Source organism: Bufo gargarizans, chromosome 9 (genome assembly GCF_014858855.1).
Source record: "Bufo gargarizans isolate SCDJY-AF-19 chromosome 9, ASM1485885v1, whole genome shotgun sequence".
Taxonomy (NCBI): Eukaryota; Metazoa; Chordata; class Amphibia; order Anura; family Bufonidae; genus Bufo; species Bufo gargarizans.
In genome coordinates this window covers 96,670,363-96,958,720 of record NC_058088.1, presented here as the reverse complement: position 1 = coordinate 96,958,720, position 288,358 = coordinate 96,670,363, and the positions used below count along the sequence as shown (strand labels likewise).

Here is a 288,358-nt window from a genome sequence, read left to right as displayed (position 1 = left end):
CCTCACAGGTAGGCTGTTAGCATGTCAGCATAGAAGCTAACATGTAATGCATTACAAATACAGTATGTATTGTAATGCATTGCAGAGGGGATCAGATCCCAGAAATTGAAGTCCCAGTGGGACAAAAATAAAAAGTAAAAAAAAGTGTTTTTCATAATTAAAAAAATGTTTCCATAAAAAAAAATCTCAAAATAAAACACATAAAATTGTAAAAAAAAGAATAGAAAAAAAAGAAAACCAGACATATTGGGTATTGCTGCATAGGTAACAACTGGTTCTATAAAAATATCACATGATCCACCCCCTCACTTGAACGCCGTAGGAAAAAATAAAATAAAAACTGTGTACAATCAGTTTTTTTGTCACAAAAGGTTGGACACCAAGCGATCAAAAAGGCGTATGCTCCCCAACATAGTACTAATCAAACCGTCACCTCATTCCGCAAAAAATGAGACCCTACATAAAACAATTGGGCAAAAAATAAAAAAACTATGGCTCTCAGAATATTGAGACACTAAAACATGATTTTTTTTTGTTTTAAAAATGCTTTTATTGTGTTAAAAGTAAAAAAAAAATTAAAAAAAGTTGACATATTAGGTATTGCCATGTCCATAACATCCAGGTCTATTAAAATATCACACGACCTAACCCCTCAGGTGAACACCATAGGAAAAAAAAAATGAAAACTGTCAAAAAAGCTATTTTTTGTCCTTACATCACAAAAAGTGTAATACCAAGCGATCAAAAAGTCATACACACTCCAAAATAGTACCAATCAAACTGTAATCTCTACAAAAATAGCAATAGTTAATAACACATGATCTAACCTGTCAGATGAACATTTTAAATAACAAAAAATAAAAACTGTGCCAAAACAGCTATTTTCTGTTACCTTGCCTCACTAAAAGTGTAATATGGGGCAACCAAAAATCACATGTACCCTAAAATAGTACCAACAAAACTGCCACCTTATCCCATAGTTTTCAAAATGGAAGAAACTGTGTCGTTTTAGCACTGTAGCTATAAGGTAACAGCTGATCGGCAAGGGTGTGGGCAGTTACGTCCCGTGTAGCTGATATTGATCGCCTATCCTGAGAATAGGCTATCAATACCCAAATCCTGGACAGCTCCTTTAAAGATTTATATATCTGCATAGCATTGTGAAAGTTGTATGTTCATATGCCATTTTTGATATAACAAAGCATGAAATTAATTTATAAATGACATTCAGTAATTAAGACGATACCTAATACCCACAATGTTCAAATACTTCTGTCCAAATGGACACCACTTTTGAGCATTTCATAAAATATGCATAATATCTTGACTAAGGCTGAGTTCACACTTCAGTTATTTGGTCAGTTATTTCCAATAGTTATTGTGAGACCAACCTAGTAATGAAGCCTACACATAGATAATGGAAAGATCTACACCTGTTCTGTGTTTTTGACCTGTATCTGGTTTTGGCTCACAATAAAGGCTTATACAATGTGGCAATTTGCGGTACCCAATGCATGGGCATCATATGTATGGTTTCCGCAGACGGATTTAGACCCATTCAACTTGAATGGGTCCATGATCCGTCCTCACCCCCAAAAAAATAGAACATGTTTTCTTTTTTGGTGGTGCGTAGGCACGGAGAGAGAAACCCCACTGAAGCACTCTGTAGCTCTTCTGTGGGGTTCCGTGCCTCCATTCTGCACGGCCGGGCCTGTATATTGCAGACCTTCTGTTTGCGGGGCGAAATATGAGCCCGGCTGGCACACGTTTGTGTGGATGAGCCCTAACTGATGGAAATAACTGATAAATTAACTGAAGTGTGAATTTGGCCTAACTAGAGTAAATACTTTGCTTTACTTACCTTGTTGTTATATACAGGAGCAGGTGATGAAGAGGCCTGGCTTGTAGGCACAATTAAAAGAGTTTTCAGAGATTCTAATATTGATCAGATCGGCTGGGGTCTGACACTCGGGACCCAGGCGATCTGCTGTTTGAGGAGGCTGCAGCCTAGCCAAACAGCTGATTGGCAGGGGTGCCACAAGTTGGACGCCCGCAGATCTGATATTGATGATCTATCTTGAGGATAGGTTATCAATGTCAAAATCTTGGACAACCTCTTTAACCTATATTGAGCATAATATGGACATTGTCCCTGTAATTATTTAGATGCTGTGTGAGTTTTCCTATAACCTTTATGCAGGAAAGAGTTCAAGAATTTCACACGTGGTCCCCTGACCTGAAGACAGCAAATGTGAGTTATCCTTGCCTGGTTCATATGCCGACATGGTCATTATTTTATAGGTGGGGGACCTAATGGTCCAGAGAAGTAAAATCCTGAGCTAGTACTGAAAAATTCAAGGTCACTTTCTCTATTTTTAGTGTTGTGCTCTCCCGACAGCTGCAGACTTTCAGTGCATATTGAGATTTGTAATTTGCCAACAAGTGAGCAGACAACCACTGGCACCATTAAAAGACTACTGACGGTCTTCAGGGCATGCTAGTAGTTGTAATTTCCTAAAACATGTGAGCCACAGATTGCATGCCACTAGGGACCCTCTTATCAACTGGCAGTTCACCATTTTAAAGGAAACGTGTCACCTCAAAAACGAATATAAAACCGCCAGCATTACCTCATAGTAGCCCCCAGTCTGTTAATAATCATATGTTTGATCCAGTATTCTGATGATCCATAGATTCAAAAAACTATGTTTTAAGCACCATTAGCGCTATATTGCAAATCAGCTTGACGTCAACGGGGCAGTGGCTTCCTTGCTTCAAGTCAAGGTAAGCACGCTCCCTAACCGTCACTTCTTTTGTTAGATTGACAGTCTGCAGTGTGGCCAGGATCACACAAGTCTCGCGCATGCTGCTGGTGCTTAAAACATAGTTTTTTGAACCTATGGAGCATCAGACTACTGGATCAAACATATGATTATTAACAGACTAGAGGCTACTATGAGGTAATGCTGGTGGCTTTACATGCGTTTTTGAGGTGACAGGTTCCCTTTAAGGTGCTGCTGGCAGTGGTATACATAGAGAAGTAATGGCCCCATAGCAAGGATCAAACCAGGCCCCACACACAGGACAGAAGGGTTTCTGCCTAAACCCTTTTCAATGACCCTTGGGACATTTTTCCATTCTCTCATTTGCTAAAAGTTGTTCCTTTAGCCATCCCAGGACCACCGCACGCAGGATTGCGTCCTGGCGGCGGCCCTGTTATTCCTCCTAGACGCACAGACGCGTCATCTCGCGAGAGGCAATATTTCCTGTGAACTCCTGTGTGCGCGCGTTCACAGGAACCGAAGGTAAACCAGTGGATCTACAGCCTGCCAGCGGCGATCATTCGCTGGCAGGCTGTAGATGCGATTTTTAACCCCTGAAAGGTATATCAGACACTGTTTTGTTAACAGCGTCTGATATACCTGCTACCTGGTCCTCTGGTGGTCCCTTTTGCTTGGATCGACCACCAGAGGACACAGGCAGGTCTGTAATAAGTAGCACCAAGCACCACACCACACTACACCACACTCCACCCCCCGTCACTTATTAACCCCTTATTAACCCCTGATCACCCCCCTGTCATTGATCACCCCTCTGTAAGGCTCCAATTAGACGTCTGTATGTGTTTTGTGGATCCGTGGATCCGCAAAACGCGGACGCTGGCAATGTGCTTTCCGCATTTTGCAGATCTGCGCATTGCTAGAACTATATAGAAAATGTCTTTTCTTGTCCGCAATTCCGGATAAGAATAGGACATGTTCTATAGGCTCTACAAAAAACATAGTGTTCGCCCGATCAGGCCTGATCTTGTGCGCACACTTGCGTTCAGTCCGCCCCACTGCAGTGACAGAATTTTTTTTTCTGATCACTGCAAAAACACCGTAAAATCGTTGCGGCGCTATAAAGATCACTTTTGAGGAGCATGGCGAGTTCATAGATTTTTTTTGGGCCCAAGTTAGCGGAATTTATTTTTTTCTTTTTTCTTACAAAGTCCATATTCCACTAACTTGTGACAAAAAATAAAATCTCACGGAATCCAAATGCGTAAACATTTTTAGACATTTGGATTCCAGACTTCTTCTCACGCTTTAAGGCCCTTAAAATGCCAGGGCAGTATAAATACCCCATAAGTGACCCAATTTTGGAAAGAAGACACCCCAATGTATTCCATGGGGGGCATGGCGAGTTCCTAGAATATATATTTTTGGGGCACAAGTTAGCGGAAAATGTTTTATTTTTTTCCCTCTTACAAAATCATTTTCCGCTAACTTGTGCCCAAAAAAATATTCTAGGAACTCGCCATGCCCCTCATGGAATACCTTGGGGTGTCTTCTTTCCAAAATGGGGTCACTTGTGGGGTATTTATACTGCCCTGGCATTTTAGGGGCCCTAAAGCGTGAGAAGAAGTCTGGAATCCAAATGCCTAAAAATGCCCTCCTAAAAGGTACTCATTGGAATTTAGGCCCCTTTGCGCACCTTGGCTGCAAAAAAGTGTCACACATGTGGCATTGCCGTACTCACGAGAAGTAGCGCAATGTGTTTTGGGGTGTCTTTTTACATATTCCCATGCTGGGTGAGAGAAATATCTCTCTAAAAGGCAACTTTTACCATTTTATTATGCAAAGTTGTCATTTGTCAGAGATATTTCTCTCACCCAGCATGGGTATATGTAAAAATACACCCCAAAACACATTGCCCTACTTCTCCTGAGTATGGCGATACCACATGTCTGACACTTTTTTGCAGCCTAGGTGCGTAAAGGAGCCGAAAGTCCAACGAGGAAGTTTAGGCTTTACAGGGTTGCTCACAATTTAGCCCCGCCCAAAATGCCAGAACAGTAAACACCCCCCACAAATGACCCCATTTCAGAAAGTAGACACTCCAAGGTATTTGCTGAGGGGCATATTGAGTCCATGAAAGATTTAACTTTTTGTCACAAGTTAGCGGAAAGGGAGACTGTGTGAAAAAACAAAACAAAATCAATTTACGCTAACTCGTGCCAAAAAAAAAACTTCTATGAACTCGCCATGCCCCTCACAGAATACCTTGGGGTGTCTTCTTTCCAAAATGGGGTCACATGTGGTGTATTTATACTTCCCTGGCATTTTAGGGGCCCTAAAGCGTGAGAATCCAAATGCCTAAAAATGCCCTCCTAAAAGATACTGATTGGAATTTGGGCCCCTTTGCACACCTAGGCTGCAAAAAAGTGTCACACATGTGGTATCGCTGTACTCAGAAGAAGTAGGGCAATGTGTTTTGGGGTGTATTTTTACATATACCCATGCTGGGTGAGAGAAATATCTCTGTCAAAGACATGTAGAACAATAAATTTAGAGAAAAATTTATACAGAAATGTAGTTTTAATTGAAAAATTTTACAACCGAAAGTGAAAAATGTTTTTTTGCAAAAATTTCGGTCAATTTCGATTAATATCAAAACAAGTTAAAATGTCAGCAGCAATAAAATACCACCAAATGAAAGCTCTATTAGTGAGAAGAAAAAGAGGTAAAATTCATTTGGGTGGTAAGTTATATGACCGAGCAATAAACCGTTAAAGTAGTGTAGTGCAGAATTGTAAAAAGTGGTCTGGTCATTAAGGGGGTTTAAGCTAGGGGTGATGAAGTGGTTAGAGGGTAAAGTCCTGAACAAGTTTTCACCTCCAGTAGAAGAGAAGATAATCCCAACTCAGACTGGGCCCCATAGCAGTCGCATGGTCTGCCGCTCTGGTAGTTATGCCCAGGGGCGTGGGTAAAGGCTCATGGGCCCTGGTGCATGAGTTCAGCTTGGGCCCCCCACCATCACCTTCCCACAGTGCTTTATGGCAAGGGGCAGGGGTGCACCTAGCCTTTCTGGTGCCTTAGCAAAAGATTGAAATATCCCCCCCCCCAGGCAAAATTCTGAACCAAACCCATTCCCTCCAGTCCTACTGTTAAAGGGGTTGTCCTCTTTTTACTACTGATGACCTATCCTACACATAGGTCATTAATATTAGACCGGCAGGGGTGCCGGGAGATCAGCTGTTTGAAGAGAGGGCAGTGCTGATATGAGAGCTGCTTTCTCTGCTCCGTTCACCTGCTCACCGCAGCAACTGCAGTGATGAGCAGGTAAATAGAGCAGAGAAGGCAGCCTTCATACGAAAAATAAAGTGGACAACCCCTTTAAAGACATACTTGGAAAACATTACATACAGCGCTACAGAACATACAGGGTAATACAGCCCTCCATATGTACCTCTTCCATCCAGTGATGTCTCCTCTGATGTAGATATTCTCTTTCCTCATCTTCTCCTTCAGACCAGACTGCTATGGTGACTTCTTTCAGCTGCGTCTTGTCTCTGCAGAGTTTAACAAACAGACATCTTACTTTCCTGCTTTTCCATCCTCCTCCTCACCTTTTCAACACCCCATTCTGGCCCCCTATGCCCAATACTATACTGTAGAAACAGTCCCCCTGAAAATACTGGTACCACACAGATAGTGTGCCAGTACAAAAAAATACCCTCTTACCTTTCAGATCAGACCCCCATATCAAACCCCAGATGAGACCCCCCTATCTCAGACCAGAAAATCTTTAGACCTCTGTTAGACCCCATATCAGACCCCCATTAGACCTCAATGTCAGACCCCGCCACAATATCAGACCTCAGGTAAGACCCTAATTAGACCTCCAGACCCCCATATAAGACCCTCATTAGACCTCCAGACCCCCAATAGACCTCAGACCAGACCTCCAGACCCCCATTTGACCTCCAAACTCCCATATCTGACCCTTATTAGACCTCTAGACCACCAATCAGACCCCCATTAGACTTCCAGGCACCCATTCAGACTCCATTAGACTTCCAGGCCCCCAATTGGACCCCCATTAGACTTCCAGACACCTATTAGACTTCTCTAGACCCCCAATCAGACCCTTCAGACCCCCAATCGGACCCTTTAGGCTCCTAATCAGACCCTTCAGACCCTTAATTAGACTCTTCAGACCCCCAATCAGACCCTTCAGACCCCTAAACAGACCCTTTAGACCCCTAATCAGACCCTTTAGACCCCCAATCAGATCTTTCAGGCCCCTAATTAGACCCCCAATCAGACTCTTCAGACCCCCAATCAGACCCTTCAGACCTCCATATCAGACTTCAGACTATAAAATAAATAAACAAACTTACCTCTTCTGCTGTGCCGCTCCTCTTCCGGTCAGGCTGTCTCCTCGGCTCTCATCTTTTCTCAGGTCCCGCGCTGCAGTCGCCTGACCTCTTGCAGCATGCGCTATGTACATCCTGACGCTGCAGGCAGCCAGGACACAGCAGCACCGGCCCTGGGAAGAGGGGTAAGTACTGTACAGCGCTTCTCTCCCCCTTCTTCAACAGACTAGTGAGAGCTTTCGTTATGGAAGCGCTCACTAGTATTCCCTTTATATGATGCAGTGCATCTTATAAAGGGAAATATACAGCACCACTGGCAAGGGGGGCCCTCTGGACTGCTGGTTATTAAAGGGGGTTTCCTCTTATCTGTTTGGAAACTAAAACTCCCATCATACCCTGAGAGCTGCACACCTTCAGGCATTCTGGAATCTGCAATTAGCCTAAATTATTACCTATAAGGATATTGGCAAATACATGACGAATATTCATATAACTAATGTCATTGTTCTTGTCACAAACTTTATTGCAGATTTGTGGTCGATTTTTCTGCAGTTTTTTTTTTTTTTTTTTTTGCAATCCATTGGATCTACCCAAAGTATGAATTTTGATGTTGTATTTTGAACCTTTATTTAGCATGAGTTCAGGAAGCAGTACCACGTGGATAGGCTTGCTGGCAGCTTTGATTAGTTACATTTGGATCGGAGTCCATTTGTCAGTGTGTTATAGGTCGCTGTGCAGGACTACACTTACCTTATGTTATACTGTACAAAGCAGAGTTATGGCAGCAAGAAACATAGATCCTTGGGGAACACAAAAGTTATTTGTTAGTGTGGTAGCTAATGCGTTTCAATTTAACAAAGACCTTTACTGGTATAATTGCAACACTGATTCTAATCAAGCCAGGCTGTCACTTTGATTATGTACTGTTGGCAAAGCAATTTGGCAGACCTAGCAAATGTAAATGTATCCCTGCCTGCGTCCACTTCAAGACCTCAAATTGGACTGTCACATGTTCTCTGCTCTCAGTCATTTGGAAATGAATATTTTTTACGCTTGTTCAAGAATGTAATTGTCTGCTGTCTAAAATATGCAGATTGCCCTTTTGGGGATTACTAGGACAAACTGAAATAGTTTTAGCAATTTAAAACATTTCCATAATGTAAAGTGCAAGCCCTGAAAGGATAATGTTAAAGGACATTGCGCCAAACAGTTGTTGGATGGAAAATAAGGCCGTAAACGTTCCAGTTTGCAGTAGCAGAAACTTGATTTTGCACTATTTGACAGCCAAGAGCCGTAATCACTTCTACTAATACGCTGCTGAGCAAGAGAGACAACAGCATTGAGGTGCGATTGTAGAATCAAAATGGTCAGAAAACGTGTGACAAAACCCACCGCAACCTCCTATTTTTACTCAAAAGTTTCCTGTTTATGTCACACATATTTGGATGCTCTGCAGACTTACACAAACACACTGTAGAAGAGTATTTTCACCTGTGAGAATAATTTTACATAATTTGAGTGATATACTCATAAATCTTAACTTTTTGGATGGTCAGAGCAGGACCAGGACGACGAGTAGGCGCCACCTCACTACCCTTAAAGTGTGTATGGGGGGGTGCACTTTTCGTTAAAAAAATAAAAACAAAAAACCTAATTATAACTGAGTGCTTCCATTGTCGCTGCGCTCATTTGTACAGTAGGCCCAGGGAGCAGCGAGTTTACTGCAGCTAGAGTTGCCTTTAGTCACCGCTCCATGGTTGTCTTCTCCAGGCACCAGCGATGCACTGTGTCCTGACAACGTCCAGCTTCAGGATGTAGTATGCGTAAGCGCACACTATGACCTGACCCTTTTTGACTTCAAGATACAATGCAGCGTGGGTGCCTGGAGCAAGAGCTCAGAGGACCACAAGAGTAATGGCAAGTCATGGATTTTTTTTTGTCTGATCTGAGATCTGCATTTAATGGAAGGAGGGGTGGGTGTTATAGTGGGCAATAGGGGTTTAAATTAAGGTTTATCAAGGTGCTGATTAGACAGCTGTGCTTGAATTAAGAAGCTGCCATAAGTGTTATATACGTGCTATCTGCACGGGGTATGTCGTGAAGGGGTTAAACAGTCTTTTAAACACCTATGTTGAGCACTAAGAACTGCAATACTATATGAGTAGTACCGCTAACACTGACCTGGGATTGCTAAAACAGCGCAACAGTCTTGATAGTGTATTACAGAAGAGCATTGGGAGGGCAATTAAAATATTAAATAGTGATCCCAGGTCAGTGTCTACTGAACTACTAATATAGTTCTACCGTTTATAATACTTATTATAGGTGACAGACTCCCTTTATACAGTTCCCTAAGGCTTTTTTTTAATACATAGGGTTTTTGTGGTGGTCTTTATAGAAAAAATGCCTCCTCCAGATGTAGCTATAAGTCTGTTTGAGTATTGAAATGCAGTACTGTAATAACAGCCATTGTTTACAAGACTGCAGAACTTGACTTTACCTATAGAAGTCACCTTTCCAAAGTCCTAACTATAGCTCTTGGTACTCATACACCAAGAACTTCAGTAGTGTAGAATTACTTAACAACCAGATGGTCACTAAAAAGACTGCACAAACCACATAAAAGACTGACGGGCAACAAATACAGAATAATAAGCCCACAGATAGATGACAGAAAAGTGGCTGAGGATGTGAAAAATTGATTCTGGCAACAGAATGGAAAGCACATGATATACAGGTGGAGAACAAAGAATGTAGGTAAGAGGAATGAAACCTTACAGAAACTGATCCTGAACTGATAAGTTCAACAAGACAGAAGAAATCTGGAACAGCAAACAGAAAGCTGAACCCACAACAAACACGCAATACAGACAACTATACGTTTGTGAAACTACATATCCCAGGAGGCACTCAAATATAGCCAATTGACTACAATTCAAGACAAACAAAAATGAACAGAGCTTTTGCTATAACCAGCAAAAGAAGGTACAGAAACTGAAGGTACACTCACTGAAAAAAAAAAAATATATATAAAAATAACGTAGCAATGAGTTGTTTGAATCAAATGAAACTTTATAGGTATGAATATAATGATAACATATGTAAGTGAGCAAAAGGATGTTTATTAGGGAAAACTATTCAATTGAAAGGAGGCTCTAGTATCCTGTTGGGCCACCTCTACCCTGGATACCAGATGAGATATGGTTGGTCATCCTGCAGGAGGTATCCTGCAGCACTTTTCCCACAGATGTTGCAGCTGGGCCAGTGGATCCTGCACATAGGTTGTCGAAGCAGGTGTCCCAACTGGTCCCATAAATGCTTAAAGGGAACCTGTCACCAGGATTTTGGCCATAGAGCTGGGGACATGGGCTGCTAGATGGCCGCTAGCACATCTGCAATACCCAGTCCCGATAGCTCTGTGTGCTTTTATTGTGTTAAAAAACCGTTTTGATCCATATGCAAATTAACCTCATATGTGTCCTGTATCCGGAGATGAGTCCAGCGGAAAGGAGCCCAGCACCACCCTGCATCCTCCGAATCTCCTCCTTGCTGGCTGACGTCACGGAGCTGGAGCGCCGAAATCTCGCAATGCGCAAGCTAGCGCATGCGCAGTGTCGGCATCATGTTCGTTCCCTGTGCTGGCATCAGCACAGGGAACGAACTACAGGTTCCCTTTAATTAATCTGGCAACCAGGCAGGCCAAGGAAGTGTTGCAATCTGGCGGAGAATTTCCTGGAAAACTCTTGTTGTGTGGGGGTGAGCATTATGCAGCTGAAAAATGTCAGTTGTAAGCCCTGCCATAAAAGACAACACATATGGCTAGAGGATGTCCTGCACATATCGCTGACTTGCTAGTGTCTCTCACATCACTTTGTAAGCATGTCTTTGTAAGTAGTGGGTGCAATGACAGGGATTGGCAATTGCACCGCTCCCCATCATTGTACCCCCTCGGGATGCAGTATGATTTTTTTTTTTTGCTTTTTACCGACATTCAAGGAAAATCGATTTGCTACCACAAAGCACAAATCAAATTTTCCCTGAAATTCGGACCGAAGTCCACTTCATGGACTTCAATTCGCTCAACACTAGTGACCAACTATCATATGGGATGGCTCCCTAGATCTTCACACCAGACGTTAGGGCAATGTGACATTCCACAAAAAAGGCAGTCTTGAAGCTCTCACAACAAGGCCTCCATACTTGAATTCAACTTCATGGGATCCCAAACAGAATCTGGATTTGTTGTTGAAGATAATACAGTTCTTGTCCGTAGCAGTCCAAGGTTTCTCGTTGAAGACATCACTGCAAACAAAGGACTACAATCAAGATGCGAAAACATCTTAACCTCTTCAGGACACCGCCATTTTTCACCTTCAGGACGCAGCCTAGTTTTGAAAATCTGACGTGTCACTTTATGTGGTAATAACTTTAAAACGCTTTTACTTATCCAGACCATTCTGAGATAGTTTTCTCGTCACATATTGTACTTCATGACAGTGGCAAAATTGAGTCAAAATATTTCATTTTTTTTTTTAAATACCAAATTTACCAAAAATGTGGAAAAATTAGCAAATTTGAACATTTCAATTTCTCTACTTTTATAATAGATAGTAATACCTCCAAAAATAGTTATTACTTTACATTCCCTATATGTCTACTTCATGTTTGGATCATTTTGAAAATTAAATTTTATTTTTTTAAGGAAGTTAGAAGGCGTAGATGTCACATTTGAAGACCCCCTGATGCACCCTTAGAGTAGAAACTCCAAAAAAAGACCCCATTTTGGAAACTACGGTTTTGTTGGTACTATATTAGGGTACATGTGATTTTGGTTGCTCTATATCACACTTTTTTTGAGGCAAGGTAACCAAAAAATTGCTGTTTTGGCACCGTTTTTATTTTTTGTTATTTACAATGTTCATCTGACAGGTTCGATCATGTGGTAATTTTTTGGTCGTTTGTTTCAGTTTTACATAATAAAGCATTTTTGAAAAAAATGATTTTTAATTGTCTCAATATTCTGAAAGCCATAGTTCATTTTTATTTTTTGGGGCGACTGTGTAGTGGCTAATTTTTTTTGGTAGGAGATGACGGTTTAATTGGTACTATTTTAGGGTACATATTAATTTTTGATCGCTTGGTATTACACTTTTTGTGATGTAAGGTGACAAAAACGTTTTTTTTGACACACTTTTTATTTTATATTTTTGACGGTGTTCAGCTGAGGGGTTGGGTCATGTAATATTTTTATAGAGCAGGTCGTTACGGACGTGGCAATACGGCCATGGAGCGCACACGTTCGTGTGCAATAAGCCTTAGTGTCGCTATATTCTGATTCATATTTTAATTTTTTGGGCGATTGTCCTAGGTAGGTCTTTTTTTGTGGGATGAAATGATTGTTTGATTGGTATGATATTGGGAGGTTTCATCCGAAGTCGATTCGCTCATCCCTAGTTATAGTAAAGAGTCTAAATACTTATGTCTAGACGAAATGTATTTATTTTTCTTTTTTTTTTAGCAAACAGTTTTAAAAATTCTGTTTGCACTTTCTCATTATGGGGTATTTTGTGCAGATTGATGGGGGAAAACTTGATTTATTTTTATTTAGCATGTTGTAGTTTTATTCCGGCCGACTCTCGGCATGTTTGCCGTGCTGTCGCCGGAACTCTGGCCCGCCCCTATTACAGTCAATGGGGCTGGAGCGGACCCCCGGCAGAATGGCAGCCGCTAGTGTGAAAGTAGCCTTGACCCATAATAAAAGTTAATATAAATTAAACTTTTACTGATGTGTACAGTAAAATGGCACCTTTGAAAACTGCAGCTTACATAGTAACATAGTATATAAGTCCGAAAAAAGACATATGTTCATCCAGTTCTGCCTGTTAGGCCGAATGCACATGGCCGTGTTTCACGACCATGAGCGGTCCGTGGAACCACGGGCTGGATTCCTGCTGAGAGCAGGAGCGCACGGCGTCATTGGTTGCTATGACGCCGTGCAACCCCTGCTGCCGCCGCAGTACATTATTACACTGGTATAGATCATAATATGGGGATATTAGCTCAACTGCGGGCACTAAGTAGGGTATTTCATGTACTGTCATATTATAAGGAGAATTATTACTACTAGGGGGTATTATGGGGAGCTCTACTACTACTACTGGGGGGCTATGAGGAACATGATTACTAGTATGGGCACTATAGGGGCATTATTACTACTAAGCGTGCTCTGGCAGAGAATTATTTCTATTGGTGGGATTTTAGGGAGGACTGTTACTTTGGGGGCACCCTGGCACAGTATCAGCTTAGCACAATTATTTTTTGGGGACATTATCTTTATACTGTTAGTGTCTGGGCGTAGTTATTTTTTAGAACACTGTTGTGCCAATAATTGCTGAAGGGGGCACTATCTGTGTGGTAGTAGTATTTCCAGGGGGACTGTTTCTGCAGTATAGTATTGGGGGCACAGCAGGCACAGCAGGCACAGTATTGGGGGTTGCAGGAAAGGGTGTTCAGAAGATGTGAAGATGATGGAAATGTGGGAAACTAATGTCTGTTTGTCAATCTCTGCAGAGATGGGAGATGGCTGAACAATCATCATAGCGGTCTGGTCTGAATGGAGAAGATGAGGTAAGAGAAGGTCTACAACAAAGGTGACATAACTGGATGTAAGGACAGCCAAGGGGGGTGGCAGATGGTGGGGGGAACCACAGGCCTTGAGCAGGATCTGGGGAGGGAGGAGAGCGGAGGAGCTTCCTGGCTGTAGCCGGCTGTCTATTGTATAATGTGAAGCAGGCAGTGCAGCCAGGACAGACCTCCCCCTCTCCGTATGATGTGTAGAGACAGGCCTCAACAATAGAATTTCAGCTGTACAGTGTTTGTTGGGAGTGGCCTATTTTATGCAGGAGGGGCAAAAGAATTGGCATAGAGCGCTACACGTGCTACATTTTTTGCCTTTCAGACCCCCTCTAGAAAAAATTCCTGAGTGCTCCCCTGAGCACTATATAGTGGTATTTTATACTGGCACATTATGGGGCATTAAAAGGGGGTATTTTTTACACTGGCACACATTATAAAGGCACATTTTTTTGTACTGTCACATTATAAGGAGAATTATTACTATTTGGGGGCATTATAGTGGGCTTTATTACTACTGGGGGTCTGAGGGGAATATGGTTACTAGTATGGGCACTATGGGAGCATTATAACTTCTGGGGCACAGTGGGGAAATGTTGGGGGCACTGTAGGAGCACCATTACTACCATGTGTGCTCTAGCAGAAAATTATTACTATTGGTGGGACTTTGGAGAGCACTGCGGGCACCTTGGCACAGTATCAGCTTATCACAGTTATGTTTACACTATTAGTGTCAGGGACAGTATTTGCTGGACGCAGTTATTTTAGGAAACTGAGTGGCAATAATTATTGAAGGGCAATATCTGCATGGCACTAGTATTATCAGGGGGTTTATCTGTTTCTGCAGTATGATATTGGGAAGCACAGCGGCACCGTTTTGGGGGTGGTAGGATGATTTGTCTAGAAGATGGGAGGATGATGGAAAAGTAGTAAACTAAGATGAGGAAAAAGAACATCCACATTAAAGAGACATCACTGGATGTAAGAGGTATGTGTGCTGTATTTCCCTGTATGTTCTGTAGTGATATACATAATGTTAGGAGGGAAAGGGTTAGGTTGAGAATTTGGTATGGGAGGGGGCGCTTTTTCAATTTTCGCCTCAGGCAGCAGAAAGGCTAGGTGCACCCCTGGAGGCGGAGTTCCTGTTAATGAAATTTGTGGAGAGGAAGTACAAGTCGGAGCTCCTGCTCCTAAAGAGGTTCTCAAGTTAGATTAACTTGATCAAGTACTCAAGTAAATCCTTGAGAAGAGATACAGCAGGGTAAACAACTAAACGCAGCATTTGAAGACATTGATGTGAGGGGAAAAGACTATGCTAAGACAGACATCACCCAGAAAATTACTAGGCCAGTACGACCTAAGTGCTAAATAGTAGCCTCCATAATCTATACTGGTGTCAAAAGATTGCACTTAAAATGCGCTGCTATTGTATGTACCTGAAGTTCTATGTTGCACTTAGTGAAAGAGACTTGTATACGTTTAATTATGGCCTCGTTCTTCAATACTACATTTCCACTGCACCGATCCCTAGGGAGCCATAGCAACTAATCAGATTCCACTTTTCATTTTTCACAACCCCTTTGGAAAATGAAAAGTGGAATCTGATTGGTTGCTTTGGGCAACTAAGCCAGTTCTACTTTACACCAGTTTGATAAATCTCCCCTACTGTGCCTTTAAGATGCATATTTAGTATTTTACACTGTGCATGGTGCGCTGCTATGGTCTCTGGTCGTGTGTGCAGGTACAGTAGCATTATATTGAATGGGCTCCATGAAAAGGTAGAACAATATAATAATATTGTATATATTGTAGCAAAGCGCAAGGGGCCATCATTGACAGAAGATATGTGTCACTAAGGTTCCTGGCCTCGGTGAGGTAAGAGCCGGTAATTTTAAGTGTCAGCGGCAGCGGCAGCTATCGCTGATTGACACTATTGGTTATTTAGTGTGGCTATAAAGCCGATCCGAGCCGGCTCTTACTGGGAGCAGCCAAAGTGCAGGGTGGGTGGCTGTTCCCCACGTTTCAGGCCGGGTTTTGGTTAGGGATATAAAACCCAGCCAGCAGTCTCAGCTGAAAGTGGATTATCCTCCATCTGACAGTTGGAGTTTGCCAGTCTCTGTGTTGGGGCCTGAGAGTTTGGGCCGGGATTAAGGCCTGCTATCTTGTTTGGATGAAAGCACATAGACTTCTGTTTCACCCAAGGACTTATGTAATGCTGCCTGGTGCGAAAAAACACCAGACTCAAGGGGACAGTTTTTTCCTTGAAACATACTTTTTGTTGTCACTTTCTTTATGTGTTTAAGTTAAAGACGTTGTTGTTGCCTCTATACTGCGTCCGCAAGCCTGTCTACTGGAGCAAATCCCCACAATATAGATACAGAGAGAGAAACATGTTTTGCTGCACCTAGGGGGTCTTAGCCACAAGTGTGTGTATAGCAAACAGAGGCGGGCTGGGAACTTAAAGTGGTCCTGGAAAGAACTGGTAAAAGTGGCCCCATGTTGTAGTCAAGACCAAATTGAACACCAACATAAGTTGGCAGGGAACGAGATGTAGGAGGAGCCAGCAATACTTTAGTGCAGCACAAAATACTGCTAGCACTTGCCACAGAATTCAACTGTATCGCCGCCCTGAGGTTGCTGATACAGTTGAATGCCGGAGGGCACCTTCTGCCGCCAGCTAGATGCATAAATCCTGATGCTCCTAGCATAATATAATGCTATGTACCTGGCTGGCAGCCTGAGGAGTAGTAATGAACGAACATCGTCCGGGACGATTTGTGAACGCGATCAAATATTCGCGAACCGCAAGTTCGTGGCGGGCCTCATTCACTTTAATGGCAGGCGAACCTGAAAAACCTTCAGGTCATATTTGTAGCCACCAAATACTTACTATGAATGCACAAATAGTCCCACAACATGGACAGTGACATACTAGAGGGGAATCAATGACAAAAATTACGTATTTTAATCATGGGCCATTTTTATGCGTCTTAAAGGGAGATTCTCAAAAATATGCCATGCTGGAGCCTCGAAATTTTTTATTTAAGGCCATGGGAGTACGGGCCATAATAATAGATGCAAGCATAACATATGGACTAAGCCCTCACTCTATTGATAAAATCTGAGACACATTTTGATCAAAACACATCTAAGCCCACCTACCAAGCAACAAGGTGGTCTCAGTTCAGGCGGGTCCTACGCTAAACCTGCCTATGCCGTTATGCAATTATGTTCAGGAGCGCAGACCCCACACATATAGTGTGTTTCTCCTAGTTACCTCCATGTGCAATAGCAACAATTTTACTGCGGGCCAGTACAAACACATGTCAAATACATAAATTTAAATGAACTAAAAATATAATATTGGATTAAAAACATGGCTAAAATCAATAAACCCAAATGATAATAGGTGAAATTCGATAACACGTTGTAATCACAGGTGTTGAATTCCTACGAGGCCCCAACAATTAGGCATTCACCACACAGAAAAGATCAAGTGATTATGTGGCTGGAGGTATATTAGATGGTCATTGGATATCAATGTTACTGCAGGCCAGTGGGGTACAGGCTCCAAACATTAGGCATTCACTGGACAGAAAAGAATAAGTGATTATGTGGCTTGAGGTATACTAGACGGTCAATGGATATCAATTTTACTGCAGGCCAGTGGAGTACAGGCTCCAAACGTTAGGCATTCATCGGACAGAAAAGAACAAGTGATTATGTGGTTGAAGGTATATTAGGCGGTCATGATAGCAGAAGAAAAAAGCACCGCGGCACTCACCACTGGTCACAAGGTTGCTGTTTGCAGTTTTATTTTTCAAATGCACATCGTGGACGCAGACAGGACACAGGTGAAGTGTCCATTCACCTGTGTCCTATCTGCGTCCACGATGTGCATTTGAAAAATAAAACTGCAAACAGCAACTTTGTGACCAGTGGTGAGTGCCGCGGTGCTTTTTTCTTCTGCTATCATCATAACTACTATACCACCGACAGAGCACCACAGTGAAGGTTCGGGATCCAAGTGTTTTATGTGCTCCAGTGACTGCATGGGTGCATTTAGCAGTGCCGGTTGCGTTCTTTTCTCTCACTCCCTGTGATATATTAGGCGGTCATTGATAACAATTTTACTGCAGGCCAGTGGAGTACAGGCCCTAAACATTAGGCATTCACTAGACAGAAAAGATCAAGTGATTATATGGCTGGAGGTATATTAGATGGTCATTTTATAACAATTTTACTGCAGGCCAGTATGAATATATGTCAAATACATATGTTTTAAAGAACTAAAAAAATAAAATTGGATTAAAAACATGGCTAACGAAATCCCCCCTCTTGAATAATCCCCAAATGATAATAGGTGAAATTCGATAGCACATGGTCGTCACAGGTGTTGAATTCCTCCGAGGCCCCAACAATTAGACATTTACCGTACAGAAAAGATCAAGTGATCATGTGGCTGGAGGTATATTAGATGGTCATTGGATACCAATTTTACTGCAGGCCAGTGGAGTACAGGCCCCAAACATTAGGCACTTACCGCACAGAAAAGGCCTTTTATGCCGCTGTATTTACATAAGACAGGGACCATTCTTTGTTCTGGATCATGGTGGATATGTGTGGGCTGGCATGAGGAAATTCAATTAAACGTGGTCGTCACAGGTGTTGAATTCATCCGAGATCCATGCCGCGTTCATTTTTAGAAATGTGAGGTAGTCCACACTGTCTTGAGCTAGGTGAGTGCGCTTATCGGTCACGATCCCCCCTGCTTTGCTAAACGTCCTTTTGGACAGTACACTCGAAGAGGGGCAAGCCAAGAGTTCCATGGCAAATTGTGCCAGCTCTGGCCACAGGTCAAGCCTGCACACATAGAAACATATAAACATAGAATGTGTCGGCAGATAAGAACCATTTGGCCCATCTAGTCTGCCCAATATACTAAATACTATGGATAGCCCCTGGCCCTATCTTATATGAAGGATGGCCTTATGCCTATCCCATGCATGCTTAAACTCCTTCACTGTATTTGCAGGTGCAGTAGTCCAGTAGTCCAGTAGTCCAGGGGTTTCTCGCTTCTCAGAGCGTCCACATCGGCCATTATGTAGTTGGACCTTTGTCGGTCTAGGCGTTCCCTGTGGCTGAATCCAGAGGGCGGCTCTAGATGGGTTGGCTTCAAAAATGATCTCATATACAAAGTGACCAACACATCTTCAAACCGCCCTCTTCTTGCATGCGCTGTAGGATTGGTACCCGCAACTGTTTCTCTGTGGGTTAATTACTCTGCCATCGCCCGCAACAGCAGAATACAGCATCTCTCACATCAAGGCCTTGAAATGCTGCATTCTGACAGCCCTCTGTGATGCTGGTAACATGTCCGCCTAACTGCGTTGCCACCCAGTACTGGTCTTTGCCCTTTATGCTTTTTATACGGGGGTCCCTCTTCAAACACTGGAGCATGAAGGCCCCCATTTGCACCAAAGTGGAAGCAGTGGAGCGCCCTGGCTCCTGCTCATGGCCCAGGAGAATGTCACCCTCGGTCTCCTCCCCCCAGCCACAGACAACACCAGGGATCCCCGAAAATGTTCCTTTTTTCTGATAGTTTACCTTATCTACTGCTGGTTAATAAAACCACAGATTAAAGAAACAAGTCTCAACTTATTAACTAGTAGAATAGTGATATCTGCCTGTTGAACAGCATATAGACCCCATGGGTACATGTTGCGAGAACAGGACAGTAAACAACGTCTTCTAGCTAGAGAGGCACACCTGACTTCACAGAAGTCTGTTATGGTCCACGCAATATCTGCAAACGGACACCACAGCGACTTCTATACAGTCCAGTGCTACATGGGGATAGCTGCTTCAAGCAATGTAGACACATTTGATTGCATACAGTGACCGCTCTCTAAGCACAGCGACCGGCATTCTACAGCACAGTAGTCTCCACGTAGTTAAGTGTCTTCACCAACACCATGTCGCAAAGCACAGTATTGGGCTACAAGACAAGATCAGAGAAGGATGGTTCCTCCAAGTCGTCTTCCATTAGCAATGCAGCTGCCATTGCCTGCGCAAAGGCAGAAGCCGTGAAGATCAAAGCAGCCTTTGCCGAGCAAGAAATGAAGATGAAGGAAGAAAAGGCACAGAAGAAGAGGCTGAGAAAGCAAATCAACAGGCTTCACTAGAAATGCAAAGTGTCCTCTTAGATGCAAAGCTAGAAAAACTTGCCGTAGAGAAAGAAATGGCAGCCACCATAGCTGAAGCAGAGTTCTTGGAAGCAATAGAATACCCGAAAACTGAAAGTCACAGGAGTGTGCTTATCCCAGAACTCGGCCAGCAAGATCCTGTACGGTGTACTTCAGTACGTCCGTCAACTCTTTAGACCAAACAGCAATGCTGATCCATTGCCAGGAACCAAAGATGTCACCTATGCCACAGAGAAATCATACCATCCAAAAGAAATAGTCACGCTCGGAACCCAGGCCTGCAAACAAGAGGGTACAGAGCCACGGGACAAAACTCAAGCTAACTTCCCTGCACACCAAGGAAGCCAGCTTCCAGTCCTGCCTGCAGAGCCACCTTATCCCACAAGACGGTATGACATGGGCTGGCCTAAATCAGAGACTCCATACAGGTATGATCGCCCACAGCACTCTCACTGTGACTTCCCACCTCCAACCAACCTTAGTAGTAACCAGTGGGCAACAGACTTTGCCAAGTTCTTTACTAGACGAGAGCTAGTTACAAAGGGACTGGCGAAGTTCAGTGATCTCCCTGAAAACTATAGAGCATGGCGGGCCTCCTTTTATAACATTACAAAAGACTTACGTCTGTCATGTAGTGAGGAGATAGACTTCCTTATTGATCAGCATGGAAAAGACTCTGTAGAACATAGCCAAGAGAATCAGAGATATTAATATTAACTACCCAGAGACTGGTCTAAAAATGATCTGGGATAGACTTGATGAATGTTATGGTTCTGCAGAGGTCATAGAGGATGCTTTGTTTAAAACAATTGACGAATTCCCTAAAATATCTAGCAAAGGTTTCCAGAAACTAAGGGATTTAAGTGATCTACTGATGGAATTACAGGTTGCCAAAGCCGAAGGGGATTTTCCGGCGCTTGCTTTTCTTGACACTGCCAGGTGTCAAGCCAATTGTATTAAAGCTTCCCCACAAACTGCAGGAGAAATGGGTCTCCCACGGGTCAAGGTACAAACATATCTACAATGTGCCATTCCCTCCCTTTAGTGTGTTTGTCGACTTTGTAAGGCTATAGGCTAATATTCGTAATGACCCTATCTTTGATCTATCACAGTCTTGTGTCACTCCACACAAAGGATCAGTGGCAGTGCACAAAACTAACATTTCACCTGCAGATTCTTACAGGTATTACAGCTCCTCTAGCCCCGAAACAATCAACGATCCTGGTAAGCAGTGCCCTCTACACAAAAAGCCACACCCTATTCTGAAGTGCAGAGCCTTTAGAGAAATGTCCATAGGAGATCTCAAAGCCTTCCTCAAGGAGAACCGCATTTGCTACAAGTGCTGCTCATCAACATCACATATTGCCATAGTGTAAAATGCACAGAATGCAACAACTTAGAGCACAACACTGCCCTACATCCTGGGCCTTTCCCCTGGACCTTATCAGTAACAGTGCCAGAGAGCATGGCGGGGAGGAAAGTAACTCTGAAGCTAACCCACCAGCAGTTACTTCACAATGCAGTGAAGTCTGCAAAGGACTCATAGGCGGCAGGTCAAAAATCTGCCTAGCAAATGTATACCCAAAGGGCTGCAGAGACAAAGCCATCAATGTTTACGCCATCTTAGATGACCAAAGAAATGCTTCCCTAGACAAATCTACTTTCTTTGACATTTTCAACATTAAAGGGCCCAACACTAGTGATGAGCGGCAGGGGTCATATTCGAATTCGCGATATTTCGCGAATATTTTTAGAATATTCGTCGAATATTCGAAAATTTGAAAATTCACGATTTTTTTCTTGAAAAAAATCGGCAAGGTAATGATTGTGTAATATGCGAATTTTCGTAATTCGAATTTTCGGATTCGAATTTTTTATTGCAAATTTTTCAACTTACAACTATTAGACAAAGAAGATTATAGCACTATATTAGCTAAATTGCTCTATATTCGATTTTTTGAATATTCGCTATATTGCTATAACAGTTTTTTCGAATATTCGTAATATATAGCAATATAGCGAATATTCGAAAAAAACGAATATAGAGCAATTTAGCTAATATAGTGCTATAATCTTTTTTTTATAGTTGTAATTTTTTTCCAATCTGAACTTCAGATGAGAAAAAAAATTACAACTATTAGACAAAGAAGATTATAGCACTATATTAGCTAAATTGCTCTATATTAGTTTTTTTCGAATATTCGCTATATTGCTATAACTTTGTTTTTTCGAATATTTGTAATATTCTAAAACAAGAATATATAGCAATATAGCGAATATTCGAAAAAAACGAATATAGAGCAATTTAGCTAATATAGTGCTATAATCTTCTTTGTCTAAAAGTTGAAAAATTCGCGATAAAAATTTGAATCCGAAAATTCGAATTACGAAAATTCGCATATTACACAATCATTACCTTGCCGATTTTTTCAAGAAAAAAAATCATGCATTTTCGAATATGACCCCTGCCGCTCATCACTACTCCTAAAGTCAAGTATATTGCAGCCTTCTTATTGGCCCATAAGCTAGAAGCAGGAAGGGATCATGTGTACTAATTAAAAAAAAAAAAAAAAAAAAAAAAAAAAATCGGAAAAAAATCGAATATTCGAAATTATGAATATATCTAACTATTCGAAATATTCGCGAATTTTCGAAGTGCCTATATTCGCAATAAAAATTCGAAATTCGAATATTCGTGATCAACACTACCCAACACTCCTTATTCTCTAAAGACTTGTGCAGGTACTGTAGAAACAGCGGAGATGAGAGCTAGCTCATTGAGTCCATAGATGATAAGACGTGTCTTTCCTTGCCAACTATTACTGAATGTAACCAAATCCCTGATAATAGACACGAGATCCCTACACCAGAGGTAGCCATGCATCACCTCCATTTAGAGCGTATAGCCCATCTCTTACCAGAACTCGATCCTAACGCTTAGATAATCCTACACCTAGGGAGAGATATCTTACACGTTCATAAAACCAGAGAACATGACCTAGGATGGGTCATAATAGGGGATGTCTGCTTAGGAAGCATACACAAACCAACTTCCATTAATAGAATGCTTACGAGCACATTAGATAAGAGACGTTCCTCTATCTTTTAACCATGTCAAAACAACTTCCTCATAAAGGAATTGCCACATAGTACTCACCTACCTTGTTCTTTCATAGACTCTTTAGACCACAACATAGCTTGTGACAGTGACAAAGACCACATAGGTTGCTCGGTGTTCCAAAGGACCAAGGAAGACAATCGGTAGCAATGTCCCATGAAGAAAGATTGTTTTTAGAGACCATGCAAAGGGAAATCACTAAGGATGAAACAAATAGTTGGGTTGCACCCCTTCCTTTCAGACCTCAAAGGCAACAGAGAACAAGTCTACAGATGTTTTGTCTCTCTAAGACACAAGAAGCCAGAAACAAAAGATCACTTCTTTGCTTTCATGAGGAAAATATTTGAGAACGGTCAAGCTGAGGTGGCTCCCACCCTCAAAAACTCAGATGAATGTTGGTATTTACCAATATTCAGGGTTTACCACCCAAAGAAACCAGGTCAAATTAGAGTAGTGTTTGACTCTTGTGCAAAATATGGTGTCTCCTTAAACGACGTCCTGCTCTCAGGTCCAGATCTTAACAACAGACTCCTAGGAGTACTGCTTTGTTTCCGCAAAGACTCTGTTGCCTTCATGGCGGACATTCAACAGATGTTTCATTGCTTTCTCGTTAAAGAGGAACACAGAAACCCTTTAAGATTTCTCTGGTTTATTGACAATGACCCCACAAAAGATATCACGGAGTACCGCTGGTGGGTACATATCTTTGGTAACAGTCCCTCCCCTGCAGTTGCAACTTATGGTCTCAGACACTCTGCTCAGGAAGATGAAATAGAATATGGGTCAGACGTCAAACAATTCGTAGAAAGAGACTTTTATGTAGATGACTGTCTAAAATCACTACCCACTGATGAGGATGCAATAAGTCTCCTTAAGAGCTCAAGAAATGCTTGCATGCTCGAACCTGAGACTCCACAAAATAGCCTCCAATAGTAAGCAGCTGAGAGAAGCATTTCCCTCTCAAGACCACTCAAATGACCAGCAGAGCTTAGACTTAAGGGCTGACTCCCTTCCTATACAATGTAGCCTTGGTCTCCTCTGGTATCTAAGATACGTTTACCTTCCAAGTCAGCCAAGAAGAGAGGCCCTTTACCCATAGAGGTGTCCTGTCTGCCATAAACAGTCTTTATGATCCCTTAGCATTCATGGCGTCTGTTACTTAGAGACATAACTCTAACTTGTCACCCACTTTCCCCTGAAAAAAGAAACATATGGATAGAGTGGAGAAACTACCTAAAGACTTTATCTAGCCTCCATGTTCCACGTTCTTACGCTCCTGTGACATCCACAGAAGTAAAAACACAGTCTTTATGTATTCTCTGACGCGTCTATTAAAGCAATTACCGCTGTAGCTTATCTTAAAACAGTACACAACAAAGCTCAATGCCACAAAGGGTTTGTCATGGTCAAAGCGAAACTCGCACCACTTCTCGAACATACAATACCCAGGATAGAACTCTGTGCCGCTGTAGTAGTCGTTGAACTAGCTGGATGTTTTACATCAGAGATAAACCTAAAGATTCGAGACACTGAGTTTTATACAGACAGTAAAATGGTCCTGGGCTACATTTACAACCAAACTAGGCGTTTTTACATTTACGTTAACAACTGAGTGTTAAGAATCAGGAGGTCTACTTTCCCAAAACAATGACCATAACCCAGCAGACTTAGCAACCAGGTCAGTTGCTGCCAATCATCTTAAGGGCACAGTTTGGTTCACGAGTCCTGCTTTTCTATACAACACAGAACATTCTTATGGCTGTGACTCATATGAGCTGTTAGATGCAGATTCTGATAAAGAAATCCGCCCCCAGGTATCTGTGCTACTTACTGTAAATTTGTACAATTAGCTCGGTAGCCACCGTTTCATCAGGTTTTCCACCTGGAAGTCACTTGTGCTTAGCACACGTAGCCAGTTCTTTCAAGCATGACCCATTTGTTATGGAATGTAGCTGCAAAGGCTGGCACCATTGTAAGAATGGATACACAGTAAGTGAGCAAGAACAATCGAAAAATTTAATTATTTGTTCTATGCAACTGGAGACATTCGCTAGGGAACTCTACTGCATCAACAACAAAAAAACTGTGTTGAAAGACAGTGTGTTAGTGAAGCTCGATCCAGTCCTCGACGAGAAATGTCTGCTAAGAGTGGGAGGGCTGCTTAAAGAAGCCAAATTAGGGTTCAATGAGAAACATCCTATCATAATACCTGGTCATCATAATTAAGCTTCCTTGCTCGTAGAGCACTACCACAGTAAGATAAAACACCAGGGCCGGCTATTCACCGAAGGAGCTTTACGAGCTGGTGGGCTGTGGGTTGTTGGTGCAAAAAGGTGTATTAACAAGTGTATCTTCAAATGTATCACTTGCCACAAGCTACTAGGGAGTTTACAAACACAAAAAATGGCTAATCTCCCAGCTGACAGGGTTAGCATGGACCCTCCATTTACTAATGTGGGTCTTGACGTATTTGGTTCCTGGTCCGTTATCACATGTCAAACTAGAAGTAGCCACGTTAGCTCCAAGCGATGGGCAGTCATTTTCAATTGTATGTCCATTCGAGCCATCCATATTGAAGTTATTGAGTCTATGGATACTTCTAGCTTCATAAATGCCCACAGGCGCTTTATCGCAATCAGAGGTCCTGTAAAACAAATCCACTCTGACAGAGGCACAAACTTTGTTGGAGCCGCTAATGAGCTAAAGATTCTCTCCAACCTCAATAGTAACAGTGTAAAAAGATTCCTTAGTGAGCAAGGATGCACTTGGATTTTCAATTCCCCTCATTCTTATCACATGGGAGGGGCTTAGGAAAGAGTGCTTGGCATAGCCTGCAGAATCTTGAAATCTATCTTCCTACAAGTGGGCAATGCTAGACTCTCTCATGACTGCCTTACAACCTTTATGGCTGAAGTCTCTTGGCTCCGATATCAAATGACCTAGGAGATCCAATACTGCTTACACCTGCCTCTCTACTTACCCAAAAGACTTGTATAGTGAATGCTCCTTCCGGAGAGTTTGGCACCAAAGATCTCTACAAATGCCAGTGGAGACAAGTGCAAGGTCTTGCCGATACTTTCTGGAATAGGTGGAAGAAGCAATATCTTCCTACTTTACAGACAAGAACCAAATGGCACACAGTTAAGCCCAACCTGAAACCTGATGTCATTGTTCTTGTTAAAGACTCTCAGGCTCAAAGAAATCATTAGCCTTTGGGCCTCATTGCTAAAGTATTCTCAAGTGAAGACGGATGTGTCCGTAAAGTTAAGGTCAAGATTTTCAAACACAATGGGGCCAAACTGTTTATCAGACCCACTTCCGAGCTAGTCCTACTGTTATCTGTTGAGGACTCTAATAGTGACATCGGCAGATGCCAAACAGGGAGTGTACTGTCTTCTCTTCAGTAGCCATTGCATAGTTTTTGTTAATGTGTGTTCATATGTGCATATGTGTGCCTACAGCGCCACCTAGTGACTTTTAGCTGTAAGCGCATTGTTGCCTTGTTATAAGCTATGAATATTCATTAGGTCATCTGACTTCCTGCTCACAGGGCTTTGTGGAAAAGAGACAGGCAACTTTTGCCATTTTCCTTCACCTCTTGGAAGGAGCAGCTGCACATTGTGTGTCTCTTACTCAAGCATCGTCGGTAAGGGATTAATTAATGTTTTCTTATGAGCTTTGTTTACATTGTGCTGTACTTTGTATGTTCCTTTTTTCTTATAGTTTACCTTATATACTGCCTCAGGACAGCAATACATTTAAAACGAATGCACTGGAAGAGCTCAAAGGGCCTGTGGTGACATCATAGGTCATGTGATCAGTAAAACCGGCAATGGTTGAGAAGAACCTGCGATGATGTCACCATCATGTAACCAGTGCAGGAGAGGACGGTAGTGAAGAGGAGAAGACCTGGGGAAAGAAGCTGTGGTGATGTCTGCTACATGACCAGATGCTAAGTGATGCGAGAGGCAGAGCAATGCTGGGAGTTGTGGTTATTTAACTGGGACTGTATGTGAGGGCTGCAGGGAGGGATGTTAGTTATATGGGAATGTACTGTATGTTGATGGTCGCTGTAAGAGGGAGTGATGTTATTTACATGGGACTGTATGTTGATGGCAGCTGTGGGAGGGAGTGATGTTATTTACGTGGGACTGAATGTTGGAAGGGGCTAGGGCAGGGTGATGTCATTTAAATGGGACTGTATATTGAAGGCAGCTGTGGGAGGGGATTATGTTATTTAGGGCGGGTTCACATCACTGTTATGGATTCTGTTTTTGTTTTCCGTCTACAGAAAAAGTCTACAGGACTTTGTTTTCCGTCTTGCATAACAGAAACCAGACGGATCAGTTATGATTCCCATGGACTTTTTAGGACAGATCAAAACGGAATGCCTTTTAAAGGCTTCCATTTTGATTTTTGTCTTATGGATTCCGTTATTTTCCTTTATAACAATGTTATAACGGAAAACAAAAACTGAATCCATAACGGTGATGTGAACCCACCCTTATATGGGACTGTATGTTGGAGGTGGCTGTGGGAGGGAGTGATGTTATTTACATGGGACTATATGTCAGAGCTGGCTGGGGGAGGCATTGATGTTTATAGAGATGAGCGAATTTCTAAAAAATTCGATTCAACTGGTTTGCCGAATTTTCCGAAAAAATTCAGTTTGTTACGAATTTATTCGCGATGAAACGGGTTAAAAACGGCTATTTCCTGGCTACAGAGATCCTCAATAGTGGTGTAGAACATGTTGCCTTGCAGTAACACGCATAGGGAGTCTGCTGTGGTAATAAAACAATACTGCGAGTCAGTATGACATGTAGATGACAGGCGTCGCTCTTAGAATCACTGCACACTTCACTTATTTAGGCAGTTATGCCAAAACTCAACCTTACAGGTCAATGTTAGCGGCAGGTAAAAAGAACCGTACAGAGGCCCAAAATCCTACTATAGCGTGAAAGAGCGCACTCCTTTTACACCAATTCACTGATTTCACATAGATTTCTACAGAACCTGTTCTATTAAGCGCTTATACAAGTAGAGCCCCCCTGACAGAGTGGAGAGGGTGTCAGCAGTAAGTTTATGTTGACGTCACTGATTATTTTGTCCTTCCTCTGATCCATCAGAACAATAACCCCCAAAAAACGGATCCTGTTGGTCAGCATTTGGTCAGTAATCCATCAGTATTGTTACAGTAAAAAAGACAGGAGTGGATCCAAAACAGAGATGACACGTGAATGGAATATTTGCATGTCTTCTGTGTTTTGTACCCACTCCTGCTTTTGGCTACCAACTCATAAGCCAATTCTGATGCAAAATAGGGACCATGTCATGCAGGCCTTACAGCTATTACATAGACAGGATCCGTTGTGCATCTCATTTTTTCTTCCTTCTGACAGATCAGAAGCAGGGTCAAATAAATACTGATGTCAGCCAGGCTGAAAGGCAAAATAGGAGGCCCAGTCATAAAGTGGGAAGGGTGGGAACAGCATGAGAAGTCCAGAGAGTGGCCCAATTACAGAGTCTGGAGATGGCGGCAGCAGCATCAGGAGGAGGCCACAGAGTGGCACAATAACAGTGTGGAGGTGGCAGCAGCAGCATCAGGAGGCCACAGAGTGGAACAATGACATAGTGTTGAGATGACGGCATCAGCAGCACCAGGAGGAGGCCACAGGGTGGCACAATGACAGTGTGGAGGTGGCAGCAGCAGCATCAGGAGACCTGAGTGGTGAGGTGGCAGCAGCATAAAGTGACCATAGTGTGACCTGTTGACAGAGTGGGGAGGTGGGTGGCAATACCAGTACCAGGTGAAGATGGTGGGTGAAAGAAGGAACACTTGGCATCAGATGTGTGGCAACAGCTGGGAGGCAGCATCAGAATAGTAGCTGAGGCAGGTAGCCAGAACAAACCGGTTTCTAGTCTGATGCATAAGGCATTGGTGGGTGGAAATCCTGGCTGATCCATGCCTGATTCATCTTGACAAAGGTCAGTCTCTCCACATGTTGACAGGCGAGTTCTTCTTGTGGTAACTATGGCCCCCGTCGCAGTAAACACCAGCTCTGATACCACACTCCTGGCCGAGCAGGACAGCTTTTCCAGGGCAAACTCTGCCAGTTGTGGCCACAAATCCATTTTGGCTGCCCAGTAGTCCAGCGGATCTTCAATGTGGGGTGACAGGGTGCTGTCCAAGTATGCCCCTACCTGCTGGTTCAATTCCTGCTCCAGGTCTAGCTGCTGCTGCTGAGTAGTTTCTTCACTAGGAGGGTGAAGAAAGCTGCTCATCAGCGACTCTAGACTCAAGTTGCTGCTGATGGTAGCAACTTGCCATGGCAGAGGAACATGAGCGCAGAGGGCCCCGCCATTCAGACCTGCGAGAGGATGGAGCAAATAGGCAGGTGGACATTTAGGAGGCAGATGCGGACATTGTCGCAGGACAAATGGTGTGAGAATGTGGAGGCAGAAGCAGTGTCACCTGGCCAAGTTGCTGGTGTGGCTGTGTGGGAACCACATTCACCCAGTGGACCTGAAAGGACATGTATTGTCCCTGACCGTAGTTACAGCTCCACATGTCGACGCTGCCATGCACTTTGGCAGACACCGACAGGATCAAGGGCGGGCCCACCTTCTGTTCTACATACACGTGCAGGGCTGGTACTGCCTTTTTGGCAAAGAAATGACGACTTGGGACTCTCCACCTTGGCTCGGCACAAGCCATTAGTTCTCTGAAAGGTGCAGAGCCCACCACTTGGAAAGGGAGGGACTGCAGTACCAGCAACTTTGCCAGGAGCACATTCAGCTTCTGCGCCGTTGGATGAGTGCAAGCATACTGTTATCTTTTGGCAATCGCTTCGGTCATCGATTGCTGATGGAATGAATGACGAGGAGAAGGAGAAGGAGCATGAGGACCAGCAGATGATGGGAAGGACAGACAGCTCCCTTTGGCTGAGGTAGTGGAGCCTTGACTGCCTGAAATCGGGTGCGTGCCACTGGGTGATGCAGCAGTTGGTGTGGCAGGCTGGACCACCACATCGGAGCCACGGTTCTCCTAGGCCACTTTATGGTGACGCTGCATATGTTGACGCAGGGCCGTGTGCCAACATTGGCACTTTGGCCACGCTTCAACTTCTACCCACAGATTCTACAAATGGCTATGTTCTCCTCCTCCATCGGCTTAAAGAGGACCTTTCACTAGTTTAAAAACTAAAAACTAACTATATCAGTGGGCAGAGCAGCGCCCAGGGGTCCCCCTGCACTTACTAGTATGTCTGGGTGCCGCTCCGTTCGCCCGGTATAGGCTCCGGTGTCTGCAGCTCCCTATGTTGTACTGGGCAGAGTTTTTGTATTAGGGTTGTCCCTTGCTGCAGCGCTGGCCAATCGTAGCGCACAGCTCATAGCCTGGGAGTCTCAGGCTACCTCCGACCTCCCACTGCTGCCACCTTGCTGACTCCCAGCCACGCTAGCGACTTGCTGGCTCCTCCATTCCCACACGGGCAAGCTGCCGCCCTCTTCAGATGATGATGAAACCCCTAATTCACCCAGCTCACAAGTGCGATCAGCTACATCATCATCATCGACTACTGTTTGCACGTCACTGATGTCCACCTCAGTGGTCTCTGGATCAGGAGCCTGACCGCTCGCAACACCAGCTCCCACGCCACTCTCCTCATCACTACTTGCCTGCCTACCAGAGGAAGCGGCGGATGTCTCCCCTTGATCTTGTCTGGGCAGTAGCAGCTGACTGTCCTCTAGTAGCTTGTCCTCGCTGTATAGTGGAGCTGAGCCCACAGCATATAATACTTGTCTGGCTGAGGGAACAGAAAAGGACAGAGGCAGGTTGAGAACAGGTGAGAGCACAGGGCCTGCTACCGGGCCATGCAGACTAAAGGTTGTGCCCGAGGAACCCACCGACTCTTGGCTGGGGTGTCTGACGTCACTTGGGACGAAGTGGATGACTGAGTCAATCATTCAAGAATTGCTTGTTGCTGGTCAAGACACGACCGCTAAATGACACCGGGAGCTCAGGCCTCTCGCTGCTGCTCTGCTGCGACCTGTGCATGCGCCATAAAAATTTAGGCCTCTGCCACTCCCCTGTGCTGGGCCTGACACTTCTCTGTCTGACATATTGTTAGATCAAATTAATAAATAAAAAGGAAATTAAAACACCACAAATAAGTCTGTAATTTTCTCACTTCACCACACAAAGGCTAATAAGCCCTGTTTTCCACTAATACATGCCAAAGAAGGCTTTAGAACATATAACTGCACCGCTGAACGGCAAACTAAATATATTTTTTTGCCACTAATACACCCCAAAAAGGGCTTTAGAACATATACATTGCCTTGCAAAAGGACTTTTTTTGTATTTTGGTACCTCACAACCTGGAATTAACTAATTAACATGGATTGTTTGAGGATTTGCATAATTTAATTTACAGAACATGTCCACAACTTTGAAGACAAAATAACAGAAAAGGTCAATGTGTATAACTTTTCACCGCCCTAAAATCAATACTTTGAAGAGCCACCTTTTGCGGCAATCACAGCTTCAAGTCACTTTGGATAAGTCTCCATGAGCTTGCCACATCTTACCACTGGTATTTGTGCCCATTTATCCTTGCAAAACTGCTCCAGCTCCTTCAACATATTTACCCTTAAACCACTGTAGGAAGGCGCAAGGGTCCATTATTGATGGAAGGTACGTGTCACCGAGATTCCTGGCCTCGGTGAGATAGGAACCTGTTATTTTGTGTGTCAGTGGCAGCTAGTGCTCGCTGACAGTTTTTTCTTAGTGTGGCTGAAAAGCCGATCCAGGCCGGTTCTTATTGGGAGCAGCCAAAGAGCAGGGTGGGTGGCTGTTCCCCACGTCCAGGCCAGGTTTTGGGCTGGGGTTTAAAAACCCATCCAGCAGCTCAGCTGGGTGTGGAATGATCCTCCAGGTGATAGTGGAGGTGTGGAATCTCTGTATTGGGATCTGAGGCTTAGGCTTGTAGCTGGATGCATGCCTGCGACCCGTCTGGAAACACAAGGGAACGACATCCAGGTCTGGGAATCTTTATGCCGTACCCGCAGCATATGAATGGAACACTAGGATTTAAACCAAGGTGACTTTGTTTATATTTTCTTTTCTTCCTTTTTGTGTGAATAAACACAGAACTTTTGCTTTTCAACCGTGGTCGTGCCTCTTGTATTGTGTCCGCTTACCCTGCCTACTAGAGAAAATCCCTACGATTGGTGGCTTGGAGCAGGCAAGCGCAGTGAGGCTGGCATGAATGCCAAAATATTGTTGGTTTGCACACGGTTGTATGCCATTCATCAAACCGGCTAAATTCAAACCTGTGTCACGTGACAAAATGGAGGCTGTTATGAAGGCCCTCGTGGAGGCTAACCTGCAGCAACACGAGGCTAATAAGCAGCAGCAGGAGACCAACCAGTTGCTGCTACAACACAAAATGGCTTTGCAGACAGCAGGAGCAACCCCAATCGTACAGGATGCCCGGAATGCAGTCTGTGCAGCGATCCCTAAAATGACCCCCGCAGACGACTTTGAGACCTACCTGACGATGTATGAGAAAGTGGCCACCAGGGAAAAGCTGCCCCAAGACCAGTGGGCTGAGGTTGTCGCTCCTTTTCTGACATCAGAGTCCCAGCGGGTGTATTTTGACTTGCCGGACAATCAAGTTGCCGACTACCCAAAGGTAAAGGGGGAGATTTTGGCAAGACTGGGGGTGAATGTTTTGGTCCGGGCCCAGCGGGTGCATCAGTGGGGGTTCAACCCGGCTGAGCCCGTTAGACCCCAGTATTATGACCTGTTCAACCTGTTGCAAAAGTGGCTACAACCTGACATGCTGAGCCCCACTGCTATGTTGGACTGGTTGTTAGCAGACAGGTTCTGGAGGGCTCTGCCACTCCCTCTCCAGCAATGGATTGGCCAGGTCTCGCCAGGTAATGCGCTGGAGATGGTCGACCTGCTGGAGCGCTATGAGGCTAGCTGGAACTTACAGGGGGGTACTGTTGGGAGGGGGGCAGTCAAATCCCGTAACTCTCCACCCCGGACCAAGCAACCAGTGCCCACCAAACCTGCCCGGGACGTAATCCCTGTGGACCCCGCTCCAATAATCTGCTGGCGGTGTCGGGAGCCTGGCCATGTTCGAGTGGACTGTCCACAGCTGGGGGAACCCATGGACACGAACTATGCCTGGAAACTGTGTGCAGTGGGTGCTCCGGAGTCTCTGAACAACCTGTGCCAGGTTGAGGTAGGAGACACTCCAGCAGAGGCTCTGTTGGACTAAGCAAGTCTGGTGACCCTGGTAAGGGCTTCCCTGGTACGCTCCGCTGAATACACCAGCCGTAAGGTCGGAGTCATGTGTATACATGGGGACTTAAAAGACTACCCTACTGCTATGGTGTCTCTGTCTACGGTTTCCGGCAGGTAGATCCACGAGGTGGCTATTGCAACCAACCTTCACTATGAACTTATAGTAGGGAGAGACTTCCCGGGTTTCACCACTGTGGCCTGTTCCAAGAGTGACCGATACGCATGAGACAGGTGTAACCCTAGCAGAGTGGCCAGGCTCAGGGGGGAGATTAGAACCCTCGGAACCTGAGTCAGAAGGGCCAGCGGTAGGGGTGACCGCCACTACGGTGGAAGAGGAGGATACAACCCCGTTGGGTGTAATGGTGGGAGACATGGAGGACTTGCCACCAAGGCCTGAGCTGGCAGACCTCAATGTCTCCGGGGATAATTTTGGTACCGCACAACACCAGGATGAAACCTTATCCCTAGCCTGGGAAAATTTACTAATAATAGATGGTGAACCACAACAACCAGGGGAGAGTCAGTGTTCCCCTGTTTTGTGGTTCACCAGGATATGTTGTATCGGGTAAATCAGGTGCGAGGTGAATCCGTTGAACAGTTGGTGGTGCCCCAGGCTTAACGCAAACTCATATTAGAATTAGCTCACCAGCATGTTTTCGGGGGTCATCTGGGAATGCAGAAAACACAGGACCGGATACTACAACGGTTTTACTGGCCCAGTGTGTTTAAAGAGATGGATGAGTTCTGTAAGTCTTGCCCGACCTGCCAGTCAACTAACCCCAGCACCTTTTTCGCAGTCCCTTGGTACCCCTCCCGATCATTGAGGTGCCGTTTGAGCGAATCACTATGGACCTAGTAGGTCCTGTACCAAATACTGCTAGGGGACACCAACACATTTTGGCTGTCCTTGATTACGCTACTCTGTACCCGGAGGCAGTGCCACTGCGTCATACATCGGCGAAACTTATAGCTAAAGAGCTAATGGAGACGTTCTCCCGAGTGGGGCTACCTAAAGAGGTCCTGAATGACCAAAGCCCCCTTTTATGTCCAAGGTCATGAGGGAACTCTGCAAGTTGCTGTGTATTAAACAGTTACGGACGTCCGTGTATCATCCACAAATGGATGGACTGGTTGAAAGGTTTAAAAAAACACTAAAAACTATGTTAAAAAGGGTGGTGACCAAAGATGGAAAGGATTGGGACCTTCTTCTGCCCTATCTCATGTTTGCAGTGCGAGAGGTGCCCCAGGCCTCTACTGGGTTCTTGCCCTTCAAATTGCTATATGGAAGACATCCTTGTGGCTTGTTGGACGTAGCCAAAGAGGAGTGGGAACAGCCCACTCCGCATAAAAGCGTCCTGGAATATGTTACCAAGATGCAACAGCTGATAGAGACCGTTTTGCCTCTTGTCAGGGAACATATGGAGGCCGCTCAGTGAGCCCAGAGTCGGATCTATAATCAGCAGGCTCGGGTCCGGAACTTTAACCCGGGTGATCGGATTTTGGTTCTGGTGCCGACAGTGGACAGTAAGTTCCTAGCCAGGTGGCAGGGGCCCTACGAGGTATGTGAACAAATTGGAGAGGTAAATTACAAGGTACACCAGTCGGGGAGGATGTGTTCTCAGACCTCCCTGGACGCACTTCAGTAATCTAACATGACATTGTCACTGAGCCTCAGGCAAAAATACGGTTAAAGCCATACCGAGTACTCGAGGCTCGGCGAAAAAAACCATCTCGGAGGAAGTGCAGCTCATGTTGCGGCTGGACGTCATTGAGAAGTCTAAAAGTGAGTGGGCCAGTCCTATAGTCTTAATTCCCAAGCCAGACGGGACGTTACGATTTTGTAACAATTTTCAGAAATTAAACGAAATATCAAAGTTTGATGCATATCCAATGCCTCGGGTAGATGAACTAATTGAGAAATTAGGCCAAGCCAGGTATTTTTCTGTTTTGGACCTCACCAAAGGGTACTGGCAGGTATCTTTGATGGAGGCTGCCAAAGAGAAAACTGCCTTCATTACATCAGAGGGGCTCTACCAGTATAAGGTGTTACCCTTTGGCCTCCCCATGGTGCCCCTGCCACTTTCCAACGTCTAATGGATATTGTACTTCGTCCACATCGTCGGTACGCCTCGGCTTACCTGGACAATATTATCATCCACAGTACCGACTGGGAAAGTCACCTGCCCAAAGTAGAGGCCGTAGTGGACTCCCTTCGAAAGGCGGGACTAACAGCTAACCCAAAGAAATGTGTGATAGGGTTAGAGGAGACTAAATACCTTGGGTATGTCATTGGGCGCGGAGTCATTAAACCCCAAGTAAGCAAAATAGAGGCAATACGGAATTGGCCTCGACCTGCCACCTCTAGACAAGTAAAGTCGTTCCTGGGAATGGTGGGCTATTACATGAGGTTTTTCCCCCATTTTGCCACTTTAGCGGCTCCGTTGACAGGGCTCTTAAAGAAACGGAAGTCCGTGATAGTCCGCTGGAATGACCAGGCGGAAGAGGCTGTCTCTGCTTTGAAGTCGACCCTGTGTGCGTTCCCGGTTTTGGTGACGCCCGACTTCAAGAGGGAATTTGTGGTACAAACTGATGCCTCCGAAGTAGGCCTTGGTGCGGTACTGTCTCAGGAAGTCAATGGGGAGGAGCATCCCATTTTCATCCTCAGTCGTAAGCTCACTCCAGCCGAGACCCGGTACAGTATAGTGGTCAAGTCTCTCCGCTATTATCTGTTGGGGAGGAAGTTCCGTCTGGTGATCGATCACTCCCCTCTCAAGTGGATGAGCCAGGCCAAAGAGAGGAATGCTCGGGTCACCAGGTGGTTCTTGTTGCTGAAAAACTTTAGGTTCACAGTAGAACACAAGGGCAGGCCGGTTACAGGGAAACGCGGATGCCCTGTCCCGAGTACACTGTCTGGCGTGTGTTCACCCCCTCAGGGTTGAACAAAGGGGGGAGGTATGTAGGAAGGCGCAAGGGTCCGTTATTAATGGAAGGTACGTGTCACCGAGGTTCCTGGCCTCGGTGAGATAGGAACCGGTTATTTTGTGCTCGCTGACACAGTTTTTTCTTAGCCTGGCTGAAAAGCCGATCCGGGCCGGTTCTTATTGGGAGAAGCCAAAGAGCAGGGTGGGTGGCTGTTCCCCACATCCAGGCCAGGTTTATTATAGTGTTAATTTTTTACAAAAATGAAGTTCAGAAGGGACAAAAAAATTAGACTATAAAAAAAATAGATTATGGCACTATATTAGCTAAATTGCAGTCTATATGCGTATTTTATGAATATTCGCTATATTGCAATAACTTTGTTTTTTCGAATATTCGTAATATTCTATAAATCGAAGTTATAGCAATATAGTGAATATTCGTAATATACACATATACTGCAATTTACCTAATATAGTGCTGTACATAAAGAGGAAAATTATAAATCAGTAATGAGAATTGTTACTGATTTATAATTTCCCTCTTTATGTAGGATAGTTTATGTTTGCGACATATGGGCAATTACATATGCGAGTGAATCGGGTCGCATAAGCGCTGTATGCTATTGGATTGGCTTGGTCGAATAGACGAAGATCTTACATGAAGAGGAAAATTATAAATGAGTAATGAGAATTGTGATACTAAATTACTAGCACTAATTTAGTGATATTAAAGTAAATTACTAATATGACTAATGGTTTCAGATGGAAAAAAAACAAATATTCGTTATAACGAATATATTTTAATATATTCAAAATATTCGCGAATTTACGAAGTTGTAATATTCGTCTGAATATTTCGCTATTCGAATATTCGCGCTCATCCCTATTAGGTTTACACCAGACATAGCGTCTTCTTTGATGGACGAAAAGCTCAATTTTAGTCTGATAAGACCAGAGCACCTTCCTCCATACATTTTGGGAGTCTCCCACATGCCTTTTCGTAAACTCACAACGTTTTTGTTTTTAGCTGCCATAAAGCCCAACTCTATGGAGCGTACAGCTTATTGTTGTCCTATGCACAGATACTCCAGTCACTGCTGTGAAACTCTGCAGTTCCTCCAGGGTTACCTTAGGTTTCTGTGCTGCCCTCCATGCACGATCCGTGAGTTTTGGTGGGCGGCAGTCTCTTGGCAGGTTTGCTGTTGTGCCATGTTCTTTCCATTTAGTTATGATATAGATTTGATGGTGCTCCTGGGGATCATCAAAGATTTGGATATTTTTTTATAACCTAAACCTGACTTTTACTTCTCAACAACATTGTCCCTTACTTGTTTAGAGTATACTCCTTAGTTTGGGATCAAGCCAGTCGGATGTTTATTTATAAGTTCCAGCTTTCTGCAACATAAATACTGATTGAGGGCTGCTATATACCTTCTTCCGCAAAAACTGATTGAGAGCTGCGATACACCTGCTTCCACAAAATACTGATTGAAGAGTGCTATATACCTGTTTCCGCCAAATACTGATAAAGAGGTGCCATATACCTTCTTCCACAAAATACTGATTGAGGGGTGCTATTGCTATATACCTTCTTCCACCAAATGCTAATTAAGGGCTGCGATACACCTGCTTCCACAAAATACTGATTGAGGGGTGCCATATACCTGTGTCCTCCAAATACTGATTTTGGGTTGCTATATACCAGTTTCTGCCAAATACTGATTGAGGGCTGCTATATACCTGTTTCAGACAAATATTGATTGAGGGGTGCTATATACCTGTTTCTGCCAAATACTCATTGAGGGGTGCCATATACCTTCTTCCACAAAATACTGATTGAGGGGTGCTATTGCTAATACCTTCTTTCACCAAATACTGATTGAGGGCTGTGATACACCTGCTTCCACAAAATACTGATTGAAGAGTGCTATATACCAGTCTCTGCCAAATGCTGATTGAGGGTGCCATATACCTTCTTCCACTAAATACTAATTGAGGTGTGCTATTGCTATATACTTTTTTCCACCAAATACTGATTGAGGGCTGTAATACACCTGCTTTCACAAAATAAGGATTGAGGGGTGCCATATACCTTCTTCCGCCATATACTGATTGAGGGGTGCTATATACCTGTTTCCGCCAAATACTGATTGAGGGGTGCCATATACCTTCTTCCACTAAATACTGATCGCGGTCCGGAGGCGGTCGATTCATTCCTCGTAGGAGCAGCCGAGAAGCGAGATGACGCACACAGCCGCCCCCCCCGCATGCGCATTGCGGGCCGGAAAAAGTTCAAGAAATATTTCGTCACCAGCCTGCCAGCCAATGATCATCGCTGGCAGGCTGGTGATTTAAAAAAAACAACGAATCAGAAGCCATTTAACACTTTATATTTATAAATATATGGTGTTAAATGGCTTGTGTGCTCCTCTGCTGGTCCTTTTCGTCGGTTTGTCCCAGCAGAGGAGCACACATTACTGTAAGTACACACTAAACACTACACTTAGCCCCAGATCACCCCCATCACCCCAATTAACCCCTTGATCACCCCTGTCAATCACTAGTGAAAGGGAAAAAGTGATCAGTGTAAACTATTTGTGTCACCTTAGCTCACCTCCACCCAAAACGTAGTGTTTGCCCTATCAGGCCTGATCGGTCGCCCACACGTGCGTTCACCCACGCCCTCCCCGCCGCAGTGACAAAAATAATATTTTTTTTTTGATCACTGCACAATCACTTTACAAGCGCTGCGGCGATAAAAAAATCAGTTTTGATATTTTTTATCAATCGCAGTGGCTTCCAGTACTTGGCTAGCCTCCCATTTGTAAGACAGGCTTGCTTTTTTTCTTGGGTAGTCTCAGGGAATACCCCCTAAATTTAGTTGACCAAATGGCAAATAAGGGGTATTCTTCTGAAGAGGCCTACAGGCTTCTGACCCAGTCGGATGAGGAATGGGAACCCTCATCTGATGAATCCAGTGGGTCAGAATAAGAACCTGTAGAAAGCAGTAGCAGTCTGACCCAAAGTTCGGACGATGAGGTTGAGGTCCCTGATACCACCAGGCGTACCCGGCCCCATGTTGCTAGACCACAGGTTGCGCAGGATCCGCTTCAAGGGCAGCAGAGTGGGGCTGGCGCTTTCGGATTACGTGGTGAGGCATACACCAGCAGCGCAGCCCATCCTGGACCTAGTACCAGCACTGCCGTACAACATGGTGAAGTGGCGAGCACCAGAAGGGCAGTGTCATGCTGGATGGGATAACAGACATACAGATAAACCCGCAAACCAGGCTCTAGGCGAGAAGCAGGGGAAAGGGCTACCTCCTAGCAAATCCCTGACTTCTCTCCCTGCTCTGCTCAGCCCACATTCAGACCTAGATGGTAGGAATGAAGTGTCCTCGTGCCTGGGCTAAAACACGCTAGATTCCCTGAGATGATAAAAAGGGGAATAGGAGCAGCCTGCTCGCACAGAACCTGGATGGGAGAGATGACACCAACACAACAAAGAAAGCAAACAACAAAAAACTGAAACCACACTTCTCTCTGCAGAGCTGGAACAGACAATCTTCCTTCCTTGCTTCCAAGGCCAGAATGATTTCTATCACCCGCTCAGAGCACTGGGATGGAGTGCTATTTAAACTAATGACCCCACCCAGTGCACCTGATGGGAGGCGGATCCAGCACAGCTCCAAAACAAAATACTAAACACGTGCTGCTATTCTGGCCGACCTCCGCACATAGTCAGAGCAGGGCAGGACAGTACCCCCCCTTCTATGGTTGACCTCCGAACTCCCCGGACCAACCTTATCCAGATGGGATCTATGAAAAGCCCTCACGAGTCGGCTGGTGTTGACATCCAGCGCCGGAACCCACATCCTCTCCTCAGGGCCGTATCCCCTCCAGTGCACCAGGTACTGAAGGGAACCCCGAAGCATTCTAGAGTCGAGAATCCTGGAGATCTTGAACTCCAAGTTTCCCTCGACCAGAACAGGAGGAGGAGGCAATGGCGATGGTTCCACCAGTTTCACGTATTTTTTCAGTAAAGACCTGTGGAACACATCATGGATTCTCCAAGTTTGCGGAAGATCCAGCCGAAACGCTACAGGATTGATCACCGCAGATATTTTGTACGGACCAATAAATCTTGGACCCAGTTTCCAAGATGGCACTCTCAATTTGATATTTTTAGTGGACAACCACACTAGATCACCCACACACAGGTCCGGACCAGTCACACGTCTCTTGTCAGCCATTCGTTTATACCTCTCGCCCATCTTCTCCAAATTCCCTTGGATCCTCCGCCAGATGGAGGATAAGGCAGAAGAAAATCTCTCCTCCTCTGGCATCCCAGAGGAACCAGTCCCAGAAAAGGTACCAAACTGAGGATGAAAACCGTATGCGCCAAAAAATGGCGACTTACCCGTGGACTCCTGCCTACGGTTATTCAACGCAAACTCTGCTAGGGACAAGAATGAGGACCAGTCCTCCTGATTCTCAGCCACAAAGCATCTCAAGTAGGTCTCCAGGTTTTGATTAGTATGCTCCGTCTGACCATTTGACTGCGGATGAAAAGCCGAAGAGAATGAAAGTTTAATGCCAAGCCGAGAGCAGAACGGCCTCCAAAACCCGGAGACAAACTGCGTGCCCCTATCAGAGACCACATCCGAAGAAATACCATGCAATTTCACAATATTATCCACAAAAATATGCGCAAGAGTCTTGGTGTTAGGCAGACTAGTTAATGATATAAAGTGATGGTAAACCTAATTGACTTCCTTTTTCTTCAAAATCTGGGTCTAAATACTTGCACTTTAGAAAAAGATTTGTGTTTTTGCAATTGATTCTTCCCCTCTTTCTCAAAGGAGTCTCACTCACATTGCTCATGGTATTCACTTAAGGGTGGGTGATTCACATGTTGAGATTATGTCTTGTTTTGTCATGAAGGATTTGCCAGCTCCTATAGTTTTGGGGTTACCATGGTTGACTAAACATAACCCAATTATAGATTGGCAAGCGAGACAAATCATTGGTTGGAGTGAGTTTTGTTCGGCTAATTGTCTGGGCACAGCTATAACACCACTTTAACACCAAATTTGCAGATTTGTATACCCCTGAGCAAAATATCTGCATAGACTAGTCCCTTATACATTTTACCAGGCGCCTTGGCTTCAAACAATACATCCCAAGCAAGCGCGCCCGGTATGGGGTCAAATTGTATAAGCTCTGTGAAAAGGCCACAAGCTATACACACAAATTTTGTGTCTATGAGGGTAAAGATCAGACCCTGGAGCCGGTCGGTTGCCCTGACTACCTGGGGAGCAGTGGGAAGACAGTCTGGGACTTGGTGTCATCCTTATTTGGCAAGGTGTACCATCTTTATGTGGACAATTTTTACACAAGTGTGCCCCAGGCATTTGTCTTTAGAACAGATTGGCTTGTGTGGCACCGCGCGACCTAGTTGCTCGTTACCACCCGTCTTGCAAGGGGGAGAGGGCTGCCTTGTGTAATGAAGAACTGCTCGCGGTGAAATGGAGAGACAAGCGTGACGTTTACATGCTCTCCTCCATTCACGCAGACACGGCAATACAAATTGAACGAGCAACCAGTGTCATTGAAAAGCCCCTCCCGGTCCACAACTATAATTTGCTCATGGGAGGGGTGGACTTCAATGACCAGATGTTGGCTCCTTATTTAGTGTCCCGCCGCACCAGACGCTGGTATAAGGTGTCTGTATATTTAATTCAATTGGCTATGTACAATAGTTTTGTTCTCTACAGTAAGGCTGGGAGAACAGTATCTTTCCTCAAATTTCAGGAAGAGATCATCGAGAACCTCCTGTATCCAGGAGGTTCCGTGGCCCCATCCACCAGTGTAGTGAGCCGTCTACACGAGCGACATTTCCCCAATGTCGTTTCTGGTACCTCAACCCAAGCGCCACCCCGAAAAAGATGTTGTGTCTGTAGCAGGAGTGGAATAAGGCGTGACACCTGCTATTTCTGTCCTGACTGCCCTGACCACCCTGCCCTATGCTTAGGGGAGTGTTTCCGGAAGTACCACACACAGGTGCACTATTAGCATAGGGATTGCATCTCACAGGACAGGCACACAGGGCTCTTAGGGCCCTTTCACACAGAGCTGCTGCAAACCTCTCCTTTCACCTGGGACAAAGTGCATAATGTACTTCGCCACATCTCTGGGTGATTTTTGCCCTTTGCACATTGTCCCATGGGGAAGGAAAGGTTTGTCCTATAAAAAGGTAAAAAAAAGCAAAAATAAAATAAAATAAATCACCGGTAAGCAAAAAAGTTAATGTTCTGTTCCAAAAGTTCAAAAAAGTTGATAAAATTAATGTTCTGTTCAAATGTTATTATAAAGTTCATGTTAATAAATTTATTGCGTTGCGGTCTGTTTTTTTTTACCTTCTAGGTTGACAACCGCTGAACCAGCTGCAGCAATGATGTGCATTCTGACAGAAGCATTGCGCTGCTGTCAGATTACACAAAAGTCGGTGTTTGCGGCGCTGCAAGACGAGATTTCTCCTCTGCAGTAAAAAATATGTGTTTGCCGAGGCTTATGAGCTGAGGGGCGGTGTTCATATGCTTTGTCAAACACTGTATATAACCCCCCCCCCCAAAAAAAACGGCAATTATTTATTCATCCACATCGATTGATGTGAATGGAGAAATCGGGTTTGCCAGGGCATACGAGCTGAGTGGGTATGGATGTTGGGCGGAGCTCCTATGTCCTGGCAGACGCCTTTCCCCTCTTTTTTTTTCTTGGCAGAGATTTTTTCATCCACATTGATCGATGCGAATTAAGAAATCTGTGCCATTCATTTTTCAGCCCAGAGCTGAACGGAAAAAAAAAAGTCTCATTACCCGTATGCTCAATATAAGGAGAATAGCAGAAACTCCTAATGCTGGCCATACATGTAATGATTGCGGAGACCCTCAAATGACCCCATTTTGGAAAGAAGACACCCTAAAGTATTCGCTGATGGGCATAGCGAGTTCATAGAAGTTTTTATTTTTTGTCACAAGTTAGCGGAAAATTCGTTTTTTTTTTTGTTTTTTTTTTTTTACAAAGTCTCATATTCCACTAACTTGTGACAAAAAATAAAAACTTCCATGAACTCACTATGCCCATCACGAAATACCTTGGGGTGTCTTCTTTCCAAAATGGGGTCACATGTGGGGTATTTATACTGCCCTGGCATTTTAGGGGCCCTAAAGCGTGAGAAGAAGTCTGGAATCCAAATGTCTAAAAATGCCCTCCTAAATGGAATTTGTGCCCCTTTGCGCACCTAGGCTGCAAAAAAGTGTCACACATGTGGTATCGCCGTACTCAGAAGAAGTTGGGCAATGTGTTTTGGGGTGTCTTTTTACATATACCCATGCTGGGTGAGCGAAATATCTCTCTAAAATGAAGACTTTGTATAAAAAAATGGGAAAAGTTGACTTTTAGAGAGATATTTCTCTCACCCAGCATTGGTATATGTAAAAATACACCCCAAAACACGTTGCCCTACTTCTTCTGAGTACGGTGATCCACATGTGTGACACTTTTGCAGCCTAGATGGGCAAAGGGGCACAAATTCTAAAGAGCACCTTTAGGGTGTCTACTTTCCGAAATGGGGTCATTTGTGGGGTGTTTCTACTGTCTGTGCATTGTAGAACCTCAGGAAACATGACAGGTGCTCAGAAAGTCAGAGCTGCTTCAAAATGCGGAAATTCACATTTTTGTACCATAGTTTGTAAACGCTATAACTTTTGCGCAGACCAATAAATATACACTTATTGCATTTTTTTTTATCAAAGACATGTAGAACAATAAATTTAGAGAAAAATTTATATAGAAATGTAGTTTTATTTGAAAAATTTTACAACTGAAAGGGAAAAATTTCATTTTTTTTGCAAAAAAAAATCAGTAAATTTCGATTAATAACAAAAAAAGTTAAAATGTCAGCAGCAATGAAATACCACCAAATGAAAGCTCTATTAGTGAGAAGAAAAGGAGGTAAAATTCATTTGGGTGGTAATTTGTATGACCGAGCAATAAACGGTGAAAGTAGTGTAGTGCAGAATTGTAAAAAGTGCTCCGGTCATTAAGGGGGTTTAAGCTAGGGGAGCTGAGGTGGTTAAGGGCTGCTATACAACTGCCTCCACAAAATACCGATTGAGGGGTGCCATATACCTGTTTCTGCCAAATACTGATTGAGGGCTGTGATACACCTGCTTCCACAAAATACTGATTGAATAGTGCTATATACCAGTTTCTGCTAAATGCTGATTGAGGGGTACCATATACCTTTTCCACTAAATACACATTGAGAGGTGCTATTGTTATATATTTTCTTCCACCAAATACTGATTGAGGGCTGCAATACATCTGCTTCCACAAAACACTGATTGAGGGGTGCTATATACCTGTTTCTGCCAAATACCGATTGAAGGGTGCCATATACCTTCTTCTACTAAATGCTGATTGAGGGGTGCTATTGCTATATACCTTCTTCCACCAAATACTGGTTGAAGGGTGCCATATACCTGTTTCTGCTCAATACTGATTGAGGGGTGCTATATACATGTTTCCGCCAAATACTGATTGAGGGGTGCCATATACCTTCTTCCACTAAATACTCATTAGGGGTGCTATTGCTATATATTGAGGGCTGCAATACACCTGCTTCTAAAAATACTGATTGAGGGGTGCCATATACCTGTGTCCGCCAAATACTGATTGAGGGGTGCTATATACCTTCTTCTACGAAATACTGATCGAGGGGTGCTAATTCTATATACCTTCTTCCGCCAAATACTGATTGAGGGCTGCTATATACCTTCTTCCACAAAATCCTGATTGAGGGGTGCTATATACCTGTTTCTGCCAAATACTGATTGAGGGGTGCCATATACCTTCGTACACAAAATCCTGATTGAGGGGTGCTATTGCTATATACCTTCTTCCACCAAATACTGATTGAGGGGTGCGATACAACTGCTTCCACAAAATACTGATTGATTGGTGCCATATATCTGTTTCTGCTAAATACCGATTGAGGGGTGCCATATACCTTCTTCCACCAAATACTTACTGAGGGCTGCGATACACCTGCTTCCACAAAATACGGATTGAGGTGTGCCATGTACCTCTTTCTGCAAAATACTGATTGAGGGGTGCCATATACCTTCTTTTACTAAATACTGATTGAGGGGTACTATTGCTATATACCTTCTTCCACCAAATACTGATTGAATGCTGCGATACACCTGCTTCCGCAAAATATGGATTGAGGGGTGCCATGTACGTGTTTCTGCCAAATACTAATTGAGGGGTGCTATATACCAGTTTCTTACAAATAGTTAGTGGGGGGGTGCAATACACCTTCTTCCACAAAATTCTGATTGACGAGTGCTATTGCTATATACCTTCTTCCACCAAATACTGATTGAGGGGTACTATTGCTATATACCTTCTTCCACAAAATACGGATTGAGGAGTGTCATAGACCTGTTTCCGCCAAATATTGATTGAGGGGTGCTATATACCTGTTTCCGCCAAATACTGATTAAGGGGTACCATATACCTACTTCTACTAAATACTCATTGAGGGATGCTATTGCTTTATATTTTCTTTCACCAATTACTGATTAAGGGCTGTGATACACCTGCTTCAAAAAAATACGGATTGAGGGGTGCCATATACCTGTTTCCACCAAATACTGATTGAGGGGTGCTATATACCTTCTTCCACAAAATCCTGATTGAGGGTTGCTATATACCAGTTTCCGCCAAATACTGATTGAGCGCACAGGAGGCAAAAATTAGTCTGCAAATGTATCTGGAGTGAGCCATCCACCATGCACGGTCACATCTTGCGGTCCCAGGATGCCGGCACATGGTTTGGCAGTGTGGGCTTTTTTTAACGTGTCAGCTGCTGATAATAGTGTTGCCATCTGCAGTCTGTGCTGTCAACACATAAGTCTCGGTAAGCCCAACACTCACCTAGGGACGACCGCCTAAGAAGGCACCTGGCCTCCCACCACCGAGCCCAGTGGGAGCAACGTTGTCAGAACCCACAAAGCCACACTCCCGGTGCTCCTCGTCCTGCCTTTTCTCCTTTCTCCTCCCATCTGTCCTCCACTCCACCTACCACTGCGCCATCGTCACATTCATCTGGCACAAGGCAAGCTTCCGTGGCCCAAATGTTCGAGCTTAAACAAATGATGACGCTGGATAATCCTCTTGCCCAATGGCTTACCGTTGGCTTGTCGGAACTGCTAGCCCGCCAACTATTGCCATATAAATTGATTGACTCGGATGCCTTTAGAAAATTTGTGGACATTGGCACACTGCAATGGAAGGTCCCCGGAAGGAAATATTTCCCCCAGAAGGGCATCCCTGAACGATATGGCCACGTTCAACAGCAATTGAATTTATCTCTGGCATATAGCTTCGGTGCCAAGATACATCTGACCACAGACACGTGGTTTAGCAAACACGTCAGGGAAGGTACATAACTTTTACTGGCCACTGGTTGAACCTTCTGACGGCCGTCAAGCATGTAACGTGTCACCCGTGTGGATTTTGTGTTACCGCCATGGATTGGATGCAGGCCTGCCTCTTCTTCTCCTCCTCCTACTACATCCTCCGTCTCCTCCTTGGCTGACTCCTCCGTTTCCACTGCTACCGCCTCTTACGCTGCACCCCCAAAGCTCCCCAGAACCTATTCAACGTGTCAGGTGAGACGTTGCCATGCTCTGCTGCGACTGTTGATCCTGAAAGCCAAGAGCCACATCGGTCCTGCACTCCTTTCAGCTCTGCAGTCACAGGCCGATCAGTGGCTAAGCCTACTCAATTTGACAGTTGTTAAAGTAGTGTGCGACAACTGTGCCAATCTGCCGACCGTGCTGAAACAGGGCAAAATTACACACGTGTCGTGCACGGCACACCTCCTGAACTTAGTCGTGCAGTGATTCATTGCCAAATACCCTGGAACTCCACCTTGTATATGCTTGTTAGGCTGCTCCAGCAGCAAACCCTTTAGCGACTATCTGTACGAACTCTGTGGTAGGACAGGTTCTGGGGAGCTTGTTTTTTTATTCACCGCGCCAGTGGTTTCTCATGCGCAACGTATGCAGACTTCTGCGGCCATTTAATGAGATCACCCAACTGGTCAGTCGCAGGCAGGGCACCATCAGTGGCATCCTACCTTACGCCTTCTTTCTGGAGTATGCATTGCATTGTGTCATTGATCAAGCCGAGGAGCAGGAGCTAGAAGATGAGGAAGTCGCAATGCTCAATGAATTTCCAGGGGGGCTACTCCATCTGAGACAAGTCAGCAGGAGTCTGAAGAGGAGTCAGAGGAGGATGGTGGCTGGGGGGAGGAGGAGCAAGAACAGCAGGCTTTAAACTTTTTGGGAATCCCTGGTGTTGTCCAGTGGCTGGGGGGAGGAGACCGAGGACGACATTTTCCTGGGCCATGAGCAGGAGCCAGGGCACTCCGCCGCTTCCAATTTAGTGCAAATGGGGGCCTTTGTGCTCCAGTGTTTGAAAAGGGACTCCCATATAAAATGCATAAAGGTCAAGGACCTGTACTGTGTGGCAATGTACTTAGACCCCAGTACAAACACAAAATGGCGGACATGTTACCAGCATCACAGAGGGCTGTTAAGAATGCAGCATTTCCAGGTCTTGCTGTGAGAGATGCTGCATTCTGCTGTTGCGGGCACTGGCAGAGGAATTTCTACCCACAACTAAACAGGTGCCGATACCAATCCTACAGCACTTGCAAAAAGAGGGCGGTTTGAAGATGTGTTGGTCACTTCGGGTATGAGATCATTCTTGCAGCCATCTATTCGTTGTGGTGTGTATTTGGTGATTTTACTTCCCCTTAACCTGTGAGATTATCAACCGCCCAGACGGGCTCAAATAATTTTGTACAAAATGATTTGCCAAGCATCTCTAATTTATAAGTATAGCACTAGCAATTATTATGCATTTTTGTACTTTATTTGGTTTGCAGAAAGCTGTTGCACTGCATGTTTTGTTTTACAGTGTTGTTCTCAGCCATAGCAACGTGCCCCTGTGCATTGGGATGTGCTGACTGACCCCCTTTTTCTTTGCAATGTGTTAACAGATGCCTCAGACTGATGTCGTACAGTGGCGCACGTTCACCATACAGTTTCATAGTAGAAAAAAAAAAATTATGCATTTTTTTTATGGCCTCTGCAGCATACAAAAACGTGGAGTGCTGCACATTTGTATACATCAAACTGATAGGAAATAAAAAATTTCCAGGCTCCTGCAGGGCATATTTTTAAGACCCATAAAAATGGCCCCTGATTAAAATACATATTTTTTTTGTTGGAATGTTTGCCAATGATTCTACTCTGGTATATCACTGTTCATGTTGTGGGACTATTTGTGTACTTCTAGTAAGTGTTTGCTGGCTTCAAATATGACCTGAAGGTTTTTCAGGTTCTCCTGCCATTAAAGTGAATGGGGCCCACCGCGAATGTGTGGTCCGTGAACATATGATCGCGAACGCGTGTTCGCGAATCGTCCCGGCCGATGTTTGTCCATAACTATTGGTGGGGCCCGACTTAAAAAGGGAGTTTATAGTACAGACCAATGCCTCCAAAGTAGGCCTCGGTGCTGTACTGTCTCAGAAAGTCAGTACCGTTGTCTTCCTCAGCCGTAAGCTCACCCCAGCCGAGACCAGGTATAGTATAGTGGAGACAGAGTGCCTGGCTATCAAGTGGGCACTTGAGTCTCTCCGCTATTATTTGTTGGGGAGAACATTCTGCCTGGTGACTCACAACTCTCCTCTCAAGTGGATGAGCCAGGCCATAGAGAGAAATGCCTGAGTCACCAGGTGGTTCCTGTCCTTACAAAAACTTTAAGTTCTCCGTAGAGCACAGGGCACGTCTGTTGCAGGGAAATGCGGATGCCCTGTCTCGAGTATACTGTATGGCATGTGTTTACCCCCTCAGGGCTGAACAAAGCTGAGATGTATGTAAGAAGGTACAAGGAATCATCGTGGATGATAGATACGTGTCACGAAGGTTCCTGGCCTTGGTGGACTAAGAGCCTGTTTTTATGTGTTAGCAGCAGTTGTTGTTTGACACCTTGGTACTTAGCATGGCTGTAATAGCTGATCCGGGGCATCTCTTACTGGGAGTAGTCAAAGTGCTGGGTGGGTGACTGCTCCCCACATTCCAGGCAGGGTTTTGCCAGGCATAAAACCAGCCAGCACTGCCAGGTCAGGAGGATTTCCTCCGTCTAACAGGGATCTGAGGCCTGTGCTGGGCTGGAGAGCGGAGATCCGTGTGTCAGAGGTACAGGCCATCTAAAGTCTGTATTTGAACTTTCTGAGAGGTGATTTTTGTTATATTAACTTGCCATTGGGTGTTTAGTAACACCAACGCTGCAAAAGTGATGCTTTGTTTTTAGAATTATGTATGAATAAACACTGAAGTTTGAAATATGAACTTGCATTTTGCCTCTGTACTGCGCCTGCTTATCCTAACTACCAGAGCAAATCCCCACAACGCCAAAAAGGGCTTTAGAACATATAACTGCACCGCTAAACGCCAAATAGGCCCTTATTTTTTTCCATTTATACACGCCACAAAAGGCTTTAGAAAATATAACCGCACTGCTGAACGGCAAATAATATATATTTTTTTGCCACTAATACACACCAAAACGTGCTTTAGAACATATAACTGCACCGCTGAAACGGCAAATATATATATTTTTTGCCACTCATACACACCAAAAAGGGCTGTCATTTTCTCACTTCACCACAGAACCGCTAATAAGCCCTTTTTTCCCACTAATACAAGCAAGGGCAAATAAGACACAGAAATATTTCCTTGTAATGAACCCTGTTAATGGCTGTATCAAACAGCACTTGCACCCTAATAACAAGAGCGGTTTGCTGGAGTTTCAGAGCTGTATAATGGCAATTTGGATCCCCGGTCAGTACAGCAAGGTGTAATAGGATTGTTCCTATTACCCAGTCTGTAACCTCCCCTACTGAACCCTGTTCTGCTTCAATACTGTGGAATTATTCCTCCTAATCCTTTCCCTGAACTTCTATACAGCAAAATAAAAGTTTTAAAGTCTTTCCTAGCACTGTCCCTAGCGCCTGCTGACTTCTCTCCTTGCACTAAGTACACTGGAAAATGGCTGACTCTAAAATGACTGAGGCTATTTATAGGGCTGTGACATCACGTGGCTGGCTGCTGATTGGCTGCATGCATGGCATTGTGGGTGATCCTTCATTCCCAGAGTTTCTTGATCCATGTCCTAACACGTGCAGCAGCCATTTTAGGAAAAAATTTGGTGTGAATTGAATTGTTCCTAAAATTTGGATCGAATTCTACTTCGTCAACTTTGATTTGCTCATCTCTAGGTATTTACATGGGGCTGTATGTTGATGACGGCTGTGGGAGGGAGTGATGTTATTTACATGGGACTGTATTTTGGAGGGGGCTGTAGATAGAAAGGGATGTTATTTACATTGGACTGTATATTGGAGGGGGCTGGAGAGATGGTTTGATGTTATTTACATGGGACTCTATGGCGGAGGGAGGGAAATAATGTTATTTACATAGGACTATATATTGGAGAGGCTGGAGGGTGGGGAGTGATGTTATAGGACTGTATTTTGGAGGGGGCAGGAGAGATGGTGTGACGTTATTTACATGGGACTGTATGGTGGAGGGAGAAATATAACTACAGGGCGCACTGCAGGGGGCATTATAAATACTGGGGGCACTTTAGGGTGAGCATTATAACAGTAGGGGGCAGTATAAATACTGGAGGCATTGTAGGGGTATAATAAATCCAAGGGACATTATAGGCGTTCTTATTACTACTGGGGGCTCTATAGGAAGGACTTATAGATCTGCCTTATTTCTACTAAGAGCACTATCGGGCCTTATTACTACTGAGGGGTCTGTAGAGAGCTTTATTACCACTGGAGGAACAATAGGGGACTTATTTCTACTGGGGGCTCTGTGAGGGTATTATCAATACTGGGGGGCTCTTCTACTAATGGGGGGCACTCTTGGGGAGTGTTATCGCGGTTGGGGGCACTGTCGGGGACAGTATTACTAAAGGGAGCATTCTTGGGGAGCATTATCACTGTTGGGGGCACTGTAGGGGGCAGAATTACTAATAAGGGCATTCTAGAAGGGAATTATTATTGGTGGGACTATGAGGAGCACTATTACTATGGGGGCACACATTTTTCTTCAGGACAGTATTTGGGGTATTGCGAAGCACAGTGAGCAGCAGGATAACACTATGGGGACTCCAGGTTGGGGGATGAGGATACAAATGTGAGGAAGCTAAGATGTCTGTGTGTCACACTCTGCAGAGACAAGGCAGCTGAGAGAAGTTGTCCGGACCAAATGGAGAAGATGATGACAGAGAAGATCTACATCAGAGACGTCACCTGGGAGGCCCTGGAAGTGAAAGGTATTTGCTGCTTTATAGCAAATACAGCAAAATGCGGTTTGTGGGGGAGTGAGACTTAGAGAACTAGGCCATATTCATTGGGGCTTGGGCCCTGGATGTTTTGAGACCCTAGATTTAGAAAGAGAAAGAGATATGGATTTTACTCCTGTGGCTGACTCAGAGAGAAAGTAAAGATTTGGGAAGAGTAACTTAAAGGAAATGTGTCACCAAAAATATTATCATGTCTCCTTTTTTGTTATTTTTGTTGTTGTTGTTTTTTTGTGATTGCAGATGTATTTATTCTATTTCTTGAACATGATTATGGGGGTGGCCATCTTGCCTGAGATATTCTTTACAGTATTAAGAAAATTCTTAAAATATATGTAAGCCATAAAAACATGTTTTAAACAATAGTTCATTTTCTGATGACACATTCCCTTACAACTGGGCCTGTCCACCACCTTTGCAGTCTCTAAAACTGTAGGAACTGTAGAAATTGCAATAACGTAAGATCTGCCAGTCCATGTATTATCAGACTTGTGACTATTGCTAGCACTTGAGCTTTATTCCAGTAATAGTCAGTCATTTTTTCCAAATCCAGTCTTATCATTCCTTGCACCAACACGTGCATTTCCTCAGTATTGCATTTCCTTGCAGCTTGTACCCGTGGACCCTTCCTTGCCCCCAAAGCAAAACCCACAAACATCAAGGGCACTCAGAACCACCAACAGGCAGGGGAATCTAAAACCAGGGTGTGCCCTGAAGGGAAGAGAGGGTTGCGCCCCTCCCTTCACTGTGCACCACTAATGACGTCATGCTGACAGGTTTCTTAAACTCTACTCTGGTGTCCTGTCTGCCCGTTCTTCACTACACTTCAGCTTCACTACTCCAGCCCTGCTACATCAGTTCAGTTCTACTACTCCAGCTCTGCTGCATCCACTGCTCCAGGTCTGCTGGATCCTACTTTTCCTGAATTCATTTAAAGCCTGTTGGCACAAGGAGGGGAGTCATTATAGCCTAGTGTCCCATCTAAAACAGGTCATCTTGCCATGGTTGCTAGGCACAAATGATTTTGATCAAAATATATTTACTAATACTAACTACCTCATGTTCATTTATATAGTAAATATAGCATTAGTACACTGTGTAATCCATATATTTAATGCATGCACAGTGCTGTTGCATTGTATTTAGTTTTACTTTAGTATTTTCAGCCACAGCTACGCACACCTGCATTCAGGGCCGGCCTTTGAGGTGTGCTAGCTGTGCGGCCGCACAGGGCGCCATGGCAACAGGGGTGCCAGGCGGCCGACACAGCTCGCAGTCGGTCTCTTACAGCAGGCCGGCCTGAGATTGTGTGAGGCGAGCCTGGCGAGCTGAGCCGCTGCAGCTGCCAGGTCAGGTTCCAGAGCGTGGAGGAGGAGCTTAGGGGCACAGGCGCAGCGTCCAAGTGCTGCGCCTTCACAGAGAGCCGTGGAAGGATCCGCTCAATGTGTGAGGGCGGCAGCCGGTGCTCTGCAGACAGGGAGGGAGCAGAAGACTTCAAATAGTGAGTACCTGTTCTCGTTTGTTTTTTTTAACCAAATAGCTTTCATTAAATGGGGGCAGGGTCTAATTAAGGGGGGCAGGGGACTGGATAAGGGTGACAGACACTAAGTATGATTAAGGGGGCAGGGGACTGAATAAGGGTGAAACTGGGTATGATTAAGGGGCAGGGGACTGGCTTTGGTTTACACTGGGTATGATTAAGAAGGGCAGGGGACTGGGTAAAGGTGACAGGGTATGATTAAGGGGGCAGGGGACTGGCTATGGGTGACACTGGGTATGATTAAGTGGGGCAGGGTCTAATTGAGGGGGCAGGGGACTGGATAAGGGTGACACTGGGTATGATTAAGGGAGGCAGGGGACTGGGCAAAGGTGACAGGGTATGATTAAGGGGGGCAGGAGACTGGCTATGGGTGACACTGGGTATGATTGTACTTGTTTCCACTTGCACTTAAATTATCTGTAATAAAAAAAACTGTTTGTTACAAAGTGAACCGGGGGGCTGGGGGAACAACATGATTAGCTCGCACAGGGCGCCTGAACACCTAAGGCCAGCCCTGCCTGCATTTAAATATTTTGTGAAAATGCTTTATTTTTGAACACTAGTTCCTTTTTGTGAGCGGAATGAGCATGCCAGATGTTGACCAGCCATGTTGGTTTTTTGGTTGTTGTTGGATGCTCTAGTTGAAAAGTCCTGGTCTCCCAGATCAAGCCATACTTCATGGTAGTCATCCCATAGTGATTGTCATGTTAATCTTTGGTATTTTTTTTTAAATCCAAAATGACAACCTTCTTATGCCAACTAAGAAAGACAAGTCTGATGTTCCAGTATGGAACAGTATATGGCCAACCTTACTCTATAGAAGTGTGGGAAGAAGAGAATTTAGAGCTCAGTATATTGTACAGTTTCTAAGACCACAAAAAAAATCTGGCAACCGTTAAAAATTTTGGAAAAAAAGAAATGAATGTTATTACTGTCTGCATTCTTTGCTAGTACCCTCCAATGCTATCACTAGCTTGTAGTACTACTGCGTCATGTGCCAATGCTGCCCTATGACTGTAGGATGTGGCATAGTATGCACCATAAAACTGTTAAAAAAACAACAGAGCATGGATAAATAAAAGTAAAAAATCGATTTCATAAGACCAGGTGCATACTGAACCCCACCCTTCATGATATGCAAATTACTGCAAGTGTCTGCTAGGCTTTTAACAGTAACCTTCAAAACAATAATATGGACAGTAATATAAAAAAATAAAAGCTACATAGCCTGAATTTTCCACATCATACCGAAAGTTTTCAGTTCTGCAAATTTCATTTACAGAGCAGCAATTTCCAATTAACTTGCTATCACTGCTGACCCATTTAGATTTTTGCTGTTTCATCTTATCACAGTACATCTCCAGCTTTTACTTTGTCAGTTAAAACTCCCCTCTGAAGTTTTTGCTTACATTGTTCTAACTTCCTTTCTCTGTCACTTATTTGCCTATGTTTACGCTTCCTCTCTATTGTCTGCCATTATCTTATTATAATCTCCCCAGTTATAAAAGTCATACAGTGTAGTACTAGTCACAGAATCATGCAAGGTGACCTCCACAGCCACTGCCCCTTTAACAGTGACCTCCACTGTACCCCACTCCCTTAACAGTGACCTCCACTGTACCTCGCTGCCTTAACAGTGACCTCACAGTACCCCACTGCTCCTTTAGGCTCCTTTCACACCTGCGTTCAGGTGTCCGCTCGTGAGCTCCGTTTGTAGGGGCTCACGAGCGGCCCTGAACGCAGCCGTCTGGCCCTAATGCATTCTCAGTGGAGGCGGATCCACTGAGAATGCATCCGCCTGCCAGCGCTCAGCCTCCGCTCCGCTCAGTGAGCGGACACCTGAACGCTGCAAGCAGCGTTCGGGTGTCCACCTGGCCGTGCGGAGGTGAGCGGATCCGCTTGAAGATGACACCATATGGCTCAATCTTCAAGCGGATCCGTCCCCCATTGACTTTCAATGTAAAGTCTGAACGGATCCGCTCAGGCTACTTTCACACTTCGAAAATTTTTCTAAGTTAAAATGCAGACGGATCCGTTCTGAACGGAGCCACCGTCTGCATTAATATGAGCGGATCCGTTCAGAACGGATCCGATCGAACGCAGGTGTGAAAGTAGCCTTATTAGTGGCCTCCACAGTCCCTTCCTCCCTTAACAGTGACCTCCATAGTGTCCGCTCCTTTAACAGTAACCTCCACAGAGGCCTTCCCCCTTAACAGTAACATCCACAGCACCCTCCCCTTTAACAGTGATCTCCACAGCAACCGCCCATTTATTAGTGACCTCCAAAGTACCCCATCTCCTTTACAGTGATTTCAACAATAACCTGCCCCCTTAGCAGTGACCTCCACAGAAGCTGTCCCTTTAATAGTGACCTCCACAGTCTCCCACCCCCTTAACTGTGACCTCCACAGCGGCCGATCCTGTATTTGTGACCTCCACAGTACCCCGTCTTTTTAACAGTGATTTCCACAATAACCGGCACCGTAACAGTAACCTCCACAGAGCTCTGTTCCCTTAAAATGTCACCTCTACAGCACCCTGCCCCTTAACACTGACCTTCATAGCGGACCGTCCCCTTAACTGTCAACTCCACCTTTCCCTGCTCCTTTAACAGAGACCTTTACAGTGCCTGCCCCTTTAACAGTGACCTCCACAGCGGCCGCCCCTTTAACAGTGATTTCCACAGCGGCCTCCCCTTTATTAGTGACCTCCACAGTACCCCATCTCCCTAACAATGATTTACACAACACCCCGCCCCTTTAACGGTGGCCTCTACAGCAATCTGCCCCTTAACATTAACCTCCTCACGGACCATCCCCTTAACGGTGACCTTCAAAGCAGCCTACCTCTAGGGTGGCCAGAGGTCCAGTTTTAGGCCGGACAGTCCAGCTTTCAAACTCCCTGTCCTCAGTCCGACTCAGGGTCTAGACGGACACAGGAATGTCCTTTTGTACAGCTCACTCTGACAGCAGCACTGTGCTGTCTGAGAGTGAGCTACAGGGAGAAAGTAACCCTCCCACCCACCCCTCCAGCTGACAGAAGTCGATTTTTACCGTAATTTATTCAATCCCCATTGGCTGCGGAGTGGGAGGGGGTGTGGCCTAACCGGATCAGGGGCATGGCTTGGTTGAACCTGGGGGCAGGGTTTTTAAGTCCGTCTTTTGAGGGTGGCCTGAATGGCCACCCTACCTGCCCCCTTAACTGTGGCCTCCACAGCACTCCACTCCCTTAACAATGTCATCCACAGCGCCCTGCCTCTTAAAAACTGACCTACAGCAATCAAGAAAAATGGCTAATGGAAACCTGGTGTAAAACTATGTTTCTGTGGAGACTAAGGGCTGATAAGGGTCATGTGGCTGTGTGTATGGCAGTTGGGATATGAGGCGAAAGACCTGCAGGCTTCTTTTGGCTAATGCATATTATTTTTTTTGAATATCTCAGGAACAGTACGTGCTAGAGAGCGGAGACCCGGTCTAAAACCTTTTACGGACACCTGATGTACCTGTCTGCCAAATTTCGTGATTGTAAATGCTACTATGCGAATTCCTTTGGCAGACATACATACACACATACACTCAGCTTTATATATTAGACTAGCAGAATGACTCAGCTTCGCACTGGTATATTTAATCTATTTAATTTAATGTTTGTGTGTGTCGTTAAAAGATATCGACAGTATCCCCCATAACAGTGACATCTACAGTACCCCACCACCTTAACAATGACCTCCACAGCCCCCCACCCCTTAACACTGACCCCCCCCACAGTGCCCCACTTCCTTAAAATGGGACCTCCACAGCAGCCCACCCCCTTATCTTTGACCTTCAATGCAGCCCGCCCCTTCAACAATGAGTTCCACAGTACCCCACCTTCTTGGCAGTGACCTCCACAGGGGTCCGCGCTTTAATTGTGACCTCCACAGTACCCCTTCTCATTAACAGTGACCTCTACAGCACCCGCCCCTTAAGACTGACCATAAGTTACATTCCACTTAACTGTGACTTCCACCATTCCCCGCCCCTTAACAGAGACTTCCACAGCGACTACCCCTTTAACAGTGACTGCCACAGTACCGTGCTCCCTTAGCAGTGACCTCCACTGTACCCTGCTCCCTTAACAGTGACCTCACAGTACCCTCTGCCTTAACAGTGACCTCACAGTAGACCTCTGCCTTAACAGTAGCCTCTACAGCGCCCACCCCTTTAACAGTGACCTCCACAGCGGCTGTCCCTTTATTTGTGACCTCCACAGTACTCCTTCTCATTAACAGTTATTTCCACAATAACCCGCTTCCTTAACCACTTCAACCCCCCTAGCTGAAACACCCTTAATGACCAGGCCACTTTTTACACTTCTGCACTACACTACTTTCACCGTTTATTGCTCGGTCATGCAACTTACCACAAATGAATGAATTTTACCTCCTTTTCCTCTGACTAATAGAGCTTTCATTTGGTGGTATTTCATTGCTGCTGAAATTTTTAATTTTTTTGTTATTAATCGAAATTTAACAAAATTTTGGGAAAAATATGACATTTTTCACTTTCAGTTGTAAATTTTTTCTAAAAAAAAACACATCTATAAATAAATTTTTCTCTAAATTTATTTTTCTACATGCCTTTGATAAAAAAAAATGTTTGGGTAAAAAAAAATGGTTTGGGTAAAAGTTATAGCGTTTACAAACTATGGTACAAAAATGTGAATTTCCGCTTTTTGAAGCAGCTCTGACTTTCTGAGCACCTGTCATGTTTCCTGAGGTTCTACAATGCCCAGACAGTAGAAACCCCCCCACAAATAACCCCATTTGGGAAAGTAGACACCCTAAGGTATTTGCTGATGGGCATAGTGAGTTCATAGAACTTTTTATTTTTTGTCACAAGTTAGCGGAAAATGATGAATTTATTTTTTATTTTTTCCTTACAAAGTCTCATATTCCACTAACTTGTGACAAAAAATAAAAACTTCCATGAACTCGCTATGCCCATCATGAAATACCTTGAGGTGTCTTCTTTCCAAAATGGGGTCACTTGTGGGGTAGTTATACTGCCCTGGCATTTTAGGGGCCCAAATGCGTGAGAAGTAGTTTGAAATCAAAATCTGTAAAAAATGCCCTGTGAAATCGGAGGCTGCAAAAAAGTGTCACACATCTGGTATCGCCGTACTCAGGAGAAGTAGGGGAATGTGTTTTGGGGTGTCTTTTTACATATACCCATGCTGGGTGAGAGAAATATCTCGGCAAAAGACAACTTTTCCCATTTTTTTATACAAAGTTGGCATTTGACCAAGATATTTATCTCACCCAGCATGGGTATATGTAAAATGACACCCCAAAACACATTGCCCTACTTCTTCTGAGTACGGCGATACCACATGTGTGACACTTTTTTGCAGCCTAGATGCGCAAAGGGGCCCAAATTCCTTTTAGGAGGGCATTTTTAGACATTTGGATCCCAGACTTCTCACGCTTTAGGGCCCCTAAAATGCCATGGCAGTATAAATACCCCACATGTGACCCCATTGGCGAGTTCATAGAATTATTTTTTTTTTTGGCACAAGTTAGCGGAAATTTTTTATTTATTTTTTCTCACAAAGTCTCCCTTTCCGCTAACTTGGGTCAAAAATTTCAATCTTTCATTGACTCAATATGCCCCTCACAGAATACCTTGGGGTGTCTTTTTTCCGAAATGGGGTCATATGTGGGGTATTTATACTGCCCTGGCATTTTAGGGGCCCTAAAGCGTGAGAAGTCAGGAATATAACTGTCTAAAAATTTTTACGCATTTGGATTCTGTGAGGGGTATGGTGAGTTCATGTGAGATTTTATTTTTTGACACAAGTTAGTGGAATATGAGACTTTGTAAGAAAAAACAAATCTATTTCCGCTAACTTGTGCACGCGTTCACAGGAAACCTCGCCTCTCGCGAGATGACGCACGGATGCGTCCAGGAGGAATGAATCGACCGCCTCCCGGACGCATCCGTGCGTTATGCAGTCCGGAGGAGGTTAACAGTGATCTCCACAGAGCTCCGTTCCCTTAAAATGTTACCTTCACAACACCACACCCCCTTAACAGTGACCTCTACAGCACCCCACTCCTTAACACTGCCCCCATAGCAGACTGCCCCCTTAACTGTGACCTCCACCAATCCCTGCCCCCTTAACAGAGCCCTCCACAGTATTCACCCCTTTAACAATGACTGCCACAGTACCCCGCTGCCTTAAAAGTGACCCCCACAATGGCTTCCTATTTAATAGTGATGTCCACAGTCCCCTGCCTCCTTAACAATAACTTCAACTATGCCCGCCCCTTTAACAGTGACCTCCACAGCATCTCGCCCCCTTAACAGTGACCTCCAAAGAGGTTTGCCCCTTTATTAGTGACCTCCACAGTACCCCATCTCCTTAACAATGATTTCCGCAACACCCGCCCCCTTAACAGTGGCCTTTACAGCAATCTGCCCCTTAACACTGACCTCCATAGCGAACCATCCTCTTAACTGTGACCTCCACAGCAGCTTGCCCCCTAAATGTGACCTCCACAGCACTCTGCTCCCTTAACAGTGTCATCCACAGCGCCCTGCCCCTTTAAAGCTGACCTACAGCAGTGAAGAAAAATAACTGGGTAGTTATGGAAACCTGGTGTAAAACTGTGTGTATGTGGAGACCAAGGTTCTGCAAGCTTCTATTGGCTGATAAAGGTCATGCGACCGTGTGGATGGCAGTTGGGATATGAGTAAAAGACCTGCAGGCTTCTATTGGCTAATGTAGGTCATGTGATGGTGCCATATATGCATTTTTTGGGAATATCTCAGGAACTGTACGTGCTAGAGACCCGATCTAAAACCTTCCCAGACACTTAATATATAGGTGTGCCAAATTTCATGATTGTAAATGCGACAGTGTGTGTAACGGTCACGTACACACACACACACACACACACACACACACACAGGGGGGAGGATAGTGACCACTGCGCTCCACCCTCACCCCTGGCCCTGCCTACTTGCCTCATGAGTCCTGATGACAGGGGACAACTGGACAGCAGTCCCTAACTTAGGATACGTGCTAGGAGGACAGACAAGACAAATAACGGATAGTGGACAGACCGGGTCAATTCCAAGAGAGCAGTGTAGTACAGAGGGCTAAGCAAAGAATGGTCAGGGGAAGTCAGGGTAAAATACCAGGAGAGTAGTGAAGTACAACAGGAGTCCGCAAAGAGTAGTCAAGTGGAAGCTGCGGTCAGAATACCAGGAGGGATGCGGAGTACAGGAGGAGCAGGCAGAGGATAGTCAGGGAACAGGTTTAGGTAAGCATACAGGAATCAAACAATCGCCAGGAACCTAAATTAACAGGCAACCTGTGGCCAGCAGGCTGCCTGTTAAATACTGGCTAGCTGGGGTCATGTGACGTGGCCAGCGCCACATGACCCAGCTCGGTGCTCAGACCTCCCCATGTTGCTGGGGAAGAAGAGGACGCCGGCCGCGCAGAGGAGTCATGCGGGGCCGGTCGTCCCACCCCCTATCACCAAGGAGACGAGGACGCTGAGGAAAGCGAACGCCCCAGCGTCTCGTGACAGTGTGGATTCTTTTAGCGGACATACATACACTTAGCTTTCCATATTAGACAAGCAGAATGACCCAGATTTTCACAAGTATATTTAAGTTAATGTTTGTGTGTGTGTCGTTAAAAGATATCGGCAGTATCCCCCATAACAGTGACATCTACAGTGCACCACCCCTTTAACAGTGACCTCTACAGCCCCTCACCTCTTAACACTGACCTTTATAGCAGCCTGCCCCTTTAACAATGAGTTCCACAGCATCCCACCCTCTTGACCTCCACAATTCCCAGCCCCCTTAACAAAGACCTCCACGCGACTACCCCTTTAACAGTGTCATTTGACCATGTGTATGGCAGTTGGGATATGAGTGAAAGACCTCTATGCTTCTATTGGTTAATGAAGATCATGTGATGGTGCCATATTAGCATTTTATGGGAATATCTCAGGAACGGTACGTGATAGAGAGCTGGTCTAAAACCTTCCCGGACACCGGATGTACCTGTGTGCCAAATTTCGTGATTGTGATTGCAACAGTGCTGATTCCTTTAGCGGACATACATACATACATATATACACTCAGCTTTAGGCTACATGCACATTGCTTTCCGCAATTTGCGGAACGGAACGGGTGGCCCATTGTAGAAATGCCTATTCTTGTCTGCAAAACGGACAAGAATAGGAAATGTTATATTTTTTTGCGGGGCCATGGAACGGAGCAACGGATGCTGTCCGCATCTTTTGCGGCCCCATTGAAGTGAATGGGTCCGCACCAGAGCTGCAAAAACTGCGGCTCAGATGCGGACCAGAACTGCGGTCGAGTGCATGAGGCCTAATATAGATATACTGCATGTGAGATATAATATGTGTTTGGAATGTATAGCATGAGGCTGTGGTCAAGTTGCTTCTGCCATGTTACCACTCCTGGTGGCTGCTGGTTACCTTTTCACGATTTTGAAATGATTTTTACAAACTCATTGTCATCACAATGCTACTGTATTTTCTGAAGCAGATGATGCAAAGGCAATAGCATGATTGGAATTGGTATCACACCTTGCTTTAAAAGGAGAGGATACTTTACTTTTAATTAACATATCACAGCAGTTACACTTAGCATTTTTTGTAGACATTTTAAAGGGTTTCTGTCACCACAATTATCCCTATTAAACAGGCTATTATACATGTGCAAATGTCAGCTGAATCTAACTGTGCTATTCTTTCTCTTAGGTCCGGGTTCAGAGCTCACATATCCCCAATTTCACCCAGGCACCCCCCCCCGACATGAGCAATCGTGCAGGGCAAAGGCATTTTCTGGAGTTCCGGTGACAAACCGGGCTCTCCATAGGGCTGCCAGGTGGAGGCTTCAGCCCAGCAGTGAGCCCGGTGATGTAACCGCCACTGATAGGCAGGCTTTAGCAAGGGAGAGCATCGAAACATGAAATGCCTGGGTTAAATTATGGGTATGTCCAGGTTCAGCTATGAACCCGGTCAACCCCTTTAACGTTTTATAATATGCAAATTAGCCTCTAGAAGCAAGGGGGGGGCATTGCTCCTGCTCCTAGAGGCTACGTTCTCCCACCTCATATCCTGTACTGTCATCCTTGATTGGCAGGGACAGGCAGCGTTCACCTCCCCCTGCCAACTCTGTGTGCTGGGGAAATCTCGAGCCTGCGCCTTCCCGTTCAGTATTCGGCGCAGGTGCAGTGAGGAAGCCGGCAGCCGGCAAGCGTCCTTCCCTCACCGCACCTTCTTTAAATACTGAACAGGACGGCGCAGGCGCAAGATCTCCCTAGCTCACAGAGCCGACAGAAGGAGGTGAATGCTGCCTGGCTCTGTCAATCAAGGATGGCAGGGCGGGATATGAGGTGGAAGAACAGAGCCTATAAGAATAGGAGCAACGCCCCCCTGCTCCTAAAGGCTTATTTGCTAATAATATATTAAATTGCACAAAAACAGGGGCATACCTAAGAAAAAGAATAGCACAGTTAGATTCAGCTGACATTTGCACATGTATAATGTCAGCCTGTTTAATAGGGATAATTGTGGTGACAGAAACCCTTTAATGACTTCAGTAGTAAGGGGGTATATGTTTCGTCAAACTGCAAAGTGACAGGTACCACGCCCCCTTTTATACAGATACCCGCCCCTTTTATATTGCTTAATATTACATTTATATTGTTTGATATTAAATTTATAGTGCGTGATATTAAAATTTATATTGCTTGATATTAAATTTATAGTGCATGATATTAAAATTATATTGATTCTTACTACATTTGTATTAGACCATTAATGGTTTATCACTTCTCCTGACATCTTAATACAAATGGTGACATCCACCCAGACATTTTTCTCAGATTAATGCTAATGCCCGGCAGTTTACAAATGAAGACAAAAAGCCTACTGTAAGCAGGATGTTGAGGTTTTGAGAGATTCCTGACATCTTACTACAGATGGTGACATCTAATGTCCGGCATTTTACAAATGAAAATAAATTTATGACATCTTACTACATATTTTGACATCTAATGTCTGGCAGTTTACAAATTAAAACAAAAGCACATCTGTTTAAAGCATGGCTTTATACTGCAAAGGTTATGACATCTTACTACAGATGGTGACATCTATTGTCCAGCAGTTTACAAATGAAGACAAAAGCACACGGCTGTTGATATGAAAAAGCCACCAACTTTGATATGAATTTATATCAAATTATACAGGTTGATAAGTTTCATTTTGATAACACGCCTAGTTTCATAAACTTCATTTTTTATAAAAATCCTTTTTTTATAAAATCTTATTTTGATAAAATCTTTTTGATAAGCCCATTTATAACATTTTGATAAGCTTTTATATAAAATTAAGATTCGGACATAAAAAAGGCCTGTAATAAACATATACATTCTTTTAAACATAATTAGCTATTTGAGAGACATCAACTAATGAATATGCTAATCGTTGCCACATGGTATGGTTTACAACTGGAACCACCTATATAAACAGGACACAGTCTGTGCAGGGCTAGCACAGAGATACGTATGCAAGGACAGGCATAGGTCACCAAGACATTAAACACCTCAAAAGATAAGCACTATTTGTCTGTTATGCTTTTAAATCTTTCACTATTTATTAAATATGACTTATGTTATCTGTTTCTATGTAACTGTGCTTATTTATAGGGCGTAATGCGTCACTAACTAAATGTCTTTTCTTTTACAGCATACAAATGTTGCTATATTTTAACTAACAATATACAATTTGTTTAGATGGATTCCTACCAAAATTTATGGGGAGACGACATTATCCCCTAGTTGCAGCTGCTTATCGTGGCCGACAATTTTTATGAGTCGCACATGAGCGGTGGTGGGGCACAACTGCTTTCAGACGAGGCGCACAGTATGGCGATAGCCCATACAGGCATTTCAAACGAACCTGATTACCACAGACGACTACTTGCCTGATCGGTAAGTATAACCATCTTATGCTTTTATTACATATATAGTTTTAGCGCTAGTTATATTTCATACACGTTTATTACAGACGATCAAATCTGAGACATTTTAAGAATTGTGAACGGAAACGTTGATACTGAATATACAGAACATTCAAACATGGCAGTTACTAGCAACAACTTCTGACGATCTAAAGGAGAACGATCTGGCGCGAGTTATCGATCTCACAACCCCAGGGCGACCTAAAATGAAACAGACGACCCGGCTAGCCAGAACACGTAAGGCTCGATTGACTTCTTTGATGTTGTCAGTTTTAAACATTATCTATATTTCTAATACACTGTTTAAAACGCAGCACTGAAAAGAAAAGTGTATACAATTGACGACATCGCAACACTCGCCGATGATTCCCTACAAAAGCGTCGCAAGCGGGGCAAAGAGCGTAAGGACTAAAACGCATTGTTGCTGTAATATATTTAAACATTGTCTATAAGTCTAATACATTTTTTTTAAATGCAGTGCTAGAAGGAAAAATGGCCACGACCAGTGTCTCCAAAGCGGCATCAAAGAAATCGAACACAACGGGTAAGGCTCCCTCTACATCCGATCAAACAACAATGTCTATAACTTTTAAGCGTGTATAAACAATGCTGTTTAATCAAACCTTGTAATTTAAAGTTTTTCAGATGCCTGGTAGTGACGCAAGTGTCAACAGAACTGCTTTATTCCCAGAACCACCAGAGCCGTGCACCAGCGCCCGCGACAGTGGCGGGCTGAAAATCCAGCAATGCCGATTATCCGCTGTCCTGAAGTTAATATTATGCGGCGCTCTGCTTTAATTAGCACGCTTGAAGTTCTTAATACTTACATCTTGCTGCTTGTCTTTAAATTTTTAATAAAAGCCATAATGACATATCTATCGCGGTGAGCTGTTTTAATTAGCGCGCTTGAAATTCTTAATACTTATATCTTAATGTTTGTCTTTAAATTTCAGCCAAAAGAAAAGGAAACACCAAATCCCGCGTCGTTAAAGAGAGACGACGATCAACCACAAAACATCATCAGGAACAGTTTACACCGATAGCTGGAATTCTAACAATGCTGCAGCCGGTTCTGCAGAGTGGTGATATTACAGCTTTATGCGACATAACACCAACACCCAATATGCAAGATGTAATACCTTGTAAAAAGCGCTTCACATTTAATACGCCACACCTATGCAGCAGCGTACAACAGATAAGCGAACCCCAACAGCAATACGCACCTCTTGTCCATTCCTGTTATTGCCGGGGTGGAGAGACGTACGACGCGTTGAGGGATATCATGAAATGTAACGACAAAATGGCACGCGTGGCGATGTATTTAAAATGTTACGTTAAAGACTCTACGTCTCTAGCGTTTAACAGTCCCAACAAAATTACTGCGGAGCAAATACACGCTACGCGGAACAAATACACGTGACTGATTACGCATCTTGACACTCTTGGAAAGAGCTGCTAGACAGAGACTGACTAGTGATGACTGGTGGAGGTGGACAACCTTTTAAAAGCACAAAAACAACTGTAAGTGCTAGGGTTAGAAAGTTAAAACAGTTAAACGTTCTAAAATAGCTAGAGAAAAAAAGGCGTCGCTGGCGTTACAATGCGACGCCGGCGCGTTTGAACAAAATAGCTATAAAAAAAAGACTGGGATGTCGTAACAAGACTGGTGCGTCAGCTCGTCTGAATGCTGGACAAACACATCAGCAATCGCAGACCGCACAAGCGGAGCACAGTCGTCCAAACAGCTCGCACACTAACAGACCTTCAAATACGCAATCAAAGCGTATTCAGTCAGGCGACCCACAAAATGACAACATGACCTATAACACGGATGTTACAGATGAACCCCCTGAACCACAAAACGTTAGATCCGTTTATCTAGAACGTGTATACCATAAACAGCGTCACTTAGCGAATTTTAATAGTACCATGTACACAGAACACTTCAGATTCGCTAACCTCGAATCCATTTCCTTATTTGTTGACGCTCTTGATGCAAAACACGCTTCTATACAGACATTGTTAGATAGGGTTTTACGGGACTCCGATCCGGGTGATTTCATACAATTGCATTTAGACGGCGGCGAAAAACGTTTGATTCAATCTTTTCTAATAGGTATTCTAGAGAGGGATTTAGAGCCAAAACATTTTTGGACAATATCGCTAACGCTTTACAGAGTAACGCGAAGTGCATAGCTAGTAATACACTTAAACTAGTTGTCATCATTGTCAGGTGTCGACGTGGTGGTTCCAGAAGGCGTTTGGGCGGTATCGTGTATAGTCGTATTATTGATCATAAAAAACAACATTTATACGATTTGAATAATTACGATAATAATGTCTGCCTGGCCGCTAGTGTTTACGCTATTTTGGAGGGTGGTGCTTTGAGTGACGTCGCATTGTTAGAGAAAGCTCAACAACTGCATAGAGACTTACAAATACCCGAGGGGTATTTGGTGTCTTTTACTAACGTTGCTGAATTTGAAAAAACATTAAACATCACAATTTAAATTTTGTACCACCATAGGGGTCAGTGGCGTTATTATCACACAGCCCGCACAGCTAAAGAAAAGACCGTCTATATATTGCACCATGAAAAGCATTATTATGGCATAAAAAAATCTAAAAGCTTTTATCGGTTTCGATTATTTTTGCGAGGTTTGTTGCACTGTATACAAACATAAATATCGACATGGGTGTATGCAGTTTTGTAAAGCAAGCCAGAGACCGAATTGTGTTGAGCAGTCTAATAATACACATTGCCAGATATGTAGGACGTATTGTCGTTCAGAGGATTTTTTGAAACACATAGAAACCTGGCACTTAGTGATAACGCTCTTTGTAAGAAAAAAACTTTATGCGGATTTTGTTACAGATATATAGACTGCGGCGATTATCACAAATGTAACGGTTTAAAATGCACCATCTGCGGCAGATAGGTTGACAAATTTGACGACCATGTTTGTTACATGCAGCCATACAACCCCAAAAAACGAATGACAAGTATATATTTTACGATTTTTAATGCATGCAAGAAACAGGCTTGCATATACCCAATTTCATTTACGCAACCACACTATACGGCCCAAACTGGCATTTTAGTGGAAAATCCTGTACTCGTGACTTTGTGCGATTTTTTTTTTGCCGACGGTAAGTTTTTGGGGTACACGTTCATAGCTTACAATGCAGGAAGCTACGACGCTTATTTTGTTTTACAGGAGTTGATTAATGAAATTTTTTTAATTGAAATGATAAATCAAGGCGGTCGGTTAATGTGCGTTACCCTGAATGACTTAAAAATTTGATTCATAGACTCGCTGAATTTCATGCCTATGAAGCTTAGTAAGATGCCTGAGGCTATGGGTTTTTCAGGCACCAAGGGTCATATCCCTCATTTTTTCAACACGGCAGAAAATCAAAACTACATAGGCGTCCTACCGGTCGCTAGGTATTACAGCGTCGCTTGCATGATGCCCGGTGAGAAAAGAGAATTCACGGATTGGTACGAGAAACATAAAAATGACACCTTTAATTTTCAGGCCTACTGTAAGCAGGATGTTGAGGTTTTGAGAAGTGCTTGTGAGTGTTACAGGGACACGATTATGGCCATGACTGAACAAAAAGTTCTGCAATACATTAAACGTGAAAAGAAATACAGAACGGTCACTAAATGTAGTGATCCGCTCCAACTTATCTCATTGGTGTCACAGATGTACTTATGAATAAACGTCCGACTGGCTTGATTCCAAACTAAGGAGCATATAGGTGAGCCCTATAAAACCCTAAGAGCTCTCCCTGACTGCTATGCCCATGCAAAAGTCTCAATGGTAGACGATTACATGCCCACGTACCTAAGACTGTGTGACACCTGAAAACCCTATAATAGTGAGAGGACACGACCACCGGCTCCCTGCACTTAATACGGACGGAGTCAGGGTCACCTAGGATCAAGCCAGCAAGGAAACACAATACATGAAAAGACTTATCTGAGTAAACAGCAGCAGCAGCCTCCAGCAGTGAGCACTTCATCCAGGAAGTAGTATAAACCACTTGATCCCAAACTAAGGAGCATATAGGTGAGCCCTAAAAAACCTTAAGAACTCTCCCTGACTGCTATGCCCATGCAAGGGTCTCAATGGTAGACATTTGCATGCCCACGTACCTAAAACTGTGTGACACCTGAAAACCCTATAATAGTGAGGGGAAATGACCACCGGCTCCCTGCACTTAATACAGACGGAGTCAGGGTCACCTAGAATCAAGCCAGCAAGGAAACACAATACATGAAAAGACTTATCTGAGTAAACAGCAGCAGCAGCCTCCAGCAGTGAACACTTCATCCAGGAAGTAGTATAAACCGCAAAGTGAGGCAGTATGGGAGGGAATAAAAAGGGAGACGATTAGTCAAAATAGGTGACACCTGGCAGAAGGAAAGGAGATGGCAAAGTGAAACCAAAACAAAGAACATCATGCAAGAGGTAGAGAAGGACGTCTACCAGACCTTCTCACAGAACTGGCGGTGACAATTGGCATCCGTGTGCATGGCTATGTACCGGTTTAAATTTCTACCCAAAAATACAATTGCGATTGTCCCTGCAGATAATTACCACAAGACCCAGAAACTATTTTAAACACCCGCTATACATTGGCTCATGTACATTGAACATGCTGAAGGCATTTTCTATACAACACGCGTTAAAGGGCGGTGAAAAAAGGTTGGTAAATATTTTTGGGACGGGTATGCGCTTGTTAACGGTAAACACACCGCTTTTGAATTTCAGGGCTGTTTTTATCACGGGTGTCTTGTGTGCTATAACGAGCATGACAGCAATGAGCTTACTAAATCGTCCTACGGGCAGCTGTACCAATCTTTCCTAGTCAGGAAAAGCCGACTACAGCGACAAGGATTTACGGTCCGCGTCCTGTGGGAACACGGGTGGCGGGAAATGATTGCAAACGATTCGGGGGTCAAAAACGTTCTGATTAAAATGAAATTCCCAACTCCTTTGGAACCTTGTGACGCGCTTTACGGCGGTCGCACTAACACCATTAAACTTTATCACAAGCTGCAGTCCGATTTCACCAGTCTGTACCCTTTTGTTAATAAAACTAAGACTTACCCTGTAGGACACCCAAAAATCATTTATGATCATTTTGGTTACATAAAAAAATACCTTGGCATAATCAAAGTCAAAGTGTACCCGCCCAGAGATGTATTTTTTTTCCGATTCTGCCTGTAAAGCTAAATAAAAAACTAAATGTTTCCGCTATGTTACACATGCACCTTGAGCTGTCAGAAAGACATTTGCAGCCACACAGACGACAAGCGTTCCCTGACCGGTACATAGTGCACCATAGAACTAGTTTTAGCTGTTGAAAAAGGTTACAGGATCGCCGAGATCTACGAGGTCTGGCATTTTCCGAACACAACAGACGATCTGTTCGCCCTGTACATCAAATTACACCTCAGAGATAAACAGGAGGCTTCCGGTTATCCCAGTTGGTGTAAAACAGATTCTGAAAAACGGCTACACCCACAACAAAAAACACAAACATTTTTATAGCCTGTTTTACAACCGCCTATGCCAGACTCAAATTATACAAGCTCCTAGACAGACTGCAGGAACGTTGTCTTTATCACGACACAGACTCCATCATATTCGTGAGTAAGAGGTCTGAATGGACTTTACCCTTGGGTGATTTTCTTGGTGAACTAACTAGTGAAATGCCCGACGCCGCCGACATTACCGAGTTTGTATCCGCCGGCCCGTCTTTGTGAAACCTATAAAATACATCATTTTTTAACTACAAATGCTGTTAAGGCATCGTTGGTCGAACTTTTTAATAGAACGCTGAAAACTAAAACATGGCGCTATCTTAGAGAACAAAACACGTACAGGTACATCGACAAGTTACAAGACCTGGTGTATAGTTATAACCACACATACCACAGAACTATAAGGCGTCGACCCGTCGATGCGACAAAAGAGAACTCTTTAGCCGTTTGCAAAAATATCTACGGATATTACGCTACTATTAAAAAAGTTAAACCGGCATTAAATATAGGTGATCATGGCAGAATTATGCGCTATAAGGGGGCTTTCACAAAGGGGTATGAACAAACCTATATGGACGAGATATTTAAAATTTACGCTGTAAACACTAGGGGCCTCAGACCCCTTTATAAGTTGAAAGACCTGTCCGACGAGTTCATTAAAGGCTCATTCTACCCAGAGTAAGTCCAAAAAGTAACCCTCGACAAGCTACGGGTTTACAGGATCGAAAAAATGCTGAAAAAGAAGAAAGTTTGGGGTAAAACGTGTTTTGTAAAGTGGATAGGATACCCTGATAAGTTTAACTTTTGGGTGCCTGAAAAACTGTTGAGTCTGTAAACTATGGAGGACGGATGGTTTTTTATCAGGCTACCCTGCAACGCATTTGCCAAATTTTATGCCGAAAACAGCTTCGCCGATTACACCACTAAGTTAGCAAAAGCGGTCCATCTTCGCGGTCCTTACAAAGTGGCTTTAGTGGAGATTCAGTATCTACATACGTGGGAAACCTTTGGCCCCGAAGATGGCGTGTTCTACATAGCGCATCGCGACGAGCCGATCCGTGAGCTTCCGATGAACCGGAAAATGACAGTGATTGGTGGTGTGATTACACACCACCAATCACAGTCTGAGCGTTCGGGGGCGGCGGTGCTGTCCTTGGTGCTGGTGGTGCTGATTCAAACTTCAGGTGCTCCTCTCTCCCCTCCTCTTCCTGCTGCTGCACCTGCACCGTCCTGCACTGTTCTGCACCAGCTCCTGCGAACCCCCGGTCGGCACCCATCACCCTCCTGCACCCATCACCCTCCAGGTAGGTTAGGGTCAGTGAGGGAGAGGCACGATTAGGCAGGGATAGAAGGGAGAGTTAGTTAGGGGGAAAAAAATAAAAAATTTATCTGATTTATTGTCTCTGGTGGTTGGGGTTCACACCACAGCTGTGAGACCCTAGACCCACCCAGGAGTGCTGCCACCCTGGGGCTCGTACTGGTTTCCCGGCCCACCAAATAAGCCCACCGGAGCCCCCTACCGGTGAACTTAGCTGGTGTCCCCCAGTGGATTTTGAGCCCGAGATTCCGGATTTTGTTGGCAATCCAGGAATCCAGATTCCCACAGTGGGCTTCACTGAAATGGACTTTTTTAGTTTTTTTTTCAGTGACCCATTTGTGAATCTGATGGTGGAGGAGACGAACCTGTACGCCCCAACGAACTGTACGCTCCTTTTGGCTAGACCCGGTGGCTGGATGCCGGTCAGTGCAGCCTAGATGAGGATGTTTTGGGACCTTGTGCTGCACATGGGTCTAGTGCAAAAACCCAGTGTCAGGCAATACTGGAGTGGGGACGTCCTCTACCAGACCCCACTCTACAGTATGGCCATGACAAGCCCCTGGTTTGAGGCCATCCGGAAATGCCTGCATTATTCGGATAATGCAACATGCCCCCCCCCCAAGGTGATCCTGCCTGTGACAGTCTGTATAAGATACGGCCGGTCATCGATCACTTCGGGGCCAAATTTGCGCAGGCCTACGTACCTGGAAGGGAGGTCACGGTTGATGAGTCTCTCGTTGCGTTCAAGGGGACACTCAGTTTCTGCCAAAACATTCCCACTAAGCAGGCGAGGTATGGCTTGAAAATGTACCAATTTTTTTAGAGTACCTCAGGGTACACTTACAAATTTTGTGTGTACGAGGGGCGAGATTCCCGTATTTAACCCCCAGAATGTCCCCTCACTCTGGGTGTTAGCGGGAAACTCATGTGGGACCTTATGCACCCACTGCTAGATAAGGGTTACCACTTGTACGTGGATAACTTTTATACTAGCATTCCCTTGTTCAGGTCCAGATCCACGTCTGCTTGTGGGACCATGCAGGAAAAATCAACGCAGCCTCCCTATCTACCCCCTCCAGGTACCTATCCCCAGGGGTGGGACCCGTGCCCTTACCAGTGGAAACCTGTTGCTGTCCGGTATAAGGACAAGAGGGATGTCTTTATACTGTCCACAATCCACGGTTAACAGCATCACCCCTGTCCCTAGGTACCGCGGCAACGGTCCTCAAGCCCGATTGTATCGTCGACTGCAATCGGTATATGGAAGGAGTTGATCTCTCTGATCAAGTCCTCAAGCCATATAATGCCATGCGCAAAACCCGGGCATGGTACAAAAAAGTTGCGGTCTACTTGGCACAGGTTGCATGGTACAACACTTTTGTACTATCCCGAAACGCTGGCAGCATAGGGACATTACTCCAATTCTATGAGGCAGTCCTCAAGAACCTGATGTTTTCAGACCGGGAAAGAGCAGCGCAGTACCTCGGGAATTGGAGGCGCCCGGATCGTCCCTGGCCAACATTTTCCAGGTGTGGTCCCCCATACTGGAAAGAAGGGACTGGTCCCCCAAAGAAGGGACAGTCCCCAAAAAAGTACAGAGTGTGTCACAGGAGAGGGATACAGAAGGACACCACCACTCAGTGTGACACTTGCCCCGATCATTCGGGCCTCTGCGTTATCGATTGCTTCAGGGAGTATCACACTTCCATGGAGTACAACATTTTTATAATCCCCAACAGTCCCCTAGAGAACATAAAAAAAAACTATGGCTGTCAGACTTTGGAGACACGGAAACATTTTTTTTCCCTCAAATATATTAGTTTTAGTGCAGGCATCCTTAAACTGCGGCCCTCCAGATGTTGTAAAACTATAACTCCCAGCATGGCCAGACAACCTACAGCTATCAGCAGGGCATGGTGGGAATTGTAGTTTGACAACATCTGGAGGGCCGCAGTTTGAGGATGCCTGCTTAGTGTCTCCAAAGTCTGAGAGCCATACATATTGGGAATCACCGCGTCCGTAAAAATCTTCTCTATAAAAAGAACATTTAACCCAACCCCCCCCCCCGGATGAACAGCGTTAAAAAAAAAAAAAATTTGGTCACCTAACATCACAAAAAGTGTAATAGCGAGCGATCAAAATGTCATATGCACCCCCAATTAGTGCCAATAAAACCGCCATCTCATCCCGCAAAAAATGAGCCCCTACATTAGATAGTCGCCCAACAAAAAAAAGCAAAAAAAAAAACGGTAGCTCCCAGGCTATGGAGATACAAAAAATTTTTTTTTTTTGTTCCTAAAATGATAATATAGTGTAAAATCTAAATACATTTTAAAATGTAGACATTAGGTATCGCCGCGTCCGTAAGAATCTGCCCTATAAAACATTTGACCAAACCCCTCGGATGAACAGCGTTAAAAATATAAAATAAAAACTGTGCCAAAACCCATTTGAATCCTTTTTTTCTGGTAATAAAGCAAGGGTTAACAGCCAAACAAAACTTAATATTTATTGCCCTGATTCTGTAGTTTGCAGAAACACCCCATATGTGGTCGTAAATGGCTATATAGCCACACGGCAGGGCATAGAACGAAGGGAACGCCATATGGTTTCTGTAAGGCAGATTTTGATGGACTGGTTTATTTACACCATGTCCCAGCCCCCCTGATGTAGCCTAGATTATAAACTCCAAAAAAAGTGACCCCATCTAAGAAACTACACCCCTCAAGGTATTCAAAAGTTACTTTACAAACTTTGTTAACCCTTTAGGTGTTCCACAAAACTAAATAGCGAATGTAGAAACAATTGTAGAATTTAAATTTTTTGTTACCTTGCCTCAAAAAAGTGTAATATAGAGCAACCAAAAACTTAAATTTACCCTAAAATAGTCCCAAAACAACAACCACCTTATCCTGTAGTTTCCTAGATGGGGTCACTTTTATGGAGTTTCTACTCTAGGGGTGCATCAGGGGGGCTTGAAAGGGTACATGGTGTAAATAAACCAGTACAGCAAAATCTGCCTTCCAAAAACCGTATGGTGTTCCCCTTCTTCTATGTCCTGTCGTTTAGCCAAATAGTAGTTTACAACCACATATGGGGTGTTTCTGCAAACTACAGAATCAGGGCAACCCATATTGAGTTTTGTTTGGCTGTTAACTCATATTATTTCCAGTAATAAAGTAAGGGTTAAAATTGAAAATGTTCCAAAAAATAGAAATTCCAAAATTGTTTCTCCATCTGCCATTAACTTTTGTGGAACACCTAAAGGGTTAACAATGTTTGTAAACCCAGTTTTAAATACCTTGAGGGGTATATTTTCTTAGATGGAGTCACTTTTTGAGAATTTCTATTCTAGGGGTGCAACGGGTGGCTTGAAATGGGACATGGTATAAACAAAACCAGTCCTGCAAAATCTGCCTTCCAAAACCCATACGGCGTTCCCCTCCTTCTATGTCCTCCTGTTTGGCCAAAGAGTAGTTTAGGACCACATATAGGGTGTTTTTGCAAACTACAGAATCAGGGCAACCCATATTGAGTTTTGTTTGGCAGTTAACCCTTGCTTTGTTTCTGGAAAAAATGGAATATATTGGAAAATTTAAAATAAAAAAAATCGAAATTCTTAAATTTGATGTCTTTTTGCCATGAAGTCTTGCGGAAGACCTAAAGGGTTAACAAAGTTTGTAAAATCAGTTTTAAATAGCTCGAGGGGTGTAGTTTCTAAAATGGGGTCATTTTTGGGTGGTTTCTATTATGTAAGCCTCACAAAGTGACTTCAGACCTGGACTGGTCCGTAAAAAGTGGGATTTCAAAATTTGCTTCTAAACTATGTAACATCCCCAAAACATAAAATGGCATTCCCAAAATGATACAAACATGAAGTAGACATATGGGGAATGTAAAGTCATCACAATTTTTGGGGGTATTACTATTTATTACAGAAGTAGAGAAACTGAAACTTTGAAATTTGAAAATTTTTCAGAATTTGGATACATTTTGTATTTTTATGCAAAAAAATTAACTTTTTAGAGAGTTACACCATCTATCATTCACAAATATCTCAATCTCTCCTCCTTTCCTTTTACCACTGTCTCTTGTCCTGTCTGCCAAAAACAGCTTGAAGCCATCCAAGGAGACAAATGTGTCCAGAGTAAGTCTGTTAAGCCAAGCCTCTGTAAACAGCATAATGCTGCTGTCACGGTGGGGAGTGGGGAAAACTACCCACCGTATAATGAAGGGAATAAAGGAAGTAACCAGGCCAGTGAACAGGGATAGGGAAGATGAAAACCTCCAATGCAACTCTCATCATAGCCCTGATCTCCTGACCGTATGAGCGCCCCCTACTGGTGGGAGGACTCATACACTGGGGTCAGGAATAAGAGACAACCAGGTTCATCCACGACACGGATGAACCAGAGTCTCCGACAGGCCTAGCAACAAAGGAAAAGGACACCAAGTAGAATGGCAGGTAAGTAACCAGTGGCCAGAGACAACTGAACCAAAAACAACAGTAAACCTGGTCACTTACCTGCTGCAGCTGCTGGAAGGCACCAAAGAAGAACACACCGTAGAAAACTGGAACCCATACAAACGCACTGCAATCCAACACCATAAAGATGCAGTACGTACAGACACACAGGAACCAGCACTCCAGCAACAGCACATCCTAGACTTCTGAGTCACCCTTCCGGGAAAGCAATGGGGCCCCCTTTCGGAGGAAACAATAGACAGGGGAAATGTCTAGCAGACATGCTGGACACAACATCAACAAACTAGACATGCAACAACGCACTAGACATACACCACACCCAGAACATAAACCCCCACCGGACATACAACAAGAAAGGTGAGGGTACATGGAGGATACAAGGGGAGACAATTTATGTCCAACAAGGTGGCCCTCAAGGACAGGGCAGATTCACCCAGGAGAGGAGCAGAGCTCCAACACCAAACAAGGCTGGAGTACCACTTACTGCAGCCAGGAAGCCACAGGTAATATCCACAAAGTGGCCACACCCAGTATACACCTAAATCCCCACCAGCTAGAAGATTAACCTCTCACACAACAAACAGCAGGGAGACACACCTTAAAGGGGAAGCGTGCGTGCAAACCGAAATCTACACGTTGCCCCCTGCAACCAGTCTTCACGGGAGCCGCGTCACGATCAAACAACAAGTCTTGTTATTACATGCACTGTGCCTGGTTTTCCAGCAGGTCGCAGTGTTCCTGGCAGAGATCTTTAGTTAGAATCAAACTTCTTATTCCATTCTCCCTCCTTTTGGACAGATGTAGGCTAGTCCTGCTTCCTACCAAGGGAAAGGTTGCAGGAAGCTATAGTGGAGTTGAGAGTTAGAAGGTGAGGAGATAACATGGCGCAGTGAGGGAAGTTCCCCCTCCTGCAGCTGGAGGTTTACAGGCAAAGCAGCTTGAAGACCACCCTGGCTCCAGGCAGTTCATAGGCTGAGTATTATCAGGGGGTCGATGGCCAAAGGCACACCACTCAATGGTACCAGAACTGCAAGAAAGTCCAGTAACCAGATGGAAGCCAGAGATTAGCACAAAAGAGAGAGATAAAGCAAAGTGATCAAGTACATCTGCCAGTTTACCCTTAACCTGCTGGAGCCAAGAGAAAGATCAAGTATTGTTTGGATGCAAGTTTATTCAAGTAAAACTATTGAACTTTACCACATCTGGACTAGACTTATTCCTCCAACCACAGCTCCCTTGCATGCTATGGAGCCTAACCTGGGGAGCGACAGTATCCAGGTAGGAGCACCATGACACACAAAACTATTAAGACTATATCACCACTCAGCATTCCTAATACACTGAGACTCGGTCAGCCCTGGGTGGGGGCACGTTGCACCCATAATGATGGAGGGGAGAACAGGTCTATAACATCTCCTCCTGGCCCTCCAAAAGCCCCAGTTCTGCACCCTCATCTCCTTCTCTTCCTTAGTTCATCAGTGATGTCTGGTCTAGTAGCATGCAGCCCTGCTGTATGTCTAAGCTGCTGCAGCTCCTCCCTAGTGTAAACAATGGATCCTTGGCTCCATACAGGATCTCCAGACACAATAGTTTCCAGTGAAAAAAACTATAAAAAGTGCTGCAAAGATCCATATCTCCATATCCAAGTCCTTAAATGGTTATCCATAGTGTAATCCCTCTTAAGTACAGTAATAAGACAGAAAAAAAAGAAGAAAAACCTCAAGGTGAGCAGGAGCTGCTGTAACAAGCTGCCACTCCAGCGGCACCTAGGAGCATAAAAAACGGTCATGTAAATACTTCCATAGACTGCAACGTTTATTAACATGCCCATGGTATGGGCATCACACAGCTATGTTCGCCTGTCATGTAAATATATAGCCTGACTGCAAGCAAAAAAATGTTCATTGTACATGCTGAAAAAATTCCTGATCATAACAAGATTATCTGTTTACCTTTGGTAAAATCTAGTGTTATACCATATTATGTTGATTACTTTGACTGCTGTTTTCGACTCACTTCCTTTAAGAATAATTAACTTCATTGTGTATATGTCTCTACTTTTCCTGATTAACATTCACTGTTTCCTCTTTAGTTTTCTGTGTGAGATTTCTTGCCAAAGCAGTTCGAAAAGACTAAATGATACAAGACTCAGTGCCTGCATGGCATCAAGATCTCCTCTGCATAGCAGATAATCAGAAGTAAGCTTGTTCCTTGGAGAAGGTAAGACGCAAATGACACATGTATTGCTAAAAGCTGGGAAGGTTAATCAATGCAGATACAACAAATATTTGTTTATTATTTTTGTGTGTGATAAGATTGCTTATATACATAGAACATTTTGATCAACTATAAATCTAATGCGGCTAACACCTTCTTTCCTGAAAATATAAATGATACATTAAAATAATTGCATATAGTTTCGGGATTGCATATGACTTCTATACCTGACCATACTGATGCGAATGCAGACATTAAAGGAAACACATTTCCTTTAAAATGTTTGCTTTTGAGTTCAGTGAATACTGTGGTATGCTTCATTTAATCAGTGCAGATTATTCCCTCTGCATAGAGCTGATCATGGGAGGAGGGGGTCCAAGCAGCGAGATCAGTTTATTGTGAGGGAACCTGATAAAGCAATTCATTTATTCATATTGCTTCTATAGCACTGTGCAGAGCTTGCCATCATGCATATCAATTCTTATACCAAATGGCTCACAATCTAATTTGCTTATCTGCTGTAAAACACACACAATTTCGTAGGAAACCTATTACCCTATCAATTTATTTTTGGGAGTGTGGGAGTAAATTGAAGTACTTAAAGGTAACTTACATAAATATAGATATAACTCATGGCAGATGCTCACCCTGGTCAGATTCAAATGCAGGATGCTGAAAGCAACATGGCTAATGACCATTCAGATTAATGTGGATATCCTGAGGATAGGTCATCAATATGAGAAAACTGCACAACCCCTTTTACTGATTCATTCATACTATATATTAGTTGGTCATAGGACGATCACTTTTACATGTCTTTTTTCATAATAACATAAAAAATAGAAACACAATAATATACATTACATCCCCTTCACAACCATAGTGATAGAAAACCCACTATAGACCTTCAATGTTTTTTCCCGTCAAGAAATCAGTCTACTACCTCTATTTTTAGATTATTCTCCGATCTACCATGAACTCGAGCATACTTTATTTTCTTGAATTAAATGCCAAATAAATTATTGGAATTAACCCTAAGCCAATATAATCAATCAAAACCTGTAGACTATAATTTTCTTTTGGACAATAGACCTTAGGAAGCTTTAAGGGGTTGTCTAAGATTTTACAAGTGATGGCCTATCCTCAGGATAATTCTTCAAAGTTTCATTGGCAGGGGTCGAACTCCCTCCACTCCTGCCAACCAGCTGTTAACTTATAGCTCCAGCGTCGAAAGTCAGCACCATAAACTACACAGCTCCTTCCTTTGTGTTGTGGACAAAACTGGTTACTGCAACGCTGCTCCCGCTGAAATGCGCAATGATTGGAACTGTAGTTTCAGTGCTGACCTTTGGTGCTGGGACTACTATGCAACAGCTGATTGGGAAGGGTGGGCAGATCTTGGGTCAGATATCTGCATACTATACATTTATCTAACTTTAGGTGCGAAAAGCTACCAGTGATTTATAGGTATTGTGCATTACTTGTTTTATGCATTACTGTTTTATTTTGTATAAAATAGAGGTATCACGATATGTACTAAAGCAGGCATGCTCAACCTGCGGCTCTCCAGCTGTTGCAAAGCTACAACTCCCATCATGCCCAAACAGCCTACAGCTATGAGCCTACAGCAGGGCATTGTGGGAGTTGTAGTTTTACAACAGCTGGAGGGCGGCAGGTTGAGCATGCCTGTACTAAAGCATCTCAATAAATTAGAATATTATTGAAAAGTTAAAGGGATTTTGTCACCAAGTTTTGGGCTATAGAGATGTGGACATGCACGGCTAGATCGCCGATAGTATGTCCGCATCGCGAGATTACGGCAATCTATCGTTGATGAAAGGAGGAGATTCGGAGGACATAGGCGGTGCTGGGCTCCTTCACAGGTGGGCATGGCTGGGTACCAGGAAGGTTCGTATAGCCCCTTGGGCACCTACAAGACTAATTTACATATCTCTAAAATCCTTTTAGAAAATAAAAGCACACAGCCCTAAAGTACAGGTATATTGCGGACATGCTAGTGGCGATATAGCCGTGCATGTCCGCAACTCTATAGCCCAAAACTTGGTGACAGAATTTAATTTATTTCAGTAATTCAATTCAAAACGAGAAATTCTTATATTATTTATTTAGATACATTACACACAGTGTGATCTATTTCAAGCGTGTTTTTTTTCTTTTAATGTTGATAATTATGGCTTATAGCTAATAAAAACCCAAAAGTCAGTATCTCAGAAATTTGAATATTGTGAAAAAGTTCAATATTATAGACTCATGGTGTCACACTCTAATCAGCTAATGAACACAAAGCACCTGCACAAGTTTCTGTTACTGTTGCATTCCTTGTGTCAAGCCACTCATGACCCAGACACGTCAGAAGCGTCTTAGGCTACTTTCACACTAGCGTTCGGGGCTCCGCTTGCGAGTTCCGTTTGAAGGCTCTCACAAGCGGCCCCGAACGGATCCGTACAGCCCCAATGCATTCTGAGTGGATGCGGATCCGCTCAGAATGCATCAGTTTGGCACCGTTTGGCCTCCGCTCCGCTCAGCAGGCGGACACCTGAACGCTGCTTGCAGCGTTTTCGTGTCCGCCTGGCCGTGCGGAGCCAAACGGATCCGTCCAGACTTACAATGCAAGTCAATGGGGACGGATCCGTTTGACGTTGACACAATATGGTGCAATTTCAAACGGATCCGTCCCCCATTGACTTTCAATGCAAAGTCAGGAGTCCCCATCAGATCGGAGTTTTCTCCGATCCGATGGTATATTTTAACTTGAAGCGTCCCCATCACCATGGGAACGCCTCTATGTTAGAATATACCATCGGATTTGAGTTACATCGTAAACCTCAGATCCGACAGTATATTCTAACACAGAGGCGTTCCCATGGTGATGGGGACGCTTCATGTTAGAATATACTGAGAACTGTGTACATGACTGCCCCCTGCTGCCTGGCAGATGCTGCCAGGCAGCAGGGGGCAGACCCCCCCCCCCTCCTGTAATTAACTTATTGGTGGCCAGTGCGGGCCCCCCTCCCTCCCCAGTATTAAATATTACCAGTGCGGCCTCCCCCCCCAGTATTAAATATTACCAGTGCGGCGGCCTCCCCCTCCCTCCCTCCCTCCCCAGTATTAAATATGACCAGTGCGGCCTCCCCCTCCCTCCCTCCCTCCCCAGTATTAAATATTACCAGTGCGGCCCCCTCCCTCTATATTTATTGGTGGCCGGGCCAGTGCGGATTCCAAGTATTGTGAGCAGTGCGGCCTCCCCTCTCCCCCCCTAATTAAAATCACCCCCCCCCCCATCATTGGTGGCAGCGGAGAGTACCGATCGGAGTCCCAGTTTAAATCGCTGGGGCTCCGATCGGTTACCATGGCAACCAAGACGCTATTGCAGTCTTGGCTGCCATGGTTACTTGGCAATAAATACAAGCATTATACTTACCTGAAGAGCTGCGATGTCTGACCGGCCGGGAGCTCCTCCTACTGGTAAGTGACAGGTCTGTGCTATAGGCAATGCGCCGCACAGACCTTTCACTTACCAGTAGGAGGAGCTCCCGGCCGGTCAGACATCGCAGCTCTTCAGGTAAGTATAATGCTTGTATTTATTGCCAAGTAACCATGGCAGCCAAGACTGCAATAGCGTCTTGGTTGCCATGGTAACCGATCGGAGCCCCAGCGATTTAAACTGGGACTCCGATCGGTACTCTCCGCTGCCACCAATGATGGGGGGGGGGGGGGTGATTTTAATTAGGGGGGGAGAGGGGAGGCCGCACTGCTCACAATACTTGGAATCCGCACTGGCCCGGCCACCAATAAATATAGAGGGAGGGGGCCGCACTGGTCATATTTAATACTGGGGAGGGAGGGAGGGGGAGGCCGCACTGGTCATATTTAATAATGGGGAGGGAGGGGGGGCCGCACTGGCCACCAATAAGTTAAATACAGGAGGGGGGGGGGTCTGCCCCCTGCTGCCTGGCAGCATCTGCCAGGCAGCAGGGGGCAGTCGTGTACACAGTTCTCAGTATATTCTAACATGAAGCGTCCCCATCACCATGGGAACGCTTCTGTGTTTAGAATATACTGTCGGATCTGAGTTTTCCGAAGTGAAAAATCAGATCTGAAATAAACAGTTATGCAAACGGATCCGTTCTGAACGGATGCAAGCGTTTGCATTATAGGAGCGGATCCGTCTGTGCAGACACCAGACGGATCCGCTCCTAACGCAAGTGTGAAAGTAGCCTTAGCTGGACTAAGGAGAAAAAGGACTGGACTGTTGCTCATTGGTCCAAAGTAAGAAAGTACTATAAATTTAGCATTTCATCTGGAGATGAAGGTTCCAGAGTCTGGAGGAAGAGTGGAGCACAATCCAAGTTGTTTGTGGAAACTTCACACTAGACCTCAGTCAGTGATGGTTTGGGGAGCCATGTCATCTGCTGGGGTTGGTCTACTGTGTTATATCAAGTTCAAAATCAGCACAGCTGTCTACCAAGAAATTTTAGAGCACTTCATGCTTCTCTTTGCTAACAAGCTTTATGGAGATGCTGATTACATTTTCCAGCAGTACTTGGCACCAGCCCACACTGCCAAAAGTGGTTCAACTTTTTATCTTGATACAGTAATTTATGTGAATAAATGAACGGACACGATTCTCTCAACCCTTGTCACAAGCTATAATTTATGCATTCTTTGGAAGTCTTTTATGTGACCTTCAGTCCTATATAAATTGGAAGGTGGTGGCTTCTTCCATGTTACAATTTTGGCTACTGAGGAAGAGAACAGGAGCCTCGGAACGCATATGGCCTAATAAAATTGAAACCCACTCTTGAATACTACTCACCTATATTCTATTTAATTGATTGTTTTATAACCACAACAACATCTATCAACATTTCCATTAGCCCAAGATCTGTGGAACTGCAAGAAACATGCTGCATGCTGCAGTTTTTGACCGGCCGCCTCTGGGCATGTTTGCTGTGCTGCGGCCGAATTTCTCACCCGTCCCCGTTATAATTAATGGGGCCGGAGTGGACTTCTGGTGGTGCACATAGGCTAGGGTTAGTATGGATCCGGCAGCCTGCCGGAACAGCCTGCCGGACCCTGCTCATGCTAATGTGAAAGTCAGGAAAGTCACAGATAAAAGCTATACATGAGATTCAAAGAAAACAGAAAGCGACAGTTTGCAAACAGGCAGATTTTTAACCCTAGTACTCAGAAATGGCTAAACATTTTTTTAATAAAGACCAATTGAAAAAGTTATTTGGAGCCAGAATTTTTTTTTTATGATTGTCCAAAAATGCAAGCATAAAAAAATGCCCCCAAAGGTGTACATAACCTTTAACACACTGTATAGAGGGTTATAGCTATTGTCCAGTATGTTCACATGTCTGCAAATACATATCAAATTCTTGGCAAAAGAATGTATGTTAGTTACAATATTTAACACACATGTATAGAAAATGTATTCACTGTCTAAAGATAGCATTTGATTAGTTATCCATAACCTATTGTATAAAGATTATGCCTGTTCCAAGTAATTATTAATGCAATTACATTTGTGCAATAAAATATCTGGACTAAAAGCAATAATGCAATAGATTATGGACAGTAAAAAAATAACTCGCTATAAGCCAATATACTCATTCAAAAACAAGAAAAACAAGAAACAAAACCCTGTTATAAACAACTACATCCTATAATGTGTCTGTATCACTGAATAAAACATCAAAGTCTTGAGTGTACCTAATGATCGTGTAATAAAATGAAATCCATTCCATCCTGACTTATATGGATATATATTTTGATATTTTGACCTATTTATATAAAAATATGTCAAAAGCCAGGAATAAGGTGAAAGATCCTTTGACTGATTTAATAGCAAATGATCCATCACTGCACATAGAGCATCTTAGGTGATCGAGTTATCCCACACAGTAGTGAATCCACAGTGCTCTCTGCTGTGTATAGAGAATTGGGGGCAGCTTGTATCAAGCAACTTTTTAAAGTCGATTTTGATTTGACTTAGATTGTTGAAGGTGAGAAAAATGTATCAAAACGTACCTGATGTTTGATCGATTTTCTGCATCTTTAAACTGTCTAGAAATACTACTCCACTTTTCCTATGTCATCCCCTTACTGAGCTTGTCCACCTTTTTACTGCATCATTTTTTTGAAAAGGCACAATAATAAATCTAAAATCGAATTAGCATACTTAACCACCCCAACCTATATACTACCTTTTTTTTTAAAAATTGTGTGGGTGGTGTACAATGGCAAGACGATGCAAATTTTGACCTTAGGCCTCTGGGAATAATGGATAACTCTGAATAATGAATAATTTAAAGTATTCCTCTACGCTTTTGATATTCCACCATTTTGTGTATAAATGATTTGCCTAAACCAGTCAATTTCTCTATTGCGTTATTGGTTCAATTGTGTAAACTAAGAATTGATTATTTAACACAGATTTTTAAAACACATATGGTGGACTATCAAAAGTGTAGTATTCTATGTTATCCATTATTCCCAGAGTGCTAAGGGTACAGAATTTCCTGGCATATAAAGTACGGTAGATAGTGTTTTTAAAAATACTTGGAAGAAGAGGCTCCTACAGTCATCCCAGATTATTTTGAATATGCTGATTGACCATGATCGGGCACTCCTTACTCAGATCAATGGACAAATCAAGACATCCCTATACATTACTTTAAAAAAAATAAAAAAAATGTTAATTTCCCAGTTGATGCTATTCAGGTGTCATGAAAAGGTCTGCTTCACTCAGGTGTTCACTAATTGTGATATGGTCACTGTATGTCAGGGCGCCTTTATGCTCATGCTTTGTTCATATGTTTCAATTAACATATACATTAATATAGATATTACCTAACCTCATGGCAGTACTTCCTACAAAAAAATAATCTTGCCATGGAGCCGGCCCTGCAATTGACCAGGTATGTACTTCACCTCAACTCCTTTTCATTTGGGAAAGACATACTGTATATCTGTAGTGTATGGGGAGTGCCATGGGCAGTAGAATGTCACCACAGTATGCCAACCTGTTTATGACCAAACTAGAGAAGGAGTTTAAAAAAAACATTGCTTACGAGCGTTCATAGTAGAGCTCATTAAAGATAATCTGGCAGTGTAAATGTACTGCAGATTACCTAATGAACAAGCGAAACGCTTGTTCATCGGGTATTTGAATCGTTAGTGCAGCACAAAAATCCTTGCTTCCTGACAGCAGATCGTACTGTGTAAACGCGATCTGCTGCTGGAAAAGAACCAGTCTCTATAGGGAAGAGTAATGGCATTAGTGATCGTTCCTCCCCATACTCTGGAGGAGATCGGGGCATGTAAATGTGGGGGTCTCCTCTGCTAATGATCAGCAGATTGTTGGGAAGGAATGCTTCCTCCCTGACAATCTGCTCCTACATTGTCACGTGTAAAGGGACCTTCAGTCTTCCATTTGCAATTTGACTAAAGGAGCCTTTGTGTTCTGAAAGCTTTCAATATGATTTTTGATGGTTAAGGTATCACTCCCATAATACTTTTCTTTTTATTTAATTTTTGTAGCTAACATGGTACCATTTGCACATTGCTGTATGGCTAGTAATTCCAGGTCAATTCTACTGGAAAATGTGCACTGTTATTTCATTCTATTATACGATCGATAGGTGTACCCAAGTCCTTGATGTTTTATTCAGTGAAACCAACACATTACAGTATATAACTGTTTATAACAGGGTTTTGTTTCTTATTTCTTAGTTATAATTGAATATATGGGCATATAGCTCAATATATTTTACTCTCCAGAATCTATTGTATTATTGCATTTAGTCCAGGTCTTTTATGAATTGTATAATTAATCCTTATACAGTATCTCACAAAAGTGAGTACATCCGTCACATTTTTGTAAATATTTTATTCTATCTTTTCATGGGACAACACTGAAGATATAACACATTTATACAATGTCAAGTAGTCATGTATAACAGCTTGTATAACAGTGTAAATTTGGTGTGCCCTCAAAATAACTCTACTCACAGCCATTAATGTCTAAACCACTGGCAACAAACTTTAGTACATCCCTAAGTAAAAATGGCCAAATTGTGCCCTATTAGCCATTTTTCCTCTCTGGTGTCATGTGACTCATTACTATTACAAGGTCTCAGGTGTGTCAGGTGTGAATGGGGAGCAGGTGTGTTAAATTTGGTGTTATACCTCTCACACTCTCTCATACTGGTCACTGGAAGTTCAACATGTCACCTCATGGCAAAGAACTCTCTGAGGATTTGAAAAAAAGAATTGTTGCTCTGCATAAAGATGGCCTAGGCTTTAAGAAGAAGATTTCCAACACCCTGAAACTGAGATGCAGCATGGTGGCCAAGACCATACAGCAGTTTAACAAGACAGGTTCCTCTCAGAACAGGAATCGCCATGGTTGATAGTTAAAGGGGTGGGGGGATCAGCTTGTCAGTGCTCAGACCATACACTGCATACTGCATCAAATTGGTCTTCATAGCTGTTGTCCCTGAAGGAACCCTCTTTTAAAGATGATGCACGTGAAAGTCTGCAAACAGTCTGCTGAAGTCAAGCAGACTAAGGACATGGATTACTGAAACCATGTCCTGTGGTCTGATGAGACCAAGATAAACTTATTTGGTTCAGATGGTGTCAACCATAGAAACATACATAGAAACATAGAATGTGTCGGCAGATAAGAACCATTTGGCCCATCTAGACTGCCCAATATACTGAATACTATGAATAGCCTTTTTCCCTATCTTATATGAAGGATGGCCTTATGCCTATCCCATGCATGCTTAGACTCCTTCACTGTATTTGCAGCTACCACTTTTGCAGTAAGGCTATTCCATGCATCCACTACTCTCTCAGTAAAGTAATGCTTCCTGATATTAGTTTTAAACTAGAGGGGCAAAGGTTTAAAAGTATGTACTCTTGTAGCAGTTTTTCTTATTTTAAATATTCTCTCCTCTTTTACCTTGTTGATTCCCTTTATGTATTTAAAAGTTTCTATCATATCGCCTCTGTCTCGTCTTTCTTCCAAGCTATACATGTTAAGGTCCTTTAATCTTTCCTGGTAAGTTTTATCCTGCAATCCATGTACTAATTTAGTAGCTCTTATCTGAACTCTCTCCAAAGTATCAATATCCTTCTGGAGATATGGTCTCCAGTACTGAGCACAATACTCCAAATGAGGTCTCACTAGTGCTCTGTAGAGCGGCATGAGCACCTCCCTCTTTCTACTGGTAATGCCTCTCCCTATACACCCAAGCATTCTGCTAGCATTTCCTGCTGTTCTATGACATTGTCTGCCTACCTTTAAGTCTTCTGAAATAATGATCCCTAAATCCCTTTTCTCAGACACTGAGGTTAGGACTGTTTCACTGATTTTATATTCTGCTCTTGGGTTTTTACACCCCAGGTGCATTATCTTGCACTTATCAACATTAAATTTTAGTTGCCAGATTTTTGACCATTCCTCTAGTTTTCCTAAATCCTTTTGCATTTGGTGTATCCCTCCAGGAACATCAACCCTGTTACAAATCTTTGTGTCCTCAGCAAAAAGACACACCTCATCGAGGCCTTCTGCAATTTCGCTGATAAAGATATTAAACAATATAGGTCCCAGAACAGATCCCTGAGGTACCCCACTGGTAACAAGACCATGGTCTGAATATACTTCATTGACTACAACCCTCTGTTGTCTGTCCCTCAGCCACTGCCTAATCCATTCAACAATATGGAAAGTGATGAGCGGCAGGTTCCATATTCGAATTCGCGATATTTAGCGAATATTCGCTAGAATATTCGTTTCATATTCACTAATATACGTATTCGAGATTATTTTTGCGATTGCGATTAATCTAAATTGTAAAAATCGCATAATGTGAAGTTGATTAAAAAAGAATATATAGCAGTAAATGTAGTGCTATATATTTGTTTTAAGAATATTCATCATATTCTAAAACAAGAATATATAGCAATATAGCGAATATTCGAGAAAATACAAAGAGCAATTTAGCTATAATATTTTTTTTAATAGTGTCATTTTTTCCAAATCCGAAATTTAGAAGAGAAAAAAAATTAAATAATAATATAGGCTGGCTCACAGTATTTCTGCATCAAATAAAATATTTATTAATTTTAACAATATAAAATACAACTACTTAGATATCCACATGTCAGCATAGATACATATATGTGTATGTTGTATAGATATAGACAGTGCGGAGCTCACGCACTAACCTATACAGACTGGAGTACTCCTAAATAAATAAAACCTTATGGCTATACTGGGCCTGCAAAAATTCAATTATACCACTGGAATGTCCACGGACTTAAATGCCGATTTACCAGTTAGTTGGAACCGGACAGGTTCAAAGATTGTCCTTGTAGCAATAAGCTCTGTACTTGGATACCGTTTGACGGGGGTGATTTTACCGCTTTTCAGATTATAGCGTTCGCTCTCTCTTTCTCCACTTTCGGAGCGGGCTTCCGACCCGTTCTCACAGCGTCCCACGTGACCAGCCGGATGGCAGGTCGCTAGTTGATGACGTAGGTGCTTGGAGCCGTAGGGTTGGCGGAAGCTGATGCAGCTGAGATGTTACTTGCTTAAGCCCGTCAGGTTACCAGAACTTGGTATAGCAGAGTTTGCTTTGTGCTTCGTTTGCTTTTGTTCTGCAACGTTGATGCACAAACGGACAAATGGATAATAATATAGGGTTTCTTTCAATAGCTGAAAAAGACCTTTTTCTTTTGCAGGATAAAAACCGCACCAGTAGCCTTGGTCTAATACACACTAATGCGTAGTGGAGGCTTGGTAAGCTCAGTGACCCCTGACCTACATACACAGGTAAATCCAATTATGGGAGAGAGTATTTAAGGGGGTCAATTGTAAGTTTCCCTCCTCTTTTAATTTTCTCTGAAGAGTAGCAACATGGGGGTCTCAAAACAACTCTCAAATGACCTGAAGACAAAGATTGTTCACCATCATGGTTTAGGGGAAGAATACAGAAAGCTGTCTCAGAGATTTCAGCTGTCTGTTTCCACAGTTAGCAACATATTGAGGAAATGGAAGACCACAGGCTCAGTTCAAGTTAAGGCTCGAAGTGGCAGACCAAGAAAAATCTCGGATAGACAGAAGTGACCAATGGTGAGAACAGTCAGAGTCAACCCACAGACCAGCACCAAAGACCTACAACATCATCTTGCTGCAGATGGAGTCACTGTGCATCGTTCAACCATTCGGCGCACTTTACACAAGGAGATGCTGTATGCGAGAGTGATGCAGAGGAAGCCTTTTCTCCGCCCACAGCACAAACAGCGCCGCTTGAGGAGGACTAAAGCACATTTGGACAAGCCAGCTTCATTTTGGAATAAGGTGCTGTGGACTGATGAAGCTAAAATTGAGTTATTTGGCCATAACAAGGGGCATTTTGCATAAAGGAAAAAGAACACAGCATTCCAAGAAAAACACCTGCTACCTACAGTAAAATATGGTGGTGGTTCCATCATGCTGTGGGGCTGTGTGGCCAGTGCAGGGACTGGGAATCTTGTCAAAGTTGAGGGACGCATGGATTCCACTCAGTATCACCAGATTCTGAAGACCAATGTCCAGGAATCAGTGACAAAGCTGAAGCTGCGCCGGGGCTGGATCTTTCAAGACAACGACCCTAAACACTGCTCAAAATCCACTAAGGCATTTATGCAGAGGAACAAGCACAACATTCTGGAATGGCCACCTCAGTCCCCAGACCTGAATATAATTGAAAATCTGTGGTGTGACTTAAAGAGAGCTGTCCATGCTCGGAAGCCATCAAACCTGAATGAACTAAAGACGTTTTGTAAAGAGGAATGGTCCAAAATGCCTTCAACCAGAATCCAGACTCTCATTGGAACCTACAGGAAGCGTTTAGAGGCTGTAATTTCTGCAAAAGGAGGATCTACTAAATATTGATTTCATTTCTTTTTTGTGGGGCCCAAATTTATGCACCTGCCTAATTTTATTTAAACAATTATAGCACACTTTCTGTAAATCCAATAAACTTCATTTCACTTCTCCAATATCACTGTGTGTGTCTCCTATATGATATATTTAACTGACATTTTTTATCGTAACAACCAACGATTTATACAGGAAAATCATGACGATTAACAAGGTTGCCCAAACTTTCGCATCCCACTGTATATATTATTATTTGTGGGAAAAGATTCAGTAAAACCTGTAATTTATACATTTATCAGCACAGAAAGGAGGTGTTATCAGTGATTGATAGCATTTTGTGTAGAAGAGATAGCTGTCAGTCACAGATAATACCTTCTCTCTATACTTATGGGTATTCACAGGAAGTGAAAAAACACATATGTATAAATTATATCTTTTACTGAATCTTTTTCCACAATCTGCTCGGTGTCTCCTGCTCTATAGCATGCTGCCTTCAGTTTGCATTGCGTTTTGTGGTGACAGGAGGACCTCTTTAACAATAAGAATAAAGAGGACATAAAACCAGAAAAAGTGAAACTGTGTCACATAAAAAAAACAAAAAGGGAAGTAGAGAAATATGATCTTCACAGCCAAAATCAAGAAAAGATATATGTGGAAACATGAAAGAGAAAATGGGGTAACAATGAGAGAAAAAAAGAAGTTTACTCAAAAAACATTTGTTCCAGCAAAGAAGATGCAGAGGGGAAGAAAAAACTAATAGAAACCATGATGCTACTCTTCGTATCATATATGTGTATAGTAGTTGACTTCTTAAATTGTAGGAATATACAACATAATTTTGTTACTGTGAGTGAGGCAGAACTGTAGTGCGCACAGTATTGCAGTCCTTGGTTCAGTCAGCTGATATTTCACACATGAAGTCTTTATCCACAAATACCGATATTTGTGCCTCTACAGAACTGACTCCAGTATACAGTATGGCATTTGATGGAGTATGATGGAATCTGAACATTTTAACATGAGTCATGTGGATAGGCCTATTAACTAACACTGCTTACATATTATAGGGGGAAAACTCTAAACTACTTTATACTTCTATGCTTGAGGCATAACAGCAAAAAGGTGCATTCAAAATCACCTATAAACAATTGTGTCCAGTCTAGGAAATGCTCTGTGAGCTAAACAAAGTAACTGATATCTACTGTATATACAATACACAAAACTTCACCAATTCTAAATCAGTGCTACCAAGCTGCATTAGCATCGCCCTAACCTTCCTACACCAACTCAGAGCACCACCCAAATTACCTCTTAAACATGATAGGTAAATATTACAAGTGTACACTTTAGTAATCACATGTAGTGTGTTCTTCCTACCAATAGTCTTGAATAGCGGGTTCCAACAGGTTTTATTTGGTGTTGTAGTGTTGCGCACAGGCTGATGACTTTTCCTCTAATACAGTCCACCATGCATATTCAGTCTTGTTTGCAATGAGACGTGCCCTCCTAGAGCGTGTCCCAGCCTGTAGCACAGCTCCTTGTACTCATATGCTCCCTTGAAATGAGCGCTCAGTGACATCACTTTTTGTGAGTTACAGATACTTTCCAGGACCAAAATGCCCCACCCTACGCGTTTCGGAAAGAGACAATTTTCCAATATTTCCAATATATGCTATTCACCAACCTATCTTCTAGCCGTTTATTCCACTACTTATTTTTTTCAAATACAAGCAAGTTGACTTATTCAACCCTATTGGAACCAGGGAATTCAGATTGAAAATCCATATTCTGTAGTTTCCAATTAAGACATTGCTTTAATTAGATTTCCTCCTCTCCGGTTTGGTTTTATTCTCACAATTCCACATATATATGAGCCTTTACCTGGCCTTTATGTTCTTCTTTTAAACTTTGACAGTGGGTGCCCTTCATATTTTCTTCTGATAGAATAAATATGCTTTCCACACATTGAGATACATTGAATATACAAAACTTTTAAACCCGCCCGAAACTTCTCAGCTAAGAGGTGATCTATAAACCACTGCCGCATATGACATATAGACATTCACACCGTGGCAGATTATTCACATAGCTTTTCAGAGTGTCACAGTTCTCTTCATAAGCAAGTCACTGGCCCCCGTTAAGAGAGAGTCAGGGGCTCTACAATGCCCAGAATGCAAGTACCAATCTAAGCTCCCATTTCACTGTCTCCCTGCACTGTCAGCCATAGTTCACCTACTGTGCCTCTACAAATACCAGGCTCAGGGCTTCCTAAGTGCAGGCACAGGGCTCAATACATTGACAGCACAGACATTTTACAACCTCTTCCACACTTCTTTGCTACATAGTGTGATGAGATCTGAAGTTTAGAGATGACTGACTGAATTGAAGAAATTGATAAGGGTGTGCTCACACAGTTTTTTTTTGCCATTTTGCACTGGTGTTACTCAGTGTTTTTATTCACCTTTTATATGCGGTTACATGCTTTTGCAATTTTTTGACAATGCAGTATATTGTAAGTATGTTTTTTTTTCTTGTATTTTCCCATAGACATCTCTATCAGAGTTAAAAAATTGCAAAACAGATTTGTATAAAGTGCTAAACTAAAAACAAATGCTTAACAATAGTGCAAACATTTTTAAAAATTTGAACTTTTAACATAGGAAAAAAAATTATACAAAAGCAGAACTACACATGTGTGTGACAGAAGCCTACAAGAGGTACCTCTTGGGATATACAGTATAGTTAAACATTGGTACAATACCTCCCTAATGAGTTAATATGTATTGACCATTTAATCAAATGTATATCGAGATGCATAGTGTAAATTGCGTCTATGTGCTCCACAATGTATGGTAATATGAAGTATTTTGATAAAGCTACCTTAAAGCAATAAAGTACATTTTACCAGTATGTAGCAGGTTATGCAATCAATTAATCTAACCCTGTGATATATTTGCAATGCCACCTTTCATCCCTTCAGGGCACACTCTGGTTCCGGGGGTGCTCCTGCCTGGTTACTGTTAAGGTGCCTTTTGGTTTTGAGGTACAAGGCAGGGTCCCAGTTTGTGACACCAAAACTTTGCAGTGTAGAGGTGCAATAAGCAATGATGAGGCAGTTGTGCAGTACAGTAGTTTTTACTGAAGAATTCAAATGCAAACATGTCCTGGTACCTAAAATGAACTTTCCCCAGATAATACAGGACTTACAGCTGGACCGGTAATTAATAGGCATGGTTGCCTCTTTAAAGCAATCTTCCTTACACTGCACGTCTCTAACTGACTTTAGACACAGATTGCTTTACTTATAGTACACATCCATAATTCTCCACTGTGGGATGTGAGAACTTCTCACACAGGTGATCAAGCTGCTTAATGTGTATCCAGGCACCAGAGGCAAACTCCTGAACATGTGACATAGAGCCAATATGTCATTTTAAGACAGTTTATCTCTACTGGACTTTAACTACTATTTTCTTTTCATTTGGCCTGCTTTTCTAGCTTTTCTGGTGTTTTTGGCCTTGCCCTATCTGGTACCTGCTCCAGGACAGGCTAAACTGTCAGCTGTACACTTTTGCACCTGTTTTCTTTTGTGTCTCAAACTAGACTACACACACACCAGCTCTCTCTCTAGATTGTTACTCCTCTCTATATATCAAAGATTACACACTCCCCATCCATACTGGCTGTGAATATTAGTACATTGTGCAAATACGGGCAATATACAGATCAAAGCAAAAATACATTTTAACCCTTTCTTTTGAACTTTGCAGTGTATCACTACTCTGTAGTGTGAAGCTGCTTATTTTCTATCTACCAAAGTAATTACATTACCAGGACAGTCCCTGAGGATTACAATGTAGCATTAGCATTATTCTATGGATGTAGTAGAGTTAAAACTCATGATTTATGAGACGTGTTATCTAAACTAAATGAGTTAAGCAAACACCTTCAATTGCTTTTCAATGGCTTTTGTCTCAAGATAATGTGATGAGTTAAGAAATTTAAGTTAAGAGCTTGAGTGCTAACCCTGCTAACATCTGTATGTATGTAGATGATCTGAGTCACTATAATGTGAAACTCTACTGTTCCTTTATTAATGCAGATGTACTTTTTCAAGTAACTTGGAATTACCCTTACAAAGAGCATGCATGCCTTTTTACAAATTCTGCAAATTCAGAGGAAGGATAGCTTAGAATATATTTACTCTGTAACTGTACATTCCCAAAGCTCACATTCATGGTAGTTATGACGGTTGTCCTATCAGTCACTTATAGCATGACGGCATACTTTACCTGGATTACACCTATTTACAGAGGCACTAGCAGGTCATTTGCATAGCACAATCATAAGTGCGTGTTGGGGAAAGGGGAGCTTGCACAGATTTGATTTTCTGGTGCGCAAGCTGCCAGAAGACGCATCAAATCTGTGACTCATATAAATTATGTGTACCCCTAAAATGACTTTTCACTATGGCTGGTGCACTAAAGTTTATTGTAAAAAAATAAATGCAAAACTTTGGTGCAAATGGTGAATGAAGACAGTTCATGCCAGTAATATAGAATGTGGCCTTGAACTACACATATTGATTAAATGTGTATAAACAACAGACAGATCAGCCCCCTAAATGAATTGGGCTGCCCATTCATTCTGCTGATTGCCATGCCAGCTTCCTGTTAAAGAGGGATCGAGATAACACAGCCACAGCAAACAAGGTTACGTTTTCCTCTTATCCCCAAGATAAGATATGTCTGTTCCCCTTTCTTATTTTAGGAAGACAATCCCATTTCAAATGGATTTTTCCATTATTTCATTACTGATGATGGGGGTCCGACACCCAGGACCCCCACCGATCAACTGTTTGAGAAGGCAGCTGCGCTCCCAGCATACAGATCTCAGAAAACCCTTTTATCTGGATGCTAGCATGGCAATAAACTGAATGCATGCTGCCTTCCATGTAAGGTTAGGGTACTTTCACACTAGCATTTTTCTTTTCTGGCATAGAGTTCCGTCACAGGGGCTCTATACCGGAAAAGAACTGATCAGTTTTATCCCCATGCATTCTGAATGGAGAGTAATCCGTTCAGTTTGCATCAGGATGTCTTCAGTTCAGTATTTTGACTGATCAGGCAAAAGAGAAAACCGCAGCATGCTACGGTTTTCTCTCCGGCGAAAAAAACTGAAGACTTTCCTGAACGCCGGATCCGGCATTTTTTCCCATAGGAATGTATTAGCGCCGGATCCGGCATTCAGAATACCGGAATGCCGGATCCGTCGTTCCGGCATGCGCATGCGCAGATCAGTAAAAATGAGAAAAAAATGTACAAGACGGATCCGTCGGACCGCATGACAAGCGGAGAGACGGATCAGTCCTTACAATGCATTTGTGAGACGGATCCGCATCCGGATCCGTCTCACAAATGCTTTCAGTCAGCGGCAGATCGGCGGATCCGGCGGCCAGTTCTGACGACGGAACTGCCCGCCGGATCACACTGCCGCAAGTGTGAAAGTAGCCTTACTTTCACACTGGCGTTCTGGTTTCCGTTTGCGAGATCCATTCAGGGATCTAACAAGCAGTCCAAAACGGATCAGTTTTGCCCCTAATGCCGCTCAGAATGCATTAGTTTGGCTCCGTTCCACCTCCATTCTGCTTTGGAGGCGGACACCAAAATGCTGCTTGCAGCGTTTTGGTGTCCGTCTGACGAAACTGAACCAAACGGATCAGTCCTGACACACAATGCAAGTCAACGGGGACGGATACATTTTCACTGACACAATAGAAAACTGATCCGTCCCCCATTGACTTTCAATGGCGTTCAAGACGGATCCGTTTTGGCAATGTTAAAGATCATTCAAATAGATCTGTTCTGAACGGATGCATGCAGTTGTAGTATCTGAACGGATGCGTTTGTGCCGATCCATGACGGATCAGCATCAAACGCGAGTGTGAAAGTAGCCTAAGCCTGTGAGACCCATTCCCCTGGGTCTCACAGGCAAGCAGGCTCTAAGTGTATTACACTGTGTAATACACTTACAGCCAATGCATTACAATACAGATCAGACCCCCAAAAGTAAAAAAAATAAAAAAAGTTTAAAAAAGTCTTATATAATAAAAATTTTTTTTTTTTAAATAGAGAGAAAAATAGACATATTAGGTATCATTACACCTGTATTGACTGGCTCTATAAAAATCCACCCCATCATGTGAACACTGTAAAAAAAAAAAAAAACATTTTCTGGTCACCCTGACGCACAAAGTGTAATACCAAGCGATCAAAAAGGCATATGTACCCCAAAATGGTACCAATCAAACCGTCAACTCATCCCACCAAAAAAATGACAATGACTACCTATGACAATCGCCTGAAAAATGAAAAAACACGGCAACACTAACACAATAATTTATGTGTAAGACACTCTCCTGTCTTGCAGTCCCCTGGGGTCCCCAGGAATTCTAGTGGGGCTCGGCCTGCGGGGGACCCCATTAGAGTACATAGAGACATAGTAGCCCCAGTTACAGGAGAAATGCACCCCCCAGAGAGGCTGTACAGCGCAATACAGAGCTGTACAGCCTCGTTGCAGGGCTGATCGAGGTCTCTGAAAGACCTCACACAGCTCCTGCACTCTCCGGTCCCGGCGGTGTCTCTCCGGTCCGGGCCGGAACAGAAAGCGCATAGCGCTTCCTGCTCTGCATACACAGCGCTCGAAGAGCGCTGTGTATGCAGCAATCCAGAAGGCAGGGACACCTGGGCACTGTCCCTGCCTTTTCAGCGGGCAACCCGATCAGCAGCTGCACGATTAGCGTGCAGCTGCAGTTTCTGAACAGATGTTCTGGAACGTCCATTCAGAAATAGAGAACCACCTCCCGGACGTTTATAGTCTATGGGCGGACGGGAGGTGGTTAAGATGTGTAGTTTCTAAAATGGGGTCATTTAAGGGGGTATCCATTACTTAAGCTCCTCAAATATAACTGAATTGGGTGACCACACACATTTTTTTTAAATAGAATTCCAAGAGCTATAACTTTTTTTGTTTTTTCCTCAATGTTTTTTCCTCAATGCACTTGTATGAGGTTTTATTTTTGCAGTACAAGCTATAGTTTTTAATGCACCATTTTGGGTAGATGTAATAATCGATCAAAGCCAGTTTAGCTAAAAACCCCCTTTGGTCACGTCAGTAAAAATACGTATTAGTGGTCACTAAGGGGTTAAAAACAGTTTTTGAAATTTTGTAGAATATTTGAAAAATTGCTTCTAAAGTTCTAAGCCTTCTAACGTCCTAAAAAAATTTAAATGACATTTACAAAATGATGCCAACATAAAGTAGACATATGGAAAATGTAAAGTAGTAACTATTTTGTGAGGTACCACTATCTACCATAAAAAGCAGATACATTTATATTTAGAAAATAGTGTTTTTTTTCAAAATTTTCTCAATTTTTTGATTTTTTAATAAATAAAGGTAAAACTTATTGACTCATATTGAAATTTGAGTAAGTGAGCAGTAGGGAGCACTCAATTATCCGATGCCAAATGGACAAGGTTGTATCAAATGGTAGATAAAATAGGATTTATTACTGGATAACATTGTGGTGGTGTGGCCCACTTTATACAAATGTATAATGGCGGGTCACTATTAAAAGCAGACAAAAAAATTAATAAATCAGATAAAACATATATCACACAGTTTGACAACAGTGAGATCATCAAAAATGTATATCACAGTTGGTCACCAGTGGGATCACCCAAAAAAGTTGCACGCTTATGCGATCTTATATATTACAAGTGTGCAACTTTTTGGGGTGATCCCACTGGTGACCAACTGTGTGATATACATTTTTGATGATCTCACTGGTGACAAACTGTGTGATATATGTTTTATCAGATTTCTTGTCTGCTTTTAATAGTGACCCGCCATTATACATTTGTATAAAGTGGGCCACACCACCACAATATTTTATCCAGTAATAAATCCTATTTTTTCTACCATTTGATACCACCTTGTCCATTTGGCATCGAATAGTTGAGTGCCCCCTACTGCTCACTCACTCATTTATCATTTTATTCATTTCGACCAGGGGTAGGTCGTCAAGGGTTGTGCACCGTACCATTAGCTGACACAGGAGGTTCATAGCCGCTGATACATATTTAATCCCCTTATATTGCAATTTAGCACTAACATGAAGTACAATGTGTCACAGGAAAACAATATTAGAATGGCTTGGATAAGAAAAAACGTTCAAAAGTTATTACTACATAAAGTGACACATGTCAGATTTTCAAAAATCAACCTGGGATTTAAGGTGAAAAGTGGCGCAGTACTAAAGGGGTTAATAAACTAGTATTATTTTGATTTATGGTGCTGGGCATGGTGTTTTAGTTCCCTTTGGGAACATATTTATTGTTTATAATATGTATATGAACATGCCCTCAGTATTATGTCAGTTTTAGTAACTTATCAATGCATTGCGTTCTCAGTGCAATAACGATTCTGGAGCAGCTTTCCTTTAGTGATGAGCAAACCCGAACTGTAAAGTCCGGGTCCATACGGAGATATTTTCGAGTTCGGTTACCCGGAACTGAACCCAAACTTTTTTGGTGTTCAGGCATTTAATAAAGCTTTTAAAAGGCTGCATGGCAGCCAATCAAAAAGCTTTTAAGCTGTGGGCACTTAGAAGCCATCACAGCCATGCCTAGTAATGGCATGGCTGGGATTGGCCAGTGCATCATGTGACCCAGCCTCTATGCAAGCTGGATCATGTTTAGCACCACCCATCAGCTCTAAGTAGTGCAGGGATGCAGGGACAGGAAGCAGGCAGCTGAAGCGAGGGAGAGTGTTAGGAATCTGGCTATTTGGTTTGTGAATCCAGTGACCGACTAATATGTATTTTAAATCGGGGGCCATTTTTATGCGTCTTAAAAGGGAAACTCTCAAAAATGTGCCCTGCTAGAGCCTAGAAAATTTTTATTTTAGGCCACGGGAGTACAGGCCCCAAAAATTTGGCATTCACCTGACAGAATAGAACTTGTGATGATGTTGCTAGAGGTATATTAGGCGGTCACTGGATACAAAGTTTACTGTCTGCCAGTACAGGCTCCAAAAATTAGGCATTCACCTGACAGAAAAGAACTTGTGATGCTGTGGCTGGAGGTACATTAGGCGGTCACTGGATACAATTTTTACTGTAGGCCACAGGAGTTCAGGCCCCAAAATTTAGGCATTCACCTGACAGAAAAGGTATTTTATGCCGCTGTATATACACATCAGAAAAGGACCATTCTTTGTTCTGGTGGATATGTGGTGGTGGATATGTGTGGGCTGGCATGAGGAAATTAAATTACACGTGGTCGTCACAGGTGTTGAATTCCTCAGAGATCCATGCCTCATTCATTTTTAGAAATGTGAGGTAGGCATTAGGCAAGTGAGCTTATCAGTCAAGATCCCCCTGCTGCACTGAACGTCCTTTCGGACAGGAAACTCGACGAGGGGCAAGCCAAGAGTTCCATGGCAAATTGTGCCAGCTCTGGCCACAGGTCAAGCCTGCACATCCAGTAGTCCAGGGGTTCCTTGCTTCTCAGAGCGTCCACATCGGCCGTTAACCCGATGTAGTCGGACACCTGTTGGTCTAGGCGTTTCCTGAGGCTGGATCCGGATCGGAAAGAGTCTGTCGATGTGTTGGTCACTTCGGATATATGATCATTCTTTTAGCCAACCCATCTTCAAACCGCCCTCTTCTTGCAGGCGCGGTAGGATTGGTACCCACATGGTTCGATATGGGTGGAAATTCCTCTGCCACCGCCCACCTCAGAAAAATGCAGCATCTCTCACAGAAAGGCATTCTGCCAGTCCTCTGTGATGCTGGTAACATGTCCATCATTTTGTGTTTGTACCAGGGGTCTAAGTACTTTGCCACACAGTACTGGTCCTTGCCCTTTTGCTTTCTATACAGGGGGCTATCTTCAAACACTGGAGCATGAAGGCCCCCATTTCCACTAAATTGGAAGCGGTGGAGCGCCCTGGCTCCTGGTCCTCACCCAGGAGAATGTCGTCCTCGGTCTCCTACCCCCCACCCACGGACAAGACCAGGGATTCCCGAGAAGTTTAAAGTCCTCCTCAAAGCCTGCTCTACTTGCTCCTCCTCCCAGCCACCATCCTACTCTGACTCCTCTTCAGACTCCTGCTGACTTGTCTCAGATGAAGTAGCCCACCTGGGAATTCATTCATCATTGCGACTTCCTCATCTTCCAGCTCCTGCTGCTCGACGGCTTGATCAATGACATGACGCAATGCATACTCCATAAAGAAGGCGTAAGGTACGATGTCACTGATGGTGCCCTGGCTGCGACTGACCAGTTTCGTGATCTGATCAAATGGCTGCAGAAGTCTGCATGCGTCGCATATGAGCAGCCACTGGCGTGGTGAAAATAATTCAAGCTCCCCAGAACCTGTCCTGCTGCAGAGTTCGCAAGGTAGTCGTTAACGGATCGTTGCTGCTGGAGCAGCCTATCAAGCATATAAAAGGTTGAGTTCCAGCGTGTCGGGCTTTCACAAATCAGACGTTTGACGGGCAGGTGGTGTCACCGCTGAACGTCAGCAAGGTGAGCCATGGCCATGTAAGATCTTCTAAAATGGCCAGAGATTTTCCTGGCCTGCCGCAAGAAGTCCTGGACCCCGGGGTATTTGGCCACGAATCGCTGCACAACTAAGATCAGGATGATTAATTTTGCCTTGATTTCAGCGCGCTCAGCAGATTGGCATAGTTGTCGCACACCACTTTACCTACTGTCAAATTGAGTGGGTTAGCCACTGATCGGCCTGTGACCGCAGAGCTGAAAGGAGTGCACGACCAGTGTGGCTCTTGGCTTCCAGGCACAACAGTCGCAGCACAGCATGGCAACGTCTGGCATGTCAAATAGGTTCTGGGGAGCTGGGGTGGAGTGCAACGGAAGAGGCGGTAGCAGTGAAAAAGGAAGAGTCAGCCAAGAAGGAGACGGAGGATGAAGTAGGAGGAGGAGAAGAGGCAGGCCTGCATGCAATCTGTGGCAGTAACACCTAATCCACACATGAGCTACGGGTTACATGCTTGACGGTCGTCTGAAGGTTCACCCAGTGGGCAATAAAAGTTATGTACCTTCCCTGCCCGTGTTTGCTGGACGACTTGTCTGTGGTCAGATGTATCTTGGCACAGACACTATGTGCCCGAGATATATTCACTTGCCACTGAACATGGCCATGTAGCTCTGGGATGCCCTTCTGGGAGAAAATTTTCAAAAAGCCTCCGAGTCCACAAGTTTATATGGCAGTAGTTGGCAGGCTAGCAGTTCTGACAAGCCAGCGGTCAGCCATTGGGCAAGAGGGTTATCCGGCATCATCAACTTTTTATGCTCGAACATTTGGGCCATGGAAGCCTGCCTTCTGCCAGATGAACGAGACAATAGCATGGTGGAAGGTCGAGTGGGGGAAAAATGGGAGGAGAGAGTAGAAGGAGAAGAGGCAGGACGTGGAGCGCTGGGAGTGTGGCTTTGTGGGTTCCGAAGATGTTGCTCCCACTAGGCTCGGTGATGGGAGGTCAGGTGCTTACTTAACCCCTTAAGGATATGGCCATATTTCACCTTAAGGACCAGGCAAATCTGACCAGTGTCACTTTGTGGTGATAACTTTAAAATGCTTTTACTTATCCAGGCCATTCTGAGATTGTTTTTTCGTCACATATTGTAATTTATGACACTGGTAAAATGAAGTTAAAAAAAAATCTTTTTTATTTAAAAAAAAATACTAAATTTACCCAAATTTGAGAAAAATTTGCAAATTTCGAAGTTTCAATTTCTCTACTTCTATAATACATAGTAATACCTCCAAAAATAGTTTTTACTTTACATTCCCCATATGTCTACTTCATGTTTGAATCATTTTGGGAATGCCATTTTAGTTTTTGGGGACGTTACAAGGTTTAGAAGCAAATCTTGGAAATTTTCAAAAACCCAATTTTTAGGAACCAGTTCAGGTCTGAAGTCACTTTGTAAGGCTTACATAATAGAAACCACCAACAAATTACCCCATACTAGAAACTACACCCCTCAAGGTATTCAAAACTGATTTTACAAACATCATTAACTCTTTTTTTCATTATTGGCAAATGGAGATGAAATTTCTGAATTTCAATTTTTTGCCAAATTTTCAATTTTAATCCATTTTTTCCACTAACAAAGCATGGGTTAACAGCCAAACAAAACTCTATATTTATTGCCCTGACTCTGCGGTTTACATAAACATCCCATATGTGGTCGTACACTACTGTATGGCCACATGGCAGGGCGTAGAGGGAAAGGAGCGCCGTGTGGTTTTTGGAAGTCAGATTTTGATGGACTGGTTTATTTACACCATGTCCCATTTGAAGCCCCTCTGATGCACCCCTACAGTAGAAACTCTATAAAAGTGACCCCATTTTGGAAACTACGGATAAGGTGGCAGTTTTGTTGGGACCATTTTAAGGGTACATATGATTTTTAGTTGCTCTATATTACATTTTGAGAGGTAAGGTTACCAAAAATAGAAATTCAGAAATTTCATCTCCATTTGCCATAAACGGTTGAGGAACACCTAAAGGGTTAATAAAGTTTGTAAAATCAGTTTTGCATACCTTGAGGGGTGTAGTTTCTTAGATGGGGTCACTTTTATGGATTTTGTACTCTAGGGGTGCATCATGGGTTCTTCAAATGGGACATGGTATAAAAAAAAAAAAAGTCTCTGGTGTAAAAATCTGCCTTCCAGAAACCATATGTCGTTCCTTTCCTTTTGCGCCCTTGCGTCATACAGCAGTTTATGACCATATATGGGGCGTTTTTGTAAACTGCAGAATCAGGGTAATAAATATAAAGTTTTGTTTGGCTGTTAACCCTTGCTTTGTTACCGCCTTAAAATGGAAAATGTGCCAAAAATTGCTGTTTTGGCACGGTTAAAAAAATTTTTGGGGACAGTTTTAATCTGGGGGGAGAGGAGATTCTTACAGACGCAGCGCTACCTAATATGTCTACTTGTTTATATTTATTTAGGTTTTACACTATATTATGCTTTTCCCCGGTCAGAAAAGATCAGGGCCTTGAGGACTGCCTCATAGAACTGAAGGAATTTCCCTGTATACAAAAGAATTGTACAAGGCAACCTGCACCAAGAAGACCCCAACTTTTTTGTACCATGCCTTTTGCACAAGGAGTTATATGGCTTGAGGACTTGATCAGAGAGATCAACTCCTCCATATACCGATTGTAGTCAACGATACAATCGGGCTTGAGGACAGTTGCCGCGGTACCTCAAGCAGATGTGGATATGACGGTGAGGGACTGGAACAAGGGGATACTAGTATAAATGTTATCCACGTACAGGTGGTAACCCTTATCTAGCAGTGGGTGCATAAGGTCCCACACAAGTTTCCCGCTAACACCCAGAGTGGGGGGACATTCTGGCGGTTGAATACGGGAATCTCGCCCCTCGTACACATGAAACTTGTAAGTATACTGTGAGGGGTAGCTTTCTTTCAGGGGATCATTCTCACAGATACGGCTTCAGAACACCAGGTTTCAGGTCCAAACAGTGCATTTATTGTGGCACACCAGCAAAAACAAAACAATAAACACTCGCCCGTCCAGGCTCTAATTAAGCACAATATTCCTGACTCACCTAAGTCACCGTTTACACAGCTAAAAAAAGAAAGAAAAAAAAAAGATACATTTCCATTATTTTATTTTTTTAAGTGTAAAAAAGAAAAAGTTACAAATGCGCTGTGGGGTGGGGTTGGCGATGCGCTAACAGTGGCCGGACTCAAAGAGTGCCAGCCACAGTCAGCACATGCAAAAAAAAAAAACTTGCGCCCCAAAATCCCTCAAGCCTGGCCTGGTGGTATGCGATAACAGGCAAAATCTTGTAGTGGCTCTGGAGCTAGCCGGTTTGACGAACATCCCTTGCCTGGTGCATGTGCTGAATTTGGTGGTGCAGAGGTTCCTGAAAAATTACCCCAATATGTCAGAGCTGCTGCAGAAAGTGCGGGCCGTCTGTGCACGCTTTCGACATTGTCACCCTGCTGCTGCTCACCTGTCTCGCTGCAGCTTAACTTCGGCCTTCCCGCTCACCACCTTATATGTGACGTACCCACAAGGTGGAGCTCCACCTTGTACATGCTGGAGAGACTGCGCAAGCAGCAGCAGGCAATAGTGGAGTTTCAGCTGCAGCACGCACTGGTGAGTCGCTCTGTGGAATAGCACCACTTCACCACCAATGAGTGGGCCTCCATGCGGAACGTGTGTGAGTGCTCCACCAACATGGCCAGTGCCGATGACGCAGTCCGCAGCGTTACTGTCCCACTTCTATTTCTTCTTGAAAAACACTTCGGGCTATGGTGGAAGGAGGATGTGGCACAGTTGGAAGTGGAGGAGGAAGAGGAATCATTTCCACGGTTATCAGGCCAGTCATTCACAAGTGGCTCGGAGGGTGAGTTCCTGCACCAACATGGGCCAGATATACAACTGTCCAGCCAGGGCACAGTTCTGCTGGATGAGGAGGCAGAGGAGGATTAGTAGGAAGAACAGTGTTCACAGCAGGACGGCATCCAAAGCAGCTTATGGGCATCAATGGAGCATGGCTGGGGGCATACAGAGGACACAGATGATACACCTCCCACATAGGACAGTTTGTCGTTGCCTCTGGGAAGCTTGGCACACATGAGGGAATACATGCTGCTGTGCCTGCGCAACGACCGCTGAGTTGCCCACATTCTAACCAGTGCTGATTACTGGGTGGCCACCCTGCTGGATCCCCGCTACAAGAACAACGCGCTGTCCTTAATTCCATCACTGGAGCGTGATCGTAAGATGCGCGAGTACAAGCGCACGCTGGTAGACATGCTGATGGAATTCACACCTGACAGCGGAGGTTCAGTGGAAGCACAAGGCGAAGGCAGAGGAGCAGAAGGAAAAAGTTGCCAATGCAGCTGGGGCACCACCAGCATCTCAGAAGAGAGGGTTAACATGGCCGAAATGTGGAAAAACTTTGTCAGCACGCCAAAACAACCAGCACCACCACCTAATATGGAATGTCTTAGCAGGAGGCAGCATTTTAGCATGGTGGAACAGTACGTGTGCACATGCCTACACGTACTGACTGATTGGTCTTCCCCCATTCAACTGCTGGGTCTCCAAATTGGGCACATTGCCTGAGCTTGCCCTTCATGCCTTGGAAGAGCTGGCCTTCCCTGCAGCAAGTGTATTGTCCGAATGTGTGTTTAGCACGGCGGGGGGGGGGGGGGAAGGGGGGGTAATCACAGACAAGAGCAGCCGCCTTTCCACAGTCAACGTGGAAAAGCTCATGTTTATTCAAATGAATCAGGCATGGATCCCACAGGACTTTTCCGTACCTTGTGCTGAGTAGACAAGCCATTGTTATACTCTAGCGCACTCTCTCTTTGCATTCTCTTTTCTATTTCCTAATGTTTTGGGAAAAAAATAATAATAAAAAAAACAACTAAAACAGTGTTGGCTACCACCTCCTCCTCCACCGCTGTTTTCACCTACACCGCCACGTCCACCGCCTCCTCAACCTCCTACTCCACTATAACCTCCACCTCCTAGTTCTAGATTATTATTTTTTTCTATTCTACATTATTTTAGGTCATTTCCCTATCCACATTTGTTTGCAGGGCAACTGTCCTGCTCTTACCCTCATTTTGCTTACTTTTGCAGCCCTCTAGCCCTTATTACGACTATTTTACAGCCATTTTAGTGCACCAAAGTTCAGGTCCCCATTGACTTCAATGGGGTTCAGGTTCGAGTTCGGATCTTAAACCCGAACTTTGACCCGAAGTTTGGCGAACACGAACATCTATGGGTCCGCTCATCCCTACTTTCCCCAAAAAAAATTGTAGTTAGTTTTTATAACTTTGGCTAAAAAAACAAAAAACATTTTTTTTTGCAGTGGTCAAAAATTTACACAGATAGAAGTCTCTCAAATTCTGGGTTCTCAGAGAATATGTGCTACTTGACAGGTCTCATATGAGCTCAGTATTTGAGTATTTGGGAGGAAATAAGTTCTGCCATCTTAGTTGACTTCAGAACCAGACCTCTTCAAGTCCAGTTCTGGGGCTGTGACACAACTGCTCCTCAGTGGTGAAGTGCTGCGGGGAGTGGTGTTTCTGAATCCTGAGGATGTCTGAGTGGGGGTTACACCTTTGGCCCAGCTTTTGCACCTCTGTATCACCTACATATATATTTTTTTTACTAACTAAAACCTGATACTGATACACAGGACTGTAGACTGGAGATATTTATTCTTTAAATGCTGCTAATTTTGAATACAGGGCCACTACAGTGGGCGCAGCATTGGGAGTAGCAGCAGGATAACACTGTTGGGGCACTGGCTAAAAGAGGTTGTCATGGGCAGAATGTAAAAGACGGTGAAAGGGAATTTCTATGTCAGAGGAGACATCACCTGTGAGGCACTGAATGTAAGAGGTATGTAATGCTGGATAGTCCTGTGTGTTTGGTTATGTGAGTGTGTGTAGGATATAGGGATGGGGGTGGGGCGTTGGTTTGAGAATGTGGGGTGAGATTATTGAGATATCCCTATGATTTCTGTGCTCTTTAGAGTCACATTATAATCTTTGTAGCACCTGATTTTTTAATGAACTTTTATTTGTGTTTTGTATTGCTATTTTATTAGATATCTGCCATTACACCATGATACTTTGGAGAGAGTACAGAGAAGAGCTACTAAACGGGTACATGGATTGCAGGATAAAACTTACCAGGAAAGATTAAAGGACCTTAACATGTATAGCTTGGAAGACAGACGAGACAGAGGGGATATGATAGAAACTTTTAAATACATAAAGGGAATCAACAAGGTAAGAGGAGAGAATATTTAAAAGAAGAAAAACTTCTACAAGAGGACATAGTTTTAAATTAGAGGGGAAAAGGTTTAAAAGTAATATCAGGAAGTATTACTTTACTGAGAGAGTAGTGGATGCATGGAATAGCCTTCCTGCAGAAGTGGTAGCTGCAAATACAGTGGAGGAGTTTAAGCATGCATGGGATAGGCATAAGGCCATCCTTCATATAAGATAGGGCCAAGGGCTATCCATAGTATTCAGTATATTGGGTAGACTAGATGGGCCAAATGGTTCTTATCTGCCGACACATTCTATGTTTCTATTACTAGTTAATAAAAAATCCCCCTATTTTAATGTTTTTTTGTGCCAATACATATTTATTTGGGGTCATATACATCTCAAACATACATATATACACATCTACAGTATATTGACTTTTAGTTGACTATAGTACAGTATAGTACAGTTAGGTCCATATATATTTGGACAGAGACAAACATTTTCACATTTTTGTTCTGTACATTACCACAATGGATTTTGAACAAAACAATTCAGATGCAGTTGAAGTTCAGACTTTCAGCTTTAATTCAGTTGGTTGATTGCATAAAAATGCGAGGAACTAAAGCATTTTTTAAACTCAATCCATTCATCTTAAGGGCTCAAAAGTAATTGGACATATTAAATAATTGTAAATAAAATGTTAATTTCTAATGCTTGGTTGAAACCCCTTTGTTAGCAATGATTGCCTGAAGTTTTGAACTCATTGACATCACCAGACGCTGTGTTTCCTCCTTTTTAATGCTCTGCCGGGCCTTTACTGTAGCGATTTTCAGTTGCTGTTTGTTTGTGGGCCTTTCTGTCTGAAGTTTAGTCTTTAACAAGTGAAATGCTCTATTGGGTTTAGATCAGGTGACTGGCTTGGCTATTCAAGAAGATTCCACTTCTTTGCTTTATTAAGCTCCTGAGTTGCTTTGGCTTTATGTTTTGGGCCATTGTCCATCTGTATTATGAAACGCAGACCAATCAGTGTGGCTGCATTTGGCTGGATTTGAGCACACAGTATGTCTCCGAAAACCCCAGAATTTATCCGGCTGCTTCTGTCCTGTGTCATATCATCAATAAACACTAGGGAACCAGTGCCACTGGCAACCATGCATGCCCCAGACCATCACACTGCGTCTTCCATGTTTTACAGATGATGTGGTAAGCTTTGGATCATGAGCTGTACCATACCTTCACCATACTTTTTTCTTTCCATTCAGAGGTTGATCTTGGTTTCATATGTCCAAAGAATGTTCTTCCAGAAGTGTGCTGTTTTTTTTTTTAGCAAAGTCCAATCTAGCCAATCTATTCTTGAGGCTTATGAGCGGCTTGCACCGTGCAGGGAACACTCTGTATTTACTTTCATGCAGTCTTCTCTTTATGGTAGATTTGGATTTTAATATGCCTATATCCTGGAGAGTGTTGTTCACTTGGTTCGCTGTTGTGAAGGGGTTTCCCTTCACCATGGTAATTATTCTGCGATCATCCACCACTGTTGTCTTCCGTGGGCGTCCAGGTCTTTTTGCATTGTTGAAGTCACCAATGCTCTTTCTTTCTCAGGATGTACCAAACTGTAGATTTTTTGATTTTGCCACTCCTAATAGTGTAGCAATTTCTCGGATGTTTTTTTTTCTCTTTTAGCAGATGAAGGATGGCTTGTTTCACCTGCATGGAGAGCTCCTTTGACCGCATGTTTACTTCTCAGCAAAATCTTTAAAATGCAAGCATCACACCTCAAATCAACTCCAGACCTTTTATGTGCTTAATTGAGAATGAAAGAAGGAATTGCCCACAAAACAGCCTTTGAGTCAATTGTCCAATTACTTTTGGCCCCTTTAAAGACAGGGTGCACATGTAAAGGAGCTGGAACTCCTAAACCCTTCATCCAATTTTAATGTGGATACCCTCAAAGAAAGCTAAAGGTCTGGACTTTATGTCCATGTCCATTATATAACCATAACTTGAATATGTTTTAGTAAGCAGGTAATAAAAACAAAATTTGTGTCAGTGTCTGAATATATATGGACCTAACTGGTATTTTCATGGATTCATTATGATTTTTCTGTTCACTGTTGCATGTATATATCCATCTATTTATTTGTCATTTTAAAACTTTTGTTGCTACAATTTATAATATATATATATATATATATATATATATATATAATATATTTATGATACTTATTTAATTTTTGTACTAATTATAACTATTATACATAGAATCTCGTATTATAACTCCTCAGTACTAGCTTCTTTTTTGACCTTCGGTTGATACCATTTCCCTTCTCTTTTTCCCTTTTCTTCTTCTTTCGGCATCAAACTGACTTTAGTATCAGTTTCCCTTTTACTTTCTTCTTGCTACCTCTCAGCTTCCTTCTGATCTTCTTCCGGTTCACATTAACTTCGAGGCAGTATGCCTTCTCGAAATTTGCAGGTTCTGTTCTAAATATAGGTGGGTGGGACTCGCAACTATCAGACAGGCATATCCTAATAATATGTAATATGCCGCTAATGTCGGAGATGGGAATACCCCTTTAAGGTCTTTCAAAGAGTTTCCCAAACATTTAGGAAGTAATTTCTTGTATGCGAAAGAAATCAAAGAATGGGAAGTAGAAGCCTTAATCTATATGATCTAAGCTCTCTATGGCAGAAATTTTCATAGGAGCTATATGGGCCTGACACTGAATAGCATGGTGGAGTCTTAAGGGAGTTCCTCACTGCAAAAATAGTGCAGCATGCAGCATTCTTTTTATACCTCAGCGAACCCCAGATAACAGTTGGACTCCATTTGAATTAATCATACAATAGATCTGGCTCAGCGCTGTGACTTCTTGGCAATTCTGTGGTAATGAAATTACTAATTAGAACACAATCATAGTATTGAATATTACTTTTTTACTGCACAAGAATATTCCAGTGAAATTGATATTATGTCACCAAATACAGTTTACTACTCATGAAATAAATGTGCTATTTCACTGCCAAATGCTGATGTTCCAGTACAGATATGTTCCAGTAATGGAATTAAGTTAGTTAAAGCCAGAAGTTTTGGGTAGTTACTGTACGTGGATGCCCAAAATACTGTGAAAGTAAGTATCATAAAGTTATTGTAATTTCACTGTCTTTCAGGTCTGGGTCAGGGAAATGGCTTTATCGTTACAGCCCTTACCTCTGTAGAGCAATGTTTGTTGTCATTGTAATGGAATTACACACAATGACTGAAATATGTTTAAAGGCTATGTACACCTTTGTTTTTGTTTCTTGTTTTTATTGCATTGTACTTATTTTAAGCGAAAAATCATTTTTTTCAGTTGATCTTATAAAAAAATATGGAATCCTTTTTTGTGTACATAGCTGAGATATGGTAGTAGCAGCCTGTAGATTTTCTGTCTTTTCCATCATTTGGGGAACTGCTGGGCTCCTTATCTCTGTTCTCTGACCTTATAAACACTCAGTTCTTATCTTACTGATAAGGATGTGGCTTAAATAAGTGTTTATGACCTCTTAGTAGTTTAGAGATAAAGTTTATTAGATGACCCACACAAAGTGAAAGTACCAGTCACACAGCTAGAAAAACAGTTAACCCTTTGTGACAGAATGGCTCAATATTTTTTAATAAAGGCCAATTGAAATTACGATTTTTAGCCAAAAATGAGTAACATGCAATCATAATCAAAAATTGCCTCCGAAGGTGTACCTAGCCTTTAAAGGAGTTTTCCCATCTTCCTATTTTATCCTCACCTGCAGCCAGCTCTGCTGTTCACTTCCTGGTTTCCTGCTTCTAAGGCTGGGCATGGACCCCCCTAGAACAACCAGTTAATTTTTTTAATTTATTTTTTATCCCTCAGGGCCGCACCGCCGATCACCACGGGCTGCGTGGCCCTGGTTCTAGTTGCGGGAGACAGTAGGAGATGAGCGCTTCCATTCATCTCCATATTCATTCATTTCTAGTGCAATGTTTTGTTTTTTTCCTAGTGTAATGCTTTAGTTTAAAGGGAACCTGTCACCGGGATTTTGGGTATAGAGCTGAGGACATGGGCTGCTAGATGGCCGCTAGCACATCTGCAATACCCAGTCCCCATAGCTCTGTGTGCTTTTATTGTGTAAAAAAACCGATTTGATGCATATGCGAATTAACCTGAGATGAGTCCTGTCCCTGACTCATCTCACATACAGGACTCATCTCAGGTTAATTTGCATATGTATCAAATCGTTTTTTTTCACAATAAAAGCACACAGAGCTATGGGGACTGAGTATTGCGGATGTGCTAGCGGCCATCTAGCAACCCATGTCCTCAGCTCTGTACCCCAAATCCCGGTGACAGGTTCCCTTTAAATGTCAGTTCTTGTTCCTCTGTCCATGGCATCTAAGATTGCTCCAAACAACATTTCATTGCATTGTACATTGTATTACATTGTATTGTACAGTGACAATAAAGGCATCTTATCTATCTTATTTGTATTGCCGTCCTCAGGACAGCGATACAGATGACTGTGCTGCGGAGGGGCAGGGGAGGGAGAGGTGTCTCCCTTCTCTGTTCTTATGATAGGCCGCAGGCACTAATGCAGCACATAGCAGGGACACAGACTGGAAGAGGCCTGCCTCGCATCACTGCTGATGAAGGTAAGTATTAGTGTTTTTTGGGTTTTTTTCTTTTGGGGGGGGCTGGCACTATGGGGGCATCTGGCATTTCTTACAGCCCCATTTTTTGGGGGGGTGGCACTCTAGGGGAATTTATTTCTTGACCATTTTTTTTTTGGGGGGGGGGGGGCACTTTGGGAGCATTTCTTACTGGCGCATTATAGGGGGGGCACCATGGGGGAGAGGACAGTCTTCACCCCTGCCCTCCTTCTCGGTCTGCACACTTTCGAAAGCCACAGCAGTTGGCACCTATGTTTCGTCATCATCCGAGATGTGCTGCGATGGTCCTCCCATGTAATCATCTTGAAACATAAGTGGTTGGGCATCGGTGCACTCAATCAAATCCACTTCTGGGGCAGGGCTAGGTGGATGGGTCTGGGAAACCCTGCTAGCAGAGTCATCAAAAAGCAGAAGAGACTGCTGCATGACTTGGGGCTCAGACTGCTTGGCTGATTTGCAAGGGAGTGAGGTGAAAGACGGATGGACATCGGCTGCAGGTGCCAACTCTTTCAGCGGGAGACTGGGTGGGAGAAAATTACGAATTATAAGAGCAACACCTGTTCTATCAACACTGGAAATTCTTTCTCTCCTGATGACCTAAATAATTTTTTTTGCACGATTTGACAAAGGCAATGAGCTGCCTATCATCAAATTTGACCAGCAAGAGGCTCCATCATGTTCCCTGATGCTGAGAGCAGATGAGGTAGAATTGGCCTTCAGCCACATTAATCCCCACAAAGCAGCTGGCCCTGATGAAGTTCCTGGAAAAGTCCTAAAAAACTGTGCTAAACAGCTGAAAACAGTGTTTACCAGTATATTTAACAGCTCACTAGAGCAGCCCACTTGCCTGAAGTCCTCCACAATTGTCACAATTCCAAAACAGGCCGGGGTGAAGACCTTAAGTGATTATCGCCTGTGGCTCTCACTCCTATTGCTATAAAGTGTTTTGAATAGCGGCGAATCAATGGATGTCGTGTATCTGGACTTCTCCAAAGCATTTGACACTGTACCACATAAAAGGTTAGTATATAAAATGAGAATGCCCGGACTGGGAGAAAACGTCTGTAAGTGTGTAAGTAACTGGCTCAGTGATAGAAAACAGAGGGTGGTTATTAATGGTACATACTCAGATTGGGTCACTGTCACTAGTGGAGTACCTCAGGGGTCAGTATTGGGCCCTATTCTCTTCAATATATTTATTAATGATCTTGTAGAAGGCTTGCATAGTAAAATATCAATTTTCGCAGATGACACTAAACTGTGTAAAGTAATTAACACTGAAGAGGACAGAATACTACTACAGAGCGATCTGGATAGATTGCAGTCTTGGGCAGATAAGTGGCAGATGAGGTTTAACACTGACAAATGTAAGGTTATGCACATGGGAAGGAATAATGCAAGTCACCCGTACTTATTAAATGGTAAAACACTCGGTAACACTGACATGGAAAAGGATCTAGGAATTTGTATAAACAGCAAACTAAGCTGCAAAAACAAGTGTCAGGCAGCTGCTGCCAAGGCCAACAAGATAATGGGTTGCATCAAAAGGGGCATAGATGCCCGTGATGAGAACATAGTCCTACCACTTTACAAATCATTAGTCAGACCACACATGGAGTACTGTGTACAGTTCTGGGCTCCTGTGAACAAAGCAGACATAGCAGAGCTGGAGAGGGTCCAGAGGAGGGCAACTAAAGTAATAACTGGAATGGGGCAACTACAGTACCCTGAAAGATTATCAAAATTAGGGTTATTCACTTTATAAAAAAGACGACTGAGAGGAGATCTAATTAATATGTATAAATATATCAGGGGTCAGTACAGAGATCTATCCCATCATCTATTCATTACCAGGACTGTGACGAGGGGACATCCTCTGCGTCTGGAGGAAAGAAGGTTTGTACACAAACATAGAAGAGGATTCTTTACGGTAAGAGTAGTGAGACTATGGAACTCTCTGCCTGAGGAGGTGGTGATGGTGAGTACAATAAAGGAATTCAAGAGGGGCCTGGATGTATTTCTGGAGTGTAATAATATTACAGGTTATAGCTACTAGAGAGAGATCGTTGATCCAGGGAGTTATTCTGATTGCCTGATTGGAGTCGGGAAGGAATTTTTTATTCCCCTAAAGTGAGGAAAATTGGCTTCTACCTCACAGTTTTTTTTTTTTTTTGCCTTCCTCTGGATCAACTTGCAGGATGACAGGCCGAACTGGATGGACAAATGTCTTTTTTCGGCCTTATGTACTATGTTACATGTTACACATGAAGAGCAAGAACTGCACCTCCATGGACCAATACCAGTTTGCTTACAGAGCACATAGATCAACTGAGGATGCTGTTTCACTTACCCTTCACACTGCGCTGTCACACCTGGAGCAGAGAGACAGCTATGTGCGGCCCTTTAACACCATCCCTCCCAACAAGTTGGCAACAAAACTGAACAACTTGGGTCTCAGCTCACACCTGTGCAACTGGATACTGGATTTTCTTACAAAAAGAGCACAAATCGCACGCATGGGCAAGCACTTTTCTTCATCCTTAACACTAAATACTAGGGTACCGCAAGGCTGTGTGTTGAGCCCTCTCCTTTACTCCCTCTTCACAAATGACTGTAAACCTACCTATTCACAATACCAATACCATTATAAAATTTGCAGATGACACGACCGTGATAGGCATAATCTCCAACAATGATGAAACAGCCTATAGGAAAGAGGTTGAGAACCTAAAGAGATGGAGTAAGAACAACAACCTCATACTCAATACCAAGAAAACAAAGGAGCTAATTCTGGATTTTAGGAAGAAGAAACAAAATGGACACCATACGATTAGCATTAATGGTGGAAACGTGGAGATAGTTCAAAGTTTCAGATTCTTGGGAGTTCATATTAGTCAGGACCTGTCATGGATAAAAAAAACACAACAGAAATTACCAAAAAAGGCCTTCAGAGGCTTTATTTTTTGAGGAGTCTGAAGAAAGAACAACTCCCAAAACAGCTGCTTGTCAATTTTTACAGGTGCACCATAGAATCTGTTATCATATACTGCATTACAGTGTGGTACTCCGGCTGCTCTTCTGAGGACAAGAAGACCCTCAAGCGCATCATCAGAACGGCTGGCAGAATCACTGGTACTCAGTTACCATGACTGGATGACATCTTCACTGCTCACTGCAGCAACAGGGCAAAAACTATCTGCGGGGATCCAACTCACCCCGGCCACAGCCTTTTCACTCCCCTACCCTCTGGTAGGCGTCTTAGAGCCCTACATGCCCGCACCACTAGGCTGAAGAACAGCTTTTACCCCAAAGCAATCAGTCTCCTAAATGCTCGGAGATTATTGCCCCATTCCTAGGATAGAAACTACCACAGACTGAAAGTGACTGCTGCATTCATGACCCCATGATGACCTCTTGTCTGCAGTGGTGTCTGAATCAGTGTGTATACATACTAACATGCACTTCCTACTTTGCTCTTGCTATATATATATATATATATATATATGCTGTGAACTGTGAATAGTAATGCCTTCTAGTGCAATGTTTTGTTTTTTTCTAGTGTAATGCTTTAGTTTAAATGTCAGTTCTTGTTCCTCTGTCCATGGCATCTAGGATTGCTCCAAACAACATTTCATTGTATTGTACATTGTATTATATTGTATTGTACAGTGACAATAAAGGCATCTTATCTTAAATCATCCACCCGTGGCATGGGATAAGCGTCAAACTTTGAGATCTCGTTTAATTTGCGAAAGTCGTTGCAAAACCGCACGGACCCATCCGGTTTTGGTACCAACACCACAGGGCTACTCCAATCACTATGGGATGGCTCAATAACACCTAGCTCCAACATGCTCTGGATCTCACCGGCTATTGTCTGTCTGCGGGCTTCAGGAATGCAATATGGCTTCAAGCGAACCCGAGCTTGTGGTTCTGTAACAATATCATGCTTAATTACATGAGTGCAACCTGGCCACTCTGAAAAAACATCAGCATTCCTAAGGAGGAATTCCTTTACATCTTGGGCTTGTGCCCTTGACACACCTTAGTAACTCCCCCCTAAAATGTAGGGGTGAGAGGCTCAGCCTCCATAGAAACTAACGGTTCCTTCCAGGCCTTTATTAAAATTGACATGATAGATTTGCATTTTATTCCGTTTGTCGGGTTGGTGGAATTTATAAATTACATCCCCTATTTTCTCTACAACCTCATGGGGCCCTTGCCATTTCGCTAGGAATTTACTTTCCGCGGTGGGAACCAGAACCAGGACCCGGTCACCCGGCTGAAAAACCCTGAGTCTGGCTCCCCGATTGTAAATGCGACTTTGGGCCTCTTGAGCCTGTCTCAAATGCTCTTGTACTATGGGCATTACCGCTGTGATGCGGTCCTGCATCTGTAGAACATGTTCCACCACAGAGCGGTGGGGAGAGGGCTCCTCTTCCCACGACTCCTTTGCAACATCCAAAAGCCCCCGGGGGTGTCGCCCATACAAAAGCTCAAACGGGGAAAACCCAGTGGACGACTGAGGCACCTCACGAACAGCAAACATCAAGTAGGGGAGCAGGCAATCCCAATCTCTCCCGTCTGCCTCAACTACCCTTTTTAACATTCTCTTGAGGGTTTTGTTGAAGCGCTCAACCAAGCCATCAGTTTCAGGGTGATAGACAGATGTCCTTAACTGTTTTATACCCAGCAGCTTACACAAACCTTTCATTACGTTGGACATAAAAAGTGTTCCTTGATCCGTCAGGATCTCTTTGGGAATGCCTGTTCTAGCAAACATATGAAACAGCTCCCGGGCAATTGTCTTAGCTGACGTGTTCCGCAGAGGAACCGCCTCGGGATACCTAGTGGCATAGTCTAAAACCACAAGAATGTATTGATGTCCCTTTGCAGACTTCACCAGGGGCCCCACCAAATCCATTGCAATTCGGTGAAAAGGTACCTCAATGATGGGTAACGATACCGAGGGTCCCCGGTAATGAGGCGCAGGGGACGTCAACTGACGCACAGAATTGTTTGATTTCTGCAAATATACCAGGCCAAAAAAACCTCTGGAGTACCCGTTGCCGAGTTTTCACAGACTCTTGAGGTCTCTCGGATTCCCCCACTAGCACAGAGAAGGGGACTGGTCAGGCTCAACTGGGGCCAGTCCACCAGCTGGTACTTCAGAACCGGAATTTCCAAAGTCAGGCAGGCTAGCCGGAGTTTCATCCCCCACACTTAGGGAAATTTGAGGTGGAAACTCGACCATACACAGGTCCCAAAACAAGGGAAAGTCCTGCCCTAGTATGACACTATGCATCAGGGATTTAGATACTCCAACCTCTTGGGACGTCACACCACTGAGGGACCACTGCTGTACCATAACTTTTTGCATCACCATGTATGCACACAACACCCATGCACTGTTTTTTCAGCTGCTCTGGAGCTACCAGATCTGAATGTACAAGCGTAACCAGGCTCCTAGAATCTAGCAAGGCCTGGACACTCCTTCCACCCACTTTGACCTGTGCCATGTGAGCCAGCGCAGAGGTCAGACATGCTGGATGAGCGAAGAAGGAAAGGCGCCGAGCGGCTTCACACTCCATAGGTTCTGGGACGTCAGGACATTTAGCAGCCACATGCCCCCCGGGCTTTGCACCTCCAGCACTGGACACCAGAGCCTAGTATGGTCTCTCTCAGCAGCCTAGTATCCATGTTGGTCTTCACCCACGTTTTCAAACCAGGATCAGCATTTAAGGTTGCAGCGCCTTTCCCCGCCACTGTGGGCAGACGCCGCTTCACAGGCAAGTTCTCGGGGTCAGACCCCCCTGCCAAAAATCCCTCTGCCGCGAGGTAGCGTTCCACCATCTCAACTAACTCATTGGCGGACTTTGGATCAGCGTGACTGACCCATTTTCTTAACTCATGCGGCAGCGCTGTCAGGAAGCGATCCATTGTGACCCTTTCGACAATCTGGGATGCCGTGAGTATCTCAGGTTGCAACCACTTTCGTACCAGATAAATTAAGTCATGCATTTGTGACCTGGGGGACTTATTAGGTTGGTAATTCCAGTGGTGCACTCGTTGGGCCCGCACAGTAGGAGTGACACCCAAACGGCGGAGAATTTCTAGCTTTAGCTTCTCGTAGTCTTGGGCATCCTCAGCAGACAAATCAAAATACGCTTTCTGAGAGTCACCCGTTAGAAATGGAGCAACCAACCCCGCCCACTGAGTCTTAGGCCACGCCTCACAATCTGCGGTACGTTCAAACGTATTCAGAAACGCTTCCATGTCATCGTGTGGGGTCATTTTCAGAAGAAAATGGCTTGCTTTGATCAACCCACTATTGCTAGGTCGATCCTGATGCGTATTCGCCAACTGCTGCAGAACCTCTGTAAGAGTTTCTCTGTCTTTCCGAGCAGCTTCAGCTTGCATTTGCCTGTCTCTTTCCGCGGCCTCAGCTAGTGACGTCACCTGAGTACTCAACAGACGTACAATTTCCTGCTGCGCCTCCTGCTGGGCAGCCAAAGACTTTTTATTTCTGGCATTAGTCTCTCGCTGGACTGCATTTGCATCTTGCTGGGTTGCACAGGCTTATGCCAACCTCAACACCAGGTCTTCCATCATATTGGATGAGAATATGAAATGCAATTCAAGTTGCTAGATAGATGGTATCTGGCAGGGATCCGTCTGCACGCATCCTCCACCAAATTGTGAACTGTTACACCTTTCTGCGGGGTTGTTTTGGGCAGAAACAGGTACACCGACACCTTTGTGGCTTGTGCGTCAGACTGTTGCTAGTTTATTTTGAAAGTTGCTCAAAATAACAAACAAAAACCAAAACAACAATAGCCGTCTGGCTCCTGCCTAACAGCAGCCCTAGCTAAACTCATAACACAAAACACAAAGGGCATTTTCAAGGGGAAAACAGAGCAACTTACAGTTCAGTAGTTAGGTAGAGAAGCCGACCACTCTCAGAGTTCCTAGGCTTGCAGCTTCTCAAACAGACTGCCCAGACTCCCAGAGAGAGAGAGAGCTCCTGGCTCAGGGCTGCTGACCTAATTAGTACACCTGTGTGAGCAGTCCCCCAGGCAGGTAAAACCCGGACTGGCTCCGGGTGGTCAGGGAACCCACCCGACTCTTCCCTGACCGGCTCCAGGACCCTAAACTGGCTTTCTTTTTCCCAGGAAGCTTCTGGAAACAAAGAAAACCAAACCTTCCTGGAGCCTTTTAACACATGAAGTGCTGGAAACTTGGTGCAATGTACACACCATCCAGCACTCTCTGCAAAACATTGTGACACCCTGTCACACCCTCTAATTTAAAACCTATGTCCTCTTGTAGCAGTTTATCTTCTTTTAAATATTCTCTCCTCTTACCTTGTTGATTCCCTTTATGTATTTAAAAGTTTCTATCATATCCCCTCTGTCTCGTCTGTCTTCCAAGCTATACATGTTAAGGTCCTTTAATCTTTCCTGGTAAGTTTTATCCTGCAATCCATGTACTAGTTTAGTAGCTCTTCTCTGAACTCTCTCCAAAGTATCAATATCCTTCTGAAGATATGGTCTCCAGTACTGCGCACAATACTCCAAATGAGGTCTCACTAGTGCTCTGTAGAGCGGCATGAGCATCTCCCTCTTTCTACTTTTAATGCCTCTCCCTATACACCCAAGCATTCTGCTAGCATTTCCTGCTGCTCTGTGGCATTGTCTGCCTACCTTTAAGTCTTTTGAAAAAAATGACTCCTAAATCCCTTTCTCAGACTACTGAGGTTAGGACTGTATCACTGATTTTATACTCTGCTCTTGGGTTTTTACGCCCCTAGGTGCATTATCTTGCACTTATCAACATTAAATTTTAGTTGCCAGATTTTTGACCATTCCTCTCTTTTCTAAATCCTTTTCCATTTGGTGTATCCCTCCAGGAACATCAACCCTGTTACAAATCTTTGTGTCATCAGCAAAAAGACACACCTTACCATCGAGGCCTTCTGCAATTTTGCTGATAAAGATATTAAACAATATGGGTCCCAGAACAGATGCCTGAGGTACCCCACTGACCATGGTCTGAATATACTCCATTCACTACAACCCTCTGTTGTCTGTCCCTCAGCCACTGCCTAATCCATTCAACAATATGGGAGTCCAAGCCCAAAGACTGCAATTTATTGATAAGCCTTCTATGTGGGACAGTATCAAAAGCCTTACTAAAGTCTAGATAAGCGATGTCTACTGCACCTCCGCCATCTATTATTTTAGTCATCCAATCAAAAAAATCAATAAGATTAGTTTGACATGATCTCCCTGAAGTAAACCCATGCTGTTTTTCATCTTTCAATCCATGGGATTTTAGATGTTCCACAATCCAGTTCGGAGAGGGAGACACTCAAACATGAAAAATCAATTACAGCAAAACACAAATACCGTCAAATATAGTTAATTTAAGTAAGATTCAACTTACAGACACAGATAGCTCTTTTGAATAAGGGCCTTAAATTTGCCCCTACTACTGCATTAGACAAATTCTCCACCTATATAGGAATAGAGAAATTGATCAGGAAAATATGTCCCAAAATTTTTTTTTGCCAAAATCCATTGATGAAGGAAATTAATTCTGTTCCGGATGGACATTATCAGACAGGATTGAAGGCGAGATCAAAGAAATACCCAAAACAAGAAATAAGCTACGCAATGGAAAAACTTTAAATTAAATGTAGAAAATGATTTAAGGAAAATTAAGGGATATAGAATAAAAAAACAAAACAAAAAACAACAACAACAACAACAACAACAACAACCTCTCTAGGAAAGAAATAGAGGCCATAAAACAATTACAGGTAACGAATGAAATTACAATCCGCCCCACGGAAAAAGGAGGGGCCATAGCAATCTTAAATACTGAAGACTGTGTACAGGAGTGTAGGAGACAACTTAATGACAAAACCACTTCTAGAAAACTTATATGGGACCCTACCGAGAATTACTTTAAACAACTGGAAGAATACTGTAAAAAGGGAATGGATGCAGGGTTTCTGTTAGAACAGGAAGCTAGGTTTATTACCATAGAAACATGGAAACATAGAATGTGTCGGCAAATAAGAACCATTTGGCCCATCTAGTCTGCCCAATATACTAAGTACTATGAATAGCCCCTGGCCCCTATCTTATATGAAGGATGGCCTTATGCCTATCCCATGCATGCTTAAACTCCTTCACTGTATTTGCATCTGCCACTTCTGCAGGAAGGCTATTCCATGCATCCACTACTCTCTCAGTAAAGTAATACTTCCTGATATTACTTTTAAACCTTTGCCCCTCTAATTTAAAACTATGTCCTCTTGTAGCAGTTTTTCTTCTTTTAATTATTCTTTCCTCTTTTACCTTGTTGATTCCCTTTATGTATTTAAAAGTTTCTATCATATCCCCTCTGTCTCGTCTTTCTTCCAAGCTATACATGTTAAGTTCCTTTAATCTTTCCTGGTAAGTTTTATCCTGCAATCCATGTACCAGTTTAGTAGCTCTTCTCTGAACTCTCTCCAAAGTATCAATATCCTTCTGGAGATATGGTCTCCAGTACTGAGCACAATACTCCAAATGAGGTCTCACTAGTGCTCTGTAGAGCGGCATGAGCACCTCCCTTTTTCTACTGGTAATTCACTTTTGTACCGATGTACAAAAGCGAGTTCCGGTATTTTACTGCATCCCTAAAATACATAAAGACCTGAACACGCCACTTGGAAGGCCTATCGTATCGGGCATAGAGTCCATCTCGTCCAATTTGTCGCAATATATTGACAAACTACTACAACCGGTAGTTAGGACCATATCGTCATATATTAAAGACACTACCGATACAGTGAAACACTGGAACAACTAAATTGGAAGGCTGATTGGATTCTGGGCACTCTAGATGTAGGCTCTCTGTATACAATAATAGACCATTCATTAGGCCTGCAAGCCCTCATAAACAGCTTACCGCAAATAGCCTTACTAAAAGAGGGGCAGATATCCTTCCTGATTGAAGGGGTGAGATATATATTGAACCATAACTACTTTGTTTTTAATAGGGAGTATTATGTACAACAGAAAAGGACAGCTATGGGCACCAGATTCGCCCCCAGCTATGCCAATCTTTATATGGCACAGTGGGAGGTGGATACCATCTTATCTAGACTGGGGCGGATCTGGTGCTATGGCGTCGTTATATCGATGTTATTATATTTGACAGGATACGATAGAATATCTGAATGTGTTCCTACAGGACATTAATGTTAACGATAGGAACCTCAGATTCACTTTGGACATAAGTAAAACTAATATACAGTTCCTAGATTTGAATATCAGGGTAGAAAACCAGAGACTTATGAGTAGCACCCACCTTAATCCTGTAATAAAAAACAGCTTTATTCGCTTCTCTAGGTGCCATCTTCCAAGATGGCTGACAAATATCCCTACGAGTCAGTTCAGAAGGCTCAAACGCAATTGTACCGATGAACAGCAATTTGAGAAGGAAGCCAAGGACCTGAAACACCAATTCTTACATAAGGACAACCCCCGCCATCTACTTGAACACTCACTAAACAAAGTTAGAGTCATGAATAGAAAGGATTTCTTTGTCCCTAATCAGGAAGACAAAAAAGATGAGACCCTTAGGATCATTTTGCCACTCTCAATATAGAACAATAGCGAGGATTATCAAAAACATTGGCATCACTTAATGATAAGATTATAGGATCTGAACTGACAAAGATTCCATACATTACATATACTAATCATTCAAAAATAAATGTAATTTGAGCAGCTCTCACCTACCTGGAATACCCACTGGGAGGCACGGAACCGCTCCCTCACCCGGACTGGGAGCAAATAGAGATAAGTGCAAAATTGGAGTTGTCCAGCCTTTCTTCCAAAAAGCACTTTATTAAGTAACACTTGCTAAAAACATCCAGATACAGGTTGCATAGGTCTACGCGTTTCGGGCAGAAAACAATTTAGCCCTCATGTCTGTGAATTTAGCCCTTACTCATGACTGCTCAACATACACTAAGATCTTCACCTTTATAGGGGGAAGAGAAAGCCGCACCTGGGGCAATCAAAGCGTCAAGCGGCTCCTCCCTCGTATAGAGGTGCATAATGGTAAAAACAAACTAAAAAGATCTATATATATATATATATATATATATTATTTATATATATTATATAGATCATCCTGAATAACTTAAAGAAATGGGAAATTAGATGTTAGTATTGTAGGATTAGATCTAATCTTTTGTTTAACCCTTGAGGCTGGCGACTTTCTAGCTGGAAAATCCAGTAAGATTCTCTATTTAAAAGTTTCCTTTTTCGGTCGCCTCCTCTTACTGGTCTATTAACCCTTTCAATACCTTGCACAGACATGTCAGAGGTATCGCCACCATGAACTATCGCAAAACGAAGGCTAGCCACTGAAATGTTGCGGCTTTCATGGTGTGGCACATCTGAGATGTGTTTTCTTATCCGTGTTTTTATAGCGTTGGTGGTACATCCTACATATTGTAACATACATTTGGTGCAAGTAATCAGATATATGGCATAAGTGGTGTTACAATTCAAGAATGATTTCATCACAAAGCTCTGACCATTAACACTGGACTCAAAAGATCTGGAGATTTTCATATATTTGCAGCAAGTACATGGAGTGCCCACATTTGTAATTTCCTTTGGGTGATAGCCAAGTGCTTTGTGATGTCAAAGACTTCTTATTTTGAAAAAGACTCAGACTCACTGTATGGGCTATAGTGGGGGTTTTTTGTGCTGCACATTTACCACCATTTTGTGCTACTGCCGTCCAATTTTTATCACATGCTAACACTGGGAAATGTTTTTTTAATGATGTAACAAATTTGTGTATATTCGCTACTGTATTGTGTAACAAAATCATTCTTTTTTTTATGTACTTTGCATCACACTTCATCTCTGTTTGTTACTCTAAACTTCTTGGGGTCAGCTGAAATCAATTTATCCCTATTCATATCCCAGACTTCTTTAATATGTTTTGTCATTATTTGTTTGGAGTATGCTCTAAATGTCAATCTATTGATAATATCCTGCGCCTCAATTTCATAGGTTGCTATCGGACTACAGTTTCTCCTAGCCCTAATGAATTCCCCCTTGGGTATATTCCTGATTGTATGGGCAGGATGACATGACATGGCATGTAATAATGTATTACCCGCTGTGGGTTTCCTGTATGTACTAGTGTATATGGAGGCTGTGGAGGAGTCCCCCCTGAGGCGGAGGTCCAAGAGCACAGCGTTCGAGGTATCGTGCTGAACAGTAAATTGGATACTGTTCACACATGAATTCAGATAGTGGGCAAAAGACGGCATGGCCGCCACATCACCCGACCAGACAAAAATCAAGTCGCCGATGTAACGGCCATACTACCTTATACTACCTGCATAGGGGTTGATGTCGATGAGGAGGAAGTTTCTCTCCCACCATGCCATAACTATATTTGCTATGGAGGGAGAGAACTTAGCCCCCATTGACACCCCCGATGTTTGTAGAAAAAACATCTCAAACATAAAAATGTTCCGCCCCTGGAGAAAGTCCACCACAGCCACCACATACTCAGTTAGCACAACAGAAAAATTCCCCAAATTTTCCAGAAACTATGTTAAAGAAATGGTAACTAGACTGTGTGGAATGCTGGGATATTGCGCAATAACATCCACCATTACCCATGAGTATTGTTTGGACCATTCCAATTCCAGTGCCGCTTGTAGAACTGATTTAGTATCTCTCAAGAAACCTGGAATAAGGGGGATTAAAGGTTGTAATAATGAATCCACCCATTGGCATAGGCGTTCAGAATACAACCCTATGCCCGATACTATGGGTCAAAGGGGTGGGGGAAAGGTCTGTTTATGCACTTTCGGAAGGGCGTGTAGGATAGGGATAATAGGGTGTTCAACAACAAAGATGTAATCATATTCTTTTTGGTTGAGAACGCCAATATTAAGCCCATGGAATAGCAAATCCCTGAGTTCTGTTTGAAAAGAGGGGAGCGGGTTACCAGGTAAAGTCCTATAGGTCTTATCATCTTGTAACATCTGATGAATCAGAAGCCTATAGAATTCGCTATCTAAGATAACCACTGCTCCCCCCTTGTCAGCCTGTTTGACCACAATATCTGCTCTGTCGCCCAATCAACGAAGTGCTGCAGATTCTTTTTTGGACAGATTCTTCAGTTTAGGGTCTTTATTCTGTGAAATGATTTTATTGTTCAACAGGACTAAATCGGTCTCAATCAATTCTTGAAACCTATCCTGGACAGGATAGAAATTACGGTTGGAGGGGTTAAAGTTCTGTGAGCAGCGGACAGAGTTTAAAGGCGAACTCATATTTCCTAATTCCTGCAAATCATATGCATATATCATCTCCATAAATGACATATTGACTGTATCATGTTTATGATCAGGAGCTGAAGTCATATTGAAATCATCAACAGTCATATCTATATTAGAGGCAAACGGGCTGGCTTCCGCATCACTTGTGTTATCTACATGTGGATCAAGTAGTTGAAAGTGTTGCTGTAGAGTTAAATTACGAGCCAGCCTGTTTACGTCCAATATAGTTCTATAAAGGTCGAAGTGACATGATGGTGAAAATGTCAAAATAAGAAGTCTTTGACATCACAAAGCACTTGTCTATCAACCAAAGGAAATTACAAATGTGGGCACTCCATATGTACTTGCTGCAAATACATGAAAATCTCCAGATCTTTTGAGTCCAGTGTTAATGGTCAGAGCTTTGTGATGAAATCATTCTTGAATTGTAACACAACTTATGCCATATATCTGATTACTTGCACCGAATGTATGTTGCAATATGTAGGATGTACCACCAACGCTATAAAAACACGGATAAGAAAACACATCTCAGATGTGCCACACCATGAAAGCCGCAACATTTCAGCGGCTAGCCTTCATTTTGCTATAGTTCATGGTGGTGATACCTCTGACATGTCTGTGCAAGGTATTCAAAGGGTTAATAGACCAGTAAGAGGAGGCGACCGAAAAAGGAAAATTTTAAATAGAGAATCTTACTGGATTTTTCAGCTAGAACAGGCATCCTCAAACTGTGGCCCTCCAGCTGTTGCAAAACTACAACTCCCAGCATGCCCAAACAGCCTACAGGTATCAGCCTACAGCAGGGCATTGTGGGAGTTGTAGTTTTCCAACAGCTGGAGGGCCGCAGTTTGAGGATGCCTGAGCTAGAAAGTCGCCAGCCTCAAGGGTTAAACAAAAGATTAGATCTAATCCTACAATACTAATAACTAGTTCCCATTTCTTTAAGTTATTCAGGATGATCTATATATATATATATATATATATATATATATATATATATCTTAGTTTGTTTTTACCATTATGCACCTCTATACGAGGGAGGAGCCGCTTGATGCTTCGATTGCCCCAGGTGCGGCTTTCTCTTCCCCCTATAAAGGTGAAGATCTTAGTGTATGTTAAGCAGTCATGAGTAAGGGCAAAATTGTTTTCTGCCCGAAACGCGTAGACCTATGCAACCTGTATCTGGATGTTTTTAGCAAGTGTTACTTAATAAAGTGCTTTTTGGATTGCCACAAAGAAAGGCTGGACAACTCCTCTTTTGCAATTACATATACTAAGGTTCCCAATTTGGGCTTCAAAGTAGCTCCGTCAGTTAAGACAGAGAGAACTACCATTTAACAAAACTGGTTAACATTTAAAGGGTTCCATATCTGTGGACGATGTTCAAATTGTAAGATCACTTCTTGCCCAAAAAAACACAAAGTGCATTCCACACAAAACACTTTCAGTTGGGTCATTAAAGAAGGGTTAATGTGTGATTCTACAGATGTTATATACCTTCTACTGTGTCCTTGTCACAAACAATATGTAGGGAGAACTAAAAGGACCCTCAAAAAGAGGGTATTAATTACAATCTTAATCTAAACATTTCAAAGAACACTCATATATACAATGCTTGAGAAAGTGAAAAGACCATGGCGGGGAGGGAATCACATTGCTCATATGTCCAGAGTTGAGTCTAAAAGTATATTCGACTTTGACACTTTAATGCCTAGAGGTCTAAATGCTGAAATGGAACTATTCGGATTCCTATAAGACAAGGGGTGGAGGGCCTACCTGGGATGGGACATCGGCATCTGGCTGTTTATCAGCACTCCGATCTCCCCTCCTCGGTAGGCCATCGCCCCTTATACTACAGTGATGTTCTCAGACACTCCACTGCAATTTTTCCCATTGATATCCTGCAGGTCATACCCAAAAAGAGGATCTACAAGGGATCCGTATTGGAAAGCAAATATTTATTGAAAGACAAACATATATTGGTTCAATTATGTTGATGGCACTAGAGACATTTTAATTTAGGCCCCTTGAAACATAGAGACCTTGGGAGGTTGGATTTTATATCTATATTCTACAAATGCATGGAAACCGCACATGAGTTTTCTTTTAAGGATAATGCGTTTTTAGTAGTTGATATATGTTGAAGTGGGAGTAATATATTGTTATTTTTTGTTGAAGTATGTCCTTTTGAATTATTGTCTAGGAAGCAAATTATGCGTTCCTTTTAGGTTTGACCAATTGCCGCCGAGTGAGATTATACATGCACCGATAGTTTAGATCCCTATTGGACTTTAATAATCCTGGTATTAACAAATGCCCTGTTATCTTGGAATTATGTACTAGATGGGATTTTAGGTCCACATATTAAATGTCTATCACTGTCCCAGCAACCAATGCGTTGGAATGCACTATATAGAAGAAAACTCTGTGACTCTTACTGTTCAACCACTGAGGAAGGAGCAGTTGTAGCCCAGAAATGCATCTGGTACAGAACAGTGAGCAACAGTATTGAGCCGACGTGGCTCTATTATATTCTACAGGTTGTGGACCTTCCATTTTTCATACTAACTAATTCCTGTGGGTACAGGTGATTAATTGGCTATCCCGGACCTAAGGGACGAATCACCTTGCATTGCCTCTGTCACGTGAGACACCACGTGTAGGCTTGCGGACCATGTGGGACGCGGCGAAGGTCCCCGCAGCTCAACGAGCAATTGCGCTTCTCTGGTCGGCTCCAAAGAAGGAACTTCGACCTAGAACGACACAACATCCACAGCACAGCAATTGGTAATGTACAGCACATAACATCATATTGTGCTTTAATCCATTGATCTGTGGTAGAAGTATGTGATCTCTTACACCATACAGGTGAAGAGATACACTAGAGGATTGTATCCTATTGATATAGACTGCCAGCACAGGACGAATTGGGACTGGAGGACTATATCCAAAAATAGGGGACTATCTAGACAACAAAATATATGGTGCAATTAGAGGAGGATATACCACCATCACTATATATCACCATAACAGAAGATACTTTGGTATTTCTTATATATTTTTTATATCTGTATGCATATATGTTTAATATCTGTTTTTTATAGTGTTTTTATAGGTTGATATTATTAGTGTAATCAATATTTTATGCAAAGTAAGCAATTGCGGCAGTCCATGTATTACCAGATAGGGAGTACCTCCCGTCTTTTTATTATTTACATGCCACTATCACCCTTTCCACATCCACACTGTAATGCTGCTTCTCCCAGTTCAAAGGGAGAATTTTTTCAGACTTGTTTAGAACAAGCCACCCTTTTGTCTGACAATTAACACTTGCATGCATATAAACATGGGCAACCATTCTCCCTCATTAAGGCATAATTATTGGATGCTTGTACAGAACAAGCCAGTCTTTTGTCTGACAAGTAACACTTGTGGGTTTCATATGGGCAGGCATTCTTCACCATTAAGGCATCATTTTTGGACTCTTGTCCAGAACAAACTGCTTTTTCTTTTCCTTTCTTTTTTTTCCATTAATGTGTGTATAAACAGGGTTTTTACCCCATAACACTGTGTGTTTAAATGCAATCTACTTCTGATAAGGCAGGATTTTTGAAAGCTTTCTAATATGGAAAAGCAAAACACTAGCTATAGTGTGGTATGTTTTTTAACTCACTGGTTAAGCCCATCAAACATACGTTAACCCATAGCTATATATGCCAGTGTCACTCATCTCTACTTTGAAACATACACAAAAGGCACAGGAATCTGAAATTAAAATTACTAGTTGTTCAGTGCAATTCTGTTATCAGAGTAAGGCTACTTTCATACTAGCGTTTTCAATTCCACTATTTAAATCCATCAGAGGATCTCAATAGCGGATTAAAAAGCTTCAGTTTTGTCCCCATTCATTGTCAATGGTGATAAAACTGAACTGAACAAAACGGAATGCACTAGACTGCATTCCGTTTGGTTGCGCTCCCATCGTGGACAGAATAACGCTGCAAGCAGCGTTTTTCTGTCCGCGATGTGGTGTGGAGGAAGATGGAACCGTCCTGACACAATGTAACTCAATGGGGACGGATCCGTTTTCTCTGACACAATAGAAAACTGATCTGTCCCCCATTGACTTTTAATGGTGTTCATGACGGATCTGTCATGGCTATATGAGATATAATACAACTGGATCCGTTCATGACGGATGCATGTGGTTGTATTATTGTAACAGAAGCGTTTTTGCAGATCCATGACGGAGCCGCAAAAAACGCAAGTGTGAAATTAGCCTAAGTAATTGCGTTGCCAAGTTTTGAAGCTTTCAATTAATTATCCAGCAACTTTTTGGTATAAATGAACCCCTTAACAAATCATTACAAAATACTAATTATTAAGTAATACGATTCTACCTGTGCTGAATGAAACAAAATGTTATGGTAACGGAATTATTAATTCTTAAAACAAACCAACTGTGTTTAGCTAAGTATACAATATTATTTTGTAAGATGAGCATTACATTGTTTGTATGTTGTTAAAGTACTGGAAAGGGTGTATATCTCGCCCAGAATGCTCAGATGGGTGAAGTAAAAAGAATCCTGGAAAACTGGATGGCTTTAGCAAAGTGAAGTTTGCCAAGGCACTTTTCTTTAAAGAATTAAAGTGGGGCACTCACTAAAAGTATAGGGATCTTGAATTTATTTGAGACAATAAAAGTACAATAAATGTCATAAAATATCAATAGTACAATAAAATAACAAGGTTATACTAAAATTGAATAAAGGAGATACGGTACTATCGATGATGAGCAATGATAATAACAACAATAAGGTGAATAAAAGAGAATTAAATACAATAGATAGATGAATAAATTGATAAAGATCCCGATGGATATGATTAGAATGTAAAGTTCATGCAGCAACTGTGAAAGCGTTCACTAGTTGGATCCTGAAGTAAAAGTTCTGTGTGTGATAATCCGTTCCGGCAAACAGTCTTTAAGTGATTGTCTCAAGCAAAAGGGATCAGGGTCCCAAGCGTATGCAGCTAACTGCCTATGTTATGTGACAGTTTGGCTGCTAGTACGCACAGCGGCGTCCCGCTGTAGTGGTGCGATCGCTTGCAAGTGGGATGTACAAGTGCTTACCCGAGGCTTCTGGATGGTGATTCCTCGACACGGTGTGTTGGTATACTATACCGGTCTCAAGGGTTGGTAGCTTATTTCAAATTTGGCGCCAGTTAGAAAATTTGTTGCACGCGGTTTGGGTTACCTGCGTGGTGCAATACCGATGGTTCCGGTAATTGCTCTGGCCCGCAGATGATAGCTTCCAGGCTTCTCGGACTTGTAGACCCACTTTGTCCTGGTGGGGGGAAGGATACCAGACGCGTTTCGGGGATTTACAAAGCAGACCCCTTCCTCAGTGGTTAACGGCCCCCTGTTCGTATTCCGTCTTTATAGGGCATAGGAGACAAGGAAAAACTGGTTCGGAATTCGGATTATAAGAATTAGGATCAAATAGGACTGTCTGTTGTATTATATCCGGCATATTGTCAGTCATATCGTTCATATAGTTAGATACGTACATCATATAGGTAAAGAGCATCAAAATGAAAATAAAATGTTAGTATAAAACCGTATATACATATAAGCAATTACGGGCTCTCCATTTATAAAATCCTCCATATCCTGTTAAGGTGCACACCATAGCGGTTTCTCTGGAATCACATCAAGTGCAATATATATCAATCTAACAGATGAGTCCATGCGGTTCTACCGCGTCTTTTTATACAACTATTGGGAAGAAAAAGACGCAGTCTTTTCAATATGTATTCATAATTTAGATACACATATTATTGATATGGTTACGGAGGAAGATAATAACCAAACATGATAATTTTAGATCCCAAACATTACATTATGGTTACATATAATTTTTGTGATATATGGAATGTCTATATAGGGACAGAAAAAATGGTTATAAATAATCCCCATATATACAAAGCTATCAAATAAAATTCCAATGCTCATTTGGCAATCTCATCATACAAAAAAGCGCATCAATAATCGCACGTGTTTTTATGCGTTCATGGTGCGTCTTTTAGTGATGTAGTGCTATTTTTTATTTTCATTTTTTATTTTCCACCTAATTTTTTTAAAAGCAAATAAAATAATTTTTGTGAGATTCCTCAGAATAAGTCCCTTGTTTTTAACCAGTATGTCTTTACTGTATATTCACAACTTCTTTCAAAACGGTTTGTGAAGATATAATGGATGGGGACCAACTGTAGAGGTGTAATGCACCGAGCTGTTTTGCGAGGATCTCAACTGCGGAATCGTGTTGCATTAACCAGTGCCCAAGACCCAGAAGGAAAGTGAGGTTATAGATCAGGTTCAGTAGTGGATTCCCAGGCGGCTCTCTCAAACAACTGAGCGGAGAGTTAGGGATCCTGACATCATACACCTGTTCCCTGCTCTGAATGTATTATTAGCGGCGAGATGCCATACGCCCTACAGGTGGATGTAGTAATTCATTTTGATGTAGGCAACAGTTATAGTCCATGAATCTTGTTTTCCATAACACACACCTCACTTGCATAAGTTATACAGAGAACAGAGTGCCTTGAATATTATTGTTTAGTTGGAAGGTACTCATAGTCCAGGTTATATTCAGCCACTGAATTCATTATACTTGCGGTTTGGTAGAGTCCTCAGTAGCGTCCCGGATTGCCAGGGAGGTTAGCGGAGTGAGGAATAAGGTTCCCAGGGGTTCCGGGGTCCGGATCCAATGCCTATGGGGGAGGCTTCTGTAGCAGTATGCACGGTGCACACTCCAAATTAGTGGAACACTGTGCATAGCTGCCACGGGGCTTATATGGGGTAGCTCCGCCCAGTGGGAGGAGTCGCTGTGCTGCAGATGGAACCACCCTGCCGATCGTTACAGTACCCCCCTCCCAAGGGAACCCCTCCGGGGTACCCTAGAAGGGGAGGGCCGGTCGGGGAACCTGCGGTGAAACTCCCTTTGCAATTTTGGAGCGTGGACATCATCGGCCTCCTCCCAGGAATCATCTTGGGGACCATAACCCTTCCATCGTATGAGGTACTGGAGTCTCCCTCTCCTCCTTCTGGAATCCAAGAGCTCCTCAACCTCGAACTCTTCATCACCTTGGACAATGACCGGAGGTGACGGGGCAGGGTTCCTGCCCGGGAAAGGGTTAGGACGAAAAGGCTTCAGCAAAGATACGTGAAAGGTGGGGTGTACCTGAAAACGAGGAGGTAGAATGAGTTTCATCGTGTTGGGGTTGACGACCTTCTCGATACGGAATGGTCCCAGGAACTGTTTCCCCAATTTTTTAGAAGGAGTACCCAAGCGGAGGTTTTTGGTGGAGAGCCAGACGGAGTCCCCTGCTTGATATGGGGGACTCGGCCTCCTGCGTCGATCATAATAACATTTTTGTCGATCTCTAGCTCGGATAAGGTTTTCTTTAAGCTCCTTGAGGGTCTTCTGTAATGTGTAGATGTAATCTTCAGTAGCTGGCACGTTAGTAGGGATACTCATCGGAGTGACAGGAGAAGGGTGAAAACCGTAGTTCGAGAAGAATGGAGAGTGAAGAGTGGAGGCACTTTTGGAATTATTATAAGAGAATTCCGCGAGAGGAAGCAGGCGCTCCCAGTCGTCCTGGAGGTATGAGCAGTGACAGCGAAGGTACTGCTCGAGGCATTGGTTTACTCTCTGTTTGTCCGTTTGTCTGCGGGTGGTATGCACTGGACATCCGATGGTCTATCTGGAGTTTCCCACAAAGAGCCTTCCAGAACTTGGAGATGAATTGTGAGACTCTGTCCGATATCAGTTTAGTAGGCACTCCATGTAGACGGACGATGTTAGTCACAAAAACCTCAGCAGTCTCCTTTGAAGATGGTAATTTTTTCAGGGCCACAAAATGTGCCATTTTTGTTAGTAGATCAACAACAACAAGTACGGTATTATGACCTTGTGAGGGAGGAAGATCAACTATAAAATCCAGTGATACCCACTCCCAGGGTCTGGAGGGTATCGGGAGATTCATTAGTAGGCCGTAAGGTTGCTTACGATCATGTTTGCAGGTGGCACAAATCTCACATGAGGCGACGTAGTCCTCAATTTCCTGTATCATGTTGGGCCACCAGTAATATCTGCGGACTAAATCCACGGTTTTGGAGATGCCCGGATGACCCGACATGGGAGTATCATGGCATAGTTGAATTACTTGTGTTGTAACGTTTGGTGGTATGTATAGATGATTTCTCTTATAATAGAAGCCTTCATCATCCTTACGGAGTCCTGGAGGTAGATCGTATTCATTTAGGGTTAAGCAGTCCTTGAGTCTTTGTCGTAGAACTACAGTGGCGCTAATTTTTTTGGGTGGAATTACCCACGAAGGGAATTCTGCCCCTGGATGGGGATCATTCAAACGAGAAAGCGCGTCTGCCTTTCCGTTTTTTGAGCCGGGTCTGTATGTGATTTGGAAATCGAAGCGGTCGAAGAAGAAACTCCACCTCACTTGCCGAGAGGATAATGTCTTACCGGTCTTTAGGTATTGGAGGTTGCGGTGGTCTGAGTATATGGTGATTGGGTGTGTCGAGCCTTCCAATATATGTCTCCAATTTTCCAACGCGTTTTTTATTGCCAGAAGTTCCTTTTCCCCTATGGGTAGTTAACCTCGGCCGGATTGAGTGTCCGGGAGAAAAACCCTACCGGATGTAGGGGCGTCATTAATGATGAACGTTGAGATAAGACAGCTCCTACAGCATGTTGGGAAGCATCCACTTCGAGGACGTACAAGTTGTTAGGGTCAGGTATGGTGAGAATGGGAGCGGATGTAAACCTGTCCTTCAGTAGTTGGAATGCTTCCTGAGCTTCTCCTTTCCATATGAACCTCGTGTGGATGCTTGTAAGTGTGGTGAGCGGTTTTGTAGTTGCAGCGTAATTCTTGATGAATTTCCTGTAGAAATTAGCGAACCCCAAAAACCTTTGAAGTGCCTTTCTGGATCCTGGAGTGGGCCAATTTTGTATACATTCAATCTTTGACTGGTCCATCTGAATCCCCTGGGGGGAGATGATGTAACCCAGGAACGGTAGTGTATTCGTATCAAATACGCATTTCTCGAATTTTGCGTACAGGCAATGGGCTCTCAAACGTGCTAATACCCAACGCACGTGTCTTCTATGGTCTTGGATGTTGTCTGAATAAACCAATATGTCATCGAGGTAGACAATGACACAAACATCCAGTAAATCTCGAAAAATATCATTTATAAAATTTTGGAATGTTGCAGGTGCATTGCACAGTCCGAACGGCATCACATGGTATTCAAAGAGTCCGTAACGGGTGCGAAAAGCGGTTTTCCACTCGTCTCCTTTTCTGATCCTTATCAAGTTATAAGCTCCTCTAAGGTCCAGTTTGGTATAGACAGTGGCAGTGCTGAGACGTTCAATCAGTTCGTTAATGAGAGGCAGTGGGTACCTGTTCTTTACCGTCACTTTATTTAGGGCTCTATAGTCGATGATAGGACGGAGGCTGGAATCCTTGTTCCGAACAAAGAACATTCCCGATCCTGCGGGTGAAGTAGAGGCCCTAATGAATCCCTTTTTCAGGTTTTCCTCTAGATACTGTTTGAGGTGGTCTAGCTCAGGTTTCGCCAATGGGTAGATTCTCCCCTTAGGTATTTCACTTCCTGGAAGTAGATCTATGGGACAGTCGTATGTCCTGTGAGGCGGAAGCATCTCTGCATTCTTTGAACTGAACACGTCGGCGAAATCCTGGTAGTGGTCTGGTACCTGGGTGCCGCCAACCAGTAGTATGGAATTTGTAGGATAACAGGTCTCCTGGCAATACCCCGAATCTAACCGTACCCTTCCTTGGTCCCATAGTAGTGTTGGTCTATGTAGTTTTAACCAAGGTAGTCCTAGTATGATAGGGAATAGATGGGAGGGTATAATGTCAAAGGACATAAATTCAGTGTGGTTGTTTTCACAGGTCACCATTATAGGTAAGGTTTGGTTTTGAACTGGGCCTGAGGCCGAAGTAGTACCGTCAATAAAACTCACGGACAACGGGGAATTCTTTTTGATCAATGGAATTTTATTTCGCTTAATCAACAGCGTATCGATAAAATTTCCGCAGGATCCTGTATCCACCATTGCGTCAACGGTAAGACGATTTTGGTCCCACTGTAGAGTAAGAGAGGTGTATAAGTAACCCGGGGTTCTGATCTGGGGATCTACGATTTTACATAGAGAGTATCGCTTACCTTCGGACTTCTTCCGTATTACCGGGCAATCTTCTACCCCATGGCCTTCGGAAGAGCAATATAGGCAGAGATTCAGGTTGCGTCTTCTGGTTTTCTCTCTTTCTGTTAGAGGGCCCCTGAGGGCAGCTATCTCCATCTTTTCTTCAGGAGGATGCATCTCGGTTTGTCTACTGGGAGGTAGATATCCATAGAACCGCTCTGCTCTGCGTTCACGGAGCCGCCTGTCGAGGATGGTGACACGTTGCATAAGATCTTCTAGGGTGAGGGGCATGTCACCTCTTGCCAACTCATCCTTCAGTGCTTCGGAAAGGCCGAGACTGGAACTGGTTCCTAAGACTGAGATCGTTCCACTCAGTCTCCCGAGCCCACCGCGTATATTCCGCGATAAAATCCTCAACAGGTCGTCTGCCTTGTTTAATGCTCCTGATGGCGGATTCCGCCGTCAGCTGCTTGCTATGGTCTTCATACAAGAGGGCCATGATTGTAAGAAATTGGTGGTAGTTGTCTAGGACGGGGTCCTCCCTCTCCAAGTAGGTATTTGCCCAGGCTCTGGGCTCCCCCCTAAGAAAGGAGATCATAGTGAGGACTTTTATCCGGTCAGTAGGGTAGGTCCTAGGACGAAGCTCAAACATTAATTTGGAAGCATTAATGAAATCTCGGAACTGCTTGCGATCGCCTGAGAATAGTTCCGGAGGACTGACCATTGGCTCAGGTCCCTCCCTTGGGGGGTTTGTGTTCTGTGCGACAAGGTCTCGCAATGTCTGGTTCTCTAGTTGCAGGTTCTGAACATCCTCTGAGAGGTTCTCAACCTTTTGTGAGAGGATGACGATGTGTCGTGCTAGTTCCGCTGGATCCATTGAGGTTCCACTAATATGTAATGCACCGAGCTGTTTTGCGAGGATCTCAACTGCGGAATCGTGTTGCATTAACCAGTGCCCAAGACCCAGAAGGAAAGTGAGGTTATAGATCAGGTTCAGTAGTGGATTCCCAGGCGGCTCTCTCAAACAACTGAGCGGAGAGTTAGGGATCCTGACATCATACACCTGTTCCCTGCTCTGAATGTATTATTAGCGGCGAGATGCCATACGCCCTACAGGTGGATGTAGTAATTCATTTTGATGTAGGCAACAGTTATAGTCCATGAATCTTGTTTTCCATAACACACACCTCACTTGCATAAGTTATACAGAGAACAGAGTGCCTTGAATATTATTGTTTAGTTGGAAGGTACTGATAGTCCAGGTTATATTCAGCCACTGAATTCATTATACTTGCGGTAGCGTCCCGGATTGCCAGGGAGGTTAGCGGAGTGAGGAATAAGGTTCCCAGGGGTTCCGGGGTCCGGATCCAATGCCTATGGGGGAGGCTTCTGTAGCAGTATGCACGGTGCACACTCCAAATTAGTGGAACACTGTGCATAGCTGCCACGGGGCTTATATGGGGTAGCTCCGCCCAGTGGGAGGAGTCACTGTGCTGCAGATGGAACCACCCTGCCGATCGTTACAAGAGGAAGAACAGCACGACTTTAAATATCGTGCTGTTGATCATCGACAGATGGCGCCCATCCTATAAGAAACCAAATAATTCGAAGTCAGCATTTAGGCCTGACGGTTGTAGTGTATTTAGCTCGAAAATACGTTTGGCTTCTAAACGTGACATTTTTTCCACGTGGTTACCTCCTCTCCAGTCTTTATGTACCTTATCAATTGCTGAGAATGTCATGCAAGAGGGATCTTGGTTGTGAGTTGTTTTAAAATGGTATGACAGGGAATGAGTTTCGAAGCCTTTCTTTATGTTGCCTATATGTTCCGCAATGTGCTTTTTTAAAGTTCTTTTAGTCCTTCCTACATATTGAAGCTTGCAAGGACATTCTATTACGTAAATCACATCCTCTGTGCTGCATGTAAGAAATTCATTTATTCGGTGGCAATGTTTATTTGTCGTTGATCTAATTTCCGTTGTTTTTTTAGGGAACGAAGTTAATTTGCAGTTGCCACATTTACCGCAGCGATAGAAGCCTTGAATATGTGCCCAGGATTGGATATTTAAGGTACAGCTTTTCTTCTTCTGAACCGTCGGTGCAATTTTTATGCTCAAATTGTGGTGAACACAATTTTAGGTTTTACTGGTATCACAGTATTTAATGTCTTATCATTTTTCAGTAAATGCCAATGTTTTTTGACAATATTCTGGATTTTCCTAAAATCTCTGTTAAATGGTAAAATCAAGCGTAAATTGGAATCCACAGGTTCAACCTTTTTACTTTTGACTTTTTTGTCTATAAAAAACTCTTCCCTGTTCATCTCTTTAACTTTAATAAGTGCCACATTTAAGATCTCTATCGGGTAATCCTTAACTAAAAATTGGTCTGTCATGGCTTTAGCTTCCTTTTCGAATTCAGTGTTCAATGTACAATTCCGTTTGGCTCTTCGTAGCTGTCCCTGCGGGATGTTGATTAGCCAATTAGGGAGATGACAGCTATTGAAGAGGATGTAGCTGTTACATGCTGTAGGCTTCGCGAAAGTTGTACATTGTAATTTTCCCTCCTGATTTAAAATTCGTAGGTCTAAAAATTCCAATGAGGTCTGACTGGTATTTCCCGTAAAAGTTAAGTTCCACTCGTTAACGTTAATATCAACTAAAAATTGTTGCAGGGATTCCCTACCTCCCTGCCAAATAAAAGATATATCATCGATATATCTTTGCCAGAGCACCTGACTCGTCCCCAGCTTGGGTTGAATGTTTTCATATTCCCACTGTGCCATAAAAAGATTGGCATAGCTGGGGGCGAATCTGGTGCCCATGGCCGTACCTTGTGTTTGAATATAAAAATCTCCTGCAAAGTTAAAATAGTTATGTGTTAAGATAAAATTTATTTGATAGCTTTGTATATATGGGGATTATTTATAACCATTTTTTCTGTCCCTATATAGACATTCCATATATCACAAAAATTATATGTAACCATAATGTAATGTTTGGGATCTAAAATTATCATGTTTGGTTATTATCTTCCTCCATAACCATATCAATAATATGTGTATCTAAATTATGAATACATATTGAAAAGACTGCGTCTTTTTCTTCCCAATAGTTGTATAAAAAGACGCGGTAGAACCGCATGGACTCATCTGTTAGATTGATATATATTGCACTTGATGTGATTCCAGAGAAACCGCTATGGTGTGCACCTTAACAGGATATGGAGGATTTTATAAATGGAGAGCCCGTAATTGCTTATATGTATATACGGTTTTATACTAACATTTTATTTTCATTTTGATGCTCTTTACCTATATGATGTACGTATCTAACTATATGAACGATATGACTGACAATATGCCGGATATAATACAACAGACAGTCCTATTTGATCCTAATTCTTATAATCCGAATTCCGAACCAGTTTTTCCTTGTCTCCTATGCCCTATAAAGACGGAATACGAACAGGGGGCCGTTAACCACTGAGGAAGGGGTCTGCTTTGTAAATCCCCGAAACGCGTCTGGTATCCTTCCCCCCACCAGGACAAAGTGGGTCTACAAGTCCGAGAAGCCTGGAAGCTATCATCTGCGGGCCAGAGCAATTACCGTAACCATCGGTATTGCACCACGCAGGTAACCCAAACCGCGTGCAACAAACTTTCTAACTGGCGCCAAATTTGAAATAAGCTACCAACCCTTGAGACCGGTATAGTATACCAACACACCGTGTCGAGGAATCACCATCCAGAAGCCTCGGGTAAGCACTTGTACATCCCACTTGCAAGCGATCGCACCACTACAGCGGGACGCCGCTGTGCGTACTAGCAGCCAAACTGTCACATAACATAGGCAGTTAGCTGCATACGCTTGGGACCCTGATCCCTTTTGCTTGAGACAATCACTTAAAGACTGTTTGCCGGAACGGATTATCACACACAGAACTTTTACTTCAGGAGATCCAACTAGTGAACGCTTTCACAGTTGCTGCATGAACTTTACATTCTAATCATATCCATCGGGATCTTTATCAATTTATTCATCTATCTATTGTATTTAATTCTCTTTTATTCACCTTATTGTTGTTATTATCATTGCCCATCATCGATAGTACCGTATCTCCTTTATTCAATTTTAGTATAACCTTGTTATTTTATTGTACTATTGATATTTTATGACATTTATTGTACTTTTATTGTCTCAAATAAATTCAAGATCCCTATACTTTTAGTGAGTGCCCCACTTTAATTCCTTATATTTATCCTCCTTTTCAGACTGGGTGCTGTCTGTTAGTGGGTGCACCCGTTTTGGATCCCCTTCTCATTTTAGTGTGACATTTCCTTGCATTCAACTTTTCTTTAAAGTGTTTTATGGGCCTGGATTTTTATGGCATGATGTGTACTTGGTTGATGGATCTGTCATTCCCTCCCTTATCCAATACAACATTTCCCCCTACCCGAGACAAACTCAGGTATAATGGCTGAGCTTGTTAGTAGTGAATAAAAACAAGCCTGAGAGGCTCATTCAGTGTCAGAGCTTGGAAGCTGCATGACCTGTGGTGGCTGTGCAAAGCTTGAACCCCCTGTGTTGGATTTGAAGTACTTAGGTAAGAAAAACGGATATATAGTTAGCACCCAGACGGGCAAAGGGATTTTTTTTTCCTTACATGAGGATGCTCGAAAGTGTCTAATGAACTTTAATGACCTGTGTTGTTTGGACGAAAATAAAAGTTGTTTGGACCCGAGATCTGTGAGTCATTGTCAGCCACACCACAAGCACATGAACCAGCAACAATGTTAATACTTTCCGACTCGACACTAGGGATGAGCGAACTCGAACTGTATAGTTCGGGTTCGTACCGAATTTTGGGGTGTCCGTGACACGGACCCGAACCCGGACATTTTCGTAAAAGTCTGGGTTCGGGTTCGGTGTTCGTCGCTTTCTTGGCGCTTTTGTGACGCTTTCTTGGCGCTTTTTGAAAGGCTGCAAAGCAGCCAATCAACAAGCGTCATACTACTTGCCCCAAGAGGCCGTCACAGCCATGCCTACTATTGGCATGGCTGTGATTGGCCAGAGCACCATGTGACCCAGCCTCTATTTAAGCTGGAGTCACATAGCGCCACCCGTCACTCTGCTCTGATCAGCATAGGGAGAGGTTGCGGCTGCGACAGTAGGGCGAGATTAGGCAGATTAACTCCTCCAAAGGACTTGATTAATTGATCGATCTGCAGCTGTGGATCATTGAGCTGCTGATACTCAATTGCTCACTGTTTTTAGGCTGCCCAGACCGTTTGTCAGTCACTTTTTTCTGGGGTGATCGGCGGCCATTTTGTGTCTTGTGGTGCGCCAGCACAAGCTGCGACCAAGTGCATTTAACCCTCAATGGTGTGGTTGTTTTTTGGCTAAAGCCTACATCAGGGTGAAGCTGTCACACCAAGTGCATTTAACCAGCAATAGTCTGTTTATTTTTTGGCCATATACTACATCAGGAGCAAGCTGCGCCTGTCACCAAGTGCATTTAACCCTCAATGGTGTGGTTGTTTTTTGGCTAAAGCCTACATCAGGGTGAAGCTGTCACACCAAGTGCATTTAACCAGCAATAGTCTGTTTATTTTTTGGCCATATACTACATCAGGGGCAAGCTGCGCCCGTCACCAAGTGCATTTAACTCTCAGTAGTGTGGTTGGTCAAGCTGTCATACCAAGTGCATTTAACCAGCAATAGTCTGTTCATTTTTTGGCCATATACTATATCAGGGGCAAGCTGCGCCTGTCACCAAGTGCATTTAACCCTCAGTAGTGTGGTTGGTCAAGCTGTCACACCAAGTGCATTTAACCAGCAATAGTGTGGTTATTTTTTGGCCATATCCCAGTCTAATTCTGTCAGTAAATCCATACCGGTCACCCAGCGCCTAAATACTAGGCCTCAAATTTATATCCCGCTAAATCTGTCGTTACCGCTGTACTGTTCTGGCTGGGCAAGTTATTTAGTGTCCGTCAAAGCACATTTTTTGTTCTGGGTTGAAATACAATTCCCAATTTAGCAATTTCATAATTTAGTGGTTTCTGCTATATCAGAGCTATTTGAAATCTATCCCTAAAAGGGTATATAATATTCAAGGTGCACATAGGGTCATTCAGAATAACTTCACACACACGCTACTGTGCATTTCCAAGTCTAATTCTGTCAGTAAATCCATACCGGTCACCCAGCGCCTAAATACTAGGCCTCAAATTTATATTCAGCTGAATTTGAATACAATACATTGGGCCAAATAATATTTTTGTTGTTGTGGTGAACGATAACAATGAGGAAAACATCTAGTAAGGGACGCGGACATGGTCGTGGTGGTGTTAGTGGACCCTCTGGTGCTGGGAGAGGACGTGGCCGTTCTGCCACATCCACACGTCCTAGTGTACCAACTACCTCAGGTCCCAGTAGCCGCCAGAATTTACAGCGATATATGGTGGGGCCCAATGCCGTTCTAAGGATGGTAAGGCCTGAGCAGGTACAGGCATTAGTCAATTGGGTGGCCGACAGTGGATCCAGCACGTTCACATTATCTCCCACCCAGTCTTCTGCAGAAAGCGCACAGATGGCGCCTGAAAACCAACCCCATCAGTCTGTCACATCACCCCCATGCATACCAGGGAAACTGTCTGAGCCTCAAGTTATGCAGCAGTCTCTTATGCTGTTTGAAGACTCCGCTGGCAGGGTTTCCCAAGGGCATCCACCTAGCCCTTCCCCAGCGGTGAAAGACATAGAATGCACTGACGCACAACCACTTATGTTTCCTGATGATAAGGACATGGGAATACCACCTCAGCATGTCTCTGATGATGACGAAACACAGGTGCCAACTGCTGCGTCTTTCTGCAGTGTGCAGACTGAACAGGAGGTCAGGGATCAAGACTGGGTGGAAGACGATGCAGGGGACGATGAGGTCCTAGACCCCACATGGAATGAAGGTCATGCCACTGACTTTCACAGTTCGGAGGAAGAGGCAGTGGTGAGACCGAGCCAACAGCGTAGCAAAAGAGGGAGCAGTGGGCAAAAGCAGAACACCCGCCGCCAAGAGACTCCGCCTGCTACTGACCGCCGCCATCTGGGACCGAGCACCCCAAAGGCAGCTTCAAGGAGTTCCCTGGCATGGCACTTCTTCAAACAATGTGCTGACGACAAGACCCGAGTGGCTTGCACGCTGTGCCATCAGAGCCTGAAGCGAGGCATTAACGTTCTGAACCTGAGCACAACCTGCATGACCAGGCACCTGCATGCAAAGCATGAACTGCAGTGGAGTAAACACCTTAAAACCAAGGAAGTCACTCAGGCTCCCCCTGCTACCTCTTCTGCTGCTGCCGCCTCGGCCTCTTCTGCTGCTGCCGCCTCGGCCTCTTCTGCTGCTGCCGCCTCGGCCTCTTCCTCCGCCTCTGGAGGAACGTTGGCACCTGCCGCCCAGCAAACAGGGGATGTACCACCAACACCACCACCACCTCCGTCACCAAGCGTCTCAACCATGTCACACGGCAGCGTTCAGCTCTCCATCTCACAAACATTTGAGAGAAAGCGTAAATTCCCACCTAGCCACCCTCGATTCCTGGCCCTGAATGCCAGCATTTCTAAACTACTGGCCTATGAAATGCTGTCATTTAGGCTGGTGGACACAGACAGCTTCAAACAGTTCATGTCGCTTGCTGTCCCACAGTATGTTGTTCCCAGCCGGCACTACTTCTCCAAGAGAGCCGTGCCTTCCCTGCACAACCAAGTATCCGATAAAATCAAGTGTGCACTGCGCAACGCCATCTGTGGCAAGGTCCACCTAACCACAGATACGTGGACCAGTAAGCACGGCCAGGGACGCTATATCTCCCTAACTGCACACTGGGTAAATGTAGTGGCAGCTGGGCCCCAGGCGGAGAGCTGTTTGGCGCACGTCCTTCCGCCGCCAAGGATCGCAGGGCAACATTCTTTGCCTCCTGTTTCCACCTCCTCCTACTCGACTTCCTCCTCCTCTTCTTCCACCTGCTCATCTAGTCAGCCACACACCTTCACCACCAACTTCAGCACAGCCCGGGGTAAACGTCAGCAGGCCATTCTGAAACTCATATGTTTGGGGGACAGGCCCCACACCGCACAGGAGTTGTGGCAGGGTATAGAACAACAGACCGACGAGTGGTTGCTGCCGGTGAGCCTCAAGCCTGGCCTGGTGGTGTGTGATAATGGGCGAAATCTCGTTGCAGCTCTGGGACTAGCCAGTTTGACGCACATCCCTTGCTTGGCGCATGTGCTGAATTTGGTGGTGCAGAAGTTCATTCACAACTACCCCGACATGTCAGAGCTGCTGCATAAAGTGTGGGCCGTCTGTTCGCGCTTCCGGCGTTCACACCCTGCTGCTGCTAGCCTGTCTGCGCTACAGCGTAACTTCGGCCTTCCCGCTCACCGCCTCATATGCGACGTGCCCACCAGGTGGAACTCCACCTTGCACATGCTAGACAGACTGTGCGAGCAGCAGCAGGCCATAGTGGAGTTTCAGCTGCAGCACGCACGGGTCAGTCGCACTACAGAACAGCACCACTTCACCACCAATGACTGGGCCTCCATGCGAGACCTGTGTGCCCTGTTGCGCTGTTTCGAGTACTCCACCAACATGGCCAGTGGCGATGACGCCGTTATCAGCATTACAATACCACTTCTATGTCTCCTTGAGAAAACACTTAGGGCGATGATGGAAGAGGAGGTGGCCCAGGAGGAGGAGGAGGAGGAGGAGGAAGAGGGGTCATTTTTAGCACTTTCAGGCCAGTCTCTTCGAAGTGACTCAGAGGGAGGTTTTTGGCAACAGCAGAGGCCAGGTACAAATGTGGCCAGCCAGGGCCCACTACTGGAGGACGAGGAGGACGAGGATGAGGAGGAGGTGGAGGAGGATGAGGATGAAGCATGGTCACAGCGGGGTGGCACCCAACGCAGCTCGGGTCCATCACTGGTGCGTGGCTGGCGGGAAAGGCAGGACGATGACGATACGCCTCCCACAGAGGACAGCTTGTCCTTACCCCTGGGCAGCCTGGCACACATGAGCGACTACATGCTGCAGTGCCTGCGCAACGACAGCAGAGTTGCCCACATTTTAACGTGTGCGGACTACTGGGTTGCCACCCTGCTGGATCCACGCTACAAAGACAATGTGCCCACCTTACTTCCTAAACTGGAGCGTGATAGGAAGATGCGCGAGTACAAGCGCACGTTGGTAGACGCGCTACTGAGAGAATTCCCAAATGTCACAGGGGAACAAGTGGAAGCCCAAGGCCAAGGCAGAGGAGGAGCAAGAGGTCGCCAAGGCAGCTGTGTCACGGCCAGCTCATCTGAGGGCAGGGTTAGCATGGCAGAGATGTGGAAAAATTTTGTCAACACGCCACAGCTAACTGCACCACCACCTGATACGCAACGTGTTAGCAGGAGGCAACATTTCACTAACATGGTGGAACAGTACGTGTGCACACCCCTCCACGTACTGACTGATGGTTCGGCCCCATTCAACTACTGGGTCTCTAAATTGTCCACGTGGCCAGAGCTAGCCTTTTATGCCTTGGAGGTACTGGCCTGCCCGGCGGCCAGCGTTTTGTCTGAATGTGTATTCAGCACGGCAGGGGGTGTCATTACAGACAAACGCAGCCGCCTGTCTACAGCCAATGTGGACAAGCTGACGTTCATAAAAATGAACCAGGCATGGATCCCACAGGACCTGTCCGTCCCTTGTCCAGATTAGACATTAACTACCTCCCCTTAACCATATATTATTGTACTCCAGGGCACTTCCTCATTCAATCCTATTTTTATTTTCATTTTACCATTATATTGCGAGGCTACCCAAATTTGAATGAACCTCTCCTCTGTCTGGGTGCCGGGGCCTAAATATATGCCAATGGACTGTTCCAATGTTGGGTGACGTGAAGCCTGATTCTCTGCTATGATATGAAGACTGATTCTCTGCTGACATGAAGCCAGATTGTCTGTTACGGGACCTCTCTCCTCTGCCTGGGTGCTGGGCCTAAATATATGACAATGGACTGTTACAGTGGTGGGTGACGTGAAGCCTGATTCTCTGCTATGACATGAAGACTGATTCTCTGCTGATATGAAGCCAGATTGTCTGTTACGGGACCTCTCTCCTCTGCCTGGGTGCTGGGCCTAAATTTATGACAATGGACTGTTGCAGTGGTGGCTGACGTGAAGCCTGATTCTCTGCTATGACATGCAGACTGATTCTCTGCTGACATGAAGACAGATTCTCTGTTACGGGACCTCTCTCCTCTGCCTGGGTGCCGGGGCCTAAATATCTGAGAATGGACTGTTCCAGTGGTGGGTGACGTGAAGCCAGATTCTCTGCTATGGGACTTCTCTCCAATTGATTTTGGTTAATTTTTATTTATTTAATTTTTATTTTAATTCATTTCCCTATCCACATTTGTTTGCAGGGGATTTACCTACATGTTGCTGCCTTTTGCAGCCCTCTAGCCCTTTCCTGGGCTGTTTTACAGCCTTTTTAGTACCGAAAAGTTTGGGTCCCCATTGACTTCAATGGGGTTCGGGTTCGGGACGAAGTTCGGATCGGGTTCGGATCCCGAACCCGAACATTTCCGGGAAGTTCGGCCGAACTTCTCGAACCCGAACATCCAGGTGTTCGCTCAACTCTACTCGACACCAATTCTTAAAAAACATAAAATTTGGTTAATCCTTGAGTAAGTTGCTTTAATATTTTTTGTATTGATTTTTAAAATTAAACTATCATTGCTTTGTTCTCATGAAACTGTCCTTCTGTTTTCAACATTATAAAGCAAAGCTCTAAAGTAGATGTGAACAGAACCTATGCCAATCTTAAGCACAGGGTAATATTATTAAGCCATCTCATACCACCAGCTATGAGCTGTCTCTCTCATATCTATCTCTGTATACAAAGTCATACAGGGAAGGCTGTTTTTTAGTCACAAAGTCAAACTGCCCACTGGCGGTTTAAACATAGAAAGAGCAATGACTAAAATAAATAAAATACTAATTATATTAAATCTTTTGTTTGCTGATAGCAGATTAGTCTAATGGCAGTCGGTAGGGAAGACATGAACAGTGAGACTAGCATGATTTGTTTTGCAAACAAATTATGGTCCCTCAATTTTTGAAGGACTTCCCAAACATGTAAAACATGAGACAACCAATCCGAAGTAAATACCAAAAACATCATCTAGATATACCCCTAGAAACTAGGAAAATAGATACTGAAATACGGCTGGGGCATTACAAAACCCAAAGGGCATCAAAAGGTATTCGAAATGCCCTTTGGGGGTGTTGAATACAGTTTTCCATTCATCCCCCTCCTTTAACCGCCTCCGGACCGCCTAACGCAGATGTGCGGTCCGGAGGCGGCAGCCCTGAGCAGAGTGACGCATATACGCGTCATCTCGCGAGGGCCGAGATTTCCTGTGAACGCGCGCACACAGGCGCGCGCGCTCACAGGAACTGAAGGTAAGCGAGTGGATCTCCAGCATGCCAGCGGCGATCGCTCGCTGGCAGGCTGGAGATGTGATTTTTTTTAACCCCTAACAGGTATATTAGACGCTGTTTTGATAACAGCGTCTAATATACCCGCTACCTGGTCCTCTGGTGGTCCCTTTTGTGTGGATCGACCACCAGAGGACACAGGTAGCTGTGTAAAGTACCACAAAACACTACACTACACTACACCCCCCCTGTCACTTATTAACCCCTTATGAACCCCTGATCACCCATGATCACCCCATATAGACTCCCTGATCACCCCCCTGTCATTGATCACCCCCCTGTAAGGCTCCATTCAGACGTCCGTATGATTTTTACGGACCCACGAATCGGATCCGCAAAACGCATACGGACGTCTGAATGCAGCCTAACAGGGGGGTGATCAATGACAGGGGGGTGATCACCCCATATAGACTCCCTGATCACCCCCCTGTCATTGATCACCCCCCTGTAAGGCTCCATTCAGACATTTTTTTTGGCCCAAGTTAGCGGAAATTTTTTCTTTTTTTTTCTTACTAAGTCTCATATTCCACTAACTTGTGTCAAAAAATAAAATCTCACATGAACTCACCATACCCCTCACTGCATCCAAATGCGTAACATTTTTTAGACATTTATATTCCAGACTTCTTCTCACGCTTTAGGGCTCCTAAAATGCCAGGGCAGTATAAATACCCCACATGTGACCCCATTTCGGAAAGAAGACACCCCAAGGTATTCCGTGAGGGGCATATTGAGTCCATGAAAGATTGAAATTTTTGTCCCAAGTTAGCGGAAAGGGAGACATTGTGAGAAAATACCCCAAAAAAAAATTTCCTCTAACTTGTGCCAAAAAAAAAAATTCTATGAAAATGGGAAAAGTTGTCTTTTGCCAAGATATTTCTCTCACCCAGCATGGGTATATGTAAAATGACACCCCAAAACACATTCCCCAACTTCTCCTGAGTACGGCGATACCAGATGTGTGACACTTTTCTGCCACCTAGGTGAGCAAAGGAGCACACATTCCAAAGAGCACCTTTCGGATTTCACAGGGCATTTTTTACACATTTTGATTTCCAACTACTTCTCACACATTAGGGCCCCTAGAATGCCAGGGCAGTATAACTACCCCACAAGTGACCCCATTTTGGAAAGAAGACACCCCAAGGTATTCCATGAGGGGCATGGCGAGTTCCTAGACTTTTTTAATTTCTGTCACAAGTTAGCGGAATATGATGATTTTTTTTTTTTTCTTACAAAGTCTCATATTCCACTAACTTGTGACAAAAAATAAAAAATTCTAGGAACTCCCCATGCCCCTCACGGAATACCTTGGGGTGTCTTCTTTCCAAAATGGGGTCACTTGTGGCGTAGTTATACTGCCCTGGCAATTTAGGGGCCCAAATGTGTGAGAAGTACTTTGCAATCAAAATGTGTAAAAAATGGCCTGCGAAATCCGAAAGGTGCACTTTGGAATATGTGCCCCTTTGCCCACCTTGGCTGCAAAAAAGTGTCACACATCTGGTATCACCGTACTCAGGAGAAATTGGGGAATGTGTTTTGGGGTGTCATTTTACATATACCCATGCTGGGTGACATAAATATCTTAGTCAAATGCCAACTTTGTATAGAAAAATTGGAAAAGTTGTTTTTTGCCAAGATATTTCTCTCACCCAGCATGGGTATATGTAAAATGACACCCCAAAACACATTCCCCAAGTTAGTGGAATATGAGATTTTGTAAGGAATAAAAATAAAAAAATCATCATTTTCCGCTAACTTGTGACAAAAAATAAAAAGTTCTATGAACTCACTATGCCCATCAGCGAATACCTTAGGGTGTCTACTTTCCGAAATGGGGTCATTTGTGGGGGTTTTCTACTGTCTGGGCATTGTAGAACCTCAGGAAACATGACAGGTGCTCAGAAAGTCAGAGCTGCTTCAAAAAGCGGAAATTCACATTTTTGTACCATAGTTTGTAAACGCTATAACTTTTACCCAAACCATTTTTTTTCCCAAACATTTTTTTTTTTATCAAAGACACGTAGAACAATAAATTTAGCGAAAAATTTATATATGGATGTCGTTTTTTTTGCAAAATTTTACAGCTGAAAGTGAAAAATTTCATTTTTTTGCAAAAAAATCGTTAAATTTCGATTAATAACAAAAAAATTAAAAATGTCAGCAGCAATGAAATACCACCAAATGAAAGCTCTATTAGTGAGAAGAAAAGGAGGTGAAATTCATTTGGGTGGTAAGTTGCATGACCGAGCAATAAACGGTGAAAGTAGTGTAGTGCAGAAGTGTAAAAAGTGGCCTGGTCATTAAGGGGGTTTCAGCTAGCGGGGTTGAAGTGGTTAATCTGAACAAATTGTAGGCTCATCTAAGGTCAGTTTTGGAGAACTATTGAGCCCCAACAATTTGATTAAATAAATCAGGAATGAGAGGAAGTGGGTGCTGGTTCCGTATAGTGATTTACTGAGATCCCTGTAATGAATACAAGGACGCAGACCACTGTCTTTTTCCCAACAAAAAAGAAGCCAGCTGCTACAGGAGACACCGGCAGTCAAACGTGTCCTTTTCTTAGACTATCCTGAATATAGTCTTTCATAGCCTGTCTTTCAGACCCATCTCAATGGGGCAACTGTATTCCCGATGAGGATTTAAGGCTTCAGAAGCCTCCTTAGAGAATACATTCTTGAAGTTCTTGATGAACCCATGGATAGGACCTTCTTCCAGATTGAGACCAGAGAGCTGAAAAGAAAAGCAATGAATAGAGCACTGAGGACCACATTTTGTTAATTCCACATAACTCCAATCAAAGACTGGAAAATGTGTTTTTCAACCAGGGTAAACCCAAAATAACATCAGCAGATAGGTTATTCATGACATACAATGAACATTTTTCAGAATGAATAGACCCAACCGTCATAAGCAAATCAATAGTTTGATATTTAATAAACCCCAGGCACCAGAATGGGTTCAGGTAATTTACAGACCACGAGTCCCAAAGCAGAAACTTTGCAGCAGCCCCCGAATCAACAAAAGTCAGGCCCATAAATAGACCTTCCTAGGCAAGATAAATTAACTGGCAAGAGAATTTTATCATATATTTCAGGAAATACCTGTGCTTCTGAGTGACCTCCCTGATCATCACTCAGACACTGACGTTTTCTGCCTTTGGTCTAGCAAGACAGGACCGCAGTTGATGAGCAGGGCTGCTGCAGTAGATACACAGTCCATTATTAAGGCAATGTTCCTTCCGCTGCTGAGAGGACATGGCTGTCGGGATTCGAACCCGTGACCAGCCACATCCCAGGCAGTAGCCCTGCTTACTAGGCTACCATCCTCTCTGGACATTCCTCCCTGAAACCTATTAGTTAACCTCAGTCTTGCCAAGCCTTGCTCATCACCCTTGATTCCCCACACCTGGTACTTCCCTATATAAGTCCAGCCCCTTGCACTCTAGCTTGCTGATTATTGAGCTCATGAGCCTTGATCAAGCTTCTCCTCATCTGCTGCTCTTGCTACTTGCTACTACCGCTACTACCACTGCTGACCAGGAATTGCCTACCGACTACTCTTCTGCTTTGCCCCTACCTGCTGAACTGCTACCACCGTTGCCATCCGGATTGTCTGACCACGCTTACTGCCGCCTGCCCTGACCTACCGCCTGCCTACCGACTACTCTTCTGCTTTGCCCCTACCTACTGAACTGCTACCACCGTTGCCATCCGGATTGTCTGACCACGCTTACTACCTGCCTGCGGTCCTTGCCACTGGGCTCCACTCCTACCTCCAGCCAGCTGTCCTCTGACTCAGGTGAGCCTGTAGGACTGTTACAGAATAATCAGCCACACTATGGAGTCCGCAATGGCCACTCTGCGTAAGCAGGTCTCTGAACTTCAAGAATTTGGTACTACATATCAGGAGAAATTTGCCCAGCTCCAAGTCGTAGTCCAAAGCCAACAGAGCGAGATTATTGAACTACAGAGGCAACTCCTGGACGTCCGCGGCACGGCTGCAGACACCCGCATGCCACTCCCATCAAGATTCGGCGGTGACAGACGCCAGTATCGGGGGTTTCTAAACCAATGCCGCATCTATTTTCAGATGTACCCGGCCCCCTTCACCACCGAGAAAAAGAAGGTGCTATTCATGGTCAATCTCCTGACGGATGAAGCATTAGCATGGGCATCACCATACGTGGAGACTAACAGTCAGCTCCTGAACAACCTAAACAACTTCATCACCGCAATGAGCCAAGTCTTCGACGACCCCAACCGCAGTGCGACAGCCGAGGCGCGACTACATAGTCTGCGGCAAGGGAGACGCTCCGTCGCCGAATACACCGCTGAGTTTCGCCGTTGGGTCACGGACACCACCTGGAACCCAACGGCACAGAGGAGCCAATTCCGGCGAGGCCTGTCCGAATTAATAAAGGACGAACTCGCCAGAGTTGAGGCCCCGGACGATCTGGACGACTTCATTCAGTTATGCATCCGGATAGATCAAAGACTCTCCGAGAGGAAGAAAGAAAGACTCTGGTCCTTGGACCACAGACCCACTTATTCCTTCTCTTCCACCGCCCAGCGCGACCCCCGGTCAGCAACTGAACCTATGCAGGTCGACGCTCTACGTAGGTCTCTATCCACAGCTGAGAAGGAGAGACGGCTGGCTGAAAACCTCTGCCTCTACTGTGGGGAGCCGGGTCATTTTGCCATCAAATGTCCTCATAAGATCCGAAAGACTATTGCCATCACGGAACTAAAGGAGCAACCACAGACTCCAACCCCACCAGCAGCCCCTGAAAATAACAACACGGCGGCTCATGGATCCCACTTCATCGTCCCCATCCTCATCGAGATTGAGGGGCGACAACTCCCCTGTTCAGCGATGTTAGACTCCGGGGCAGGAGGCAACTTCATGGACCTAACCTTCGCCCGCGAAAAGAATATTCCACTGACAATCAAGGCAGCCCCCGTTGACCTGGAAACCGTCGACGGATCCCCACTCTCCTCGGGGCCGGCCACTCACGAGACCACCGAACTACAACTCCTCATAGAACCAGATCACCGTGAAAAGATCCACTTCTCTCTGATCGCCTCCCCGAAGTTCCCAGTGATCTTGGGCATCCCATGGTTGGCCACCCACAACCCCTCGGTGGACTGGGAAACCTGCTGCATACGATTCCCGCCCGAGTTCTGCACGCTAAATTGCTCCCACAAACCCGTCCTTCCACCCGAAGACACCACCATCTCAAAACTATCTGTCAAGGATCTGCTACCCCCTCAATACAGCGAGTTCCAGGATGTCTGCGACAAGAAAAACGCAGACAAGCTGCCACCACACCGACCCTACGACTGCCCTATAGAACTGTTGCCCGGGGCCGAAATACCCTTTGGCAGTATCTACTCCCTCTCAGAGCCTGAACTCAAGGCTCTGAAAGAGTACCTGGACGAGGACCTGAGGAAGGGGTTCATCCGGCCCTCCACCTCTCCCGCGGGAGCCCCCTTTTTCTTCGTAGAGAAAAAAGACTCCTCCCTGCGTCCCTGCATAGACTACAGAAAGCTTAATGACATAACCGTAAAAAACCGGTACCCGCTCCCACTGATTTCCGAACTCCTTGAGAGACTCCGGGAAGCGAAGATCTTCACCAAACTCGACCTTCGAGGGGCCTACAACCTCGTCCGAATCCGCCCTGGGGACTAATGGAAGACCGCCTTCCGGACACGTTATGGTCATTTCGAGTACCTGGTCATGCCTTTCGGACTCTGCAATGCTCCCGCCACCTTCCAGCACTTCATTAACGACGTCCTCAGGGACATGCTGGATCTGTTTGTAGTCGTTTACCTGGACGACATCTTGATCTTCTCTGAAGACCTCGAGCAGCACCGCGAACACGTCCGCAGGGTACTGCAGATGCTCAGACAGAACTCTCTCTATATCAAGCTAGAGAAATGCGAGTTTGAGCGAACCACCACTCAGTTCCTCGGATACATCATCTCCCCAGAGGGCCTAAGTATGGACCCGGGGAAGGTCCAAGCTGTGATGAACTGGCCCGTTCCGAAAAACGAGAAGGAGATACAAAGATTCATTGGCTTCGCCAACTTCTATCGGAAGTTTGTCCGGAACTTTTCCAAGGTCATAGCACCAATCACCCAACTCACCAAGAAGGCAGTCCCCTTCTCCTGGACACCCGAGGCCCAGGAGGCCTTCACCAAGTTGAAACTCCTCTTCACTTCTGCCCCAATCCTAATCCACCCGAACCCCGAGCTCCCATTTACAGTCGAAGTGGATGCATCAGACTCTGCGGTGGGGGCAGTTTTGTCACAACGGACAGGGGAGAGGATGCTATTACACCCGTGCGCATATTTCTCCCGCCAGATGTCCCCCTCTGAGAAGAACTATGACATCGGGAACAAAGAACTACTGGCGATCAAGGATGCCTTCTCAGAGTGGAGACACCTGCTGGAGGGAGCCACCAACCCCATAATCGTACTAACTGACCACAAGAACCTCGAGTTCATCCGCAGCGCTAAGAGACTCTCAGCCAGACAGGCCAGATGGAGCCTATTCTTTTCCCGCTTCAACTATCTCATCACCTATCGCCCTGGATCAAAAAACGGCAAGGCTGACGCCCTTTTCAGAATGTTTTCCGAGCCCTCACAGAGTAACAAGGGCCAAAATAACATCTTGCCCGAGAGAAGGGTCGTAGGGGCCACCTACTCTAAAGAACTCCTGGGCACAATCAAAGAAGGATATGAAAATGACCCCTTCCTCTCCCACCCCACAGGCAATGTCAGCCTTACGTTTAAGAACGGTCATTGGTTTCATCAGGACCTACAACTATATGTAACAGAAATCGCACGGCTCGAAGTGCTCAAACTCAACCATGACTCGTAGGTGGCCGGCCATTTTGGCACAAGAAAGACCCAGGAGCTTCTCTCCCGCTCCTTCTGGTGGCCAACATACAAGGAGGACATCAAGAGGTACATCTCCTCGTGCACGGTCTGTGCCCGCAATAAGACTCCTCGTTCCTCTCCCGTGGGTCTGTTACAACCTCTCCCGATTCCCTCCCGCCCCTGGGGCTCGATCTCCATGGACTTTGTGGTAGACCTTCCTCCTTCAAAAGGGATGAACACCATCCTGGTCGTGGTCGACCGTCTCACCAAGATGGCCCATTTCATCCCCTACAAAGGCCTACCCACAGCCAAACAGACGGCCGATCTTATTCTCAGAGAGGTCTTCAGGCTGCATGGGATCCCGGACGACGTGGTCTCCGACCGAGGTGTACAATTTGCCTCTGGAAGAACTTCTGCCTGGCGCTCGGGGTTAAAGTGAACCTGTCCTCTGCTTTCCACCCTCAGTCAAACGGGCAGACGGAGAGAACTAATCAGACCCTAGAGCAATACCTACGCTGTTTCAGCTCCCACCTGCAGGATGACTGGCTTGATCATCTCCCCACGGCCGAGTTCGCCTACAACAATGCTGAGCACAGCTCAACCAAGCACAGCCCCTTCTTTGCTAACACAGGCTCGCACCCGGTGTTCATTCCCCACCTACCCATTGCCTCCACCCTCCCAGCAGTGGCCGAACGCCTAACAACCCTACAGGAGGCACAAGAGAACATTATAGACAACCTCCAGCTTGCCCAGAGGCGCTTTAAACAGGGAGCAGACAGACGTTGCAAACCCACCCCGGGCTTCCATGTGGGAGACAAGGTATGGCTGTCCACCAGGAACCTCAGATTGAAGGTCCCCTCCAAAAAATTTGCTCAAAGATACATGGGTCCGTTCCGGATCACCGCACAAATCAACGAGGTCACGTTCCGGCTCGACCTTCCGGACTCCATTAGGGTGCACCCTGTCTTTCATTGCTCTCTCCTCAAGCCTTACGTGGAGAACACCTTCACAGGCCGCCACTCGCCCCCACCACCACCCGTGAGGGTACAGGGTGAAGAAGAATACGTTGTCGCAAAGATCCTCGACTCCAGGATCCACCGGGGAAGACTACAGTACCTAATTGGGTGGGAGGGTTACCCTCCCGAGGATAACTCCTGGGAGCCAGAAGAGAATGTCCACGCCCCCAGACTGGTAAAAGAGTTCCACCAACGGCACCCCGGTAAGCCTGCCCCTGCGGTGCCCGGAGGTCACCTTGGAAGGGGGGGAGTACTGTCGGGATTCGAACCCGTGACCAGCCACATCCCAGGCAGTAGCCCTGCTTACTAGGCTACCATCCTCTCTGGACATTCCTCCCTGAAACCTATTAGTTAACCTCAGTCTTGCCAAGCCTTGCTCATCACCCTTGATTCCCCACACCTGGTACTTCCCTATATAAGTCCAGCCCCTTGCACTCTAGCTTGCTGATTATTGAGCTCCTGAGCCTTGATCAAGCTTCTCCTCATCTGCTGCTCTTGCTACTTGCTACTACCGCTACTACCACTGCTGACCAGGAATTGCCTACCGACTACTCTTCTGCTTTGCCCCTACCTGCTGAACTGCTACCACCGTTGCCATCCGGATTGTCTGACCACGCTTACTGCCGCCTGCCCTGACCTACCGCCTGCCTACCGACTACTCTTCTGCTTTGCTCTACCTACTGAACTGCTACCACCGTTGCCATCCGGATTGTCTGACCACGCTTACTACCTGCCTGCGGTCCTTGCCACTGGGCTCCACTCCTACCTCCAGCCAGCTGTCCTCTGACTCAGGTGAGCCTGTAGGACTGTTACAATGGCACTGACTTGCATTGGTTCCTCGGACTCCGCAAGGGTCTTTGACACAGAGTAAATAGAAGGCCGGACATAAACAGATCTTTCCCGCTTACGTTCCTTAAGATGTCTGTCAAGTCGAATAGCTAAAGACTAGCTTCGTCAAGGAAACCTGGGTTAAGATGGCTAACCAGAAGATCTTTCAGTATGTCAGAAAGACCTAATCTAAATTGTAACTTAAGAACTGGGTCGTTCCATCCCGAGGCAGTACACCACTTGTGGAATTCTGAACAGTACTCCTCCACAGGTCATCTGCCCTGGCGCAAAGATAAAACCAGTCTCTTCACATAAGCCGCCCTGTCTGGCTCATCATACAGTAGACCAAATGAGGAAAAGAAATCGCTCCACAGAAAATAATTCAGGGGAACTGGGTGACAGGAAACAGGCCCACTCCTGTGGGTCCACCTTCTGAGCTTCCAACCTTGATGAGTGAGGCCTAAGGCAGAAATACAGTTTGCAGCTCTCCCGAAATGCAACAAAATTTTTATGATCACCAGTGAACTGGTCAGGGATCTTCACTTTCGGTTTTGATGGAGCTGCAATGACCAGGGTGCGGGACTCTTGCTGCTGTACCGTCTGTGCCAGCTCTTGAACTAATTGGCCAATACCCTCCGTCCGAGAGGCCAATGCTGCCATTGCATCCATAATAATGCAGGTCACCCAGACAAGTATTTTAGGGCCAGTAATGTAACAGCAGTCGGTAGGGAAGACACAGACAGTGAGCCCTCACTGGAACCCTGCACGCTTTCCCTGCCCGATTCCAATGCAATCCCTAGGCGGAAAGTCCACAACTGGTTGACGTTCCCTACTCGACTAAGGTTTAAGACAGATGAAAGAGACAAAAACAACACAAAAAAAAGTCAAAACAGAACAGAAATTGGTTGGAACCAGGCATGCAGTACCAAAACAAAAAGACGGAGGGAAGTCAAATAACCAAGCCGAGATCCGAAATAGACAGGAAACACAGTACCAAATCACGAGATAAAGGGTAGTCAAATAACCAAGCCGTGATAAGAACCAGTTGGAAAACACAGACCCAAATCACAAGAGTAGTCAAAAGCAAGCCAAGGTCAAATATACAAATAATCCAAAAAGGGACTGGGTGCACAGTTAGGAATCAAATGTGAATTGCCAGGAGGAGATTTATATAGAGCGCAGAGTCCATGGATCAGAACCTGATAGGTCCATGGACTCAGCGCTCCATAGGACAGTTTACAATCCACAGAGTAACTGGGCAGCTAGGCTGTCACTCAGCCCGCCACCAATCTCCCCCAGCATAGCCACACTGCAGGGAGAAACTAATGCTAGGGATGTGGCCGCAGCTTTGAGGCTATTCTCACACAACGTGGCCATGCCGAAGCCTGAGACCGCATCGCTGGAGGCCAGACAGGTGAGTTTGTGACAATCGTGCATTTAATTTTGACAGGTTTCCTTTAAGTTGTATAACAATTATGAAAACTGTGTGTGCTCTTCTCACATCTACTTCCCCTCTATTATGAATACTATAGTCATTGAATACCTCTGTTGTCAGATTCACAGCAATTTTCTAATACCTAAATATAAATATCTGACAGGGTCAATGCCAATCCATGCTGCTCTGGTTCTATAAACAGCAGTGATATTTAGTCACTTGTACTGATCCCTGCATAGAAGATGAAGGCTCATGCAGTTTCACTAGGTAAGCTTCATGAACTACTGGCAGCAGAACAAAGCAAAGTGCTTGTCTAAATTATCTAATAAAAAAAACTGTACATAGTTTCTTCTTTGAGGCTGATTCTGTGCCTAATGTTCTAATGACCATTTAGCAAATAAGGGTGATTTTTGTTTTGTATTTGCATGTGGTGTAGAGTGTTTTTTCTTTGATTTCTTGTAAGCCAAAATATATATAAAGCTCGCAAGCCTGAAGTGACCGCTTTCTCTACTGACTTTGCGGTTTGTGAATAGTGAGGTTTCTGTACCGAAACTAGTAAGACCATTCCTTGTTTTGAAAAAACTTCCTGCTAGACCCAGTATTAGTTTACGGGATTCGGACGTAGGGACCTAACCTAGTGTGCGACCCTGCTTTAACCACTGCAGAACACATGTCTGGAGTATTGCATCTTGTCAGACCCAGCACTAGTTTTTGAGTCTCTTATGTTGGAACCTTAGCTAATGAGTCGCTGCTTGTCTGTCGCGGAGCACAATTTTTAGGTCCTGCACTTGTTCGTCTGTCTATGTTTGTAAGGGGTTCCTTTCTCCCGGTTTATAGCATTTCTTACCTAGTATAATTAAAAGTTGCGTTTTATTATGTTACTGCCCCCCTTTTTTTATCTTTTGTAATTTACATATCTATAAAATCGTTTTTTTGACACAATAGAGAGAGCTATGGGGACTGGGTATTGCGGATGTGCTAGTGGCGATCTAGCAGCCCATGTCCTCAGCTCTATACCCAAAATCCAGGTGACAGGTTCCCGTTAAATATGGCAATAATTGCCACCTGTTTTTCAAAGAATTAATGACCTCACTAAGTGAACTCTACTATTATTTTAAACATGTCCCTTTCAATTAGTGATTCAATTACACAGAATCAGCAGCATGCATATCATGACTGTTGTGTCTGTTGAATTTCTATTACTCTACTACACCTGCTAGTAAATTATTTGCCATGTAGAAATATCATTTCTACCAAAAACAATGATTGATCAGGTTAGTGAGGTTAGTGTTGTCTGACTGCTATTATTTTGAACACAACTGTACATAAAGACCTCCAGGACGTCATATGAGCAGGTCACAGGCAAACAGAACAGACATGACAGAAAAGCATATAAACAGAAGTGGCAACGATACCACTGGACCAAGAGTACCGGAGGACCAAACAAACACCTGAAGGGAGGAGCCAGTGATCCCTGTACTTCACAGAGCCCCAGATGGTGGGGATGACTGGGCCGAGGGCTCACTGGTCGCACCTCCAGGACGATCCCGGAATGCTTGGCCCCTACCTACCAGGGATAGACAAACAGAACCAGAGGTACACACAGGTTAGCGATTCCCCCTCTGGGGAAGCCAGGAACCCACTTCCGGAGGAGACATGAAACAAGCATACAGGGCAGGAACAGATAATGGACATAAACATAATACATAAGATAGGCAAGTACAGAGCAGAACATGGCAAAGCACATAAGACAGGAACCGAAGCACAGACACTAGAGAACAGACACTTGATGCAAAACCAGGCGACACCACACCGAAGGGTAAATGGAAAACCCCCAGGAACAGAAGCAAGGTGCTACACCTAGCCAGGCACAGACAGGCCAAAGGACAGACTGACTAAGACTGACAGACTGAACAGAATAAACTGACAGACAAAACTGACCTGACCCCTAGAACCACAGCTACAGGTCTATATAGCTGGGTAAGGAGGCACCTAGGAAGACACACCCAGGCACAGCAGACAGGTAAAGTTAACCCCAACAGAACCGGAGCTCAGACAGCCAAGACACACAGGAACAGAACTGGACATTGCCCCTGGCAACCAGCATACACCGATACAGAACTGGGCGTTGCTCTTGGCAACCAGGATTCACGGATACAGAACTACAGATACAGTCAAAGGGGTACACACGTACATGGGCAGGTTCACACTAGATACCGAAGCCAGCATGCAGCGAAAAGCAACCAGCCTGCACGGAATCACGCGCAGCCAGTACACAAAAGGCATGTAGCCAGCCTGCACGGCAACACACGTCACGGTGAACCTCACCGTGACTAAATGTAACTATTTAGAAGACTAGTGGGGTAGATATTTGGAAGTTCTGAAGAGAGGATATATTTGCCAGAAAAAAAAAAATAAGTGAACCCTTTGGAATTGCCTGGATTTCTGCATTGATTACTAGAAAAATGTTTACATATGACAAAAGAAAAAATAAAGTGCAGGTGCTAAATAATGTAGTACAGTTGAGAAGCAGAACGTGAAGAATGATGCACCATGGACTCTGGGGGACCGGGTGCAATTAACTCAGTGTAGATTAATGCACAAACAAACTATCTACAGATGAAGAAAATTCTGTACCATTACCACTCTCTAGGAGTTGAAGTCCTGTTACTGTCACTCTAAGAATACCATGGACAATACTAAAGGGGATAAGTAAGAATCCAATGGCCTAGAGCGGTGATGGCTAACCTCTGGCAATCCAGCTGTGGTGAAACTCCCAGCAGGCTCCATTCATTTTTATGGATTTCTTAGAACAGCAGAGCAAGTGTACATTTTGGGAGTCGTAGTTTTACCTTACCATAGCTGGAGTGCTGGAGGTTAGCCATCACAGGCCTAGAGTGTTTTGATATGAGAAGAACTCTTATAAGGCTTACGGCATGTAGACATTGGCATGAGTTCAAGACCGCTATAGCTGGCACATACGCATAACCCAGCAGCAGAGCAGCATGAGGTTGGAGCAGAGTGGCACGCAAAGGCTAATAAGAAAATGGCGAGCATATGAAATGGTGAGCTGGTACATTGTGACCTGGATGATTTAACATGGCTTTTTTAACTGACCAATGATTAAGGACAAAGAGGAGTCAGAGACACGTTGGATTAATGTGTTCTTTCAACTAGTTTGATTATGTTTTATTGTCATATATTATGCCTGTATGCTGTTCTTCATCTCCTGTCATATTCTCTCATGTCACTATGTGATTTTATGTGTAAGATCCTTTACACAGGCCTAGTTAGGGTGCACTACACTAGTTTCTCCACTACAGTGTTACAGTGTATATATAGCTTAGCTCAGGCCTAGTTAGGGGGGGTCTTCCCTGAAGTCTAGTCAGTGTGCAGCCATGATGTAGCTGCCTGCTGGAGGGAGGCCTTCTGCCTCTCTGCTCTCTTGCTGTTGGCTCCACAGTCCAGGGTTAAAGCCTACAAGATTCAGCCTAGAGGTGAGAAATCCACTTCTATAGCTCACTCCTCCGGGGTGACCAGTGACAAGCTCCAAACAGCAAGTATTCAAAGGGATTAGTGTATGTTATTCAAGTCAAAGGATAGCAAACGGCCATACTCAAAGGCTTCCCAGGCACCTTTGCAATTAGGTATAGGACACAGTTTCCGGCATCCACACCTGCAGTTTAAATCCTGAGGGCAGTTAGGTCAACTGTCGGAAAAGCACTGGAAATAGAAGTTTAAGGATTCTCAAAACCACCTTTTAATTCAGGTTAGAACAAGGCGAGAGTTGATACCAGCTTAAGACTTTTTATACTTCAAAAGCCTAGTCTGAAGCAGTAGCTTTCATATATATAAAAGACAAAGAGCCTGTTTTACCTGAGGACTTACAATATCCTACCCCCGTATGCATGAGACAGTATTTCATATCTGGATGTACAAGAGACTGTTTTATACTTGGATGTAACCATTATTAGGAGCAACGTTCAGTAAAAGTTATAAGCTGGATTGCACCATCCTTGTCTCAGTCTTCAGTTCCTCAATTAACACTACAGTAAATGGTTGTACCACCATAAAAAGTACTGGCGTCACGACTACAAGGGACCTTGCCATAGGCACATTAATACAGACCATCAAGGGCACCTCGAACCACCATCTGGCCTGTGTCCCTTACACCAGAGTGTGCCCCAGAGAATTCCTGTGCCGTTCTCCTTATCACTTGTGCAGGCCTGCCCAGGGACGACATAACTGTGAGTAACCAGAACTGTATTCACCTCGGCCCACCTAATGCTCACACCGTGGCCTCACATATAATTCCCCTGTTGGTCGGGCTCGCTACATTTCTGCTTACGGACACAATGTGACTATATTTTAACCTTGATGGAATAAAGGCTACATTTTTATCCTGCTGGAAGGCTGGATTTACTTCCTATTGTGTACCTTTGGATGGCTAGAACAGCCAGAGTCATATCCACCCATTAGGGGTGAGCTGATAATAGACTTCCTGTGTTTTCTCAGCTATGGCTAATTTAAAGTAACACTCTCACAAAAAATGTATTCTCATATTCTCTGACCTGTTAAAAAGGTACATGATGTAATCTGTGGTGAGGTTATCTTCTCATCAGTGACTGTATTTGTGAGCTATCCTCTCTATTCTATATTTCAGCTGTGTCATGTGACCAACTCTCTGATCTCCAACTGACACAGGACAGGAAGTCAGTTTCTTCTTTATTCATTCCTATGAGACTGATATTGAGGCTCCCATAGGAATACATAGAGAAACGGACTTCCTGTCCACACATAAGCGGCTGTGTTTTTTGGAAAGTATTATTGCTGGTCACATGACACAGCTGAGAAGCATAAGGGAGGGGATAACTCACAAATACAGACACTGGTAAGAAGATTACATCCATCACAGATTACATCATCGTGTACCTTTCTAACAGGTGACATAGTACATAAGTAACATAGTACATAAGGCCGAAAAAAGACATTTGTCCATCCAGTTCGGCCTGTTATCCTGCAAGTTGATCCAGAGGAAGGCAAAAAAAACCTGTGAGGTAGAAGCCAATTTTCCTCACTTTAGGGGAATAAAAAATTCCTTCCCGACTCCAATCAGGCAATCAGAATAACTCCCTGGATTAACGACCCCTCTCTAGTAGCTATAGCCTGTAATATTATTACACTCCAGAAATACATCCAGGCCCCTCTTGAATTCCTTTATTGTACTCACCATCACCACCTCCCCAGGCAGAGAGTTCCATAGTCTCACTGCTCTTACCGTAAAGAATCCTCTTCTATGTTTGTGTACAAACCTTCTTTCCTCCAGACGCAGAGTGTGTCCCCTCGTCACAGTTCTGGGGATAAATAGATGATGGGATAGATTTCTGTACTGACCCCTGATATATTTATACATAGTAATTAGATCTCCCCTCAGTCGTCTTTTTTTCTAAAGTGAATAACCCTAATTTTGATAATCTTTCAGGGTACTGTAGTTGCCCTATTCCAGTTATTACTTTAGTTGCCCTCCTCTGGACCCTTTCCAGCTCTGCTATGTCTGCTTTGTTCACTGGAGCCCAGAACTGTACACAGTACTCCATGTGTGGTCTGACTAGTGATTTGTAAAGTGATAGGACTATGTTCTCTATGCCCCTTTTGCTGCAACCCATTATCTTATTGGCCTTGGCAGCAGCTGCCTGACACTGGTTTTTGCAGCTTAGTTTGCTGTTTATTAAAATTCCTAGATCCTTTTCCATGTGAGTGTTACCGAGTGTTTTACCATTTAGTATGTGCGGGTGACTTGCATTATTCCTTCCCATGTGCTTAACTTTACATTTGTCAGTGTTAAACCTCATCTGCCACTTATCTGCCCAAGCCTCCAATCTATCCAGATCAATCTGCAATCTATCCAGATCAATCTGTAGTAGTATACTGTCATAGAATATTTTTTTTGCGAGAGCTCTTCTTTAACAGTGTTGGGTATTTAATAATGTTATAGTTCTCCAAATTATGGAAGACAGGTCAGCATTACTAAATAAGATTGTTGCAAAAGCAAATTTGGTTTGAGTGACACATGTATGAACATTTTCAATATAGACTCTTACAAATAAATATTATAAAACTTATTTCTTCCTCTAATCAATGACTGGTCATCCCATTGGACTATACACACACACTCAGTTCACACCATTTGTGTCAGTGACATTTCAGTTTACCCCATATGGAAACTTCCGTCCTACATCAACTTATACGGTGCGCCAGTGAGATCACTCAAAACTCACAGGAGATGATGCTAAAGATTTGTCACACTTGACACCCTAGATGAATTCCTGCAGCAGTGTGACATTGGTTTGTGGGTTATACTTCTGTGTTTACACAGTTCTCTGCAGTTACCTCCCTTTAGCATTATTCAGGAAGACCAACTCCCTTTTATTTTCAGGTTACGATTTGTAGAAAATGGAGAATATTTCAGTTTACCATGGAAAACTTAGCCGTGAAGATGGAGAGAAACTTTTATGCGAAGCTGGAAAAGATGGAAGTTATTTACTACGTGATAGTGAGACGAAACCTGGCATGTATTGTCTTTGTGTCTTGTAAGTACTTTTGATAACTCATGTTGTTTTCATCTATTGTAGACCTTTTAGTCCAGTAATTGCTAGCGATGAATGCATAGCCAGTCTGCTCTTCATCTTTAACCATATAATGCTGAAATAATCTGTAACCTTGAGATATACTTAGGTAATACTCTGATTAATTTCAATGTGAGTCTTAACCAAGTCAATATATGATCTGTCTTCAAGACTAGACTATAGTTTATACTAGAGTTTACCTAGTAAGATTGAATTAGTTATTGTTGTACTACCTTAATTCAATCAAGTCCTTGCAGCGCACAATGTTACAGGAATGGAAGCGTTCCTTCCTGACAATCGGTTGCTCGTTCAGTGAGGGAGACCACTGCATTTACATGCACCTATCTCCTTCATAGTATAAGGCCTTATGCACATGGCCGTTGTTTGGGTCCGCAGTTTTGGCTGCACGGATGCGGACCCATTCACTTCAATGGGGCCGCAAAAGATGCGGACAGCACTCCGTGTGCTGTCCGCATCCGTTGCTCCGTTCCGTGGCCCCGCAAAAAATAAAATAAAAAATAGAACATGTCCTATTCTTGTCCGTTTTGCTGACAAGAATAGGCATTTCTACAATGGGCCGCCCGTTCCGTTCTGCAAATTGCGGAAGACACACGGGCGGCTTCCGTTTTTTGCAGATCTGCGGACCACAAAAAACGGAATGGTTGTGTGCATGAGGCCTAAGAATGAGGGATCGCGATCCCTCGTCCCTATACAGAATCATTGTTTCTGGCCAACAGATCACTGTTTAGACAGCACAATCTGCTGCCTAGGAACAATGACTGGCGTGCCTGCACAAATGACAAGATCACCCGATGATTGAGCGTTCCCCTCGTTCATTGGGTGATCGGCGGCACATTTAGATGGGCAGATTGTCTGGATAGAGTATTCACAGGAACAGCCGTTCCCGATAATGTGCTAGAAAATCGGGTATTCTAAATCCACCTTTAACCGATCACTTGACAGAATTTACCAACATATAACGTAAGTTGCAAAAATGTAGTTTCCCATCACAAACATTAAAACAGTATTAAATGTCCTAGTAAATGTCATAACAGAATACAGACATTCACCCGGCGGTCATTTTGCGGCGAACTTTACTCATTCATGGTTCGCCAAACAGGCAAACATATGGCACTATATTCTTTTACACTGTGAAAAACTTTGACCCATGACACATCCATCAGGTGGCACAGGACAGCCAATTGAGATGTTTCAGCACATGGACATACCCTCTACCTTATAAATAAACCTGATCTGGGCGCCATTTTACATTCAGTCTTTTGCCAATGTAGAGAGAGGTTGCTGTGTGAAGCAGTGGCAGACAGTTAGGGACACCAAACGCTAGCTAATAAGGCCGCAAAAGTCCTTTTAAGGACTGGTATAGGTGTGCTATCGATAGGTGTGATATACTGAGGGGGGTAATATACTTATAATATACTTTCTAATATAGAAAGTATATTATAGTGCATTTGTATTGTGCAGCAGTTGGGTCCGGTTCTGCTGCAATACTGCAGCTACAGATAGTGACAAATGCCATTGGAACAAATCATTTCTACTTTTGTTGGAATTTTTGTCATTGATCCCCCTCTAGTATGTCACTGTCCATATTGTGGGACTATTTGTACACTTCTACTAAGTATTTGGGGGCTGCAAATATAAAGCTGAAGGTTTTTCAGGTTCGCCTGCCATTAAAGTGAATGGGTCCTGCCGCAAACTTGCGGTTCGCAAACATTTGATTGCGCGATCGCATTCGAGAACCGTCCCGGTCGATGTTTGTCCATCACTAGTGCTCAAGTAATTAAAGAAGATTGAAGAATTGAAGAGATATGTATGCATAATATAAAAATTGGCATATAAGTTGCTTTGGTGAATTATGAGGATTTTGGATTTTTTGGAGATATTCCAATAGTGTGTTGTCCTTCCCATATTACCAATTAAAAGCTTAACTGAAGCCAAAGTTTTACATTTATACCACTTACCATCAGCTACCAAAGTTTACAAGTGTACACAAGTCCAATCACCTAGTAATACAACCTATATGCACTGCCAACATGTTAAGGCCCCTATACACAATGTATTGCATTGTATTCGCAACAACTGGAGGGCTACAAGCTTGACATAACTGGTCTTGTATGAATGGTGAGATCCAGACTTGCCTCCCAACATCATCTGAACATTTTCGTTAAAATCCTTTTGTTCTCCCAGGAGATAAGCTGCCACCATAAGCATCTGGCAGTAGCTTTCGTCTCTCCCCATAGACAACACATACACTCTCAGCCAAACTGAATGCATGTCGGTATGGAAGAATCCAGCGAGATAGCTGTTGGCCAACAGCTATTGAATGTGTAGGTCCAGTTCTAAAACCATGTTCTTTTCACTGCCATAAAGGTATAGGTATAGCATGCGTCTACTTCCTCTACCTTCTTTGAAGACAGCTAGCAAGGAAAATGAGATCAAAGATCACACACAAATAACAAGGGTGCTGTCTTACTGTGAGAAGCAAAAACAAGGTGTTAAATTAAGAATGTGAACTAGATGGTAAAACAGATGTAGGCTCAATGGGCCTTGCATGACCTAGATCCAACAAGCGTTACATGGTTGAATAGACACTTTCTGAAATTGTATTTGGTTTAGCTTTGCTTTGCTGCAGAATGATTTTGATAAGTGATATTGATTAACTAATAATGAAATAGAAGAAATTGGTACTTAGTAACTGTATCTTCTTTTTTATGCCACCTTTATGCCCTAAGTGACCTCAAGAACATGGCAGATCATTTTAGAGTTGATAAGTGTAAAGTAATGCGCCTATGTTAAAGCAATTATATTGCTGCATATATATTAAATGAATTCAAACCTAAGGACAACAGAGCAGAAGAAAAACTTCTAGTTACAAGAAAGAGTAAGCAGCAGTACTTAATCCCAAGCAGCAGCTGCAAAAGCAAGTAAAAACCTGTGAATGCAATGTAACATCAACCCTCTGTATATATAGGCAACATGCTAAATATGGAATTAATTTTTAGGGTTCACATTTTAAAACGAAAAATTGTCCCTTATATTTTGTCCTTAAAATCAAATTAACAGAACAACACATCCGCAAATGGTCTCTATTTTCGTACATAGCAGTAACCATTGCAGATGGCTTTCATTTTATAAAGTGCACCTCCAATTATACTGAAAATAGTAATCGTACAGAAATGTGAGCAGTAACGGCACTTTCACACAGGCATTCTCTATGTGTTATGGATTTCAGATTCAGAGTTTAGTGACCGAACATACCGGAGGACATAGCAGGAGAACGGAGCGTTGCCCAGGGATAATAGTAAGTACAGTGAGATCCCTGGGCGCCGCTGTACATATCATGATACTTAGTTCACAATTCTTTGCCAGATGAAAGGTCCTCTTTAAGTACAAACTTAGAAATACTCTAGAAATACTCTAGGAGAACAATACGTCTCTTAACGTGGATGTGCAGCTCTTTGAAGTGGTATCATGAAGTGACTTTGACAACATAGAGGACGGTGGAGATAAGATCATTCTGTTAGCAGAGACGACTTAAAGCACCCTACCGGGTTATGGGTTATAAGTGCCATCTCCTTCACTGCCAAAATGAGGACAACTCAATAAAAAAACAAATGTGATATTCTTTCAAATATACTGTGTGATACATCAAAAAGACTAATAGAGATCTGCATTATAAAGATGTGGCTGTTTAAAAACATTCAAATAATAATATAATAATCTTTATTTATATAGCACAAACATATTCCGCAGCGCCTTACAATTCAGGGGTTCATGTACAAACAGTCATAAATAACATAGTAACAGACAAGTCGATTATTACAACAAGAGGAATGAGGGCCCTGCTCGCAAGAGCTTACAATCTATGAGGGGATAGGGGTGACACAAAAGGTAGAAGTGCTTGTTTTGTACGATAGTCCAGCCATCTTGGGAGAATAGGGGGGCAGATATAAAGCCACATGAGCCGGTCAGCAGCCAATATACAAAGTGCTTCTGGGTGCAGTGAAGGCTCAGCTTCAGGGAATGATAAATGGGCTATGGGGAGGTTAGATCAAGGGAGGTGATAGGCCACCCTGAAAAGATGTGTTTTTAGCAGACGCTTAAAACTGGGCATGTTGTGATTGAGCCTGATTTCTTATGGGTAGGGAATTCCAGAGAACCGGTGCAGCTCGGGAGAAATCTTGGAGCCGGGAGAGAGAGGTTTGGATTTTTGTGAAAGTCAGTCGTAAGTCATTGGCTGAACGGAGAGCATGGGTAGGGTGGTAGACAGAGATGAGGGAAGAGATGTAGGGTGGTGCAGTACTATGGAGGGCTTTGTGGGTGAGGACGAGCAGTTTGAATTGGACTCTATAGTATATTGGTAGCCAGTGTAATGACTGACACAGGGCGGAGGCATCAGAGTAGCGGTTGGACGGATAGGTGACCCTGGCTGCTGCATTAAGAATAGATTGGAGAGGGGAGAATCTGGTGAGGGGGAGGCCAATTAATAGTGAGTTGCAGTAATCAAGGCGGGAGTGGATCAGGGCAACAATGAGAGTTTTTGTTGTTTCCATAGTGAGAAAGGGGCGGATACTAGAGATGTTTTTGAGGTGCAGGTGGCATGAGCGGGAGAGAGATTGAATATAGGGGGTGAAAAAATATCACTGGCAAAAGTCACCCCGAGACAGCGGGTGTGCTGCCTAGGAGTGATGATGGTGTTGCACACCGAGAGGCAGATATCAGGTTTCGGTAGGTTAGTAGATCGACAGAACACAAGTAGTTCAAAAGAATATTCTAGTATTTCTTCTAATAATAATTAGAGATTAGTGAATTTCTCAAAAATTTGATTCGGCTGGTTCACCGAATTTTCAGAAAAAATTAGGTTCGACCCGAATTTATTTGCGAATCGCGTTACAAAAAGGCTATTTTCTTGCTGCAGAGAGCATTTATAGTGGTGTAGAACACTGTGCCTTGCAGTAACACGCATAGGTAGTCTGCTGTGGTAGTGAAACAATACTGAGTCAGTATGACATGTAGATGACAGGCGTCACTCTTAGAATCACTGCACACTTCACTTATTTGGGCAGTTATGCGGCCAAAACTGACCAAATAACTCAATAGTAAACTCAGCCTTACAGATCAATGTTAGCGGCAGGTATAAAGAACCGTGCAGAGGCCCAAGATCCTACTATAGCATGAAATACCACACTCCTTTTACACCAATTCACTGATTCCACATAGAGTTCTACAGAACCTGTTCTATTAAGCGATTGTACAAGTAGAGCCCCCCCGGCAGAGTGGAGAGGGTGTCAGCAGTAAGTTTGTGTTGACGTCACTGATTATTTTGCCCTTCCTCAGATCCGTCAGAAAAATAACCCCCCAAAAAAGGATCCTGTCTGTGGAGCATTCGCCTTCACTTGGTAAGCATTTGGTCAGTAATCCATCAGTATTGCTAAAGCCCAAAAAAACAGGAGTGGATCCAAAACAGACATGACACGTGAATAGAATATTTGCATGTCTTCTGTGTTTTGTACCCACTCCTGCTTTTGGGTAGCAAATCATAAGCAAATTCTGATGAAAAATAGGGACCATGCCATACAGGCCTTATAGCTGTTACATAAACAGGATCAGTTGTGCGTCTCATTTTTCCTTCCTTCTGACAGATCAGAAGACGGGTAAAATAAATGATGTCAGCCAGGCCGAAAGTCAAAATAGTGGCCCAGTTATGAAGTGGGGAGGATGGGAACAGCATGAGAAGTTCAGAGTGGCCCTATGACATAGTGGTGAGGTGGAAGTAGCATAAGGAGACCACAGAGTGGCCCAATGACAGTGTGGAGGTGTCAGCAGCATCAGGAGGTCAAAGAGTGGCACAATGACAGAGTGTGGAGGTGGCGGTAGCATCAGGAGGAGGCCACAGGGTGGCACAATGATAGTGTGGAGGTGGCAGCATCAGCAGGCCCCAGAGTGACACAATGACAGAGTGTGGAGGTGGTGGCAGCAGCAGCATGAGGAGGCCACAGAGTGGCACAATAAAAGAGTCTGGAGGTGGCACCAGCATCATGTGGAGGCCACAGAATGGCAAAATGACAGTGTGGAGGTAGCGGCAGCAGCAGTGGGGTGGCATCAGCATCAAGAGGCTACAAAGTGGCACAATGACAGTGTGGAGGTGGCGGCAGCAGCATCAGGAGGAGACCACAGAGTGGCCCGATGACAGTGTGAAGGTGGCCACAGCAGCATCATAAGGCCGCAGAGTGGTACAATTACAGAGTCTGGAAATGGCAGAAGCATCAGGAGGAGGCCCCAGAGTGGCACAATGACAGTGTGGAGGTGGCAGCAGCATCAGGAGGAGGCCACAAGGTGGCACAATGACAGTGTGGAGATGGCAGCATCAGGATACCTGAGTGGTGGAGGTGGGTGGCAATACCAGTACCAGCTGAAGAAGGTGGGTGAAAGAAGGAGCACTTGACATCAGATGTGTGGCATCAGGTGGGTGGCAGAATCAGAATAGTAGCTGAGGCATGTAGCCAGAAGAAACTGGTCTCTTTTGTCAAATTGTTGGTGTGGCACCTTGGAGGATCTAGTCTATTGCTTTAGGGATTAGTGGGTGAAAATCCTGGCTGATCCATCTTGACAAAAGGTCAGTCTCTCCACATTTTGGGTGGAAAGAGGAGTTCTTCTTAGGGTAACTATGGCCTCTGCCGCACGAAACACCCACTCTGATGCCACACTACTGGCCGGGCAGGACAGCTTTTCCAGGACAAACTCTGCCAGTTGTGGCATCAAATCCAGCTTGTCTGCCCAGTTGTCCAGCGGATCTTCAATGTGGGGTGGCAGGGTGCTGTCCAAGTATTCCACCACCTGCTGGTTCAGGTCCTGCTCCAGGTCTAGCTGCTGCTGCTGGTGAGTAGTTTCTTCACTAGGCGAGTGAACAAAGATGCTCATCAACGACTCTAGATTCAAGCTGCTGCACCATGTCTCCAGTACCCTTACCACCTAGATTTACCAGCATCTGTTCCAGGACATGATGCAGTGAAATTACATTGTTCATCCTGTAGTCCTGGCGACTGACAAATAACGTGGCCTTCTCAAAGGGCCTGAGCAAATGGCAGGTGTCACACATGAGCTGACGATGGCTGACATCAAAGTTACACAGGGAAGTACTACTGTCCGCTTGGATCATCAAGAAATTGTTTATGGCTAGGGTTGAGCGAAGCCGAACTTTAGGATTTTTGAATCCCAGACCCGAACTTTTCAGTAAAAGTTTGGGTTCTAGTTCGGTGATTTAATGGCGCTTTTTGAAAGGCTGCAGGGCAGCCAATCAACAAGCGTTTAACTCGTGTGCCCTTAGAAGCCATCACAGCCATGCCTACTAATAACATGGCTGTGAATGGCCAGTGCAGCATGTGACCCAGCCTCTATACAGGGAGTGCAGAATTATTAGGCAAGTTGTATTTTTGAGGATTAATTTTATTATTGAACAACAACCATGTTCTCAATGAACCCAAAAAACTCATTAATATCAAAGCTGAATATTTTGGGAAGTAGTTTTTAGTTTGTTTTTAGTTTTAGCTATTTTAGGGGGATATCTGTGTGTGCAGGTGACTATTACTGTGCATAATTATTAGGCAACTTAACAAAAAACAAATATATACCCATTTCAATTATTTATTTTTACCAGTGAAACCAATATAACATCTCAACATTCACAAATATACATTTCTGACATTCAAAAACAAAACAAAAACAAATCAGTGACCAATATAGCCACCTTTCTTTGCAAGGACACTCAAAAGCCTGCCATCCATGGATTCTGTCAGTGTTTTGATCTGTTCACCATCAACATTGCGTGCAGCAGCAACCACAGCCTCCCAGACACTGTTCAGAGAGGTGTTCCCTCCTTGTAAATCTCACATTTGATGATGGACCACAGGTTCTCAATGGGGTTCAGATCAGGTGAACAAGGAGGCCATGTCATTAGATTTTCTTCTTTTATACCCTTTCTTGCCAGCCACGCTGTGGAGTACTTGGACGCGTGTGATGGAGCATTGTCCTGCATGAAAATCATGTTTTTCTTGAAGGATGCAGACTTCTTCCTGTACCACTGCTTGAAGAAGGTGTCTTCCAGAAACTGGCAGTAGGACTGGGAGTTGAGCTTGACTCCATCCTCAACCCGAAAAGGCCACACAAGCTCATCTTTGATGATACCAGCCCAAACCAGTACGCCACCTCCACCTTGCTGGCGTCTGAGTCGGACTGGAGGTCTCTGCCCTTTACCAATCCAGCCACGGGCCCATCCATCTGGCCCATCAAGACTCACTCTCATTTCATCAGTCCATAAAACCTTAGAAAAATCAGTCTTGAGATATTTCTTGGCCCAGTCTTGACGTTTCAGCTTGTGTGTCTTGTTCAGTGGTGGTCGTCTTTCAGCCTTTCTTACCTTGGCCATGTCTCTGAGTATTGCACACCTTGTGCTTTTGGGCACTCCAGTGATGTTGCAGCTCTGAAATATGGCCAAACTGGTGGCAAGTGGCATCTTGGCAGCTGCACGCTTTACTTTTCTCAGTTCATGGGCAGTTATTTTGCGCCTTGGTTTTTCCACAAGCTTCTTGCGACCCTGTTGACTATTTTGAATGAAACGCTTGATTGTTCGATGATCACGCTTCAGAAGCTTTGCAATTTTAAGAGTGCTGCATCCCTCTGCAAGATATCTCACTATTTTTGACTTTTCTGAGCCTGTCAAGTCCTTCTTTTGACCCATTTTGCCAAAGGAAAGGAAGTTGCCTAATAATTATGCACACCTGATATAGGGTGTTGATGTCATTAGACCACACCCCTTCTCATTACAGAGATGCACATGACCTAATATGCTTAATTGGTAGTAGGCTTTCGAGCCTATACAGCTTGGAGTAAGACAACATGCATAAAGAGGATGATGTGGTCAAAATACTCATTTGCCTAATAATTGTGCACTCCCTGTATAAGCTGGAGTCACATAGCGCTCTTACTAGTGTAGGGTAGGATGCTGCTGCTGTGAGGGAGAGAATAGGAAATAATCTGTTATCAGAACTTGTTAACTCTGCGATCTACAGCGATTTTTTTGTGTGGGTGCAATGCAACATTTTTGTACCCTGCCCTGAGCCCAGTGACACCAAAAAATATGTTTTATCCATCTGTTAGTTAGGTACAGTAAAGTACAATCCAAGTAAATCCATGTTAGATTCTGTGGGGACAAATATATTATATATATATATATTTTTTTTTTTTTTCCATAAAGTACCTTTGCTGCATTTCTGACAGTCCAATACAACCAGTCAATACTGCTGTTACATTGTTGGTTGACAAATTAAAAAAAATTGTGACCGTGAAGTAATTGTATAAAATTCGCCTGTCATACTGTTGTGTGACCTCAAGAAACTTTTCCTCCTTATGACACCGGCACTGCCTTACTGTCAGTGAACTTAATTGTGGACTATTGGCGGTTACATTGTCGCCTGACATAAACTATCTGTTAGTTTGGTTGGTGAACGCAAAGGATGAGGAGAGCGTCAAATATGGGATGTGGCCGGTTGTGGTGCTGCTGTTGTTGGTGGAGCTCCTGTTGCAGGGAGAGGACGTGGTCGATCTGTGCCAGCTACACGCACAAGTGAAACACCTTCCTCAGGTGCGAGTAGGCGAATGCGGCTCTACGAATGGTGAGGTCAGAACAAGTACAGGCGATAGATTGGGTGGCTGACAGTGCCTCCAGTTCCTTCACGTTGTCTCCCACCCAGTCTCCTGCTAAAAGATCAGAATTGGCACCTGCAACCCATGGTTATCAGTCCTTCACCCCACCCCCTTGTAAATCAGCCAAGCAGTCTGAGCCCCAAGTCATGCAGCAGCACTTCTGCTTTTTGATGACTCTGCTCGCAGGGTTTCCGAGGCCCATCCACATAGCCCTGCCCCAGAAGTGGAAGAGATTGAGTGCACAGATGTCCAACCACTTATGTTTCAGGATGAGTACATGGGAGGACCACCGCAGCACATCTCTGTGATGATGAAACACAGGTGCCAACTGCTGTGGCTTTCAAAAGTGTGCAGACCGACAAGGAGGGCAGGGATGAAGACTGGGTGGAAGATAATGTGGAGAACCATGAGGTCCTCGACCCTACATGGAATCAAGGTCATGTGAGTGACCTGTGTAGTTCGGAGGAAGAGGCGGTGGTCGCATAGAGCCACCAGTACAGCAAAAGAAGGAGCAGGGTGCAAAAGCGGAGCGGCCATCCACTAAACAGTACGCCTGCTACTGCCAACCGCAGCAAGGGACCGAGCACACCAAAGCCAGCTCCAAGGAGTTCCCTGGCGTGGCAGTTCTTCAGACAATGTGCTGACGACAAGACACGAGTGGTTTGCACGCTGTGCAATCAGAGCCTGAAGCGAGACATAAATGTTCTAAACTTGAGCACAACCTGCATGACCAGGCATCTAAGTGCAAAGCACGAGCTGCAGTGGAGTAGACACCTCAAAAACCAAGAAAAGTCTCTGGCTCCTCCTGCTTCCTCTTCTGCTGCAGTCTCGGGCCTCTTTATCCCCCTCTGGAGAGACAGTGGCACGGCAAACAGAGGATGTGTCAGCAACGCCACCACCTGGGTCACCAAGCATCTCCACAATGTCCCATGGAAGCGTTCAGCTGTCTATTTCCCAAACACTGGAGCAAAAGAGGAAGTACCCCCCAACCCACCCACGATCCCTGGCCCTGAATGCCAGCATTTTAAAATTTGTGGCCTTTGAAATGCTGTCATTCCGTCTGGTGGAGACAGAGTTTTAAAAGCCTTATGGCGGTGGCTGTCCCACAGTACGTCGTTCCCAGCCGCCACTACTTTTCCAGGAGAGCCATCCCTTCACTGCACAACCAAGTGGGGGACAAAATCAGGTGTGCACTGCGCAACTCCATCTGTGGCAAGGTCCATCTAACTACGGATACGTGGACCAGTAAGCACAGTCATGGCTGTTATATCTCCCTAACAGCACACAGTGGCGGCTGGGCCTGAGGCGGATAGCAGTTTGGCGCATGGCCCACCACCGAAAATTGCAGGGCGTTTCTCTTTGCCTCCTGTTGCTTCCTCCTCCTACTCCGCTTCCTCATCCTCTACCACCTCCTCATCCTGTCAGCATAACACCTTCACCACCAACTTCAGCACAGCCAGGTGTAAACGACAGCAGGCAGTTTTAAAACTTGTTCACAGCAGGGTGGCACCCAAACCAGCTCATGGCCATCACTGGTGCGTGGCTGGGGGGATACAGAGGACACAGACGATGCACCTCCCACAGAGGACAGCTTTTCGTTGCCTCTGGGCAGCCTGGCACACATGAGCGATTACATGCTGCAGTGTCTCCGCAATGACTGCTGAGTTGGCCACATTCTAACTTGTGCTGATTACTGGGTGGCCACGCTGCTGGATCCCAGTTACAAGGACAACGTACCGTCCTTAATTTCATCACTGGAGATGATCGGAAGATGCGCGAGTACAAGCGCACGCTGGTAGACGTGCTGCTGATGGCATTCCCGCCTGACAGCAGAGGCACAGTGGAAGCACAAGGCGAAGACAGAGGAGGAGGAAGAGGTCGCCAATGCAGCTGGGGCACTGCCAGCAGCTTAGAAGGCAGGGTTAGCATGGTCGGAAATGTGGAAAAGCTTTGTCAACACGCCACAACAACCAGCACCAGGGTTGGCTACCTCCTCCTCCAGAACCGCTTCCACCTACACTGCTACGTCCACCTCCTCCTCAACCTCTTATTCCATATGGATCTTCACCTCCTAGATTATTATTTTTACATATTTTTTGTAATTTCACTAATTTCTCTAACACATTGTTGGGTGACATATCCCAAATATTTGGTTGTGATATACCCCTGCTCTACATAAATTGAAAAACAGAAACAACCATGGGTGTCAATTGCCGATTAAATATACACTAAAATAGTGCGGCTATATAAGCAGACTTCCCAATATTCTGTGTAACCGATGGGGTTCAATGGGGTTCGGATTTGGGATCAAGTTCGGGTCCCGAACTCAAACTTTTTTGTGAAGTTCGGCCGAACCCGTACATCCAGTTGTTTGCTCGACTCTATTTATGACCTTTCTCTGTTCGTACAGTCGGTCTAACATATGGAGGGTGGAATTCCAATGGGTGGAATATCAGCCTATGTTGGGGGATGCCATTCTGCCGCTGCAGCTCAAGGAGTGTATGCTTTGCGATGTACGAGTGGCTAATGTGCATGCAAAGTTTCCTGGCCATTTTTAGGATGTCTTGCAGATGGGTGACTTCAGGAACTGATTGACAATCAGATTGAACACGCGTGCTATGCAGGATGCATGGCTTAGCCGTCCTTGACGCAGCGCCGACAACATGTTCTTCCCTTTGTCGGCCACATGGTTCCGATTTTGAGTTGTTTACCACACAATGGCAAATAAAAAAAAAAGTATTAACTAATAGAAAAAAGGTGTCAGAACATATAACTGCACCGCACAAGGGCTAATAAAATGTAGAAATATTTCCTAGTAATACACCCTGTTAATGGCTGTATCACACAGCACTTGCACCCCAATAAAAAGAACGGTTTGCTGGAATTACAGAGGTAGCATCTATTGCAAACCTGAAAGCAGCAGTATAATGGCAATTTGGATCCCCAGACAGTGCAGAAAGGTGTAATAGTATTGTTTCTATTACCCAGGCTGTACACTCCCCTTTTGAACCCTGTTCTTCTTCAATACTGTGGAATAATTCCTCCCTATCTTTTCCCTACCCTTCTAATGATCTTTCCTTGAACTTCTATTCAGGAAAATTGTGTTCAAGTTTTTTCTACCACTTCCCTAGCGCCTGCTGACATCTCTCCCTGCACTAAGCACACTGGAAAATGGCTGAATCCAAGATGGTTGAGGCTATTTATAGGGCTGTGACATCACAGGGCTGGCTGGCTGCTGATTGGCTGCATGCATGGCATTGTGGGTGTTCTTATCTTCCCAGAGTTCTTTGCTCCATCTCCTAACATGTGTAGCAGCCATTTTAGAAAAAATTTTGATTCGTTACCACAAAGCGTGAGGAAATTCGGAATAGGAGCAAATACATTTTTTCCTGAAATTCGGATCGAATTCCACTTCATCAACTTCGATTTGCTCATATCTAGTCATATATATATATATATATTTTTTTTTTTTAAATATATTTTATTAGTTTATAATACAAAAATTCATATCCATATTACAATTATAATATTATAAAATCCTACAGTCCGTGAAATTTGTAATTTGCAACATGATTAAGAACAATTTCATACAAGTATCCATGCTTATGGAGACATCAAGAATACAAATGGAGATCTCACTTGCTGGGGGAAATGCGGGATACGTCCGTCATCCACAGCCTAATACGGCAAAACAAACACACAAAACATCCCACTTGACATGTTGTTGTCTATACAGGGGAAAAAAAAGGTAAGGGGCCCGCAGCCCGGGCGGCCTCCGGGGAGCGAGCATGTGCCCCGCGCTCTCTCCCCCGATCATGGGCAAGAAATTGACAGGATTGACAGCCATATCACCATTCATCCGATACTCACATTAACCGTACGTAGCGGGCCTACTGCAATCTTTGATCGCAAGCATTTCATGAAACAAGTTTGGGGGTCCAGCAGTCTTCTTTCGCAGTGGAAAAGAAAACTCTTACATATTTTGCTGCCTCATCCCCATATAGTTAGTTTAGGAGTTTAATGCCCGCCTTAACCGTACCACACATATATCCACCTTAGTGTCTCACATATAAAGGGACTCAACTTGAGTATCACTCGGTGATCACCGGCATTTAGGGAATATGTAAACATGAGCACTACCTAAAACCGGCTCTGTCCCGCTGAGAAAACACCTCTTGGTGCCCATACAACGTGTGTCATATCCCTGCCTGAAGTCGAGCCGCATGTCTGACAGAGAGAGCCGCGTCCCAGGGCACACCCAGTCGCCGGGCTGCCCAATATCCCGGGCTCCGGGTCCCCACCCATAACCGGCACGGTAGTGTGGTTCGATTAAAAATCATAGTTTAATGCCGGAAGGTACCGCCATCCCCCAGCATTCCTAGAGATACTCCAGTACCCAAATGCAGCTTCACCTCCTTAACTATTTATGATTCATATAGATGGGGCCGGACTAATAGGATCATCCCCAGCCCACCCCGCCAAACCCCCCCCCCCCCCCACCTTGCAGGAAAAAAAAAAAAAAAAAAAAAAAATTATTATTTAGGCTTGTCCCAGTCTGCCCACAGTTTGCCCCACTTTAGATAGGATCCTCTTTGTTTATACAAAATCCTCTCGTAACTTTTCACTTTCTCGACCAAGCTTAACCAGTGGTTGCAGTCTGAAGCAGAAGAGCAAAACCATAATCTGGAAATGAGAAGCCTGGCCAAAAACATTACCTTGATCAATAGTTGGCGTTTTATAGGCTGGTAATTAACCTCTGATAAATCTCCCAGGACCCATATCCTGGGGGACAAAGGGACATCAATATTGAGTTTACGAGCCAAATTAATTTGGACCGATCTCCAATAGCTGCTCACCATTGGGCAATCCCAAAACAAATGTAAATGATCTGCCTCGGAATTGCCACAGCGTGGGCAGTCAGAGGAGGCTCTAAGTCCTCTCCTATATAACCACCTAGGTGTCACATATATTTTGTGCAAAATATTAAATTGTACAACAGTGTGATTAAAGTTGTGTGAAACGGATTTTAAACTTTCCCCTATATTCTCCCAATCTGGGGGACCCATATCTAAAAGTACAGAAGACCAGGATCTTTGTCCTGGAGAAAGAACACCCAAAAAAAATTCTTTCATTAAGTGTCTATAACAATGTGATATTTTAATTCTCGTGACAGTTTTTTTACAGAATAAATCATGTAAGAATTGCGGAGTATCTATAGAAAGAAGGTGGCTATTCAAAGTAGTAGAAAGTGCTGACCTCAATTGAAAGTATGCATACCAAGCCACCTCGCCCAGGTTTGATCTTTGCCTTAGCTCCGTCAGAGACAGGATTTGTCCGCCGCTGACCACCTGATATAAGTGCTGAACATTCTTAGTCCTCCAATACTGGCAACAACGCAAGTCCCCTAACTCCAAGAGCTTTGAGTTATGCCACAGTGGAGTACAAATAAGTGATGCCTTGACTCCACACCAGCTCCTTATAACTAACCACGTCTTTATAGCCATTCTGCAAAAAAGTGTATACCCAGTCTGTGGGTTTGCTAAATAATCGGACTCCAATACAGTAAAAAAATCCGAAAAACCTGAGTCTTTCACCACTCTGTTGCAGAAATGGCTACTTTCCCAATCATTAAAAAAACAAAGTTGAGAGGCCACAAAATAGCCCTTAAAATAAGGGAGGTTAAGACCTCCCTGATTATAGGGCATAGAAAAATAGAGTGCCTTCAGTCTCACGCGCTTCCTCCCCCATAATAGATCATTAATCATCCGCTCTATCAATCTAAAATACTTGTCCATGATCCATACAGGCGAGTTGCGCAGGACATAAAGAACCTGGGGCAGCACTACCATTTTTATTAGAGAGATTCTATCCGCTCTTGCGGGCAGAATTTTTTGCCATATCTTAATTTTTAGCCTCAGCTTTTTCAAAAGGGGAATCAAATTGAGTTGTAAGAATTCCTGAGGTTCGGCAGAGACTGAAATCCCCAGGTATTTTATTGAATCGGAAATTGTTAGCTGGTTGTCCCAGTCGCCTCGCAGCTCATCTATAGGGAGGAGAACAGTCTTCTCCCAATTAATCTGCAAACCAGACGGAGCAGAAAAAGAACCCACCAAATCCATTATTCGAGGGAGAGTGGTTTCTGTTTGATGGACAAAAACCAAGATGTCATCTGCGTAGAGGGATACACGATCATGCTTTCCCATTACACCAAAGCCGGACACCTGCAAGTCTTGCCTAATGCTAACTGCTAAGGGTTCAATATAAATGTTAAACAAGAGGGGGGAAAGAGGACATCCTTGACGGGTACCTCTTCCTAGGGAAAAACTCTCAGAGATCGTATCATTGATCCTAATCCTGGCAACTGGAGAGCCATATAGTAACTGCACCATTGACATAAATCTCGGACCAAATCCCATTTTTTTCATCACCTCCCAGAGAAAAATCCACTCCACCCTGTCGAAGGCTTTAGTAGCATCCAGCGACAGGATGGAGCGGGAACCGCACCCCGGTGATTGAATATTCATAAATAACCTATGCAAATTATGATGGGTGCCTCTCTTTGGCATAAAGCCGTTTTGATCTGGGTGGATAATAGTGGACATAACCCGCGAAAGCCTCCTAGCCAAAACTTTTGATAGTAGCTTAGCGTCAGTATTTAGTAAAGAAATTGGTCTATAGGAACTCATTTCTATAGGGTCTTTATCCTTTTTGGGAATTAGAACAATAAGAGCTTCCATCATAGAGCAGGGTAAACCCCCTCCCTGTATTGCTTGGGAAAAAACCTCTAGTAGCTGAGGGAGAATCACATCGCTGTATTTGCGGTAAACCTCGTATGGAAGGCCATCCATCCCTGGCGACGAGTTCCCCGAGATAGACCCCAAGGCCTCCTGGAGCTCCGAAAGAGACAACTCCTCTTCCAGATACTCTATTTGGGCTTCACTTAAAGTAGGAAGTGGAATCTTCCTCAAGAACTGCGTCGCCAGATCAGATGACAAGCCAGGAGAGGAGCTATATATATGAGAGAAATATTTTAAAAAGGCATCTCTAATTCCTTCTGGGTCTGTTATAATTTCCCCCACTGTGTTACGAATCGAGACAATAGATTGATTTTTCTTATCTTGTTGTGTAATTATCCTGGCTAGAAGCTTACCAGGGCGTCCGGACTCCGAAAAATATTTTAAACCCTTAAAGAATACTCTATGGTTTGCTTTCTCTATTATATATTTCTCCAAAGAACAACTGGCCTTCTGCATCTCTTCCCTGTTATACTCGGAAGGTTGGCTGGTAAATCGTTCACTTGTGTCTGCAGCAACCTTGACCAGTTCCTCCTCTTTTTTCTTAAATGTTCTCTTTGCTGCAGCAATCTCACTTATAAACACCCCCCTCAGATATGCTTTCAGGGCGTCCCATACTATATTGATGTCAGCAGAGGGGAAGTTCACCTCCCAAAAGGAGGATATCAATAGTTTAATAGGCTGAGGGTTATCCATAATAGTAAGCCAGTATGGATTCAGCTTAAATCCTAGCCCCCTATTATCCTTATTCTCCCCAATGCAGACCTCAACCAGTACGGGCGAGTGGTCCGAGACTGTTCTTACCCCATATCGTATCTTCCGGATATTACACAAGTTGCTCTCATTAGTAAATGCTAAATCAATCCTAGACATTGCTCTACCACCCCGGCTAACACAAGAGTATACTCTCTTTCCTCCGCCAAGATGTTCCCATATATCCACCACTCCAACCTCCGAGCAAAACTGTGGCAACGGTGAATTACATAAATTCCTCCCTCGATCTACGTCTAATGTGAATCTGTCTCTGTTCGGGTCCATAACCGCATTGAAGTCCCCCATCAGGACTAGCCGGCATTCTGGCCTCCTTTCAGAAAAAAGCATCAACTGGGTCAGTGGGTACATTGAAAAAGGCGGAGGTATATAGAAAAAGGCAAGAATATAACTATGCCCATGCAGCTTACCATACAGAAAGATAAATCTGCCCTGATCATCTATGTAAGATTCTATAAGGATAAAGTCCACAGAATTATGAATCAGCACTGAAACGCCCCTAGAGGAGCTGCTAAAAGTGGAATGGTAAGATTGAGAATACCATCCCGTTGTCAAGCGGGACACAGTTTCTTTAGTGAGATGAGTTTCTACTAAACAAATAACTGCTGGAAGGTATCTTTTTAATGCATCCATAATAGCTTGCCTTTTGACCCTTTCCCCAAGCCCTCTAACATTCCAAGTTACAATTCTAGTGGCCATCCTTCAGTACTACGGAAACAGACACGGGACAAACCAAAGAAAAAAGAAAAAAAAACAAACGCCCCTACCTGCAAGGTGGGTTCCCTTTCCCCCCTCCCCTTTCCCCCCCATCCCCCCTCTCTATTGATCCGCCCAATCAGCAAACCTCTAACCTCTAGCCAATCTCCCCCCCCCCCCCCGCTCCATCCCCCCTCCAACATTTCAATCATAATAATGCACGATTTCAAATATCCCTTTGCTCCATCCAGTCCAGCGCTTGCTGTGGTGTTTCAAAAAAAAGAGAAGTCCCATTATGGATCACTCTTAATTTCGCTGGATACTGTAGGGAATATTTAATCCCCTTTGATGCCAGGCGTTTCTTTATCTCCATGAAATTTCTTCTTTTATCCTGAGTCTGCCGGGCAAAATCAGGAAAAAAGAGCAACCTAGTGCCCTGGTACTCAACAGGGGTGCATTCTCTTGCTCTTTTCAATATCATATCTCTATCCATGGATGATAATAATTTCATTAAGATTGCTCGCGGCGGCCTCCCTGGAATAGGTTTCCCTCCTGGGATACGATGGACTCTTTCTATCTGAAACATGGAAGAAAAATAGTCACTGCCTAAGTTATGCAAGACCACATCTTTAAGTTGTTCCTCTAAGTGTCGGCCTTCCGCTCCCTCTGGGAAACCAATTATACGGACGTTGTTTCGCCTTGACCTATTTTCAAAGTCCTCTAGCTTATTATGTAGTGCTTGGTTTTCTGAAGCAAGGGACAGAGTTTTGGATTTTAGCATGTTAATATCGGTTTGCAAAGAGTCCACTGTTTTTTCCACATTAAGGACTCGCTCGCGGATCTTTACCAGGTTCTCTCTTATTACAGAAATGTCACTCTGTACAGACCCTAATTGGATAGACATCTCCTGCACTAGAGTGCCATTGTGCTCTACGGCCAAGAGAATTTTATCCAGAACAGAAGGGTCATGTTCAGTTCGCATCTGAGCGGATAGGTCCTCCCCCCCTGCTTCCTGATCTACCTCCGCTAAACCATCCTCAGAAAATTCGTCAGTTTGGGGAATTTTTGCAGATTTTTTCAGATTAGCAGAGGACTTTGTTTTGGCTAAGTTCTTTTCATTTAGGAAGGGCGACTTCAAGAACTTATCAATTTTATTCTCTGGGGTCTTGGAGCCCAGCTTTGTTACAGTAGAGTCAATCGACCGTCGTTTTGGGGCCATTCTTTTTTCCTTCTCTTTTTTTTTTTTTTTTTTTTCCTTTCCCTTCCCGACTCTCCTTTCTAGCCTCTTTTTACTCTTTTTTTCCCCCTTTGCTTTAATTTACACTCTTCTTTATGTCCCCTTTACTTCTTTCCCCTCTGCTCCTATTCCTCCCTTTTTACTTCTCTTTATTGGCCCTTTCCTTTATACTCTTGTCCCTCTATTCACCCCTTTAACCCTCCCTCTCCACCCCCACACAGGGAAGGGGAACACCAGATTTCGGCTCTGTGCAGCCGGAAAACTTAATCAAGTAGCAGTAAAGCCACGATAGTTAGTTTCTCACGTGGCCCGACGAGGGAGACGAGGATCCTCAGGATGAAAAAAGATCCAGATGACAAATGGCCACTTCAGGGAGGAGGAAACTGCAGGCAAACGGTTTTCAGGTGAAAAAATGAAAAAATCCCACCGATCACCAGCAGGGGGAGCCAGCAGCAAGCGAACCAGGGGGCTGGTGAACAGCTGAGCAGAGAACGCCGATCCGAACACACCCACACCGCAGGAGGAGAGAAGGCAGCAGAGAAGGGAGACGGACGATCCGGACAAGGGAAGACCCAGCAGCAGGAACACAGAAGAGGAGACCAGCGTCAGGAACCGGAACCAGAGGCCAGAGAGGAGCAACAGGAGCCAGCAACCAGCAGCCGAATCGGTAAGTAGATCGCAGGGCCCCCTGCACTCAGAACCGCTAACGGCACTGGAGCATGGCAGCACGCTGGGGGCAGTCGGCGCTCAGTCAGCGCCCTGGATCAGACGGAGCCAGGAGCTTGGAGGGGAGGAGGCATGCAGGGGGAGAGCGAAACGTGACGTGTTCACGTCATCACGCTACGCCCCCGTGTTAATTGGTTCTTAGTCGGCGGCCCGACTGGTTCTTGATCTGTAACACCATATATATATATATATATATAATAAAGAAAGTCCGCAGCACTCCTTAAAGTAAAAAATGTGCAGTTTATTCACACATGTCAAAAAAATAGACAACGTTTCGGTTCTCTCACAGAACCTTTCTCAAGTCAGGTGAAACATAAAGTGCAATAGTGCCAATATAAATACATAGTAAGATTGTTCCCAATCACTTCATCAACCAATACAAACATGGTACACTCCCCTCTTGTGGACGAATAACGCTTCACTCATCTGTCTCAATTATCCGTGTCGACAGACTCACAGACTGATGTTACATGTGCCATAAGATTGTAGCCGTGTTACATCCCCATAATCCATATCACAGTGTGACCAATACAAAAGTGCTTAGTGCATTAAAAAAATTCCTAATTTCTATACCTTGCTGGGGGTGTAGCTGAATATATGACTGGCGTCTTATCAGGTGTAGGTCCGCGGTACCTCTGCGCGTCTCGTCCCCGCTACTGCGCATGTGCCAATCACTCACCAGCTGTTCGGCCGCACACACGCTATATGCGTCACCGATAGGCGGAGTTCAAGCGCCGTCTCCTCTGGCATGCTGCGTCACTCACGCGCCAACACAAGAAGTGCCGGACCTTCGTGAACACATCAGCCAGTGTCACTGCACTTCTCCTTACCGCCATCTTACAGCAGGGCAATATTTATGGCAACACATACTCTAACCGCAATTACCACCCCAGCAAGGATAGATAACAATGCTACTATACAATTCAATTAGTAACAAAATCAATAACATAATAATATAGATCAACACAATATATTATGTATAAAAATAAAATAAAAAATGGACAACCCCTAAAAGGACCGCATGACTATGCAAATTATCGGGAACAAACGTTCATAGGAATGCTTGTTCATGACAATTGACGTTCATTCATTGGCTGATGGATATTTTTCATCAGGATGATAAAGGCCCAACTGTTGGCAGCCCATCTCCCTGTGTAGATTTGCTGCTGAACAGAATGAGGGAGGAATAAATCATTCCTCCCGATAACGAATGTTTGCATTTGCCTGTGTGATCATCCATCAGCGTTCACATTGCTCGTACATTGAGCAGTGTAATACCAACCTAACTTTACATAACAAGCAATCTTCTAGCCACGTGAAAGCAGGAAGATATCTCGGGTGGATAGTTTTATATGCATAAGAAAGGAGTAGACTTCTAGTATAGGACAATAGCAATCTGGATGTGACAATAGCAAGGGAGGAAAAAGACCTTCATATTCCAAGGACACACAACAGTCTAAGGGCTCATTCACATGACCGTATGAATGGGTCCGCACCCATTCCGCAATTTTGCAGAAAGTGAGCAGACCCATTCATTTCAATGGGGCCGCAAAAGATGGAGGACAGCACACGGTGTACTGTCCACATCCGTAGTTTCATTCCACGGTCCAACAAAAAAGATAGAGCATGTCCTATTATCCGCAATCTCGGACAAGAATAGGCATTTCTATAATGGGCCGCCCATTCCATTCCCCAATTTGCGGTCCGCAAAACATGGTACAGTCATCTGAATGCATCCTAAAGGGAATATATCACCAGTTTCACAGGTACAAATGCCTATGACAGATGCCCTTTAAACAAGATAGGAACGTATATCCTTTTTTTTGTAGATTTTTTGTTCTATTTTCTGAACATGATTATCAGTTGTTACCAGCATATAGAGATATGCTTTACAGAAAGAAGATCTTTCCTTGAACTTCTATTCAGAAAAATAAAAGTGTTCAAGTTTTTTCTACCACTTTCCCTAGCGCCTGCTGACATCTCTCCCTGCACTAAGCACACTGGGCCATAGACACAATAGACATAGACGCATAATGGGCCATAGACACAATGGACATGTTTTTGGCATGTTCTGTAACCTGTGCAGATAGACTGTGCTATAACCTATTATGAATGATAGCTCTTGTGTTATATACAGTCAGGTACATAAATATTGTGGCATCAACACAATTTTAACATTTTTGGCTCTATACACCACCACAATGGATTTGAAATGAAACAAATAAGATGTGCTTTAACTGCAGACTGTCAGCTTTAATTTGAGGGTATTTACATCCAAATCAGGTGAACGGTGTAGGAATTACAACAGTTTGCATATGTGCCCCCCCCCACTTGTTAAGGAACCAAAAGTAATGGGACAGAATAATAATCATAAATCAAACTTTCACTTTTTAATACTTGGTTGCAAATCCTTTGCAGTCAATTACAGCCTGAAGTCTGGAACGCATAGACATCACCAGACGTTGGGTTTCATCCCTGGTGATGCTCTGCCAGGCCTCCACTGCAACTGTCTTCAGTACCTGCTTGTTCTTGGGGCATTTTTCCCTTCATTATTGTCTTTACCAAGTGAAATGCATGCTCAATCGGATTCAGGTCAGGTGATTGACTTGGCCATTGCATAACATTCCACTTCTTTCCCTTAAAAAACTCTTTGGTTGCTTTTGCAGTATACTTTGGGTCATTGTCTATCTGCACTGTGAAGCGCCGTCCAATGAGTTCTGAAGCATTTGGCTGAATATGAGCAGATAATATTGCCCGAAACACTTCAGAATTCATCCTGCTGCTTTTGTCAGCACTCACATCATCAATAAATACAAGAGAACCAGTTCCATTGGCAGCCATACATGCCTACGCCATGACACTACCACTACCATGCTTTACTGATGAGGTGGTATACTTTGTGAAGGCTTTTTTAGATGTCGTTTGGCAAACTCTAATCTGGCCTTCCTGTTTTTGAGGCTCAACAATGGTTTACATCTTGTGGTGAACCCTCTGTATTCACTCTGGTGAAGTCTTCTCTTGATTGTTGACTTTGACACACATACACCTACCTCCTGGAAAGTGTTCTTGATCTGGCCAACTGTTGTGAAGGGTGTTTTCTTCACCAGGGAAAGAATTCTTCGGTCATCCACCACAGTTTTCTGTGGTCTTCCGGGTCTTTTGGTGTTGCTGAGCTCACCGGTGCATTCCTTCTTTTTAAGTATGTTCCAAACAGTTGTTTTGGCCACGCCTAATGTTTTTGCTATCTCTCTGATGGGTTTGTTTTGTTTTTTCAGCCTAATGATGGCTTGCTTCACTGATAGTGACAGCTCTTTGGATCTCATCTTGAGAGTTGACAGCAACAGATTCCAAATGCAAATAGCACACTTGAAATGAACTCTGAACCTTTATCTGCTCATTGTAATTGGGATAATGAGGGAATAACACACACCTGGCCATGGAAAAGCTGAGAAGCCACTTGTCCCATTACTTTTGGTTCCTTAACAAGTCGGAGGCACATATGCAAACTGTTGTAATTCCTACACCGTTCACCTGATTTGGATGTAAATACCCTCAAATTAAAGCTGACAGTCTGTTTGTTTTATTTCAAATCCATTGTGGTGGTGTATAGAGTCAAAAAAATAAATACAAATTGTGTAGATGTCCCAATATTTATGGACCTGACTGTATATATTTTAATATGGGGGGGGAGGGGGGGGGGGGAGAGATCGCTACAATAAACCAGGTGCATGAGCCAGCCCAGGGTTAAAGAAAACAGATGCTTATTTTCCAAAACGAAAATAGGTACAGCTTCCAGCAGCCAAGGTCCAAACAAACTCAACTTACAGGGGTTGTCCGAGTTATGAAAAAAAAATAATATAGCACTGAAAATCTGATATATAACTGAGCTAAGCAAGTTTTATGCAATTTTTTTTAATTTTTTTCCTAATTTCCCTGGTTCTTTTCTGGCTCTTTGTTTACATGCAATAACAACAATCTCTGCCCCTCCCCCTGCTCTGCTAAGGAAGTGAATACAAGTGCTGCCCTGAGTGACATGTCTGCCTGCTGGGAGACTCTGCAGCATGTTGTATGTGTAGGACTACAAGTCCCAGCTGTATAATGACACTGCTAAGGGAGTGGATACAAGAGCTACCCTGAGTGCCGGGAGACTCTGCAGCATGTTGCATGTGTAGGACTACATGTCCCAGCTGTATAATGGCACTGCTAATACACACAGGATCTTCCCCCTACCTTATTGTGCAATGCTCTCTCTAGTAGATCAGCTCCAGTGCCCAGAATTGTCCCTGCTGCAGAGCTGTGCAGCTGTAGGGGTTAAGAATCCTAGCAAAGAGCAGACGGCAGTGAAGGGGGTGTGGCCAGCACAGTGACGTTTCGTTTACAGGCTTGTAAACGAACATTATCAGCACAGGGAGAGAAGCTAACATCACAGGTCATGTGACCCTCTGTGAAATCTGAGAAACCAAGCACTGGAGATAAAGTGAGTGAATTAGAAAGCTGTTACATTTGCTTAGTTAGGAACATAGAAAGAATAAAAAAATAACTCGGATAACCCCTTTAAAGTCCGCTTAGTTCAGCACAACATAATCAATAGAACAGTCCGTTCAAAAATAAAAGTATTTTTACCCTGGGTTCTTTTTAGTCTGTGGTAGATTCCAGTTGGCTTTCCTACCAAACTTTCCACATGTCCTCAGTTTCCAGCTCTGTTCACAGCCAGCCACAGCAGTATGTCCACCACACATACACTCCACACCACCCTCTCACTCACTTCCTTTTCCTCTTATCAGGAGAGGGAGTTAACCCTGTGGGTACCGGATCCCAGGTAGTGCTTTCTTAAAGGCACCACAACCCAAATAATGGTGATACATATCTGTCACTGAGGACCCAACCTTGGAGTCCTCTACATATCCCCCCCCCTCTGCCCCGACGCGGGGGCGGTGGAGGCACTTGTGGATAAAATGCAATGCACCCGGGAGAGAGCATCAGCATTCTGATGTTGAATCCCTGATCTATGTTCGACCACAAAGTTGAAATCCTAGAGAGAGAGGAACCATCTCGTGACCCTGGCATTGGTCTGTTTGTGCTGTCTCATCCAGGTCAATGGGGCATGGTCGGACACCAGGCAGAATTTCCTACCCAGCAGGAAATATCACAGAGAGTCTAGAGCCCACTTGATGGCCAGACACTCTCGCTCTACCACAGCATAGTTCCTCTCTGCTGCTGTCAGCTTCCTGCTGAGAAAGACCACAGGGTGTTCCTCCCCATTTACCACCTGAGACAGGACGGCACCTAGACCTGCACTTGAAGCATCTGTCTAGACCACAAAATATTTTGAGAAGTCCGGTGCGACAAGCACTGGAGACTCACATAAGGCCCTTTTAAGTTTCTGTAAAGCCTCCTTAGCCTCCCTACTCCATTTGATCATGACAGATTTCTTTCCTTTTGTTAAGTCTGTCAAAGGGGCCGCAATAGTGGCAAAGTTAGGGACAAATCTCCTGTAGTAGCCCACTATCCCCAAGAACGCCCGAACCTGCTTCTGGGTAAGAGGGCGAGGCCAGTTCTGTATGGCTTTTTACCTTGCTCATCTGTGGCTTTACTAGCCCTCTGCCTATGGTATATCCCAGGTACTTTGTTTCTTCCATTCTAATGGTGGACTTTTCCGGGTTCACTGTAAACCCTGCCCCTTTTAAAGAGTCTAGAACTGCCTGGACCCGAGGGAGAAGGGATTCCCAATCGGTACTGAAAATTACAATGTCATCCAGGTGTACTGATGTGTACCGTCCATGGGGACGCAATATCTTGTCCATAGCTCTTTGAAACGTAGCAGGAACAGAGTGTGAGCCGAAGGGCATCCTTTTGTATTGCCAGTAGCCCTCCGGAGTGGAGAATGCCGTCTTTTCTCTGGCTTCCCGGGTGAGAGGAATTTGCCAGTACCCCTTTGTGAGATCCAGCGCAGTGATATATCGGGCAGGCCCTAATCTCTCAATTAATTTGTCTACCCGGGGCATCGGGTAGGCATCAAACTTTGAAACCTCATTTAGTTTTCTGAAGTCATTGCAGAATCGCAGTGTGCTGTTGGGCTTTGGTACCAACACAATCGGACTTGACCATTCACTCAGTGATTCTTCAATGACATCCAGCTCAAGCATTCTTTTTACTTCTTCAAATGCCGCTTTCCTCTGGGCCTCTGGAACTCGGTATGGCTTAAGCCGGATTATCACATTGGGCTCTGTGACAATGTTATGTTTAACGACATTAGTGAGCCCTGGCAAACCTGAGAATTTATCTCTGTTTCTCTGAAGAAACTCCATTGTTTGTTGCCTTTGGGACTTGGACAGCGTGTCAGCCACAAATACCTGGTCAGCTCCTACAGGGTCCTCTACCATGACCCTTGCCATAGCGGTCACTTGATCCCGATCTTTCCAGGATTTCAACAGGTTTACATGGTAGATCTGGTAGGGTTTCCTCTTCCCAGGCTGGTGTACCTTATGATTCACCTCACCTACCCTTTCTACCACCTCAAATGGACCCTGCCACCTGGCTAAGAACTTGCTTTCCACAGTGGGAATCAGAACCACTACTCGGTCTCCTATTGAAAACTACCTTAATTAAGCTGACCAGTTATATACCCGCCTCTGGGCATCCTGGGCCTTCTGGAGATGTTCCTTAACCAGCAGCATCACTTTAGCCACTCTCTCTCTCATTTGGGAGATGTGTTCTACCAGGGTCTGGTGCGGTGAGGACTCACCTTCCCAGGTTTCCTTCACCAAATCCAGAAGTCCACGGGGTCTCCACCCATACAGGAGTTCAAATGGCGAGAATCCCGCTGAGGCCTGCGGAACCTCCCATATGGCGAACAACAAGGCTGGTAGCAACATGTCCCAATCTTTTCCGTCCTTCTGGACTACTCTTTTTAACATGAGCTTTAATGTTTTGTTGAATCGCTCTACAAGGCCATCTGTCTGTGGGTGATAGACGGACGTCCGCAACTGTCGGATCTGAAACAGCTTGCAGAGGTCCGCCATGACTTTCGACATAAACGAGGTGCCCTGGTCTGTCAAGATCTCCTTGGGCAGCCCCGTGCGGGAGAACATCTGAAACAATTCCCAACTAGGGCCTTAGAGGAGGTGTTCCTTAATGGGACCGCCTCTGGGTACCTAGTTGCGTAATCTACCAAAACTAGTATGTGCTGATGTCCCCATGCTGATTTTACCAACTGCCCCACCAGGTCCATGGCAGTCCGCTTAAACGGTACCTCGATTATGGGCAAAGGTACCAGGGGGATCCGATAGTCTGACACTGGGGCTGTTAGCTGGCACGTGGGGCAGGACGCACAATACCTCTTCACCTCTGCCTTTACCCCAGGCCAGTAGAACCTGTCTGTTATCCTGGCCTCTGTCTTCTCTGCTCCCAGGTGTCCGCATAATGCATCATTATGCACCAAATGAGGAGCTGTCTCAGATACGAGTGGGGCACCAGTAGCTGTTTGATTTCTGCCACTCGGTACAGCAAGTTCCCGTTTAGCGCAAAATGAGGGAACCTGAGTTCTGCCTCGGGTACCTGTGAGACTCCGTTTATAACCACTTGCTCTCTAGCATGTGTTAAGGAGAGATCCTGTAACTGAGTTCGACTGGCAGGTCGAAATAGGCCTGTTGAGGGTCACCCGTAAGAAAGGGCGGGCGCGATGATGCTGGCCCATTGGTCCTGAGGCCACCCTTCTCTCTCTGCTACTCTCTCGAAAGGCAACAGGAAGGCCTCAACGTCATCACCAGATGTCAGTTTTTGTAATAGGCGGCTGGCTCTTACAGCAACTTGGGGCCCAGGGCCCTGGGGCATTGTTCGCTTGCACTTGTCCTTGAGCCAACTGTTGTACAGCCTCCTTTAATGCAGCTACCTGAGCTTGTGTAGCTTCCTGATGTGCAGTAAGCTGAGCCATCAGCACACGGTTTGTCTCTTGCTGCGCCACCATTGCTTCCTCAGAGATTTCACCCAAGACATGCAAAACAGGGTACTGTCTCTTTAAATGTCACTTTTTATGATTTAAACGGCTTTTGTGGCTCTCATGCCCTGCCCGCATTCAACACCAATTGTAATATGGGGGGGGGGGGGGGAGATCACTCCAATAAACCAGGTGCATGAGCCAAACTTTCCACATGTCCTCAGTTTCCTGCTCTGTTCACAGCCAGCCACAGCAGTATGTCCACCACACACTCCACACCCCCGCCTCACTCACTTCCTTTTCCTCTTATCAGGAGAGTGAGTTAACCCTGTGGGTACCGGATCCCAGGTAGTGCTTTCTTAAAGGCACCACAACCCAAATAATGGTGATACATATCTGTCACTGAGGACCTAACCATGGCGTTCTCTACAATATATATATAAATTACCAGAGTATATCTTTTATTTTTATTTTTAACAATAGATATTGACATGGAAAATTAAAAAATAACCACCAAAAGTTCTCAAGGGCATGTTTAACATAAAAACATGATTTAAACAGTAGGTCATTTTTAGTGTTGAGCAAACCCAAACTGTAAAGTTCAGGTCCGTATTGAACTTTAAGATTTTTGGTACCAAGACCCAAACCCGAACTTTGCCGGAAAAGTTTGGGTTCGAGTTCGGTGCTCGGGCATTTAATAAAGCTTGTTGAAAGGCTGCAGGGCAGCCAATCAACAAGCCTTTAAGCTGTGCGCCATTAGAAGCCATCACAGCCATGCCTTCTTATGGCCGGTGATTGGCCGGCCGGTGCATCATGTGACCCAGTCTCTATATAAGCTGGATCACGTGTAGCACCGCCCATCAGCTCTCAGTAGTGAAGGGACAGAAAGCAGGCAGCTAAAGTGAGGGGCAGTGTTAGTGCAATTTTTTGTGGGTGCAATACACCATCTTTGCACCCTTGACACAGAAAGATAACGTGACAAGGAAATTGATATAGTTAATCCATCTGTTAGTTAGGTGCACGTAATATACCCATTTATTGCGTGAAGTACACCTGCACTGCATACGTGACAGGGAAATTGATATAGTTAATCTGTTAGTTCAGTGGGTGACCTCAAAGAATGAGGAGAGCATCAAATAAAGGAACGTGGCCCTGGTCGTGGTGCTGCTGGCGGTTGGTGGAGCTCCTGTTGCAGGGAGAGGACGTGGTCGATCTGTGCCAGCTACACACCCAAATAAAGCACCTTCCTCAGGTGCACGTAGGCCACAGAATGTTATTTTGTAGTCCCGAATACCGGTGTACGAATGGTGAGGCCAGAACCATTAGAGGTGGTAGTAGATTGGGTGGCTGACAGTGCCTCCAGTTCCTTCACATTGTCTCCCACCCAGTCCCCTGCTGAAAGCGCAAAATTGGCACCTGCAGCCCATGGGCATCTGTCTTTCACCTCACCCCCTTGCAAATCAGCCAAGCAGTCTGAGCCCCAAGTCATGCAGCAGGCTCTTATGTTTTTTGAAGACTCTGCTGGCAGGGTGTCCGAGGGCCGTCCACATAGCCCTGCCCCAGAAGTGGAACTTCTGATGCCCAACCACTTATGTTTCAGGTTGTGGACATGGGAGGACCACCGCAGCACATCTCGGATTATGACGAAACACAAATGCCAGGCATCTAAATGCTAAGCACGAGCTACAGTGGAGTAAACACCTCAAATACCACGGAAAATCTCAGGCTCCCCCTGGTCCCTCTTCTGCTGCAGTCTCGACCTTTTCCTTCCCCTCTGGAGTGACAGTGGAACCTGCCACGCCGCAAACAGAGGATGTGGCAACAACACCAGTTGCGGCGAAGTTCGGCCTAACCCAGCGAACCTGAACTTTCAGGTGTTCGCTCAACCCTAGTCATTTTCTTATGACATATTCCCTTTACAAATGTATTTTCTGTGTTCATGAATAGTTATCCCAGTCCAGCCAGTATGTACAATAGGGCCCTTTGAGAAGAATAAGCATGAATGATAAACCACAACCTATTGACATGGTAAAGTTTAGATTAGTATTATAATGTATAATTGTCCCCATGAAATGTATTAATACATATATTTACAAATGTTTACAGGCATAAAGACGTAATTTACACGTACAGAGTATCCAAAACAACTACTGGCTCCTGGTGTGCAGAGGTAAGCTTCCTATCACAGAATAAAGTATGATGGCACTGTGGGGCATATGGATGTCATAGAGGGGAATTCCCCACTTAGGACCTCCTTTGCTAGAAGTCCATGTGTAATAGTGTACACATCGGCTGCTAACAATCATGTTGGATGGGAGCTCCTGCACATAGCCCACAACCAAAAAGTTATATAGTTTATATTGTTTTTTTAGGGTCCTTTTTAATCATGTGTATTTTTTTCCAACACAATGATATTTTTAATCCATTTTTATCTTTCAGAAAAATATTGCTCTATTTATTATATACTGTATTAATTGGTCTCTTCATGTATCTTTAAAGGGGTGTTCCGGTAAAGTAGCTTAATTTTTGAAGAACTGCATTAAAGCTGCAAGTTGTGACCCATCCAGAACCCATACCTAGAGATGTCCCGAATAGTTCCCGGCGAACATAGCTTGATGTTCGGTCCGCCCCCTATACGTCATCATTGAGAAAACTTTGACCCTGTAGCTCACAGTCAGCAGACACATTCCAGCCAATCAGCAGCAGACCCTCCCTCCCAGACCCTCCCACCTCCTATCAAATAGCAAGGACAACATCCATCTTAGGGACAGCATCCATCTTAGATTCATTCTGAAGATGCAGTGTCACAAATTATAGGTTATATTAATCGCATTGCGAATTCAACTTAGAGCTGGGTTCCTAATGGTTACAGTGGCTTTGCTATGGCTGTTGTAACCCAGTGCGGTAGAAAATTATGTCATCCCTGTCCCCCCCCCCCATCCTTAGGGATGAAAATTATGTCATCCCTGCCCCCCCCCCCCCCCGAAGCCATAATAAAGAGATAAAGAGAAAAACAAAAAAGAAGTCACTAAGTCAGCTCCAATCAGATATCTGCATAGGCCCAGAGTCTTGGTCTATGTGCAGATATCTGATTGGAGCTGACTTCTTATTTTCTCTTTTGCACATAAACGTTTAAACTATATTCCTTAGTAAAAATGACCAGTCCACACCATGTGGGTCTATATTTATGAGGGCCCCCCCGAGCAAAGATTATTACATGTGGCCGGGTGGCCCCAGCCCACAGTTCAACCCAACCCCTTATGTCTCCTGGCCTGGGCCGTCTCTATAATAATCCACAGTAATTTATGAATGGGGTTAGGTTATTAACTTATTATTATTAAATTATTAAAATAATTTGGTCTGTAAAGTCAGAGCCGCTCTACCTACCTCCTCCTCCCGACACCAGAGACTCCTGCAGGGCAGCTGCCGCGGCGCCCCACCGCTCACCAGGCTGCAGTGAGTCACACCCCCACCCCCCTTTACCACGTGACGGTGCGACCAATACAACCATTATGAACTCAGACCTAAGTTGTAATCGCAATGTGATTAATACAGGTTATAATAATCGCATTGCGAATTCAGCTTAGAGCTGCTGGGTTCCTAATGGTTGTATTGCTAGAATATAACATAGATTGAGAATTTAGTGCTATATTCGTTATATTCGTCAATTCTAGCAATACAACCATTAGGAACTCAGATCTAAGTTGTAATCGCAAGGCGATTACTGCAGGTTATATTAATCGCTTTGCGAATTTAACTTACCACACTCTGCGTCAACTACGTAATTTTCCATGTGAGTTTTGCCATGGATCCCCCTCCGGCATGCCACAGTCCAGGTGTTAGTCAGGACGGGCAGGACGTTTTGCGAACGCGCGTTCGCGATCAAATGTTCGTGAACTGCGCTTTCGCGGCAGGCCCCAATTGCTTTAAAAGCAGGCGAACCTGAAAAACCTTTAGGTCATATTTGCAACCACCAAATACTTACTAGAAGTGCACAAATAGTCCCACAACATGGACAGTGACATAACAGAGGGGGGGGGGGGGGGTCAATGGCAAAAATTCCCCCCAAAAATATGTATTTTAATCAGGGGCAATTTTTATGCGTCTTAAAGGGAAACTCTCAAAAATGTGCCCTGCTGAAGCCTAGAGAGTTTTTATTTTAGGCCACAGGAGTAGAGTTGAGCGGACACCTGGATGTTCATGTTCGGCAGGTTCGGCCGAACTTGAAAAAAAAGTTCGGGTTCGGGACCCAAACTTGACCCGAACTTGACCCCCATTGAAGTCAATGGGGACCCGAACCTTTGGGCACTAAAATGGCTCTAAAATAGTCCTGGAAAGGGCTAGAGGGCTGCAAAAGGCATCAAAATGTGCCTAAGAGCATGGCAACTGTTCTGCAAACAAATGTGGATAGGGAAATGACTTAAAGGGATTCTGTCACCTCTTCATCGTCGTCACTGGGCATGCGCCGAGCCCAGTGACGCCCGATGCTCGCTCTTCCCTCAGTCTCCAGCAAATCGCACTGGCGCAGCCCTCAGTGGGTACTGCGTCTGCGCGAGACTTCGCTCGGCCGTCAGGGAGGGGGGGGGGGAGGGATGAGACGCTGGTGGCGGTTAGGGATTCAGGAGGAAGGCATTTTGGGCACTGCAGGGGTGCGTTACTGGGCACACAAAGTGGAACATAACGCCCCTCTGGGCACCTTCAGGTTCAATTAGCATAATTATAAAAGTCGTTTTTCAGCAAAACTACTGGACGGATTACAGTATAGAACAGCAAAGCCGATTCAAGGTAATCTGTGGAGCATGACTGGTTTAAAATCTGAATTTGTGTTATGAGAGGTGACAGAATCCCTTTAAAATAACATAAAATACAGAAAAATTTAAAATAACAATCTGGATCTAGGACTAGGAGGTTGAGGAGGCGGTGGATGGGTGGATGTGGCGGTGTAGGTTGACGTAGCGGTGTAGGTGGAAGCGGCAGTGAAGGAGGAATAGGTAGCCAACACTGATTTGTGTTATTTTTTATTTTTAAATTGGGACATATAACAAAATAAAACAAAGAATAAGTGCACTTGAGTACAAGAATGGATGGTTGAGGCTGGTATAAATGTCTATTCTGCACAAGGTACGGACAAGTCCTGTGGGATCCATGCCTGGTTCATTTTAATAAACGTAAGCTTGTCCACATTGGCTGTGGCCTGTGATAATGCTCTCTGCCGTGCTAAACACACGTTCACACTATACACTGGCTGCAGGGCAGGTCAGCACCCCCAAGGCTCACAAAGCTTTTCCACATTTGGGCCATGCTAACCCTGCCTTCTCAGGTGCTGGCGGTGCCCCAGCTGCGTTGGCGACCTCTTCCTCCACCCCTGCCTTCGCCTTGTGCTTCCACTGTGCCCCCGCTGTCAGGTGGGAATGCAATCAGCAGCGTGCGCTTGTAGTCGCGCATCTTCCGATCAGTAACAGATGTTTTCACAGCAATGCAGAGCAGGGGTTCATTCACGGCAAAAGGGGGTTCATGTCACCCAGCAATACAACAGATGATTTTGAGAGATTTAGGCCCTTGTCACCCAGGCACAGCAGGGGTTTGTATTCGCCAAAATTGTAAAATGTCAATTGAAAATAAGATTTTAGTGCCACTAAAATTGGCACTTTTTTGTATTAAAATGGCTCTAAAATAGTCCTTGAAAAGGCTAGAGGGGTGTAAAAGGCAGTAAAAGGTGCTTAAGAGCATGGCAACTGCTCTGCAAACAAATGTGGATAGGGAAATAATTTTAAATGAAATAAAATAACTAAAAATTACAAATTATTAACCTGCAACTCAGAGAAGGAGGTGGATATGGAGTCGGAGGTTGAGGAGTCGGTGAATGTGGTGTTGTAGGTGGAGGCAGCAATGGAGGAGGAGAAGGTAGCCAACAATGTTTTTTTTTTTTTTTATTGGGGTAGGGAGCCCCCAAAATATTAAGACAAATAAAAAAAAGAAAACAAAGAATCATTGCACTTGAGTACAAGAATGTATGGTTGATGGCTGGTATAAATGTCTATTCTGCACAAGGTACAGACAAGTCTTGTGGGATCCAAGCCTTGTTCATTTTAATGAACGTGAGCTTGTCCACGTTGGCTGTGGACAGGCGGCTGCGTCTGTCTGTAATGACGCCTCCTGCTGTGCTAAATACATGTTCAGAGAGTACACTGGCTGCAGGGAAGGTCAGCACCTCCAAGGCATACAGGGCAAGCTCTGGCCATGTGGACAATTTGGAGACCCAGAAGTTGAATGGGGCAGAACCATCAGTCAGTACGTGTAGTCGTGTGCACACGTACTGTTCCACCATGTTGTACAAATTCTGCCTTCTGCTAACAAGCTCCATATCAGCAGTTGGGGCCGATTGTTGCGGCGAGGTGACAAAGCTTTTCCACATGTCGGCCATGCTAACCCTGCCTTCTGAGGTGCTGGCGCTGACACAGCTGCGTTGGCGACCTCTTCCTCCTCCCCTGCCTTCGCCTTGTGCTTCCACTTGTCCACTGGCGTCAGTTGGTAATGCTCTCAGGAGCGCGTCTACCAGCGTGCGCCTGTAGTCGCGCATCTTCCGATCACACTCCAGTGAGGGAATTAAGGACGGCACATTGTCTTTGTAACAGGGATCCAGCAGGGTGGCCACCCAATAGTCAGGACACGTTAAAATGTGGGCAACTCTGCAGTCGTTGCGCAGGCACTGCAGCATGTAGTCGCTCATGTGTGCCAGGCTGCCCAGAGGTAAGGACAAGCTGTCCTCTGTGGGAGGTGTATCTTCTGCGTCCTCCGTATCCCCCCAGCCACGCACCAGTGATGGGCCCGAGCTGCGTTGGATGCCACCCCGCTGTGAACATGCTTCATCCCCATCCTCCTCCTCATCCTCCTCGTCCTCCAGTAGTGGGCCCTGGCTGTCCAAATTTGTACCTGGCCTCTGCTGTTGCAAAAATCCTCTTTCTGAGCCACTTCTAAAAGACTGGCCTGAAAGTATTAGAGATGACCCCTCTTCCTCCTCCTCATCCTGGGTCACATCCTCTTCCATCATCGCCCTAAGTGTTTTCTCAAAGAGACATAGAAGTGATATTGTAACGCTGATAACAGCGTCATCGCCACTGGCAATGTTGGTGGAGTACTCGAAACAGCGCAACAGGGCACAGAGGTCTAGCATGGAAGCCCAGTCATTGGTGGTGAAGTGGCCATGCTAACCCTGCCTTCTCAGGTGCTGGCGGTGCCCCAGCTGCGTTGGCGACCTCTTCCTCCACCCCTGCCTTCGCCTTGTGCTTCCACTGTGCCCCCGCTGTCAGGTGGGAATGCAATCAGCAGCGTGCGCTTGTAGTTGCGCATCTTCCGATCAGTAACAGATGTTTTCACTAAATTTAGTTCCCTGTCAGCAATGCAGAGCAGGGGTTCATTCTCGGCAAAAGGGTCTTCATGTCACCCAGCAATACAACAGAGGATTTTGAGAGATTTAGGCCCCTGTCACCCAGGCACAGCAGGGGTTCATTCACGGCAAAAGGGGGTTCTTGTAACCCAGCAATACAACAGAGGATTTTGAGACATTTAGGCCCCTGTCACCCAGGCACAGCAGGGGTTCATTCACGGCAAAAGGGGGTTCATGTCACCCAGCAATAGAACAGAGGATTTTGAGAGATTTAGGCCCCTGTCACCCAGGCAAAGCAGGGGTTTATTCACGGCAAAAGGGGGTTCTTGTCACCCAGCAATAGAACAGAGGATTTTGAGAGATTTAGGCCCCTGTCACCGAGGCACAGCAGGGGTTCATTCACGGCAAAAGGGGGTTCATGTCACCTAGCAATAGAACAGAGGATTTTGAGAGATTTATGCCCCTGTCACCGAGGCACAGCAGAGGGTTCATTCATGGCAAAAGGGGGTTTATGTCACCCAGCAATAGAACAGAGGATTTTGAGAGATTTAGGCCCCTGTCACCCAGGCACAGCAGGGGTTTGTATACGCCAAAAATTTTAAAATGTCACCCGACAATTGAAAATAAGATTTTTTTTCAATTCAGGGCACTAAAATTGGCACTTTTTTGTATTAAAATGGCTCTAAAATAGTCCTTGAAAAGGCTAGAGGGATGTAAAAGGCAGTAAAAGGTGCTTAAGAGCATGGCAACTACACTGCAAACAAATGTGGATAGGGAAATAATTTTAAATGAAATAAAATAACTAAAAATTAAAAATTATTAACCTGCAACTTAGAGAAGGAGGTGGATATGGAGTCGGAGGTTGAGGAGGCGGTGAATGTGGTGTTGTAGGTGGAGGCAGCAATGGAGGAGGAGAAGGTAGCCAACAATGTTTTTTTTTTTTTTTTTTATTGAGGTAGGGAGCCCCCAAAATATTAAGACAAATAAAAAGAAGAAAACAAAGAATCATTGCACTTGACTTGAGTACAAGAATGGATGTTTGATGGTGGTATAAATGTCTATTCTGCACAAGGTACAGACAAGTCTTGTGGGATCCAAGCCTGGTTCATTTTAATGAACGTGAGCTTGTCCACGTTGGCTGTGGACAGGCGGCTGCGTCTGTCTGTAATGACGCCTCCTGCCGTGCTAAATACATGTTCTGAGAGTACACTGGCTGCAGGGCAGGCCAGCACCTCCAAGGCATACAGGGCAAGCTCTGGCCATGTGGACAATTTGGAGACCCAGAAGTTGAATGGGGCAGAACCATCAGTCAGTACGTGTAGTTGTGTGCACACGTACTGTTCCACCATGTTGTACAAATTCTGCCTTCTGCTAACAAGCTCCATATCAGCAGTTGGGGCCGATTGTTGCGGCGAGGTGACAAAGCTTTTCCACATGTCGGCCATGCTAACCCTGCCTTCTGAGGTGCTGGCGCTGACACAGCTGCGTTGGCGACCTCTTCCTCCTCCCCTGCCTTCGCCTTGTGCTTCCACTAGTCCACTGGCGTCAGTTGGGAATGCTCTCAGGAGCGCGTCTACCAGCGTGCGCCTGTAGTCGCGCATCTTCCGATCACGCTCCAGTGAGGGAATTAAGGACGGCACATTGTCTTTGTAACAGGGATCCAGCAGGGTGGCCACCCAGTAGTCAGCACACGTTAAAATGTGGGCAACTCTGCAGTCGTTGCGCAGGCACTGCAGCATGTAGTCGCTCATGTGTGCCAGGCTGCCCAGAGGTAAGGACAAGCTGTCCTCTGTGGGAGGTGTATCGTCTGTGTCCTCCATATCCCCCCAGCCACGCACCAGTGATGGGCCCATGCTGCGTTGGATGCCACCCCGCTGTGAACATGCTTCATCCCCATCCTCCTCCTCATCCTCCTCATCCTCCAGTAGTGGGCCCTGGCTGTCCAAATTTGTACCTGGCCTCTGCTGTTGCAAAAATCCTCTTTCTGAGCCACTTCTAAAAGACTGGCCTGAAAGTATTAGAGATGACCCCTCTTCCTCCTCCTCATCCTGGGCCACATCCTCTTCCATCATCGCCCTAAGTGTTTTCTCAAAGAGACATAGAAGTGATATTGTAACGCTGATAACAGCGTCATCGCCACTGGCAATGTTGGTGGAGTACTCAAAACAGCGCAACAGGGCACACAGGTCTAGCATGGAGGCCCAGTCATTGGTGGTGAAGTGGTGCTGTTCCGCAGTGCGACTCACTCGTGCGTGCTGCAGCTGAAACTCCACTATGGCCTGCTGCTGCTCGCACAGTCTCTCCAGCATGTGCAAGGTGGAGTTCCACCTGGTGGGCACATCGCATATGAGGCAATGAGCGGGAAGGCCGAAGTTACGCTGTAGAGCAGACAGCCGAGCGGCAGCAGGATGAGAACGCCGGAAGCGCTCACAGACGGCCCGCACTTTATGCAGCAGCTCTGACATGTCAGGGTAGTTATGAATGAATTTCTGCACCACCAAATTCAGCACATGCGCCAGGCAAGGGATGTGCGTCAAACCGGCTAGTCCCAGAGCTGCAATGAGATTTTGCCCATTATCGCACACCAGAGAGCTGAACGCTTCCGTGTGACATAGTGGAGATGCTTGGTGACGGAGCTGGTGTTGTTGGTGGCACATCCTCTGTTTGCTGGGAGGCAGGTGCCAACGTTCCTCCAGAGGCGGAGGAAGAGGCGGAGGCAGCAGCAGAAGAGGGAGCAGGAGGGGCCCTTTCTTGGTTTTGAAGGTGCTTACTCCACTGCAGCTCATGTCTCGCATGTAGATGCCTGGTCATGCAGGTTGTGCTGAGGTTCACAGCGTTAATGCCTCACTTCAGGCTCTGATGGCACAGCGTGCCAACCACTCGGGTCTTGTCGTCAGCACATTGTGTGAAGAAGTGCCATGCCAGGGAACTCCTTGAAGCTGCCTTAGGTGTGCTCGGTACCTGGTGACGGTGGCCAGTAGCAGGCAAAGAGTTGCGGGCTGCTCTGCTTTTGCACCCTGCTCCCGCTTTTGCTACGCTGTTGGCTCGGTCTCACCACTGCCTCTTCCTCCGAACTCTGAAAGTCAATGGCACGACCTTCATTCCATGTGGGGTCTAGGACCTCATTGTCCCCTGCATCGTCTTCCACCCAGTCTTCCTCCCTGACCTCCTTTTCGGTCTGCACACTGCAGAAAGACGCAGCAGTTGGCACCTGTGTTTCGTCATCATAAGAGACGTGCTGAGGTGGTATTCCCATGTCCTCATCAGGAAACATAAGTGGTTGTGCGTCAGTGCAGTCTATGTCTTCCACCCCTGGGGTAGGGCTAGGTGGATGCCCTTGGGAAACCGTGCAAGCAGAGTCTTTAAACAGCATAAGAGACTGCTACATGACTTGAGGCTCAGACAGGTTCCCCGATATGCACGGGGGTGATGTGACAGACTGATGGGCATGGGTTTCAGGCGCCACCTGTGCGCTTTCTGCAGAAGACTGGGTGGGAGATAATGTGAACGTGCTGGATCCACTGTCGGCCACCCAATTGACTAGCGCCTGTACTTGCTCAGGCCTTACCATCCTTAGAACGGCATTAGGCCCGACTAAATATCGCTGTAGATTCTGGCGGCTACTGGGACCTGAGGTAGTAGGTTCAGTAGGACGTGTAGCTGTGTCAGAACGGCCACGTCCTCTCCCTGCACCAGAGGCTCCACCAACACCACGACCATGACCGCGTCCCTTTTTAGATGTTTGCCTCATAGTTAGCATTTACAGAGCAAAGTAAAAAGTGGTTAAGTCTGTTAAAAATAATTAACTGCCAATAAAAACCCTGATGTAGGGTATTGCACACAATTATTTTATTTTTTTTACTCTATATGACAGCGTTATTTGTGGCCTAAATGTGACAGTCACTTATGCATGTGTAATCCCAGATGTGCAGTATATTAGAGGCTTTTTTCACCCCAGTAACCAAAAAGCCATATTTCTGGCCTAAATGTGACAGTCACTTATGCTTAGACAGAAAAGACCGGCGGCACTCACTTTTTCTTCTGCTGATTAAATCTCTTTATTCGTCACATACAAGCCTTTTTCAAACAGATATATCATACATAATGACACAGTATACACAATTTAAATAGACCGCCTAAGCGGAAATGACATCAGGTAACCATAGTAATCAATCAAACAAAAATAAAGCAACAACAGAAACACGTGAGAAGCGGCCCAACTGCAGCAGCATCAATCAAAATAGTAGTATTTGAAGATCATATGGAATTCTTTCAATGATCATGGTGACTTCTAACTCAGATGATGTGGTTGGGGGTTCCTCACGTTTTCTGAAAAAATACATAAAAAAACAAATAAATAATTTTTTTGGGGTATTTACACACACTATATAAAATGGAGCTTGGAGAATTACAGGAAGCTATTCAAATCATACTCCCGGTTTAACCCCATGGGTTCCAATGTCTGTAATGTATGAATCCAATAGGATATGCGTTTTTTCAACATTTTTATCCGATTACCCCCTCTGCGGGTCACTTATGCTTGTCTAATCCCAGATGTGCAGTATATTAGAGGGTTTTTTCACCCCAGTAACCAAAAAGCTGTATTTCTGGCCTAAATGTGACAGTCACTTATGCATGTGTAATCCCAGATGTGCAGTATATCAGAGGCTTTTTTCACCCCAGTATGCCAAAGCCGTATTTCTGGCCTAAATGTGACAGTCACTTATGTTTGTCTAATCCCAGATGTGCAGTATATTAGATGTTTTTTTCACCCCAGTAACCAAAAAGCTGTATTTCTGTCCTAAATGTGACAATCACTTAAGCACGTGTAATCCCAGATGTGCAGTATATTAGAGGGTTTTTTCACCCCAGTAACCAAAAAGCTGTATTTCTGGCCAAAATGTGACAATCACTTATGCACGTGTAATCCCAGATGTGCACTATATTTAACAGATGTATTTTTTTCACCCCAGTAAGCAAAAAGCTGTATTTCTGGACTTGCAGACATGCAGATAGCCTGTGCTGGCACACTATTGTTGCATAAAATGGCTTATGTATTGATATTGACTAACTGAAGAAAAAAAAGCTCGTTTTCAGCAGTAGTTGGCTAAGGGCAGGCTTAAAAAAATTGTGCACTGCACCCACAAAACACATTGTGCAGCCTTTTAAAAAGCGCCAAGAAAGCGCCGAACCCCGAACCTGAACTTTTATGTAAATGTGGTGATTATGTGGGTGGAGGTATATTAGACGGTCATTGGATAACAATTTTACTGTAGGCCAATACAGGCCCCAAAAATTAGGCTTTCACTTTACAGAAAAGAACAAGTGATTATGTGGCTGGAGGTACATTAGACGGTCAGTGGATAAGAACTTTACTTTAGGCCAGTATAAGGCCCAAAAATGAAGCATTCACCTGACAGAAAAGAACTTGTGATTATGTGGCTGGAGGTACATTACGCGGGCCACTGGCTAAAAATGTTACTGTAGTACAGGCCCCAAAAATTAGTCATTCACCTGACAGAAAAGAACTTGTGATGATGTGGCTGATGGTACATTAGGTGGTCACTGGCTAAAATTTTTAATGTAGGCCAGTACAGGCCCCAAAAATTAGGCATTCACATGACAGAAAAGAACTAGTGAATTGTGTCTGGAGGTACATTAGGTGGTCAATGGATAAAAAGTTTACTGTAGGCAACTGGACTATAGACCCCAAAAATTAGGCATTCACCTGACAGAAAATGCCTTTTATTCCGCTGTATATACATAAGACAAGGACCATGCTTTGTTCTGGGTGGTGGCGGATATGTGTCGCCTGGCATGAGGAAATTCAATTACATGTGGTCGTCACAGGTGTTGAATTCCTCAAAGATCCATGCCTCATTCATTTTTAGAAATGTGAGGTAGTCCACACTGTTGTGAGCTAGGCAACTGCGTGTCACCGCCAGTTCTATGAGAAGGTCTGGCAGACGTTCTTCTTTACCTCTTGCATGACGTTCTTTGTTTTGTTTCACTTTGTCATCTCCTTTCCTTCTCCCAGGTGTCACCTATTTACACTAATTGTCTCCATTTATATTCCCTCCCATACTGCCTAACTTTCCGGTTTATACTACTTCCTGGGTGAGGTGTTCACTGCTAGAGGCTGCAGCTGCTGATTCCTCAGATAAGCCTTTTTCCTTTATTTGTGTTTCTTTGCTGGCTTGATTATAGGTGACCCTGACTCTGTCCATATTAAGTGCAGTGACCCGGTGGTCGTGTCCCCTCACTATTATAGGGTTTTCAGGTGTCACACAGTATTAGGTACGTGGGCATGCAATCGTCTACCATAAAGATCTTTGCATGGGCATAGCAGTCAGGGAGCGCTCTAGGGATTTTATAGGGCTCACCCATATGCTCCTTAGTTTGGGATCAAGCCAGTCGGATGTTTATTTATAAGTTCCAGCTTTCTGCAACACCATCCGTGACATTATAAACCGCCGTAACCGTCTTAAGCAAGGATCCGGTTTCAGCCTTTATTGACCGCATGCAAGGTCTTTCGCTGGAGGTAGCAGATCTCCGTAAAACTGTGTCTCAGTTTCAGGTGACCGGTTCTGCTGGCATTCATGGAGTTTGTTCCGAGCCTAAGATCTTTCTTCCGAATACGTTCTCCGGGGGTAGTGAGAATTTTGTTCGCTTCAGAGAGGCTTGCAAACTCCATTTTCGCCTACTTCCCCATTCCTCTGGTGATGAGGAGCAGAGGGTGGGGATCATCATCTCGCTGCTCCGGGATAACTCTCAGTCTTGGGCCTTTTCGCTGCCGGTGGGGGCACGGCAATTTTTTGTAGCCCTGGGGCAGATATATGATGACCCGGATTGTAATGCTCTGGCTGAATCTAAACTGTGTCTTTTATGCCAGGGTAAACAGTCCGCAGAGATATATTGTTCTGAATTTCGGAGATGGGTAGCTGATACTGGTTGGAATGATGCTGCACTCCGACGTCAATTTTGCCATGGTCTTTCGGAAAGATTGAAAGATGCATTTGCTTTTCATGAGAGACCAGCCTCGTTAGAATCTGCCATGTCTCTAGCTGTTCGTATTGACAGGCGTCTTAGAGAGAGAGAGGAGACTACTCCTTCCTGTCATATTCAGTCCAAGGACAGTGGGGCTGTCTCATTCAGTGCGCAGGGGTCTCATTCTCTCTCAATCCCCTCTGAGGAGGAGGCCATGCAGCTGGGTTTGCTTGCCTCTGATAGTAGAGGATTCAGCTCTCAGAGGAGGGTTTGTTTCTGTTGTAAGGGTATAGATCATTTTGCTAATGTTTGCCCCTCCAGGAGATTCATGGAGTTTTCTGATGGTAATAAAAGAAAAACAAAAAGAAAAAACCCTCTAAAAACTTTCCATTTGCTACTATTGGCAAGGTTAATGCGGAAATTGAAGGTTTACTTGTAGTTCCCGTTTTCTCCTACCTGCCAGGGTGGCGCTAGACAGCAAGAACATTGTTTGCGAGATTTTTGTAGATAGTGGAGCAGCTGTCAATCTCATTGATAATCAATTTGCAACGACGCATGGTTTCCAGGTGTGCACTTTGGAAAAGGATATACCTGTTTTTGCTATCGATTCCGCTCCACTTTCTCAATGATCGTTAAAAGGCATAGTTCACAATATCCGTTTGACTGTGGGTGACACTCATGTTGAGGATATGTCATGTTTCGTAAGCGGATTACCTACTCCTCTAGTGTTGGGGCTACCTGGCTCACTAAACATAACCCCACCATTGATTGGAAAGCAAGGCAAATAAATGGTTGGAGTGACTTTTACAGAGAGAAGTGTCTCACGGCATCTCTTTCAGAGGTTTCTACCAAGACTGTGCCATCTTTTCTCTCTGAAATTTCGGATGTGTTTTTCGAGAGTGGTGTCCAGGAGTTGCCCCCTCACCGGGAGTACGACTGCCCTATTAATCTCATCCCAGGCGCCAAGCTGACAAAATAACATTTATACAATCTCTCCCAACCTGAAAGAGTCGCTATGCATACTTATATCTCTGAGAGCCTGAGAAAGGGACACATCCGACCCTCGAAGTCCTTGTTGCTGATGTTTTTTTTTCTTTTGTTAAGAAAAAAGATGGTTCTTTAAGACCTTGTCTGGATTTCAGGGAGCTGAACCGTATCACGATTCGTGACCTATATCCGCTTTATCTGATCCTGGACCTGTTTAACCAGATTGTTGGGGCTAAGGTTTTTTCGAAGTTGGATTCAAGAGGGGCCTACAACCTAGTCAGGGTCAGGGAAGGGGACGAATGGAATACGGCCTTCAATACCCCTGAGGGTCATTTCGAGAATTTGGTTATGCCCTTTGGTTTGATGAATGCTCTGGCCGTCTTCCAACATTTTGTGAACAGCATTTTTTATCATTTAATGGAGAAATTTGTACTGGTGTATCTAGATGACATTTTGATTTTTTCTCCTGATTTCAAGACTCATCAAGACCACCTACGTCAGGTCTCGGTGATTCTGCGGGATAATAAATTGTACGCTAAACTGGAAAAATGTGTGTTTGCGGTTCCGGAGATTCAATTTCTTGGTTTTCTTCTTTCCGCTTCTGGTTTTCGCATGGACCCTGAGAAGTCAGCGCTGTGCTTGATTGGGAGCTTCCTTAGAATCAGAAGGCGCTGATGTGGTTTTTGGGTTTTGCCAATTATTACAGAAAGTTCATTTTGAATTATTCCTCTGTTGTTAAGCCACTCACTGTTATGACTAAAAAGGGGGTAGATTTTTCTTTTCTTCGTGGTCGGTAGATGATCTTAAAGCCTTTTCTAGTATCAAAGAGAGTTTTGCTTCCGCTCCCATTTTGGTACAACCTGATGTCTCTCTACCTTTTTATTGTTGAGGTGGACGCTTCTGAGGTGGGTGTGGGTGCGGTCTTATCTCAGGGTCCCTCTCCTGCCAAATGGCGACCGTGTGCCCTTTTCTCAAGGAAACTCTCCTCTGCAGAGAGAAATTACGATGTGGGAGATAGGGAGTTGGCCATCAAATTAGCTTTTGAGGAATGGCGCCATTGGTTAGAGGGAGCCAGACACCCTATTACCGTGTTTACAGACCATAAAAATCTGGCCTGCTTGGAATCGGCCAAGCGTCTGAACCCGAGACAGGCCAGATGGTCTTTGTTCTTTTCTAGGTTTAATTTTGTTGTTATGTTCCGCCCTGGGGTTAAAAATGTGAAGGCGGATGCCCTGTCACGTTGTTTTCTGGGAGGGGGGAACTTTGAAGACCCGGGTCCCATTTTGGCTGAAGGGGTGGTCGTCTCTGCTCTTTATCCTGATTTGGAGGCAGAGCTTCAGGCAGCCCAGGCAGAGGCTCCTGATCTTTGTCCTCCTAGGAGGTTGGTTGTTCCTCTCGCTTTACGACACAAGGTTTTTAAGGAACACCACGATACTGTCCTTGCTGGGCATCCGGGGAGTACAGCCACAGTGGATCTCATTGCTCGGAGATTCTGGTGGCCGGCTCTTCGTAAGATGGTTGATGGTTTTGTGGCAGCCTGCGAGACCTGCGCTCATGCCAAGGTCCCTCATTCACGGCCATCGGGTTCTCTTCTCCTCCCGTTACCCATTCCTTCCCGTCCTTGGACGCATCTGTCCATGGACTTCATTACGGACCTGCCTCGTTCCTCGGGGAAGACTGTGATTCTGGTAGTAGCAAAATGGCGCATTTCATTCCCTTTCCTGGGTTACCCAATGCTAAGACGCTGGCGCAAGCGTTTGTTGATCACATTGTTAAATTGCATGGCATTCCTTCAGACATCGTTTCTGATAGGGGCACGCAATTTGTTTCCAGATTCTGGAAGGCCTTCTGGTCTCGCTTGGGGGTTCGGTTGTCGTTCTCTTCTGCTTTTCACCCGCAGTCGAATGGTCAGACCGAACGCGTCAATCAGAATCTGGAGACATATCTGCGCTGTTTTGTGGCGGAGAATCAGGAGGATTGGTGTTCTTTTTTGTCCCTTGCTGAGTTTGCTTTAAAAAACCGTCGCCTGGAGTCCTCTGATAAGTCACCATTTTTTGGTGCATATAGGTCTCATCCTGAGAAGGTGGGCTCTGAGTGTCTGGAGTCCACCCGTAGAGGGAGAGGTACTGTCACCGCCAGTCCGTATTAAGTGCAGGGAGCCGGTGGTCGTGTCCCCTCACTAATTTAGGGTTTTCAGGTGTCACACAGTATTAGGTACGTGGGCATGCCATCGTCTACAATACAGCTCTAGGGGTTTTAAAAGGCTCACCCATGTGCTCCTTACTTTGGGATCAAGCCAGTCGGATGTTTATTTATAAGTTCCAGCTTTCTGCAACACCATCCGTGACAGTGCGAATATCGGTCACAATCCCCCCTGCTGTGCTGAACATCCTTTTGGACAGGACACTCGACGAGGGGGAAGCCAAGAGTTCCATGGCATATTGTGCTGGCTCTGGCTACATGTCAAGCCTGCACACCCAGTAGTCCAGGTGTTCCTTGCTTCTCAGTGTGTCCACATTGGCCTTTAACCCGATGTAGTTGGACACCTGTCGCTCTAGGCATTCCCTGAGGCTGTATCCGGAGGGCAGCCCTCGATGGGTTGGCTGCAAGAATGATCTCATATCCCAAGTGACCAACGCATCTTCAAACCGTCGTCTTCTTGCAGGCGCAGTAGGATTGGTACCCGCACCTGTTTCGCTGTGGGTGGAAATTCCTCTGCCAGCGCCCGCAACAGCAGAATGCAGCATCTCTCGCAGCAAGGCCTGGAAATGCTGCATTCTGCCAGCCCTCTGTGATGCTGGTAACATGTCTGCCATTTTGTGTTTGTACTGGGGGTCTAAGTAGGTTGCCACCCAGTACTGGTCCTTGCCCTTTATGCTTTTTATACGGGGCTCCCTCTTCAAATACTGGAGCATGAAGGCCCCCATTTTCAGTAAATTGGAAATGGTGGAGCACCCTGGCTCCTGCTCATCGCCCAGGAGAATGGCATCCTCGGTATCCTCCCCCAAGCCACGGACAACACCAGGGATCCCCGAAAGGTTTAAAGTCCCCCTCAAAGCCTGCTCTTCTTGCTCCTGCTCCTCCTCCCCCCAGCCACCATCCTCCTCAGACTTCCTCCTGGGAATTCATTCAGCATTGTGACTTCCTCATCTTCCAGCTCCTGCTCCTCAACGGCTTGATCAATGACACAACACAATGCACACTCCAGAAAGAAGGCGTAAGGTACGATGTCACTGATGGTGCCCTGGCTGCGACTAACCAGTTTGGTGATCTCCTCAAATGGCTGTAGAAGTCTGCATGCGTCGCGCATGAGCAGCCACTGACACTGTGAAAAGAAACCAAGCTCCCCAGAACCTATTTTGCTGCAGAGATCTTACAGGTAGTTGTTAATAGCACGTTGCTGCTGGAGCAGCCTATCAAGCATATATAAGGTGGAGTTCCAGCACGTCGGGCTGTCACAAATCAGAAGTCTGATGTGCAGGTGTTGTCGCCGCTGAATGTCAGCAAGGCGAGCCATGGCCGTGTAAGATCTTCTAAAATGGCCAGACATTTTCCTGGCCTGCCGCAATAAGTCCTGGACCCCGGGGTATTTGGCAACGAATATGTGCACGACTAAGTCCAGGACGTATGCCATACTTGGCACAAGTATCATTTTGCCCTGTTTCAGCAAGCTCAGCAGATTGCACAGTTGTCGCACACCACTTTACCAACTGTCAAATTGACCGCGGTTAGCCACTGATCGGCCTGTGACTGCAGAGCTAAAAGCAGTGCAGAACCAGTGTGGCTCTTGGCTTCCAGGCACAACAGCCGCAGCACAGCATGGCAACGTCTCACCTGGCACGTCGAATAGGTTCTGGGGATCACGGGGGTGCAGCAGAAGTGGCGGTAGCAGTGGAACAGGAGGAGTCAGCCGAAGAGGAGACAGAGGATGGAGTAGGAGGAGAAGAAGAGGCAATCCTGCATGCAATCCGTAGCGGTAACATCAAATCCAAATGGGTGCCACGGGTTACATGCTTGATGGCCGTCAGAAGGTTCACCCAGTGGTCAGTAAAAGTTATGTACCTTCCCTGCTCGTGTTTGCTAGACCACGGTTCTGTGGTCAGATGTATCTTGGCACTGACACTGTGTACCAGAGATATATTCACTTGCCGCTGAATGTGGCCATATAGCTCTGGGATGCCCTTCTGGGAGAAATATTTCCTTCTGGAGACTTTCCATTGCAGTGTGCCAATGGCCACAAATTTTCCAAAGGCCTCAGAGTCCACCAGTTTATATGGCAATAGTTGGAGGGTTATTCCGACGTCATAAATTTTTTACGCTCGAACATTTGGGCCATGAAAGCCTGCCTTCTGCCAGATGAATTGGAGGAGAGAGGAGAAGGAGAAGAGGCAGGACATGGAGCGCCGGGAGTATGGCTTTGTGGGTTCTGACGGCGTTGCTCCCACTGGGCTCAGTGATGGGAGGCCAGGTGACTTCTTAAGGTGGTGGTCCCTAGGTGAGTGTTGGGCTTACCGCCACTTATGAGTTGACAGCACAGGCTGCAGATGGCAAAACTATTGTCAGCAGCTGACAAGTTAAAAAAAGCCCCACACTGCAGAGCCATGTGTCGGCATCCTGGGAGCGCAAGATGTGACCGTGCATGGTGGATGGCTCGCTCCAGAAACATTTGCAGTCTGCTTTTTGCCTTTTGTGCACTGCTTCTCCTCCTTCTCCTCCCTATCTGCTGCTCCGTCTCTTCCTATGAACTCCCCTCCTCTTCATCTCTTGTGGGATCCCACGTGATGTCTATCGACACGTCATGATCATCCTCTTCACCACTACTGACATTAGAGATCACGGAGTAGGCAGCAAGAGCGGGGACCACCCTCCTTGGGCTGATCTGGGTACTGTCGTCAGACCGCTGGGTGGCAGCCATTGCTACCTCCTCTTCCTCATCCGATGCCAAGAATGGCTGCGCATCGGTAAGGTCCGGGAATGGATGGGAAAATAATTCCTCTGACTCAAGTGGAGGGACTATAGGGGTGGTGGTGGTGTCTTTGGGGGTGCACACAGCAGAGAGTGAGGAGGGTGCAGATGTAGAGGATGAGGAGAGTGCAGAAGCAGAAGCCTTTTTGAGCCACTCAACCAACTCTGGTGCACCCTTTGAAGTTATCGCACGCACCTTCTCCAACTTCCCACTTAGGCAACGGCCTGGTGCAGATGCCCGACCCTGACCATCCCTGCGGAACGTCAGGTATATAAATCCCCTTAATTAATTTTTTGCGGAAGCATGTATATAGCACCCCTCAATCAGTATTTTGTGGAAGCAGGTTTATCAAACCCCTTAATCAGTGTTTTTGGGGGCAACAGGTATATCACACCAGTTGCAATTAGTTATTCCAATAGCTTTTGTCCCTCTATATAGCTGCGGTATCGTAGCAGAACCGCACACAACTGCTGCACAATACAAATGCACTATAATATACTTTCTATGTTAGAAAGTATATTATAATTATATCACACCTATCGATAGCACACATATACCAGTCCTTAAAAGGACTTTTGTGGCCCTATTAGCTAACTTTTTGTGTCCCTAATAGCCTGCTCTTGCTCCACAAAGCAACCTCTCCCTACACTGGCAAAACACAGAATGTAAAATGGCTGCCAGATCAGGTTCTGTTATAGGCTGGGGGTGTGTCCATGTGCTCAAACGTCTCAATTGGCTGTCCTGTCCCACCTGATGGATGTGTCATGGGTTAAAGTTCGGTGCAGAAGAATATTGCGCATGTGAAAATCGCCATATAGTCGCATGTTTGGCGAATCGCGAACGAGCAAAGTTCCCTGCATATCGACAGCCTGACGAATCGCAAGGCCATCTCTACACACTAAGACTCCCTTAGTTTTACAAGACCTTTACCTAGAGAATTGATAGCAACACACTGAGCATGCTCGACCTAACAAAGGCTCAGAACTACAGATAATTTATGAGGAAACAAAGTGGGCAGCAGAGTAAGGAAACTTCTTTAATAACAACGGAATGGTAAATATGTGAAATTTACATTATATTAGGTAGTTATTGATGATGAATTAGTCTAAAACATAAGTTATATTTATGGTAACCCGGAATACCCCTTTAAGGCACATGTTGTGCTTCTTCATATAAAAAGTATATTTTTTGCACTTACATGATCACACATTTTCTAACTATTATTATTTTATTTTATTTATTTTATTTATGTCCAGGCAGCACCCGGGGTCCCAAAAAGGATGTTTAGAAAGATCCAGAATCTGATCTCTGCTTACACAAAACCAGATCAGGGAATTGTAACCCACCTGCAGTACCCAGTTGAGAGGAATATGTCCAAGAATGCAAAAGGTTGTGATGTATGAAATGCTGGGATATGCTAAACTGTGATACTTTCTGTATTTGAGAGTGTCCTAATCAGTTAACATTTATAGTAAAGATTGAATTGCTTTCATAGGATTACAAATCATATTTTAATATCTAAAAGGTGGTCTGTCAGCTTCAATGTGAAGTGTTCTCTGCTCTCTGCCTGTTGGGATGCTATAGCTGTTCCTCAGAGCAGAAGGGAGTGCTTGTATAAAAGCCCAATGCAAAGAAATTCAGTGAATCCCCACCCTGTGCTTTTGCAGGAGCAAAACCTGGCAGAATAAAACTTCATATTCATACTACTCCTGATAATAAAAGTTCCACAAAAGGTATGTTTGTATTGCTCCCAGCAGGCCCTACCTACTGCTGGCTGCTTAACATAACCAGAACTGCTGACAGCTTCCCTTTGAACTAAAATAAATACTATTAAATTGCATGATTTTTGGGCCAATTATCGGGGACAAAGGAATGTTCCTTAATGATAATTGGCCCGTATAATCAAATGGCCAATCAGCAGGAGGAAATATGCATGATTATTGGCAGTACATGTGAGATGTGCTGCCAGTGATCAATATAACAGAATGGGGGAGGCACAAGTGCGGTAGCAAATGTGCCTCCCACATTCAGTTTGCATCGGCCTGTGTGATCAGACCAGTGCAAACAAGCTCTGATGAATGTGTTATCACCCACTGGGGCTTCTACTGCCCGTACATCAGGCAGCGTAATTGGGCCCATAGATGGACATAGCTAGATAGTGGGTATAATTGGGGAATTCTTTGAATTTAGCAAATGATTCAATCGTTTCACTTAAGTGCAATGACCATAAAATGGTGTTAAGGCTCCATTCACACGACCGCATCTGTTTTTGTGGACCACAAATGGCAGATCCACAAAACACAGATATCAGCGTTTTGAGGATCTGACTGTCCGGGCCTTGATAAAAATGCCTATTCTTGTCTGCAAAATTAACAAGAATAGGACAGGTTCTATTTTTTTTGCAGGTGCCGCGGAACAGAAATACGGATACGGACTGCACACAGTGTGCTGTCTACATCTTTTGCGGCCCTATTGAAATGAATAGGTCCGCATCCGATCCACAAAAAATGCTGATCGGATGCGGACTGAAAATCCAGTTGTGTGAATGGGATCTTATGCTAAGCACTGTACATACCAACACCATGGTCACCGTAAGAGAGAGAGAGACGGACAGACAAAAGACACTGTGTATCAAAGAATACAAGTTTGTGGGGGTGTTGACCACTCTGATCGGGCTCTTCAACCTTATTTGATGAAAAGTAAAACTAGAGCCTGGTACAAGAAGGTGGCATTATATCTGATACAGTTTTTTACTTTTCAAACCCATTAGTGTGTACATTTAGGTGTGTAGTAATGCAAATAGTTTGCTTTAGGGAGGTTTCTTCTTCTTTTATACTTTGGTCAATAAAGTAATATCAGCCCATATTCTGTTTTTATATTCATATTTCCCTTTTTAAATTTAAAATACAATATATAAAAGTCTGAAAAAATTAACATACATCAGCATATTTTTTATTTAATAAGAGCAAACACAGAAATAAATCTGGAGGCATACAGAAGTAAAAACTCAATTAAGTTTAAAAATGGTGCACGTGAAATTGGGGAAAAGTGCATTTTTCCACAGTTTTTTGCCTTAAAAAAAAAGATAAGAATACTCATGTGTAGAGAAAGGTTGCGGAGGAGGGGAGGTTTATAGTTTAGGAGGATCAGGCATAGTGTAGTGCAGTGTTATTACGTACTTTAGGTTCACACTGCCATCTACTGGCCTTGTTGTGTATTGCAGGTACAGTTGTTTTTTCATTCATAGTGAAAGATGAGAAGTTGCGATTAGTTAGCAACGCTATGCGAAAACAATGAGCGCTAGCGCGGCTACAGCTGTACATATGCCACACTAGTGTTAAGATTTTCAATACTGGAATTAAACGCCTCAGTTTTGTCCCATTTATTGTCAATGGGGACAAAACGTAAGTGAACAGAACAGAATGCACCAAATGCATTCCGTTCCATTTGGTTGCATTCTGATACCGGAGAGCAAACTGCAGCATGCTGCGGTTTGATTTCAGTCATGGTATGCGGAGCAAAATGGATCCGTCATGACCCACAATGCAAGTCAATGGGGATGGATCCGTTTTCTCTGACACAAACTGACACAATAGAAAACGGATCCTTCTCCCATTGACTTTCAATGGAGTTCATGACGGATCCGTCTTGGCTATGTTACAGATAATACAACCAGATCCATTCATAACGGATGCAGATGGTTGTATTTTCAGTAACGGAAGCGTTTTTGCTGAACCCTGCCGGATCCAGCAAAAATGCTAGTGTTAAAGTAGCCTTAGTCTTATAAATTGCCCGTATGGTACAGCTTTTTTTACATGAGGAGGATGGGAGCTCCTGAAGTACAAGACGGAACTTGTGGCAGTAGATTTTCTGTATACTATATTGACTAATGTCTCTCCTTGTAAGCTAACCTTCACATCTAAAAATTCCAATTCCCTTGGATCTATTTTACTAGTGAATCTCATTTTCATATTATTCTGGATGTTCAAGTACTTCACAAATTCCTCAAAATGCACTTCAGTTCCTCTCCACACGATAAAAACATCATCAATAAATCTCAGAAAAAGCTTGATATTTTTCATAAACATATTCCTGGTGGTGAACACATACTCGTTTTCAAAGGTTGCCAAAAACAGGTTTGCAAAGGTACAGGAGACTGTTGTCCCCATTGCTGTTCCCGTTTTTTGGTAGTACCAACTACCATCAAACATGAAGGCTTTGTGTGTCAACAGAAATTCTAGAGCTTCTCTCGCAAACTCAATATATTCTTCACTTTTATTCTGGCATTCCAATATCTTACTCACTGCCTGAACCCCCAATTCTTGTGGTATCCTTGTATATACTGTAACCTCTCCACATCTATTGACACTAAAAGGTCCTCTTCTTGCCACTCTATATCTCTAATGGCTTCCATAAAATCATTAGTACCCCTTAAATATGAAGGTATCCCCTTCACAGTAGCCAATCTACATACATATCAGTTTTATAAGTAAGACCATTAAAGACAAGATAGTGAGGAGTAAGTTTGAGAATAAAAAAGATAATTGGTTTAGAAAATGGTATTCCACAAGGGAATTATAGATGTGGACAATGTTCAGCTTGTAGATTTATGATTAGACTGAAATATTTGAACATAGGAGGAATGAAACATATAGTGAGGCCGTTCATTTCATGCAAGGCACAGTATGTGGTTTATGTTATATTTTGCCCATGTGGGAGATTTTGCATAGGGAAAACCATAAGGTGCCTTTATGCAAGATTCAGAGAACATAAAAAATAAATTTAGACAGGGGTAGGGTTAACTAAGTTAGTATAATATGTTAGAGAAGCACATTGGTAGGACTGTGACATACTTACATGTGTAGGTATAGAAGTAGTAGGAGTATTGAGAAATGGAGGAGATAGACATTGTGTATTACTCCAAAAAGAATCCTCCTGGATAATACAAACAAATGCAATGAGACCTTTGGGTTAATTAGAGATGAGCAAGACGAAGCTGACGAAGTGGAATTTGTTTCGAATTTCAGGAAAAATTCGATTCGCACAAAATGCGAATTTCCTCGCGCTTCGTGGTAACGAATCACATTTTTTCCTAAAATGGCTGCTGCACGTGTGAGGACATGGAGAAAGGAACTCTGCGAAGGCGAGATCACCCATAATGCCATGCTTGCAGCCATCTTAGATTCTGCCATTTACCAGTGTACTTAGTGCAGGGAGAGACGTCTGCAGGCGCTAGGGACAGTGATAGAAAAAACATTATTGTGCTAAAGAAAAAACTATTTACAAGTCCATCGAAAGATTATTCACGATGTAGGGAAAGGATGGAAAAGAATCATTTCACACCTTTTCTGTTGAACAGGGATCAGTCGGGGAGGTGACAGCCTGGGTAATAGGAACAATCCTATTACACCTTGCAGCAATGACTAGGCACCCAAATTTCCATTATACAGCTCTGTAATTCCATCAAACTGTTCTTATTAGGGTGCAAATGTTTTATTTGCTCTATTGCGGCATAGTTATATGTTCTACAGCATTTTTTGGCTTGTATTAGTCGGAAAAAAGAGCTTATTAGCCATTGTGTGGGGAAATTTAAAAATTACAGCCCTTTTTGTTGTGTATTATTGGCAAAAGTAAAATATATTTGCCGCTCAGCGGTGCAGTTATCTGTTCTAAAGCCCTTTTTTTATGTATTAGTGGAAAAGAAAAAAATATATTTGCCGCTCAGCGGTGCAGTTATCTGTTTTAAAGCCCTTTTTTGCATGTATTAGTGGAAAAAGCGGTGCAGTGATATATTCTATAGCCTAGTTTGCTGTGTATTAGTGGCGGAAAAAAAAATATATTCGCTGTTCAGCATTGCACTTATCTGCTGAAAAGCCTCTTGTGTAAAAGTCGAAAAAAAAATTAGGGCCTAATCGCCCTTGTGCGGTGCAGTGATATACTCTAAAGTATAAATGAATTAAAATTGGGGCAACCAGCTTTAGCTTCCTCTAATGAGTATGCCTACGGAATCCTTTTGTTATGACTTTGCACAGGGAGCAAGAATGTTACGCACAATTCTGATGGAACTCCTGATCTTAAGAAACTGGACTTGGACTTCAAAGCAGAGTCTCTCCTGTCGTGTCTTGTGTGCTGTGGAGATCGAATGCAGACGGAGCAGATAAAAGCACATGAATATTGTGAAGCTGCTTGACTTAACCCTTTAAGGACCAGCACCGTACATGTATGGCGGGCTGATCGGATGGGTGCAGGAGCTGCGCCCGCCCGATCAGCACAGGCGTCCAGCAGTCACTGATAACATGAATATTTTCAACTTACTGAAGCTGCTTGATTTAATTGTAAATAGATAGTAAAGGCAAAGTCTGCTGGTGTGTTGTCAACAGCGTCTTCATTATGTTTGCTGCTGGACCCAGGACGACGTAATTCGGTCCATACAGCAAAAGGAGGTCTACAATCACCCATCAATTTTCCAGAAAAAAAGCATGTCTCACATAAAAAATTTCAACAATGAAAGGATAATGGAATTCGGTTCATTCGGTTATTGTTCTGGCGGATCAGAGGAAGAGCAAAATAATTAGTGACATCAACACAAACTTACTGCTGACACCCTCTCCACTCTGTCTGAGGGCTCTACTTGTATAAGCATTTAAAAGAACAGGTTCTGTAGATATCTATGTGGAATCTGCTGACGACGGTGTAAAAGGGGTGCGCATCTTCTTGGCGCTAACATCGACCTGTAAGGCTGAGTTCATACTTGAGTTATTTGGTCAGTTTTGGCCCCATGACTGACCAAATAAGGGAAGTGTGCAGTGATTCTAAGAGCGATGTTTGTCATATGGACTCACAGTATTATTTCACTCCTAAAGCAGACTCCATATGCGTGTTACTGCAAGGCACAGTGTTCTACACCACTATAAAGGCTCTCTGCAGCTAGGAAATAGACGTATTTTAATGTAATTCATCGCAAATTTATTCGTATCGAACCAAATTTCGTGTTCACCTGAGGGATTAGTTCATATCATATTTCTATAGTGCAGGTTCTTACGGACGCAGGTATACCTAATATGTATACTTTTTTTTTTAAGTTTTACATAATAAAAGCATTTTTTAAACAAAAAAAAATCATGTTTTAGTGTCTCCATAGTTTTTTTTATTTTTTTAGGTGATTGTCTTAGGTAGGGTTTCATTTTTTGCGAGATGAGATGATGGTTTGATTGGCACTATTTTAGGGTGCGTATGACTTTTTGATCGCTTGGTATTACACTTTATGTGATATGGTGACAAAAAAAAAAGTTTTTTTTTTCACAACATTTATTTATTTTTTGTATGGTGTTAACCTGAGGTTTTCAGTTATGCAATGTTTTTTGTAGAGCAGATCGTTATGGATGGGGCAATACCTAATATGTATACTTTTTTATTTATTTAAGTTTAACACAATAATATAATTTTAGAAAAAATAAAAATCATATTTTAGTGTCTCCATATTCTGAGAGCCATAATTTTGTTTTATTTTTTGGGTGATTGCCTTAGGTAGGATATAATTTTTTGCGGGATGAGATGACGGTTTGATTGGCACTATTTTGGGGTGTATATGACTTTTTGATTGCTTGCTATTACACGTTTTGTGATGTAAGGTGACAAAAAATGGCTTTTGACACCGTTTTTTTTTTTACGGTGTTCATCTGAGGGGTTAGGTCATGTGGTAGTTTTATAGAGCAGGTTGTTACGGATGCGGCAATATCTAATATGTCTACTTAACTTTTTTTTTACATTTCACACAATAAAAGCATTTTTGAAAGAAAACAAACATGTTTTAGTGTCTTTATAGTCTGAGAGCAGTAGTTATTTCTTTTTTGGGTGATTATCTTAGGCAGGGGCTTATTTTTTGCGGGATGAGGTTATGGTTAGATTGGTACTATTTTCAGGGGCATATGCCCTTTTGATTGCTTGGTGTTGCACTTTTAGTGATGTAAGGTGCATTTTTTATTTTATTTTTTTGACGTTGTTCACCTGAGGGGTTAGGTAATGTGATATTTTTATAGAGCTGGTCGATACGCGGTGATACCTTATGCTTTTTTTAAACTTATGAGGGGTTAATCCACCGGCATCAGTGTTATCACCGATGCTGGTGGATGCAGCAGGAATCCGACTGTCAGTAACCGCCGGATCTCTGCCACTGATCATGGTACCGTAAGTGGGGGAAGAGAAGGACCGCAGGATGCGAATGCTCATCCTGGGGCGCAAAGTACTGGCCCTTTAGGATGAACATTCTCGTCCTGGGTCCATAAGGAGTTAAAGAGAAATAAAGAGACTGCAAAAGAATCCGGTGAGTGCTGCAATTTTTATTTTCTCCTCACATCATAAGTGAATATTGTCTGTAATGCAGAGCACCACCAGGGATCCACATGAGAGCGCATTTAATCCATGGGAAACCCTATAAATAGGCTACAGTGCCGACCGCAGATTGTTTCTCAACATACTAAGTGAACACACCAGTTATTTATACAGACAGGAACAGGAAGCCAGCAGAGCCTGGCGATACGCGTTGGGCTTTTTTCCTGACCACCACGCATACCCCCAATATGCCACCTAAATGATAAGTATTTCAGTCCTCCATTTTTGTTGATGGATTTCAGGCATTTTAACTTGTAATATATTCATTTATATGGGGGCATGTTTATGGCTTTGTGGTGAGCCAGTGTGGCATGTGTACATGGTTGATTCACATCTCCCTGATTTATTGTATACAATGATTTTAAACCATTTTTTGTCGTGTCTGTTGCTTTAAATAAATTTGATATATTTTTAGATGTGCGGCTCTTATCTCGGTATTCTTTTTCTTTGAATTATACTGTGTATTATATACCGTGTGCCGGCACTCTTACTTCAATTCTGATGTGCCCCCGTTCTTTGAATTACAGGAACAGGAAGTGTCATCAAATAGGCGGGAATACAAGTGGAAAGGTCACAGAATTAAAACTGGTGTTATACTCAAATGAACAAAATATGGAAAAAATGTAAATCAGTAGCAGCAAAAAAATACAAATATAACGAAGCAGAAAATGTACAGCAATTGGATATATAAATGTACAAATTACAATAAATCTGGACAAATACTAGAAGAAACATCAAGATATAGCATACACAAGCAGTCATGGAGCCAAAACTAAGCGAAACACAAGGAGAGATAGGACCGAAGTTGTGTTAAGTTTTACTGGAATAAATATCTTGAAAAAGAAAAAGCTTCAGTATAGAGTATTATTATGGGAAATGGACAGAACAGAACCGTTCATGTAAATTTCAATACATAATTAGTACTAATGTTAAATACTTATTGTTAAAAGACAATTTAGCACTAAAAAGTAAAATAGTGAAGACACAAAGATTAAAGGGAACCGGTCACCGGGATTTTGTGTATAGAGCTGAGGACATGGGTTGCTAGATCGCCGCTAGCACAACTGCAATACTCAGTCCCCATAGCTCTGTGTGCTTTTATTGTGTATAAAAACTGATTTGATCCTTATGCAAATTAACCCGAGATGAGTCAGAGCTTGAAAATATGACTCTTCTCTGGTCACACAAGTGAGATATGATTCTTTTATGTTAATTTGCATATGTATCAAATTGTTTTTTTTACACAATAAAAGCACACAGAGCTATGGGGACTGGTTATTGCGGATGTGCTAGTGGTCATCTAGCAACCCATGTCCTCAGCTCTATACCCAAAATCCCAGTGACAGGTTCCATTTAAAGATATTAAAATTGCTAAAAAAAAACATTTCATTTAATCCAAAAAGCCTCTCTGTTGTTTAAAAGGATCAATTTTTTTTAAACGTCAGGGGACCTGTTCTAACACAAAAGCTTGAAGGAAATAAGGATTATTATTATTAATCAAAGAAAAATAATGTGAAACACTATGATCCATTTTGCTGCGGTAAATGTTGGATCTTTGGGTGTTTAGCCATGCTTGCAAAGTTTGTGTTGTGTGATCAACATATTGGAGCCCACAAGGGCATTGCAATAGATAAATTATATAGCTAGATGTACATGTGTAATAATTGCTGATCTGAAAAAATTCCTTGGTAGAGGAGGAGCAAAAAGAGGTTGCCCCATGTGAAATGATAGGGCAACATAGGCAATGAGAGCATCTGCATTTCTACACTCCAGGAACGGTGGATATATCAGCACTGTACTACCTCACGGTCTTTCAAAGCACTAGGGGCTAGCAGGTTTTCTAGAGTTTCATCTCTCCTGAAAGTAGTATTGGGTTTGGATGGAATAAGCTGTGATAAAACTGGGTCATTTTGTAAAATGTAACAGTATTTCTTCAAGATTGTACAGATAAAATTAGTTATTAGCTTATTTAGCCAAGGATTTCAACCAGTGGAAAATGACAGTATGTCTACAGTCCACTGAGGATTTTTACACTACATGTGAATGTGATTTTACTAACAACCCCTTTCACTTGCATTATAATATACTCTCCTGTGGAATTATAGTGTAGCAAAAACACTGCAACGAATATACAATATGGAAACCTAATCTACAGATGATTATTGTTGTATCAGTTGTTTCAGGCATTTACGTATGCAGTGTTGGACGTTTTGTCCGGTTGTATCTCAAGCATTGACTATTAATAAAAACAAATATGCTGCATTTAATGACCAGTCCCTAAGGTGAAGATCCAATGTAATATAACAGAGAATTGCATTTGCAGTGATTCCATAATACAACATATAATATATAATTGGCTTCTTTTCACTAGAAGTAGGCTCACCATAACAATACAGGGAAACTGGTCTATGGGAATACAATGGAGGTCATTTATTAAGACTAGCATTTTAGACAGTTTTATTATCTGTGGCAGTGGATCCTCCAGAATTATGAAGAGGCGCCGGCTTTTTCACAACTTCGGTGGATCCACCTCCGCTTCTAAATATAAGATAGCTTCCGAGCTGTCTTACATTTAGACCTTTTTCTATGCCTAAAACAGGCATAGAAAATGGTAACTGAGACGGGCCTTCCCCATCCATGCCATGCCCAAAATTCTATACCTGGCATGAGCGGATGTCGCAGATAGCGACATAACTAACCGTTGCACCGCTATCTGCACCTGAAATATGCCTAATATAGGCGTATTTCAGTATAATAAATAACCCTCAATGCTTCGATCATTATATATTATTGAGCAAACATATCCAATGTAATATAACTCCTATGTCTGACCATTTGTTCTTTCCTCACTGCAGGTTAACAAGGGACATCGACAGCTTTGTCTTCTTTATGGGAACATTTGTCTGAGAAAATATTATTATGTAGATTTTGAAGATGCACATGCAGTTACATGATCAAGCTCCTGGTGTTTATCTCCTGCTGGTGTAATATCCTGTACACTGAACATGGGGTTATCTATCCTCTTTGTAGCACAGGATGCCAAGCATCACATGCTTCTTGTCTTCACTGCTCCTTGGTTCTGCCTTTCTCTATCTCTGGAGAAATTGTGTTTAACATGCTGAGCAGCAGCTCTAGTGAGGAATAGAATAGCAGATAATTGTTTGTTAGCAGAACTGTGCTGTGTGTTAGTACAGTGAGCAAGAACTGCCCTACCTTACACCTTCCAATAGAGGGACATGCGTGAGATGTAAATAACTGCAATGTCTGTGAAAACGAGAAGAATCATGGAAACCACAGTCCTCAATACTGGAATACCATCTACAGCAAGCCCTTTTGGCATCAAAGCAAAGTTGCTATACAGAAATGGGCAAGAATGGTGAGCATTCACACACATATTGGGTCATTTATCAAACTGGTGTAAAGTAGAACTGGTTTAGATGCTCATAGCAACCAATCAGATTCCACCTTTCATTTTCCAAAGGAGCTGTCAAAAATGAAAGGTGGAATCAGATTGGTTGCTATGGACAACTAAGCTAGTTCTACGTTACACCAGTCTGATAAATGACCCCAATACTGTCTTGGTAGATTTTATTAGATTGGAAAACCACTTTAGCATGCTGATACTTCATAGAACTACTGTAAGCAAATTATGTCCTCTATACTCATTAATAAAAGTGATCCTCAGGAAAGGTCATCAATATGAGATCAGCAGGGGTCCAACTCCCAGGACTGTCATGATCAGCTGCGAGAAAAGACCATGGCGCTTAGTGAGCAATTAGGCCTCTTCCTAGACCATTTTATATTACATTCATTGGTCAAGTGAATGGACTGAGTGATACCAAGCACAGCAGCTATCAAATGGACTGCACTGTGCTTGGTATGAGCTCTTACTGCAACACCACGGTCTCCTCACACAGCTGATTGGTGGGGGTCGCAGGAATTGATGGATGAAGATAGATAATCAATAGGATAATTAGTGATGAACGAAGCGAGCTTCAAATGCTACATCTGAAGTCGCTTCACTCAAAACTTTGGAATAAAACTGTACAGAGATCCGTCTCTATACAGTAATAAAATGTATGGGTTCATATGAGCCGAAGTTATTTCTTCGCGAAATCACGTGAATGTTCGCAGAATAATTTCAGTAGTTGAATTTTAAAGTGAAAACTACCGTAAAACTTGAAACTGAACTTGGCTTCGGTTCAGAGTTACCAGTCAGAAACGAAGCCTAGTTTGGTTTCAAGTTTTAATGTTGTTTTCCACTTTAAAAATCAACTACTGAAGTTATTCAGTGAAGTCTCACGCGACTTCGTGAATAGCTAACTTCGGCTCATAGGAGCCCATACATTTTAATACCGTACAGAGATGGATCTCCGTACAGTATTATTCCGAAGTTTTGAGCGAAGCGACTTCGGATGTAATAACTGAAGTTCACTTCGCTCATCACTAATGATAATCCCAAAAAATCTCTTTACATTTCATCAGACCAGAAAATCTCATTGCTCACAGTCTGAGAGTACTTTAGGTCCTTTTACCGAGGAGAGGCTTCTATCTGGTAACTCTGTCATAAAGCCAAGATTAGTGGAATGTTGCAGTGATAGTTGACCTCTGCACACAGGATCTTTGGTGGGGTGGGAAGCACTAGGAAGAGTTCTGGTTGTTCCAAACTTCTTCCATTTAAGAAATATACCCTTCTCCAGATCTGTGCCTCAATGCAATCCTGTCTCTGGGCTCTACAGGCAGTTCTTCCTCCTCTTAGTTAGATTTTTGCTCTGGTATGAATTGTCAGCTGTGAGACAAATATAGACAGCAGTGTGTCTTTCCAAATCATGTCTAATCAACTGAATTTACCATTAATAATGATGTAGAAACATCTCAGAGATGATCTATAGAAATGTGAAGCTCCCAGGGCTAAATTTTAAGTACCATAGCAAAGGGTACTTTGTCCATGTGAAATTCTAGTTTTCCTATTAATAAATTTGCAAACATTTCTAAACTTCTCTTTTTGTTTTTTTTATTAAGATGTGTTGTGTTCAGATTGATGGGGGAAAAACTTGAATTTTTCTTTATTTGAGCACAGGGCAGCAATGTAACGAAAGGTGACTGTATATATGTAACTGAGAACCTTCTATTAACCAAAAAAAAACTGCTGCAAAAATTGACCATATCTCAAGAGTACATGGATCATTAGTACATTCAAATAGAGAGTCCATCTTTACCCGTGAAGCTGGACACTTTCACAATTTGGATTATTTTTTACGAGGTTGCAGGCGTATTGAGGTCCTACTGGCTAGATAGTTTATCCTGGACCTTGATATCACATCTTTGGGCCATTTCCAAATTAAGTACTTGCTGGCCACTTCCTCTAGATCCCAGTATGGTAAGTACTTGTCTGAATTAGCTCTCTGTCTGTGTGAAGAGAAGCAGAAAAATATAACTCTGATTTGTACAAAATAAAAAACTCTGGAACTACACAGCTCAGACGGTTCTCTGACCACTGTTCTATTAGTTTTGACAGTTAACATTATCTGATTAATTTAATTATGCAATCTTAAAGAGCTCCATGATTTATGTTTTCATAGTTATAACAGACTGTTAAACCACCAAAAGATAATCCCCCTTGATATTTTGTGCCATATTGGTAGTGATTTTTAATGTACAGTTCAAACCAATGTTGTCGGCAGCTGCCAACACTTGTAAAGATTGGTAGGTCCTATGTAACTTCTCAGCCACAGGAAGTTATGGTCTGTGAACATAGCATTGGGGCCTTTCATTGGAGGTATATCTCAGAAGAAAGCCTTTAATATATGTCACTGTATAGACATATAGTGGCATATGTCATCCACTGATGATTGTGTCCAAGGAGAACAGATTGGGGTGTCTTAGAGTGCTGAAATCCATTGTGCCTATGGTAGTCTGAGAATATGGATGCAATCTCACATACTTAAAGAGGGAACTGATAATCAAACCATGGTAGCAACATTGAAAATTAGGGGTCAGTATTGGGCACTATTCTCTTCAATATACAAACCGGATTCCCAAAAAGTTGGGACACTAAACAAATTGTGAATAAAAACTGAATGCAATGATGGGGAGATGGCAAATGTCAATATTTTATTTGTAATAGAACGTAGATGACAGATCAAACGTTTAATCCGAGTAAATGTATCATTTTAAGGGAAAAATACGTTGATTCAAATTTTCACGGTGTCAACAAATCCCAAAAAAGTTGGGACAAGTAGCAATAAGAGGCTGCAAAAAGTTAATTTGAGCATAACGAAGAGCTGGAAGACCAATTAACACTAATTAGGTCAATTGGCAACATTGGGTATAAAAAGAGCTTCTCAGAGTGGCAGTGTCTCTCAGAAGCCAAGATGGGTAGAGGATCACCAATTCCCACAATGTTGCAAAGAAAGATAGTGGAGCAATATCAGAAAGGTGTTACCCAGCGAAAAATTGCAAAAACTTTGCATCTATCATCATCAACTGTGCATAACATCATCCGAATATTCAGAGAATCTGGAACAATCTCTGTCCGTAAGGGTCAAGGCCGTAAAACCATACTGGATGCCCGTGATCTCCGGGCCCTTAAACGACACTGCACCACAAACAGGAATGCTACTGTAAAGGAAATCACAGAATGGGCTCAGGAATACTTCCAGAAACCATTGTCAGTGAACACAATCCACCGTGCCATCCGCCGTTGCCAGCTGAAACTCTACAGTGCAAAGAAGAAGCCATTTCTAAGCAAGATCCACAAGCTCAGGCGTTTTCACTGGGCCAGGGATCATTTAAAATGGAGTGTGGCAAAATGGAAGACTGTTCTGTGTTTAGACGAGTCACGATTCAAAGTTCTTTTTAGAAATCTGGGACGCCATGTCATCCGGACCAAAGAGGACAAGGACAACCAAAGTTGTTATCAACGCTCAGTTCAGAAGCCTGCATCTTTGATGGTATGGGTTTGCATGAGTGCGTGTGGCATGGGCAGCTTGCATGTCTGGAAAGGCACCATCAATGCAGAAAAATATATTCAGGTTCTAGAACAACATATGCTCCCATCCAGACATCATCTCTTTCAGGGAAGACCCTGCAACAAGATAATGCCAGACCACATTCTGCATCAATCACAACATCATGGCTGCGTAGGAGAAGGATCCGGGTACTGAAATGGCCAGTCTGCAGTCCAGATCTTTCACCTATAGAGAACATTTGGCGCATCATAAAGAGGAAGGTGCAACAAAGAAGGCCCAAGACGATTGAACAGTTAGAGGCCTGTATTAGATAAGAATGGGTGAGCATTCCTATTTCTAAACTTGAGAAACTGGTCTCCTCGGTCCCCAGACGTCTGTTAAATGTTGTAAGAAAAAGGGGAGATGCCACACAGTGGTTAAAATGGCCTTGTCCCAACTTTTTGGGGATTTGTTGACACCATGAAATTCTGATTCAACATATTTTTCCCTTAAAATGGTAAATTTTCTCAGTTTAAACTTTTGTTCCGTGATTTATGTTCTATTCTGAATAAAATATTAGAAGTTGGCACCTCCACATCATTGCATTCAGTTTTTATTCACGATTTGTATAGTGTCCCAACTTTTTTGGAATCCGATTTGTATTTATTAAAGATCTTGTAGAAGGCTTGCATAGTAAAATATCAATTTTCACAGATAACACTAAACTGTGTAAAGTAATTAACACTGATGAGGACAGTATACTACTACAGAGCGATCTGGATAGATTGGAGGCTTGGGCAGATAAGTGGCAGATGAGGTTTAACACTGACAAATGTAAGGTTATGCACATGGGAAGGAATAATGTAAATAACCCGCACATACTAAATGATAAAACACTGGGTAACATGACATGGAAAAGGACCTAGGAATTTTAACAAACAGCAAACTAAGCAGTAAAAACCAGTGTCAGGCAGCTGCTGCCAAGGTCAGTAAGATAATGGGTTGCATCAAAAGGGGCATAGATGCCCGTGATGAGAACATAGTCCTACCACTTTACAAATCATTAGTCAGACCACACATGGAGTACTGTGTACAGTTCTGGGCTCCTGTGAACAAGGCAAACATAGCAGAGCTGGAGAGGGTTCAGAGGAAGGCAACTAAAGTAATAACTGGAATGGGGCAACTACAGTACCCTGAAAGATTATCAAAATTAGGGTTATTCACTTTAGAAAAAAGACGACTGAGGGGAGATCTAATTAATATTTTTAAATATATCAGGGGTAGTACAGAGATCTATCCTATCATCTATTTATCTCCAGGACTGTGACTGTGACGAGGGGACACCCTCTGCGTCTGGAGGACAGAAGGTTTGTACACAAACATAGAAGAGGATTCTCTACGGTAAGAGCAGTGAGACTATGGAACTCTCTGCCTGAGGAGGTGGTGATGGTGAGTACAATAAAGGAATTCAAGAGGGGCCTGGATGTATTTCTGGAGCGTAAAAATATTACAGGCTATAGCTACTAGAGAGGGATCGTTGATCCAGGGAGTTATTCTGATTGCCTTATTGGAGTCGGGAAGGAATTTTTCCCCCTTAAGTGAGGAAAATTGGCTTGTACCTCACATATATTTTTTTGCCTTCCTCTGGATCAACTTGCAGGATAACAGGCCGAACTGGATGGACAAATGTCTTTTTTCGGCCTTATATACTATGTTACTATGTTACTATGACACCAGGTATGTGGTTTTCCAGTACTTTGATATATATGGTCTATCTTCAGGATAAATTATAAATACTAAATTGGTGGTGGTCTGAGGTCCATGCACCCTTACCCACAATTTCAGGCAGCCGCCAGCATCAGAAACTCCATCCACAGCAGGCTTTAGGGTGCCTGACTCCCAGCAGGCAGCTCTCATGTGGCTCTCAGCCTTGCAGCATGGCGGATCTCCTCACCTCCCAAAAACTAAGAGCTTTCACAGCTCCACTATCACTTGGAGGATCATACCACACCCAGCTGAGCTGCTGCCTTGGTTTTTAAACCCAGCCCAAAACCTGGCCTGGAAGTGGGCAACAGCCACCCACCCTGCTCTTTGGCTGCTCCCAATAAGAACCGGCCCGGGATGACTTTACAGCCACACTAAGTAAAACAGTGTCAGCGAACACTAGCTGCTGATGACGCACAAAATTACTGGTTCCTATCTCACCGAGGCCAGGAACCTCTGTGACACTACACTTAACAGTTAACAGTGAAACACATTTTTTTTAGACCTGGAGTGATCGGGGAAAAGTCGCAGATTGCAGTGCAGTTCAGCTGGATACTGTATATAAGGAGAGTATCCATGGCGCCTAGTTGTCTGCAACTAGGAACCAGTGTTTAGTAGCAGAGACTCTGCCAGACTGCATGAGTGACCAGAAGAAGACATTGAGATGGGAATGCTAAGCCACAGACCCCAGGTTACTAGCGTGCTCAGCAACAAAGCCAGAGACTCTGGCCATAGTAACAGCCTTCTGAGAGAGAGGGACAACTAACTCAAGCCTTTCCTCAGCATGAAACCCTGGCTGGAGAAGTCAGCTCAGTGCCTTGCTTGTATTGTTTTGCATTTGAGTTCCTACAGAAAATAAGCACAGTAGTTAACTACAGACCCTTACTCTCTGGTCTTATATTCTATTGGGGTGCACCAGGCCTTACCATCCATTCCAAAGAGCAGCAACACGTAGTGACTAGAGTTGAGCGAACACCTGGATGTTCGGGTTCGAGAAGTTCGGCCGAACATCCCGGAAATGTTCGGGTTCGGGATCCGAACCCGATCCGAACTTCGTCCCGAACCCGAACCCCATTGAAGTCAATGGGGACCCGAACTTTTCGGCACTAAAAAGGCTGTAAAACAGCCCAGGAAAGAGCTAGAGGGCTGCAAAAGGCAGCAACATGTAGGTAAATCCCCTGCAAACAAATGTGGATAGGGAAATGAATTAAAATAAAAATTAAATAAATAAAAATTAACCAAAATCAATTGGAGAGAGGTTCCATAGCAGAGAATCTGGCTTCCCGTCACCCACCACTGGAACAGTCCATTCTCAGATATTTAGGCCCCGGCACCCAGGCAGAGGAGAGAGGTCCCGTAACAGAGAATCTGTCTTCATGTCAGCAGAGAATTAGTCTGCATGTCATAGCAGAGAATGAGGCTTCACGTCAGCCACCACTGCAACAGTCCATTGGCATATATTTAGGCCCAGCACCCAGGCAGAGGAGGGAGGTCCCGTAACAGAGAATCTGTCTTCATGTCAGCAGAGAATTAGTCTGCATGTCATAGCAGAGAATGAGGCTTCACGTCAGCCACCACTGCAACAGTCCATTGGCATATATTTAGGCCCAGCACACACACAGGCAGAGGAGAGAGGTCCCGTAACAGACAATCTGGCTTCATGTCAGCAGAGAATTAGTCTGCATGTCATAGCAGAGAATGAGGCTTCACGTCAGCCACCACTGCAACAGTCCATTGGCATATATTTAGGCCCAGCACACACACAGGCAGAGGAGAGAGGTCCCGTAACAGAGAATCTGTCTTCATGTCAGCAGAGAATTAGTCTGCATGTCATAGCAGAGAATGAGGCTTCACGTCAGCCACCACTGCAACAGTCCATTGGCATATATTTAGGCCCAGCACACACACAGGCAGAGGAGAGAGGTCCCGTAACAGACAATCTGGCTTCATGTCAGCAGAGAATTAGTCTGCATGTCATAGCAGAGAATGAGGCTTCACGTCAGCCACCACTGCAACAGTCCATTGGCATATATTTAGGCCCAGCACACACACAGGCAGAGGAGAGAGGTCCCGTAACAGAGAATCTGTCTTCATGTCAGCAGAGAATTAGTCTGCATGTCATAGCAGAGAATCAGGCTTCACGTCACCCACCACTGCAACAGTCCATTGGCATATATTTAGGCCCAGCACCCAGGCAGAGGAGGGAGGTCCCGTAACAGAGAATCTGTCTTCATGTCAGCAGAGAATTAGTCTGCATGTCATAGCAGAGAATGAGGCTTCACGTCACCCACCACTGCAACAGTCCATTGGCATATATTTAGGCCTAGCACACAGGCAGAGGAGAGGTTCATTCAACTTTGGGTAGCCTCGCAATATAATGGTAAAATGAAAATAAAAATAGGATTGAATGAGGAAGTGCCCTGGAGTCCAATAATATATGGTTATGGGGAGGTAGTTAATGTCTAATCTGGACAAGGGACGGACAGGTCCTGTGGGATCCATGCCTGGTTCATTTTTATGAACGTCAGCTTGTCCACATTGGCTGTAGACAGGCGGCTGCGTTTGTCTGTAATGACGCCCCCTGCCGTGCTGAATACACGTTCAGACAAAACGCTGGCTGCCGGGCAGGCCAGCACCTCCAAGGCATAAAAGGCTAGCTCTGGCCACGTGGACAATTTAGAGACCCAGAAGTTGAATGGGGCCGAACCATCAGTCAGTACGTGGAGGGGTGTGCACACGTACTGTTCCACCATGTTAGTGAAATGTTGCCTCCTGCTAACACGTTGCGTATCAGGTGGTGGTGCAGTTAGCTGTGGCGTGTTGACAAAAGTTTTCCACATCTCTGCCATGCTAACCCTGCCCTCAGAGGAGCTGGCCGTGACACAGCTGCCTTGGCGACCTCTTGCTCCTCCTCTGCCTTGGCCTTGGGCTTCCACTTGTTCCCCTGTGACATTTGGGAATGCTCTCAGTAGCGCGTCTACCAACGTGCGCTTGTACTCGCGCATCTTCCTATCACGCTCCAGTGCAGGAAGTAAGGTGGGCACATTGTCTTTGTAGCGTGGATCCAGCAGGGTGGCAACCCAGTAGTCCGCACAGGTTAAAATGTGGGCAACTCTGCTGTCGTTGCGCAGGCACTGCAGCATGTAGTCGCTCATGTGTGCCAGGCTGCCCAGGGGTAAGGACAAGCTGTCCTCTGTGGGAGGCGTATCGTCATCGTCCTGCCTTTCCCCCCAGCCACGCACCAGTGATGGACCCGAGCTGCGTTGGGTGCCACCCCGCTGTGACCATGCTTCATCCTCATCCTCCTCCACCTCCTCCTCATCCTCGTCCTCCTCGTCCTCCAGTAGTGGGCCCTGGCTGGCCACATTTGTACCTGGCCTCTGCTGTTGCCAAAAACCTCCCTCTGAGTCACTTCGAAGAGACTGGCCTGAAAGTGCTAAAAATGACCCCTCTTCCTCCTCCTCCTCCTCCTCCTGGGCCACCTCCTCTTCCATCATCGCCCTAAGTGTTTTCTCAAGGAGACATAGAAGTGGTATTGTAACGCTGATAACGGTGTCATCGCCACTGGCCATGTTGGTGGAGTACTCGAAACAGCGCAACAGGGCACACAGGTCTCGCATGGAGGCCCAGTCATTGGTGGTGAAGTGGTGCTGTTCTGTAGTGCGACTGACCCGTGCGTGCTGCAGCTGAAACTCCACTATGGCCTGCTGCTGCTCGCACAGTCTGTCCAGCATGTGCAAGGTGGAGTTCCACCTGGTGGGCACGTCGCATATGAGGCGGTGAGCGGGAAGGCCGAAGTTACGCTGTAGCGCAGACAGGCGAGCAGCAGCAGGATGTGAACGCCGGAAGCGCGAACAGACGGCCCGCACTTTATGCAGCAGCTCTGACATGTCGGGGTAGTTGTGAATGAACTTCTGCACCACCAAATTCAGCACATGCGCCAAGCAAGGGATGTGCGTCAAATTGGCTAGTCCCAGAGCTGCAACGAGATTTCGCCCATTATCACACACCACCAGGCCGGGCTTGAGGCTCACCGGCAGCAACCACTCGTCGGTCTGTTGTTCTATACCCCGCCACAACTCCTGTGCGGTGTGGGGCCTGTCCCCCAAACATATGAGTTTCAGAATGGCCTGCTGACGTTTACCCCGGGCTGTGCTGAAGTTGGTGGTGAAGGTGTGTGGCTGACTGGATGAGCAGGTGGAAGAAGAGGAGGAGGAAGCCGAGAAGGAGGAGGTGGCAACAGGAGGCAAAGAATGTTGCCCTGCGATCCTTGGCGGCGGAAGGACGTGCGCCAAACAGCTCTCCGCCTGGGGCCCAGCTGCCACTACATTTACCCAGTGTGCAGTTAGGGAGATATAGCGTCCCTGGCCGTGCTTACTGGTCCACGTATCTGTGGTTAGGTGGACCTTGCCACAGATGGCGTTGCGCAGTGCACACTTGATTTTATCGGATACTTGGTTGTGCAGGGAAGGCACGGCTCTCTTGGAGAAGTAGTGCCGGCTGGGAACAACATACTGTGGGACAGCAAGCGACATGAGCTGTTTGAAGCTGTCTGTGTCCACCAGCCTAAATGACAGCATTTCATAGGCCAGTAGTTTAGAAATGCTGGCATTCAGGGCCAGGGATCGAGGGTGGCTAGGTGGGAATTTACGCTTTCTATCAAATGTTTGTGAGATGGAGAGCTGAACGCTGGCGTGTGACATGGTTGAGACGCTTGGTGACGGAGGTGGTGGTGGTGGTGTTGGTGGTACATCCCCTGTTTGCTGGGCGGCAGGTGCCAACGTTCCTCCAGAGGCGGAGGAAGAGGCCGAGGCGGCAGCAGCAGAATAGGCCGAGGCGGCAGCAGCAGAAGAGGTAGCAGGGGGAGCCTGAGTGACTTCCTTGGTTTTAAGGTGTTTACTCCACTGCAGTTCATGCTTTGCATGCAGGTGCCTGGTCATGCAGGTTGTGCTCAGGTTCAGAACGTTAATGCCTCGCTTCAGGCTCTGATGGCACAGCGTGCAAACCACTCGGGTCTTGTCGTCAGCACATTGTTTGAAGAAGTGCCATGCCAGGGAACTCCTTGAAGCTGCCTTTGGGGTGCTCGGTCCCAGATGGCGGCGGTCAGTAGCAGGCGGAGTCTCTTGGCGGCGGGTGTTCTGCTTTTGCCCACTGCTCCCTCTTTTGCTACGCTGTTGGCTCGGTCTCACCACTGCCTCTTCCTCCGAACTGTGAAAGTCAGTGGCACGACCTTCATTCCATGTGGGGTCTAGGACCTCATCGTCCCCTGCATCGTCTTCCACCCAGTCTTGATCCCTGACCTCCTGTTCAGTCTGCACACTGCAGAAAGACGCAGCAGTTGGCACCTGTGTTTCGTCATCATCAGAGACATGCTGAGGTGGTATTCCCATGTCCTCATCATCAGGAAACATAAGTGGTTGTGCGTCAGTGCATTCTATGTCTTTCACCGCTGGGGAAGGGCTAGGTGGATGCCCTTGGGAAACCCTGCCAGCGGAGTCTTCAAACAGCATAAGAGACTGCTGCATAACTTGAGGCTGAGACAGTTTCCCTGGTATGCATGGGGGTGATGTGACAGACTGATGGGGTTGGTTTTCAGGCGCCATCTGTGCGCTTTCTGCAGAAGACTGGGTGGGAGATAATGTGAACGTGCTGGATCCACTGTCGGCCACCCAATTGACTAATGCCTGTACCTGCTCAGGCCTTACCATCCTTAGAACGGCATTGGGCCCCACCATATATCGCTGTAAATTCTGGCGGCTACTGGGACCTGAGGTAGTTGGTACACTAGGACGTGTGGATGTGGCAGAACGGCCACGTCCTCTCCCAGCACCAGAGGGTCCACTAACACCACCACGACCATGTCCACGTCCGCGTCCCTTACTAGATGTTTTTCTCATTGTTATGGTTCACCACAACAACAAATATATTATTTGGCCCAATGTATTGTATTCAAATTCAGCGGGATATAAATTTGAGGCCTAGTATTTAGGCGCTGGGTGACCGGTATGGATTTAGTGACAGAATTAGACTTGGAAATGCACAGAAGCGTGTGTGTGAAGTTATTCTGAATGACCCTATGTGCACCTTCAATATTATATACCCTTTTAGGGATAGATTTCAAATAGCTCTGATATAGCAGAAACCACTAAATTATGAAATTGCTAAATTGGGAATTGTACTTCAACCCAGAACAAAAATGTGCTTTGACGGACACTAAATATCTTGCCCAGCAACAACAGTACAGCGGTGGGTAACGAGAGATTTAGAGGGATTTAAATTTGAGGCCTAGTATTTAGGCGCTGGGTCACCGGTATGGATTTAGTGACAGAATTAGACTTGGAAATGCACAGAAGCGTGTGTGTGAAGTTATTCTGAATGACCCTATGTGCACCTTCAATATTATATACCCTTTTAGGGATAGATTTCAAATAGCTCTGATATAGCAGAAACCACTAAATTATGAAATTGCTAAATTGGGAATTGTACTTCAACCCAGAACAAAAAATGTGCTTTGACGGACACTAAATATCTTGCCCAGCAACAACAGTACAGCGGTGGGTAACGAGAGATTTAGAGGGATTTAAATTTGAGGCCTAGTATTTAGGCGCTGGGTCACCGGTATGGATTTAGTGACAGAATTAGACTTGGAAATGCACAGAAGCGTGTGTGTGAAGTTATTCTGAATGACCCTATGTGCACCTTCAATATTATATACCCTTTTAGGGATAGATTTCAAATAGCTCTGATATAGCAGAAACCACTAAATTATGAAATTGCTAAATTGGGAATTGTACTTCAACCCAGAACAAAAAATGTGCTTTGACGGACACTAAATATCTTGCCCAGCAACAACAGTACAGTGGTGGGTAACGAGAGATTTAGAGGGATTTAAATTTGAGGCCTAGTATTTAGGCGCTGGGTCACCGGTATGGATTTAGTGACAGAATTAGACTTGGAAATGCACAGAAGCGTGTGTGTGAAGTTATTCTGAATGACCCTATGTGCACCTTCAATATTATATACCCTTTTAGGGATAGATTTCAAATAGCTCTGATATAGCAGAAACCACTAAATTATGAAATTGCTAAATTGGGAATTGTACTTCAACCCAGAACAAAAAATGTGCTTTGACGGACACTAAATATCTTGCCCAGCAACAACAGTACACCGGTGGGTAACGAGAGATTTAGAGGGAATTAAATTTGAGGCCTAGTATTTAGGCGCTGGGTCACCGGTATGGATTTAGTGACAGAATTAGACTTGGAAATACACAGTAGCGGGTGTGTGTGAAGTTATTCTGAATGACCCTATGTGCACCTTCAATATTATATACCCTTTTAGGGATAGATTTCAAATAGCTCTGATATAGCAGAAACCACTAAATTATGAAATTGCTAAATTGGGAATTGTACTTCAACCCAGAACAAAAAATGTGCTTTGACGGACACTAAATATCTTGCCCAGCAACAACAGTACAGCGGTGGGTAACGAGAGATTTAGAGGGAATTAAATTTGAGGCCTAGTATTTAGGCGCTGGGTCACCGGTATGGATTTAGTGACAGAATTAGACTTGGAAATGCACAGAAGCGTGTGTGTGAAGTTATTCTGAATGACCCTATGTGCACCTTCAATATTATATACCCTTTTAGGGATAGATTTCAAATAGCTCTGATATAGCAGAAACCACTAAATTATGAAATTGCTAAATTGGGAATTGTACTTCAACCCAGAACAAAAAATGTGCTTTGACGGACACTAAATATCTTGCCCAGCAACAACAGTACAGCGGTGGGTAACGAGAGATTTAGAGGGATTTAAATTTGAGGCCTAGTATTTAGGCGCTGGGTCACCGGTATGGATTTAGTGACAGAATTAGACTTGGAAATGCACAGAAGCGTGTGTGTGAAGTTATTCTGAATGACCCTATGTGCACCTTCAATATTATATACCCTTTTAGGGATAGATTTCAAATAGCTCTGATATAGCAGAAACCACTAAATTATGAAATTGCTAAATTGGGAATTGTACTTCAACCCAGAACAAAAAATGTGCTTTGACGGACACTAAATATCTTGCCCAGCAACAACAGTACAGTGGTGGGTAACGAGAGATTTAGAGGGATTTAAATTTGAGGCCTAGTATTTAGGCGCTGGGTGACAGGTATGGGTTTAGTGACAGAATTAGACTTGGAAATACACAGTAGCGGGTGTGTGTGAAGTTATTCTGAATGACCCTATGTGCACCTTCAATATTATATACCCTTTTAGGGATAGATTTCAAATAGCTCTGATATAGCAGAAACCACTAAATTATGAAATTGCTAAATTGGGAATTGTACTTCAACCCAGAACAAAAAATGTGCTTTGACGGACACTAAATATCTTGCCCAGCAACAACAGTACACCGGTGGGTAACGAGAGATTTAGAGGGAATTAAATTTGAGGCCTAGTATTTAGGCGCTGGGTCACCGGTATGGATTTAGTGACAGAATTAGACTTGGAAATACACAGTAGCGGGTGTGTGTGAAGTTATTCTGAATGACCCTATGTGCACCTTCAATATTATATACCCTTTTAGGGATAGATTTCAAATAGCTCTGATATAGCAGAAACCACTAAATTATGAAATTGCTAAATTGGGAATTGTACTTCAACCCAGAACAAAAATGTGCTTTGACGGACACTAAATAACTTCCCAGCTACAACAGGACACGGTAACGAGAGATTTAGAGGGATTTAAATTTGAGGCCTAGTATTTAGGCGCTGGGTGACAGGTATGGGTTTAGTGACAGAATTAGACTTGGAAATACACAGTAGCGGGTGTGTGTGAAGTTATTCTGAATGACCCTATGTGCACCTTCAATATTATATACCCTTTTTGGGATAGATTTCAAATAGCTCTGATATAGCAGAAACCACTAAATTATGAAATTGCTAAATTGGGAATTGTACTTCAACCCAGAACAAAAATGTGCTTTGACGGACACTAAATAACTTTCCCAGCTACAACAGGACAACGGTAACGAGAGATTTAGAGGGATTTAAATTTGAGGCCTAGTATTTAGGCGCTGGGTGACAGGTATGGGTTTAGTGACAGAATTAGACTTGGAAATACACAGTAGCGGGTGTGTGTGAAGTTATTCTGAATGACCCTATGTGCACCTTCAATATTATATACCCTTTTTGGGATAGATTTCAAATAGCTCTGATATAGCAGAAACCACTAAATTATGAAATTGCTAAATTGGGAATTGTACTTCAACCCAGAACAAAAAATGTGCTTTGACGGACACTAAATATCTTGCCCAGCAACAACAGTACAGCGGTGGGTAACGAGAGATTTAGAGGGAATTAAATTTGAGGCCTAGTATTTAGGCGCTGGGTCACCGGTATGGATTTAGTGACAGAATTAGACTTGGAAATACACAGTAGCGGGTGTGTGTGAAGTTACTCTGAATGACCCTATGTGCACCTTCAATATTATATACCCTTTTTGGGATAGATTTCAAAGAGCTCTGATATAGCAGGAACCACTAAATTATGAAATTGCTAAATTGAGAATTGTATTTCAACCCAGAACAAGAAATGTGCTTGAACGGACACTAAATAACTCGCCCAGCTACAGCACTAGGGACAGATTTAGCTGGATATAAATTTGAGGCCTAGTATTTAGGCGCTGGGTGACCGGTATGGATTTAGTGACAGAATTAGACTGGGATATGGCCAAAAAATGAACAGACTATTGCTGGTTAAATGCACTTGGTGTGACAGCTTCACCCTGATGTAGGCTTTAGCCAAAAAACAACCACACCATTGAGGGTTAAATGCACTTGGTGACAGGCGCAGCTTGCCCCTGATTTTGTATATGGCCAAAAAATGAACAGACTATTGCTGGTTAAATGCACTTGGTGTGACAGCTTCACCCTGATGTAGGCTTTAGCCAAAAAACAACCACACCATTGAGGGTTAAATGCACTTGGTGACAGGCGCAGCTTGCCCCTGATTTTGTATATGGCCAAAAAATGAACAGACTATTGCTGGTTAAATGCACTTGGTGTGACAGCTTCACCCTGATGTAGGCTTTAGCCAAAAAACAACCACACCATTGAGGGTTAAATGCACTTGGTGACAGGCGCAGCTTGCCCCTGATTTTGTATATGGCCAAAAAATGAACAGACTATTGCTGGTTAAATGCACTTGGTGTGACAGCTTCACCCTGATGTAGGCTTTAGCCAAAAAACAACCACACCATTGAGGGTTAAATGCACTTGGTCGCAGCTTGTGCTGGCGCACCACAAGACACAAAATGGCCGCCGATCACCCCAGAAAAATGAGACTGACAAACGGTCTGTGCAGCCTAAAAACAGTGAGCAATTGAGGATCAGCAGCTCAATGATCCACAGCTGCAGATCGATCAGTTAATCAAGTCCTTTGGAGGAGTTAATCTGCCTAATCTCGCCCTACTGTCGCAGCCGCAACCTCTCCCTACGCTAATCAGAGCAGAGTGACGGGCGGCGCTATGTGACTCCAGCTTAAATAGAGGCTGGGTCACATGGTGCTCTGGCCAATCACAGCCATGCCAATAGTAGGCATGGCTGTGATGGCCTCTTGGGGCAAGTAGTATGACGCTTGTTGATTGGCTGCTTTGCAGCCTTTCAAAAAGCGCCAAGAAAGCGTCACAAAAGCGCGAAGAAAGCGACGAACACCGAACCCGAACCCGGACTTTTACGAAAATGTCCGGGTTCGGGTCCGTGTCACGGACACCCCAAAATTCGGTACGAACCCGAACTATACAGTTCGAGTTCGCTCATCCCTAGTGAAGACCCCAAACTTTAATCCAAGCGACGTTTCGGCCTGCTCAATGAGGCCTTTATCAAGCTAGCTATATAAGGTTCTATATAACTTTTGGCCACTATAATGGCTCTAAAATAGCCCTGGAAAGAGCTAGAGGGCTGCAAAAGGCAGCAAAATGTGCTTAGGAACATGGCAAATGCTATGCAAACAAATGTGGATAGGGAAATGAATGAAAAACATAAAAGACCTTAAAAAAATTAAAATTAGGAATGATGTAGGAGGAAGAGGTTGAGGAGGTGGTGAATGGGTGGATGTGGCCGTGTAGGCTCACGTGGTGGTCGAGGTGGAAGCGGCAGCGAAGGAGGAATAGGTAGCCAACACAGATGTGTGTTATTTTGCATTTTTACATAGGGGTATCCCCCATAATATTGGGACATATAAAAAAAAAAAGGAATAAGTGCACTTGAGTACAAGAATGGATGGTTGAGGCTGTTCGAACTGTCTATTCTGCACAAGGTACAGACAAGTCTTGTGGGATCAAGTCCTAGTTCAATTTAATGAACGTGAGCTTGTCCACGTTGGCTGTGGACAGGCAGCTGCGTCTGTCTGTAATGACGCCTCCTGCCGTGCAAAATACACGTTCAGAGAGTACACTGGCTGCAGGGCAGGCCAGCACCTCCGAGGCATACAGGGCAAGCTCAGGCCATGTGGACAATTTGGAGACCCAGAAGTTGAATGGGGCAGAACCATCAGTCAGTACGTGTAGGCGTGTGCACAGGTACTGTTCCACCATGTTGTTCAAATGCTGCCCGTGTGTGAGAGGCTGCAGGCTCAGTCATAGACAGCACTGTGTGCACAGTGCACACCATTCATGCAGGGTGTGAAAGAAAATACCTGGCAGATAAAAAAAAATTATATTTAATATTTTTTTAATCACATTTGCAAGCCCGGGCCGTGTGTGTCAGGCCCCCACACATACTGTATTGTGTCCACTGGCTAGTGGCTGGCCTGCACTCATACCGTTACAGGGTGTCATTCACCCAAATACTTTTCAGGGAAAAAAAATCTATTTTAAATTTAACTGTGATCTAATCACATTTGCAAGCCCGGGCCGTGTGTGTCAGGCCCCCACACATACTGTATTTTGTCCACTGGCTAGTGGCTGGCCTGCACTTATACTGTTACAGGGTGTCATTCACCCAAATGCCTTTCAGAAAAAAAAAAAACTATTTTAAATCTAACTCTAATCACATTTGCAAGCCTGTGTGTGTCAGGCCCACACAGACTGTACTGTGCCCACTGCCCACCACTTATATAGAGTGGCACAGTACCGTGCACGCATAGTAACACTTATCTAATAAAAAATGACAGGCAGAGGCAGGCCACGCCGCAGGGGCCATCGTGTTCGTGGTGCTGTGATTTCCACTGGCCCTGGAATAATGCCCAGTGTTCAGAGGCTACGTACCCTGAACCCAAAAAATTCTGAGAAAATAGTTGACTGGCTTACACAGGACACCCAATCTTCAACAGCTTCCGCTAAGAATCTTGACGCACCATCCTCCTCCAGCTCAGCTTTGGTCACCACTCTCCCGCCCGCCGCCACCACCACCACTACCACCACAGCCACCACAGCCGCTTCACTTGATCCCTCAGAGGAGTTATTTACACATCAGTTGGATGAAATTAGTGATGCGCAACCATTATTGCCAGGGGATGTAGATAACAGGGATATGTCTCAGTCAGGCAACATTACACACATGGACGTACAGTGTGATGATGATGATGATGATGATGATGATGTTGTACCCGCTGCTGCTTCCTTTGCTGAGGTGTCAGATACAAGTGAAGTGGTTGATGATGACAATGTGTCCGTGGATGCCACGTGGGTGCCTGCTCGAAGAGAAGAAGAAGAGGGGAAAAGTTCAGAAGGGGAGACAGAGAGAAGGAGACGAGTTGGAAGCAGGGGGAGGTCGTCGCAAGGAGCTAGTGGCACAGTCAGACAGCATGTATCGGCACCCCACGCATGCTGTTGCCACCACCAGAATGCCGTCATTGCAAAGCTCAGCAGTGTGGCATTCTTTTTGTGTGTCTGCCTCTGACAACAGCGATGCCATTTGCAACCTGTGCCCAAAAAAACTGAGTCGTGGGAAATCCAACACCCACCTAGGTACAACTGCTTTGCGAAGGCACATGAACGCACATCACAAACGTCTATGGGATCCACACATGATGACGAGTAGAAGCAGCACACAAGTTCAAAGCCACCATCCTCATCCTGGTCCAGCATCTTCAGCCACATCAACCACTGCTGTCCTCCTTGCCCCCTCTCAACCACCTGCCACTCCGCCTCTCACCTTGAGCAGTTCCATCTCATCTGCCCACAGTCAGGTGTCTGTAAAGAAAATGTTTGAGCGTAAGAAGCCAATGTCACAGAGTCATCCCCTTGCCCGGCGTCTGACAGCTGGCTTGACGGAATTCTTAGCCCGCCAGCTTTTACCATACCAGCTGGTGGAGTCTGAGGCCTTCAAAAAATTTGTCGCTATTGGGACACCACAGTGGAAGGTACCCGGACAATTTTTTTTTTCAAATAAAAAAAATTGGCCTACTGCCACCTCCTCTACTCCTCCTACTCCATCCTCTCCCATGACCTCCTCGGCTGAGTCCTCTTCTGCTGCGGCGTCTGGCTGCACATCAACTGAACCCCCCACATCCCGGATACGACAGTGTCACGCTGTCTTGGGGTTGACTTGCCTGAAAGCAGAGAGCCACACCGGACCAGCACTCCTGTCCACCCTGAATGCACAGGTGGATCAGTGGCTGACCCCGCACCAACTGGAGATTGGCAAAGTGGTGTGTGACAATGGAAGCAAGTTGTCACATGTGCTGTGCATGGCACATGTGTTGAATCTCATCGTACAACGCTTTGTGTCTAAGTAGCCAGGCTTACAGGACATCCTCAAGCAGGCCAGGAAGGTGTCGGGCCATTTTAGGCGTTCCTACACGGCCATGGCGCACTTGTCAGACATTCAGCACCGAAACAACATGCCAGTGAGGCGCTTGATTTGCGACAGCCCGACACGTTGGAATTCAACACTCCTAATGTTCGACCGCCTGCTCCAACAATAAAAAGCCGTCAACGAGTATTTGTATGACCGGGGTGCTAGGACAGCCTCTGCGGAGCTGGGAATTTTTTTGCCACGTTACTGGACGCTCATGCGCAATGCCTGTAGGCTCATGCGTCCTTTTGAGGAGGTGACAAACCTAGTCGGTCGCACCGAAGGCACCATCAGCGACCTCATCCCATTTGTTTTCTTCCTGGAGCGTGCCCTGCAAAGAGTGCTGGATCAGGCTGTAGATGAGCGTGAAGAGGAAGAGGAAGAGTTGTGGTCACCATCACCACCAGAAACAGCCTTGTCATCATCGCTTGCCGGACCTGCGGCAAAGCTGCAAAAGGAGTATGAGGAAGAGGAGTCAGAGGAGAAATGTGGCTTTGAGGAGGAGGAAGACCAACCACAGCAGGCATCCCAGGGTGCTCGTTGTTGTCACCTATCTGGGACCCGTGGTCTTGTACGTGGCTGGGGGGAAGAACAGACCGTCAATGACATCAGTGAGGAGGAGGAACGGGAAATGAGTAGCTCGGCATCCAACCTTGTGCAAATGGGGTCTTTCATGCTGTCATGTCTGTTGAGGGACCCTCGTATAAAAAGGATGAAGGAGAACGACCTGTACTGGGTGGCCACGCTACTAGACCCCCGGTATAAGCAGAAAGTGGCGGAAATGTTACCAAATTAACGGAAGTCAGAAAGGATGCAGCAGTTCAAAACCAAACAAAAAAATATGCTTTACACAGCTTATAAGGGGGATGTCACAGCACAACGGGAATTTAACTGGGGAAGAGGTGAAAGTAATCCTCCTCCTACCACGACCACGGCCGCAAGGACAGGACGCTTTACAGATGTGTTGTTGATGGAGGACATGCAGAGCTTTTTCGGTCCTACACATCGCCACAGCTGTACTTAATATCTGGATACTGGATGACTTTCGTGAATTCTCCGCCACCAACTAGGGTTCAAGCCACAATGTTTTAGTCACCTTTCTGCCTTGAAAACATCAATTTTTTCTGGCCGCTGCTACAACAGCGGCTGCAACAATAGCATTGTTTTTCAGGCATGTGTACATGCCTAATTTTTCTGGCCTCTGGTGCTGCACTGTGGCTGCAAAAAAAAAAAAAAGGCACATACAAGTGTCAATTCCCCTTTTGTGATCGTTACCTTGTTGTGGTGAAGGGGCTTGCGTATCACAATGAAGCGATCATCACCTCTATGAGTGTGTTGGCAATGTTGCCACACCCCAGATGATAAGGCCGTTGCTTCATTATGATCAGACCAAAAGCGATCGGGACGGCTGGATGTTTTTTCATAGAAAAAACGTAAATTTTTTTATTTTATTTTTTTAAGTTGTATGGGTGGATTTTTAATACATAAAATAAAGAAATCATAATAAAGTCTCTTAATAGTTTATTAGAAATAATGCAGACAATTTAAAAAATCCCCAACAATTCCAATACAAATCAAGTACAAAGCTCAGAACTAAATTATTCCAGGATGTCGTAATGGTTCGGTAATTCGACAATGGTTAATCAATTTGACACACGTCCCCGGATAGGGGACGTAACAGGGATTAAACTGATAGGAATAGGACTAGTTAAGACACCACTCATATAGGGTGTCACAGCACATTTCTCCGTGCACGCGAAGTGCCCCAACTTGGGGGTAAGAGGACCGACCAAGCTGCTTTTTCCATCTCACGGTTCCTAAAATCAATTCATTTTGGTGTATCAGAGTTTGGTCTGTTACTGTGAAGACAGTCGAAGATACCCGGCCTAAATTTTTTTTCACAAAAGACAATCCCACCCTGATATGGGACGTAACAGGGATTAAACTGATGAGAATAGTACTACAGAACATAGCACTCATATCGGGTGGGACAGTAAATTGCACGGCGCAGTGTGCAGTTAGGGAGATATAGCGTCCCTGGCCAAGCTTACTGATCCATGTATCTGTGGTTAGGTGGACCTTGCCACAGATGGCGTTGCGCAGTGCACACTTAATTTTATCCGATACTTGGTTGTGCAGGGAGGGCACGGCTCTCCTGGACAAGTAGTGGCGGCTGGGAACGATGTACTGTGGGACAGCAAGCGACATGAACTGTTTGAAGCTGTCCATCTCCACTAGCCTGAATGACAGCATTTCAAAGACCAGTAGTTTAGAAATGCTGGCATTCAGGGCCAGGGATCGAGGGTGGCTAGGTGGGAATTTACGCTTTCCCTCAAAGGTTTGTGAGATGGAGAGCTGAACGCTTCTGTGTGACATAGTGGAGATGCTTGGTGACGGAGGTGGTGTTGTTGGTGGCACATCCTCTGTTTGCTGGGTGGCAGGTGCCAATGTTCCTCCAGAGGCGGAGGAAGAGGCCGAGGCAGCAGCAGAAGAGGGAGCAGGAGGGGCCTGAGCCCTTTCTTGGTTTTGAAGGTGCTTACTACACTGCAGCCCGTGTCTCGCATGTAGATGCCTGTCATGCAGGTTGTGCTAAGGTTCAGAACGTTAATGCCTCGCTTCAGGCTCTGATGGCACATCGTTCAAACCACTCGGGTCTTGTCGTCAGCACCTTGTGTGAAGAAATGCCATGCCAGGGAACTCCTTGAAGCTGCCTTTGGTGTGCTCGATCCCTGGTGACGGTGGCCAGTAGCAGGTGAACTGTTTTGGCGACGGCTGCTCTGCTTTTGCACCCTGCTCCCTCTTTTGCTACGCTGTTGGCTCGGTCTCACCACTGCCTCTTCCTCTGAACTCTGAAAGTCAGTGGCACGACCTTCATTCCATGTGGGGTCTAGGACCTCATTGTCCCCTGCATCGTCTTCCACCAAGTCTTCCTCCCTGACCTTCTTTTTCGATCTGCACACTGCAGAAAGACACAGCAGTTGGCACCTGTGTTTCGTCATCATCAGGGAAGTGCTGAGGTGGTATTCCCATGTCCTCATCAGGAAACATAAATGGTTGCGCGTTAGTGCATTCTATGTCTTCCACCCCTGGGCAAGAGCTAGGTGGATGCCCTTGGGAAACCCTGCCAGCAGAGTCTTCAAACAGCATAGGAGACTGCTGCATGACCAGAGGCTCAGACAGGTTCACCAATATGCATGGGGGTGATGTGACAGACTGATGGGCATGGGTTTCAGGCGCCACCTGTGCGATTTCTGCAGAAGACTGGGTGGGAGATAATGTGAACCTGCTGGATCCACTGTCAGCCACCCAATCGACTAGCACCTGTACTTGCTCAGGCCTTACCATCCTTAGAACGGCATTAGGCCCAACCAAATATCGCTGTAGATTCTGGCTGCTACTGGGACCTCAGGTAGTAGGTTCAGCAGGACATGTAGCTGTGGCAGAACGGCCACGTCCTCTCTCTGCACCAGAGGCTCCACCAACACCACAACCATAACCGCGTCCCTTATTAGATGTTTACCTCATAGTTAGCGTTCACCAAGCAAAGTAAAAAGTGGTTAAGTCTGTTAAAAATCATTAACCGCCAATAAAAACCCTGATGTAGGGTATTGAACTAAATATTTTTTTTTACTCTATATGACAGCTGTATTTTTGGCCTAAATTTCACAGTAACTTATGCATGTCTAATCCCAGATGTGCAGTATATCAGAGGGTTTTTAATCCCAGTAAGCAAAAAGCTGTATTTCTGGCCTAAATGTGACACTCACTTATGCACCTATAATCCAAGATGTGCACCATATGAAACAGAGGCTTTCTTTTCACCCCAGTATGCCCCAGTATGAGAAAGCCGTATTTGTGGCCTAAATTTCACAGTTATTTATGCACGTCTAATCCCAGATGTGCAGTATATCAGAGGGTTTTTTAACCCCAGCAAGCAAAAAGCCATATTTGTGGCCTAAATTTCACAGTCACTTATGCACATCTAATCCCAGATGTGCAGTATAGCCGAGGATTTTTTAACCCCAGTAAGCAAAAAGCCATATTTGTGGCATACATTTTGCAGTCACTTATGCATGTCTAATCCGAGATGTGCAGTATATCAGAGGGTTTTTTTTAACCCCAGTAAGCAAAAAGCTGGATTTCTGGCCTAAATGTGACATTCACTTATGCAAGTCTAATCCCAGATGTGCAGTATATGAGAGGGTTTTTTAACCCCAGTAAGCAAAAAGCTGTATTTGTGGCTTAAATTTCACAGTAATTTATGCATGTGTAATCCCAGATGTGCAGTATATGAGAGGGTTTTTTAACCCCAGTAAGCAAAAAGCTGTATTTGTGGCTTAAATTTCACAGTAATTTATGCATGTGTAATCCCAGATGTGCAATATATCAGAGTTTTTTTTTAACCCCAATAAGCAAAAAGCCATATTTGTGGCCTACATTTCACAGTCTCTTATGCACGTCTAATCCCAGATGTGTAGTATATCAGAGTGTTTTTTAACCCCAGTAAGCAAAAAGCCGTATTTGTGGCCTAAATGTGACACTCACTTATGCACGTCTAATCCCATATGTGCAGTATATCAGAGGTTTGTTTTTTAACCCCAGTAAGCAAAAAGCTGTATTTCTGGCCTAAATGTGACACTTACTTATGCACCTATAATCCTAGATGTGCAATATATGAAACAGATGTTTTTTTTCACCCCAGTATGCCCCAGTATGAGAAAGCCGTATTTGTGGCCTAAATTTCACAGTCACTTATGCACGTCTAATCCCAGATGTGCAGCATATCAGAGGGTTTTTTAACCCCGGTAAGCAAAAAGCCGTGTTTGTGGCCTAAATTTCACAGTCACTTATGCATGTCTAATCCCAGATGTGCAGTATATCAGAGGGTTTTTTAACCCCAGTAAGCAAAAAGCTGTATTTCTGGCCTAAATGTGACACTCACGTATGCACCTATAATCCTAAATGTGCACTATATGAAACAGATGTTTTATTTTCGCCCCAGTATGCCCCAGTATGAGAAAGCCGTATTTCTGGCATAAATTTCACAGTCACTTATACAGCGATAATCATAAATGTGCACTATATGAAAAAAAGTTTTTTTTTTACCCCAGTGTCTCAAAGCAGTATTTCTGGACTTGCAGACATGCAGATATCCTGTGCTGGTGCACTATCGTTGCATAAAATGGCTGCCGATTATGTATTGATATTGACTAACTGAAGGGAAAAAAGTTTGTTTTCAGTAGCAGTTGGCTTAGGGCAGGCTTAAAACAATTGTGCACTGCATCCACAAAACATATTTGCTGTAGATCGCTGAGTAAAGAGGCAGTTCTTCATAAGATTTCTCCCTGATCTCTCCCTCACAGCAGCTGCAGCCTATCCCTACACTAATCTGAGCAGAGTGACGGGCGGCGCTACGTGACTCCAGCTTAAATAGAGGCTGGGTCACATGCTGCAGTTGGCCAATCACAGCTACATCTGACCACAGACACGTGTGATGGCCTTTTGGGGCAAGTAGTATGACGCTTGTTGATTGGCTGCTGTGCAGCCTTTCAAAAAGCGCCCAAAAAAATCGTCGAACAACGAACCCGAACCCGAACTTTTACGTAAATATTCGGGTTCGGGTCTGGGTGCCGAAAAACCTAAAGTTCGGTACGAACCCGAACTTTACAGTTCGGTTTCGCTCAACTCTAATTAAGAGGATTTATATACCTGCTTCCACAAAATATTGATTAAGGGGTTTGATATTCCTACTTCCACAAGATACTGCTTGAGTGGTGCGATATACCTGCTTCCACAAAATACTGAATACGGGGTTTGATATACCTGCTTCCTCAAAATACTGATTATGGGGATTTATATACCTGCTTCCACAAAATATTGATTAAGGGGTTCTATATATCCGTTTCCACAAAATACTAATTGAGGGGTGCGAAATACCTGCTTCCACAAAATACTAAATAAGGGGATTGATATACCTGCTTCCACCAAATATTGACTGAGGCCCGCGATACACCTGCTTCCACAAAATACTGATTAAGGGGCTTGATATACCTGCTTACTCCAAATATTGATTGAGGCCAGTGATACACCTGTTTCCACAAAATACTGATTAAGAGGTTTGATATACTGGTTTCCACAAAATACTGATTGAGGGGTTTAATAAACCTGCTTCCACCAAATATTGATTAAGGGGTTCTATATACCTGTTTCCACAAAATATTAGTTGAGGGGTGCGAAATACCTGCTTCCAAAAAATACTAATTAAGGGGATTGATATACCTGCTTCCACAAAATATTGATAAAGGAGATTGATATACCTGCTTCCACAAAATACTGATTAAGGGGTTTGATATACCTGCTTTCACAAAATACTGATTGAGGGGTGCGATATACCTGCTTCCACCAAATATTGATTAAGGGGTTCTATATACCTGTTTCCACAAAATACTGATTGAGGGGTGCGAAATTCCTGCTTCCACAAAATATTAATTAAGGGGATTGATATTTCTGCTTCCACCAAATATTGACTGAGGCCAGCGATACACCTAATTCCACAAAATACTGATTAAGGGGATTGATATACCTGCTTACATCAAATATTAATTGAGGCATGTTTCCACAAAATACTGATTGAAGGGTTTGATATAATGGCTTCCACCAAATATTGATTGAGGCCTGCAATATACCTGCTTCCACAAATACTGCTCTTCTCTAGGGACTTTGGCTCAGGGTCATTTTGAAAATGACAGGCAGAGGAAGAGGAAGCCTAAGTGGGAAGTTGGTGAAGGCTCGTGCAATAACTTCAAAGGGCACACCAGAGTTGGTTGAGTGGCTCACTCAGCCTTCTGCTTCTGCACCCTCCTCACTAACTGTTGTGTGCACCCCCAAAGACACCACCACCACCATAGCCCCTCCACTCGAGTCAGAGGAATTATTTTCCCATCCATTCCCAGACCTTACCGATGCACAGCCATTCTTGGCATCGGATGAGGAAGAGGAGGCAGCAACGGCCACCACCCAGCGGTTTGACAACAGTACCCAGATCAGCGCAGGGAGGGTGGTACTCGCTGTTGCTGCCTACTCCGAGATCTCTAATGTCAGTGGTGGTGAAATGGACGTCACGTGGGTGCCCACAAGAGAGGAGGAGGAGGGGAGTTCAGATGGAGAGACGGAGCAGCAGATATGAAGGAGAAGGAGGAGAAGCAGGCAGAACTCGCAGCGCATCTGAGGCAAAATGCAGACTGCAAATGTATCTGGAGCGAGCCATCCACCATGCACGGTCACATCTTGCGCTCTTAGGATGCTGGCACATGGCTCCGCAGTGTGGACTTTTTTAAACGTGTCAGCTGCTGACAATAGTGTTGCCATCTGCAGCCTGTGCTCGCATCAGTGGCGGTAAGCCCACCGCCTTAAGCAGGAACCTGGCCTCCCGTCACAGAGCCCAGTAAGAGCAACGCCGTCAGAACCCACAAAGCCACACTCCTGGCGCTCCACGTCCTGACTCTTCTCCTTTTCCTCCCATTTGACCTCCACTCCACCTTCCACCGTGCCGTCGTCATGTTTATCTGTCAGAAGACAGGCTTCCGTGGCCCAAATGTTTGAGCTTAAAAAGTTGATGAAGCCGGATAACCCTCTTGCCCAACGGCTGACCTCTGGCTTGTCGAAACTGCTAGCCCGCCAACTACTGCCATACAAACTTGTGGACTCAGAGCCCTTTAGAAAATTTGTTGCCTTTGGCACACCACAATGGAAAATCCCCGGAAGGAAATATTTCTCCCAGAAGGGCATTCCAGAGTTTTATGGCCACATTTAGTAGCAAGTGAATATATCTCTGGCACACAGTGTCGGTGCCAAGATACATCTGACCACAGACACGTGGTCTAGCAAACACGGGTAGGGAAGGTACATAACTTTTGCTGACCACTGGGTGAACCTTCTGACTGCCGTCAAGCATGTAACCCGTGGCACCTGTGTGGATTTGGTGCTACCTCCATGGATTGCATGCAGGCCTGCCTCTTCTTCTCCTCCTACTACTCCATCCTCCGTCTCCTCCTCGGCTGACTCCTCCTTTTCCACTGCTACCGCCTCTTCCGCTGCTCCCCCCAAGCTCCCCAGAACCTATTTCACGCACTAGGTGGGATTTTGCCATGCTGTACTGCGGCTGTTGTGCCTGGAAGCCAAGAGCCACACTGGTCCTGCACTGCTTTCAGCTCTGTGGTTACAAGACGATCAGTGGCTAACCCCGCTCAATTTGACAGTTGGCAAGTGGTGTGCGACAACAGTGCGAGCCCGCTGAAACAAGGAAAAATGACACATGTGCCGTGCTTGTCACACCTCCTGAACTTAGTCGTGCAGCGACTCGTTGCCAAATACCCCGGGGTCCAGAAATTCTTGAGGAAGGCCATAAAAATCTCTTGCCATTTTAGAAGATCTTATACGGCCATGGCTCTCCTTGCTGATGTTCAGCAGTGACACCACCTGCCCATCAGACGTCTGAATTGTGACAGCCCGACACGCTGGAACTCCACTTTGTATATGCTTGATAGGCTGCTCTAGCAGCAACGTGGCGTTAACGACTACCTGTACGAACTCTGCAGCAGGACAGATTCTAGGGAGCTTGGTTTCTATTCACCGTGCCAGTGGCTGCTCATGCGCGATGCATGCAGACTTCTGCAGCTGTTTGATGAGATCACCAAACTGGTCAGTCGTAGCCAGGATGCCATCAATGACATTGTACCTTACGCCTTCTTTCTGGAGCGTGCAATGCGTTCTGTCATTGATCAAGCCGTTGAGGAGCAGGAGCTGGAAGATGAGGAAGTCACAATGCTGAATGAATTCCCACGGAGGGGTACTCCATCTGAGACAAGTCAACAGGAGTGTGAAGAGGAGTCAGAGGATGATGGTGGCTGGGGGAAGGAGGAGGAGCAAGAGGAGCAGGGAACTTTAAACTTTTCGGTGATCCCTGGTGTTGTCTGTGGCTGGAGGGAGGAGACCGAGGACGACATTCTCCTGAGCAATGAGCAGGAGCCAGGGCGCTCCACCGCTTCCAATTTAGTGCAAATGGGGGTCTTCATTCTCCAGTGTTTGAAGAGGGACCCTCATATAAAAAGCATACAGGGCAAGGACCTGTACTGGGTGGCAACGTACTTAGACCCCCGGTACAAACACAAAATGGCGGACATGTTACCAGCATTCACAGAGAGCTGGCCGAATGCAGCATTTCCAGGCTTTGCTGCAAGAGATGCTGCATTCTGCTGTTGCGGGGAGCTAGCAGAGGAATTTCCACCCACAGTGAAACAGGGGCAGGTACCAATCCTACTGCGCCTGCAATTAGAGGGCGGTTTGAAGATGTGTTTGTCACTTCGGATATGAGATCATTCTTGCAGCCAACCCATCCAGAGCCACCCTCCGGATCTAGCCTCAGGGAACGCCTAGAGCAACAGGTGTCCGACTACATCGGGTTAACGGCCGATGTGGACGCTCTGAGAAGCGAGGAACCTCTGGACTACTGGGTGTGCAGGCTTGACCTTTAGCCAGAGCTGGCACAATTTGCCATGGAACTCTTGGCATGCCTCTCGTGGAGTGTTCTGTTGAAAGGATGTTCAGAGCAGCAGGGGGGATTGTGACTGATAAGTGCACTCATCTAGCTCATGACAGTGTGGACTACTTCACATTCCTAAAAATGAATGAGGCATGGATCTCGCAGAATTTAACACCTGTGACAACCACGTTTAATTGAATTTCCTCATGCCATCCCACACATATCCGCCACCACCCAGAACAAAGAATGATCCTTATGTATATACATCGGCATAATAGGCCTTTTCTGTCAGCTGAATGCCTCATTTTTGGGGCCTGTACTTCAGTGACCTACATTAAACTTTTTATCCAGTGACCGCTTAATGTAGCTCCAGACACATAATAACTAGTTCTTTTCTGTCAGGTGAATGCCTAATTTTTGGGGCCTGTACTGGCCTACAGTAAAAGATTTAGCCAGTGACCGCCTAATGTACCTCCAGCCACATCATCACAAGTTATTTTCTGTCAGCTCAATGCCCATTTTCTGGGGCCTGTACTGGCCTACAGTAAAATTGTTATCCAGTGACCGCCTAATGTACCTCCAGACACATAATCACTTGTTCTTTTCTGTCAGGTGAATGTCAAATTTTTGGGTCCTTTACTCCACTGGCCTACAGTAAAATTGTTATTCAGTGACCACCTAATGTACCTCCAGCCACATAATCACTTGTTCTTTTCTGTCAGTTGAATGCCAAATTTTTGGGGCCTGTACTGGCCTACAGTGGAATTGTTATCCACTGACCGTTTAATATACCTCCAGCCACATAATCATTTGTTCTTTTCTGTCAGGTGAATGCCAAATTTTTGGGTACTGTACTCTGCGGGCCTACAGTAAAATTGTTATTCAGTGACTGCCTAATGTACCTCCAGCCACATAATCACTTGTTCTTTTCTGTCAGGTGAATGCCTAATTTTTGGGTACTGTACTCCGCGGGCCTACAGTAAAATTGTTATCCACTGACTGACTAATATACCTCCAGCCACATAATCACTTGTTCTTCTCTGGGGCCTGTACTCCCGTGGCCTAAAATAAAAAGTTCTAGGTTCCAGCATGGGACATTTTTGAGAGTTTCCCTTTAAGACGCATAAAAATGGCCCCTCATTAAAATACAGATTTTTTGTGATAATTTTTGCCATTGATCCCCCTCTGGTATGTCGCTCTTCATGCTGTGGGACTATTTGTGAACTTCTAGTAAGTATTTGGTGGCTGCAACTATGACCTGAAGGTTTTTCAGGTTCGCCTGCCATTAAAGGTCCCGCCGCGAACGTGCGGTTCACGAAACGTCTAGGCCGATGTTTGTCCATCACTATACTGCAGCACACTATATAGTGTTCTGCAGTGTATTATAGAGGCATCAGACCCACTGGATCTTCATGAACCAAGTGGGTCTGGGTCAAAAAACTGTTTAATATCTAGTCTGCAATATAGGTAGCCAGGTGGCACAGCTGCATCCAACACGCAGCAATCAAAGCGGATGGCAACCCCACTGGTCTCCCGACCAAACACACTCTCGACGATGCACAGCTGAAGACAAGTGAAAGTGTGTATGCACAATATCAATGAAGAGAATAATCAGCGGCACTGACCAGTGTGTAGTTTTGACTTGATGCTTTATTCAATGAGCTTCATACCTGGCACGGGGCAGACAGACAATCTTACACGCATCAAACAGCGACGGCCGTTTTGTGCTAGTTGCGCTTCATCGGGCTGTGCGTCAGCGTGTGTATTTGCGTCGCCCTTTTAAACACAGGCACCGCACGTTTCCATAGAAGCAGACAACAAAGTGTGCCTACATAAAAGGTCATTACAAAGTAACAGATAAAGACATAAACATAATTCAATATTAGCAGCAACAATAAATAGCACATATATGCATAGTTAGAACATCATTAGAGGAAGACACTCAGATCATTTCTATCATTTAAACCGAGCTCTCCTAATGCTTGGGTTCATAGAATCCACCACGCTTCTCTTTGCAGGAGGAGGCGATGTCTATCCCCCCCCTGCAGAGGAGCAACTACTGTCTCCAAACCTGTGAAGGATATACAATCTATATTACATCCATGGACATTTCTTATATGGTCGATAAATCTCGGGCATCCCTTACCTGTCCTGACAGAATTCAGATGCTCTTTCACTCGTTCATACAGGCATCTGATTGTTTTACCAATATAGAACCTGCCACAGCTACAAAGCAATAAATATACTACATACACTCACCTAAAGAATTATTAGGAACACCTATTCTATTTCTCATTAATGCGATTATCTAGTCAACCAATCACATGGCAGTTGCTTCAATGCATGTAGGGTTGTGGTCCTGGACAAGACAATCTCCTGAACTCCAAACTGAATGTCAGAATGGGAAAGAAAGGTGGGCTACAACAGCAGAAGACCCCACCGGGTACCACTCATCTCCACTACAAATAGGAAAAAGAGGCTACAATTTGCATGAGCTCACCAAAATTGGACTGTTGAAGACTGGAAAAATGTTGCCTGGTCTGATGAGTCTCGATTTCTGTTGAGACATTCAAATGGTAGAGTCCGAATTTGGCGTAAACAGAATGAGAACATGTATCCATCATGCCTTGTTACCACTGTGCAGGCTGGTGGTGGTGGTGTAATGGTGTGGGGGATGTTTTCTGGGCACACTTTAGGCCTCATAGTGCCAATTGGCCATTGTTTAAATCCCACGGGCTACCTGAGCATTGTTTCTGACCATGTCCATCCCTTCATGACCACCATGTACCCATCCTCTGATGGCTACTTCCAGCAGGATAATGCACCATGTCACAAAGCTCGAATCATTTCAAATTGGATTCTTGAACATGACAATGAGTTCACTGTACTAAAATGGCCCCCACAGTCACCAGATCTCAACCCAATAGAACATTTTTGGGATGTGGTGGAACGGGAGCTTTAAGCCCTGGATGTGCATCCCTCAAATCTCCATCAACTGCAAGATGCTATCCTATCAATATGGGCCAACATTTCTAAAGAATGCTATCAGCACCTTGTTGAATCAATGCCACATAGAATTAAGGCAGTTCTGAAGGCAAAAGGGGGTCCAACACCGTATTAGTATAGTGTTCCTAACAATTCTTTAGGTGAGTGTATGTGCTCCTACAGTTGATAAAACTCCCAATTCTATACTGGATACCCGCAAACTCAATAATCTTTTTGGGGGAATTGTACTTACATACAGTCGTGGCCAAAAGTTTTGAGAATTACATAAATATTGGAAATTGGAAAAGTTGCTGCTTAAGTTTTTATAATAGCAATTTGCATATACTCCAGAATGTTATGAAGAGTGATCAGATGAATTGCATAGTCCTTCTTTGCCATGAAAATTAACTTAATCCCAAAAAAACCTTTCCACTGCATTTCATTGCTGTCATTAAAGGACCTGCTGAGATCATTTCAGTAATCGTCTTGTTAACTCAGGTGAGAATGTTGACGAGCACAAGGCTGGAGATCATTATGTCAGGCTGATTGGGTTAAAATGGCAGACTTGACCTGTTAAAAGGAGGGTGATGCTTGAAATCATTGTTCTTCCATTGTTAACCATGGTGACCGCCATCATTGCGTTGCATAAAAATGGCTTCACAGGCAAGGATATTGTGGCTACTAAGATTGCACCTCAATCAAAAATTTATAGGATCATCAAGAACTTCAAGGAAATAGGTTCATTTCTTGTTAAGAAGGCTTGAAGGCATTGGAGTGCCACCAGTGCAGAGCTTGCTCAGGAATGGCAGCAGGCAGGTGTGAGTGCATCTGCACGCACAGTGAGGCGAAGACTTTTGGAAGATGGCCTGGTGTCAAGAAGGGCAGCAAAGAAGCCACTTCTAAAAAAAATAATAATCAGGGACAGATTGATCTTCTGCAGAAGATATGGTGAATGGACTGCTGAGGACTAGGGCAAGGTCATATTCTTTGATGAAGCCTCTTTCCGATTGTTTGGGGCATCAGGAAAAAGGCTTGTCTGGAGAAGAAAAGGTGAGCGCTACCATCAGTCCTGTGTCATGCCAACAGTAAAGCATCCTGAGACCATTCATGTGTGGGGTTGCTTCTCATCCAAGGGAGTGGGCTCATTCACAATTTAGTCCAAAAACACAGCCATGAATAAAGAATGGTACCAAAACACCCTCCAACAGCAACTTCTTCCAACGTTCCAACAACAGTTTGGTGAAGAACAATGCATTTTCCAGCACGATGGAGCACCGTGCCATAAGGCAAAAGTGATAACTAAGTGGCTCGGGGACCATTTTGGGTCCATGGCCTGGAAACTCCCCAGATCTTTATCCCATTGAGAACTTGTGGTCAATCTTCAAGAGGAGGGTGGACAAACAAAAACCCACTAATTCTGACAAACTCCAAGAAGTGATTATGAAAGAATGGGTTGCTATCAGTCAGGAATTGGCCCAGAAGTTGATTGAGAGCATGCCCAGTCGAATTGCAGAGGTCCTGAAAAAGAAGGGCCAACACTGCAAATACTGACTCTTTGCATAAATGTCATGTAATCTTCGATAAAAGCCTTTGAAACGTATGAAGTGTGTGTAATTATATTTCACCACATCACAGAAACAACTGAAACAAAGATCTAAAAGCAGTTTAGCAGCAAACTTTGTGAAAACTAATATTTGTGTCATTCTCAAAACTTTTGGCCACGACTGTAGCAAACAGCTGCCACTTTTGAAATTACCTTTCGGTATACTATTGGTCAGCCAGTTATTTATTTGAATAGGGGTAAACCTACTCCTTAAAAGTTTATCTTTAATTGTATGTCTTCTTCTAAAAGATATCAGTGGCTTATGTTCTGTAAGTTCACCCAAAGTCGAGTCCCTCCTTAAAACATCCTAATTCTTGAATATCGCAGAGCGGATCTGTTCTGCCATAGGGCTATATTTAAAGGAGAACGTGAATCTGGTATTCAGGGTGAATATCATCCCAATATCATTAGCATTAAGTTATTCCACAAATTCATTGCATTGCACCTCTGTGCCTTCCCATACAATAAATATGTCATCCAAACAAAAAAATGCCTTCAAACAGGATAGAAAAGGATTCAAGGTGGAAAAAATAAATCTGTCCTCTAATCTAGAAAGATACATATTTGCAAAGGTGCAGGAGACTGGGGTCCCCATAGCCATACCCAACTTCTGCCTATACCAATCATTTCCAAACCTGAACACGTTATTGGTTAAAATTAATCCCAGTGTCTCACCAATGAATTCACAAAATATTTGTCTCTTTCCCAAATTGGTCACGATGTCAAGGACCACCTTCACACCCGCAACATGAGGCTTTCCACATCAAGGGATACCAACTGGAAACCCTCCTGCCAATGTATTTCTTTCAAAGCCAACAGGAAATCATTGGTGTCCCTAAGATATGCGGGAGCACTTACCAAAGCTGGTCTCAAGAGGCAGTCAACATATTTTGATAAGGGGTCTATCACTGAGCCAATCCCCGCAATGATGGGGCGTCCCGGGGGTTGGCTCAGCGACTTGTGGATCTTTAGAATAAAATACCACGAACCGTCTGGCTGGAAATTAGGGTAATTCATCCACCATATAGTTTGGAAGAAAACCAACCTCTATGTATTTCACAATGAGGCATCTGAGTTGTTGTTGGATAATGGGTACTGGGTCCCCCCATTCGCTTTCATAAGTGTGTATATGCCCCAGTTGCCTGAGGGCTTCACTCATGTAATATTACCTTGACATTAGTACCACATTGCCCCCCTTGTCCGCCGGCTTTACCACTATATCATTCTTAGAGATGAGCCAATGCAAGGCTTTCTGCTCCTCGTAACTAATATTAACCTGGGCTTTAGAATATATAACGGCCCGAACATCTCTCATAACCTGATGTTGAAAGATATCAATGCTGCTGCCGGCGGGCATAGGGGGGCAAAAAGTGGACTTAACCCCACCTTTGAATGACTTTCCCAGATCACCATTAGGACAATCCCCAGTAAGGAATTCCAAACAAGCCAATTCTTCCTCATCAAACTTTGTAGATATATTGAAGCTGACAGGATTAGGGCACAATGGTATCTCCCTCTGAGTTCAGGGAACAACTGATTGTGGCGTGTCCTTAAACATTTTGTGGAGATGAATCTTTCTGGTTGCTTTAAATAAGTCAATTTCGAACGTGACAGGGTCCAACTGCTCAGTCAGGCTGTATCCGAGCTCCCGACTGAGGACTCGGATACAGCCTGGTGGCAGGATGTAGCCTGTAAGATTTACCACCAAGGGATGGTGCCAGATTTGCGTTCTCCTTTAAATATAGCCCTATGGCGGAACAGATCCGCTCTGCGATATTAAAGAATTAGGATGTTTTAAGGAGGGATGTGACTTTGGGTGAACTTACAGAACACCTGGATGTTCGGGTTCGAGAAGTTCGGCAGAACTTCTCGGAAATGTTCGGGTTCGGGATCCGAACCCGACCCGAACTTTGTCCCGAACCCGAACCCCATTGAAGTCAATGGGGACCCGAACTTTTCGGCACTAAAAAGGCTGTAGAACAGCCCAGGAAAGGGCTAGAGGGCTGCAAAAGGCAGCACAATGTAGTTTAATCCCCTGCAAACAAATATGGATAGGGAAATGAATAAAAATAAAAATAAAATAAATAAAAATTAACCAATATCAATTGGAGAGAGGTCCCATAGCAGAGAATCTGGCTTCATGTCAGCAGAGAATCAGTCTTCATGTCATAGCAGAGAATCAGGCTTCACGTCACCCACCACTGGAACAGTCCATTGTCATATATTTAGGCCCCGGCACCGAGGCAGAGGAGAGAGGTCCCATAACAGAGATTCAGGCTTCATGTCAGCAGAGAATCAGTCTTCATGTCATAGCAGAGAATCATGCTTCACGTCACCCATCACTGGAACAGTCCATTGTCAGATATTTAGGCCCCGGCACCCAGGCAGAGGAGAGAGGTCCCATAACAGAGAATCTGGCTTCATGTCAGCAAAGAATCAGTCTTCATGTCATAGCAGAGAATCAGGCTTCACGTCACCCAACACTGGAACAGTCCATTGTCATATATTTAGGCCCCGGCACCCAGGCAGAGGAGAGAGGTCCCATAACAGAGATTTAGGCTTCATGTCAGCAGAGAATCAGTCTTCATGTCATAGCAGAGAATCATGCTTCACGTCACCCAACATTGGAACAGTCCATTGTCATATAATTTAGGCCCCGGCACCCAGACAGAGGAGAGAGGTCCCATAACAGAGATTCAGGCTTCATGTCAGCGACTCAGCAGAGAATCAGTTTTCATGTCATAGCAGAGAAACATGCTTCATGTCACCCAACACTGGAACAGTCCATTGTCAGATATTTAGGCCCCGACACCCAGGCAGAGGAGAGAGGTCCCATAACAGAGATTCAGGCTTCATGTCAGCAGAGAATCAGTCTTCATGTCATAGCAGAGAATCAGGCTTCACGTGACCCACCACTGGAACAGTCCATTGTCATATATTTAGGCCCCGGCACCCAGACAGAGGAAAGAGGTCTCATAACAGAGATTCAGGCTTCATGTCAGCAGAGAATCAGTCTTCATGTCATAGCAGAGAATCAGGCTTCACGTCACCCAACACTGGAACAGTCCATTGTCATATATTTAGGCCCCAGCACCCAGGCAGAGGAGAGGTTCAGTCAACTTTGGGTTGTCCCGCAATATAATGGTAAAATGAAAATAAAAATAGGATTAAATGAGGAAGTGCCCTGGAGTACAATAATATATGGTTAAGGGGAGGTAGTTAATGTCTAATCTGCACAAGGGATGGACAGGTCCTGTGGGATCCATGCCTGGTTCATTTTTATGAACGTCAGCTTGTCCACATTGGCTGTAGACAGGCGGCTGCATTTGTCCGTAATGACGCCCCCTGCCGTGCTGAATACACGTTCAGACAAAACGCTGGCCGCCGGGCAGGCCAGCACCTCCAAGGCATAAAAGGCTAGCTCTGGCCACATGGACAATTTGAGACCCAGAAGTTGAATGGGGCAGAACCATCAGTCAGTACGTGGAGGGGTGTGCACACGTACTGTTCCACCATGTTAGTGAAATATTGCCTCCTGCTAACACGTTCCGTATCAGGTGCTGGTGCACTTAGCTAACCCTGCCCTCAGAGGATCTGGGCGTGACACAGCTGCGTTGGCGACCTCTTGCTCCTCCTCTGCCTTCGCCTTGGGCTTCCACTTGTTCCCCTGTGATATTTGGGAATGCTCTCAGTAGCGCGTCTACCAATGTGCGCTTGTACTCGCGCATCTTCCTATCATGCTCCAGTGCAGGAATTAAGGACTGCACATTGTCTTTGTACCGTGGATCCAGCAGGGTGGCAACCCAGTAGTCCGCACACGTTAAAATGTGGGCAACTCTGCTGTCGTTGCACAGGCACTGCAGCATGTAGTCGCTCATGTGTGCCAGGCTGCCCAGAGGTAAGGACAAGCTGTCCTCTGTGGGAGGCGTATCGTTAACGTCCTGCGTTTCCCCCCAGCCACGCACCAGTGATGGGCCCGAGCTGCGTTGGGTGCCATCCCGCTGTGACCATGCTTCATCCTCATCCTCATCCTCCTCCACCTCATCCTCGTCCTCCTCGTCCTCCAGTAGTGGGCCCTGGCTGGCCACATTTGTACCTGGCCTCTGCTGTTGCAAAAAAAACTCCCTCTGAGTCACTTCGAAGAGACTGGCCTGAAAGTGCTAAAAATGACCCCTTTTCCTCCTCCTCCTCCTCCTGGGCCACCTCGTCTTCCATCATCGCCCTAAGTGTTTTCTCAAGGAGACATAAAAGTGGTATTGTAACGCTGATAACGGCGTCATCGCCACTGGCCATGTTGCTGTTCCGCAGTGCGACTGACCCGTGCGTGCTGCAGCTGAAACTCCACTATGGCCTGCTGCTGCTCGCACAGTCTGTCCAGCATGTGCAAGGTGGAGTTCCACCTGGTGGGCACGTCGCATATGAGGCGGTGAGCGGGAAGGCCGAAGTTACGCTCTAGCTCAGACAGGCGAGCAGCGGCAGGATGTGAACGCCGGAAGCGCGAACAGACGGCCCGCACTTTATGCAGCAGCTCTGACATGTCGGGGTAGTTGTGAATAAACTTCTGCACCATTAAATTCAGCACATGCGCCAGGCAAGGGATGTGTGTCAAACCAACTAGTCCCAGAGCTGCAACGAGATTTCGCTCATTATCGCGCACCACCAGGCCGGGCTTGAGGCTCACCGGCAGCAACCACTCGTCGGTCTGTTGTTCTATACCCCGCCACAACTCCTGTGCGGTGTAAGGCCTGTCCCCCAAACATATGAGTTTCAGAATGGCCTGTTGACGTTTACCCCTGGCTGTGCTGAAGTTGGTGGTGAAAGTGTGCGGCTAACTGGATGAGCAGGTGGAAGAAGAGGAGGAGGAAGCCGAGTAGGAGGAGGAGGCAACAGGAGGCAAAGAATGTTGCCCTGCGATCCTTGGTGGCGGAAGGACGTGCGCCAAACAGCTATCCGCCTGGGGCCCAGCCTCCACTACATTTACCCAGTGTGCAGTTAGGGAGATATAGCGTCCCTGGTCGTGCTTACTGGTCCACGTATCTGTGGTTAGGTGGACCTTGCCACAGATGGTGTTGCGCAGTGCACACTTGATTTTATTGGATACTTGGTTGTGCAGGGAAGGCACGGCTCTCTTGGAGAAGTAGTGGCGGCTGGGAACAACATACTGTGGGACAGCAAGCAACATGAGCTGTTTGAAGCTGTCTGTGTCCACCAGCCTAAATGACAGCATTTCATAGGCCAGTAGTTTAGAAATGCTGGCATTCAGGGCCAGGGATCGAGGGTGGCTAGGTGGGAATTTGCGCTTTCTCTCAAATGTTTGTGAGATGGAGAGCTGAACGCTGCCGTGTGACATGGTTGAGATGCTTGGTGACGGAGGTGGTGGTGTTGGTGGTACATCCCCTGTTTGCTGGGCGGCAGGTGCCAACGTTCCTCCAGAGGCGGAGGAAGAGGCAGAGGCGGCTGCAGCAGAAGAGGCCGAGGCGGCAGCAGCAGAAGAGGTAGCAGGGGGAGCCTGAGTGACTTCCTTGTTTTTAAGGTGTTTACTCCACTGCAGTTCATGCTTTGCATGCAGGTGCCTGGTCATGCAGGTTGTGCTAAGGTTCAGAACGTTAATGCCTCGTTCAGGCTCTGATGGCACAGCGTGCAAACCACTCGGGTCTTGTCGTAAACACATTGTTTGAAGAAGTGCCATTCCAGGCAACTCCTTGAAGCTGCCTTTGGGGTGCTCGGTCCCAGATGGCGGCGGTCAGTAGCAGGCGGAGTCTCTTGGCGGCGGGTATTCTGCTTTTGCCCACTGCTCCCTCTTTTGCTACGCTGTTGGCTCGGTCTCACCACTGCCTCTTCCTCCGAACTGTGAAAGTCAGTGGCACGACCTTCATTCCATGTGGGGTCTAGGACCTCATCGTCCCCTGCATCGTCTTCCACCCAGTCGAGATCCCTGACCTCCTGTTCAGTCTGCACACTGCAGAAAGACGCAGCAGTTGGCACCTGTGTTTCGTCATCATCAGAAACGTGCTGAAGTGGTATTTCCATGTCCTCATCATCAGGAAACATAAGTGGTTGTGCGTCAGTGCATTCTATGTCTTCCACCGCTGGGGAAGGGCTAGGTGGATGCCCTTGGGAAACCCTGCCAGCGGAGTCTTCAAACAGCATAAGAGACTGCTGCATGACTTGAGGCTCAGACAGTTTCCCTGGTATGCATGGGGGTGATGTGACAGACTGATGGGCTTGGTTTTCAGGCGCTATCTGTGCGCTTTCTGCAGAAGACTGGGTGGGAGATAATGTGAACGTGCTGGATCCACTGTCGGCCACCCAATTGACTAATGCCTGTACCTGCTCAGGCCTTACCATTCTTAGAACAACATTGGGACCCACCAAATATCGCTGTAAATTCTGGCGGCTACTGGGACCTGAGGTAGTTGGTACACTAGGACGTGTGGCTGTGGCAGAACGGCCACGTCCTCTCCCAGCACCAGAGGGTCCACTAACACCACCATGACCATGTCCGTGTCCCTTACTAGATGTTTTCCTCATTTTTACCGTTCACCACAATAACAAAAATATTATTTGGCCCAATGTATTGAATTCAAATTCAGGCCTTTTTTTACAGACACCTAACACTATCTGGCTATCTATTTAGGTACCGTATTACACTAATACAGGCACAGCAGTAATGACAGATTTAGCTGAATATAAATTTGAGGCCTATTATTTAGGCGCTGGGTGACAGGTATACGTTTACGGACAGAATTAGACTTGGAAATGCACTGTAGCGTGTGTGTGAAGTTATTGAGAATGACCCTATCAGCACCTTGAATCTAAAATACCCTTTTAGGGATAGATTGAAAGTAGGCCTGATACAGCAGAAACCACTAATTTAGGAAATTGCTAAGTTGGGAATTGTATTTCAACCCAGAACAAAAACTGTGCTTTGACGGACACAAAATAACTTGACCAGCTACAGCAATAACCACAGATTTAGCTGAATATAAATTTGAGGCCTTTTATTTAGGCGCTGGGTGACAGGTATACGTTTACAGACAGAATTAGACTTGGATATGCACAGTAGCGTGTGTGAAGTTATTGAGAATGACCCTATCAACACCTTGAATCTAATATACCCTTTTAGGGATAGATTTAAAGTAGGCCTGATACAGCAGAAACCACTAATTTAGGAAATTGCTAAGTTGGGAATTGTATTTCAACCCAGAACAAAAACTGTGCTTTGACGGACACAAAATAACTTGACCAGCCTCAGCAATAACAACAGATTTAGCTGAATATAAATTTAAGGCCTATTATTTAGGTGCTGGGTGACAGGTATACGTTTACGGACAGAATTAGACTTGGATATGCACAGTAGCGTGTGTGTGAAGTTATTGAGAATGACCCTATCAGCACCTTGAATCTAATATACCCTTTTAATGAATAGATTTAACCACTTCAACCCCCCTAGTTAAAACACCCTTAATGACCAGGCCACTTTTTACACTTCTGCACTACACTACTTTCACCGTTTATTGCTCGGTCATGCAACTTACCACCCAAATGAATATTACCTCCTTTTCTTCTCACTAATAGAGCTTTCATTTGGTGGTATTTCATTGCTGCTGACATTTTTACTTTTTTGTTATTAATCGAAATTTAACGATTTTTTTGCAAAAAAATGAAATTTTTCACTTTCAGTTGTAAAATTTTGCAAAAAAAACGACATCCATATATATACATTTTTCACTAAATTTATTGTTCTACATGTCTTTGATAAAAAAAAATGTTTGGGTAAAAAAAAAAAATGGTTTGGGTAAAAGTTATAGCGTTTACAAACTATGGTACAAAAATATGAATTTCCGCTTTTTGAAGCAGCTCTGACTTTCTGAGCACCTGTCATGTTTCCTGAGGTTCTACAATGCCCAGACAGTACAAACACCCACAAATGACCCCATTTCGGAAAGTAGACACCCTAAGGTATTCGCTGATGGGCATAGTGAGTTCATAGAACTTTTTATTTTTTGTCATAAGTTAGTGGAAAATGATGATTTTTTTTTCTTACAAAGTCTCATATTCCACTAACTTGTGACAAACAATAAAAACTTCCATGAACTCACTATGCCCATCACAAAATACCTTGGGGTGTCTTCTTTCCAAAATGGGGTCACTTGTGGGGTAGTTATACTGCCCTGGCATTTTAGGGGCCCAGATGCGTGAGAAGTAGTTTGAAATCAAAATCTGCAAAAAATGACCGGTGAAATCCGAAAGGTGCTCTTTGGAATGTGTGCCCCTTTGCCCACCTAGGCTGCAAAAAAGTGTCACACATCTGGTATCGCCGTACTCAGGAGAAGTTGGGGAATGTGTTATTTTACATATACCCATGCTGGGTGAGAGAAATATCTTGGCAAAAGACAACTTTTCCCATTTTTTTATACAAAGTTGGCATTTGACCAAGATATTTATCTCACCCAGCATGGGTATATGTAAAATGACACCCCAAAACACATTGCCCAACTTCTCCTGAGTACAGCGATACCACATGTGTGACACTTTTTTGCAGCCTAGATTCGCAAAGCGGCCCAAATTCCTTTTAGGAGGGCATTTTTAGACATTTGGATCCCAGACTTCTTCTCATGCTTTCGGGCCCCTAAAATGCCAGGGCAGTATAAATACCCCACATGTGACCCCATTTTGGAAAGAAAACACCCCAAGGTATTCAATGAGGGGCATGGCGAGTTCATAGAATTATTTTTTTTGGCACAAGTTAGTGGAAATTGATTTTTTTTATATTTTCTCACAAAGTCTCCCTTTCCGCTAACTTGGGACAAAAATTTTAATCTTTCATGGACTCAATATGCCCCTCACGGAATACCTTGGGGTGTCTTTTTTCCGAAATGGGGTCACATGTGGGGTATTTATACTGCCCCGGCATTTTAGGGGCCCTAAAGCGTGAGAAGAAGTCTGGAATATAAATGTCTAAAAAATGTTATGCATTTGGATTCCGTGAGGGGTATGGTGAGTTCATGTGAGATTTTATTTTTTGACACAAGTTAGTGGAATATGAGACTTTGTAAGAAAAATAAAATAAAAATAAAATATCTATTTCCGCTAACTTGTGCCAAAAAAATGTCTAAATGGAGCCTTACAGGGGGGTGATCAATGACAGGGGGGTGATCAGGGAGTCTGTATGGGGTGATCACCCCTCTGTCATTGATCACCCCCCTGTAAGGCTACATTCAGATGTCCGTATGTGTTTTGCGGATCCGATCCATGTATCCGTAAAAATCATACGGACGTCTGAATGGAGCCTTACAGGGGGGTGATCAATGACAGGGGGGTGATCAATGACAGGGGGCTGATCAATGACAGGGGGCTGATCAGGTAGTCTATATGGGTGATCACCCCCCTGTCATTAATCACCCCTCTGTTAGGCTCCATTCAGACGTCCGTATGTGTTTTGCGGATCCGATCCATGTATCCGTGGATCCGTAAAAAACATACGGACGTCTGAATGGAGCCTTACAGGGGGGTGATCAATGACAGGGGGGTGATCAGGGAGTCTATATGGGTGATCACCCCCCTGTAAGGCTCCATTCAGACGTCCGTATGTGTTTTGCGGATCCGATCCATGTATCCGTGGATCCGTAAAAATCATACGGACGTCTGAATGGAGCCTTACAGGGGGGGTGATCAATGACAGGGGGGTGGATCAGGGAATCTATATGGGTGATCACCCCCCTGTCATTGATCACCCCCCTGTAAGGCTCCATTCAGATGTCCGTATGTGTTTTGCGGATCCGATCCATGCATCCGTGGATCCGTAAAAATCATACAGATGTCTGAATGGAGCCTTACAGGGGGGTGATCAATGACAGGGGGGTGATCAATGACAGGGGGGTGATCAATGACAGGGGGTGATCAGGGAGTGTATATGAGGTGATCACCCCCCCTGTCATTGATCACCCCCCTGTAAGGCTCCATTCAGACGTCCGTATGTGTTTTGCAGATCCGATCCATGTATCCATGGATCCGTAAAAATCATACGGACGTCTGAATGGAGCCTTACAGGGGGGTGATCAATGACAGGGGGTGATCAGGGAGTATATATGAGGTGATCACCCCCCTGTCATTGATCACCCCCCTGTAAGGCTCTATACAGACGTCTGTATGTGTTTTGCGGATCCGATCCATGTATCCGTGGATCCGTAAATATCATACGGATGTCTGAATGGAGCCTTACAGGGGGGTGATCAATGACAGGGGGGTGATCAATGACAGGGGGGTGATCAGGGAATCTATATGGGTGATCACCCGCCTGTCATTGATCACTCCCCTGTAAGGCTCCATTCAGACGTCCGTATGTTTTTTGCGGATCCGATCCATGTATCCGTAAAAATCATACGGACGTCTGAACGGAGCCTGACAGGGGGGTGATCAATGACAGGGGGGTGATCAGGGAGTCTATATGGGGTGATCAGGGGTTCATAAGGGGTTAATAAGTGACCGGGGGGGGGTGTAGTGTAGTGGTTTTTTGTGGTACTTTACACAGCTACCTGTGTCCTCTGGTGGTCGATCCAAACAAAAGGGACCACCAGAGGACCAGGTAGCAGGTATATTAGACGCTGTTATCAAAACAGCGTCTAATATACCTGTTAGGTGTTAAAAAAATCGCATCTCCAGCCTGCCAGCGAACGATCGCCGTTGGCAGGCTGGAGATCCTGTCTCTTACCTTCCGTTCCTGTGAACGCGCGCGCCTGTCTGCGCGTTCACAGGAAGTCACGGCTCTCGCAAGATGACGCGTATATGCGTCACTCTGCTCAGAGCTGCCGCCTCCGGACCGCGGATCTGCGTTAGGCGGTCCGGAGGCGGTTAAAGTAGCCCTGATACAGCAGAAACCACTAATTTAGGAAATTGCTAAGGTGGGAATTGTATTTCAACCCAGAACAAAAATATATCCTTTGCCAGACAGCAGACAGTATTACAATTGGCTGGCCACAGCTGAAACACCAGATTTAGGGTACTGCTATTTTTGCAATTGTATTTCACCCCTCAATAAAATAGCAAGCACAGCCAAGCCCCTGATGTAGGATATAGCAAAAAAATAACCACACTATTGATGGTTAAATGGACTTGGTGACAGCTTGCCCCTGATGTAGGATATAGCAAAAAAATAACCACACTATTGATGGTTAAATGGACTTGGCGGCAGCTTGTGCTGGCGCGCCACAAGACACAAAATGGCCGCCGATCACCCCAGAAAAAAATGACTGAAAAACGCTCTGGGCAGCCTAAAAACAGTGAGCAATTGAATAGCAGCAGTTCAATGATCCACAGCTGTAGATCGATCACTGACTTAAGTCTTTTGGAGGAGTTAATCACTGCCTAATCTCGCCCTAACAGTCGCAGCTGCAACCTCTCCCTACACTGATCAGAGCAGAGTGACGTGTGGCGCTACGTGACTCCAGCTTAAATAGAGGCTGGGTCACATGCTGCACTGGCCAATCACAGCCATGCCAATAGTAGGCATGGCTGTGACGGCCTCTTGGGGCAAGTAGTATGACGCTTGTTAATTTGGCTGCTTTGCAGCCTTTCAAAAAGCGCCAAGAAAACGACGAACACCAAACCCGAACCCGGACTATTACTAAAATGTTCGGGTTCGGGTCCGTGTCACGGACACCCCAAAATTCGGTACGAACCCGAACTATACAGTTTGGGTTCGCTCATCCCTACTTACAGAACATAAGCCACTGATATCTTTCAGAAGAAGCCATACAATTAAAGATAAACTTGTAAGGAGTAGGTTTACCCCTATTAAAAGAAATAACTGGCTGACCAATAGTATACTGAAAGGTAATTTCAAATGTGGTAGCTGTTCACTATGTAAGTACAATTCCCCAAAAAAGATTATTGAGTTTGCGTGTATCCAGTATAAAGTAATATAGATTGTATATCATTTGCAGGTTTGGAGACAGTAGTTGCTACTCTGCAGGGGGAATAGACATTGCCTCCTCCTGCAAAGAGAAGCGTGGTGGATTCTACGGACCCAAGCATTAGGAGAGCTCGGTTTAAATGATAGAAATGATCTGAGTGTCTTCCTCTAATGATGTTCTAACTATGCATATATGTGCTATTTATTGTCGCCACTAATATCGAATTCTGTTTATGTCTTTATCTGTTATGTTGTAATGGCCTTTTATGTAGGCACACTTTATTGACTGTTTCTATGGCAACGTGAGGTGCCTGTATTTAAAAGGCGGCACAAATACACACGCTGACGCACAGTCCGACGAAGCGCAACTAGCTGTTTGATGCGTGTAAGATTGTCTGTCTGCCCCGTGCCAGGTATGAAGCTCATTGAATAAAGCATCAAGTCAAAACTACACACTGGTGAGTGCTGCTGATTATTCTATTCTTCGATGTTTGATATCTAGGCCTGGTCCTTAAGGTGAAAAATGTCTATGTCCTGAAGGGGTTAAAAAGCTATATACTTTTTTGCTTATACCTATTTTATTACTGTCTACTACACTATAATTATGAAATATACTTTATAAATGAATTATACTACACCATAGTATAGCCTAAACTTTGCTAAATTGTATACAGGCACATATTTAATTCATGCTTTACATAATCCACATACAATTCCATAACATAATAATGAAATGCAATAGAATAAATATAGTAAGTAGAGTTGAGCGAACACCTGGATGTTCGGGTTCGAGAAGTTCGGCCGAACATCCCGGAAATGTTCGGGTTCGGGATCCGAACCCGATCCGAACTTCGTCCCGAACCCGAACCCCATTGAAGTCAATGGGGACCCGAACTTTTCGGCACTAAAAAGGCTGTAAAACAGCCCAGGAAAGAGCTAGAGGGCTGCAAAAGGCAGCAACATGTAGGTAAATCCCCTGCAAACAAATGTGGATAGGGAAATGAATTAAAATAAAAATTAAATAAATAAAAATTAACCAAAATCAATTGGAGAGAGGTTCCATAGCAGAGAATCTGGCTTCCCGTCACCCACCACTGGAACAGTCCATTCTCAGATATTTAGGCCCCGGCACCCAGGCAGAGGAGAGAGGTCCCGTAACAGAGAATCTGTCTTCATGTCAGCAGAGAATTAGTCTGCATGTCATAGCAGAGAATGAGGCTTCACGTCAGCCACCACTGCAACAGTCCATTGGCATATATTTAGGCCCAGCACCCAGGCAGAGGAGGGAGGTCCCGTAACAGAGAATCTGTCTTCATGTCAGCAGAGAATTAGTCTGCATGTCATAGCAGAGAATGAGGCTTCACGTCAGCCACCACTGCAACAGTCCATTGGCATATATTTAGGCCCAGCACACACACAGGCAGAGGAGAGAGGTCCCGTAACAGAGAATCTGGCTTCATGTCAGCAGAGAATCAGTCTGCATGTCATAGCAGAGAATGAGGCTTCACGTCAGCCACCACTGCAACAGTCCATTGGCATATATTTAGGCCCAGCACACACACAGGCAGAGGAGAGAGGTCCCGTAACAGAGAATCTGGCTTCATGTCAGCAGAGAATCAGTCTGCATGTCATAGCAGAGAATGAGGCTTCACGTCAGCCACCACTGCAACAGTCCATTGGCATATATTTAGGCCCAGCACACACACAGGCAGAGGAGAGAGGTCCCGTAACAGAGAATCTGTCTTCATGTCAGCAGAGAATTAGTCTGCATGTCATAGCAGAGAATGAGGCTTCACGTCAGCCACCACTGCAACAGTCCATTGGCATATATTTAGGCCCAGCACACACACAGGCAGAGGAGAGAGGTCCCGTAACAGAGAATCTGGCTTCATGTCAGCAGAGAATCAGTCTGCATGTCATAGCAGAGAATGAGGCTTCACGTCAGCCACCACTGCAACAGTCCATTGGCATATATTTAGGCCCAGCACACACACAGGCAGAGGAGAGAGGTCCCGTAACAGAGAATCTGGCTTCATGTCAGCAGAGAATCAGTCTGCATGTCATAGCAGAGAATGAGGCTTCACGTCAGCCACCACTGCAACAGTCCATTGGCATATATTTAGGCCCAGCACACACACAGGCAGAGGAGAGAGGTCCCGTAACAGAGAATCTGTCTTCATGTCAGCAGAGAATCAGTCTGCATGTCATAGCAGAGAATGAGGCTTCACGTCACCCACCACTGCAACAGTCCATTGGCATATATTTAGGCCCAGCACCCAGGCAGAGGAGGGAGGTCCCGTAACAGAGAATCTGTCTTCATGTCAGCAGAGAATTAGTCTGCATGTCATAGCAGAGAATGAGGCTTCACGTCAGCCACCACTGCAACAGTCCATTGGCATATATTTAGGCCCAGCACCCAGGCAGAGGAGGGAGGTCCCGTAACAGAGAATCTGTCTTCATGTCAGCAGAGAATTAGTCTGCATGTCATAGCAGAGAATGAGGCTTCACGTCAGCCACCACTGCAACAGTCCATTGGCATATATTTAGGCCCAGCACACACACAGGCAGAGGAGAGAGGTCCCGTAACAGAGAATCTGGCTTCATGTCAGCAGAGAATCAGTCTGCATGTCATAGCAGAGAATGAGGCTTCACGTCAGCCACCACTGCAACAGTCCATTGGCATATATTTAGGCCCAGCACACACACAGGCAGAGGAGAGAGGTCCCGTAACAGAGGATCTGGCTTCATGTCAGCAGAGAATCAGTCTGCATGTCATAGCAGAGAATCAGGCTTCACGTCAGCCACCACTGCAACAGTCCATTGTCATAAATTTAGGCCCAGCACCCAGGCAGAGGAGAGAGGTCCCGTAACAGACAATCTGGCTTCATGTCAGCAGAGAATTAGTCTGCATGTCATAGCAGAGAATGAGGCTTCACGTCAGCCACCACTGCAACAGTCCATTGGCATATATTTAGGCCTAGCACACAGGCAGAGGAGAGAGGTCCCGTAACAGACAATCTGGCTTCATGTCAGCAGAGAATCAGTCTGCATGTCATAGCAGAGAATGAGGCTTCACGTCACCCACCACTGCAACAGTCCATTGGCATATATTTAGGCCTAGCACACAGGCAGAGCAGAGAGGTCCCGTAACAGACAATCTGGCTTCATGACAGCAGAGAATCAGTCTGCATGTCATAGCAGAGAATGAGGCTTCACGTCACCCACCACTGCAACAGTCCATTGGCATATATTTAGGCCTAGCACACAGGCAGAGCAGAGAGGTCCCGTAACAGACGATCTGGCTTCATGTCAGCAGAGAATCAGTCTGCATGTCATAGCAGAGAATGAGGCTTCACGTCACCCACCACTGCAACAGTCCATTGGCATATATTTAGGCCTAGCACACAGGCAGAGCAGAGAGGTCCCGTAACAGACAATCTGGCTTCATGTCAGCAGAGAATCAGTCTGCATGTCATAGCAGAGAATCAGGCTTCACGTCAGCCACCACTGCAACAGTCCATTGTCATAAATTTAGGCCCAGCACCCAGGCAGAGGAGAGAGGTCCCGTAACAGACAATCTGGCTTCATGTCAGCAGAGAATTAGTCTGCATGTCATAGCAGAGAATCAGGCTTCATGTCAGCCACCACTGCAACAGTCCATTGGCATATATTTAGGCCTAGCACACAGGCAGAGGAGAGGTTCATTCAACTTTGGGTAGCCTCGCAATATAATGGTAAAATGAAAATAAAAATAGGATTGAATGAGGAAGTGCCCTGGAGTCCAATAATATATGGTTATGGGGAGGTAGTTAATGTCTAATCTGGACAAGGGACGGACAGGTCCTGTGGGATCCATGCCTGGTTCATTTTTATGAACGTCAGCTTGTCCACATTGGCTGTAGACAGGCGGCTGCGTTTGTCTGTAATGACGCCCCCTGCCGTGCTGAATACACGTTCAGACAAAACGCTGGCTGCCGGGCAGGCCAGCACCTCCAAGGCATAAAAGGCTAGCTCTGGCCACGTGGACAATTTAGAGACCCAGAAGTTGAATGGGGCCGAACCATCAGTCAGTACGTGGATTGGTGTGCACACGTACTGTTCCACCATGTTAGTGAAATGTTGCCTCCTGCTAACACGTTGCGTATCAGGTGGTGGTGCAGTTAGCTGTGGCGTGTTGACAAAAGTTTTCCACATCTCTGCCATGCTAACCCTGCCCTCAGAGGAGCTGGCCGTGACACAGCTGCCTTGGCGACCTCTTGCTCCTCCTCTGCCTTGGCCTTGGGCTTCCACTTGTTCCCCTGTGACATTTGGGAATGCTCTCAGTAGCGCGTCTACCAACGTGCGCTTGTACTCGCGCATCTTCCTATCACGCTCCAGTGCAGGAAGTAAGGTGGGCACATTGTCTTTGTAGCGTGGATCCAGCAGGGTGGCAACCCAGTAGTCCGCACAGGTTAAAATGTGGGCAACTCTGCTGTCGTTGCGCAGGCACTGCAGCATGTAGTCGCTCATGTGTGCCAGGCTGCCCAGGGGTAAGGACAAGCTGTCCTCTGTGGGAGGCGTATCGTCATCGTCCTGCCTTTCCCCCCAGCCACGCACCAGTGATGGACCCGAGCTGCGTTGGGTGCCACCCCGCTGTGACCATGCTTCATCCTCATCCTCCTCCACCTCCTCCTCATCCTCGTCCTCCTCGTCCTCCAGTAGTGGGCCCTGGCTGGCCACATTTGTACCTGGCCTCTGCTGTTGCCAAAAACCTCCCTCTGAGTCACTTCGAAGAGACTGGCCTGAAAGTGCTAAAAATGACCCCTCTTCCTCCTCCTCCTCCTCCTCCTGGGCCACCTCCTCTTCCATCATCGCCCTAAGTGTTTTCTCAAGGAGACATAGAAGTGGTATTGTAACGCTGATAACGGTGTCATCGCCACTGGCCATGTTGGTGGAGTACTCGAAACAGCGCAACAGGGCACACAGGTCTCGCATGGAGGCCCAGTCATTGGTGGTGAAGTGGTGCTGTTCTGTAGTGCGACTGACCCGTGCGTGCTGCAGCTGAAACTCCACTATGGCCTGCTGCTGCTCGCACAGTCTGTCCAGCATGTGCAAGGTGGAGTTCCACCTGGTGGGCACGTCGCATATGAGGCGGTGAGCGGGAAGGCCGAAGTTACGCTGTAGCGCAGACAGGCGAGCAGCAGCAGGATGTGAACGCCGGAAGCGCGAACAGACGGCCCGCACTTTATGCAGCAGCTCTGACATGTCGGGGTAGTTGTGAATGAACTTCTGCACCACCAAATTCAGCACATGCGCCAAGCAAGGGATGTGCGTCAAATTGGCTAGTCCCAGAGCTGCAACGAGATTTCGCCCATTATCACACACCACCAGGCCGGGCTTGAGGCTCACCGGCAGCAACCACTCGTCGGTCTGTTGTTCAATACCCCGCCACAACTCCTGTGCGGTGTGGGGCCTGTCCCCCAAACATATGAGTTTCAGAATGGCCTGCTGACGTTTACCCCGGGCTGTGCTGAAGTTGGTGGTGAAGGTGTGTGGCTGACTGGATGAGCAGGTGGAAGAAGAGGAGGAGGAAGCCGAGAAGGAGGAGGTGGCAACAGGAGGCAAAGAATGTTGCCCTGCGATCCTTGGCGGCGGAAGGACGTGCGCCAAACAGCTCTCCGCCTGGGGCCCAGCTGCCACTACATTTACCCAGTGTGCAGTTAGGGAGATATAGCGTCCCTGGCCGTGCTTACTGGTCCACGTATCTGTGGTTAGGTGGACCTTGCTACAGATGGCGTTGCGCAGTGCACACTTGATTTTATCGGATACTTGGTTGTGCAGGGAAGGCACGGCTCTCTTGGAGAAGTAGTGCCGGCTGGGAACAACATACTGTGGGACAGCAAGCGACATGAGCTGTTTGAAGCTGTCTGTGTCCACCAGCCTAAATGACAGCATTTCATAGGCCAGTAGTTTAGAAATGCTGGCATTCAGGGCCAGGGATCGAGGGTGGCTAGGTGGGAATTTACGCTTTCTATCAAATGTTTGTGAGATGGAGAGCTGAACGCTGGCGTGTGACATGGTTGAGACGCTTGGTGACGGAGGTGGTGGTGGTGGTGTTGGTGGTACATCCCCTGTTTGCTGGGCGGCAGGTGCCAACGTTCCTCCAGAGGCGGAGGAAGAGGCCGAGGCGGCAGCAGCAGAATAGGCCGAGGCGGCAGCAGCAGAAGAGGTAGCAGGGGGAGCCTGAGTGACTTCCTTGGTTTTAAGGTGTTTACTCCACTGCAGTTCATGCTTTGCATGCAGGTGCCTGGTCATGCAGGTTGTGCTCAGGTTCAGAACGTTAATGCCTCGCTTCAGGCTCTGATGGCACAGCGTGCAAACCACTCGGGTCTTGTCGTCAGCACATTGTTTGAAGAAGTGCCATGCCAGGGAACTCCTTGAAGCTGCCTTTGGGGTGCTCGGTCCCAGATGGCGGCGGTCAGTAGCAGGCGGAGTCTCTTGGCGGCGGGTGTTCTGCTTTTGCCCACTGCTCCCTCTTTTGCTACGCTGTTGGCTCGGTCTCACCACTGCCTCTTCCTCCGAACTGTGAAAGTCAGTGGCACGACCTTCATTCCATGTGGGGTCTAGGACCTCATCGTCCCCTGCATCGTCTTCCACCCAGTCTTGATCCCTGACCTCCTGTTCAGTCTGCACACTGCAGAAAGACGCAGCAGTTGGCACCTGTGTTTCGTCATCATCAGAGACATGCTGAGGTGGTATTCCCATGTCCTCATCATCAGGAAACATAAGTGGTTGTGCGTCAGTGCATTCTATGTCTTTCACCGCTGGGGAAGGGCTAGGTGGATGCCCTTGGGAAACCCTGCCAGCGGAGTCTTCAAACAGCATAAGAGACTGCTGCATAACTTGAGGCTGAGACAGTTTCCCTGGTATGCATGGGGGTGATGTGACAGACTGATGGGGTTGGTTTTCAGGCGCCATCTGTGCGCTTTCTGCAGAAGACTGGGTGGGAGATAATGTGAACGTGCTGGATCCACTGTCGGCCACCCAATTGACTAATGCCTGTACCTGCTCAGGCCTTACCATCCTTAGAACGGCATTGGGCCCCACCATATATCGCTGTAAATTCTGGCGGCTACTGGGACCTGAGGTAGTTGGTACACTAGGACGTGTGGATGTGGCAGAACGGCCACGTCCTCTCCCAGCACCAGAGGGTCCACTAACACCACCACGACCATGTCCACGTCCGCGTCCCTTACTAGATGTTTTTCTCATTGTTATGGTTCACCACAACAACAAATATATTATTTGGCCCAATGTATTGTATTCAAATTCAGCGGGATATAAATTTGAGGCCTAGTATTTAGGCGCTGGGTGACCGGTATGGATTTAGTGACAGAATTAGACTTGGAAATGCACAGAAGCGTGTGTGTGTGAAGTTATTCTGAATGACCCAATGTGCACCTTGAATATTATATACCCTTTTAGGGATAGATTTCAAATAGCTCTGATATAGCAGAAACCACTAAATTATGAAATTGCTAAATTGGGAATTGTATTTCAACCCAGAACAAAAAATGTGCTTTGACGGACACTAAATAACTTTCCCAGCCACAACAGGACAGCGTTAACGAGAGATTTAGCAGGATATAAATTTGAGGCCTAGTATTTAGGCGCTGGGTGACAGGTATGGGTTTAGTGACAGAATTAGACTTAGAAATACACAGTAGCGGGTGTGTGTGAAGTTATTCTGAATGACCCAATGTGCACCTTGAATATTATATACCCTTTTAGGGATAGATTTCAAATAGCTCTGATATAGCAGAAACCACTAAATTATGAAATTGCTAAATTGGGAATTGTATTTCAACCCAGAACAAAAAATGTGCTTTGACGGACACTAAATAACTTGCCCAGCCACAACAGGACAGCGTTAACGAGAGATTTAGCAGGATATAAATTTGAGGCCTAGTATTTAGGCGCTGGGTGACGGTATGGGTTTAGTGACAGAATTAGACTTGGAAATACACAGTAGCGGGTGTGTGTGAAGTTATTCTGAATGACCCAATGTGCACCTTGAATATTATATACCCTTTTAGGGATAGATTTCAAATAGCTCTGATATAGCAGAAACCACTAAATTATGAAATTGCTAAATTGGGAATTGTATTTCAACCCAGAACAAGAAATGTGCTTGAACGGACACTAAATAACTCGCCCAGCTACAGCACTAAGGACAGATTTAGCTGGATATAAATTTGAGGCCTAGTATTTAGGCGCTGGGTGACAGGTATGGGTTTAGTGACAGAATTAGACTTGGAAATGCACAGTAGCGGGTGTGTGAAGTTATTCTGAATGTCCCTATGTGCACCTTCAATATAATCTACCCTTTTAGGGATAGATTTCAAATAGCTCTGATATAGCAGAAACCACTAAATTATGAAATTGCTAAATTGGGAATTGTATTTCAACCCAGAACAAGAAATGTGCTTGAACGGACACTAAATAACTCGCCCAGCTACAGCACTAACGACAGATTTAGCTGGATATGAATTTGAGGCCTAGTATTTAGGCGCTGGGTGACAGGTATGGGTTTAGTGACAGAATTAGACTTGGAAATACACAGTAGCGGGTGTGTGTGAAGTTATTCTGAATGACCCAATGTGCACCTTGAATATTATATACCCTTTTAGGGATAGATTTCAAATAGCTCTGATATAGCAGAAACCACTAAATTATGAAATTGCTAAATTGGGAATTGTATTTCAACCCAGAACAAGAAATGTGCTTGAACGGACACTAAATAACTCGCCCAGCTACAGCACTAACGACAGATTTAGCTGGATATGAATTTGAGGCCTAGTATTTAGGCGCTGGGTGACAGGTATGGGTTTAGTGACAGAATTAGACTTGGAAATGCACAGTAGCGGGTGTGTGAAGTTATTCTGAATGACCCTATGTGCACCTTGAATATTATATACCCTTTTAGGGATAGATTTCAAATAGCTCTGATACAGCAGAAACCACTAAATTTTTAAATTGCTAAATTGGGAATTGTATTTCAACCCAGAACAAAAAATGTGCTTTGACGGACACTAAATAACTTTCCCAGCCACAACAGGACAGCGGTAACGAGAGATTTAGCGGGATATAAATTTGAGGCCTAGTATTTAGGCGCTGGGTGACCGGTATGGATTTAGTGACAGAATTAGACTGGGATATGGCCAAAAAATAACCACACTATTGCTGGTTAAATGCACTTGGTGATGGGCGCAGCTTGCCCCTGATGTAGTATATGGCCAAAAAATGAACAGACTATTGCTGGTTAAATGCACTTGGTGTCACAGCTTGACCAACCACACTACTGAGGGTTAAATGCACTTGGTGACGGGCGCAGCTTGCCCCTGATGTAGTATATGGCCAAAAAATGAACAGACTATTGCTGGTTAAATGCACTTGGTGACGGGCGCAGCTTGCCCCTGATTTAGTATATGGCCAAAAAATGAACAGACTATTGCTGGTTAAATGCACTTGGTGTGATAGCTTGACCAACCACACTACTGAGGGTTAAATGCACTTGGTGACGGGCGCAGCTTGCCCCTGATGTAGTATATGGCCAAAAAATAAACAGACTATTGCTGGTTAAATGCACTTGGTGTGACAGCTTCACCCTGATGTAGGCTTTAGCCAAAAAACAAACGCACCATTGAGGGTTAAATGCACTTGGTGACAGGCGCAGCTTGCCCCTGATGTAGTATATGGCCAAAAAATAAACAGACTATTGCTGGTTAAATGCACTTGGTGTGACAGCTTCACCCTGATGTAGGCTTTAGCCAAAAAACAACCACACCATTGAGGGTTAAATGCACTTGGTCGCAGCTTGTGCTGGCGCACCACAAGACACAAAATGGCCGCCGATCACCCCAGAAAAATGTGACTGACAAACGGTCTGGGCAGCCTAAAAACAGTGAGCAATTGAGGATCAGCAGCTCAATGATCCACAGCTGCAGATCGATCAGTTAATCAAGTCCTTTGGAGGAGTTAATCTGCCTAATCTCGCCCTACTGTCGCAGCCGCAACCTCTCCCTACGCTAATCAGAGCAGAGTGACGGGTGGCGCTATGTGACTCCAGCTTAAATAGAGGCTGGGTCACATGGTGCTCTGGCCAATCACAGCCATGCCAATAGTAGGCATGGCTGTGATGGCCTCTTGGGGCAAGTAGTATGACGCTTGTTGATTGGCTGCTTTGCAGCCTTTCAAAAAGCGCCAAGAAAGCGTCACAAAAGCGCGAAGAAAGCGACGAACACCGAACCCGAACCCGGACTTTTACGAAAATGTCCGGGTTCGGGTCCGTGTCACGGACACCCCAAAATTCGGTACGAACCCGAACTATACAGTTCGAGTTCGCTCATCCCTAATAGTAAGCTTTAAGTATTTACAGCAGATAATATACTGTAACAGTATAAAGTATATTAATATTTACTATCGCGGATCAGCGCAGATCTTTTATCCCTGCCCGCTATCTCCCCGCTCGCATCCTCCCTGCCCGCAGGTACTCAGAGCGATGTGGTGGTAGCTGGAAATTCAGTATATATATATTGTAGGAAGGAACAAGGGGCCATCATTTATGGTCGGTACGTGTCACCGAGGTTCCTGGCCTCGGTGAGGTAAGAGCAGTTTTTTTCCCCTGAAGTGTCATTAATGCAAATTGCAGTCTGACACTTCAGCTGTTTAGTATGGCTGTAAAGCTGATCCAGGATGGCTTTTACTGGGAGTAGCCAAAGTGCTGTGTGGGTGGCTTCTCCCCACGTTCCATCTGACAGTGAAGCTGTGGAGTCCTCTAGGCTGAAGACTATAAACAGGGGTGAAGGCTGCCTGGAAGCCTGTCAGTGAACTGTTCTGTGGCTGAGCATTCAGCCAGGTGTGAACCGACACCTAGCATTCCAGGTGAACATTATTTTGTTTTTGCTGTGTGTGAACAACCACCAATACTGTTATGTTTTGCTGAGTGTGAATAAAACACTGAAGTTTTTGATTTACAACCTGGTTCCTTGCCTCTATACTGCGTCCGCTAACCTGTCTACCAGAGCCAATTCCCACATTTGGTGAAGGATGCAGGCAAGCGCAGTGAGGCTGGCCTCAAGGCCGAAAAGTTTTAGTTTTTTTTCCCCCGGGCACTGGTGTATGTTCCATATCAAGCCGGCAAGGTTGCAACCCGTGTCCACTGACAAAATGGAGGCGGTAGTGAAAGCCCTCATAGAGGCTAACTTGCAGCAGCGGAAGGCTAACAAGCAGCAGCAGGAAACCAACCAGCTGCTATTACAGCATGTGATGGCATTACAAGCAGCAGGAGCGTCCAAGAATGTGCACGATGGCCAGAAAGCTGTCCGTGAGGCGATCCCCAAGATGAACCCCATGGACGACGTCGAGACCTATCTGGAGGTCGTCGCTCCGTTTCTGGCGTCCGGACCCCAGCAGGTGTTTTTCAACTTACCAGATGATCAAGCGGCCGACTGGGGGTGAATGTATTGGTCCGGGCCCAGTGTGTGCATCAGTGGGAATTTAACCCGGCTGAACCCGCCAGACCGCAGTATTAAGATCTGCTACACCGGTTGCAAAAATTGCTGCAGCCTGACATACTGAGTCCCACTGCTATGCTGGACCGCCTGTTGGCTGATGTGTTATGGAGGGCTTTGCTGTACCCTCTCCAGCACTGGATTGGCAAGGTGTATCCTGGTAATGCCCTAGAGATGGTCGAACTGGTGGAGCGCTATGAATTTACCAGAAATCTACAGGGGGGTTCTGTTGGGAGGGGGCCAGTTAAACCCCGAAAATCTCCACCCTCAACCAGGCGGCTGGTGCCAGCAAGGCCTGCTCGGGATATACTCCCTGCTGACCCAGCTCCGGTGGTCTGTTGGCGGTGTCAAGAGCCTGGTCACATAAGGGACGACTGTCCCTATCGGGGGAACCCGTGTACACTAACTATGGCTACCAGCCCTCGATGTATGCCAGGAGGCTGTGTGCAACAGATACCCCCGAGACAATAGAAAATAGTCACCTATGCCAGGTGCAAGTGGGAGATACCCTGGCGGTGGTGCTGCTGGACTCAAGGAGTCTGGTGTTTCTGGTAAGAGATTCCTTGGTGCGGCCCGCCGAGTATACTGGCCAAAAAGTTGGCGTTGTGTGCATCTATGGAGGCTTAAAGGACTATCCCACCGCTCTGGTGTTTCTATCCATGGTGGCCGGCAGATGGACTCATGAGGTGGCCTTCACCACAAAGTTGCATCATGAACTAATAATTGGGAGAGACTTCCCCAGTTTCCCATCACTGTGGGCTGAGGCGAGAGTCACCGATACACATGGGGCAGGAGTAACCCCAATAGAATGGCCTTGCTCAGGAGGAAAAAAGGGGACCTGAGACCGAAGGGCCAGCAGTAGGAGTGGCCGCCACTGCGGTGGAAGGGGGGGAGCCAACCCCACTGAATGTAAAGGATTTGCCCCGGGTCCAGAGTTGGCAGATCTCAATGTCTCTGGAGACAATTTTGGTACAGCACAGCACCAGGACCCGACTCTATCTCAGGCCTGGGAAAATGTGGTAGTAGTTGAGGGTGAGCCAAAACAACCGGGGGCCGTGTCTATGTTCCCCCATTTTGTGGTTTAACAGGAGATACTGTACCGGGTAAATCAACTACGGGGTGAGCATATTGAACAGTTGGTGGTGCCCAAGGAGTATCACAAGCTCGTGTTGGAGTTAGCCCACCAACATGTTCTTGGGGACACTTGGGCCAGCAGAAAACGCAGGATCGCATTCTACAGTGGTTTTACTGGCCCAGTGTGTTCAGAGAGGTGGAAGAGTATTGCAAGTCTTGCCCAACCTGCCAGATAACCAGCCTCCAGCCACATTTCTGTAGTCCCCTGGTCCCTCTCCCGATTATTGAGGTTCCATTCGAGAGGATCGCTATGGATCTCATACGCCCAGTACCAAAGTCCGCTAGAGGGCACCAACACATCTTGGTAGTCCTGGATAAAAGTGTGATTGAGTATGTCACTTGTCACTCGGATGCAAGACTGGATGGAGACAGTGTTGCCGCTGGTTAAGGAACATATGGAGGCAGCCCAGCGAGCTCAGAGTAGGGTCCATAATCGCCAGGTTTGGGTTCAGGAGATCGGGTTTTGGTTCTGGTGCCGATGATGGACAATAAGTTCCTTGCTAGGTGGCAGGGTCCCTACAAAGTGCTCAAAAAGGTTAGGGAGGTAACCTACAAGGTACTCTAGCCTGGGCGGAGAAAGCTGAAGCAGGTGTACCATGTAAACTTACTAAAACCGTGGAAAGATAGGGAGACCAGTACGGACAACAGCTCCTGACCAGGTTTTCTGGGGGTAGAGTTTCCAGTCCCACATCCTGACGCGAGGGAAGCAGTTGCCACAGTAAAGATCGCTGAGAACCTTTCCTCTAAACATGACATTGTCACTAAGCTTCAGGTAAGAATCCGGTTGAAACCATACTGGGTACCATCTCGGAAGAAGTGCAGCTGATGTTACAGCTGGGTGTAATCGAGGAGTCAAAAAGTGAATGGGCCAGTCCGTAAGTCTTAATACCCAAGCCGGACGGGACTTTACGATTCTGTAATGACTTCCGCAAACTTAATGAGGTTTCCTAGTTTGATGCATATCCCATGCCTCAAGTGGATGAGCTTATTGAGAGGTTAGGCTAATCCCGGTATTTTTCTGTTTTGGACCTCACCAAAGGGTACTGGCAGGTACCCTTGATGGAGGCTGCCAAGGAGAAAATGGTTATTATCACACCAGAAGGTCTGTATCAGTACAAGGTATTACCCATTTGTCTACATGGCGCTCCTGCCATGTTTCAAAGGCTAATGGACATTGTACTCCGTCCACATTATCGGTACGCTTCGGTGTACCTGTATGATATCGGTATCCACAGTACCAACTGGGAAAGTCACCTACCTAAAGTACAGGCTGTAGTGGACTCCCTTAGGGAAGTTGGCTTACCCGCTAACTCAAAAATGTGCGCGATAGGGTTAGAAGAAACCAAGTACCTAGGGTATGTAATTGCGCAGAGTTATCAAACCTCAGGTGAACAAAATTGAAGCAATTCGGAATTGGCCCCGACCTGTCACATCTCCGCAAGTAAAGTCGTTCCTGGGAATGGTGGGATACTATATGAGGTTTGTCCCCCACTTTGCCACAATGTCCAAACCATTGACAGGCTTTTTGAAGGGACTCAAGTCAGTGACGGTCCACTGGAATGAGCAGGTGGAAAAGGCTTTCCCCACTTTGAAGTCGGCCTTGTGTGGGTCTCCAGTTTTGATGACCCCGGGCTTCAAAAAGGGAGCTTATAGTACAGACCAATGACTCTGAAGTAGGTCTCGGTGCTGTACTGTCTCAGGAAGTCAACGGGGAGGAGCATCGCATTGTCTTCCTCAGCTGGAAGCCCACCTCGCCATTGTCTATTAACTTGTTCTATTGCGGCATATGTCAGAACAGATGGATCTTTATTGTGTACACTTTTAAAGTGATGGGATAAAGTATGTTTAATATCTCCTTTTCGTATATTTGCCATATGCTCTGATATACGCTTTTTCAAATTCCTTTTGCTACTCCCCACATACTGTTTATTGCATGGGCAGGTGATTACGTAGATCACACTGCTTGAATTACAGGTGAGAAACTCCTTGATCTGATGTCTGTGTCCATTGACACTTGATATCATTTCCAAAGTTTTTTTGGAAAGGAAGTTATGGAACATGCACTGCATGCTTTGCATCTATGAAATCCTTTCAGGCCTATCCATTTTTGTACAGACAATTGTGGTTGACTGGGTTTTTTAACTGTAGGTGCTACCTGAATCCCTAAATTCGGGGCTTTGGAGAACGTTACACAGGGTTTTGATGGTATTTGTATTTCCCCTCCTATGATTTTATCTTTCTGTAGATAATGCCAATGTCTGTTAACTATTTTTAGAATATCTATATATTGGTTGTTAAATGGTATTATTAACCTCATTTGCTTATTCTTTTGCATCTTTTCGGCCTCTTCCTTATTGCCTTTAAAAAACGTCTCCCTTTTTGTTTGTCTAATTTTGTCCAATGAGATATTTACCAGATCTATTGGGTATTGTTTCTCTACAAATTTCTGTCTCATCTGTGCTGCTTCCTGTTCGAAGACGGTTTCTACGGTGCAGTTCTGCTTCAGTCTCCTAAATTGACCCTCCAGCACATTTAGTAACCACCTAGGAAGGTGGCAACTGCTAAATAGAATAAATCCGTTCTTCGAAACTGGTTTAAAATAAGTGCTACAGATTATTTGCTGATCTTTCGAAGTTACCTGTAGATCCAGAAATTCTATGGATGTTTCACATATATGGGCAGTGAATTGTAGATTCAAATCATTGACATTAATCATTTCCAGAAATTTATCCAAAGATTGTCTATCCTTTCTCCATATAAACGAAGACAGAGCCCAGGTCCGCCCCAAGCAGGGGTTGGATGTTCTGATATTCCCAATATGCCATAAATAAATTAGCATAACTTGGGGCGAACCTGGTGCCCATGGCTGTGCCCTGAATTTGTAGGTAATATTCAGATTTAAAAAAATATATATAATTATGGTCTAAAATGTAACCTACACTGTCTCCCAAGAAATCAATCGGAGCAGATTGTCCAGGCTGGAATCCCGGCGTATTTTTGAATTTGACTCACTAGTACCGCAAGGTCTGAACGCCGACATGGAAGTATTCGGACTTCTGTAATTGTGGGGTGGGGCTCCGGAGTTGATGGAGGACCTCGGAGGTGTTTTTATTCGACCTCGGTGTCCTTCCTTGGTTCCGAGGCCTCATCCCTATATCATCCTGATATCAACATAATGAAGTAATAGGATTTTATCCAGTTCAAGTTTGGGGTCCCTTCCTTCTATTGATGCGAGAATATGTAGACTGGGCCACACAATTGGAGAAAGTTTTCATGCTTTTTATGTTTTTAAGTTTAAAGGATTATTAAATGGTGGATTTTAGGTGAATTTTGTGATTAGGCAAGCACTATTATAGAAATGCTTCATAGGGGTGAATCTCTGAAGTATTCTGCAGCATTGGCCAAAAAAAAACACATCTATAGACAAAAAACGCATGAAAAACGCATAGAAACCGCACATGCTTTTTTTTTTTTTTGTTTGTTTTTTGGCAATCTACTAATGTGCAGAAGTGTCTAGCCAAAAAGATAGTGAAGATATTTTAAGTATAAGTGTATTTTTATCACAATTTTATTATTTTTACTATATGCTCATTGTAATCATTGGTCCAACAAGAAAATTCCAGCCCTGTTTTTGAGCTCTTTTGAATTGTGTGGGTGGAGTTTATAGGGTATAAAAGAGGCACATGGAGGCTCATAAAATTACTACTGAGGAAGGAGTAAGACCATAAATTGTACTCCGAAGCGCGTTTGGTTCGTTCAAAGAAATCGGCTTCCAGTGCCAGCTGAGGAACAAACAACTTTAAGAAATACTGCCGGCAGCAAACATCTTGAAAAGACCAGCCTGATATGAAAATCAAGCAAACCCTCGTTAACAGATACCAAGCAACCAGGAAGTGAGACACAGAGGTGATCCAGCGATAATATACCCTGAACCTTCGGGTAATGAAAGCAATACATGCTGACAACATGCGGTAAATTGGAAACCTTGGAACACGCGTAAGGTCGATAATGATTGTGAGTACTTCATAAATATTGTTTTATCGTGTCTACAGAAACTGCACGTAAGGCCGAAAAAAATCGAGAGGCCGAAAAAATCGTGAGCACTCTACGAACTTTTCTCTATTGTGCCTATACTAAATCTTTGGCATTAGAAAGTCTGCATGAATAATATATATGAACTTACGCATCATAAAATCGCGAGCACCTCATAAATACTGTCCCACTGTGTCTATATCGAATGTTTTGAACAAGAAGGTTCGCACAAACGCAATACGCGAACACACGATATACTTATGAATATATAAGACTGGTCATTTAAATAAATGTGTACACTGAACTTTTGATTCAGCAAGTTTTCAAGCCATTACAACAGAATAGTGTAGCCTTTTGCAAGTTATCCAGCTACCTCTACTTGCCTTAAAGGGGCCATACCTCTGTTTGCCTTAAAGGAGCCATTCAAATTTTTTACATTTGATTGACCATTAGTCATATATGTGAATTAACGTTTTCTATATATGAGTCTCATGACCAATGTATGTACAATCTTTTAAATATTGAGTATTGGCCAATACATATTGTGTTATTGTATGTAGAGGGAATTTTAAATCAATACATTTTAATACTGTTGCATCTGTGTGACCACTGTATTTGTGAGTGCCAATCTAATTATCCAATACATTTTATCTGGTAAACGGGGATTTACATCAGATTGTGCACCTAACCAGACTTCCTTATATTCAGTAGAGCCATCCTTATCTGATTAACAGTGTGATATATATGTTTTCAAAGTGAACATACACCTAAGTATCTTTACCGTGTGAGACAGAGTAACCACATAGTGGGCATAATTTAAGGCGAGAACGATATAATACATGCAGCGGATATTTAAAATAATATATATCGAAAGGCATCACATTGGTTTGAAATAAGAGATCCACCAAGCTATTTTACCATGATGTTTCCACCTCATTATAGTTTATGATATCGCTATGATGTTTCCATTTCATGATACTGCAAGAATCTAAAGTGACATTTAAAAGTATCAAAAGATGCTGAAAGATCCATAAGTGACATCTAACAATTTCTTTGTTACAGTACTTTTCATGGTAAAAAAACAAACAGCAAACACTACTAATGAAAAATAATATTTTTGGCCATCTCGTGTGTTGGTCGACCTGTCATACACACAGATCTCAGTTTAATATTGCCATCTATACTACATTTTATACTATATTTAATTTTAAATTATGTTCTAGAATGTTTTATTAAATATTTTACTGTGTATGTGTTAGAAATATTAAATACTTACCTTGGTTAATAATCTCTGAGTGGTTCCAAACGTTGAGTGCCTGTCATCTACATACATAATTACACTTTTAGCGACGGGATGAGTCACTTTGACAAGAGCAACAGGTCCAAAGTGAATAGGAGGGCGAGCCGCTACAATTTTTTCTTTCATATTTTATGAAAACCTATAGTAAACTTTTAATTTTTCTACCTTGTTTACTGTCTTCAGGCTTTGGGTTTACCATCAAACCCAATTTTATTTCAATGGCTCATAAATGAACATCAGGGGTTATTGAGCTTCACACATTTTAAATAGTGGTACATTTTTTCAGGCAGATGAAAACAACCTTCTTTTATTGATTTTGCCGATAACTCAACATAGTATTCTCATTGACGAACAAAATCAAATTGGAAACAAAGAAGATTTTTTTTTTTAAGATAATTTTATTTACATCATGAAAGTGTGGATGAAGCAAATAAATCAAGGTCCATCAAGAAAAACACAGCCGTCACTGCTAGGTGTGTATAACGTCTAATAGACCCTTCAATGCACAGGACAAATGGCTCCGCGCATTTAAAATAGAAACTCGTGGTTTAAATGGAAAGGTAGCAGCACCCACCGTTAAATGAATTTTGTCAGCTTTATTGAAGATAAAAAGGTCGGATACAGGCACTGGACAAAAGGTCAGGCTACAGCCGTTTCGCGCACCTTGCGCTTTGTTGACCTTTTCTATCTTCAATAAAGCTGCCAAAGTCTATTTAATGGTGAGTGCCGCTAACTTTTCTTCTAACCCACAAGAAGCTAATAAATACTGAACGAGTCAGAGCCATATGAACCGGATCAAAGGCATTATAATGACGCAGCCATCAGGAGTATCCAATATGCAAGGCATTGTGAGGACAAGCAGTGATGTAGTAAATAGCCATTGGGTCAGCATTAAGCCTCAGGGTTACTTCTGAAATTAGAAGGAAATGAGTTTTTTTTAAAAATAATATTATCTTTTTATTTCCATTTCATAAAGACATATACATTCTAAACATATCAACTCAACAATAAAAAATTTCAGTATCAACAGAAGTGCTTTTCTCCACCCCTACCCATTTCTTAAGTATAAGGAGTCTAGCTTGGAATAGCACTTTACTCAGAACCGTTCATGTATCTCTATTTAACTTCAGATGTTCGGTTGCCCCCAAAATACGGTTCTTCTGATATTTGGACCTTCAAGATTGAATATACAATATCTGTTATTTCTGTCCAATAGCTGAACAGTCTTGGACATCTCCAGAAACAATGTATTAAGTCAGCATTCTCTTCCCCACATTTTGTGCAGTTATCCGAGGCTCTCACACCCATTCTTTTCAACATCCATGGGGATCGATGCAGCCTATGAACTACAAAAAATTGTGAGATCTTATGTGAACCCCTATTGGAGACTCCAGAATAACTTCTAAGAGCATCCTTCCATTTTTCTTCCGTAAAAGATTGGAGTTCATTTTCCCATTTTTTTCTCCATCAGTATCCTATATCTTTTTGCGGTTATTCCTCCTCTTTTACCCTCGTTGGTAAATTTGTACAGTATATCAGATTTTTCCATCCTATATTTGTCATCCTGCATAACTGTCCGCAACGTGTTCCTAAGCTGAAAATATTTATACATATCCTTTTGAGGAATCCCTAACTCTCTAACCATTGTATTAAAATCTTTCAGTTTGCCCTGTTCGAATATCTG

At 44.5% G+C, this 288,358-nt stretch overlaps 1 protein-coding gene across 5 annotated transcripts; it reads left to right on the top strand.

Moving 5' to 3' along the window:
* The first annotated feature begins 77,910 nt into the window (after positions 1-77,910).
* SH2D1A (SH2 domain containing 1A) lies at positions 77,911-224,117 on the top strand. 5 transcript variants are annotated; one of them, XM_044268735.1, is made up of 6 exons: positions 77,911-78,027; positions 137,168-137,247; positions 163,323-163,476; positions 193,499-193,562; positions 212,976-213,108; positions 222,966-224,117. In XM_044268735.1, exons 3-6 carry the CDS (start codon positions 163,340-163,342, stop codon positions 222,968-222,970), a joined length of 339 nt encoding a protein of 112 aa, XP_044124670.1. In that variant the 5' UTR covers positions 77,911-78,027; positions 137,168-137,247; positions 163,323-163,339; the 3' UTR covers positions 222,971-224,117. The 5 variants fall into 5 exon arrangements, with proteins under 5 accessions (XP_044124670.1, XP_044124673.1, XP_044124675.1 ...); XM_044268738.1 differs by lacking the exon at positions 137,168-137,247 and having other exon boundaries at positions 77,913-78,027; XM_044268740.1 differs by lacking the exons at positions 77,911-78,027; positions 137,168-137,247 and adding an exon at positions 157,132-157,153.
* Positions 224,118-288,358: the final 64,241 nt, after the last annotated feature.

Coding starts and splice junctions, on each gene's coding strand:
- SH2D1A (XM_044268735.1), top strand. CDS start 163,340: ATGGAGAATATTTCAGTTTACCATGGAAAACTTAGCCGTGAAGATGGA. Junction 163,477..193,498: donor ATGTATTGTCTTTGTGTCTT/GTAAGTACTTTT, acceptor AAATGTTTACAG/GCATAAAGACGTAATTTACA. Junction 193,563..212,975: donor CTGGCTCCTGGTGTGCAGAG/GTAAGCTTCCTA, acceptor ATTTATGTCCAG/GCAGCACCCGGGGTCCCAAA.